This window comes from Lonchura striata, chromosome 3 (genome assembly GCF_046129695.1).
Source record: "Lonchura striata isolate bLonStr1 chromosome 3, bLonStr1.mat, whole genome shotgun sequence".
Taxonomy (NCBI): Eukaryota; Metazoa; Chordata; class Aves; order Passeriformes; family Estrildidae; genus Lonchura; species Lonchura striata.
This window is the reverse complement of record NC_134605.1, coordinates 23138834-23393760: the sequence shown is the minus strand read 5'-3', so window position 1 is coordinate 23393760 and position 254927 is coordinate 23138834. Positions and strand designations below refer to the sequence as shown.

General features: G+C 40.9%; 5 protein-coding genes across 12 annotated transcripts; 1 reads left to right on the top strand and 4 right to left on the bottom strand.

The window, feature by feature from the left end:
- Positions 1 to 13544: 13544 nt before the first annotated feature.
- MKKS (MKKS centrosomal shuttling protein) lies at positions 13545 to 18402 on the bottom strand. Its single transcript, XM_021540274.3, has 4 exons — positions 17412 to 18402; positions 16756 to 16931; positions 16003 to 16113; positions 13545 to 15555 (listed from the first exon to the last, which is right to left on the bottom strand). The coding sequence occupies exons 1-4, from the start codon at positions 18400 to 18402 to the stop codon at positions 15115 to 15117; spliced, it is 1719 nt and encodes a 572-aa protein (XP_021395949.2). The 3' UTR covers positions 13545 to 15114.
- On the bottom strand, positions 18397 to 18776 carry LOC144246044 (uncharacterized). Its single transcript, XM_077781968.1, has one exon. It carries the CDS (start codon positions 18774 to 18776, stop codon positions 18627 to 18629), a length of 150 nt encoding a protein of 49 aa, XP_077638094.1. The 3' UTR covers positions 18397 to 18626.
- On the bottom strand, positions 18397 to 21472 carry LOC144246043 (uncharacterized). Of its 3 annotated transcripts, none has more exons than XM_077781966.1 (3): positions 21338 to 21432; positions 20353 to 20578; positions 18397 to 18823 (listed from the first exon to the last, which is right to left on the bottom strand). In XM_077781966.1, the coding sequence occupies exon 2, from the start codon at positions 20563 to 20565 to the stop codon at positions 20374 to 20376; it is 192 nt and encodes a 63-aa protein (XP_077638092.1). In that variant the 5' UTR covers positions 20566 to 20578; positions 21338 to 21432; the 3' UTR covers positions 18397 to 18823; positions 20353 to 20373. The 3 variants fall into 3 exon arrangements, with proteins under 3 accessions (XP_077638092.1, XP_077638093.1, XP_077638091.1); XM_077781967.1 differs by having other exon boundaries at positions 18687 to 18823; positions 20353 to 20582; positions 21405 to 21472; XM_077781965.1 differs by having other exon boundaries at positions 18687 to 18823; positions 20353 to 20582.
- A 43-nt stretch (positions 21473 to 21515) lies between these two features.
- SLX4IP (SLX4 interacting protein) lies at positions 21516 to 103381 on the top strand. Of its 6 annotated transcripts, none has more exons than XR_013339660.1 (10): positions 21516 to 21609; positions 22853 to 22987; positions 24869 to 24917; positions 55721 to 55810; positions 58831 to 58954; positions 73562 to 73639; positions 75487 to 75575; positions 88097 to 88206; positions 89682 to 90666; positions 103095 to 103381. XR_013339660.1 is itself a non-coding variant. In XM_021540269.3 (10 exons), the coding sequence occupies exons 4-10, from the start codon at positions 24891 to 24893 to the stop codon at positions 90511 to 90513; spliced, it is 1350 nt and encodes a 449-aa protein (XP_021395944.2). In that variant the 5' UTR covers positions 21568 to 21609; positions 21935 to 22049; positions 22853 to 22987; positions 24869 to 24890; the 3' UTR covers positions 90514 to 91482. The 6 variants fall into 6 exon arrangements, 5 of the variants coding, with proteins under 5 accessions (XP_021395943.2, XP_077638089.1, XP_077638088.1 ...); XM_021540269.3 differs by lacking the exon at positions 103095 to 103381 and adding an exon at positions 21935 to 22049 and having other exon boundaries at positions 21568 to 21609; positions 89682 to 91482; XM_021540268.3 differs by lacking the exon at positions 103095 to 103381 and having other exon boundaries at positions 89682 to 91482.
- JAG1 (jagged canonical Notch ligand 1) lies at positions 99431 to 133020 on the bottom strand. The gene is made up of 26 exons (XM_021540264.2): positions 132929 to 133020; positions 131813 to 132118; positions 121063 to 121114; positions 115559 to 115813; positions 114498 to 114558; positions 110601 to 110731; positions 110189 to 110308; positions 109634 to 109747; positions 109093 to 109206; positions 108233 to 108346; positions 107784 to 107830; positions 107115 to 107288; positions 106471 to 106621; positions 105781 to 105945; positions 105151 to 105264; positions 104443 to 104556; positions 104224 to 104337; positions 103983 to 104099; positions 103444 to 103471; positions 103259 to 103344; positions 102355 to 102468; positions 102021 to 102130; positions 101703 to 101939; positions 101240 to 101371; positions 100642 to 100792; positions 99431 to 100297 (listed from the first exon to the last, which is right to left on the bottom strand). Exons 1-26 carry the CDS (start codon positions 132998 to 133000, stop codon positions 99840 to 99842), a joined length of 3651 nt encoding a protein of 1216 aa, XP_021395939.2. The 5' UTR covers positions 133001 to 133020; the 3' UTR covers positions 99431 to 99839.
- Between the last annotated feature and the right edge of the window lie 121907 nt (positions 133021 to 254927).

Below are 254927 nucleotides of genomic sequence, written 5' to 3'. Positions count from 1 at the left end.
TAAGAAATAAAAGACTGAAGAATGCTCAACACCCATTTCTCCAACAAATCACTGGCCCAGAAATCCTGGTAATTGATTCTGTGATTGCCCATAAGTTTTGTATTCCTGAGGATGCAAGACAAAGAATGTTTTGACTTTGTGCACAGCAGTCTGAACAGAGAATTCTCCCTGTGTTTATAAAATATCTGTATTAAAATATTTACTATTTTAAGATAGAATAATGCAACAAAAGTCAATAGCATAGATTGTAGCAGAGGTTACTTTGGTATTTTTGGTATTCAGCAAAAAAACCCATCCTTGTTTTGGCTGGCTAAGTCTGGAACTCTCTTGAAATCAAGCACATTAAGGAGTCCTGTGAAAGGTAAAAGCAATTCTGTGTCCTGCAATATCTGATATTCCTTCTAGTTCCATACAGTTCTGTTCTCCACGAGTTTCTTACTTGAATTTTAAACAGAATTATAGCAAAATTTTCTATTACTTTCAAATACACCTATAGAATATATTCCTTAAAAATCCTTGTAACTGCTAATTTTAGGCAGCCACTTAATGCTTTTTCTTATTAAGCAACCTTTAACTTAATGAGCCCGCTCAAAGTGTCTAAACACTCAAATTGCAGAGCACCAGATCTTTTCCTCAAAACCCCTGCAGTAATCCTACTTTCTTCATATCCTTGGGTGATGGAGTAATGCTTCACTCTATTTTAACCAGGCACACAGTCTGAAGAGGCAGATATCACAATGCAATAGTCTCAAATGGATCCAATCAAGTTCCTGCAGTGAAGCTGGTTTAGTTGATGATTAAGGTTATCTATATTTTCTTTTATGTTTAACATTCATTTGCTCTGTGCTACTAAAACAGCAGCAACAAAAATGACTTTGATATTTTGTTTTACTTTATTTTCTTCTTTGTGCAAAACTCTTACGTTTTCATTACAAGAACACTTCAGCAATAAAATATATTTTTCCCCAGATGTTTTTCTTTTAGCAAGCAGGTTATTGACTATAGCATTGAATTCTGAGAGCATATTGAATAGTGGACTTTCATCAATTCTGCTCTCAAGATTCCCATATTCAACTAACAAATCTGGTGGAATAAACTATCCAGGGAAAATATAAAGACACTTTTTTTCCCAATGAAATTCTGATGACACAATACACTGATACAGAAAACACCAAAGACACCCAGGCACAGGATCAGCTACAGTGATAAGACACCCCAGCACCACTGGCAGAAGAGAAGTGCACACGGAGAAAACATGCAAGAAATTGGAGAGTCAGAGTGCTTACTTTTTCCAGAGGAAACTATGTGTTTCTGGCTCTGCTAGCTACAAGGGGACTGAGAAAAACCAGTAGGGACAGCCTGTCAGGCAGCAGAGAGGCTGGAGCACACAGGAAGCTCAGCAGAAGAGCCAACACCTTTCCTTTCACAGAAGGCTCAGGACGAGCAGGAGCCTGTGCAGAGCTTCCCTGGCTCGCCCTGCTCAGAGGTCACATCAAGGAACCAAAATCTGTCAAGCAAGAGCACTGCCTGGATGTGGATTGACAACAGCACAGTGACACGTGTAGCTCTAGGCCAGGCACAGAAGCATTCCTGCAGCTGAGTCACAGCACCGGGGAGCTGTGAGTGGGTGTGAAGCAGCTAGAAAACCACAAGCCTACCACGGGATGACTGTCAGAGATGACTGGTGTTTTTGCTTTGAACCAGTCTGTGAAGAGTGCAGATATCTGAATGCTGCAGGTTTTTTTACAAGGATAATGGTTGGAGCCTTCTGGAGACTGTGTCCCTTTGGGGACTGTAAAGTTACAGTCACTTTACCTGTGAAATACAGGAGGTCAAAATGACTTAACATGAGATGACTTAGAGTCCATGACCAGCTACTGCCTTTGTGATCAGCATGCAAATATAAAAGTGTTGAACCACGGTAACAAGCACCTATTGAAGCGAGCCCAGAGTTTATTATGGAAACACACATTTTAAAACAGAGAACAAATGATGGGTTGTGGCAGCAGCTCTCTGGCCACAGAGACCAGGCACAGACTTTCCCAAGCATTTTCCCAATGAAGGTTGTGAGAAGATCAGAGAAAAAAATGAGAAACAATTCTTATCTCTACTTGTTGCACCTGCTGTTGTGCACATGTGGAATGTGTCATGGATATTGGTTTACCAAAGGGTGATTTCTTAATTAAACACTGGATGGTGCTCAGATGGATTAACCAATTAGGTCAAAGCTGTATTGCACTAGCTGTAAGGGTTACCAAGTTTCTTAATATAGTATAATATAGTATAAGATGATATAATAAAGCAATTAATCAGCTTTCTGCAAACATGGAGTCAATACTAATTATTACCCAGCTGGGGGCCTGCAGCAACAATGGATTATATGAGGATTGCTGTCCAGACTGGAGAAGGTTCCAAGCAGACCTTATAGTGGCATTTCACTACCTATAGGGCAACTACAAGAGAGCTGGAGAGGGACTTTTGACAAGGACATGGAGTGATAGGACAAGGAGGTGTAGCTTCCAAATGACAGAGGATATGTTTAGATTAGGTATTAGGAAGAAGTTCTTTACTGTGAGGGTGGTGAGACACTGGAACAGGCTGCCTAAAAAGAGTTTTGGATGCCCCATCCCTGAAAACATTCAGGATCAAGTTGGAAGGGGCTCTCAAGCAACCTGATCTAAAGGGTGGCATCCCTGCCTGCCCACAGCAGGGGGCTCGGAAGCAGATGAGCTTCAAGACCCCTCCAACCTGATTCTACTTTCTGATTTGCTTGAGCCAGGAGTAGTTGGATGCTGCATGTTATATAGCACTGCTCCAATGCTGAGTTATTGTCCTGCATATGACAGTGGCATATTGAACACTCATAGAATCACAGAATGATTTGGGTTGGAAGGGATCTCAAAGACCATCTAATTGTATCTCCCCTGCCATGGGTAGAGCCATCTTCCACTAAACCAGGTCTCTCAGAGCCCCATCCAACCTGTCACTGATACAAAACTTTGAGTGAAAGAAATAGCACCTGCCATCCAAAAGCAGTAGATTCACCTGACCTTAGGAAAAAAATATAGAACTCATCCCACATTGTCATTATAGAAGGAGCTATTTGCATTCATACTGGACAGACCAATGCAGTGGATTTCTATCTTCTCTGCTTTTAAAACCATCAGAAAACCATGCTTTTTGGGTAGACCTTGGAAGAACATCTGGATACACTGTGCATGACTTAATATATTACTTCTATATTTCAGGCAAAAATCCCAACAGCCTAGACATTTCATAAAATGTTTTTCATCCATCGGGACTTGCTTGAGATGAGATTTGTTGAAACATATGGCATAACAGTACCTCCTAAACAGAGGTACGTTTTAAAGAAAACAGTTATAATTAGAGCTCCAAATAAACAGCTTTCAGTTAGAAAAGCTCTCCAGCTTTACCTCCCTTGTTTATCCAGGCTAGATCTTCCTTGGATCACTGTGTGCCACACAGACAGCCAACGATTGAATATTAGTGCAAAATATTAGTGTCATTATGGTTTGCTTAAAACTGACTTTATACTGCTCTGGCTCTTCTTTTCCGAAAACAGTCCTTGGCCAAAACAAACCAGCAAAGCAAAAAAGCTCACTGAGAACAGAATTGTTTATTCCAAATAAGATAACTAGAAAGACAGAGGAGAAGCTAACTGCTGGCATGGAAAATGGCTCAAAGACATCTGTTGAACAGCTGACCCACACCCACTACCCAATGGACTGAAGCATCTACAAATTAGCTACTGAAACCCCCAGTTTATAGCTCAGTATTGTTTTAGTGCATTAACGGGCTGTGGGTTAAACTGTTGGAGCTCAGCAATGAAAGCACAGGGACAGGCCAGAGTACTGGGAGTGCTAACCTCTTTTGTCTAACTATTCCCACCCACCAGCCAGAACTAAAATATTTCGAGAACCCAAGTTCAACAGCCGTGTTCTGTACATTTAATATTACCAATGTAAGCAATACTGAAGCATTTCACTGGTGCAATGGGATTAAGGGAGAAACAATGCTAAGGTCTAAGCTGCTCTGGAAACAGCTATGTGCAATATCACAAGAAATGTAAAATGTACATTTGCAACCCAACTTTAGCAACATTCCAATTTTACAAGCACTTTGTGCAAATTAAACCGAAGGATTGGGTCTAATGTTCTTCCCTTACCACAGCAGTCTGCCTGCAGTCCCATGACAGCATTGCAGCAAGGCAGAGTAATTGATGACTTAGCTTTATCATAGCAACCAAATTCTTCAAATTCTACTTTTTAAAAAATTTATTCTACTAAAACCAGATAAAGTTTGGAAGGATTGAACACCTGCCACTTTCTCTGTCCTTCACTTATTGACCATCTGCAGCTGACAGAAGTGTTAAAGGATACAAATAGCAGAGGAAAGAAAGGCAGAGCAGCAAATCTTTTCTTTGATTTGTATAGTTTCTCCAGGCATAAATTCAGCAAAAAGCACAGATTTTCTCTCTAATGGTTTCACTAGTCTAACAATTTGCAAAAGAAGCTAAGTCTAGAAGAATGGAATCTCTCATCCTCGATATCAAGGGCATCTCAAAGGTTTCAACCTTTAATGCAGCATGGACTTCAGTATTAACTTCACACACAGGTATAAGAGAACTATGATATAAAGCTGCCAAATCCCAAATGCCCAGATCAAACAAACACTTACTCTTTAATTCATAAGGATGTGGATGTAAAGTAGAAAAATTCAGGCCCTCTCTTGACAAGATGTGAGTTTAGGACTCAAGAGACAAAAGATCAAATACCACCTTTTCCTACCTAAGGTGTGACCTACAGCATCATAAATTAGGCTTCCTCTTCTAAGCCACTGGGAAGCCACATCTCCCTACATTTGCTCTGTTGCAGGGATTACCTAAGTGAGCCTCACTGGGCCCCTTTTCTTTTATATACAGACAGTTCTGACTGAATAATTTTTTTGTGTTTTTTTTTTTTTTTAATAAAACCTGAAAATAAACATGTATGTCTCCCTCTCATAAGGCTCAGGTTCAGGTTGTGGTCTCTTACCACTGGCACTCCCATTATGAATAATTCAAGGCTGCTTCTGCCACAGAGGTCACTAGTCCATCACGGGTCATTTGTCCAGCCTACGCTGTGCTTGGCAGTTGTATTATTTAATCTGTGTTTTGCATATTGTTACAACTCACTGCATTGGTTCACTCAAAGCAATGGGACCATCAGGAACATAAACCACTTTAAATATTTGCTATTACAGAATAACCCCAGTCTGGTGTGCATTCACTATGAAGTAAGTGCCCTGGGTAATTTCAACTGTAAATCTCTTTTTTATTCTTAAATAATTTGTATTATGATTTACCATCTGATGGCAGGGGCTCTAGAAGAGATGGGATTGAGCCTGGGTGGGCAAAACATGGATACCTAGAGAACACAAGAACAGGACAGGCACATCCTTCTTTCCCTGCTTTCATGCAGTAAATCTCTCTGGCTCTCTAGCTCAGGCCTCTGCTCTGTCTCCAACACAGATAAAAGTGACCTCCATGATCTCATATTGTTCTGATCAAAACAGAGACAAACTCTGTCACTGAAGTGTGACCCAGGGGCTCACAGACTGTCCATATAAACACTTTTGGATCTTATCCTGCCACATCAGTATTTCACGATGGCTTTTAGGCATCACTCTTGAAACTCACACAAAAAGACTCAGCCCTAGAAATGTTCCTTCATGATCTGTAATCTCAATTCAGCACATTTGTTTTGTCCTCTTCTTTTCTTCTGAGACAGAGTTAAGTTCTTCCAAATAAAGACAAACCTAAAAAACCTCACATTTAGACATTACTGAGAAATTGCCTTATGAATGCTCATTAAAACTGACAATCCAGATGCAGCCTGACCTAGAAGTCCCTAAATTGCTGATTGCTAGAAGCTAAAAGAGCTGTCCAGGAGAGTTCTTGCTGTTCTTCCCTCAGCACTTAAAAGGCCACTGTAGAGAATGAAGATAATCGTATCTCAGTTGAGAGTGTGCTTACTTTGTGTCTCATCATCACTCATATCTTTTGAGAGCAGAGAAAATGGTCCTTTTGGTCTATATCTTAGTTCTTCCTGTATTCAAGCGGTGTTGAAAAACAGACCAAATTTTCAACATGGTGGTGGGGAAATGACACCTTTACATATCCCAGAACCAAAAAGAAACAGACATTTCTAGGATCTGGCCCAAATTCTGAATATTCCAATGTTTAGAAATTGGAATAAAATCAGATTCTCATGTTTTCTTACCTTAAAAGTCACTGTAATTCTACCATTTCAAAAAAGGAAGGCAAAAAAAGCTTAACACAGACAATAAAAATAAGCACACTATTTGAAAAGAACAGAATTCCCTCAACTCCAGCTCCTCCAAGCAAAGCTGAGTACTCAGCACTATGACAACAACCTCCTGGCACACTGTTCAAGGCCAAAAGAATCCAGGGAGTGCTTGTGTGGTCTCTGGGAAGGCAGCAGATCCCACTCTCACCATCTGCCTGGAGCTCTTTGCAAGACAGGCATTTCCCATACAGAATCTCCAGGTTCTCCATTCGAGGTGGGCAGGCAGAGCACAGCCTCCCTCACTCTGACAATCCCCTGAACCACACAGACCTTCACATTCATCACACCAAGAACATGCTGCTGAGGTAATTTCGTCAACTCGATTCATTACCAACATGTCCCAGAGGATTCTGCCAGGAAGAGGCTGGAGCACAGCGTTTCTGCTCCTGGGTGTTTCATTATGGCACAAGTTCTCACCTGAGTGACTTGCCCCTAACAGAGATAAACATCTTGTTCAACTGGAACTTCCTTGATAGCCAGAGCCCTGGGCAGAGCCAATCTTTTGTTCCTGTGAACATTGAGAGCATGTCTGGCTAGGAATTTGGATAAATTTTTGATTAAACATTAAATGATCACAAGTGACGAGCATGTGGGACAGAATTTGCCCATCTTTACCCAATAAAGTTCAAGCTTATAAAGTCAATAAACTGAATTTTTGTCCAGGCATTCTTTCTACTACATACACACTTAAGACCATAGTGTTCTTGCCAAACAGCTCTATGTTTTTACTACCTGAAAACATCAATCTAATTCTGCATTCAGGGAGACTTACTACACAATTATGATAAAATTGAGTGCTTTCTTTCCACCCTATGGAGAAATAATCTCTTGGCCCATGGCTTCAAATCCACTCTCCCTGTGTTTCATGGCTGTTTTTTAAACTGTATTTGTTACAGCTATGGAATTGATTTCGTGCCTTACAATTACTGCTGGCTTTGCCAGTCACTACAAACAGTCACTTAGGCTGGCAAATATTCTCTATCTGAAGCTGTAAATACAGATAAGTATTTTATTTTGAGTCCTTTAATATCACCTACCTGGCACCCTGCAGCAATGCTAGGTATGACCAAAGCATCACAGCAAATAAATCCCTATTTCCCAGTATTGCAAGTCATCCTTTAAGGCTGGTATGCACATTCAAGAGACATTTTATAATTAACCTGTTACAAAGATAACTATCTGAGACACTTTTCACTATCCAAAGCTTCAAGCAAAATGTCTGTCAGCAAGACGGAAACTCACCTCTGCTTTTTGCAGAGGTACAACTATTCCTTTTTCCCCTAAAATGCAACTTAATATCATAAAACTTTTTTTTCTTTTCTTCCGCCAATGTAAAAACAACCATCTTCCCTTCTCTACAGGCACTAGGTTCAGACAGATGTAGTTCTGGATGACCTTATGCCCACAAGTCATAGTTTTAAGCAACTAGAAGTAACCTACGATATAGAAATAATCTTGCTTTCTACTCTAGTGCTTTTAGGGCCAGTAGCAGGGGAGGTTTTAGATCCCCATCCAGTGTGCAAACCCAACCAAAATCACTTTTTTAGGATTATGGATGCTTATGTTTCTTTTGATGTTCAGGAAACTTATTTTGCCACTTTGCCATGAGATTTTTGGCCTAAACTTTGCAACACATAGTACATAAAAAAAATCATACAAGATGTGCCCGCTTCAATCAGCACTACTTCAAGAAACTTGAAACTTTCATTCTGGGCTCCTACATGAATTTTGTATAAATGTAGCAATTGTTATGACCAAAGTATGAACACTGAAACAAACTGCTCCTTCAGACTATTTACTGTAGTTTGCTTAAAATAAACACAATTATATTACAATCTTAAAATGCTAAGATCGGTTCAGCCATGGAACTGCATATTTTTCTCAGTCAACAGAGAAACCCCACGGCCTTAAACATACACCATGCACAAGGCATGTTCTGTGCTCATTGCCTGCAGCTCCTCACAAACTGGTCCCACCCCATGCCAACACACTCAGCTCCAAATGGAGACAGTCCAGAAACAGTGTTTCTCTGGTATTTACCCCAGCAATCATTAGTCAATCTCAGAAATTCTGTGATGTATTCCATCTACTCCTTAATGCACTATATTAAATGTAAGCAATAATGCCATGCATGAGTTATTCCTGCAGTGAAGCATATCCTTCTCTAGGCCCAACTAAAAACTGGAGTGACATCTGCTGTTTCACATGCAGTTTTAGAAAGATTTTTCATTTAGCAGCTATTTTGATCAAACAGATGCAACAGATCTTCTTAACACCTAAAACCAGGACATGTGCACTCACACTCCCCTCAGAATTCTGCTTTTCTGCAAAACACTCACATAAAGAACTCCTTGAAGGGGTTTTACATTCATAAAGACATATAAATTTTATTTGCAGTACTCAAAGAAGGGTTTTGCACAGCAAGTTTTGTTATTAGAAATCTAAACTGATTTCTCTGCTGCTTTGCTTTGGGGATGAGTTCTTTATTTGGAAAGATAAAAAAAGAAGACTGGATTATTCAATATAGGGCTATTCCACTTTCTTAGCATTTTGGATTATATTCTAACTAGTTAATTTCAAAGGTAAAAAACAGCAGGGGCATCTTCAGCTGCCTTAGCTATTATCCAAATAACCTTGTTTCAGCTGGAAACAACTTTCAATTAGAAATGTTCCCAGCTGTAGAACATTAACACATCTGACTGGCCAGACCAAACACTTTATGGAACAAACCAGAACAATTTATGGACAAATTCACAATTACAAGTAAAGCATCATGACAGGACAGTTCAAAACCTGATTCAGCTAAGATATCTGAGTCAAACAGAAAGCATGAAGTCAGTGCCATGCTGATCACAATTACATGACACTTCAGTGATACAGGGACAGGCAGTTTCAGGACATGCTTCCTAAGATCATGATTTTAAATACCCAAAAGGAACTCAAGTAAAAACAAAAATTTTTTTCTTTTCCTCACCTCTGCTGGAAATCCCAAAGAAACACATACAGCATACCAGGGTTAAGGTATGCAAAACCAAGTGAAGAATTTGTCCTACCTTCATTAGTTACAGGAGAAATATTTCCTGGCTTGCTTAAAAATGAAGCAAAGGAAAGCAGAAAAAAAGAAAAAAGGCTGGCATAGACAGACAGCCATATGACACAACTACCTGTTTAACAAGCACAGTGCTGGTGCAAAGTAAATGTAAATAAATTAAAACTCACATTTCAGAGTCATCCCGTGGACTGCAGCTCACATAAAGATGGAGGGGCTGTGGGTCAATCCTCTGTCTCTCTCCCATACGTGCTCGTGTCCTCAGACCACTCCTGAGGAGACTTCACGGGTGTGGGTAGGTGGTCGTACGGTGGGAGCTCCCTCAGGAAGCGTTGCTGGACCTTTCCCCTCTTCAAAGCTCCTGGGAAGTGATCTCACCTTCCCAGAAAGAGCCCAAATCCCAGAAGCTCCCCAGTCCTTCAGCACACCATCGACCCTTGCTTCTCCACAGGTGGGATCTATCTCTGAGGGGAGCAGGGCAGCCTGCCACAGCTGCCCTGCGTAACAGCCATCAGGAACCATCGGCTTTATACCACCCTTGTCATAGAGGAGCCGGGCTTTTCTTTGTCCATGCCTTCTTTGAGGTCAGCTCTCTGACTAGCCCATCTCCAGGGTGCCTGTCCCTCCTGAAGCCCTCACAGCAAAAGGAAAAACCCCATTTTCCCAGCACCTTTCCCAGGACTAGGCTTTGCTGACAGCCCTAGCACTCCTCCCTGGCTCCAGGTTTCACTAAACTTGGTGATTTTTCTGCGCCCTCCCGCAGCCTTCATGAGGGCTCTCAACATGGTCCCTGCGAGGCACCCCAGGGGCTCAGGGGGCAGCACCCGGCTCCAGCAGCTGCCCCAGGCCTGTGGCGGCTCTCCTCAAATACATCCAAAAAAGGGCAAAATGCCACTTGGCAGCAAGGAATTTAGGGGAGAAGAGTGGGAAACAGCAAGAGAGGCTTATCTGGACACAGGAGGTTTTTCATCCCATTTTCTCCCTCTGTTGAGCTGAGGCGTGAGCAAGTGGCTGGGCAGGTGTGCGGCAGGAGGAATATTAGTTACAAAGATTAGTAAGTGAGGGCGAAAGTTTTGCTTCTGGCTCTTAAATGAGTCACAATGTCTTCCAAGAACTGAATGTACCAGAGTCTCTACAATTCCCTGAAAGAACCGTTCAGCCATTGCCCGAGTGCACCATCCATCAGCAGGAACTGCACAGCCCACACGCAAATGGTGACTCAGGGTCCTTTGGAGGCATTGCCACAGATTAGGGAACTCAGTTTTCCCCAAACCTCACAGTTCTTTTATCAGGGATAACGCATCAGTCCACCAATGTCATAAAGACTTAAAGAGACTAGATTTAATGGATTATAAAAAGAATGTTACCAATCAGGAATAGCTGTTGACATCACAGCACTGCTACACAAATGCTTAGCATACATCACGTAATAGTATTTAATTAAAAAAAAAAAGAAAAAAAGCAAGCAGCTAGTATTCTATGTGTACCTGAAGAGAAAGAAAATAACAAGGATACTAGTAATGAGTTTCCAGAAGGCAGACACAAACAGCTGGGGTCTTCCAGGCACATGATAAAAGCTTTTCATGTGCAATCAGATTTAAAAGCTCAAGTTTATAAAGATGTTTGCAGTAAGCTATGAAAATAAATTGTTTAATGATTAGGTCAAGCAGCCCAATCCTAGAACCTGTTCCACAATTAATTTTATTGGTGCCTGGAATAATGACATGGTGTCTCTACTTAGAAACACTGCAACTACATTTCTGCTTCCAGCATAGAGAATAAATTTGTGTATGTGTTTGAGCTCATGATGCGCAAGACTAATTTAAATCAGGCAATGCATACAGACAAAAAGCAAAGGTATTTCTTAATTGAGAATTTAAGATCACAGTGTCACTGTTCAAAAAGTTATTCATTAGTACTGTGCAACCTGTCTCTGCTGGCATAGAAATAAGTTGTATTTACAATAATGGATAAAAGGTACTAACATTCTAGACTACCCATTGTAATATGGCTTCTCAAAAAGTGGCTGGCAGATTGTAAGCATGCTGGCACCAGTCCCTTTGCAATAAAGTCAGACTTGCTGCGTCTTCAGAACAGCAGTAAATGATCTAGTTGAGTTCTTTTGACTGACTCAAAGACATTGATTTTTCTGAGATTGAAGAGTGTAATACTTACATGACTCAGTTCACATGGCACTGCTGAAAATGGGATAAATATATTTTGCTAACCAGCCCAGCAAAATAAGGGCACAAGTAAAACTCAAGAGTAGAGGTTTTGGGTAAGGTGAATTGTTTCATTCATGCTCTGCTGTGCTTGTGATATTCCAGGCACTATTTTCCTTACAAGCTTTGACAGCAATCAGTACTCTCTTTACTGGGACAGATCTAACACTTTCGTGGCTGCTCAGTCTAAAAAAGCCGAAACACTTGAATTAAAAAAAAAAAAAAAAAAATTAAACCAACAAACCAGTGTAACACTACCAATATAGTAAGGTTAAATTTCCCGAAATCACAAATCTGTTTCTAGCCTGTCTCCAAGGATTAGCATCATACGACTAACCACTCTGAACAGCAGAGCACAGACTCTGAAGACATGATACAGTAAGGATTGCTGACATGTCTTGACATTGCTGATCTTGAATTCCAACCATTCCTGCACAGCCTTAAGGTCACATTTCTGTGTGTGTGTGTACTGAAGATGTAAAGCAATAAATCAGATTACTGGTAGCAACAGTGATGTACTGTTGCAGGAACTTCAGAGAACAAGAAAATGCATCCAGGTTCAATTAATAAAAAAAAAAAAAAACAACAAACAAAAAAAAAAAAGGTGGTGTTTTCCCCAGAAAAATAATTAAAGGAGTCCACATAAATTCTGATCAAAGTTCCCATAATGAAATGACTCTAATATTGTAGCAAGGACTGGAGTAATTTTAAAATTTCTTTTTTCCTGTGCAGCAAGTAGTTTTTCACTTAACATCTGGATCTTAGAACACTTCATTCACAAATTTTTGTTCCCATTTTACAGATAGGAGAATAGACAGAAAAAGATCTCAGATATGGCTCAGAGTGACTCTACAAATTCACAGGTAAGATGCAGAATCAATGAAAAACAGGTATTACATATTCTTAACCAATGCCAAATTAATAACATTTAATGATGCATCTGCTTGAAATAGATCACAATAAATAGAAATAAAGATCCCTTAATTAATCAGTATTTTCAGGTCTTCACTTTGAAGCTTCAAGTATCAAATGAGAACTGAAATACCAAACAAATACTCAACTGAAGAGCAGCTATATTACACTGGCATCTTACTTAAATACACTGACCTGAGTGATTTTAATATCAACATTTCTTTATTTCTCCTTCTAGGCCTGGAGCACGAACATAGCTGAAAAGACTGGAAATGAATGTTCTTATTTTCTGTGCATCATCAGTAGAATTATTAAACTTTAATTTAATCTGAGCAATCTGTGGAAGTCAGACATGACCGAGGTCATGATCAGAAAACAATTGTCTCCTAATACTTACATTGTGCTAATTTTTCCCACTGAATTTCAAATGCCAAGGGGAACAGGAATAAAATCATAGTGGCTTCTCAGAGGCATTACAGCTGAGGATATTTCATTCTGTCAGCTTTAAAACAGAGGGGGACACAATAATTTTTGCACCCAAATTTTATTAGAAAATATCAAGTTCAAAAAAGTTACTTTATGCTGCTGTTAGATTAAGTCAAAATTCTTTTTACTTGGATTTTAAAAAGTATCCAAAGTTGTACTCCTCCTATGTTACCCCTTAAAGATGAGGCAACACTAAAGGTTCAAGCCTACTGTAGTACAACTGAGAACTGAACTTATACTGCAAACAGCAGAGCAAGCTTCTTATTTATGCTTTTTAGTCAGAGTAGGAGGCATAAATTCATTGTTATTAAAATTACCTATATATGAAAAAAACTTAAGTTCAGGTATAAATGAATTTTGAGCTACTTACCAAAAATAACATTTAATTATTACAGTTTTTTAATCTGTGACTTTCCTTTTCAGGGAGAATAAAAACCACTGTCAGCTCTGACTCAAGACCTGTGATTCGACCTTCAGACACCAAGACAAAAGAACACTCACAACTACTTCTACTTGAATATTGTTTTAATTTTCACTTCACAGCTGTAGTCACTAAACTCAACATTTTCCACACTGCATAACAAGCTGCTATTATAGGAAGTAAAGCAGTATAATTCAGCACTCTGAGCTGGAGAATCATAATTAGATGAAGCATTACCAAGATTCTTCTGTGCCTTAAGATATGCACCATCATTTGGCTTCATTTTTCCTGATGTCTCCTCATGGCATATGGGAGGATCAAGATATGAAAGCAGCTTTATTAGCTTTCAAACCAGCTTTCAGCAGCCTCCATTCTCAGCCCTTGTAACTGTCTTGCACAAGTCCCCAAAGGATGCCTTTCGGCACTGAAGCAATCATTTCAGGTCATAAAAAGATAAAAAGCTTTAAATAACTCTTAATTTTTTTCCCCAGTGAGAAAATGATTTCTTATGTTCTCAAAATTAAAAGGACTTTGTACAAAGTTCTGGAAAGATCTGGTTTTAATTACATATTTCAAAACTGAGTTATCCATAACAATTCTACTGCTTATATACAGTAAATAAATATATTAAAAACTTAAGAGACCAAGAAAAAAAATAAGCAGACTAGACGGCAACTGACTCGGATGTTTTCTGGAAATGCACCATGAATGATTTGTCCCTTGTGACTGAAAACAAAGAGGGAGAAGAAAAGTGACAAAGAAAATGAGCTAAAGCAAGAAAATGTACCACCCTTTTTGATCTTGCATGCAAGCTGAGAATGAGAAAAAGTTTTGATCATTCAGTCTAGAGTCTTATTTAAAGATCAAAACAAGTCTATGCAGCTTAAAGCCTTACTTCATTAAAAGAAGCCATGCACAGTCAAAGAGCTAATTGAATGGCAAGGTGGACAGTCTTGCAGCTTTGCTTAAATTATAGAAACTTCATTAGAGACTGCCCTGTATTCCCCAGAAGACAATCAAGGTCCACTTGACAAGAGTTTCTTCCATCCAGTATGCTAGTTCTTTTCAAATCTTCCATTACCTACTTGCTACCTTAAGAATTATAGGTTGAGTTTTTATAACTTGTTAAGTAAACTACATATACAAATTTAAATCTTTCACCCATTTAGAAATAGAAACTGCGTATACATATAGTATACAGAGACAAAAACTTAAGGACAAAATTAAAAACAAGTGACTCAACCTATCTGCTAAGCCTTTTTTATCTACAAAATTAAAAATACCAGTGATAAATTCTGCTGCAATATAAAAGTCTCTTTGAGAATGTGTAAAGCTTTTGCTGAGACTGTATAAATCCTAACACATAACATGTTTTCTCAGCAAGTGAATCTATTTTTCCCATTCTTTTGAAGGTGCCACAGAGCTAACCAACATCCAGAACTTTCCTTACTGCAGAGGGAACAGGCTGAACATTTGAAAATGCTTGAGAGCACAACAGGTTAACAATGAGAAGAGTATTCAATGGCCAGCTGTTGAATTTAAAATTTCCATCTGCTGTCCACATTCTAGCCTTTTCAAATATTTTAACACATTATGTTACCCTGCCTTCAAATCAGTGTTGTCTTGCTATATAACACAAATCACATAAGATCAGAGCTAATTTTGATCTTCAATTATGTATGAGAGATCCAAAATCAGGTTGGCTGTCTCCAGAGCTACTTGCAGGCCACTGCACTTGGCAGCAAAGCAATCCAGAGTCCGGAGATCAGCAACCTTTACTGAGGGCTCTTTAGGACAGCCCTGTAAAATGGGAGAGCTAGACTGGCCTTGCAAAAAGCTCCAGCTGAGGTCTTCTGTGTTATCATTCACCCCACAGCTGCATCTTGAAACTAAATCTGACCACCTAGAGGCACAAGGAGAACCTGAGGGAACAAACCAACAGTGTCCATAAACCACATCTGTCAGAACTTCTTCACCATCATGACTCAGAGAGCGAGCTACAGTCTCCAGGGAACGGCAAAACCCGTCAGCAACCAATTGGTACTGTGTCTGAGAACAACCCAAGTCTTTGAAAGTGCTGGCAGGCAGACTAGAACTCTAAAAAAGAAACCAGAACCAGGAAAGCAAAGTCAGAACACAGTTTCACAGAAATAATTTAAGGCATGTATCATACTGCTACTTCTTTTTCCCCCAAAACAGATGGTTCAGTTTTAACTAAAAAATGTTTAATTATTATCCCACAATAGAAAAGAGTCAAAGCGTCTGCATGATCATCTTCCCATATAAAAACTCTACATATTTTCAACACTTTAAAACATGCAGCTACTACAACAGATACCTACAGAAAGATCAACAAGTACAAATATAGTGTTAAGTTTAAAAGAGAATTAAAACTGAGTGCTTCAAATATACCCCTTAATTTTATATTAGTAGTTAGCAAAAATGCCACATTAATCTAGAAAGTTTTACTGTTGCAGTGATTCAACATAAATTCTTATTTCTTAAGTACATTAAGCATCTTTAAAACCCATATGTCTTACATACCTTGTGTCTTATGTATGAAGCCAGGTGAGTTTCTGTACAGCCTCCTCCTAATAATGCCAAAGGTTCCTTCACTGTTAACTGTAACACATGTTCTGCAGTTTCACAGACACGCTGAAAATCACATGAAATTCTTGTTAGACATACCACAATTAATAGAATTTGTCCTCATTGAAAAAAACGACTGGAATAAAATCTTCAGCAGTTTCTGGTACAGATTCCATGAACTTGAATTACATGTGGATATAAAGCTGCTCAGAGATTTCCAAGACCATCTTCACTTAATGAGAAATTGTCTTTATTTGTCCGCACTATGGAGAGGCAGAAATAAAAAGCTGCATTTTAATCCTTCTTTTTCCAAAACAGGGCTATATATAAAAAGTCAGTCAAGTATCAATGACATTTCCAGACCAACTGTTCAATGCAAAACAACGCTTGACTATCATTGTATGTGTTGCTACTGGCATTTTGATTTTTATCTTCTCATAGACTAAATAATGAAAATGAAAATATTTATCCAGCACTGGCCTCAAGAACAGGTGAAAGATGTACCTGCCCCTAAACAACTTACTGTATTAAAACAGAGGTATTAAATGAACATAAGCACTTCAAGGATTTTGAAATTCTGGAAACATATGAACTTAATTTATGTACTGAAAAAATGATATTTCGAAACTCAATCTATTTATTATTTCTCAGTATTTTTCCATTAAAAACATGACTTCCTAAGAAAAGACTTGAATAAAATTTGCCTACCTTCAACTCATCCCATGCTGTTTCACTTCTGTTACAGAGTATCAGGCTGCAGATAACTGTGTCCTCAGGAATTAGATGTAAAAAATGCTTTGAAGCAAAACTCTCAATGCACAAATCTTTCAAACTGCCGTAACAGCCAGGAGACAATGAATGTATAGAAGCTATAGGCTGTGAACCTGTCAATTAAAAAGGAGAAAACAGTATGTGGTACCATCAGAACAGCTACCTGATGCATTTCATAAAGCATAAACTTTATTCCTCTTGGCTTTTTAACTTATATACATTGTTCAATACCTGTCACTTCAATTCACACAGGAAATCACAGAATCCAACACATTTTAACTGCAAGACTTTGTGGCAAATTGAAATTAAAAAAATAATTTTTTCATTTGTCTTGAATCAGTTTGAAAATAAACGAATTGGATATCCCTCATGCAGCAAGCAGTAATAACACCTGTGGTATGCCACCATCAAGGCCTTTACAGAAGACCTATTCATCTTGAAAAGTTATTTTTAGACTAGAAAAGAGCAACTCTTGCTCAGTGGCTAAGGCAGAAGGAAAGAAGAGACCTCCCTCTGCAATGACACCACCCCAGGTGACGCTCTCCTAATGACAACTCCAGGACAATGGTTTAGGCAGAAAACTAGCCTGTTACCTGTCACACGCCTCAGGGGCTCCATCAGAGACAGCCCTGCCCTGTCCACAGCCACGACACCATTCTCTTTCAGGTACTGCTTCAAGGAGGGATGCATCACCTTCTGGCACAGCACAAGGCCCACCTCATCCTTAACCAGCTGCTGCCCCACATTGAGCAGCTGATTCAGCTCTGACGCTTCCAGAGAAACTCCGTGATGGACTGCTATAGTTCCTTCCTCAGGGTTAGAGCTGTCACCTGACATGGACACACTGAAAAGTGCAATCTTGATCACGTTTGAACCAGTCCTTTTGACAGCAAGTGGTTTTCCCAATTGGATTTCTGGCGTTTCTATCAGCAGTCCAGGAAGAACTGCAGAATCCACAACTCTTCTACCTTTCACAGGTATTACCACACACTTGCCTAAAACTGCATTAGTCTCAACATGACACGGAACAGTAAATATAAAAGCCTTTAAAACCAGCGAGGTGAGATGATCAACTTCAGTTTTATTAAGCATGCAAGCAGGTTTGCTTGTTAAAATGCTCCGTACCAAACAAACAAGAGTCTCAAGACTGCTAAAATCCACAGACACCCGGCAACCACAGGCCTCAGATTTCAGGTGGTTCATGCACAGACTCAGAAGATGCTTGCTTATTTGAATGACAGTAAAAGGTGCAACATTCAGGCTCCTGAAATTTTCAATGAAGCCACAGCAAAGAATGGCAGTGAATAAGCCACAGTCACTGAAACGTGACATGTGGTTCAATACAGAGGCTGTCAGGACACGCAGCACGGGCTGGCTGATGGAAAGGTGCCCCAGGAGGGCTGAGGATTGGGAAGTGGCACAAACACAGCCCCCCGCACCATTGTGGAGCTGTTTGAGTCGACCAGCAGGACCGTAGGAAGATTTTAATACCCCACTCAGCAGAGACAGTGACTGACTCACTGCATCTCTAGTTAACGGCTTGCTAGTAAATAACGGAGGCTTTTTAGCTTCAAGGCGAGACATTTTGAAGGTAAGACTTTAATTCTAGCCAAAAAAACATTTCATTTTTGCTTGGATCCATAATTCATTGTACTTTCATATTTTAAGAGTAGTACATTTTAATTCTTTGCAGGTAAGGATTATTTTCGGTGTGAAACAGTATATATAACATTCCTGAAACTACTCATCACAGCTCTCTTAAAACGAGGCTTAAATCATGCAAAATGGATAAACAGCAGGGCGCTATTTCATTCCAGACGATTTTTTCTAGCTTCTGAATGAGACTGGGCAGACTTTTTCGCAACATAGTTTACAAGTATGCTTCCTATATGGACACCTATAAGTGACAGTCCTGCCACAAGCAGAAAGTTCTTTCTACTCCAGGTAGTTTTCTTCATCTTTTCTGGCAACAGTCACAGATGAAAACCTTCAAGCTTAGTTATACCTACAATAAAAACCAGAAAGATATTAGAATAATCTTATGAAAATATTGTATAACTTGACCTATTTTAGTTTTCACCAAAAAAAGTCACAGAAGGACAAATACTGCACCAAAAACCATTTAGGTTGGAAAAGACCTTTGAAGTCGAGTCCTGCTGTTACCCCAGCACTGCCAAGCCACCTTTGAACCATGTCCCCACATGCCACATCTATGCATCCATTAGGTGACTCAGCCACCTCCCTGGGCAGCCTGAACCAGTGTTTGACAACCCTTCCTGTGAAGACAGTTTTCCTAATACCCAATCTAAACCTCCCCTGGTGCAACCTGAGGCTGTTTCCTCTTGTCCTAAGCACTTGCTACTCGGAAGAAGAGACCAACCCCCACCTTCCAGGTGGTTGTAGAAAACACCACATTGCCCTGACCCTTCTTTTCCTCAGGCTGAAGACCCCCAGCTCCCTCAGCACTCCTCACAGGACCACTGCCCTCTCGGGACTCATTCACACCTCAGTGTCCTCTCTGAAGGCTGGAGTCCCTCAGCAGTGCCAAGCACAGGGGACAATCACTGCCAGCACACGCTGGCTCATGTTCAGCTGCTGTCACCACAGCATTCCCAGGAACCTCTCCAGCCACTCTTGCCTGTAACTCGGCATGGGGCTGTGACCCCAGCGCAGGACACAGCATTGTCCTGGGCTGGGGTCAGGGCTTTGTTGAACCTCCACTGGCCTATGCACTCTCATTTTTAACTGAGAAAATCTACTAATATGATTTTACTACAAACACAGAGAGCGCACCAATTATACCTGTCTATTAATAACTTCAATTCTGACCTCTGGTCTGTACTGTTATCAGCAGGTCTGTAAGTAGCAGGCTACCATCAACTTCATTGAATTGCACTGAAGTACCAAAACTACAGTGATAGTCACCTGATTTTACTCAAGAACAAAAGAACTCAACTAGTCAGCAGTACTTGCCAGGCAACAGAAACAACAGCTTTTGATGTTCAAACAAGGTTTCTTATTTCAAGAGGCCCGCAAAGAAAGTTTTTCAGTTCTTATAACAGTAAAACTTAAATCAACGCTTATTTACATTTCTATGCAAACTCTACAGTATTTACACTCGTACTTCCTTTTGTTTCATTCTCTGTTGTAATCACTATCCCTACTCAGTCATAATATGTTACTTTGTACAGTCAGAATTATTTCTGGGCAGTTTTAAACCTGAAAGGACACTGTTATAAATCCAGTCACATGAGTTTCATTGCCGTCCTGAAGTTACTGGAGCTTGTTTTAAAATATCTTTAAGACACATAATACCCTCACTTAACTGAGCTCATCGTGTGGGATTTAGCAGTAGTTTTTGAAATTTATGATGCACTTTTTGGGTCCATGTAGGTACAAAAAATTAACTCAGTTGCAAAGTAGAATAAAGCTCTGAAAGACTAAAGTTAGAATACCAAGGCTGTATGTTTAAAAATTCTCAATTAATTCATCCTCTGCCTCATAAACACAGACACAACTAATTAGGCAACTTACCCAAAAATCAAAGTACTAATGCTATTTTTCTTTGCTTTTGCGAATGCTTTGCATCATGAATGTCAGAATGTCACGTTCTGGAGAAAAATCCTCTGTCTTCACTTCGAAAATAGGACTGGACTTCAAGTAATACCAGCCCCAGTGCACTAGCCCCAGGCTAGCTCCCATAACAATCAGAACTTTGTTGTCCTTCCAGAAGGTTTTAAGACTCATTGCAAACTGGCATCTACCTAGGTAAAGATAATTTATTATTTTAAACATATTCTAGAAATATTTTTTCCTTACTCTGTAATAACAACAATGAATACATGAAGCTGAATGTTAATACCTTTAATTGCAGTGCAGCAGATGACTAAAACACTAAACAAAAAGCCTTACTTTGTGAACAAAAACGCACCTCAATTCAGACATTTTGAAATGTTAATTGCTGCATTGTCTTCGAGCTTTGGCATGCTAAATCTTAAACACAACAAAGCTTTATCTAATTATCTAATTACAAGCACTAGTGCCCAGATGGTAAGCATCTGAAGCCCAAAAGCAGGTTCAAAATACACCTTCCTCCCCATAGTTAATAAAATTCAATGAGTAGCTGAGCTCCCAAGGTAATACAGAACTTTGAAATTGCAGGCAAAGCAAGGTGTGCAGCTCCTGAAACCACTTTACCTTTGTTCAGCTTTGCCTGACCACCTTATAGTATTCAGAAGCGGCACCATTACAAAGGGAGCAATTAACTAATCCTCGTATAATAAGAAGGTGGAAAAAAAAACCCAACATACTTTCCATGGGATTTCGCACGTATACTCATGTTTTATACCAAAATACCTCACTGGTTTGAGCGGCCACAAAGCTGTAACTCGGAGAGGAGATGCTCCCACCCCCGCCCAACCCCATGACCCTGACAGGTGTAACCCGGCCGACCACCCACCCCTCCCGCACCCCGGAGCCCTCCCAGCCCCCTGCTCCTCCTTCCCCGCGGCACAGCGACCTTGAAGCGCGGGCGGCTGAAGGCACAGCGGCGCGAAGAAGGTGCCACCGAGGAGGCGAGCACTCACCCGCCCACCCCCACACGTTCAAACACGCCCCGGCAGGAAGCAGAAGCACGCAAGAAGCACGGCCCCGGACATGCCGCGCCGCCCCTCGCCGCCCGCCATTAGCCGAGCGCAGCGTCACTCGCGACCCGGCCCGCCTCAGCCGCTGGCGGCCATTTTGCGTGCGGGCACGCGGGGCGGGCGGCGGCGCCGGGCGCGGCCATTTTGGGTAGGGCAGAGGAGCGGCGGGAGGCGGGCGCGGCGGGGGGAGGGTATGGCCGCCTTGTGCCGCCCGGCGCTTGCGGCCGCGCCTGGGCTCCGGCCCCGCCTGGGCTCCGGCCCCGCTGTTCTCTTCGGGTGAACCTCTGAGGGGATGCTCGCAGGGCCAGGGCTCTGGCGGCGGTGCCGCTCGGCTCCCACCGAGCCTCCCTCAGCCGCTCTTTCCCGTTCCTCAGCCCCGCCCAGCCTGGCCGGGCATAAAAACGTGTATATATCTGATTTTTCTTCTTTGCATGCCCGCTACTGTGGCCACTCCGCCTTACACCTGCGTCCAGCTGTCTGAGGCTTCCTGTGGGCGGGCGAAAGTGCCCCGGCCAAAACAAGTTCAAATAACTTTGTTCCCTAACCTCCGGTTTCCGTTAGCTCTTTTGCTTTCCTGTATTCACTCCTGTAAGTACAATAAATACTCCTGTGAATACAGTTATACTTCTGTGTTCACTCTTCTCTCTACTTCTGTAGTCACTGTCTAGAATATCTCATTTTATATTCATTTGTTAATGAATGGGTTTGTTTTCAATTTCGTTTATAGTTGCAGAGTTTATGACTGTAGCCAAAAGACAAGTATTTAATGCCTCATCCCCATGCAGAAATGAATATAATTTCTAAAATAGTATAGTAATTTTTCCTTGCAAATTGCAATCAGCTGTTCCACAAAAGTTTAAAAATATAATAGTACCTGTTTGTGGCCCTGTGATACTCCTAAGAACCTCTCCTCCCTCTAGTTCTAGGCAGTTCTGTGATGACTGGGTCACGTTTTGGAAACTGAATTGTTGAGCCTTAAAGGTGAATTGGCAGTTTATGAATGAAGGAGTGTAAATAACAATGAGGAGAAAAGGTGCTGACTGGGATGGAAGAGTATTTTTCAAGGATTAAGTGGAGTAATTGGCAGCAGTGGGCATAGAAATCCTGAATGGCAGATAGGAAGATCGTGGTGTATAGAAATACTGAATGGCAGATGGGAAGATCGTGGTGTATCTTTCCGGAACTGGGGATGCTTTACTGGCTGTGTGAGTAGCTGAGCATTGCACTGCTCATCCCAAGCTTAGGATCTGCTCCCAGAAACTGACAAGTGCTGGACGGGAAAGTTCAGAAAAGTCTTTTATGTTGTGATAGTTAATTTTGTGTACAAAAATACTTAATATCAATTTACCCTACAGAGTTCTTTAATTAGTGTTTGTTTCTGCCGCTTTCAGGTGCCCCCTCTCCCCACTCGGAGATGGGCAGTGGGTGAAGCTTGCTGCTGTACATCCAAGTGTGTGCCAGGAGTTTTCAGTTCCTCCTCCCTCTGAGCTCTGCATTTCCTCACCACAGGAAGCTGCTTTGCCAAGGTAAGATCCTTTTCATCAGCTGGCAGAGGACACTTGAGCTTGCTCTCTGGATGACCATGTGCTCTGGCTTCTCCTGAGTACCCACCGCTCCATTTGACTCAAATTTAGGGGAGAAAGTTATTCTGCCATGTTATTTTTAATGTGCATCTCACTCTAGCTACAGGCAATCTATGTGTTTGATTCTAAATCATGTCTTCATGCACAGGTAGTATCAAAATTTTATGTCTTGGAATACTACACATCCTGTATCAGGACTTTTTTAGTATAAATATATATATAGTCTTGCGAGGAGCTTTTCTGCCATATTTGCTTATCTTCATGTGTCCTTGTGTGGTGTTTACTTTAGAGGTTTGCAACAGAAAAAGGATTCCATGAGACAGAATCTTGCTGTCAAACAGCAGCAGTTGTAACAGATCTGTGGTTTTGGTGTTTGGTGTTTTATTAAACACAGGAAGTGGCAAAGCATTTTGGGACTAGTTGTTTTTGGTTTGTTTTTTCTTTCCTTGAAAAATCGGTGAGTGGTTTTCCTTATCTTCTGATGTCTTAGTATTGAGTATTTTTTCACCTGGGCCACTTCAGTGATTACCCTGATGGTTCACAAATAAAATATTTTCCTTTTTTATTCTGTGGATTTTCTTACATTTTGTCTGTCTGCTGTATTTCCTTTGTCTTATCTGTGTGGTCAGTGCAAAGAATTGGGGTAGTTGGCAAACTCCCAAAGTTGGCTTACACCCAGGAAGAGCAAACTGAACCAAAGCTAACTTCTCTTGTGTGTCCTTTTCCTTTTTATGTTTTTCTTCTGTTATTTTGTAAATTGGGTTTGGAGGGGATTTTTGCATGCCAGCAGTTTTCACGTGAGTAGTAGCAGACGTGTTGCAACAGTATTATTCTGGAAATTAAACTGGTAGCAGAAGAAAGCAGTGATGTCAGGGTAAGTTCAGCAGAGCTTTCTACATGACTGAACTGAACTAGGATGTCTCAAGTGGTCCAGAGCTCTGTCCTTTGCATTGTGTTTCTCAAAATTGCTATCAGTAAAGTTGTCAGGATTTAATGAGATAAAATGGAGACATTTCCAGGGCTGTTTGGTGCAAGGGAGAATGATAGCGAGATGGCACAAGGCATGATGGCATTCCAGCTTCTGTGTGCAGGACTGTTAAGAATTTTAAGATTAAAATCATCGTGCTACACTGTGTAGTTTTAAAGGCTGTTTGTTTATCTTGTTTTGCACTTTTTTGAGTTAAATAATGATAACAATTGCATTGTGAAACGTGGAAGCATAGTGTGTGACAGAAACAAGTATCCCCAGCCTGACTGGTGTCCCGAAACATCGACAGCTCTATCGCAGTACTTACCTGTGACTTGAAATACAAAATGAGAAATATATACACATTCCTCAATTTTTAATATTTGCACTCAGGATCCCAAATGAAGTGATTTAGGTCCTGTTTTGGATAAGCAAGGGAGGAGGATGTCCAAAGTTCACTTTACTTTTGTGCAACCACCATAAGATTTGGGTTATGGTGCTTTATGTGTATAGTATAAAATTTTAAATCTACATAACATGTATGTCTGGATGGACACTAAGTGAGCCAAAAGCTGTAGTTTCTTACTTGAAAGAGTTCTAACTTTGTACTTCCCGTGTTGGATGCAAAGTGCCAAAGTGCCTCCAAAGTTATGAGGTTCACTAAATGAAACCAACACACGTAGCTAAGTAATTGTCCTTTAAATAAGAGTTTTCCTTATTTTACTAAAAGCAGAGTGTAGGGTTTGAAGAAGAGTAGTCATGAAGGAATGGGCCCCAGATGTAAAATTCATTCTTGATTGCTGTGGAGATCTGAGTGTTTCTCCAGTGCTGATCACTTTTAATTGGTATTTTTATAGGACCAACTTACACTGACCTATCATGGCATCCAATAAATTTGTCATTAAGGTAAGTAAAATGTCATAGCTTTAAAAAAAGAATAAATCTGTAATACTGCTTAGAATGTGTCTGTTGATACTAAAAGTGCATGCTTCAGGCTTCTGGTCATAGAAGCATACTTGACATGAGCTTTTTTTCTCCCTCTGGAAGCGGACTTGGAATTGCTGCTGTGTCATGGCAGAGTGTGTCTGGGGTCAGCTGAGGATTAAAAGGCTGTAACTAAAAGTGATTAGTTGTGCAGTGAGAATTAGAAACTGCATGAATTCTCAATAAAACAGTATTTGCTACCTGAAAATCTGAATTAAAATTTTAGGTGGATTATTTTCTTACTTAAATCTTGTAATACTATTTATGTACTTCCCAGGTCTAAAAATTCTTGGTTTAAGGTGTAGCAATGTTCTTAAAGTATTAATTTATTTGTTTCTTTTTTTGCCTCTTTTTCTATTTTCAGGGATTGGTTGTTTCATGTGCAATAAAATGCTATTGAAGTTCATTTTGCAAACAGTCCTAGACTTTTAGTTATGTGCTGAAGAGCAAAACTTTCTAAAACATTCTGTAATAAACATAACACTTCATAATTCTACAACTGTGACTATACCAGCTAATCAATAAATAAGCCTAATTGTGTTAGCTCAACATATTATTCGCTTGGAAGTGTTTTTCCAGGAATTTTCATAACACAACAGATTTTTCTTCTATGGATAGGCTTGGAATTTTCTTGGAGGGCAGCTACAAAATCCTTCCTGAGGGATCAGGCTGTCGAAACTGTCAAAGCTTGGTTTTGTGGGTAACCAGCCTGTTTAATGAGATGACCAAGCACTTAAGTTTTGTGTGCTGTGTGCTCTTTTCCAAGGAAAACTGCTGTCATTTAGTGGGATGTTTGCTTTTTATTTTTACCTTTTAACAGGATTGTAAACCTTCAGAAGGTTAACAGTATCCTATTATTCAGTGTTGCTGAGTTGGTAGAGAGACTTAGAGGAGAAATATATTTGATTTTGAGCACATTTTAGCTGATACTCTGAGTCTGTGCACCACTGATGTGGATAACAACAGGAGCTGAGGCTGAAGGCATTGCTTTTCTCTGCTGAGAACTCTCGATATTATGAATATCAAGGTATCTCGGTATTCATGTAAGTGCCCAATAAGAAAAGTGGTGTGAGTTGGAATGTCTTTACTTAATAAAAAGTCTGAAGACTCTTGGTTTCTGACCTGCATCATTACAACTTCATTATTCACCAAGGATGTGTACCTGGTAATCAGCATGGACCTTGCAATCACCAAGTTTAGCATCCCTGACTGCCTGAGCAAGGGCTAGGTTCTCATTGAGCATGTCTGTAGGTAAGCAGTATCACAGATAAAGCTTTTGAAAATGCTAATGAAATACAACTTTTTCTTCCTTACAGTATTTGAGAAATGAGAGTAAGTTTTTGCATGTACCAAATGCTGAAAATTAACTTTGCCTGGACCTGATTGAAATTGACTTTGTGCATAGGTTAACAATTTACTTGTTAGGTGGGGGATTTTGTATGTCAAGTTTTGCTTCTTTAAATTTGCTGGATTTGTATTGCATATTACTATTTTCTAAGACTTTTCAGCTTTCACATAAGTTTTGCACAGAAGATCCCCATGCAATAGATTCTCCATTAAAAACTATTCTTATTTATCTCTGCAGACAGAGTACAGAAAATACTATATTCTTAATTTTAGATTCCTTGTGTTTAAAGCTGATGGGAGCATTTTACTGAGTCTGAAAATGAAAAGCAAGTCCACAGGAGTGACATGAAGATGGAGCCTCTTGAGCTCTGAGGAAAGGCTGAGAGAATTGAGGTTGTTCAGCTTGGAGGGGGCTTCAGGGTGACCTAATTGTGGCCTTCCAGTACCTGAAAGGAGCTTACAAGAAAGGTGGAGAGGGGCTATTTACTAGTGACAGGAAAAGGGGGAATGGGTTTAAACTGAAGGGAGAGTAGGTTTAGATTAGATATTAGGAAGAAATTCTTCCTTATGAGGGAATGGTGATACACTGGAACAGGTAGCCAAAGAAGTTGTGGGTGCCCGTCTCTTGAAGTGTTCAAGGCCACTCAGAGCCCCATCCAGTCTGACCTGATCTAGTGGAGGGTGTCCCTGCCCCTGGCAGAATGATAGAAATGGAGGGGGGATGGTTTCCAAGGTCCCTTTTAACCCAAACCACTGATTCCATATTTCAGGTGCCTTGCCTTGTCTTTTACATTCTCTACTTTTAAGATTTTAGATTTCGAAAACCTGTGTATGTGTATCTTTCTGGTAAGAGAATGAAAAATTCAGGTTATCAGTCTGTCAAATCTTAGCCGACTACCAAGTAATTAAGTGGAAACCCCCTCTAATTCGTTTAACTTCGCCTGTCGATGCCTGTTTTTACCTGCGGATCTGCGCACCCTGGTGTAATGGTTGGTGACTTCCAGTGGAGGGAGCAATTGGTCTGTTTTTGAGAGGCCAACCTAAGCTTGGCTTTATGGGCCATTAAAAGAGATTAAAATAAACTAATTGATGCAGTAAAATAGCTTTAAACGTTAATACAGAAACTACACTTGGGTCCTAAACACACATTCTTCACCTACCAAGCAGCTGGATGATACAGTCTTGTGATTTGCAATATTTTATGCAAGTTAATTCGATCATCAGGTTTCTATTTTATATTGATATTTCATAAGCATTGTGTGGTAAAATACCCCCACCATATGAATTTAATTAATCTTTTTCTGGGTGTTGCTAAAATATTTTACTGCTGTTCTGAGAAATAAATCTTAACTTTAATTGGTGAGGCTTAAAGCAAAATCTTGAACTCTATATGGATTTCAAAAATAATATCACTAGGGCCTTATTTAAAACTTTGGACAAAGTAGAAAGAATTCCTCTTCCAGAGTTGTGTAAATTAACTTTATTCATGCCAAGCTGCAGTACTAAATATAGTAATTTTTATGGCTGCAATAGAAAAAATTCATTTACTGTTTTCTGCAGTTTGTTCATTTGCCAAAGACAGAGGAGTAACTTGTTACTACATTTCAATAGCTCAACTCAAAGGGAGCTTTTTTTCCTACTTGGAGCACTGTTCTGTCTCAGATTTGTAGGCCTTAGAATAAGATAATTGTAGTTTTAGTATTCCTTTTGGTCATCCAGCTCACTCTGCAATTGATTTTTCAGCATTGTTGCTCCTTGTTACCAATGTAAATTATTGCATGCTGGACATATATGTAACTTTTTTGATCCTTTCTACTAATTTTTTGCCTGCTTTAGGTGGCAAGTTCATTTGAAACAGCAAGCACAGCTTCTTGTTTTATATTGGGAACAAAGATGGAAATACTGGATATGATTGGACAGGAGAATGACAGTAGGATTGTAATATGATCAGTTTGTGTACTTTGTTTTTTTTAGATTGCTGTATCTTAATGTAATTTGATAATAGATACTGACAACCAAAGACATCCTAACATCTGTCTGTTGAACCTTAGGAGTGCTCCATGAAAGAAAGTGTGTGTAGCAAGAACATTGATTATAGGCTGGAACAGTAGGCAGAAGGAAGTGGAAAGCCATGTTCCTGTCAGACATTGTCCCAGTATGGCCTGACAGCCCTGGCTGGGTCATTTTAGGGTCTGCTTACACACCTGTGGATTGTCTTGGGTGTGGAATAACAAGATGAGAATTAATTTTGATATTTGCAATGTTTTCTTTATTTAGTTACCAGTTGAAATGAAGTACAGTGACAGTACATTGGCAAAGATTTCTCCACCAGCTGTGCCCATCTGGATGATTCTTAGGTGACATCTCAAAAGGCTTGACAGATTAGAGTGCACATTTCTGTGAAAGTGTCCATTGAGTTAGCTGATCAGTATTCCTGTAAATATACGGTTAAGCCATAATATTTTTGTAAGAAATTGATGTGTTTTCTTCTTCTTGGGAATTGTTTGGAGAGAAAAAAACTATGGAGATGAGTAGGTTTTCTTACCTGATTTTTTATTTATCTTTGATCCCATAAAGTGAGTGATAAAGGATAACAGATGTGTTTATGTGGCTTACATACTATATTAAGTCCACAGATACATGAGTGCAGTGCTGTCAAGTGGAGAGCAAGGATAAGGAGTGCTTGCTGTTTGTATTTAAAGTAAATTTTTATGTTATTGTAACTGCTCGGAGTTATGAGACTGATTCTACAGCTTTTTTGTGTACGTAGTTGTGAACATGTTAGCATTCTGAGTTTTGGTTTGAGAATTAATCTTTTTTTAGAGAGTACTTAGTTAAATTAACCAATACAGTATTTCTTATGTTCATTTCATTTCCTCTTCACTGCAGAATGAAGGTATTTTGTATGTGAAATTCCTGTGGTTGGAGTACTTAAGTGTTTCAATAGAAACATGCTAAGGTTAGGTTTCTGTGATTTAAATAGAGTTTATTAAAGTATTCTAAATCTAAAATTGAGGTGCTGGTGTTCTCTAAACAGATTAAGGGTTGTTGAGTTTTACATGTATTGTGTGTTCTTATATTTGCTATTTGGGTCTTTAAAAATTAAGAAATGGTTATGTTAACCATTAAATAGTGGTTTTCTAGAGATGGACCATTCCTGAAGTGGTATTGCTCAGAACAGTTGGAAATATAGGTGGTTGAAGTTGGTATTGTCAAGTAGCATCGCACTTCACTCAGCTATCATATTTGTTTCCGTATAAATGAATAAAATAGGATACTTGTCTAAAAGGGCTTAGAAGTCTTAAAGAAGATGATGAAAAAGGAGCAGGAGGGAATGTGATTTAAAATAGGAAATGCAAACAATAATAATGACTGGAGGGACATCTATTTAGTTCTCTTTCTTAATGCTCCAGTAAATTCCCAATTTCATGGGACCAGATATGGAACGGCTAAAGTGATGAGTAAATAAGTTCCAGAAGAAACAAAAGAGGAAGTTGGGAGCTAGAAGGGGGAGGAAAATTAAGTGTACAATATAATTCTAAATCTCACGGAGTCAGTGGAAGTTTCCTTACTGACCTCAGAGGATTAGTTTTCAAGCCTAGGGAAATGATGAGTGGATGAAGAGTTGAGAGATTAAAGTGTTAGCAGAAGGAGAAAGGAATAGGAAGCCATAGGGATAAACAACAATAGTGGAAACACTGCTTTCATGGGGATCACTTCAAATAAGGAATTAAAGGATCATTCAACTTGTATTACTCTTTTGGTAGTTCAAATCTTGTTAGTTTTTAAAGTACCACTTGTGCATGAAAACAACTAACTGTGCTAACTGTGAGTGCAATGCTGCTGTGGCAGTGATATGGGATTCTAAATACCCACCATACTAAAAAGTGTGGTGTTTTTTTTCAAATCTAATTAATTCAAAGATATAAGTTCCATGATACTTGCCACGTGCTTTATTTCTGACAGCACTGCCAGATTTTACACCTCCACTGTTCAGCTTTGTGGAGATCCTGGTGGTGCTGCCTGCTTGACCCCAGAGTCCAGCCCTGGAGGAGGAAAGGATGGGAAACTTAGAAGCAGACTTGTAATTCCCTGAGTCCAGCAAAACATATGGGCTTAGCAGCGATGCTGCGTGGGGTCACCAAGTGTCTTTAGGTCCTGGGAGAGGCTTCAGCTTACACTGTAGGTGACATTCTTCAATTCTTTCCAGTGGGTTCAGATGGAGGTTAGTAGACTGGGAGGTAAAGAGATCCATGTTTCATGCACTACCTTGTACAAGCAGTTTCATGATGGACCAATGCAGATTTTTCTCTTGATGGTATGATAATGAAAATTCATTATTTTTTGGTAATTTTTTATGTAGCCTCTCCTTACTTTGGACAATGTAGATGGATTCTAGTATGTGGGAGCTATCTGAATATTTGGTGTAAGAGTGTATTCTGATGGGACTGTGAAATAAGTGGGAGAAGAGTGACTGACAACACGTTTTCATTTTTTCCTGATGTTTCATCTATGTAGTTCACAACTTCCTTAAAAGGCACCTATTTTTAATAGCAAAATTATTGCTTAGTTTCAATTCTCAAATAAAAGCTTTGTTTCTGGACATTTTGTGTTCCAGTTTGGGGACATTTTGTGCTCCCTGCAGAGCTTACTCAGCCATGACTTTGCAGTATTTTTCTTGAGTCAGTAGCCAGACATTTCCTTAAATAATGGTACTACAGCACATGGCCCCCTGTTTCACTGTTGTGCTGCAGTCATGGCTGTGCACAGGCACCTATGACGCTCAGCTGTTGTGAAAATCCTTTAAACTGCTGATAAAATGATGACTCATGGTCACCTGATGAAAACAGATTCATTACCATGACTCCAGAATGTTTAGCTCCCATGAAGTGTTTCACTTCCCACACTAGTTCTTCTAAAAGAGATGATACCGCAGTTATTTTCTAACAGTTGACAGCTGCCCAATTAAGTGTAACAGTGTGGTTGGAAAAAATTTGGATTACAGACTTCTTTTAATAATGGTTTAAGGAACTAAAATCTGTATGAGCTGTGAAGCAGTCACCAACATTCTTCACAGTGTTACTTGAAGTGATTTCTAATCAAATTATACATTTTGGATTTCATTTACCGCTACAAAATTAAGTTCTTTTTGCAGTGGATCTGACCCAAACCTCACTGGAGTCAATGTGTTTTGGGTCAGAGCCTGTAGGAGCATATTGGTAGCATGCTGTAAGGACATACTAATTTATTCCATAAATGGTCTTCCTCAGTCCAGGTTATCTGTGTTTTTAATGTATTGTGTTTGTACATAATGTCAGCATGTAAGGAAGTTAGGTTGGAAAAATAGGGTAAAGTAATACAGTCAAATAATAAAATATAAATGGATTTTAATTCCAGTATGAAAGGAGTAAAATGAAATCTTATTTAAGTCAGTGTTGCCGACTTGTGATTCCCCAGAGACTACGAGAGGATGGGTGAATTAAAATAGAAATATGAAGAAAACCTGTTACATTAGAGTTGCATGTGGATGATGTTATGTGATAAGGTGGAAAAAGGTTCTCAACCAGGATTTGAATGTAGGGTAGTGTGAGATAGCTCATTGACTCTTAAATGATCAGGAGTTTGGTGATTTTTGTCCTTATCTAGTTTCCCTCTTTTGGAAATATTTCTGACACACAATGCTTAAGAAAGTCACCATATTAAATTACTCCTAACATGTATGATTGAAACTTGCTACAATGACTAATATAAACAGGTGTTGGCTAAGTAATTAATGCTTTAAAATTTAACATGCAAACTCCTACATTTTTTTCTTTGTTACTTCTTCACTTCTTGGGTTTTTTTCCCATTTATTTTCCAACTGATTCATTTTAAACTTAGATTATGAACCTCATATGTTTATTTTGTGCCAAAAACTTACCTAGTTTGAAAAAGATCGATCGCATCAGAATTGAAAATTAGCTCCAGATATTAAAAAAAAAGGTAGAAATAAGATGGATTTCTCAGCTGTTCTGATATCAGTCATACAAACTTTATCAACAAATTATGTATGGAAGAGTCAGGGCTTGTTTTCATGGTGGTGTTTGTTTTTTCCCTGAATACCTGTCCACCATTTTCATTACCACAAGCAATGTTGTAATGGAAAGGCAAAGTGTTGGAGATCTAATTAAGAAATTAAGTAATAATGTTAAAAACCCCTTTGAAATAAAAGCCCCAAAATGGAGTGAAGACATCTCTTGATTGACAGAGGAGAACTCTTAATGCAGAACACAACTCCAGTACAGTGTGTCTGCATTGGAGCCCTTCATCTGTTGTGTGGTGGTGTTTTTTACAGAATCCATCTACTTCTGCCTTTGTGTGTTGTTGCTTGGCCAAATGACAGAAAGAATAAACACGTTTCAATAAGGCATAGAAGTCAGGTCAGCTGTGTGTGTTTGTTTACTCAGAGAGAGATGTGTGAATGAAGGTAGCTCTTGCCAGGCCGTGGTGTCTGGCCCTTGATATGTGAAGCTCACCTGTTTATTTCCCTGCTTCAAGGAGTGCAGTGCTTTGAATGAAGCCTCCATGAGAGGCAGCTCTTCCTTCTTACTACACAATAGTGTTTGCAACTAACTGAAAGCTTTTCACTTGGGAAAGTGGGAAAAAATAGTTTGTGATCTAGATCATGTGCTGACATTAGAACCAAAATCTTCACTGCTGTGATTTGAGTGTTTTCCTGTTGGCTGTGTACACTTCGCTAGGGAAGTAGGGTCCATTTATGAAACCTTAAGGGCAAGCATCATCTTTCTTGGGTTTGTACTTTTTTTGTCTTTGACCTTCGCTGAGTGTTCTTTGCTGGTTTTGTTATAGATGTGTTTTACAGACAGATCCTCTTCCAGGAAATTCTGAATCTCCAGGCTTTGGCAAAACTGAGATTTTATTACTTTTTCTGTGTAACTGGCTGTGTACTATGAGATGGCATTCAAGTGGAGAATCACTGTAAAAATGTTGCATCAAAGCTGGTTGGAGAATAGTCAGTTGTTAGTCTTGAGGGAGAGTGGGAACAGAGATAAGGAAGAATGACACAGTGGTTTTCACCCAAGAAAATGTGTCATAGGCACAGAACATTTTCTCAGCATTTTCATATCTTTGATGGCTGAGGTTTGTAAAGTTACTTTAACAATTTTATCCTCATTTTACTTTAAAAAGTTATGTGGTAAGTAAGCCAAACTAAGCTATGTTTTGTGTGCAAGGTCCTCTGTGCACATCCCTGCTTAGTTTCCAGGATTAGTACGATGCCTGGCATACCTGACACCACTCAGCTGGTGAAACAATAGTTTATATAAGGTGTAGTTAAATACAGCCTTTCAAGCTTGAGCCAATATTCTCTTGTTGTAAACTCCGACGAGTGTCTTTGCTTGTTGAATAGCTCAGTGATTTAACAGCACTTATAATGGACCAAATATACAGGGCTGTGGTTTATCCTGCTTTGTACCATACAGATAAAGTCTGTAGAAGAGTAACGTATGGATCTGAACAGAAAATATTTGCTGAACTTAAGAGTTGGGAAAGAGCTCACTCTTGGGCCATTAAAGAGGATCTGTTCAATGCCAAGATCGTAGGATGTGACAGTTAGTAGGGTCATGCAGAATGTAACTTTCCCTTCTTTATTTTGACATTCCTATTGCATAAAAATAGGAAAGAGAGTAATTTGAGCTGGAAAAGAGTGTGCTGCCCTGCCATAATAATCTTCAGCAGTGGAAAACAAACCTACAAAGAGTTATTCATTCCCTCCGTGGTATTGTCTACAAGTCTCTGGTTCTCATTTGCCTGGGTGTTAAACTGACACAGTCACAATCCATGGTTCAGGGAATTTACAAACAACTTGGATGATAGGATTTAGCCTGACACATCAAAAGTTGAAAATTAATCCCATAATTTAAAAAAGCAAACAACAACATACTCTCATCTCAAACAATGACTACAGAGTGTTTGAAGCATAACATTAAATCGCTGAATAGCAGAAAGCAGTGATTAAATCATTGGCTACCATGTGTGGAAATAAAGAGCAGCATTGGTTTATAGATTTCTTCAGAAAATTGATAGAATTTGTTACTAGTTTTAAATGTTTTCATGTCAATATATGTGTTGTTAATGTGCTTAATTAAATTGAATTGAATATTTAATTTTGATTTTATTGTTTTGTGTAAATGGGGTGGTGTGTACAGATGACCTCAAAGGACAAAAAAATGTTAAAGAAAATGTGTCTTTGTCTATATCCCTTCACCCTGATAATTGGCAGGAATTTTGATTTGTAGAATATTTGGAGGATACAACTAGGGGTACTTTTTGATTATGAACTGGAAAGAGATTTAATTACAGATGCTCAGCATATTCTACATAGTAAAGAAAACTCTTTGCTAATTTAAAGCCATTTTCTGTAGGGTTATTAGAGATGGTTCATTTGTTGCTGTTTTGGAGAGCCTACATTAGTGAGCATGTAGGAACTGTTGGGATTTAATCTGGTTTTGTAAATTCCTATTTGAACTATGATACAGATTTTGGGTAGGAAAAATTCAGTGATGAAGAATACAGTTTAAAAATATTGTAAGTTCAGAAGTGAAATGATAGTCGGTATTGCTAGAACCTGCCTTTCTTTATCTTGTGCAAGCATCAAGGAATCTCACAGTATTTCAAGCTGTACACCTAGAAAATCACTTCAAGTTCTCTTGCTGGTAGCCAGTGCTGTGACAAGGTGAGATAACTGTTTTTTATGTACCAGTAAGAGGCAGCAATCAAACTCCAAGCAGAGAAAATGAAGCTGGCAAAATATAATTTCCAGATTTGTAAGTAGGCTACAAGTGTAAGTGTATTTGAGCTGTTACAAAGTGGTAGAAGTACCAGTGATGATCACAGATTCTTAAAACAGAATATAATATTTGATCTTCACTGTGGACTACAAATATTAAACTAGTTTAGAAGGAGAGAATACTTCAAAAATTTTATCTACAGAGATACTGGTGACTTTACTTGATACAAGTGGTAATTTCAGAAAAAGCAGGGTAATGGTACTTAAGAAGATAAGCTTGTTCACCAAGAGCATCTACTCTGTAGTACTGCCCAAATCCAGATTATCTCTGGCTGCTATCATATTGGTACTTGGTTTTGAAATACTCCTTCTTTCTCTTTGGATTGCCACACAGATTTGGTGCTTAGGCCCTGATCAAAAAGTGGCTTACTCATTTCTCTCATTTGACCATCTGCAAGTCACTTCAGTGACTTTCAAGATGTTTAGATTAGTTCCCTCAGTTCTCAGTAATTCCCTGTGTTCTCAGTAATGCTTTGGATCTCCTCAAAGTGTATGCTACTTATTTAAATGTTAAAATAGTTAGACATTAGTCCAAATTTGTCAAAACAGAATTAAGTTTAAATGCTGTGTTACCTATTACCATACTAGTGTGGTGAAAACCAGCAAGGCTTTGTAGTTTTCTTGTAGGTTGTGTGATGGAGGTTCCTGTGTATTTAAGGTGAGGATTCCAGATTTTTCCACAAAGTGAAAACACTGTTAAAATTCCCTTCTGTGAGGGCTTATTCTCAGCAGCAAAGATCTCCCTTGCTGTTATTGTCATGTTTAAAGCAGCACTGTAAAGAGGCTTAAAAAGCAGACAGAACTAGGGGAATGTATAAAGTGAAAAGTGGCAGGGTCAGGAAACAGGCTGTGGAAGGTCTGTCCTATGGGCTGGGAGCAGCTGTGGCATCAACTGTCACCTGTACAACTGCTGTTGAATTGCAGGGGAGTCTGACTTTTTAAATTGCAGGTAAATGCAGATAATAAACATAAAGATGCAAAAAAATTGCCGTTAACTTCCTGAGGAACTGATTGCATGTGAACAGGTGATGGGATTGGAATGAGTACTTTGCCACCTGAAGAAAAAGGCAATCTTGCACTGAATGCTTGTGTGTTCTGGAGTTTCCCTCTGTGTCTTCCACAGGAAGGTTCTGCAGTCTGGCATTGAACAAAATAAATTCTCAGGCCTTCCTTTGTTGTTTGCAGCTGTCTTCAACCAATTTGTTAATATTTTTGGACAAATGCAAAAGCTGAATGTTTACAAATAATTCCACACTGAAGAAATGTGCAGCATAATGCTTTATTCACCAAAAAATACGGGTCCCAGCAGCCAGGCTCCAGGAGGCAGGCTGACAACCAGTAGAGCTGTGGAAATCCCTTAGTGCTGCTTGGATCTCCCTCCCTGGGACACTTCAGCCAAGAAGCCCCCTCCTCCGAGGAATGGGCAATGAGGATAATGCACTGCTGTTCTGCCTGGTTACAGAGCCACGCTGCTTCCTCCAGGAAGCTCAGAAGGACCCCTTTCAAGGGTCATTTACAGTTTGTGTTTGCAGTGAATTGCCCTTCATACATACTTCTTTTCTATTGGCTCCTCAATCGCTTCTCTAATTTGGGAAGTGTACTTTGAAAGACTTTCGGTGACTTGTTTATTTTTCTTAAATGCTTATGGAACAGAAACTCAGCCTCATGAGGGATGTGTGTCCCAAATAGAATTAGAATGATCCCACAGTGTTAATTCGGTTCATCAGTTATGCTCTTGATTTTTTTTTCTCTTCTAACGTTAATCCTGGAATTTTAGAGAAGGAACTGTTTTGAAAAACTTTGCTTTCTGTGCACGTTAAATTATCAGTAGGGCGTAAGCATGGGGAAAACTTAAGAAGTTTTTTCTCCTTCCCCCTTCACCTTCCCACATATGCAAATAAACAATAGGACTAGAAATCTGTCTCAAACCTTTGGACAGATGCATTCTTCATAGAGCCTTGTACTGTCAATCCTTCTTTTTATTTTTTTTTTCCCCTCTTCACTGAGATCTTAGGAATTTCAGACATGGGTAGTTAGGTTCACAGATAAATGTTGGAAGGATGAGGGCCTCTGCTTTCTGTTGCCGGCTGTGGCGGGAAGTGTCAATTAGTGTGAAAAATACTAGGAGTTCTTGCACTGAGTGATTGAAGTAAATATATTTTGTTTATTCTGCATACTTGCCTTTTAAAGTTTTATGTTTGATTGCTAGACATAAGGAGTGGGAAGGTGGGGCAGTTTGATGCCCTTTGCCTGTTGGCAGTCCTTAGCTGTGTGTGAATGGTAAAGCTACTAATCGGTTCCCCTGTAGTACGGGGAGCTTGCATCTTCTTAATGATTTCACGGTGCTCTCTTTCCTCTGAAAGGCTTTGCTTTTTATTAAAAAGAAAAAAAAAAATGTTGCAGGAGATTTTTCCAGTGATTCCTAAGTAAATTAGTAACAGCAATTTGTAGCAAAAATCAGCTAAGAATCAGCAGATCAGACATCTAAGACAATTAGGAACTATAGCTCCTAATTGTATACAAATTAGAGTAATTTAATACATTTCATGTGATAAAAAATTACAAGTGAAATTACCATAGTTTCAGAATGTCTCAGCTTCTACCAATGATGATGTTTGTTATTTTTAATTTCTTGATTTTATTTTCCTTTCTATGCAATGTATAGGGAAGAAAACTTAATTTTTATGAAGTATGGGTCCTCTTATTACTTTTAGAAAAGCTTTATTTCAATTTTTTTTTTAATTAGTGACTTGTAGAAAAAGAAGTAAAAACTTTGTATGTAGGTACATGTATGTTGTAATGCTCATTTTCAGAAACTCAAATCTCAGTGCTTCTAATATTTGCAGTCTGGAATTGATTGTAAGCATAATAGGTTATTTCATGCTGCTTCTCATTATATTCATGGTTATGATACTGAAATGTTAAGACCACACACAGACAACAACATCTCCAGCCACTTACGCATGTAAACAGTCTGGCTTTTTACAAAGTGGAAAAATATTTCTTGTGCAGTATTTTTAACATGATCAGCATGTTAAGGCCTAATCTGCAACTGTGTCAACATTTCTTTGGCTGTAACCATTAATTCTGTAGCCTCTTGATAATATGTAAAATGTGAGTCTGGTTTGTTTACTACTGGGATTTGTCAGCAATTACTGTCTGCATTTAGCTTAGTGCTTTCAAATATATAATAGATCAAAGAGTTATTTTATATCATCACTGTGGCTTTAGTAAAACAAAGGATGTTTTTTTTCCCCAGCTGGCTTTGAGTCCTTCAAAGGGCCATTGGAGCAATAATTTTCATAGGTATTGTACTTACACCCATTTGATATTGGTAGGCACAGGTACAGTACATTAAATAACCTTCTGCTGCTACTGTTTGACAGGAATTTAGCTATAGGGACAGGAATGTACATTTCTTTCAGCCTCAGTTATTGTGAGACCTGGCATAGCTTCAACATAGCTGGCAATTTTTGTTTTGCTTATTTTTGTGTAATTAATGCAAGTTTTCAGCATTCTTCTTACTATCAGGAACTGCAAGTGCAGTGGTCATGTGCAATGTTATCTAAGTGTCATATCATTTTCATCACAAAGAACTGAGCATTACAAGTTCTGATAGACAAGTTCTTCATATGGATACATATATATGGAGCTAATTAAGAGTAAGAAGGCATAAAAGCATTTTAATGGACAACATATCTGTTCAAGTAATAAATATTTGGGTTTATATAGTGCCTTTATTTCTGTTATCAAAGATAATTTATTAACATGTTTATGAATTTAGTTTCAATGTATTTTTGTGGTTTTGCAAGTAACAAAAAGAACAAACTCCCAAACTTATCAGACAAATGTGCAGAACTTCGGTAACAATATTTTTGTTTAGTTAGAAGTAGGCTGTAAAATCACTTAAACTTACTGCTGCTCCTCAGAAGATTGCCGTTAATTAATTCTGTGATCTCAGGGACATTTGGTTAAAATATTTCAACTGACCTTTTTCTATGACTTTGTACAATTATGACATGTTTGTTTTTCTATGAGTATTTTACTTAAGATATGCAAATAATGGCACATCAATCTATAAGACTGACTTCAGAAATCTCAAAATGCAGATACTGTAATATGGATGGGGGAAATTGTTGGGGAGTTCAGTTTTAGGAATAGTCAGCTGACAGAATAAGCTTCTATATGAAACTCTTAAAAGTAAAACCTGCATTTTTAAAGTCACTCTTCTAAAGTATTTATTAAATGTGTCAATATTACAGATTAAGAAAGCTTTCAGTTTGTAGATCACTATCTTTTTGTTTTTAATACTTAAATGCTCTCTGCTGCTTAAATTCTGTTGCCATTTCTAAGCACCACTCAAACCAGATGTTTTGTTAAAATTTGAATTAATCTTTTGTCCAGTAAAACCCTTAAGATACTGTTCTCCTAAACAGCATATGAATAGAGAGAATCAATGTGTTTCATCATTCCTGTTCTGCTGTCTGGTCCAGTTTCATTTCCTCTGACAAAAAATTGATAAATATAACTTAAAAAGTGAGGCAGCAAAATTGTCTCTATCAGTTAGTTAAAACTAAATTATTGACAGCAGTTTTGTTTTCCAAGATTTTAAGCATTAAATATTAAATGTAATAACTTAAATTATTAATTTCCTGCTAAGAATTTATTTTGTGAAATAGTTGAATTTTTTACTTGTTTTTTTCCCATCAAAGGTGTTATTTTGGTCGTATGTGCCAGCTCTCTATCCAAGTCTTTTGCATAGTAACAAATCCCAGGCTTTAAGAAGCAGCAGTAATTTTAAATGGGGTTTTGTGATGAGCGCTTTGCCCTTGGTTTGGATCTCTCCCCACCAAATTATACACCTCTGGGAAAATCAGTTTTTAGATTCACTTTTCATTTAGAAAAACCCTCCACTGACAGGGAATCTCCTGTGATCTTGGTGGTCCCTGCTGCATTGGTGATGAGAAGGGAGGTGATTGAGCCTTTCCAGTTGGAAAGTAAGGAAGAGAAAGGATGGGATGATTTATTTAAACAAAATAAAAATAAAACAACAAAAAGCAAAAAACCTGCTGAAGATCTTTGTTATTTATGGAGCAGAGCCTGGGGATAGCTGTCACCGGAATGGGCTACAGGGATATTCAGTAGTTTGTGTGAAGAAAAGAGACTGATGATGGGAGAGCAGTGGAGCAGGAATGAGGGGAAAATGGATGGTGGATGTCAGTGCTGGAACAGGGATGTGCAGGCAGTGTCAAGCTGAGAACTAGACTAAAGGTGTAGAGAAGGTTGGGAACAAGACAAAGTGTGGAGCAGAGGGAGTAAAACAGGAATTCATTAATGGCATGAGGATTAGGAGTAGTAAATGATACTCAAACTGATGAAAAACCTCGAGTGGCAAGATTAATTGGTTGAAAAGCTGTTTTCAGCCACTTGGAGCAGGGAGGAGATCAGGAATATCCAGATGTCGGAAGGTGTGAATTCTGAGGGATGGTGGGCACAGTTGTCTGTTTTATGTTTCATGCTCCCCTTTGCACCCCAGAAGGAGAACCTAAGGCCCCTGAGGTGTCACAGGGTGGCAAAATGTTTTATCCCTTTCCAAAGAAAGGCTGATGGTTTACTGCATGTTAATTGTATTGATCCAGTCAGGGGAGATGTCTGTGGGGCTCCCAATCCTGCCCGTTTCCCTGTGGGAGTCAATGTGTCACCAGATGGCGGATTTTCCTTAATCAGTTTTCCACTGGAAAACTGCCCTTTCCAAGGTCGTATTCAGAGACTATTTAACTTCCTAAATGTACTTGCAGTCATCAAGGAGCACGCGTGGTGTCCTTGGCCTTTCTGGAAGTTGTTCTGTAGCATATTGTGATTGTGTTTTATTATAGGACTGCTTCACTCTGCCCATTTTCATAGTTATATAAAATATTTTATACAAAAAGGGTGAATTTCTCATTATGGTTTTTAAACACTTGTACATTTACCTGAATCTTTGGAGAAATACTTGTTTGATAAAATTGAAGTTTTGTTGTGGGTTGTTGTTACTCTTCAGTATTTCTCTGAAGATCTAATGAAGGGAGGTTGAAGGGCACATTGAAAAACTTTAAAGCCAGCAAGATTTGGAGCATCTAGCACTCCTACGATGTTGTAATCATTAATAATAATGAATTAAAATGTTTACACACCCTGATCTCACTTGTTCTCTTTGATGTTAATTACATTACACCAGATCACGAGTTCATTCTTCATATCAGGCAAATAAGGAAATATTTCCTCCTCATTTATCTGTGTCCCTTAGCAACACAGTAGGTCTTATGTATTGTTGAATAACATGTGGTTTTGCTGCCTTTGCTATATAAAAATAACTTGTCTTTCAATCTTTTTAAAAAGCCCTGAGTGGAAATTGCTTACTAAATTAGAGCAAAAAATAATACAAAGACATAAATATATAGCCATAGGTGACTACAACAAAGCTTAATAGTGTTCTTGGAGATGTTAAAGCCAAGTATTTTTTTCTTCCTCTTTTTGTCTTGCTCTTATTAATGTGACTCAGATTAAATGGATGGTGTGATCACTTGTTCCTGTCTGTGTGGTTCTTGACATCCAGGAGTTGTAATCTGTCACGTGCTGTCATCTCTGTTCCTTCATTCCTTTTACCAAAGACAGTTGTGCAGCTAGCATAATATTAATTTTTTAAGTTAAAAAATGAGCTGTTGCTTTCCAAAGGGTAATTCCCTCTCAATCTGTAAAATAGGCGTGGTTTTTTGTTTTTTTTTCCCCTGTTGAAATTAATGGTTAAAAAAATGTAGGTTTTTAAATTTAATTTATCCAGGCTACACTTTTCTATGTGGCTCTTAAAAAAGATGCAGACTTGTAGGAAGTGAAATCTCAGCCATAGCTGTTGTAGCTCTGCAGGTATTGTTAAATTTCCTTAGTTGGCACAGTTCTGTCTTTGGTAGGTGTTTTTTGCAGCATGTGAGGCTTCATTCTTTGGATTCACTCCAAAAAAAAAAAAAAAAAATTGTATGACAGGCTTGTTTTTGTAACCAGTGAAATCACATTATATTTGTAGCATCTGCTGTCAGCAGGCAAATATTTTAATATAGTAGCAACAGCTACAAATATTTTAATATAAAATTCTTGATTTCTGCTAGGCATTGCTTAGGTTCCATCAGAAATGTTACTGCTGTATACAAAGAGGCCTTTTTCCTTGACAGCCTGGTCTCTTGAACACAGTGGATTTCCAGTAGGGTGGTACAGGTCAGGATTGTACCGGGAAGGAAATAAACTTTTTGCCCTGTAATATGATCTGTCAGTTGGAGAAATGCTTCCAAGGTCTGTTCATCTGCTGCCTGCACAGGGTAAATCCTACTGCTGCACTGCCTTTAGAAGAGAGGGGAAGTCTATTTCCTACAAATCATAGGGAAATTCATGTCTGAAAGTCTTCAGCAAAATGCATGTGGAGTTTTGCTGTGGAAGCTTATTGCAAAGTTTTGAAATGTTGAGAGTTGCACATTTTCTGGGATTATTGTTAAGTTTATTCAACTGTTTGAAAAATTTAATCAGGAATGTTAAACTTCTACTGGACCTACCAGCCTAAAGATACTGAAGGATAAGTTTTGTCCACAAGTACAATTGACAGTCTCTGTGTGTGCCTGTAAATTGTTCTGCATCTATACAGAGCTGTTACAATGACAGAGCTTTTTACAGTGACCGTGTCTTAAAACTCTATTCTTTTCCATTGCTTCTACAATGATATTGGTGATATACTTAGTTTTAGTGAGATGGATCATTAAGAACATTTTTTTAAAAATAGTTTTTTCTTAAGCATCTGTATCCAGAAGTACATACAGAAATCTTTATTATCTTAAATTGTGAAAACAATGTAATTAAACAAAATGCAGCCTTATAAAGGCTGTAGTCTTAAAATCTGATTCTGTACTATGTCAAATGGATCTTTAATTCTGCTGTTTCTATATGAGTGAAAATGCTGTTGGCAGATAAGGTTTATAGCTATAGATTCATGGAGAATTTTCTTCTCAAATTCCAATTCTAACATTCTTTCTTGTGATACTGAACTGTAAGGATATTTAAAGCAGTTACTACTTAATTTCCCATGCATATTGAGTGAGAGCAGTGTTTGAAAACCCCTGGCAAGGAGACCTAAATATGATTTTTGTACCATCAAAATTTCAGTGGACTCTGGCAGGTTACATTTCTTTCATACTTCTGTGTTTCCTTTGAAAGAAAAACTTTCCCAGATGGTCATTGCAGGGTGCTGAATGAAACCAGTAATTTTATGTAAGCATGGAAGTTCATTGCCCTGACAAAATTCCTTATTTGCATGCTAGGTTCTTTTCAGAGGTTTTTCTTTTTCTTTTCTTTTTTTTTTTTTTATTTCTACACTGTTAAATGAAGGCAAGTTGAGGGTAAGATTATCTGTAAAGTCACAGAGAAACTTAAGGTATGATGGGCAAAGGATCCTTACCAGGTTGGAACTAGAAATAAACACAGAAAGGGAAGGATAGGGCCATACTGATAGTTATAAATTAAGTGTCAAGGTCTCAAATCTGGGAAGGGATCCTCAGAATTTATAAAGTTCTATTTGAGTAGTCCATTCTCCTCACTTCAGACATCTGTTACTGGTTATTGTTTGAGTGACCACCATGTACATTATACAAAAAGGAATGTGTTTTTTGTGAGATGTCTGCTAATGTGGCAGATAAAATCCCAGTGTTTGATAGCAGTGCCAAAGGGCAAAGAGGTGCTGAACAATATTCCTCATCTTTACCATAACTTTCCTTCCTGAAAAAACAGGCTTTGACAGTGGGAAAATGAAGACTGAGATAAGGAGAAGTGGAAAAGAAGCTTGGGAACTGAGAGTGATATAGACCAGAACTTGAGCAAGCAGGGGAAAAAGTCTTCTCTTGGTCTGATGCACCAATTTTTTAAAAAAATTTTTTTTGGTTGATTACAAGTAGGAGTTATATCTGCATGCTGTGGCAATAAATTGAAAGGACTAACAAGCAAAGTAACAGTTGTTTTTGTTGGCATGGAGTGTAATCTGGGCCCAGTTTTTACATCTCTAGCAACTGATTGTTGCTTTGTGTGAAGTAAAATGCACTGGTGGTTTTATTTATGCAAATGCTGCATCAGCCTCAAAATTTAATTTTTCAGAGAAGTAGTACTGGAACTGATGATAATGATTTGTTTACTCCTCAGGAGAGACAAAGCAGCTGACAGTGGTAGTTCTCTCATTTTTATTGATTATAGGCATTAAGGTTCAGTACATCAAGCAGAGAAGTTTGTAGCCTTTAAACTATTTCTTTCACCCTTGGAGAGTTAAGCAGGTGGATACAGGTTATAGAAAATTAGGTGTGCTGCAGACATATTAAGTAATTCAGTTTTAATTTTCCATTTTAACATCTTGCTGGGTAGACATAAACATTGCAATTAATAAGATTTAATTCAGCCGGGTGACATCTTAGATAGCCGATAATAGATGGCATAGTTGAATTTATTGAGCTGCTTTGGGCTGTCAGTTTTACTGTAGCCTTTGCCTGTTTAGAAGATGCATTAAAAAGGAATTTTGACCTTGGCAGGTGTGGAGAAAGTCTTGAATTTAAGGTCAGGAAAATTTTTGTGGAAGAATTAGGTAACCTATGGGAGTTTTGTGAAATAGGGTTACAGATGGAGCAGGGAGAAAAAGAACCTGGTGAAGGTACAAATACATGTAATCTTTGATAGAAAATGATAAAAACAAGAATTTTAAGGGACTGTTTTACAGAAAATGGTTTTTCTTTCCAGCAGTTTAATGCATTATAGGGGGAATCTGGAAGACAAGTGAAGCTCAATCAGCCTCCTGAAGGACAAGGTATTAGTTTAAGCATGATTCTCTGTATTTGCACACAATAGGACAGGATGCTGAAATGCATTTGTAGAGTTTTGCTAGTTACTAATATCTTAAAAAGCTGACCTTTTTGAAACATGTGCATTAACTTTGGAAACTAATTTTCCAGTATTATCATGTTCTCAGCTACAAAAGAAACAACAGATATTAATATAGTTTGTGAATTTATTTAGTTTTAGTTAATTTGTAGTCTGTGCTGGCATAAGTACAGAGAAAGCCACCTTTTAGAATATATGTGAAGAATAAACTTTGGCAGGTGTTGCTCATGTTAAACTATCCTTGCCCCAAGTATGTGAGAGTGCCTTGAGTGATAGGAATAGAAATTTGCCAATTCAATGTCTGACATCTGTGTTGGGCAATTAGCACAAACTCTAGTGGGGCAGAATGAATTGATATGGGGACCAGTGGAATACATTGGGAAAAAGTCAGAACACCCATTGTAAACAGAAGTCACATACATCACAGTCTTCTGGTACCTTTACAAGAGGGAGTGAGTGTCAGCGCAGGGAAATCTGGTTGCCCCAACCCTTTCAGATCCTCCAGAAGGGATGGACAAGGGCCTTCACCAAAGACTGTTAGGTGAGCTGAAGAAGGTCCATGCACAGATTCCCTGGCTGAAGGATGGAGGCAGTACTGGAACTGAACAGGGAGCTCTGGGGAGATGCTGGATTTGTACCAGACCTGAGCAGGGAGCTGAGGTATGAAAGGTTAAAAAGTCTCCAGTATTGAATGACATGATGATGAACTAGAACATGTGATTCTTAGTGCACTGTGATTGCATTTGACACAGGATTTGAAAATATTCAAGCAGTTTTATAAACCAATTCACAAGTTCTGGGAGAAAGCAATCACTGATGACTTCCAAATACAGATGCAGCTTATGAGATATAAAACCCAGGGTCTCATGTTGACGAAAGTGTAATGCATCTGCTGAGGAAAGTATCATTATTTGCTTATGCTTTTAACCTTTTCCTGTAGACTTCTTGATGCTGTCAGAGCATATGGGTCAGTATGGACCTAATATAATGTTTTATATATTTAATGTCTACATTTTGTTGCATAAAACCAATGCTACTTATAATTTTCAGCAATTTTAATGTTTTCCACATGTATGAGAATTGGTGCTAATTATCACTGGAATTTTTCTAAGCATAATTGTGGTAAATATTTCCCACTGATTTCCAATTAGTAACATAATCCACGGGAAACTTGAAGAAAACAAATAATACAAAGACCTTGAAATGTAAAACTTAAACTTTTTAAAAAGGCATTTGCAAATAGCAATTGAAATGCTAGGTACAGGTTGTCCTTTTTGACTGTACTAAAATTGCATCCTTTTTTCTTTAAGGCAACAGCTTTTTTGATCCCACTGAAACAGAGAAGTGTTTTTTTGAGAATAAATCAGTCCTTCTTGCCATTCTACCCCTCTCCATCTGTAAAATGGAGCTTCTCTGAAATCTTGGGAGCATGTTGTTTCCATTACTCTTCATAATAGGTGAAAATGAGCAATGTGTTACCCATGATGTCTGTATATTGTATTTCCCTTGGGTGTTCATGATGTGATTGACCACATGTGAATATAACACCTGCCAGTGCACTTAGTATGAAAAGCAATTATAGAAACTGAGAAAGCCAGTTAGAGATTGAGCTCTTCTTATGTAAAGTACTGAATTTGTTTCTTTAAATGTTTATTTTCATGTTAGAAACAACCATACTTTGTTTAGATTTTCCTTTCCCCTATTGGAAGAGACTGGAGTCAATTAAGTTTTTTTAATAAATTTTTAGGAGAAAAATGGACTTCCCAACCTCAGAACTTCCCAGCCTCAGTAACTGCATTTTGGAAAGAGGAATATTTGCAGAAGGATTCACTTTTATGAATTAGAAACCTTTTTTGTGCCTGCTGGAGGCATGTAAATAAATATTGTTTCACCTGTGCAATGTAATGCTGTACTCACCTGCCTCCCTTGGAGGTCAGGGATGGGTTCCTGGGGCCTCCTGAAGGCCCTGGTTGGAGCAGAGTCAGGTGCATTTTTTGAGCTGCATCTGGTTTAAGTTAAGGTCATCCACCACCTGCTTCTCATTGCCCTGCTCTCCTCTCAGAGGTTACCAGTTAAGCTTGTTAGGAGAGATACATGAATAGTCACTCCCTATTTATTCCTGTCAGACTTGGTAGATGGTGGGATGCATTTTAAAATAGATGTTGAATCAAAACTGTTTCAGGTGGGGACAGTTCTACCTACTCAGCTCTGGTTGGTGCTGACCTGTGGGAGATAGAGGCAGTCTGGAGCAAGGACAGACAGATGGGGAAAGAGCTTCCTTAGCAAGTCATGGTTTAGTCCCAGGAGCCTTTTTGGTGACAAACACTCCAACACATACTTTCCACAATCCATTCTTGACTTTCATTAGCTCCTCAGTGTTCAACTATGTTAATATTTTATATATTTTTATAAGTTGCTTGTTGCTCCTAAGCATAAAGTCTATTTATTATATACTCTGATCAATCCCAGATGAAATGAAACTTTTTTCTTGGACATTAAGAAAAAATTATATCCCTTTGCTTGCCAGCTGGTAATTCCTTGAGCTTTTTGCTGATCTGTTTCCATTTTGAAATATGATGTATTCTCCATCATTTGGTTCTGCTTTTTCAGCAGTAAGATGTAGCGCATCACTTGTTCTTTTGGAAGACTCATCTGTTTCTTCCCTTGTACCTCTGTAGATAAAGCATTGAATATTTTGTTGAACTTTCCTCTTCTTCTGCCCTGTGTTGACTTAATATGCTCCCACTTAATAGAAGGATTTGGTCCAAAGGGTGTCATTTTTGTAATATGCCTTTTTCAGCATGAATCACTTTTTTCTTATGCTGTTTTGAAAAAGCTTTCTTGCTGTTCTGAAACTTTCCTGGCTGTGTTTGGACAAATTAGTTAAGACAGAGTTAAAAGTGCTTTTTTTACGTATTTGGAAAATGCAGTGTTTCAACCATTTCAGTAAATTTAACAATATTAAGTAGCTTGGCTTGCTACACTTTTTTAGCAAATAAAAATACTTTTGCTTTATGTATTTGTCTTAAAATTTGATCATATGCAATTAATCTATCTTTAATCTGTTAAATTATTTTGGCATAAAGATTTAGCATCTGCAAGTATTTTACATTGAAACATGGCCTGCAGATGTTTGGTTTGGTTTTGTGTTGCCTCCTGCTTCCCCATTCAGTAGCTGCGTACTGCGGTAGGTAGCATTGTCAGGAGAGGCTGGAAAGGAAGGGAATTTCAGAGCAGGTGAGACTTCATCTCTTAGAATAAAAAGGAATCTGAAATAATTGCAAAGTTGGACACGTGGAACAATTTCCTGCATGGGACTTGCCCTCACTTCCCCGTTCTGTTTTTGTGAGAGGGAAATCAGCCCATCCCTGCAGCTGTTGGACACATAACTCAGAAATATATTTGTGGGTGCATCATGTGCTGGAGAGCTGCTGCTCCTTCATCTCAGCAATGGGCACCTTACCTTGTGAAACAAACACTGTGGTTTGCCTCTTCATCACCTTATAGAAAGTTTGCAAATTGTGTTTTCGTGCTACTGGCATCTGGTTTTATTTTCTCTCACAGAGTTTACATCCGAAGATACTGAGGCTGGTGTCTCCACCTATTTTTTATTGCACTTAATTTTCTGTTATATTTAGAAACTAATAAAATCAGGCGGTACATTGCTCATTTCCTCAGCCCTCTTGTATGGTGGCTCTTTTCATGCTAAACAAATCCATCAGTAGCTTGCCAACACATACCTAGTGATCTTTTTTTGATGCTTTAAAGTCCGGCAGATTAATATTAAAATACAGCATGTATTATTTAAATTACATTATATTGTATTAAATTACAGCATGTAAAGTATGTATGGGAAAACCTTTGGAAGTCATTTAACAAGTTGAATGTCTGAAAAAAGGCCCTCAAACCTTTTTATTTCTGGCTGTAATTTCTTAAAAAAAAATTGTTGTCCTGTTACAATTGGCAATCTTTAGGAGTTCTAGAAGCTTTAGTGGTCATTTCAGTTGTTTTCATACCTATTGCTGTAGGACCTGATCATTACAAACCGCATAATTCAGCCATATGGCGTGTTTTGTACAAAGTGTGTACAAGTTCCTTTTTCTTTCCACCTGGGGAAGAAACAAAATCCCAGAACTGACTTTGTAGAACCCAAAAGAATGTCTCAACTCCAGTTTAGTATAGCAATGACAAGACAATTCTTCTCATTAGTTACTTTCATAGTAGCAAATTTTTATCATTGTTATTATTGATAGAGTAAAAGTTTGGTAAGGTAATAATCTTTATCTGCACCCACTTACCAATGATCAGGTGATACACAATAAAATGGTACCCTGTGGCACTCTGTTGGTGTGGCAGAGCCCTAGGAAATGTCTTTAAAAATTTTCAATTAAGAATTAATTGCATTTGGGTAGATTGTGAATGTTTTCACCTCCTCAGTTAATATGGCCATTCACCTTCCCCAGTCTGAAGTGGGATAAAAGCAGGTTGTTGCAGACATGGATATTTCATCATCGCTTGCCCACAATGATTCATAAAATGCCATAGTTTTTAGAATAATACTTTGCAACAAGAGGGTGAAAGCAGCTTGTTGGAATCTCAAATTATCTTTTTATTATCTTGAGCAATTACTGTGCTGCTATTTCTGTTTTTCTGGATCAGTCCTGACACAGGTAGGGACATGGTATAGCCTTTCAAAATGATGGTGAGATTGCACTGTTACTTGGAGACTTAGCCCGAAGGAAAAACTTGCTTTTTGCAATTGTTTGAGCTCCAACTACATGACTCTTTTTCAATATGTGGGCTACAAAACCTCCTACGGAATTGGGATCAGACCAGCACAGATTGGCAACCTAAATTAAGCTTAATTCTCTCATGCAATTTAGGCCCCTTTTTCAACATTGTACCTGATAGAGCAGTTCTCTGAGACCAGTTCAGATGTTTAGATTAAGTAATTACTGCTTAGCCTGGCTGTGGGTGATGAACTGAAGGCTCTGTTTGCACTGCAGCATTCTTATGTTGCTAAAAACATGCAGCTCCTTTACCTCGGCAGGTGCTTGATTTTCTGAAGGAGTTGTCTTCATTAATTTATTTTAATCTGTTGATTTGGGTGGATCACTCACAATTATGTGCTTTAACAATAGTGTTTGTCCTTAATTTGAAAGTCTCCAGTATCATACACAGCTCCATCAGATCTGAACTCCTTAGTGTTTTTTATGTTTTCCTAAGAGTTAAATCACTCACAAGTATTTCTTGTTTTCTTTTCCCATAATTTCTTAAGCTTAATATCCTATCCATCTGCATCTGTTAAGAATCTAAAATGCTCCCTTGATGTTGCATCCTAGTTGCATGAGTTGTCAGGCCACATTTATCAGAGGATTGTTCTAAAGGCTTGTTCTCTGCTTACGCCTCTTTGCTTGGCATGGGAACCTCTCAATTTGATCTTAATGTGCCTATAGCTTATTGATTGAATTTTTGAATAACTGCTTTTTCTCTTCCACTAAAACACCAGAAAATTAAACACTCCTCCTTTCAGGAATTCCTCATACATAAACTGTTCTTCTAAAAAGTCAACCACTTGTGAAAGATTACTTAGATATAACTTGTAGTATGCAGGTTGTAAAAGGGGAATTTCCTCCCTGCTTTTGGAAAGTCTGACTGCATTTTAGGTTGTCCAGTTCCTGCTGAATCTGTGTATAATTTAGTGTAGCTATCTTTGAGGATAGATCTTCTATTTAGAACCTGTTATAGCATTGCCCTTGATCTGCTGCTCCCTTTTTACTGTTGCAGTGACCCCATAGATATTTGAAAACAGGGAATTTAAAAGATCTAGGTGATGTCAGCTGATGGCTATAATCCTTCTTTAATAAGAAGGATTTATTTGTTGAAATTGTCCTACAACTTCAGGATATAAATCTATGACAAAGTACATGCTTTGTACAATTTCCAGAACCAAGCAGCTCTTATCCAGAAAAAAAGGTCAAAAGTGGAATATATCCATTTTCCCCTCTGACATTTGTATCATATTTCTTGAGCATTTTCAAGAGCGGACTTGTTACATGATTTCCTAGAGGGATTCTGCTTTTGGCTTTTTCTGGAGGCCTCTCTAATCTGTTCTGCTCTGGTTCTGTATCAGCTGTTGAGAAATTTTTCTATAATTGCCAACTGCTCTTGTTAGGTGAGCTCCTGATTAATCTTATGACAGCAAAACTGTTCACATGTGACCTGCTGGTGTCTAAACCCCCCCTGAAATTGAGCGCTGGAGAAATATCTTGCTTTGAGCATTAACCAGGGAAGCACTATTTCTGTGCAACTTTGCTGTCTGGTGAAAAAAAATTCTATTATTTTTCCCCCCTCTCCTTCCTCTAATTTTTTGTGTTTTTTTCCCTAGAAGGATGACATCCCTCCCTCAAAAAAAAAACAAAAACAAAACCAAAAAAACCCCCTGGAGATTCTCAAGAAAAATATGTGGAAAAGTGTATGTGCATCAAATTGTAACTTTATCTACTTAAAAGAATGAGAAATGTACAGTGTTAGCTGTCACCAAAATTCCTTTATCCCCTGATAGCCGTCAGCAGTGGTGGTGGCATAAATACCTATCCTAACTCCTGTGTTTATACAGGTTGAGGCATTTAAGTGTTGGAACAGTGTTCCTATGGTTTGGGAAAGTGTCTATTACCTCAAATCATTGTGGTCCTAGACATGCTTGTAAGTGAAAGTTAAATTAATATTATATAATGACAAATACATCTTTTGTGCTGTATGCTCACTTGCCTAAGTGATTTTTGCCTCTTGCTATTGCTGTGTTAGAGGAAAAAGTCAAAATATTGTAATCATTGGTGCCAATAGTATAAACAATAGGAAAACACATGATTTTCTTTGGGATCAGAGAGATAAAGGAGGAGAATAAACTTATAATAAGCCTGGAAAATGTAAATTTTTTTATAATACAGTTGGCACAGTGTATAGACCAATGATTAATTGCTCATAATTATACTCAATGCTGTAGATATTAGAACTTGCTTGACTCGGTGCAGAACATTTAACTGATTTTCAGAAAGAATTTAGAAAGGATGGAAAATATTCAAATTTTCCTATTTATTTTAAGACAAGATATTTCACATAAGCTTATGCGTGGTTAATTTTATTTTTTTCCCACAAAATCTCTTGGCTGTGCTAATGCATTCTGGATATGTCCTATTAATTTTGTCACTATGCCAGAAAGGGCTTCCAGTGACATTTTTTGAGTGGTCATTGGGATCAAATCTATCTTCTTTTTTTTTTTTTTTAACTATAGACATCATCTAAGACTGGAGTAAAATTCTCTCTGTAACAATAGAGTAGCACTGTGCTCAGGGAAGTGGGAACAGTAGAAATAAACAGTCCCTGTATGTTCATTATGGAGCAGTTTTGAGTGTGTGGGGGTTGCAGCTCGGCTCCTTCCCGCCCATCCCAAAACCCCGTCAAACTCTCAGATGTTTCTGTTCCAGCTCAGCTTCAGTGAGTTCTGACCCTCCAGTCCACATCTGTTATCACAGCAATGGGGAACCCTAATATGTATTTTGGGAGGCTGTTTCTGCACGTGTCTGCTGTAATGATGCAGCACATTTGGAGTGTGGTAACTGAGCACCCCACCCTGCTCATGCCCAGCGTCCTGAGGACTGTCTGGTCATAAGGACTGGTTTTATGCTGTTCACGTGATGCAGTTTAAAGAAACAAGAGTACCCATGTAGGAGCCCACTGATTGTAAAAATGGGTATAGCAATAAAAAATATTTGGGTTTATTTACTCATTGTGGGATTTTCAACAATAGTTCACCATCTAGTATGTGCTTCTTTAAAGGTTTCAGCAGGTTATGGGCAGATGACTTTGCTTGAATGACCACTTTGCATTGGGTTTTGTTCTGTTTACATTACATGTCTGGTTATATTTTCAATTTGCAGAGTCTATGAAGTGATTGATGTATTTGCATAAACAATTTGATTTCTGAAAAGATGTTCTGAATTAAATGCCATAGCTGTACAACAATACACTAACAAAGTTCTGAGATCATTTAAAGCCCTTTGTTTAGTAACACAATGAATGTCATTAGACTGTTACAGTGGGAATGTGAACATTAAAAACAGCTTGTAAAAATGAAAAGTTTTTGAAATATAGAATTATGGGGGATATCAACTTGGAGCATCTGCTTCTGTCTTTAATTTTTGAGTGAAATGTTTTCCTATTGATTCTTGACAAATATGTTTTCCATCAAATCAGGCATTCAAGTTTCAGTTTTGACAATCATACCTCAAAAACCAATTTTCACTGCAAATTTTGAGATGGATGTTGAAAGCGTGAAATTAAAAGTTGCCGTTCTTTTTGTTTGCCTTTCAGTTGTGGTACTTAGGAGTCATGAGTTGTATCTTGCAGCCACACTGACTGGAAACACTTCATTTCCACTAAAATAAAATCGAGTCTTTTCATGGAATTGCGAGTCTTTTCATGGAGTTGCATGCCATCAGAATAAAAATAAAAATAGAAACTTCTGTAAGAGCATCAGATCTGCTAATATAAACTGTGTACATTTCCTTCCACTTGTCTTTGTTCTCTACCATTATTTGTATTGGCATTTAGTCTGTACTTCTCCTTTGCTGCTGGAGCAGCCCAAGTTGTATTGAGCTGCTCAGTATAAACACCATTCTCAGAGCTGTACCCTGTGAAGGCACATGAAGCATAGCTCAGGTGTAGCTCAGGAATGCAGGGGAGCCTGCATGGGAGCTGTTGCTCAGATCACATCCAGGACTTAACAAAAATAAGAGATAGCGAGGCTTGGGAAGGGCTGCACTTGTGTTCTCTGACTCCCCCTTTTCTGTTTGCCTGTGCCAGTTATGCTTCCCCGTGTTCTGTCCCAAAGCTGTCCTGATTCTGTGGCAAAACTGTTGGCTTGTGGCTAGTGAAATATTTCCAGATGTGCTGTCTACAAAGGAGAGTGCTCCAACGGTGAGAGGGATAGAAATCTTCCATTGGGGAACCTTGACTATTATAAGGATTTATACACTATTTATATCTGTTTTTTCTTTGAAGCACTACAAATGTTTGGTGTGTTTGTAAAATTTTCAAGATCGTTTTAACTGTTCCATTGTATAGTTTTGAATGCGGTTCGTTATTTTTTTTTTTTCCAATTGTTTCAAGGTTGGCAACTGAGATAGTGCCACTCAGAAGAAAATAATTACAAATGTTCTGTCTCCTTGAAAAACAGGTCTCTACTTTGTATCTGTATCTATGTATAAAGTTCTGTAATCAATAGAAAATGATACCAGTTAATGTGGCGCATTTGATAATTAGAATTTTCTTGATGTATTAACTACTCGTTTGTTGTCATTAGTGCTGAACCATGAATAATTTACAGGCTTTCACTTTATAATCTGCAGTGTCTGCTAACTCTGAAGTTCAGTAGTCAATTTAAAATTTGGTGGAGCCGACTAATGATTCACCAGAGATTTTTGTGAGATATTTTGTCATCCATTTAAAGCTTGGAAAAGTCTGCTGTTGCAGCCATCTGGCAATTCTTGGTTTTCTGGAGGAAAGAGAAGCCTTTTGATGCAATAGATCAAAGCATTCTTCTCTTTCAGTCACTGATACCTATAAGTAACTTAGAAGTTTCTCAAAGTTATTTGACAATGCCTGTCTCATTTGCCAAACTTTTGTGTTCTAGCTACAATACAATATTGGCCATGAATTATACTTTAACTAGATTTGAATCATTATTTAGAAATGTCTGTTTGCAGTTGATTTACAGATCCAAGTGTTTTATTAACCAAGAGGTTTTAAATTTACCAAATATGCTGTTGTGACTAATAAAATTGATGCTAAATCTTGTTGTTTTATTGCTAATGATATAGGTAAAGGTACTTTCAGCAACTGTACTTGTGCTACACCATAAGCCTGAGATGCAAGTGTACCTATCAAGGAATTTCAGAAATAGCTGATGTGTTTTGGAATGTAGCCTGTATCATCCTAATAACTGTATATAGTCTTTAGTAATAGGTGAGCCTTATTATTTAACCATTCAAAGTACAGATGACAGATGTGGTAAGTACCAGATATCCACTGACAAGTCCTTCAAGCTTGCTGTTCTTTACATTAGGTAGCTTGGAGAAAGGAGAAGACTTCTAAGGTGCTGAATTTTTAAGTATTCAATCAATTTCAAGTGCCAACTAGATAATTTCAGAAATTTTCAGAAATAGAATGACGTGAATTTGGTGAAGAAATAGCTAGTTTTTCACACACTAAATTTTGCTTGAACTCAGATTTAAAAGTGGCATTTAAATAGCAGAAGAAAATTCCACATACTTTTGCTTGTCATATGAACATTTCAGTGAGCTATCCAGGATAGGTCTGGTGCTCTTGTTCCTTGTTAAGTCCACAAACAATGATAAATTCGTAATTCCATACTTCATGAACTTCCATGATTTAATATTCTGCCTGCTGTAACTCTAAATCAGATGTGTGCTTACCTGATTGTTCATCTCCCTGTCTGCTCAACATGTGCTTCCTAGCAGCTACAGTTCAACATGGTTTTTTTTGGTGTTGTTTTTTTTTTTTTTTTTTCCAGTGTGGGAACTTTGCTGTCTTGGTGGATGTTCATATTTTGCCTCAAGGCTCCAGTAAAGACACCAGCGGGTTTTCAGATCATGAGAAAGAGGTACAACAAATATCCATTCTACTTCAAAAGTGTGTGGCTGCAGGGAAAAAGTTGAATTGCCTTGAACTGTTCAGGATTTTTCAGCGTTAGGAAGATACTGTTAGTTATACCTAACCATTAGAGGTTGCCATGGGACCCCTAAGTAAACCATATGTGCTTTTTGGGTCACCAATGACCACTTTAAATTTGCTTTTTAATTTTTAAACCCTCTGTATGTGCACATTCATTCATCCATGCATGTATGCTGTGTGAATTCTTCTGACTTAACTTTTCATTTAAAAATATATTTCTCATGAATGCTTGTAAATTATCCTGAGTGATATAAACCAGAATGTGGCAGGTAACATTTTGTTGGTGAAATATCTTCCTATTAATTTTTTTTTTCTTATTCTGAGCAGTGTAAATGATGTTGCATTTAGAGGGTGCAAGAAAACATAAATATGCAAGATAAACCGTAGTAGAACTCTTGCCTCTTATGGAAAGAAACTCCCATTATTTTTAAGTGTGTCATGTGTATATCATGATGAAATTGTGGAAAATCAGTGAGCAGCAAAATTCTGCCTGTAACTTTGATCAGCTTGTAGAGAAATCACAGAGGATCTTGTGTTGCTGGCGGGAGCTTTCCCCTGTGTATGGGAACTTGAGAAGTTCCCTGTTGAAAAGGAAGGCAGGACGTGTTTGGGATGCCTGTGGACTTTCCCGCAAGTCTCCCTTACGGTCATTTTCAGCAGATAGCTTCCCTAATAATACCATAATTAACTTGTCACTGCACAGTGTCTCCAGACATCTCAGAGTCATACATTTCAGTGAAATTAAAAAAACCAATTCATTAATATCCTGAGTGAGCAAAAGCAGAGTATTTAGCAGCATGTAGTTCATTTGATTTGTGCTTTATTAAACAGAGAAATAAGAAAATAGGAAAACCTCTCTTTTTTTTTAATGACTAAATGAATGCTCATTACCTTTTCTATTTATAATCAGTTGTACTCTCCTGGTTATCTGAGTTTTAAGCATTCTCAAAATGTATTTTGTAAGACTGCCAAAACAAAAGAGATGAATTTCAGGAAATTAGCTCATGATTGATTTAATAAAGAGGCATGACAGGGCAGCATTCGGTGCATTTCTGTGACTGCATGTTTTGAGAGAAGTACAAAGGTTGCATATTTTCAGCAACTGAGAAGTGTGAGTCAAATAGCTTTGCAATTCACTTCCTGAAAGTTCTGTGCATCTTTGTGTGAGGGGAGAAAAGGTCCTAAAGAAAGATTATTCCAAAATATTTTTATGAGAGCTTTTACATGTTCATCACAAGTGGTTTTCTGCATTTTTGTTGTTTCTAAACTCTAAAAAAGGCTCGTGGTGGTGGCAGCCCTCTCTGCCTGTCTGTGGGAAATGTGGATGCCTCTGTAACAAACACAATTCCTGCTGATCCCCTGCTTACTCTGGCTGAAAATCATGGGCTTGGGCTCAAGGATCCTGGTGATGCTGTCCCAGGGCCCCTCTGGCTGCTGGCTCCTTGGAGCACATGCTGTGGAGGGCAGGATGGAACAGCACCAGTGCGCAAAGCATAGCCCTGGTGTGAGGAAATAGAGCTGGGTGTTGGAATGACCACCATGGCACACTGCTGTGGCCAGCTGGGTGTGAAGATTCTTGGGATTGCTGGGAGAGGTGGCAGTTTTTTCCCTTCTTTCTTTCTGCCCTTCCAATTTCCCTATCCTTTCTTTCATACCCCTTTTTCCCTGGAATAGCAAAGTCAAAGTTTTATCTTTACTCTCTGAGGTCTACATAGTTCTTTGTGGGGAACTGTTTAAATCATGTTTCCATAAGACTAACAAGTAAAATATGTTCCATGTAAATGAAGGAAGTGCAAGGTAATGTTTATTGCTGCAGAAGGAACCAAAGACACACCATGTTTCTGCTGCTTTCGAGACCTTCTCATTCTAACCCCAACACAGGGCCATGAAGGAATGTGTAATGGGAGCACTTTAATGAGATAAACAGAAGGATAAGCAAATACAGGAATTTATAATTGTGTTCTACAAGCAGAAAGGAAAATTGATTTCTTACTGTAAAGAGAAAATACTGGTTGTGATTGACTAATGTATATGCCCTGCTTTCATTTAGAGTAATGTATTAAAAATTTGTTGTTCTGGGCACTTTCTACATTAATCAAAAGGAAATTCCAAGGCAAGATAGTTTAGCTATTACTTACATAATTTTATCTATTACCATAACACATTATAGAGGTAAAATTATATTTTGTGTGCTACTATTGCTGTGAGCACATAGTTGTGAACAATGTAAAATGAGAATACTGAGAGAAAAGTCTCAAATATGTGTGTGTTTGTTAAGCTTAAAACTTACTCTGGTATTCAAGAGATGAATTTTTGCTTTTTACTCCAAGTATTTTTTTTTTCTGGGTAATTCTGGCAGAAGGTTTTGTTCTTCCTGAGTTGTATGTGGTTTTATTGTGCTTTGTTGAAGAAAGTATGAAAGATATGAACAGTTATGTTTAGGAGCAGAAAAATCTAAATTAATTAGAGCAATTAAGTTGCTGTGACCTAATTTGCTCAGTCTTATCCATCCCCCCAATGCCCTCCTCCCCCACAAATTAATCAGAATTGGAGCAAAATATTTGTTGTGGTTTATAAGTATTCTTGCAGAGAAAGTATGTTGACAATTCCTGAGAGGATTTTTAGTAAAATTTTGCCTAAATACCTAATGTTGTGATATATTTTTAACATGTATTTTTTATGTTTTTTTTTTCCTACTTTGCATGCATATGAAACTAATTTCTGATTTTAAAAATATAATGTATTTCATATGCCAAGTAAGAATTTCATAATGTACTTCCTCTTTTGTTCTTTAGAAAAATTGATTCCCCTCCTTGTTCCCATCCATTTCCTAATTCATGTGCTTCTCCTCTTAGAAGGAGAGGAGCTGATTTTGTATTGGTTTCTGCTGTGTGCCTGTGGGCATTTCTGTAAATTTAGATCAAACCAGACCAGTGGTTTCTTTTTCAGGAGGTCTGCAAGCTGCTAGAAGAAGTTGTTGCTTCAAGGGTCAAACACTACTTGGAGGCACCTAAACAACGTGGCCAGTGGAAAACCATGGAACAGGGATCATCTGGGCCTTTGTTTCTTACTGGTAAAAGAAATTATTTAACTTGGTGTGCTATAAAGTGTTGTGGAAAATACTATTCTTTATTTTTTCTGTGAAAAATTTGCCATCAGGAAGGCCTGAAATAGTTGATGTTTTGGTCTGGAATTACTTAGCTATGTTAGTGAAAAAATTAAGTAGATTTTAATTTTCTGTGTTGCTTAAAAGTGAACATAATGCTGGTACTATTAGTCCGAGAGCCTATCGTTAGAACTAAAAAAAAAACCAAACCAAACAAACAAAAAAACCCCAAAAAAACAACTTACACAATCCTTGGTACTGCAAAATTGATTGAAATCATGGTGGTTTCTTAAATCTCCTTTCTACTCACCCATTTAGCTTAGAATTTTAAATAGATAATATATTTAATTTTCCTTTTACTTTTGGCAGTCTGTTCAGTCTTAAAATGGTGATGTGATATGATGAACACATTTTTTGTGTGTGTGAGGGTGTTGAGGCCAGTGGGTGCTATTTCAGTACATCCACATTTTAAACTAAAGATCATGATCTCTGTAGCTTGGGCCTTACTGTTAAATCAGCTTTGGGTCTCAATGGCTGCCAGTTTTTGTTTAGTACCATTTTATTGTTGGCATAATGCTGGGATTTACAATTGATAGATTTATATGTTGGTCTTATACCAGAAATTTATCTTTAAATAGTTCTTAGGCAAAAAATTACTGGTGCTTTTTACTAGTCTGGAGCAGTTTATAAACTTGTCTCAGAAAAGCTGAGCTGCAGTAGTAAAGCTCTGTGCTGGCCATGTTTTGTCACATTTCCTTAAATACAGGAGAGATCTCTACTGGAGTATGGCTTCTGCAATGCACGTGATTACATACTTACACTAGATCATCACTATGCTCGTAAATTTTACAATTCAACATGTATTATATGAATAGTTTCAATTGAGAACAAGTTCTTTGCCTCTTAAAATGCTTTCCATTGTTGAAAAAGGTGTATTCCTATAGAATGCTGGTTGGTGGTTGGAGCTTTACATGCTATTGTCAATAATAATGATAAAACACAGGTTATATACTGTATGATTGGCTTATTATTGCAAAATTTTAGGCATATATGGCAGCCAGGTTCTTCTGCCATGACATGGGCTTTTTCCCACCCCTCAAGAACACAATGCCACATAAGCAAGTGCTTCAGGCCATTAAAGGATTTCCAAACCCTTTTCTTCCTTGCAAATAGTACCTACATTTTATCCCTTTAAAATATTATTCTTGTTTGTCAAGCACATGAACTTTCAGACCCCTGTACTTTTCTGATTGTGTGGGAGATTGGTGAGAGACGGTGAGATTGGAATTTTTAAGATTTGTTGAGATTTTTCTGTGTTTTCTTTTATGAAGGGATACTTTTTATTAGTTACTTTTTAAAGTTTCCTGCCTCAGTAAAAAGTAGATTTTGAAAAAAATATCATTTTATAAGGTAAGACTGCCAGACATAATAGTTGTTTTTATATATGTGGGTAGATGCAACACTAATTTAGGTGTGTTTGTTAGAATTTAGGGTCTTCTTTTTTCTTTCATATCATGAACTTTCCAGTAAAAATACTGGTATGCTGTCTCAGGGTTGGGAACTGATCTTCTGACTTCATTCTTCCCCTTATTTCCTGAAAATTAAAAGTTAGGGATATGCAGTTGAGGAGGTCATCAGTAATATCAGTGACAGTTTTGGATTGAAGGATATTTACATTGGATGAGGCAGAATGACTGTTTCATCAGTTTTCTGCAGTTAAATCTCACCATCATTAATTAATAATAAAGAACTAAAGGAAGAAAACAGGTTGTGATAACGAACATTCATGTTCAGCTTCACTTCCAAAGCCAGCTCTTTCTTTTTCTCTCAGCCTGCTTTGCTCAAGGCTGTAATTTGTAAGAAAGGAGTGCTTTGTTCAAGCCCAAGAATCAAGTTTCTTCAAGTTCCATTGGAGTCTGTTCTTACCTGGGAAGGAAATAACAGAATAGGTGGGTGTTCACTGGGGCAACGGGCCCTGCCTCCAAGGACTGACCCTTTGAGGCTAGCCACAGAGCCAGGGGGCTGAACCAGCTACCTCTTGTGTTGTGCCCTCCTCTCTGGGATCACAGCTTCTGTTTCTAGGCTTCAGGGAGATGGGTTTGTGTTGTTCACACAGATGAAGTGCCACATTGCAGGCCACTGCTTGGCTGGCAGGATTTTGTACCACACAAAGGAATGCAGGAGCCCAGTGTGCTCCATGGGCAGCTCTTGCTGTGTTTGGAGCTTAGGAAGAGTTTCTGAGTTCTTCAAGCTCTGTGTGGTTTCTTTTGCTCAAAGTTATTCAAGTCAGTGTGGAGTTGCACTACTGTAAACCCCCTGCTCTTGTAAGGAGGTGTGTATCTACAGAGGGATCCTTCACAGGATTGTTAACTGCTTGCTTACTCTTTCCAGTCCTTCAGGTCAGCAGTCCAACCCTGGCTGTAGTTGCATCATTTCAAGTCAATTTTAACTGTTTGCTGTACACACTACAGGATTTATTCGAAATTTCTTGAAAAGAGAATTATTAGATTAGTATTAATAGGATTTTAGACTACCTTTAATGTTACGGCATGTTGTAGTAAGTTTCATTTCAGAACTAGAAGCCAAGCTACCGTAAGAGTTAAGTCTTCTACTTCCTTATTACTATAACAATTTGAAGAGAAAATTTTCACCTATCACAGCTTCTTTTTAGTATTAACATTATATTATGTTTAATATTAATCGTGACACTACCTTTTGTTTTTTGTGACACTTAATGCAAATATCCATGCAAGTTACTTGTTAATTTACGTTTCTTTTCCATTTGAGTTACACCCACACTGCAGTGTGCGGTGGGTCTCATACCAGCTCATTAGGAAATCTGTGGGTGTTACACACAGGAGAAGAAAGAAAGAAGGAAAGAATGGAAAAATGAGAGAAAGTAGCCAAGACAAGCAAGTTCTTCCTATTCTTCCTTCTGTCTGAACAATTTCCACACCCTTCCCAAATGGCCAGTATGAACAATTTGCCAAAGTAAGCTTTAATTTAGTCTTTGGACATAGGTTTTGGTATCAACTCTCTGTTTCTTGTGTTTAATTAATGTCCAAATGTGTTTGACTTCAGTTTATTTTATTTTTTTTAAAGAGAAATTTAAAATGGGATTGATTTTCCAAGGCTGAATTTTGCCTGCATCTAATCTGCATGGCCAAAATAATGCAAGAAGTTCATCAGCCAGGTATGGCTTGTGATTGCATTATTTGAAGTTTCATATTCCACAGAAAGTGTCTGGTTTTGATCAAGAGCAGTGAGAATGAAGAGGAGATTACAGAGGTCTGAGTAGAGGGATTAAATATACAGGAGAAATAGCAAAGGAAGAACTGAAAACAGTAAGGAAGAAGGTGAGGTTTACATGGGCATAGAGGAAACAATAAGGAGAAGTGAAAAAAAATGTGGCTGTTAGAAATGGAAGGAAGGAAGAAGGTATATTGTGAACTGACCTTCTTCCCCCTCTTGAGGGAGGAAAAAGTTAACTATGTTTTTCCTACGAGTAATTTTCAGATTTACTCTCATTCCTTGCCTAGTATCCTTGTTGTTTTTCTTGGCTTGAAGGTGGGACATTTTTGCTCTGATTTCAGATCCTTTTATTGTACAGTCTCTTCTACAGTGAAAATAATTAGAGAGCATGCTGTCACATGGCACAGTGAGCTCCCAGCTTGATTTTATCTGCTTTCCCTGGGACTCTGTGTACTTTTTAATGTATTTTTAACTTTCTCCCCTCATGAAATGGGGCTTACTGTGATCATGAGTCCATCTTTTCACCCAGTTGCTTCTTGCAAATGTGACTGTACTCTATTAACAGGTAGAACTCTCAGACTTGAAATTCTCAGACATTAGCTTCTTATAAGATTACTAAAATGAGAACCTGGAAGAGGTACAAGAACTGTTACGAGTAGTTCAGCCTTACAAAGAGCTGGAGTCAAAGTTCATGTCTAATTTAGTATAAAGAAAAATGCATAAGATGCAACTTCATAAGAAAATACATTTCTCTTGCTTATGAAGCCATTTTTTGGCTCCTGCAAGCACACAAAAAATATACAATAAATCATGATGGCAAATATTCCAAACTCTTTTGGCCTTGCATTTTAATTTGAACATGATGATGTTTTTAAGGGAAACACCCTTTTCAGACTGCCCAGTTTGCTTTAGGAGTTGCTGTAGTACATGAATTGTGTGAAATACTTGTAGGCTATGTCCCACATTGTAGTCCTGTAACAGCAAAACTGATTCATTCCCACCCTCCCAGCTGTTAACTCGCACTCCTCTGCTGTGAAACTGTTTGGTTGGCTTTGAACTAGAATCTTTTCACTTGCCTTGCTTGAACAGCAGCTCTACAACACTTTGATGGGTGCTGCCATAGGGGTCTGGGGAGGAATCTTTCCAATGAACTTGAGATTTGGAGTTGCACATTGTAATATCTGTCCCTCAAAAGAATTACATTGCAGCTCTCTGCAATGGACTCATTTATGATTTGTGGCCAAGTCCTGCAGATCTGTGTGAACTTTAAACTTGCATTCATCTGTCTGTGACAACAGAGGTCCCTGAAGTATGCAGTAACTTATGCAATAACTTAGGAAAAATGTTTTCATTAGTGTTTTGTACTTAATATTTCCTGGTTTTGCTTTAGATTGCTTCCCTCCCCCCACCGCCCATTTTTTACAACCAGATAATGGGGAATAAGGGTATCTTTTTTCACCAAAGCATTTTTCTATAAGATCAAAGTTATATATCTGAACTCTTTTTTTTTTTTTTTTTTTTTTTTTTTTTTTTTTTTGTTGTTGTTGTTTTGTTCATTTCTAAGGGTAATGGGTATTTGACAAGAACAAAAGAAATGTCTGTACTTACACACTCTTGGGGCGTTTTCTTTATTTGTGATTTTTTTTTCCTATCTTACCTTAGATTGTAATACAATAGAGTTGGGAAAAATGCCAAGAAGGGCAACAGAGATCCTCTAAGATGAGGAAATCCAATACAGGGAACAGTTAAGTGTGCCTGGACTCTTCAGCCTGGAAAATATATCAATTATGGGGAATACAACCAAAATCTATGAAATAATTTCTTGTCTCAGTCTCTTCCAGTTTGAGAATAAGGGCGTATCAAATGAATGGAAATGCTGTGGTAGTTATGAGAGCTGTGGAACTCTTTGCCAAAGGATAACAGATATGATAAAAGCTTGTGCTGCGTCCACAGCAACGTGGGAGAGTATTCCAGGGAGGGGGCAGAATCTCCTCTGTTGCACTAAAGGTCTGAGCTGAGAGGGCTTGGAGCCTAGCAGAGTATCAGGGAAGTAACTAAGTGCTCTTGGCTCTTGTATTTTAGGGTCCCCTTGTAGGCATTTCACAGCCAAGGTAGGTCTTTGGTCTTCTTCTTTGTGGCCTTCTTACCATTGTGCCCCTCTGAAAAGGAGACCTCATTCAGTCAGAGTCAGTGGGTGTCAGAGGTTGTGAGGAGCTTCTGCACTGCCTGGACTGAAGCATCTACCTTGGGAAGGATCTTTGGTGACACTGATACTGGCAGAAGCCTCAGCAGTGGCTCTCCCTGTCTTACATGGGATATTTGCAGCTGCAGCATTAGCTGGGTTGAATATGTTCTCCATATTTTACTTCTTCCTTGGTGGCAGCTCCTCATTAAATTATTTATGGTCTTGGGCAAAGAAATAAAATGTTGTACTTATTTTAAAGATGTCCTTAATAAAGTGTTTTATATAGGTAGTGTTGGATTGAAAAAAAAAAAACAGGACAGTTGTTTAATTTGGTGTATTCTTGTAAAAAGGAAGAATTTGGTGTTGGTTTTGAAAACCCTTAAAATACTCCCTGCCTTAATGCATTGTATCACTTTCTCGTGGTTTAATCTTATTTCCATTTGTTTGTCTCTTCCCATACAACTTTTTTCATTTTATGAAAAGAAAAAATATCATGGAAATGAATCCTAGTTATATGTGTGTGCAAAAAGAAGTGTTTGCATGCACAAACAGCTACTCTCTTACATATCTATATGAGCTATAAAGGTCTTCCTTTATCATCCAAATATTTCCGCAGAGTAATTTTGCTGTTAGTACTCAGTTTATGCAATGACACATATATTAATGCAAATTTAAAGTTTATCTTTGGAGTTTTCTTTCTATAGTTAGGCAAAAAATCAGCATCCATTAATCATGTGTCTTTACAAAGTGGAGTGGTGTGTCTCAGTTTCTCAGAGTTGGCTGGAAGTTAATAGGTAATTTATCTCTATCAGTTAAAAATGAAGTTTAGGGTACTAGTTTGATGCAGGTGTTTCAAGTCAGGCAAGATGAACCCCACCTTTAATTTCTGATTTGATACTCACCTGAGAATATCAAAGTGACTCTCATGTAGGCCAGGGAATGTACCCTTGGAAAGAGCCCTTGGCATGCTTGTTCCAAGTGGGAATTCAGCATTTTTGGAGGGCACATGAAGCCAATTTGAAAACCTGTCCCTAAGCAGTATTTCTTACTTGACTGCCTTACTCTTCTTTGCCACATCTTTTCCTCTTGGAGGTGCTCTTCATGTGTGCTTTCTGCAGGTTTTACAACTTCTCCAATCCCTTGGAACCAGGAATAAAGAAGATGGATTCTCAGTGCCCAGCTCATGGACTTGTTTTAGCACTAGGCACAGCTGGAAGAGGTGGCAGATAGGTTTGGGGTTTTTGAGTGCTCACTGTTTTTGTTTAAATGTTCTGATTCTAAAAATTAACTAGGTTTAGTAGCTTATTTTGCCTTTAGTTCAACTGTGCATTAAATGAGATTAAAAAAAAAAAAAGGATTGATTGTTACTTTGAAATTATCTATTGAGTTCCTTTTTAAAAAAAAAAACCTGCTCTTTATTAAATGTTTCTAAAGAGAACAATATTGTTTTGGTTAAAATGTAAGCAAGAAAGAATAGGGATTTGAAATAAAACCTAAAAGAAATGTGATTTCCCTAGAAATGTTCAGAGGAATTTACTTAATTGCAACCAGAAGTTTGACCTGGAAGTGTAATGCTTTGACCTTTTAGCTGTCTGGCTTCCTAAATGTGTTGTTTTGCTCTCTTTAAACTGTGAGAAAATCTCTTTTATACATCTTTAACCCTTGCCTTACCTTAAAGTCTCAGTAAAAATCTGCAAGCAATCACTAGCAAAAGAAAAATCATCATGATATTTAAAAAAAAAAAAATCGTTATAGCTATGTATTGAGCATTGAAGTCCTTTATATTTTCGTTTTAACTGGAAGTAATTTGGGGTATAATTTCACTGTTAAATATGAGTGGAATTTCTTTTAAACTTTCCATGCTACCATATTACACAATAATACTCTCCTTTGTTCTTAAGTTTCATTATCATATGACCAAGGTAGAAATTACAGCTTTTAAAATTTTTGTGGGTTTATTCATATTTGGAAAATTTTTATAGGCCTTCATGGGACTCTGTCCAGATACGGATGGAGGGCCAATTCCTGAGAAAAATTATACCTCTTTTCTCAATGTTAGTAGTTTAGTGAGAGCAGTTCTAGATGTTTGATTCACCCCTGAGTACCAGGTATGTTGTGGTTACTACACACAAAGTATTTCTGTGGACTACAAAGGCACAGTGGCACACCGCAAAACTAACCCCACAAAGCTTTGCAGAGCCCATGCCTTAATTTAGTAAAAAAACTGAGAGATAATTAAATAAAAATTTAGTAGTATAGTAAATAATAAAGACTTCTTCTTGAAAATGGGAGGAAGAAAGTTCAGTATAATTTTGGCTGTGTTGTGGACTTAGAACTTGATGTATGATGAACTTCAGACAGATCAGAGATGTTCTAATGCACAGCAAATTACACATATTCAGGGAGAAACATTCCATACTCACTGTACAAATCCATGCTTAAATGCCAAAACTTACTTTAGAGAGAACAGTAGATGATAGCTTTGTATTTGTTTACTGAGTATTTTTCTCTTATTCCTTTAATTAAGATATTTCGTTTTGTGGGTTTTTTTAATGTGTACATATATGGGCCATAGAATATGGGCAATGCCTGTCTTTTGTCTGCTGTTTTCTTGCCATGGCAAAAGATAGGATTGTGAAGTTTGGTCTTTTGCATAAAAGACCTTAAATTTCCTATTTAGTGTTGAGGAAGAGGGTGTTCTGTGTACTTTGTTTTTTGTTCACTTGGCATCTGTTAAGGTGATGTCAGAAAAGATGGCTGCTGAGCTGTACCATTCAGGTGGTCCCTTATAACACCATGTTCTTGAGTGAGCTAAAATGATTTGTTTTATACAAACCATTTGCAGTCAGTCTCCAGATCTTTGCACCAGAGCCAGAGCTGAGCTTGTGGCACTGGGCAGATGCTCCCAATCGTGGTTGTTCTTGGTCTCTTTTACTGGCATCCTCTTTGCATCAGAGCTTGTGAGAGCCAAAGGACATCCAGACTTACTTAGAAATAGAGCCTTTCAGCAGCTGATTTAGTTAAGGTCAGTTTGCCAGCATTTAAAAAGAGAAAATACAGAAGGCTCTATTGTAGTACTTTCCACCTATTTGCTACGCCCCAGAATTTCCTTCTGTTCTGTGTTGTTGCAAATCTAACAAGAGACTCTTGTGTGAAAAGACAAAAACCTGTGAACCTCTGGCACAACTTGCTTTATTCAGACAACAGCATGAAACTGCAGGTTCAAGTCCATACATGTCTCTTAGAACTCACATTCTTTTGAAGTGTCCTCTACATGTTAGGGTAGGAAAGGAGTTGACTATCAATATCTACCTCTTAGCTACACTGGGATAGCCTAACAGAAATTCTCAAAAAAAAAAAATGGTTTTTTTGCTATATATCAAGATCACCTTTGAAGAAACTATGTTTTCATGTTTAAAGTTCTTCATGTCTGCAGTGGCAGTGTTGGGCTTTTTCACCAAGCCCAGAAGTGTTGTAGCCCTGTGATACAGTATATTCCTGACATTTTTAGTGACCCTTGCCTAGAGACCTTGTTATTGGTGGAAGATGAAAGTCTTGGCAGCTGTGGGAGCTCTAGGGTTAAACCCCTTTCCTCTTGGGGATGAAAATTGCGCAGAAGTTATTTCCTCTTGAGAGAGAAAAAAAAATGGTGCCTAAAGACTTGTGAAAGACTTGACTTTATTTGAAAATCTTTCAGTGTCCTAATATTGGCACCAGTGATTTTGCTGTTCTAATGAACACTAAGGGGAGCCAGTCATGTCTGATAAATTCCAAGATGCTAATTTCCACGTTTTGGTTGAGTTTTTTGTGCTTGAAGAAGCTTTGTTTTGTAGAAATCCCTCACCCTTAAAATACAAAATCATCTATTTCAACTACTTAATGGCATAAAAAAAATTTTCTGCAGCTCATGAATTTCTTCAAGGAAAAACCACAGAGCCAGGCTGAAAGGACATACTTTGTGTAAGAGGCACATGCTGTATTATGCACTGTGAGTCAAAGTTGGGTCCATTACAGTGTCTGTGTCTCATTTGAGCCAGAATCTGCCTTCCTTTATCACTGTGGGGAGTTAAGTGATGTGAGTGGTTGGGCCATTTGGGGAGAGCTGTGTCTAGCTAGTCTGTGGGATGTACTTGTCCTGATGTCCCAGTCATTTGAACTGAACCCCATCACAGTCCAGGCACTTGGAAGAGACTTGGGCTTCTCCTGGGCTGCTGACTTGTCAGACAGTGTTTACCACAGGGTTTGTGTTCCAGCTCCCTCTGCCTTTTGGCTGGTAGCAACAGATGCCTTTCTCAAGCCTTTCTCTTGGTTGTTGTGCTCATTCCAGTGGTTAAAGAAGTCCAGGCACGTGGCTTTCTCTGGAATACAGTTTAGATGTTCAAAACGGGGAGCATTCCTAAATAGCTTTCAGTTCATGCCTGTCATGTGTAATTAATAATGTGGTTATTGAGTCTGAGATCAACAAAAGTGTGAAGTGAAATCTCATGTGTTGTTAGAAAATATTTGTCTGTGGTAAAGGTGTGCTGGTCATCAAATCTACTGCTCTACAGCTATCTGCTTGAATGCCTTGGCAGGTGCTGCTGACTCTTACTGCTCATATATTATGGATGGGTATGGATTTTCCAGGAATGGATCAGCCTTCCTCTCCATCCTTAAGTATTAGTGCAGGGAAGATGGTCTTTTTGCTTCAGAGCTGGTGTGTTCCCAGGACCTCCATCAGACTCATCTTGCAGCCAAATGGTTTCAGACGTTCTTTCCCTTATTCTTTCCTCCAGAGCAGCACTGACAGCCAGCCTAAGAAATGCCTTATCCTGGATTAAATTTGGTCAGGATAGTTCTGATTTTGCAGTGAATTCCATACCTCTCCTGCTGGAGGAGAGCCCTACAACTCTGCTATAGGATTTCTCTTTGTGGCTCATACTCTGAATGGTTTGGACAGTGGGCTGTGTCTAGGCTATCCAGGTTCTGCTGGCAGGGAGGTTTCTTCTGCCTTCTTTGAGCTGAAGGCAGACTGTATGGAAAGAATTGATGCCATCCTGACATGTTTCAGTTGTTTTGAAGCTCATTCTTTGTTGTATAAAACTTTGAACTGGGGGAAGATGCTTCTTGTTTAAAGAAATATGAAGTGGATTCCAGATAAGGCTTTGGAAATCTCAGCAGCATTTTTGTTTGTGATGTTGTGCATCTGCTGTCCCTGTCTTAGACTTGGCTTTAAACTTAAATGCCAATATTTCATTTGAATCTCTTCTAAACTAGAAATGGCAGCCTACTCTGCAGCACGTGGTATGGAGTTGGGCATTTTTGGGAAGGAAAGCTACACAGTTAACAGTAGGTTTAGAATTAAATGTTTCTTTTTTGTTTTGTTTACAAACTATCAGGACTTTTGATTCTGTGATGAGTAATTTTAAGGAGAGAAATATGAGTGCTAAAAAGCAGTGTAATAATATGTCTGTAGAGCACTTTGAAGATGAAAAGCTGTATATATTGTAAACATTATTACTGGTATAGCCTAATCTGTGTGGAAAAATTAATCAAGTATAAGCTAAGTGTAGAATTTTTTTTTAATGTAAAATTTAGTGTTTCAGAAAGTCTAATGCACCCGTGTATTTGCTTTCACATTGTAACATTAGAAATTTATCCTCTTTTATTTTTAATGTGTATTGCAATGATTTACTTTATTGTTACTTTCCAAAAGCAGAGTCAGTCCTAATCCACAACAACCTTTCAGAAATGTAAAGTGACTAGGCTGGGAGAAAAAATAAGTATGATATAAAAATACCATATTATGAGAAATGGGTGCCTGTCAGACGTGGAAATGTTTTGGGGGCAGTTGGCCTTAGGCTTGTGCTGTGGCTTTGGACAAGCCTGAAGTGAAGCAGGGAGCCAAGCAGATTCCAGGTGGTGCTGGGGAGTGAGCACCTGCCAGGCTGCTCCAGCTAACTCAGCAGCTCAGAGGCATTTTCCCAGGCTCCCAGCTGAATGGTCCATAAGAGCCATGGGAGAGGGCTTCCCACTGCTCCACAGTGCACCACAGCCACCTCTTGGCAGCCTTCTGGAAGCTCAAAGCAGCCTGGCTGTTTCTCGTTTGGAAAACAAGTGTCACTGGATAGTCTTACAGGAGAGTTGGTGTCTAATGCTTCCTCCCTGTGCGGTGGGACTCTGAAGTACAACAAGCAGGGCAAATCACTGTTCCCTTAAAAGGCAGTGCTCGCTGGTGCCTATTTCAGCTGAAACTGAACTGTGGCTTTTCTAGAACCATTTCTATGCAGTCTCCTTTTGGATTTCAGGGTCTGTTTTCCTTGGGGTTGATTTGTTTGGTTTTGTTTTTCCGTTTGTTTTTGGACTCTGGATCTGATTATTTAGAGTGTCCAGTTTTGAAACAAGAAAAAAACAAAACTTCAGATCACTAAATACAATTTTATTTCTGCCTGTGTTCTGGTAATCCACAAAGGGAGCGTTGTCTGTGTTGCATGGTGAAGGGGAAATTGAAGATGGGATCAACTAGGTTTGCTGAGCCCAGGATGTGTGAACTTTCCACATTACTGGAAGAAAAATTATCTGTAGATTAAGGTTCAAACTTCTGTGTTGTGCTCAAAATAAATTGGTGATGGAGCATTTGGTACATATCAGTTGGTCTGTTCTTCTATGAGATCATGAACAGATTTAAATTCATGCTGAGTAACTGCGTAGAAAGCTTAAAAAGCTGTGAGTCACATGGGCTTCTTGGGTAAGAAGGTTTTCTTGGGAGTCTTATTTTTGTTTCTTTCTTCATGAAGCAGAATACTTAATCGGATAATGTATTTCCCCAGAAGGAAGCTGAAAGAGGATATCACCATTTTTATTGTTCTGCAGTAACTCTGACAGCTTTAAAACTGGGGGAGTTTTTCAAACTCCAGCTGACCACAGTGTAGATTGTATGTCACATGTGAGAGGGTTTCAAAACATTTAATGAGTGTAGCTGTGTGATACTTTCAAAATTAAGGTATCTTAAATGTAGCACATCTTAATATTTTGTCAGGCTTCGCAACAAGTAGCAGCAGATATTTGTTCAGGCCTTTTCAGCAAAGTAGTAAATAATCATGGAAACTAAAATGATTTTTTAGTGTTGGTCCCTCTGAGCTGAGCGTACCAGCTTGGGTGCAATTCTTGGTGAAGGCTTTATAGGACTTTCAGACTTGAGCTGATGCTGCAGAAATAATTTGTAGAGGTGTCTTAATCTCTTACACAACTATTTATTTTGTCAGATCTGTTCTCTTCCACAGAACAGTAGCTGGCTGAATCAAGGGCCTCTAAGGAGAATTTGAAATTTTGTTCAGTCAATCACATGTGATTAAGCACTTAATCTCTCAGAGAATACCAGAACAACAAGAAAAATAAACAGATATAGATGTCACTGATCTATAAAATAATTTAAAGAATGAAGCATCTTGCTTTTCCTGTGAAAAACAAAGATTCACACTTTTTCATTTTAGATTCCTTTCAAAAAAACGCCAAAATATATGGAATATTGCTGACAAATGGAGGTGGAAAGAAAAATGTTTAATATTTACTGTGTGAAGATTTGTTTTCCAAGTTGTACTTTTAGGAATGCTATTTCCTTAGCTTTCCAAGGTCACAGTGGAGTATGTTGTTATCACACTAATAATTTATCTATATACTGGGCAAATTCTTTGATTTGACTAAGCCTACTAGCAGTGATAAAGAATTGTAGATGCCAAACTGGAAATAGCTAAAAGTAATTTTCCTTAATAGTTCTTTTAAGTAAACACTTAATAAAGCTGGTGAATCGCATCCAAATTTTTCTCTAGTGCTCATCATTTTTAAGGAATGGTTCAGCTTGTTACATCTTGACTTGATCTCTAAAAGGAAGTAAATTTTTGGGTATCTTCCTGAGGGGAAGGAAAAAAGATGGCTGATAAATTTCAAAGGGATTGATTGTGATTGATAACTGTAGTTCTTAATGAGAGCTGAGGCTCAAGGGCACTCGGTGGTGAGCTCCAGGAGATCCTGTAGAAGTAGGAGAGAGGGGGACCCTCCAGGAGGACATGTATTTATACTTAGAAATAGGACATGCCTTGGCACTTGCTCTGTAGGGATTGAAACTGGAACAAGCAAGCTTTCCTTCTTTTTAAATGGTCGGATAATAAAAACAGCAGTAGCACTTAATATTCTAACTTGCCTGTGCTAACTGCACCTAGGGTAGCTGACTGTCTTCAAAGCATCAATAATTTAAGTCTTGCAAACTCCATCCAAGTTAGGGCAAATATCACCAACCCTCTTTCACACTTTGATTTCAGTGAGATGCACAGGGAAACTGGGGAGGATGAGTCACAGATGTCAGATTTTTGCACTTTCAGTGGGAGTCAGGTTGCTAAATACCTTAATGAATGAAGTGCTAACTGATTTACCATGGTCATTTGGGAATTTAAGTAGAACAAAAGTAAAAGCTGATGTTCTAATAATCTCTCAGCCATAATATAATCTTTTCTGTCCATTTCCTACACGGCTGATGCACAAGGATTTCTGTCATTCTTGGGAATAGAAGATGAAAAAGCCTCTGGAGGTTACAGGTACCTGCTGAGTCAGCCAGGCTAGCTTGGACTGCTGTACATACTGAAGAGTTCAAATGTGGCTGTTTTTAACCTCATTCAATGGATCTGTAGAATTGAGACCCTTGCATGTTTGGGTTTCTTTGTAGTTACATTTTTTTTTTTTCCTGCCAGGTCTGTCACCTTCCTCTAGAAGGTAGTTAAGTAAATAGATATCTGTACTGTTCTTACAACATTTGACAGTCTACAAATGTCTGAAAGCACAACACCACACTATTAAGTGACCATGACACCACACTATTAAGTAAATGACACCTCTGATCAATTAATTCAATTTCTGTGCTTGGTTCCAGAACTTGGTGGTTAATAATTTGTCTAGATTTTTGCCCTGTTTCAGGCACTAATTTCTTGAGACTTTAGTATGAGAATTTGGCAGTTTCTTTTGAAAAATATTCCATTAAAGTTACTTTTTCCTTTGTATCATTGAGCTGCTGCTGCTTCCTCTCCATCCAGTCTTAGCAGATGTGCAACACTTTTGAGACCAGAATGCCCAAGATATTAATATTATCCCTTTGTTTTATGTTGCAGCCAACAGTTTGCACATTACTGCCTACTTTATGAAGAGATGGGTTAATCTCCGTTGTGCTCTAGGGAAGCATTATCGTGGTAAGAAATCACTTTCTTACAGAGTTATTTAGAGGAGAAAGAAAGGGAACCATATCTAAGACACTGTCAGATTTTCATCTGCTTAAATCAAAATTGCTTTTAGAACTTGGGTTTTTTGGTGGGATTTTTTGGTTTGCATTCTAAAAAGATGATTTCCTGAAAACAAAAACAAACAAAAAAAGAAGTATTTCTTAAGATGAGATGGATTTTTTTTTTTTAAAACTTGATTTTAAATTTGTGTATGCCTTGCCCCAGGGTAATCAGCTAAGCCTCACCAAATTCTGTAAGTATGATGAGACTCAGCATTTTCCTGAGTCTGTGCAGGGTGAATCAAGTAGAAGTTGCAGCATGAATCACTCCATTATTGCTCGGTGTCTTGTGGCATCAATGTGCAGTACAAGTGTATGCAGGAAAGGCTTTCGTTCGCCACACACCTATAAAATCCTGACGTAGGTGATGTCATTAGACCAGGTCTTCTCTTCATGTTTTCTCAAGTCAGGGTGCTCTGGAAGGGAAGGGAGATCAATCCTCTCCTGCCAAAACCAATGCAAAGAAGCTGTAATGAACACTGCCCTCTGCAATGACCTCTTGGCATTAAACAAAAAAAAAGCAAAGTCCTTAACAATGCTGAATAATTGAATGGATATTTTAAAATAATTTATTGTTTTTGTAGGCATTAATGATATTCATAAATGTTTAAATTTGTCTTCAAATGCCAACTGATTGTTTTCTAAGTCCATATTAGCTGAAGAGATCGGTGTTGACTTTAAATATTTCATCAAACTTGTCCTGTTAGAATAGAATTTCAGTGTGTCTGCATTGGAATATCAGCATTGTTTGCTGTCTGTTAAATTTAAACTGTTCTAAAGCATCAATGAATACCTAAAGATACCTGCATTTTGCTAGCCAGCAGATGAGATTGTTATAAAATGTAACAGTGAAAGCAAATTACTGGAATCGACTTGCTGTACTCTTCAATTCTACAAAAAAAATATGTGAGATCAACCTCATAGGTTTTTTTTCTGCAAGCCTTGTCTCCTTCTTGTTCCACAAAAATAGAGTGTTATGGCTTTGTTCTGAAATATAACAAACTTCAAAAATTTTTAATTCTCTTTTTATGAAAACGAAACCCAGCAACAAAAACAAATTGGAGCGGAAAATAATTCCATATGTAAAAAAGAAAATACCCAGCTGTGCTCTTCCCATAGCATAGCCAGGTACTGAATAAAACTTTGTCTCATCTGTTCTAATCTGAGAACCCTTCAGTTTTTAATGCTTTGTGAATAGAAACTTTGTTGTGTTCATAACAAGCCATCTGATCATGAATAAAATGTCTAATTCAGTAGTAGTTAACCACTTTGTTTAATGACTTCAAAAATCTCTGTAGCCCAAGTATGAAACTCTCTGCCCTGGCCTTATGCTGAGGTTTGATGCCAAGCCCTGGCTGAGTGTTGTTCTGGGCTACAAACCTAATGTACAGCTTTTGTGATGAAAAGACTCATCAACCAGAACAGCACAAAAGAAATCCTTGTTAAGTGGTTTGTCTGTTGGTTCTGTCTGGTCTTCCTGTCCAGGGGTGCAGGTGGACTAATTTGCAGCCATGACTGTCCTCTTGGGAATTCAATTTATTCTACTTATTGATTTTTTGGAATGCTTTATTAAAACAAAAGGGGGGGTGGCATGTTGAAGAGAGTAGGTGAAAAGCTAGAGAGGTGCATTAAATCAGTTAGTGTGAAATTAAAAATTAAGTAATTTTGTGTACTAAAATAACATCTATGTTGTTGTTATGAGTGGTTTTGAAAGTGGTTATAATTTTTGAAATCCTCTTTTCAATTTTTTTTGTGTAGAGCTCCGTGTGTTTCCAGAGAAGTTTATCGTTTGTGTCAGTAAACTTGACTTTGATCCAAGTGCTTGGACATGTGATAATGTTGGATTGGTAGGTACAAAACTGTTCTATAAATTTTGGGGGTTTTTTAATAGAAATGAAGTGAATATTTATGTAAATAAATGTAGTTACTCAAGTATTTGTTACTGTTATCTTGGCACCAGAAAGTCACATGAATATTTGGGCCAAAGTATTCAAATGGGCATCCTAAAATGAGCCTAAGGCAGGCAAAAATGGGAATTTTGAAAACTCAGCATTTTCTGAGCCTTATAAGTCTTAGAGAAAAAGACCATGTGTTTAGAAAGCTGGATATAATTTTAGCACCTTGATTTAAGGATTTTTTTCCTTTCTGTTTTGTCTTGTAACATTTTACTTTCCAAAATTTTAATTTTAGCTGTTTGTAATGTCCCCGGGTTTCTTGTATGTTTTCTTAGCACTTGTTCTGCACAGCAATTCAAGTGGATCAGTGCTGGCCCTTCTGGGAAAAAAATCCCCAAACATTTATGGAGGAAAAGGCACTGGTGTGTGGTTAAATACCATAAGCAATTCTCCTTAAATATTTCATCCTGAAGGCTTCATCAGGGTCAAAGGCTTCTGAATTTTATCCTGCAGTTAAGTGCAGATTGTCTCAGGAGTGCTCACACAGGGCCAGGTGCCACTCTGTGGCTCACACTGAGGGTCACAATTACACCCTGAGGTCTGGGTGAGTTTTAGGAGTTGATTTTACATGTATTAAAGTGTATTTGACCCTTGAAAAAATGTGTTTTCTTTTACTCATTCCACTCCTTTTTTTTTTTCCAATACCAGGCGGGGTGTTCCTATTTGTAATGCTAAATGCAGATTTTCTTGTTTCATTTCCTAGCTTTGTACATACCCTTAAGTGTCAAAGAATCAAGCCAATGATTTTTGCACTCTCATAAAGAAAACTATCTCCCTGCTCTAGAAGTACTTTGCTCTTTGGAAAATTCATATGTTTTCAGTATTGTCTTGAAACCTACTTAATGCTTGAAGTAGAAAATTCTATCTCTGCATTTTGACTGAGAAATAATTATGGTTTTTTTTCTTGCTTAAGTAACTGTTACAAGAGATCCAATTCCCTCATTTGGTATTTTTCATAAAATAAGAACTGAGAAGTTTACTTTCGTTTTTCTTGAGATCTTGTGTGTGAAGAAGAAGGCAAATTTAAGAATTTGATGTTAGGAACTTTAGCTTTACTATTTCAAAATTGGATCTTGAATCTGTGGAATCTCCTTGTTGTTTAAAAGGCAAGTTTGAACACTTTTATATTTAAAAAGAAAACATATCTTAGTGATCTGATAACCTAATCAACAATAAAATCTTGGAAGTTTGCTTTGCTTACAACTGCACAGCCCTGACTGGGATGGTCAGTGTAGTGTGTTGGGAGGAGGGAGTGAGAGAAGTTAGCCCTAAGCATCTTCCCTGATTTCAAGAACTTGGCAAATTGGGAGCAGACCCTCAGCAAATGTTTTGGAACATCTGTTTAATTCTTACCAACTCTCACTTAGAGTCCACTCCAGACTGTTTTGTTGTTCCAGGATTCTTAATGCATGTTAGGACCAGATTTGTCATATAGTCCAGCTGAGTACTTTGCCAAACTGGGAGAGTGTTTGATTGCCACTGAGAGTTTTTGGCACTCCAAAAGAAAGGCAAAGAATCTGCATTTTGTGTGTGTCTGCTTTTCTCCATGCAGTTGAGCCCTGAGTAAGCTGGAATTCTAAATTCTGCCCTACAAAAGACCACCCAGAAGACCTTTCTGTTGATACACTCTGCAGATTCTGTCATGGGCTGAAAATGAGGCTGTGTTTTGTTTTCTTCTCTATGTTGTTAGGGTTTGAATAATGCCACAGTGTTGGATGCAAGTTCTTTTAAACCTTTCATCAGCTCACACCCTTGGATTTGAGGGCCTGTTTGTGTTTTACAAAAGCAGTTAACCATACATTAATGGAGACTTTGTCACTTTCCTGTGTTGCTGTGACTGTGATTGACCTAGTCAAGACTTAGTGATTATGCTTTTTTTTAAATTGTTTTTACACTGGTTTATGGTCTGGGTCAAGCTTTCATTCCTGAGCTCTGTCAAGACCAATCAGGCTCAGTGTTCCCCTTTCCCATTACTTGGAACCAGTTTTATGTTGGCCTGTTGCATGTTTCCTTCATGGATAGCGACTCGTCCTTCACCTGTCTTCAGCCCTTCATTCTTTGCCTTTTCACTGCTTTTTAGGCAGTTCTGTGTATCTCTGAAATAGGCTGTGCTTAAACCATGAGTTTCAAGGGATGTAGCCAGCCATGAAATGAAATTTTTATGTCCTGCACCTTAGGAAAGATTATAATTAGATTGCTTTTGAGATATTCACAAGCACAAACCTCAGCATCAGTTGCTGGGAGAACCAATTTTAATCCTTCTGTGATGCCTCATGTAAGACTAAGGTTAGGGTGAATTAGACACTCTCTGCCAAATTAGCTTTAAGCATAAACTAATAAAATATTTGAGAGCACCTCTAAGGAGCAGCAAACAATAACAAGAAAATAAAACAAGAAAATCTATCGATATGTAATTTTCTAGGACATATTTATAAATGGGTCTGTCTGTGGTTATGTTTAAAATTCAGGCTGCAGGCAATAATAAGCATTTTGGAAGAAGGGAAATCTCTAGTAAAGAAACAATATAGCAAGTTATTGAAATTACATAAGCCAATTGGAAGTCTTAAGGAAAAGATGCAAGAATAGGCTGAGTGATTAATACTAAGTTTAAACATAAAACCATTGTTTCGTGTTTTACCAAAGTATGTTTGTAATCTTGAATAGTTTTATCTTGAAAAAGAAGACAGTTTTGGGAACGTGGCAAGAGAGGAAACCCAAGGAAATATATAAGAGCTCTGGAGAGATTAGTCATCTTTGTCAGTGACGACATTTTCTCGATAATTATTATGTAGGGAGCTAAAATGGAAAATTGGAATGGGTTATCTGGGGAAGCAGTGGAAATGGAAATGGGTGGAAGGCTTATGAGCATTTGAAAATGTGCAAACAATGGAGTATTCATTGATAACCGCATTGGCTTTATACCAGAATCTATGAGAGGAAGCACTTCTAGGGAAAGCATAAAGGAGGTTAAGCTAAAGATCATATTAAAGTAGAAATTTGAAATTGATGTTTGAGTAAAATCAGAAAAGCAAGTGAGGAGTAGGAGATCCTATCTTGATTAAAAAGGTCTCAGATTTTCTATTGAGCCTTGTTAAGTTACAGAGAACATTAGACAAAAGTAATATTCTATTCCAGGAGAATATTGCTCTTTAAAAACCAAACCAACCAAAAAATCCCTTCACAGGTACACATGGAGGAAAAAAGTGCTAAAGATGTTGCCTAGTGCTTTTTTAAATCCCCAGCAGGGAAATAAACTATTTCATCTTCTTCATACATGTCTGATTTATAAATTTTGTCATTGTAATGCTTTTCAGGAGCATTAGAGAATTCTCATTCTTAAAACTCTTAAGAGCCTTAGTGACAGGGTTTGCTTGGGTTTTGATTATGCTGGGAAGAGACTTCTGGTTCTTTCATACAAACATGAAACTTAGCTGTAATTAACAGATCTGTTCCCACTGGAGGGTATGCTAATGGAATAGTGTGTCTATTGGAATGTAGAGTGAAAACTTCAGATAGCAGCAATTTGTAAAGATTAGTACAGGACTTTATATGGAATCTATTATCTTAAATGCTTTAAAGACTTATTGTTAAGTGATATCAGATTGGGTAGAGGAAGAAGGAAATACTGTGAAATAGAATTGCACAATTCACACTGTAAGTACAAATCTTGGTGTGTGTGTGTGTATGTATCTATATATGTGTATAAAATATTACAGTGAAGCTGCTGTGCTGGTGGGGTACTACTGAAAAGGTCACTCCACATCCCCTCTACATCCAGCTACATATTCCTTTCCTTTCTGGGTACAATGGACCAAGTGATTCTCCAGTTGAGAATGAATTAGTTCATTGACTTGATCTAGGAGAAAATTATTTATTTGCAAAGTTTCTCTGATTTTCATTGGAGGATTAGTTTTCCATCATGTCACTTCACTGAACCAACTCATCCTGTACTCACACATTTGCCAAGTGTGATGCAAAAAAAACGTTGCAGGAGCACACAGCCAGGATTTGGATGAATGAAGTAGAAGCAACCTTTAGGTAGCAGCTGAGAGTTACCCAGGCTTGAAAGTAACATCCACTACACTTTAATGTTACCTTTCTTGTATTATTTGTCTTGTTGCTGGCTTTTTTATGTCACTGTCCTTTTTGAATTTTATAAAATCTGGTTTCTGGGATTTTAGATAATGTGCTGAATTCTTTTCAGTCATTATAAGAAACGGGAGAAAACCATTAAGATGTAGTTGGTAAATATGAACAGGGTTCACTACCTCTTTGAAAAAAGTAAAGAGGGGAAACTGCAAACTAATGACCTTTAGCCAAATACCATATTAGTAGAACAGGCAAAGAATTGCTTGGGTGAGTTTTCACTTTTGACACTTTAAGCTTCTGTCACTTTTTTATATTTATCCTTCATGTTTTGTGTTCCTCCTGCCTTCTCTCCCTGGGCATTCCTATCTTCAGTATTTGTCAGTGCTGGGGTCATTCAGTGATCCCTCTGAAAACAAGGGGTGTTTTTGGTTTCGATTTTTGTTGTTTGCATGGTTCACTTTCAGCCAGATCCCTTCGGTGTTGATCCTTTGCAGGACCACGTGCTGGGTAAGGGTGAGACTTCCCTTTCATCGCTGGTGAAGCTTTCAATTAGCTTCAGTCATTAGGCTGCTGTCTCTGAGAAACTGCATCTCAGAGGAATGATCCTGAAGTCTTTGACTCAGTCATAAAAAGAAAACTACAGCAGCTTTACAATATTCCCTTTTATCCTGACTGTCTGCCACTTCTCCTTGGAGATCTGTACTCCTGCAGCAGTGTTTGCCAGAAGGGCTGCATGCCTGCATCTCATCTTTCTTGCTATCACAGTCTTGCGGATTTGTGCACAGCGAGTTTCCCTCGGTGGGAGCAGCTGGGGCATGTGTATGTGCTCCCTTCTGCCAGCTCTGAGTGGGGCAGGAACCTCCTGCAGAAGGGGAGGGAGGAGACTTGAGAACAGTGATGCTGGGAATTGTCTCAGTGAGATTTGTCTGAACTTGTCGCAGTTTCTTCTCTTAGCTTACAAACGGATTTATTTTCTGCATGGCAAATGTCTCACCGCTGTCTGCTGCATTAACTATCCAGAGAAGTGGGCAAATGATGAAATGAAAACTGACACAATTACTTCAATTAGTCAAGACCAGAGAAGACTTTGGAGAATTTCAGAGAAATCTCCCAGAGCTGGGTAGAGAGGCACTAGGGCTGTAAATGAAAATCATCTGTTGATAAATGCACAGAATTTTTACTGAAAAGAGCAATTGCTGTGCTCATGCAAACTGCTGAGTGAATTAACTGTGTGATGGCTGGAAAAAGGCCAAGATATTGCTGCAAGGAATTGGTTGGAAAACCTTCGTTCTGTAGCATTATTTATCTGAAAAGTGGACAGAAATTAGAGTATGTATGGAATGAAATAAAAAGTAATATTTATTGCCTTAAAGCCAACAAGTAAGTGGAATACACCCTCAATAAAAGTGTACCTCATTATACAAAATCAGGTGAAACAGAACAGAAATATAGATGGTTCTGTCACTGCAGTATAAATGATTAAGGTTGTAAAATGATTTCCATATGAAGCAGTCCTCAAAAAGTAGGGACAAATTGAGTAATCTTTTAGTCGTTTTGGTAGCTGCTTTTTAGATGAGTGCTCCAGTTGATTTAAATCTAACTACTTAGCAGCGTTCACGAGATCCCATTTGTCAAAGCCTTGTGGTTATTTAAGATATTATCATCTGTCATCATCCTTTCACCTCTTTCATTTTCCTCTCTGCTCTCACTGCTGCTGTCACAGCTTATGCTGGTGGTTCATGTGGATTTGACCTGATTCTCTACTCTTTCCTCTCTGTAGGCTTGGAGAGGACGGGCACCTCTGGCAGAGGGGTGGGGGGAAGGCTGGCAGGAATCACGTTAAAGCTGCAGGGAGCTAAAGATGTTATTTAGCTGTGGTGCATCTGTGAGATTTTGGTGGCTCTAGGATTTGAAAAGGTTTAACTTACTTAAGGTTTTGATAATAATTCTTGATATTCCTGTTGGGCAAAGAATATTTGACAGGATTTTAAAAATTATTTTAGGAGTGATCTGTTCCTCAGTCTACAGCAGAAATCTTTTAGGACTAATAGAAAGTTCATAACTTGACAGAACAGGAAACTGAAATATATAATGGTAAAGTTCATGGCAGGATTTTTGAATAATTTTTAAATATTTAAAATTATTTGGAGGGACAGATCCCCAGTGTGGGTTCAGAAGTCTTGGGGGTTTTCAGAGCACTGTTACTGGTGTTGGTTTTGGAAACCAAACTAAAAAATTAAATCATTGAACAGTAATTATTTCCTGAGCTGTGCAGTTCTTGTTTTACATATTTTGATTCTGTATTACTGGTGAGGTCAAGAGTATTAGTTATTCTTTACAACATCTCTTCCAGGTGTTACTGCATATTGTGATTTCATAAAAGAACAAAAGAGCATAAAGTTGGTGTGTTTTTTCCCAGATTTTTTTTTCCTGTAAGTATCAAAGTGTTGGGCATCTGAATCACACTGTATACATCATGTGCTCCAAGGAGTATTCTCTTATGTCATATAACCTTTGCTGTGTCCGAAAAAGCAAGTGGAAAGTTTGCTTCAGTGTTGCTGGTGGGTGATGCTGAGGGACATCTGCACTGGCTGACCCCCATACCCAATGAGGTTTGGTGGGCACATAGAGGATCCTCATGCCAGGCTGTGAAAAGCTATAGTACAGGATTACAGGACGGCCTGTCTCAGATATTCTCTCTTGATTTGTAAGCTGGAGAAAGATGTTGAGCACCACATAAAATTGCTATTCCCTTATTTATAAAAATTTTGTTCAAGTATGAAATGTGTATCTTGCATGCATATTTCATATTTCATAATTAAATAAATAATATTTCATAATTACTGGAGTCAGGAACCTAAAAATTGATTAAAATGGCTGGCTGAAGATGCATGCTTATAAGACATTGGTTTTCTTTGAAAAGGTAAAAATTTACTGTTAATATGCTTTAGATTTTTCTTTAGTGTCATTGAGAGATGTTATTTTGGTTGAAAAGCTGTTGTCTATTCCTCCATTTCTTATCAGTGGATACCTTCTCTAAAGATAGAATCTGAGTCTTGTAGCATCAGTATATAAAATCAGAATGATTAATAGCTCAATTACTTAACATTAATTTTAGCAGTTCTTGCCTTCAAGCAAATGCACACAGTCTGTGTCACATGCTGCTCAGTATGTAAATAAATTGGTTGTTTCGGTACACTTCTGTGCCTTTAGAAAGTGTGATGGGGTATTTTCTCTCCGTGTTACACATAGGTCTGATTCATAAAAAGGCTCCCCTGCAGTTCTGAGTTTTAGGAAAACACATTTCATTTGTTCTCTTCCATTTATAGCAGGATTCTTCTATTTTCTCTTCTTTAGTGGGTGTTCAAATGCAAATCAAGAGAGTTCTGAATTTCTGACACTCAGAAAGGTCTAGGATTCCTCCTATATGCGAAATACAGTTAAAATCTGAAACAAATACTTCAAAAGGAAGAAGGCATTTTCCTCATAGAAGTCATATGCTTTAAGCTAATCTGGTGATGCCTGGGGGACCTTTGGAATGTTTGTAATTGTCAGGACTTATGTATTGAGTGAGAAACTTCGGTTCCCACCTTGTGTTTTGAGATAGTGGAATGTGTATCACAGGGGTTTGTAACAGATTGGGCCAATACTTGGACTGACTAGTAAAGACCATAGGGTCTTCTGATGAGCAGAACTGAAAATCCATGGTGTCACATGCAAAGGAATTTTGGTGGTAGATAATGAAGACTGTACTGATCCAGGAGTTTGATTTTGCCTTCTGTGCCAAGTCATGGGAAGGTTGAACAGTTCTGATTCTCCTGGACAGCTGCAGCTTGCTCTGACTGGTACATTCTTTTCAAGATTGAAATTGGAGTATTTTTGAAAACCACCAGCATTCCTTAAAAATACTTATTTCAAAGGCAACACCAGTATGCTAGTGTAATGTGGAATGATCCTGAATGGTTTTCACAGGAATTTACTGACTTTTAGAGAAGGACAGTCAACTTTAAAGTGTAGAGCAATATTCCACAAATCTGATCAAAGAACTCTATTTCAGGTTGAGAATAATATCAATTTCTATACTTGGAAAACTTCTACAAGTGTTTTATGATGTAGTTGGAGTTCATAAGTAGAACTGCCAGGACTGATGCATCACTACATTGGAAATGCAAAAAAGTTTGCATCTTGAAACTGTGGGAAGCTTTTCCTTCATGTGGGTTGGTAGAGGGCCGGAGGTGAGACCCAAAGTCCTGTCTCTGTCACTTTTTTATCAGTTAGATTGTAATGTCTGATTTATTCTTTCCTCAGAAGCCTCATCACTTGCTGTAAGGAGCCCTTTTTTTTTTATCAGATTGGAAGGAGTCCTGTCTGACCTCTCTGATCTGCCTGTCATCTGTCAGGACACCTCTGAAACCTAAAGGTTATCTTTGTTGGTTGAGCTCATGATGCAGCTTAGAATGGCACTAAGAGAAATCATCCAATTGCAAGCTTACATAAAGCTCCCCTAAATAAGTGTTTCTGTTTTATTCATTTCACTAATTTTATTGTGTGTGCCTGGGATAATACTTCAGTTCATAGCTTTGCCTATGTTATTATCTTTATAGTCTGCTGCTATTTGCCACCATGATATAAAAATTGACTTCTTGAACCCGCTGATGTATTCTATTAAGTATTTTTGATGAGCCACATTGATAAATGCATTTTAAAAACTGTGGTTTTTATTATGGGGTTGGGAACCAGACATGAAATTTAATTATCTCTTAGTCTTGCTTTATTGGTACATAAGCTTGTGGCACTGAGAAGAGTGAGAGACAACTAACAAGCATGACACCAGAGAGGCAGGAAAGGGGGGCAACAGTGTTCACTTTGAAAATTTTCTTTCAATCCAGTATTAGACTGGAAGAAAAGAAAGAAGAGAGTATTTGTATGAGTATATTGTCATGCTGGAATGGCCAAAGCTTTCACTCTTCTTCAGGGTAATGAGTTCTCCTTCAGGGTAAGGGTTCTTGAGTAGTTCTTTAATAGATACTTTATGCTGTGCTGAGGAGTTCAGCTGTCCTTGAGAGAGCTGGAGACAGCAGTGAATACCACTTTTACAGTTCTGAGGGTTTTCTTTTCAGCTTGAGTGTGTTGTAAGTGGAGTAAGATAGCAAAAAAAAAAAAAAAAAAAAAAAACCAACCAAAAAAAACCAACGAATCTTCAATTTGATAAACCTTACAGGAAGTACATTCTGTGCCTACCAGTGTGCCTAATGTTTCTCTGTCGGTTTTGATAGAGAATTTTCTTCCCCCAGACATCTCTTTGGAGAAGTATTAAGGACTTGAAATCAGGTTTGGGGAGGACAGTGTCATGAGCAGGTAGGCTGATAAAACTTTGTAAGCTCCACTTCTATGGGCCCTTCTCTGCAGTTTGAGTGACAAAGAGGACTGAGCTTACCCTGGGATTTTAAGAGCACATATTTCTAATGGAACTTGGCAGTTCAAGGGCTAGAGAAGCATTTTAATCTTTTGTGCCCACCCAGTCTCTATACAAATGTAAATATGTCTGTCTTTAACAATTTGCCAAGAAATGTGGTTTTAATTTGGTAGCAGCAATCCCACTCCCTGCAGCTCTTTCAGAGTCGAGTCGCAAGTCTGGCGGTGCTTTGACATTTTTCTCTGTCATGGTGTCATTGTTTATATGATGTCTGCTTCTGCTGTCCTCCCTTTTATGCCTGGAATATTTTTCTTTAATTATTTCACTGCCTAAAAGGAATCTGGGATTACTAGACAGGATGAGAGCAGATTAGCTTTTTTTCTTTCTTTAGCAAGTCCTGAAGTTCCCATAGGAAATAAATAGTGTTCCCAAAACAGTCAGTGTGTTTTATTTTTTTTCTTAATTAACTAAAATTATTAAGTCTAATAAAGAAAATAAAGGAAGTATCACCAATAATAGCTGTGTGTCTTAGTAGTATATGTAGTGCCCACTGTTGTTATTTATGACTCCCTCTGCCTTCTATTGTGGACTTATTCCAGCCTTAGGGAGTTTACATCACTACTAAAAGCAAAAGGCTCTCTGGTTCCCAGAGTCTTTCAGAGCCTGACTCATATGCCTTGTGTTAATTGTTCAGCTCTCAAAATACAGCACTTACAGGGTGTGGTTCCGAGGGGAAAATCTACTGTACTTAGAGGGCATGTTCAGAAGTGTTTCACATATAAATCATTTTGATTTTTACTTTTTTTGATGCCTTAACCCTTTCTGTCACTGCTTTGTGTGATAAGTTATTTGAAAGTAAAACAGAAGGTCAATGACAGCGCAGTCAGGGAATGTGTTAGCCCTGCAACTTGGGGCCATTAGCTCCAGCCTGACTCAACTCACAAGTGCTGTGATTTTGTCATCCATGCCTCTCTGCAGGGTCTGCTCCTCACAGCCTGGCAGGACCATCCCAGTCCTGCAGGGTCTGGAGTCAGATGCAGGTCAGAGCTGGGGCTTATGCTTTATCTGCAGTAGGGAGTACATGGGGACAGGAGCTATTCCCAGTCCTCCCCTGGATTTTGTGCCAAGGGTTCCTTTCCATGCATTGTTTACCACAATGACAAGAGTTGCCTTAGTGGGCTGCTGATCCTGACCTGCTCTGTGCGTTGGGGGCTGAAGATTTAACAGAACTAACCTAGCCTGTTTCCACCCTGCAGGAACTCAGATGGGCTCTGTCTCTCTGGCCAAATATGAGTGCTCTCCAGCTGCTTTGATGCAGGATGATTGTGCAAGACCCTTCAGCCTCCAAACTGTGTGGCTGTTACTGGAAATCAAAATAGTTTCTACAGACTTTGCAGTCTCTGCCTTCTCTTAAAATTAGCATAATGCTCAAGTATCTTAGTAGTATTTCTGTCATTACTAGCTTACAAAGTATGAAAATATATTTAGTCAAATTAGGGGAATCTACCTCCAGCAAGAATAGAAGCAGCAATTAATCCCTCAGATTAAACTAGATAAGCTTGATTTCTGAGGCTGGGAATTGCATTGCATGTATGCTCTGTGTGTTTTCTGCCTGCTGTAAACACACTCATTGCACCACAAGTGGACAGAACTTGGTGCATGGCTCAGTGTGCACATTTGTGTAACTTGTCTCTGAAAGGAAGGCTCAGAACAGCTGTAGCTTTTAAGTGCCAAAATGGCTTTACTTCTTTGCCTGACTACCCTTCTTCTGCTTGCAAGATAGGAAACTGTTTTCCCTGGCTATTTCTTCTGGAAAGAGCATGAAGGTCCCCCACGACTTATCCTCTAAAACAAATAAAAATGGGCAGGGCTTACTCTCCCCTAAATGACAGGCTCCTGAGGAGTGTTCCAGGCAGGGGTCATGTACAGGTTGTGGCCTTGTACCTCTGCTGGCTGTCTCTGTGTCCCTCAGTTCTTCCACACCACCTGGTTCCAGTGTCTCACCAAGGAATAGGCTAGAGCAGCACCCCCTACATTTGGGGAGCCTTGTCAGAGGGTGCATCATGGAGGCTGAGGGAGCAAAGTGCTCTCAAAAACAAGGAGATGCACAAAGCTTCTTCTCTTGACTTCACCACTTCTTTTTCCTCTCCTCCATAGCCTCATACTTTTTTTGGAGTGTGCAGTAGCTAATGGTGAAATCAGCAAACAGCCCTTCTCTGATTGAGATTGTTTCATTGTGAAAGGAAGTGCTCACAGTTTGAAGAAAAAGAGCATTTTCCTTCCCTCCCGCTTGGCCCAACCTCGTATTATATAAAAGGATGGTGCTGCTGTTAGCTGAGACCAGAAAGAATTCCCCTGTTGTCCTTTAGTAGCCAACCACTACAAGCTGCAAGCGTTTAAATGTTAGAATTAAAAGTTTTAACCCTTGCCTTGTTCAATGAGCAGATAACACTGTGTATGTTTTTTGTAAGTATGGAAAATTATGTGAATTCCTCTGAGAATAAGTGTATAGACCACTGCGCCAGTCAGTCTCTTCAGAAAAAAAACTGACAAGCGTGCTCCTGTCTGCAAGAGAGATTCCTGGCATTTGTCACAGTTTGAGCCACAAAGATGTCAAATACTTGCCAACAGTTTCCTCAGATGGTTTGGAAAGCTACATCCTTTACATTGCAGTCTTGTTTGTTTGCGGTGTATTTTAGCATACAAAATATGTTGCTTGGGAGTCAAGGGGGGGGGAACTGACTTGACTCCCAAATATTAAAAGATTAAAAGTAATTGTTTCTTTTAGATTTCTCAGATCAAAATAATAAAGAACAGCTGTAAATCTTAGTATTAGAAATGGAGCTTTCTGTTGAATAATCATAGCTTGATGTGACATGCTTTAAACCTGTATTTTCTTTTGGAGCAGAAAGAAGAACTTTCCAATGGGACATCTGAATATTTTACTGAATCTGCTGAGAACAAGAAGCTTAAGATTAGTCTGAGTGAACAAATAAAGCAAGACATCCTGAGAAAAATGTATGTTGCTATTCTTTCTAAGCCTTTGAATTTATAATTGGTAAAATTTGGTTTGGTAGAATCTAGCTTATTAAATAAAATTTTAAATAATATAAAATCTAAAATAATATAAGCTACAAAAAATTGTTTTAAATTACTGAAAGACTACTGCTGTAGTGTGGCTAAGCAGTAAAATGATTATTGTTGTTTTTTACAGTATGGAGAAAGCTATTACAACCCACATAGATATCACACATAGCATTAGGCAGAGTTAAAACAGGCTGTTTTTCCATGAATGAAGCTCTGAGCCAAAATGAACATGTGATGCTTGAATCGGGTGAAAAACACTTCACGAATAATTTTTTGTTGATCATTTTGAGATTCTGGATCAATAGTCACAAATAAAGAATATCCCTGGTGGAGTGGATGGGGAGGATGAGCTGATCAGCTGAACTTGTCACTGTTCCATGTGGTACCAGGACTGCATCCCAACTTGTGTGAGATGCCAGCAGCCCCAAATCACCTGTGAAATCAGGGATTTGCTGTGAACCCTGGCAACTTTTCTTTTTGCCACTGTTGTCTCATCTGTGTTGTCTTTAGCAATGAGATTAGGTTTGGAGGTATGCAGCTCTCCTGTTTGGATGAGCCCTCTTTGAGAGGAGTTAGATGTGCTGTCTTGGGAACTGCTCGGCAGCAGTGGGGCAGCAAAAAAAAAAAAGCCATCTCTTGTTTAGACTCAAAATGCAGCTTCAAGACTTGGGCATAAAGTTCATCTTTTGGGCTGTGTGAAATCCAGATCCTTAGGTAGTGCACTGCTGAGGAGTGTTTGTGTACTGACACTCCATCAGGTCCCTTGTGATCCCATTTTCCTGTGTAATTCCTTTCAGAATATCATCTACTTGCATTACCTAATTCCATGCCAGATGAATGGGCTTGATACTAGATGAGTAGTGGTTAACTTTAAAGCAATGCTTTGAAATGTCCTGGGAAAAATTCCAGAGGAACATTCTAAAATAGAGATTAGAAGCTCTCACAGAGAGGCACACTCACTGCCTCTCCCCGCCTGCCCCCTCTGTCCTATAGCTATGCATTATACATGTGGATATATGGGAATGGTTTGCAATCATTTAGGCACTTAGGAAATGCTATTTTATCTAACCAGTTCAGAAAGGAATTCAATATACTTCTGCTCTGTTGACCTTTAACATCTGTAATGAATCCAGTTCTGCCTCTTGGAAAAGAGTGTGAACTCACTTCTTCATGGCTTAGCCATTAATAAATAGGGTTCTCCCCTAGCACAGTGGAAAATCATATGGATAATGCTTGATACTATCCACACTAGACAAACATTGCTGCTTGTCAAGATGATATAAAGGGATGTTTTCCATGTTCAGAAAGAGGGTGGCCCAAGTGGTATTTCAGAGTTGGAAAAACAGTAAATGGAGTCAGTAAAGGTTCTTTTTTAATTTAAAAAACAAAACTCCTTTTTATTGCAGTGTGAAGAGGACAAAACCAAGAAGTAGTGCAAGCAAACCTCAAATCAGCAAAGACTCCAAGAAAGTGTATCTTGGCTGGGCAGACTCACAGACTGAGAACAGAAAGAACGACTGTGAGACTTCTCTCAGTGCTCGGTCTGCAGTGAAACGTAGGCGCCCAGGCCTGCTGAAGGACTGCACAAACACAGCTGAGAGCAGCTTGGGGCTTCCTGTGTTAGAGCAGAGAAATGATGTTAATCAGAGACAGCCAGAAGATGTTCACAGCCAGCAAAAACCTCACTCTCTGGAGTGGTCAGAGGAGAGTCTTCTAAGTGAGGGCCCTCCTTGCAGCTCTGAGTCAGCGCTACTGACTCCAAAACAAAGTGAGAGAGTAACCAAAACACAGGCTGAGCTCGAGACCTGTGGTTCAGAGGAAAAGTTGGAGCATTTCACAAAAGTGTCCTCTGAAGGGCCTCCTTTAACTTCCATCAATACAGAAATGAGTGAGTGTGATGATAATTGTTTGGGTCCATTCCTGGAGGAGAAGACACCTCTTAATTCCAGGTTGTTTTCAGTGCAAGACATGACAAAGACTGTGGTTGACCAGAAGTCATTGACTTTGAGAAAGAACCCCTCCTGGTCTCTTTTTGTGAGCAGCAGTGGAGTGCAGGAAAGCCAAAATGAGCCAAATACAGCCCCTGAAGAGCTGCCTGCAGTGCCAACATCATGTGTAGAACTGCACCCTATGTCTTCAGAGAAGCTTTCCCAAAAAAGAAAAAAAGAAGTGGAAAATGGTCTTGGGAAGTTAAAACTGCGAAGGCTTAAGAAGTCAAAATCTGAAATACTGCCTTGATAGCATGGGTGGTCAGCCAAGATTGTGCCTAAGCAAAGAGCAAGAAGCAATTAAAAATGATGGAAAACAATGAAAATACGAAATCAAAATTAGAGAACACATTAAGAAAATTTAGTTAACTAAGGATCTTAGTCATTTGGCACTGTAATAAAGGTAATCCTTTTAAGTCTTTAGGAATTAGTCATGTTTATTGCACAGGTCAGCATTGTATTTATAGAAAGAAAAACCTCATATAAGATAATATTTACTAAGCAAAATTTTAGATTTATACATATTCAGTGCTATTAAAAAGTCATATCAGCTGCTGACAGCAAAAGTTAAAACCCCTTGTGTGATCATTAGCAGCTGCAGTTATTTGGTATCTTGCTTGTTTCTGAGTATGCAGTTTATTTTAGTAAAAAATTAACCCTTTCTCTATGTTAGAAAGATTGTGGTTTACTCACATGACATTTACAGCAATAAAGCAAATTAAGTCTATTTCAAATAATTCTTTAACCAGGATTAATAGCTAATGATTTGAGGCCCACTTTTTCAGAGAACTTTCAAAATAACTATCGTTTCTGCTTGTGTAGTTTTGATATGAACATTTAATTCTAGCCCATATTGTGGATACAAGTCATCATGCATTCAGTCTTATGGAAAAATGAAAGTTTATTTTATATATTTAGATTTATATATTTATACCTGGATGTGCAAACATTGTTCTTGGGTGAAGGTCATTTATAAACATGTATACACATCTTCATGGATGCATGTTTCAAAATCAGGCTTTGCTTGTGTGCAAAGGCAACACGCTGGTTTTCATGTGGAAGTAATACCAGAGTTAAATCCTATGCTAAGATAAATTTTAGTTTCACAGTTCTTGTTCATACTGCTTCTTAAATTTAAATGCTAATGAACTAAGGGAATGTACCTTTTTGATTTCATGCTTATCTTTTTTAAATGTGTAGAATAAATGTATAAGCTGTTTTCTTTCATCATTTTTAAGCTCAATGTGACCACAGCCCCTGAGCCAGCAGTGCCCTGGCAGTCAGCAGGGCCAGCCATGTCCTTGGCATGCAGCAGGCCCAGGAGGGGACTGGCCCATTCTTCTCTGGCTCAAGGGCTGGGGATGGTTGTGGGTACTAGAATGTAAAAAAAGATATAAAGGTGTTCAAGAACATCCAGAGGAGTTCATAAGGGTGGTGAAGGCCTTGAGGGGAAGCCATGTGAGGAGCAGCACTAGGTCTGTTCAGCCTGTAGAGGAGGAGACCTCTTTGCAGCTACAGCTTCCTTCTGAGGGGAACAGGAGGGGCAGGCACTGATCACTTTTGTGTGGTGACAGTGACAGGAACCGAGGGAATGGCCTCAAGTTGTGTCAGGGCAGGCTTAGGTTGGATGTCAGGAAGAGGTTTTCCACTCACAACATGGTTGGGCACTGAGTAGGCTCCCCAGAGAAGTGGTTGCTGCACCAAGCCTGGCAGAGCTCAAGAAGCATTTGAACAACGCTCCCATGCACAGGTGGGATTGTTGGGGTGTCCTGTGCAGGGCCAGGAGCTGGACTTTGATGATCCTTGTGAATCCCTTCCAACTTAGCATATTCTGTGCTCTATGATTTTGTATGAAGTAATTTAGAAAAACCTCAGTGACATTTACTTACGACTGTGGATCTCCTCATTGATGTTAAGGAGATGATTCACATCCAGGAGCATTAGAGTTGTGGTATAACCCAGGTCCTGATGAGAATTAGCAGTTCTGCAGCTGACAGCAAGACACTGCTGATTGTACAGCTTCCTCCTGCTGGAGATGATTTCTGCTCTTGCTGCAAATGAAGAAGGTTCTGCATGTGTCTGGAGGACATGTTCTCTTTTTTTCTTTTAGCTCTTTGGGTGCTGTTTCTCAGTGCTTTGCAGTCAGGTTACAAATTCTTACCCAGCTCCAAGCTCTGCTAAAAGGTCTTTCCCAGTACCAGCAAAACCAAGGCTGCAAAGAACCTGGTTTGGAGGAAGAAGAGTCTGAGGTATGTTCCCTGTTGTCTTTTTTATGCACTGGAGATACTGGGCCAGGAAGGGAGTAAAAAGCACCTTTTCTGATGGACTTGAAAGAGGTATAGGGATATTTAATTAAGTATTTATCAGAAAAATTAGAGTAGTTAGAATAATTTGATAATTTTTATTAAAGTCTTAGCATACATAATTCAAGTATCAGAAACCAGAGGGCAACCACATATAGTTTTTATTATCCCATATTGTTTTTTTTTTTTTGTGTGTGTATATATATATATATATATGTATATATTAACCTTATAATTACAATTTAGTTTTAATCTTGACTGAATAACATACCTTCCTGCACCCTTTCAAATGAAGGTCATACATTTAGAGGGGTCTTAGGTAGGTTAAACCATTGTGTAGCTAAGATGACTTGATTTTTCTTTTAGGATATTTTGTTATGTTAGTTAAAATGCTGGTTTTATCTCTTCTCTGATGCCTGGGAACATCTCTCTTTCAAAGTGGTCATGCAGCAGTGAGAGATGTAAGGTGATGGAGGGTGTTAGAGGCTGGAGAGTCAGAACAAAGACAGCTGGGCATTCTGACAAGTCCACAGTGGCATCATTCCTTTTGTCCTTACTGTCTTGATAAGTTCTAGGCTCTTTGGAGCTGTGTATTTTTGAGCTTTGTTACTATCAAAAGTTGAGTCTTGGATCCTCTCAGAAACACAGCTATTTAGGGAAAACACTTTGAATTCAGAGTAATTTCTGGAGTTTAGAAGGTGCTGCTGCTCAAAACTGTGCTGCTTTCTTTTGTCTCTGCAGCAGGACTTTTATACCAGCTTCTCTTTTGCAAACCTGGTGGTGCTTTGGGGATGCTGGGACACCCAGACTTGTGTCCATGTCTCTCTCCTCTCTCTGCTTCAAGCCCAGGGTTATCTTCTCAGACTTTGCTTTTTTCTTTATCACCCATCCACCTGATTTCCTAAATCAGGTTTATGGGGGAAAAAGGGAACTGGAAACTGAGCTTGAGTAAAATTAGCAGTTTGCAAGTCTTGGCTTTCTGAGCAGCACTAGCATACCTTTCTGTAAAAGTAATGAATACTTAATGTCTGTTCTCATCTGAAACTGCCATTGAAGCACAGAAACAATATCTTTGGTTTATTTTTCATCCTAAACCAGACAGCTTTCATTTTTAATAAATCATCTGGTTCATTTGGCCTACACTTTTGCTGATAATGAAACAGTTCTTTCCTAGTGAAACACTTTCTAATGTGTGCAATTGATAATTTCCATTATTCTTTACATCAAAGCAGTTAAAAATACTTGTTTAGTGGATTTTTTTTTTTTTTTGTTAAACACATATCAAAAGCTAGACCAGCCTTTTACATAATCATTTATAAAGAGGAAGCAGCTCATGTGAAATCTCCCTTGCTCAGTGTTGGTCAGTAGGAAGGTTTTAAGTATCCCAAGATCTGGTGGGTACTAAGCTTTGTGATGGTTCTGGTGTTACCTGCCAGGTAAGCACCCAGACAAGGTTTTGACCAAGTGAAGTGTTAAGTAGCTTCTGAAGGCATTTCTTTGGTCAGTGTAACCTTCCTTCACTCTCGATGCTCAGCATGTGGATTGCATTGAATGAGTTGTAATTGGCATTTGCATCATCATCTCATTGTCTATTGACTAGAAAATGGTTTCTTCCTAAAGAAAAAAAAAAAGTGGGGGAAATATTTTTCTGTTTGCAGTTGAAATAAGAAAGATGTGAAGTATAGACTCTTCCAGGTTGCATGCTATGCTATCTGCTTGGCTTTATCAGTACCTAGGGAAAGGTTCTCTATTCAAACAGGCTGCAGCAAACAGAGGCAATAACTTTAGGCCTTTTTGCCAGCAGTGGGAAGTGTGGCTTGGCCTCAGAAATTAGCTTTAATAAAAGGCACTTCTTTGCTTTGTGCTTTCTTCTCCTTTAATAAACATAAACTCGCTGGCAGTAACCCGGGTGAAGGAGAAGATGTGGGCTGAGGGAATGGCCGCACATGAAGCCTTTCATCAGAGGATATCAAAGTGCTCAGCAGCTGAACCTGGAGGGAACTGGAAGTGCTTATTCTGACAGCTGGGGCAGCACTGAGGGAAGAGCTGCTTCCAAGGTAATGCAAACTGGTTAAGAAGCAGCAAATTCTTTCATCAACTTACACAAGTCCTTTTGTCCACCTGTTTCCCCCAGATAATTAAAATCAAGCCTGGTAGTGCATGACCTCATCCTTTACGGTGGCAATTAGGTGACATTTTTAGGTAGGACCTTTTTGTTTGTTTGGTGTTGTCTTATGCTGAGAAATCCTAATAGTTGTGGAAATGATGGAGTGTCACAAGGCATTTCAGCTGTAACCTGGAATTCGTTTGAGAAATTAGCCACAACTGTCCTACCTTCTTTACTATCCACTTAAAATATTCCAAAGTTGTAAGTTTGTTCCTTTGAGAGCTGACAGTGCACTTTTTGGAAAGGACAATTTCAGTGATTTGCTCCTGTTCTGTCCAAGTTAATTTTTTTAGTTCAGCAGTAGGAATTGGTACTCTAGCTCCATTACTGCCTTACTTGCTGGCATCACAATTATCTTTCTTATTTATGCATCAGATCTTTAAAGAAAACTATCTTGGGCTCTAATTCTAGAGCTGGGCATGCCCCTTTTTAATATTAATATGATCTCATAGTGCTAGAATGAAAAGAATAGAGATTTATTTCTCCACCCTGTAGGGAAACTGGTTGAAACAATTTGCACATCACAGAAGGCGTTACGCTGGCAGATCTGGGCTGGGACTCCAGTCTGACGCCGTCTGATCCCGCATGGCCCTGCTGCTGCCTGGTGCCAGGGAAGCACTGCTGAACCATCCAAAGCCTGCACCCCACTCGTCCTCCTCTGCCCCAGAAACTGCAGTTCATCCTTGCACAGCTTTTTCACTGGGTTTTCCCAATATTGGGAGAAATCACTGACCTCAGCAAGCAAAGCTCAGTGTGCACTGGTGAACCGTAAACACGATGGCCATTGCTGTCAATGCCGAAAAAAGAGGAAGCCAAAAAATTCTTAAATAAACTCAAATATTCTTGCTTCTGTTAGAAGGGGATGAGGAGGTTACGCAATCACTTCCATCTTCTGGGGAGGAAAAGGCTGCATTTGGTACTTCCCTTGTCAGAACTTCTCATCTTGGCAGGCACTTCTAAAAACTGTGAAGGCTCTGCCTTGTGACTCTGCAGATGGCAGAGCAGCACACTGGACCTGGGATAGCTGGGAGGCAGGGCTGGATCCAGCCTGAGGGCTGGCAGATAAGGAGCAGAAGCAGGCAGTCTTCAAGGAGCGCCAGAGAGCATAACCCTATACATTTCAGCTTGCAGGCAGCTGATGAATAACATTAACTCTTGCTGTGCAGGTGTCAGCTGGTGTGAGAACAGGAGGTGTGTCTATGCAAGGGAAAATGGTTTCACCAGGGCATGGCTGGAGATGCAGTCACACGTTTGGGTGAACATGAACCAGCCTGGTTCATGTTCCCCTGGCCTTAAGGGGCTTCAGGTCCCAGCCCTCTCAGCTGCCCTTGGCTCCTGTCAGCACTGCAGAGGGAGTCGTTCCCAAGGCTGGCATTCCTGGTTACATTAATGTATTGGTGTGAAGGCTGATGTAACCTGCACCATCAGCACCTTTCCCAGGTACCTCTACGTAAGATGGGCCCTTTCCATGCGGAGGTGCAGAGCTTTGATGTGGCCATGTTCAGCTCAGGCTGAAGCAAACCCAGATTCGGCAGGTTCCATTAGTTGTAGGTACAGCAAAGCCCAGAATGCTAAGGGGAACCATTTCATTTAAATTCTATTTAATTTCATTTCTTGTGTGCTTAAATGGCAGTTCAGGTAGCACACATTTTTCAATGCTTAGATGAAGAAGGCTCCAAAGAACAAACTTAAGTAGCAGTGGGGAACTTCTCCTGACTAAACAGAATGTATCTTTCCTGCATAGTAAAAGTGTGACCTGGCAAAGCATGATTTCCACAAAAATAAATGTGCCTTGGTATTCTAAGAGGGAAGCCCTAAACTTCACGTTTCTATTTATTTTCATGGCAACGGAAACCACTTCATGGACCAGCCCCCAGCCTGCTCTGGGCTTTGGGGGACTGTTCTTGTGTTACAGTCATCAGTGTAAATTCTGGACTTACCACTGATATAGAAGGATTCATTAAAAATATCATCCTAGCAATTGTGTAGAATTTTCTAATTGCCCCCTGTACAACTTGCATGATTCTGATTTTCTAACACCATGGGATAGTGACAAAATGAGGAAAATCCATGGGGAAATGGGGAAAAGCAGTAACAAAACATGGAGCACAGGAAAGGCTGTTTTGAAGCTTGAGGAGCCCAGGTTTTGCTTTCATTGAGTCTTCAAAGACCTAAACAGCTTTTTCACTACATATACACATTGTTAGATGATTAAGTCTGTAAACAGAAATGGCCTCTGTAGGTTTTCAAGAAGCCTGATAACTATGTTTTCCCAGAAATAGCAAATGCCCTATTTTAATTATTTTTTGCTTAATAGAAGGCAAACTCTTGCAAATTCAGGTATGTTTGAGCCCTTTGGAAGAGGTGGCTGGTTTCTGTATCCTTGAATTTGAGACCCATGTGAGCAGTAGACAGCGGGAAGATGGTTAATTCAACATTAAAAGTACGGGAAAGCAGTTGGGGAACAGCCCAGCTTTGCCCTTTGGAGGCAGGTGGAAGATTCCATTATCTGTAAGTAGCTGTTCTGGACATTACGTGTTTGCTTTATTGCAGATTTAGAAGTCAGGGAACCAGGGAAATAAATACTCATGGGATTTGTTTGATGAGGAATTATTGAAGTGGTCAGCTGAAGCCAATGGTGTGACTTCCCCTTCGGGACACAGTAAACTAAACAGGCTCCAGTACCTGGCCCTGTGTGGTGTGAGTGGGAAGAGTAAAAGCAGCACCCAGCCAAAGTAGAGTAGCCATGATAGAAATCTTCTAAAGTGAGTTTAAAATAAAAAATAATACTAATTAGATTTTATAAATTTTTTTTTGACAGCTGTAAAAAAAGTACAGAAGAAAGTATTTCCCACTCTCAGGTTTTGTTAGTGTTCAGTGTATTCATATTGCAGCAATCTGTATATAAAATACCTGTTTATTATTACAAACAAATACAGACGCAAAGGCCAAACCTTGCAGCAGGTTGGTTTAACTATTTTTCAATGAACTTGTTACACAGTTAATTGTTCCTTCAGCTTTGCAGTAGCCCCTCAGCAGAACAGTTTTGCAGCTTCATCAGAACATGGTAAAACCAGAGCAGACCCTGAGGCAGCCAGCCCCTGCACATAGGTGGGAGGGGCAGCATTAGTTCAGCATTCAAAGCCATTGTGTTGAATACTTTCAGAGTTTATTTTATGCTTTACAAAGCACTTTTTGCCCATTAGAAATCAGCATCATCTATGGATCCTTTCCCATCCAGGTCAGCACTTTGGATCTTGCCTAGCTACTTAGATTTGGTTCCTATCTGGGGGCAGCTCATTGGCCTGTGCAGGGTAAACTCGTTGCACAGGTGCAGCCACACCACCCTCTCTAAGAACACCGACGGACACTGGCCAAGAGGCAGTGAGAACAAGGGACATGCTGCTTTCAAACCTCCTCAGTGCCACCGGGAGCCAGAGGGGAACGTGTAATCATCTAACAAAAAACTGACTCCACCAAAGGCAGGGGCAGGTCCTGGAAACCTCCAGCAGCACCTGCCCCTGCTTTTGCACAACTGACTGGCCGGGAGCGCCCCCAAGCTCAATAATCTCCACGCTCTTTTATGTTTTCATACAAAAAATTTAATAAATATTACTTTTCAAGATTTATTGCCAGGAACAACACATCAAAGATGCATTTTCATAGAACACTAATATCACAATACAAGGTATCTTCTTGATCTCAATGGTTAACCACTGAGATGACTATGTTTATAAGCCTTTTGATCTCAAACATCGTAATAGCACTTTGATTTCCTCACTTGTTAAGGCGGGCAGTGTAATCTATGGCAAACCTACACAGTGATCTTACTGGACATTCTACTGTTCAAGTATTCAACAACTAGCTTATTAGAATACTCCCTAAATGCAGTAGATTACAAAAAAAGTCAAATCTACAAGTGGTTCAGTATTACATATTCATGGTGAGAAAAAAAATAATTAGAATTTACAAAATAAGATTGCTGTATTTCCAACTTCACACACTAATTTGATATTTTTAATTACATGCAACCACTCACATTTCATCTACATAAAGTAATAGCTCAGTTTTGTTCCCTTAAACTGCTTCTTAGCAGATTATCTGCCTGTCACTCGGTTTTCAAGTCTAAAGCAGCAAAAAAAATTTTCTAGTCTAATTCTCTAAACTGCCTCAGTCAGTACTTACAAATAATCTTAAAGTGATACTATGGAAGGTGTTTCAAACGTTTGACATTGTACAAAAACCAGCATCAAGGCATGGAAGCCCATCCTATTAAAAATAAACTATTTTAGAACACCTTAGAGTTTTGGCATATAGGCAACATGTAACAAGAAAATAAATTCAAAATAGAGAATGAGCTTACAATGCTATCAAAAACCTTCAACTCTAAACACATACATATAAATAAAAAGGAATGATATTTTAAGGCTCTTGATTATTAAGTTAATAAATCAAATATACACAGTGATTAATAAAAAAAGAATTATTTACATATCTATACAAACTTCTATTTTTGACACATCTTCCTCTTTAAATTCTTCATTTACCAGCAACTGCTGACAAGTTCCCCCCACCCACCCCCAACAAAAATACAATAAAAAAATAAATAATAAACTTATTTTTGATGGTTGCTGTGGTTCCGAGCTGCAAAGGCACTTTCAAATACAGAACTAGTTGTACGTCACCATAAAACCAATATACAAAAAACTCAAATTCAATAAATATAAATAAAATGTATTATTCTAAAGAAACTGTATAAATCAGAACATATGGCAGAAGAGAAAAAATGAACACTAAGGAAGAGTAATAAGGCTACGTAATACCTTATGGAACGTTTCCGTGATGGATCAGCTGCAGCTGAATTTACAGGAGGGCACTTTTGACTAGTTTTGCATAGATGTGAAATGCAGCACTTGGTATTCCAGCCAACCACAGCAACTATCATTGCCAGTGTAAGCCAGCTTGTCCAAACTTAAATTAACACAGGGATTCTAAGTAAATAATAGCCTTAGACTCAAATATTACACAACAGTTTAAGAACTACAAGCTCTTGAGTGCCTTTATAATGATACTCAAAGGCCCTGCATGGCAGCACCTGACTGTCTGCTATACGATGTACTCCATCCGATTTAGGCTTTGTGCACTTTCCAAGTCTCTGTTGTCCTGTTTATTTGTCCAGTTTGGGTGTTTTGTAGGGGTGCTGTTGGGGGGCTTTTCATCTCTGTCTACCAAAGTGTAGGCTGGCTGCTTGGCAAATCGGGCCTTCTGCTGGTGCTTGTCCATGTCATCCTCCTCCACCTCGGAGTTGTGTGTCCTTATTTTGGCGATTTTAGAGTTTTTGTTTTCGTAGTCTTTAATGGGGACAGTATTTGCACCATGTTTCTCAATGGGGTTTTTGATCTGGTTCAGCTGCTCCCTTACGTTGTTGGTGGTGTTGTCATCAGAGGCCGTGTGGGTGTGGCTGCTCTGCTTTCGCCGCTTTCGGATGCACCAGTAAAAGAAGGTGACCAGGCAACAGATCCAGGCTACTGTCAGCACCGAGCTCAGCAAGGGCACCAGGAAATCTGGAAGAGACAGGAGACAGTTAGTCCTGCTGCAAACCATGGGGGACACTCTAGGATGTCTCAGAGAAAAAAAATCTCAGTTCTTATGCCTTGTCATTTCCCATATTTCTCCACCAGGATCATGGAAGGGTAGCAGCCCTTTTGCCAGGTTAGGCCACTGGTTTAGCAAACTTTGGAACATTTTTTGGGATTTTTATCAATAAAAAGACCTTGGGTGCAAAGCCTCCCCACTGTTCCTGATGAACAGGGACTTGCTGAAAGTCTCCAAAGGGAGGAAAGGCTCTGCCCCTTGGCAGGGGTGCTGCAGGCAGGGCAAGGTAGCTGGGGGCCAAGGAGCAGCTCACCCGTTTTGCTCTTGGCTGGCCGCCGCTGTACCCTGACTTCAGCGACAGCAGCGATGAGGGTGTTGTTCCCATCACGCTTACTGACAAGGTCGATGATCTTATCTGTGATGTCTTTGATGGGGTTTTCATCCTCCCCGATGTCTTCTGCAGACTGCAGGAGGAGGCACACAATTAACACCAAGCACCACATCAGATGCATGGGGCAACATGCTATTTATAAACCTTCACAGGCAGTGAAGGCTCTTGCTGCTGTTCATATATAACAGAACAGAATTAAAGGCCTGCTGTGGGCAGAAACTAATGACTCAAAATTCTTGTTCTCATCCTTAAAAAGACCAAACCCCACCTCCCGACAAAACCAAGAGTGTAACAGAGAAATGTTTTACTTTCCCTATTACAGCTGCCCCTGGATGGTAGCTTTCACGTACACACATGTAACCAGAATTCCTTTCCTGTTCTTAAAGGGTATCAGGATGGAAACTAAACCACAAGAAGTACTGACAAAGCCAGGAATTAGTATTTTTATGAAATCCACGTGTTGCACACATATCCAAGCAATTAACTACTAAGACATTTAAAATATTCCAGGAATACTTACAATAGCAACATGGATTTCATTATTTGCCAAGTGGGAAGGCTCACAGGTAATATAGATGGAATATTCAACAGAAATATTCTTCAGAATATTCAGATTCCTCAATTCACTGCAAACATGCTCTGTGGTAAGGCCCTGGAGGATACAAAAAAAGATGTTGGCTTTTTTAAAATACATATGCACATGAACACACAGATATAAGATTTGTTTGGGATTCTTTTGTTTGCCCTGAAGTAAGAGTTCTCAAGGGAAAAGGAGGTGGAATTCCCTCCAACCTAGCTTTTTTTCTTGTCTAGTCACAAAAGCATTTAGGCTGCAAGGCTATATTAATCCTTCTCTGCTTTTTGTTTTCTTTGATAATGAGGCAGAGTCAGCTTTTGCTGCAGTTTTCCCTAGGGAAAACATGATTCCATGCTCTGGGAATGAGTCTGTGTGTGCCACAGCCCAGTGAGCTGCTATTACTTACCGGGGCCATCATTTCTTTGTTAAAGGTGAAGGTGATGTTGGCACAGTTGTCCTGGTAGTAGGAATCTGAGTTGCACTTGGTCCTCACAGGCTGCTGGTTGGAGGGCCAGCATTCCCCCACAGCAGCACACGGGTGTGTGAAGCAGTGGTCGTCCTGCACAGGGACACAGGCGTGGCCAGCGGGGCACTCGCTGGGGCCCTTGGCATGCAGGACACAAGGCCGAGGGCCACACCAGACCTAGGAGAGGATGAATACTGGTGAGATTCCACTGGCTAGAGGACAGAAGATGGTGTAAGCCAAACCACAGCACAGCCGTACCTTAGAACAGGTGACTTTTCCATTCAGACACTGACAGGTATTGCAGTCATCATCCCACTTAGTCCCATCTGGCATGACTCGAACACTGGTAATGCAAGGCCTACCTGTAACTGAAGAGAGATTCAACAGAATTATTAGTTAAAAATAGGAAACAAATGCCTTTTCAAAGTTCATCTAAACTTCTCACTAAGTTGCTTCTTCAATAAGCATACTTGCTTTAAAAAACAACAGATAGTATGCCCCAAAACCAACCCCAAACAACCACAAACCCATCAATGTGCAATTATACAGATATTGCTACAAGTGCTAAGATCAGCTCTGGCATCTGGAATACCTTCTTGGCATCCTGGACCACTGCGACCCGGGGGGCAAATGCAACGGTACCCATTAATTTCATCTATGCATGTGGCTCCAAAGGCACAGGGCGAGGACTGGCATTCATTGATGTCTATGATGGGAAGGAAACAGAACAGTTACGCCATAGTATCCTTTTGTTTTGTCAGGAAAAAAGCAAACATGGGATACAGTTGCCTACTGGAGCTTTATGTTCATTTTCTAGTGTCTACTGGGACATAGATTCCTGCTTGCAGCACCAGTCTAACCTCAGAAAAGTCCTTTGACATTTCTGCTGTGTGGAACTAACAAAGATCAAAACCTGACCCCTGTGGCTACTCGAGCTTTCCAGGGCAAGGACACATTCCTTCCTACACAGACACACTTCCTCTCCTCTGATGTGCTCCAGTTTTGTCCCCTACTAGATTCTTCAACTGATGTCAATGTTAAACCCTTCCCAGCTCTATTGCTGCTGTGAGACTTCTATTCCATAGCTGTTATTAAAAAAGTGTCCTCCTACCTGTAATTATTATTAAATTACAGGGAAGCGCATACATCACCTTAGGGCTTGGAGGTGGATTATTAATTGACAAGGTTTTTGGCTGGCACACTTTCATCTCAAGCAGAAGCCTGGGCCACACAAACACAAGGGAAGGCTCTCCCAAAGGGCATTTTGCCCACTCGGCTGAACCAAGAGGTTTCAGCTCTAGCTGAATAACTTTAAATTTCTTTTGTTTTCAGTGGGATTCCTGCCTTCTCCAAATCTGCTACAGATCCAGGTACGGATAGAGATGACACAAGACATCACTCATCTGATCTACTACTTAACTCAATTAAGATGATTGTCTTGCAACAAGATTCAAGTGAGACAAAAACCTGAGGCAGAGAGCCATCAGAACACTCACTGATCCTGCAGTCAGGCCCAGCGAAGCCTGGAGCACACTCACAGCGGTACCAGTTCTCTCCATCCACACAAGTGCCACTGTTGTAACTGCGGAGAATTATCACAGGCATTAAAAACTGCTATAGATAAAAAGAACCCAGAATTCTAAAGCAATAAAAAAGCAAAGAATAAACATAGCAAACTTACCAAGGATGAGGACTGCAGTCATTTGTGTCTGTAAAGCAAAGACAGACAGCATTAAACATGTAGATTTTGGCTAATACACCTCTACTAACAGTAAAGAATGATCAAACTTCCCCTAATGCCCAAGTTATACTTAGCTCAACTTTTACAAAAATATGCTGAAATTCTCTACTAAATTGATTCCAGGCTTGTACCACAAAATTTGTTAACTACATTGTGGAACACATGTACACAGGAAGAGATTCTTGTAAAGAATCTAAAGCGGGGGTAAAAAAAGTGGAAGCAGACAGAGCTGCTAGTAGAAAAAGAATGCAGGAGAAAACAAGACAACATCTGTCTCCACTTAGCTCATTTGCAACTTTCTCATGCCCAGGTCAAGGCTGTATCACATAAAGTCATTAAAAACAAAGATTCAGGTGATGCTAAAGCCTACATCAAACAAGCTTTCCCTTCTGGATTCAATCTTGACTCCAAGGGCGACAGGATGAGCTCATGTTCTCATCATGCAACACTCTGGAAGAGTTCAAGCAGAGCTGACTTACTCTGGGTGCATGTGGGTCCTTCCCAGCCCTCCTTGCAGACACAAGTGAAAGAGTCCCCACTGACTACACAGGTACCACCGTTGTGACAGGGGTTTGGTAGGCAGCTGCTGTTCCTCGCTGTAACATAAACAACATTTGCCGCTCAGTTGTTAGAAAGCCATCAAGCCTGAGCCAAGAGGAACAGCTGAAGTCAGAGCTGCAGCACTCCATCTACTTCCTGGCAACTGTGCAGGCTATTTACCTATGTTACAAGTGGCTCCTTCCCATCCTGCAGGACACATGCACTTGAAAGTGTCCCCCTCGTCATAGCACGTCCCCCCGTTGTTGCATGTCGCCTCATCACACTGGCTCTCACCTGTGGAAAACCCAAACTATCCTTAATGCTGGTGCTCCCTTAGGGCAACGAGTTCAAGCAGCCTATCAGAGCACGTCTGTTACGTTCTGGAAATGCTGAACTTACGGGAGTGGCAAGTTTTTCCTTTCCACCCATTTTTACATTCACAGAAGAAGTCGTTGACCAAGTCTCGGCAAGTTCCTCCATTGTGGCAAGGGTTTTTACTGCAGTCATTAATATCTGGATATGTTAAGGAGAGAAAACAAACTCAGTGGTGTTTACAGAACTGACAAACACAATGCTTGAAAGGAGCATAACCCATTCCTAATTTTGGCTGTGTTTCAGTTTAAAGTACTGTCACATAGATGAAGAGTGTTTCACCCCAGTCCTCCAGTTTGTTTTAATTTTGTTTATAATCTTGTTTCAGTAAAAAAGCAGTGAAAAGGCCTATTACATAAACTACCCTGTTAGTCAGGGGAAGGGAGCAAAGCACTCAACTCCTCTTCCTGAGATTGACAAAATACAGGTATAATATGCAGACAGGCCATAAAGCGGCATATACTCATGCAAAGGGTTTCTTCCTGGAAGTTACCCAAAGCATAGAGCAGGAAACTCAATAGTGAGAGAGCCAGGTTCTAAACCCAGTCCACCTTTTGCAACTTGCACTTAGTTCCAACACAAAAAATTGGGACTTGGTGAGAGGAGCTGGTCCTCCATGGCCTTTGAAGCAGAGTTTATTGACATAGGTCGCTATCATCTTAAGACAGTACCAGTCATTCCTTCCCAATGTTTTCCCAAGAGATCTTTCTGTATGCTAAAGGATGGATAACTTACTAGTTTCACAATATGTTCCTTCCCATCCATCACTACAAATACATTTGTAGGAGTTGATGCCATCAATGCAAGTGCCACCATTTTTACAGGGGTTGCTTTCACAGTCATTGATATCTGCAACAGTTGGGAAGAAAGAAGAGGATTAAAAAAAGAGGGAAAAAAAATCAAACTAGAAGTACAGCTACTAGGAGTCATTATCTTACTGCAGACTGTTTTGGTGCTACTTCCATTTCTAATAATACCCTTTGGAAAGGAAGGGTTACAAGCTAGATGACAAATGGGTAAAAAACTGCACAAGGTGATGAATCTGTCACTATAAAAAACAAAAAATAAAATTCAGGAGTCCTTAAGATCCATGTTAAACCCCACTATTAATTCCCTCAGACCTTGTATATGTAAGGTTTTTAACAACATAAAATAAAAGGCCAGATGGGTCATTACTGTGAACCTTCCCCAAGGCCTAGCAAATTCCACTTTGCCTCGCCCAAGAGTGATATGAAAACTTACAGCAGTTCCAAGGTTCACTAAGTCACAATGAAGAAACCTTAAAGAGGTCTGGGAGGGAAGGATGGAATCTTTTCCCAGTAAAGAGTGGGGGACAGTAAAATACATTCTCTTTTTTGCTCTTACTCTCATGACAGTAGGTGCCAGTGAATCCTTTGTTGCATTCACAGGTGAATTTTCCACCTGCTTGGCTCTTGCACTTCCCATGAGGACCACAAACATTGGAAGAGATGTAACGAACCCCTTCGGGTGTGCTGTTGGAAGCCACTGCCACTGTGCAGCTGTCAATTACTGCAGAAAAGCAGAGACCAGCATGAGAATTATCCATGCAACCCGATTCCTCAAGAACAACATTTTTACTTCCAGCCATGGATGTTTAGAAGACACTTGTGCCATTGAATCATTTAGGTTGGAAAAGATCTTTAAAATCATCAAGCAAAACCATAAACATATGACTACAAATATGTCTGCTGCTTTAAAATAACATTGGACTCTGCCAACTGAGCATAAAATAAGCGCAGCATCTTATCTGATGGTTACTGGAACACAGCCATAGCCTGGAATAAATGCATCAGGCTGTTTGCTACCTGTGCTTTCTGTCCACATTGACATAATGCTGTCTTTCAATAGCTGATACTTACAAATATCACACATCTTTTCACACAGAGAGAGGCCTAAGGCAGAGGGCAAAATTCAGCCTCTTTATAGCAGAGCTACTCCAGTGACTCCCCTTCTGGAGCTGCGTTAGGGCTCCAGTGAGGCCAGGGGCAGGAACTATTGCCAGACATTGCCCTTCACCTGCAAGGCAACACGAACCTTCACACGGAGTGGTGCGGCAGTGATCCTTCAGGTGGGAGCAGTTCTTCCCTTCATAATCCTCAGGGCAGTTACAGAAATAGTCCATGGCAAGATTGAAGCACTGGGCGCCGTTCTGGCACGGATTTGGCTCACAATAATCTATGTCCAGCTGTAAGTAGTGCACAGAGAGGGAAGGGAAATGGGAAGGAGGGGAAGGGAGTGAGGGAAAGCTTAGTGAAAGAGGTTTATCATGGCTTTTCCTCACCACGACAGGCTGACATTGTGGAATCTGACCTTTTTATCTGCTGCCTCAAAGAATCATTCTTAGCACACAGAGTTTAGTCCCACTCGCCACTATTCCGGCAGACAACTCTCGATATTAAACTGCCAAAGTTAATAGTGAGAGCTCCACAAAGCCTGACGTGCAAACTCTGCAGTCTGCCTAACAATGAGAATCCTCCCCAGCCTGTCAGGGGTTTGTTGGTTTCTCTCCCCCCACCCCCAATATATATTAATCAAGCACTTTCTTGGCAGACTGACAGCGATATCAAGTACAACTTTATACTATGCTTCACTGGATGCAAGGCATTCCATGCTCAGATCCGGAGCGTCAGAACAAACGGCACTGGCTGAGGGCCTGCCTTTCACCCCAGCCTTCTTACCTGACAGAGGTTTCCTGAGAAACCAGCGGGACACAGACATTGGAATCCATTGATTTCATCCTGGCAGTGACCCCCATTCATGCAAGGGTTACTTGCACATTCATTGATGTCTTTCTCACAGTGATCTCCTGCATAGCCAGGTGAACAGATACACCGATAACCATTAACCAAGTCCTAGGAAAGAACAGAAAAAGGTTTCAGAGTTAACGTTGTTCCTCCCTTGATCTATTCTTACTAGGAAGAAAAGAATTATAAAATGTTTTAAAAAAAAATCATCTATGTCCAAAATATTCAGAGGGGAAAAATCAAACATGCACACAGACCACCCAGTCCCAGTTTACATTCTTAATTTCCAGGCAGGATACATTAATCCACATGTAGAAGGGAAGTGCCTACAGTTCCAGTAGGTAGTTTGCACAACCATCACCTCATTCACTGGTGACACTGGCAGTGAAAATGAGTCATTTATTGAAGATATATTTTTTGCCCTTACTGTTCTACAGACATATCTCAACATGCTGTAGCATGACATAGGCCCTCCCCCAACTTAAAGACATGACCATTTGTACCACCTATTTGCTATTTTCCAAACTTTTTGTGCTTAGACTCAAATATTTTAGTTACAGTTTCAAGTCTTGGGGACACCAAGGTAAAACAAGAATAGCTTACCCGACAGGATCCTCCATTCTGACATTGTCCACGACAATCGTTAATATCTGCAATAAAATTAGCACGGTTAGAAGGCAAAAATATATTTACACTAGATAGAGAGTTCAGGTCTCTCTAAAACTGCAGCTAGATAAACTTTTTGTCAAGTTTCCTGCATGCCTTCCTTGAGATAAGGTTATTATAATGGGTGGGAAACCTTTCACGATTCTTTTAGGAGAGGCAGTAAAACTTCACATCATTGTTTTAGTCCCTTTATCAGAATATAGCTATGGTACAGGCTAATGACTTTGATAAAATTGTGTATTTTCATTCTTCACCAACTACTCCCTTTCTAAAAACATCAACTGCTGGGGCTCTGCACAGTGTTTAAATTGAGCTCAGAACTCAGGGCACATGCACATATGCCCAAAGAACTGGCCTTTAATAAACCTAAGGGTATGGACACTTACTTATATCACAGTTGTGGCCAGACCAGCCAGTAATGCAGTCACAGTAGTAGCTGCCAATCAGATTCCTGCAGGAGTTGGCATTGACACAGGGCTTGCCTTCACATTCATTGGCATCTGGAAAACCAAGGGGAACATTCAGGGGGGAAGGGAGAAGCCCACGCCCCAGCAATAACCAGCAGTTCCTCCAGAGCTAAGAGGAACTTGCAGCGTACAGCTGGATTAGCATGACTTGAACGAACAAAAGTCAATCATCATCAGCCTCTGAAGGCTCTTTCAGTTTCTCTGCAATTAGAACATACAGGCTATGCTAATTATTTCACAATTACCCAGCCACTCATTAAGAGCAACTTGCCCCCACACACGCATCTCAGCTGAGCATTCTGAAGGAGGAATGCTGCAGCCTGGTCACTGGGATGAGTGTGTTGTGCAAAGAATGCAGCCAACTCACTCTCGGTGAAATCATCCCCATTTAGGAACCCAGCTGTGAGCTCCTGGGTCTGGGGGAGTTGACATGGTTGAGGAGATACAGCAACTTTCTCACAGGGTTAAGGGAGAAAAGCACATGTGAGGGCAGGACTGGGAGGCACAACAGGCAGCCTCCCCACTTCAGGGCAGTCCTGGTTTGAAGGATGTCTCTGGTTAGCTATTTCCTTCAAATGCCAGCATGCTGAAGCAAGGTGATGGAAGCCACACTGCACTAGACCTCAGTCCTGCAAACAGACACTGAATGTCTTCAATGTGCCAAAAGACATCCACAGGCTTCACAAACATGACTGCAAGTAATGCAGGACCACAATCCCTTTTGCATTTTTCTTTTCCAGCTCTGGAACAAGACTGGATGAAGAGAAAACAGTTCTTACCTAGCTGGCACGTTTTGCCAGTCCACTGGGGTGGGCAAATACACTTAAACCCATCAACTAGATCTTGGCAAGTTCCTCCATGACCACAGGGATTTGGAGAACAATCATCAATATCTGTAATGCAGAATAAGGAGAGGCTTAGCTCCACTACCAGACTGGCAATGGCAGTAACTGACAAGTCTGACAAAGGGTTGCCGCTATTCAGGTTTTCCCTGAGGAACAGAAAAACAACAGGACTTCTACCTGGAGCTTACAGGCTGTCTTTGATTTCAGCAAAACCCTCATTTAAAGAGAGGAGTAATGTGAAAAGGGGGTTCAAAGCACTGGGGGAAAAGTTTACTCCTGTGGCATTTTTGCAAGTGGAAATCCTATTTGGATCCAGCAAGGGGAAGAGAGTGCACAGGGGTGTAAATGGCTGCCGGGAGCAATGCTCAGGCTGGGAAACGTTAAGTAGTCTGCCCTGTAATGTTATGAGGGATTGGCAAGACTGAGCAAAACCAGCAAATTGGCACATTTTTAATAAACACTGAAAGGGACTCACTATCAGTACAAGTTGGTCCAGCCCAGCCAGGAGCACACACACATTCAAATCCCGTGGATGTCTCGAGGCAGCTTCCCCCGTTGTGACAAGGGTCGGAGAGGCAGGCATGCTCCGCTGCACAGGGACAGAAGGACATCAGGGCAGAGGCTACAGCAATGCCACCACAAGCCACCCCTGCTCCCTCCACATGCTTCTGCTCTGGACACACCATCAGCACTCTCGCTGCACCATGTTCCTGCAAAACCCAGGAATTTTCTGGCTCGCAGAGAGTCTCGTTCCACGCTAAGCTCACCAGCACACTGACTGGCACATGCTGGAGCCACGGCCAGATAGGGTGGCTCGCAGTGACCTCCGCAGTGAGCAGAAGGCTCATGTTCAGAGACACCAAACATTCATGACAAAGCATGAGAATAGGAAAGGCTGCATGTTTGTACCCAGCCCTGACTGGGTACACTACAAATTGAGTTTTCCTCAATCTCATAAAGTGCATCCAAAACTAGCCACCAAAAGCTGGCAAGAATTAACTGTCAGGCAGCAGCTCCATCCAACACTTACCAATTTCACAGTTCTGTCCCGAGTAGCCCTCAGGGCAGGAACATTGGTATTTGTCAGGGCCAGTGTTGCTGCAAGTACCACCATTCAAGCAGGGCGGGTGGGTTCCACAGTAGTTCAGATCTGCAAGAGGGGAGGAGCGTTAAAGCCAGGCTGGAAAGTTACAGGAACATCACCATGTGCTTTGTTCTGCTATCCCAGAGCCTTTACAGAATACATGCCCACAGAGGAGAGGGACAGGACAGGGACAAGCTAAGGACAGATGCTAACCATGCTGGCGCAGCAGTGAGGACAAGGGCAGGCAGCTGAGGGCCAGCACGTTTCAGCAGCTCGCTGAGCCCCACGTGCACTCCCACGTGCAAAGTCTGCCAGCGCTGACATCCCAGTGTGACACGGCCCTCTGGGATTAGCATACCTTTGTCACAGAGCTGACCACCCCAGTTGGTTTCACAGAGGCACTGCCATGGTTCAATGCAAGTGCCATGGACACATCCCGGGTGTGGAATGCACTTATCACAGTACTGGCCTTGCCATCCATACTGACACCTTCAGTTAAAGAGGAAAAAAAAATTAGAACAGGGAAACAAACCCAAACCCATCATAATTGCTGTGTGTAGACATGGGTGTACAACTCCCGAGCTTGAAGAAAAGCTGGGAAGTGGGGGAGAAGGGCAGGATGACTGGAGGGGAGAAGCTATTCAAGGATTGTTTGATGGTTTCTTGTAAACAAACATTTTGGTAGTTTTGCCAAGGTCTCTGTAGCCGGCCTCTTGACAAAAGAATAACTGTTCTGAGAAAACCAGCATGAGGCCATTCAGCACAATAACACTCTTTTGGAGCCTCATATAAATGTGACAGAGAGGGTGGGTGTGCACTACAAATCAATCTCTGGACTTTGACAGGGCGCTTTATAAATTGAGGGGGGAAGAAAAAGTCAGTGGAAACAATAGTTATCCAGAGATCCTCATGAATACAAGGTTCCAGGCGTTTCAGCCATGCTGTGTTTGCAGGAAGACAAACTAAACCATAACCAGCAACTCTGAGCCCTTGGCAAGGCAGTAGCAAAACATGAGGAGCTCCCTGCTCTCTCAGGAGCCACCCTTATTCTGAATGGAGAGAGAGACACAGAGCCAGTATGGACTGGGCCACAGTCAGGGATGGAAGAAAGCAGCACAGCAGGATTTTACATGTGTTCAAAGATCAGCTGTCAGTATGCTTCTGAGTTTGATTTATGCTAATAACCTCTTTTCAGGGAACAACTAAATCATGTCCAATTCTGAGAAACACTGATGTCTGAAGAATTTATTATTATTTGAATTATTTATTGTCACCATCAATGAGCTACCTGAATTCTCTACTTAAAAGGAAAATGTTCTTTTAAAGTAAAACCCCCTTAAGGGAAAGCTTATTTTGGCTTTTATTTAGTTCTCACTAGCAAGACAGATGAAGGAACCTTCAGATTAAAGTGGATCTATAGATAGGAACAAGCAAAACAAGTTGAAAATTAAAAGCAAGGGCTTTTTGAGGTACTGCATTTCATTAACAGGTCCTGAGAGTAATTGACCAGCAGCAATTATGCACTAAGCTGTCACTAAATTATGAAAACAAACCTCAGCCCTACAGAAGTCAGCTAAGCTTTCTATTTGTAAAACCCCCCACCATTTTTCTGCTGGCAATTTCTTCTCATGGGAAAAAGCCAGAAGGATCTATCCAATGGATAATCACACACAGCTAGTGATAACTCTGACTTCTCTTCTAAAAATCTCAGGTGACAAACTGCATCCTAATTGACTTTTTTTCTTTAATAGCTATCAGGATGGCAGCCTTTTCAAAGTCAATGGGAAATTCTTATTAGTGTGTGTGTTAAAAAAAGCCAGTCAGGGCAAAGAACATGAAAAAAAAAAAAACAGGTAAGGCAAAACAACCGCCCTCATGTAGCTCTTGGAAAATCCTTCTGTACAGGGCATATAATGAGAATAACAAAGATCAAAATTTAGGACTAGACTTTTAATATTTATTGCATTCAAAGGAACTTGCCTGTGAGCTTGCATGCAGCCAAACTAAGGGACCTCACCTGCAAAAGCAGGTATCAAAATTAAGGACTGATTTTATTCCCATCAAATCAAAGTGGTTGTGGGTTTTGTTTTCTTTAGGACAAGTGTAAAGAAAGCAAAGTAATTAAAAATCACCACACAGGAAAAAAAATCATGAACTTTAGATGCAAAGGTACTACTTCAAACATCAGTTTCAAAATATAACAAACAAAATTGGATAAGGCTATGGACATTTAGGCAAAGAAAAAGTGGCATATCAATTCCAGAGAAAGATTCACAGTAATAACTCATGTTTAATTATATGCATACAGCAGTTTCTCATGAGAAATTTAAAGTTAACTTTCCTTGTATAGTGATTCATGAGTAAAAAATGGTTTAGTTGGCCTGCATTGAAGAAAGTGACTGGCAGCAAAAGGGAAAGGATATTTTAAGAACGTTTGAAAGTTGTGTGTTGTACCCGAACACAGAGCAGTTTCTGCTCGGATGTTATTTTTAAACCCTGTTGCATTTGTAGCATACAGGCTATATGACTCATCAAAACTTAAAAGAAAATAAAATCTTGTTTCTGTGTTCACTTTAAAGATAGTGGTCTAACTTGGCAAGCAGAAGTTATCTGAAAGCACCAGAAGGACAGCATTGTTTCAAGACTATGCAAATCAAGTGTGGGAAAGTTGCACCTTAAGTAAATAAGAGCACTAGTGCATGTCTGGGCAGTGAGTGGGAGGCAACAGACTTAGAAAGAGAAAGGGAAGAAAAAAAATCTGGAAACAAAGCCTGTTGTTCTGACTAGGAGACAGCAACCCCTACAAGGCATGTTTATTCTGATGACAGCAGCACAAATCACTGGTAGCCCTGACTGATATGCTCCTCTCACCATCTGACCCCCCCCACCCCCCCATACTTCCTACTACTTGTTAGGCTTTTTTTTTTTATTAAAAAAGATTTAGATTTGATGCTCTGGGAATTAACCACTTTGTATCAGTGCTGCTGAACATTAAAATCTCAGGACAAGTGACAACAGTCCGTTCACTGGCTGGACTTTCACTTTGCCATGGCTCTGTGAGGATGAGAGGTTACTTCCCACCTCACTTTCAGATGGTTCCTTGATTTTTTGTTTGTTTGTTTGTTCTGAAGCATGAATTACAGAAGCAGAGAAAATGAATGAGCCACTATGGCTATTTAGGCTGAATTCTTCTTATAGAATAGTCTGTCCAACACTTCAGATTCAGTTCCTGTTGGAACTCCTAGTCCACTTCATGCAAAGGTTTCCAGCAGCAGAGGATCCACCAATATGCTTGTTAGGCAGAAAAATGACTTTCTATTCCTTCAAACTTCTGAGTCTTATTCAGAAATACCCAAAATTCACTTTTAACCCTTCCTACACAGGATCAATATGAACATTTTTGTAACCTCAGAAGCTCTCAGTTGTAAACAGAAATTATTAAGGATTACATGCAGCAACTTGGAACCTGCCTGTTGATAAAGAATACCCACATTTAATATCCACTACCACTCTAAGGGTAAGGGACAAGACTTCCCTGTGCTGTAAATATGTGCTGCATATTTTAAGGCATTACAGATATTTAATTGTTGGGTTATGGATAAAATCTGCTTTCCATTGTTTCCTTGCCAGGACAGAAGGGACTTCAAAGCACAGCAACAAAATTTGGCATTCATCAGAGCCCACTGACAAGATTTCATCCCAGCCATTAACCTCTCAGCACTTGGAGCCAGGCTCACAATGGGAAAGGAACCCAGAGATTTAACTAATCCCATTCTAAAGAATGCTTGACTTTTGCCTACTGATGGAAGAACCCGGGGGATGGGGTGGGTGGGAGTGAAGAAGGGGGAAACACTGAAAGGGAGAAGAAGAAAGAAAAGCCACACTGTACTTCAAGCTTGGAATTGAAGAAAACCAATTAATCAGGCTGCTGGAAAAAACATAGCCACCAAACATTTGCACTATTTGTGCAGAAACAATTAGTTAGTGCTCATTAGGCAGCATTCACGCAATTTATCCCATAGCCCCCTCTCTCTCAAGTGCCACCACTTCACAAACCAAAAGCTTCTTAAAATTATCAGTGCATTAAAAGCCTGCTCCCCTCTTATTCTGGGCAAGTCAGCATGAATAATGTGTCTTGCTCAAAACCACAACTTCCAAAACGCCCTCCCTCTCCAGTCCTATTGTGTTTAGCATCACTTGTTTAATTAGTTGGGGAGGGGTGGGGGGAAAGCAAGGAGGGATAGGAAGCATTTACCTGCACTCTCCTGGAATTGTGCAAGAACCATGCTTGGGGCTACATCCCTGACGACAAATAGCTGTTAAAACAACAAAAAAGGAGAGTATCAGCACACTGCCCACTTCCGGCGCCTTCACACTCGTGGGAATGTTTTAATCTCTAACCAGCACTGTAATCCTGCTGAATCCAAGGTTTTAACCAGTATCTCCTATCAAGTCTACTGGAAGGAAAACCAAGGTAGGTGTCTCCCTGGGATAGGAAATCTATCAGCTTTTCATTTCTATAGGAAATCTGTTCCCCTGATTTGGCAGAGGAATGGTTCCTAGTGCTGTTCAAAGAGCTGCTTTCATGTGGGAGAAACCATTGTGCCTTGCAGAGCTCACTTGCAGTCTACAGGTTTCCTTTCTCTGTGTTTTGCAGGTGATCTGGGCTACTCTCCCTGGCTTTACACCTAATTCAAAGCAGCTTTTAACTACTCTGGATTTAGTTTTGGCTGTATCTCTGAACAGATAGGATATCAAGATGAGCAACAATTCAAGGTGCAGGTAAACTCAGTCATTAAGACAGGCTGACAGTCCGTTCTTAAGACCTGTTTTCTCATTCCCCAATTATCTAGGTAGCAGCCATTCCCTAGTAAACATGTTGAACATGATCTCAGGTGGAATAAACAAGCCTGGGACTTTTCAAACACCAAAGCTTTACACTTGCCAGGTCAGCTCTAAAACAAGTCTCTCCTTCCTGCTTGTCTTGAAGTTCTGCACCAAAGGGGAAATCCTTTTTGAAGTCAGCAGCAGAAATCCCATTGAAGTCAGTGGGCTGGGTTTTCTTCCCAAGGGCAAAGATGTGGATAAGCAGAGAAAGAACACATCTGCTAAGTGCCCAGTACGCTCTCCAAGACTTTAAGGCAAGGCAGAAACTACTCTTCCCCTGCACCCAACTCTCCCTGTAAAGAGCTGGTTACTGTCCCATCAGTCCTCAGCCCCTGTCTGCACAATCTAGCCCCTGAATGTAACCTGGATAGGCCACCCCCAAATCCCTCCCAGTCCCACTGGTCTGCAGGTTGAGCATTTGTCACAAACCTTTGTTGCACTCTGGTCCCATCCAGCCTTCCAAGCAGGTCTTGTTGCCATTCTGGTCACAAGTGTGGTGCGTGAAGAAGTCGTCTCTGGGTCGGCAGAACTTGTTGCAGCCAAAGCCATAGTAATGTTCTGCACACGTCACGCGGATCTGGTATTCGAAGTGGGCAACTCCGGCGTTGTGTTTGAGCGTCTGCCACTGGCGGCTGGGATTGATCATGCCAGAGTGGGAAGCCTTCTCAATAATGCGGTCGGGGTCTGCAGGCACAAGAGGTGTCAGAGTTAAACCTTCCTTTAGGTCTTCTCATTGACTCCCACATCACAGGCAAGACTCTCTGAGGCAGCCAGTTGGTTTTATTAACTTTCTGTTTCAGACAGTCAAATAAGGCTGCCCTGGAGCTACAAACCATTAACTGAAACACACATGCAGCATTATCAAACTGAATCAAGCTTGAAATCAAAAGGGACTGTTCAGTCACTGCCAATTGCTTACCCCTTTTGCAGCGTAAGGCATCCACTAAGAATTCATACAGTTCATGACTAAAGAAAATTCAGCTCCAACAGACTGGTACATTCCCCTGCTCCTCTGTTAATGGCACTAGTTCTGTTTTCAACTGCAGCATTTAAAAAAACAACATACTCCAACAGCCTAATAAAGCCATGTCTACTGGCTGAACATAGGCACTGCAGAAGGTTTGCAGCCTTTTCTTTGTGTGCAAACACTGAATTGAAAACTACCAACTCCAGCATTCAGATAACATCAGCAATCTCACCAGATTTTGGCTGAGAAATACCATGGAAGTCCTGTCTTCAGACAGCAGCTGAGAGCATGAAGTCAAGATGACCAGAGCTTAAAGAAGGCTCAAACTACTGCATGTATGTGCTATATATCACCTTCCTCTCTACAGAGCATTTCAAAGTTTAGGTTTGCACTTGATATTTAGTTCTAGCAAAAGTGTTCTGGCTTTCAGAGTCATACAACTGTCTAAATTATGGCTTGAAATAATAATATTTCACATTTGCTTGGAACATTGTATATATCTGTAGTATTTCACTTTGTAGTCCAGGTCTTGTGACTTAAACGATCTGACACTGCCTTATGACCTGCTGCTACCCAGCACTTGACTGCTGAGTTAAAGTTTATCGTAAAACAGCCAAAATATCCTCGCAGACTGAGCTCAAAACCAACAGTGAGTACATGGGAGCATAATCCAGCAACAGGAGAATTCGAGGTAGGAAGGCAGTTTGCCAATGATGTGTTAGCAGCGTGTAAAGTACTGGCACCTCTGAGCATTAAGAATTAAAATGTACTGATGTGCTGCTTGTTCTTCCAACAACTACAAAAGAACATTCTGGGATTTTACATAAAACAGAGCTGAAGACTAATGAAGTCGCTACTAAAGCCCTAAGATCACACATGGGCAGTTTTTAATCTAAGACACTTTTAAACCTATTGCTAAGGACCTTTGAGTTGCAGCTTTCAAAACAGAACTTCCCGACTGGATTCTCAAGCCTCAGATACCCATTATGGATCCACCACTAGGTCCTGCCTGCTTGTCTGCAGTTTGTCATGAAGTCAAAGCTCTTGCTGCACAATCACACAAGAGTGTCAATACTCAGACGTTGTGAGCATCTGCCCATTTTTGGGGGTATTTGTGACTTGAGACTACAGCATTCATTATGTGTTTACAGTGTGAAATTAAGGGCAACAACTTCACCTTCTGGTATTTCTGGTTCTATAATATTTTTCCATTTAAATCAGTTTTTATTATTCATTGGCACTAAGCCCCCAACTCCACAACTATGTGTCAGACTTTCAAATGCAGGCAGGCTTTTATTAGTTTAAATCCCATTCACAGGTAATGTGGATGCCTAAGGACCTTTCCATACTGGTACATCCAGAGCAATATCACATTCTGTGCCGTGCAGGTGTAAGGCTCTTAGATCTCATCAGCAAGATTATTGACTAATTCTAAGAGGTACTTAAGCAGATGGATATCTGCTCATCTTGAATGGGGCTAGTCTGGCAATTACAGTTCCACTCATGCGTGCTGGAGATGGCTCTGCTGCACTTGCCAAGATTACACTCCATCCACAGCACAGCTGGAAAGCAAAGGCACTTCCCCAAACACCAAGTGTGCATAAAGACATCCTGCTCCTTGTGAGTAGAACAACTTTATCCTCTCCTGTAAGTGGCAGAAGAAAAGCAGAACGACACTCAATTTAGTTTTGCAAACCAACCCCCCACCTCCACCCCCACACTCATTCTTGCTTTTACAGTCTTTTCCTGCTCCCCCTTGGGAACATACCACAGACAACTATTTCAGTCCTTGGCACCAGAAAAGGAATTGCCTTGAAAAAGTGATCTTTCCTTCTGCTTCTGCTCTTTCATTCTTCTCCTATCTGCCAGCTCATTAGGAGCTTGTCCTTGCTGTATATCTATGACCTCTCACTGCAGCCATCAGCTCTTTGGAGACCTTAACCATAGCCTGAACTCAAATGGAAACACCCTTTTAAGTCCACTGGACTTCATTTTTTTGGCAGGTGCTCAGATGAAACCCAGCTGCAGTTTCCTTCCGGATCATGGATAAAATGTCTTCCATTGGATACATGTTTAAAAGCTACCCCCATCCACCTGAATTCAAACGTAGTCTCACAGGTTTAAGCTCCCTTTCCATTAGCCATCACCCACAGTTTTCACAATGAAGCGCTGGCATGTTCCTTCTTGTAAAAGAGCTCCTCCACCCTTGCCTATTCCCACCTGTCAGTGTGCACTTACACAAGGGTGCTGACCCAGACTCCAGGGGAGGCATTGCAACAACCCTGCCATTCTTAGCCCACACCAGCCACGGTTTCAGTTTTATAGGAAGCAATCCCAACACAGCAGAATGGTTAAGTAAATAAAAAGCAGCAGTCAGCCAGGCTTGAAACAAAGGGATCTTCTGAACTCCACTGCCTTTATCTGACTCAGAAGCCCATGCTTTGATAGAAAGGTTAGAGGAAGCATTAACCCATTAGAAATTGATGAAGTGGAAGAGAGGCTTTCTGTACATCTCAGGCTTCCGCTCTGCACTTCACTGTCAGAGACTCTGTTGGTTTTATTCACTTCTTGTGGCTACACTTCAAAGCTATAAATCCCTCTTTTTATTCAGTGGGCAACTGTATCAAAGGTTTTAGACACAAGGAAATGAGCTAATTTTGCCTGCCCACCTTTGCATTTCAGTGCTCCAATGTCTGGAAATTATAACTATGCAGCATCAGGAAGCAAAAACAACAACAGAAAAAGCCCAGACTTCTCTGAGCAGTTTGGGTGGCCAAGGACAGCACAGTTATTTTTGAAAGTCTTTGTTTCAGACAACTTCCAGCCACGGCTTGGTTTACATTGTGAAGTCTCTTATGCCTGCCTGGAATTCACATGCAACTGATACCAGTAATTTACAATAGCTCTTTGACACAGTTTGAGATGCAATGTCAGCCCATTAGCTTTATGTATGAAGCAACAGTAGCAAGATGGCAACCAGACAAGAACCAGCGTAAGAAAACCATTTGAGTTGAATCTTGGCTTCAACAAAGCACAATTCTCATCAGCTTCAACAGGGACAGAATTTAACTGCAAGCCACTCTTGGAAGTGAGACAAGAGAGAATATGTGGTAAAGCGAACGTAGGAGGAGTGGAATGTAGAGGGGGAAAGGAAGCATCCACTCGAGGATCTTCTAACAACTGCGTTGATCAGAGGATGCTTTCAGAGCTATTGAGAAGTCACACAAGGCCTACTAAACCCACTTTTATTGTTGAGAGCTCTCACGGGGTCTTTACCATTCAGTGGCAATTAGGGCAAAAGAAAATCCTGGACATCAAAAAACCCCACTCTTCTCATTATATGATGACAATTGTTTAGTTCTAATCATTTTCTTAACTAGTTCTTCAAGCCTTACTCTGAAGCTCTGGGAAAGCTAAGTCAAGCACAAAGGAGAAGTTTTGTGCAGTGCAGCGACTGAAGTGACCTACAGATGGATAAGAGACAGCAAAGCTGGAGCAGGAATGCAGATCAGGAACATATGCAAGAGCATGTCTACACTTGGTCAAATGCACTGCTGAGAAATGAGACAATTTTGTCTGAAGACAATTGTACTTCCAGAACATGAAAGCAAAGAAAGGGTTCATTGTGTAGCTTTGGAAATGCAGCTGTTTCATGAAAAAAGATGAGCTCTAATAATAAAAGTGGCAGAGACCCAGTCTGAAACAACTCCCAGACCCTCCTATAAACAAGGCTTTAATTTTCAATTCAAGCATCTTCCACTTTTAATATTTCACTGCTGCAGCAGCATCTACTTTCTTCTGCTGCATATAACACTCTATATCCAAGAAATCCCCCAGCCACTGCTCCATGAGAGCAGTGCTCGGGTAGAGTCTGAAATCACAGGTACTGCAGCAGTGCTGAATGAGGCTGGTTGTGGGCACCCCGGACAGGCCACATGGTTTATCTCAAGCAACAACTGCTTTTCTGGAATGAAGAAATTATAAGACATGCCATGTACATTAAGAAGCCCATTTCATTCCTCCATAGCTGCCACCTTGGCATTCCAAAGCAGACTGCAAGAAGCTGCTGTAAGATTTCTATAAGATGGACCACAGTGCTGCTGCTTCCTTGCTGAAGAAAAAGGCTTGTTGTGTCAACAAAAGCTTTATGAGTTCAGATTCACACTCTCTCCTGTGGCTTTTACCACACACACACTGTTAAAGCCCTAGGTTGAAACACAGCTGATTTTGCCCACCTCCTTCAGTAATAGCAGGCAAAAAGCAGAACAGCTCGTGTACCAAGAGACCCCGTCAGCTTCCTCTAGCCACAGGAAAAGTTGAGTAGATTGGTTCTGAAACCAACCAGAGACATTCCAGAAGAAAGATCTCCACCCTTAATTTTCAGCCAGATCTACCAGGTGGCATCTGGTAAATATTTTTTCAGCCCCTGCAAACAAACTCCCAGATATCCAACTCCCAAGGAAGAGCTTGTAGTAACTCCTCTTTCTTATCTACTGCCATTAGATGGATATGAAGTCTTATGCAGATTTTAAGTTGTTTTCTTTTTTTAAAGCAGTACACTCAGTTTTGAGAAGTGCTTCTTTTACAGAGAGGTGGACAAGACTTAGGCTTCTGAATATTGGTCTTAATGAAAAAAACCAAAACAAGACCAGAAAACCAAACAAAGAAACCTGAAGAAATCCCTTGGCTTTTACTCTCCCAGAGGAGAAAGAAGGAATTAACACCATCTATTTTTAGGCATCACACCATTGGTGCCTAGGTGAGGAAGCTACTGACCCTCTGCAGGCAATGTGAGTGAGACAGGCTGCTGCAGAGCCTGGAGGAACTGCTCCAAGCTGTTTGGGGGAGAGTTTTTCCCTCTCCTTGTGCTCTAACTCACAGCAAGCTGGTGAGGCTCCCAGAGGCCTTTCAGTGCCCAGGACACAGAGATGTGAGAACTAAATAAACCAGAGGAAGGAATACTTACTTGTGGAGTTATCATTGTAATCCCACGCCTCAACAAGCAATGTGTAGGATCTCTGCAAAAGAGAAATAAGAGTTAGTTTCAAAGCTACACATGACTAACGGAAAGAAAAAAAAAACCTGCCAACAATTTTAATTAAAAAGAAAAATTCTGGTCTCTGCCCCAAAGCAGATACTTGAACACAGAAATAGGTAAAAGATTATGCTTGAGACAAACATGATCTTCTTGAAACTCTGTAAGCTACCTTATCCAGTCTGACTTAGAAGACCTTTCACCTTGGATAGCTCATCTTTGTCACCATTAAAGCATCTTATGTACTTAACCAGGAAGTACAGCCTTTGCCACTGCACTCCAGCCGAAATAAAGCATGTGGGACAACTGCACATGGAAGACAGAAAGCACTGGGACAGCACCGCAGCATCAAAAAACCCCAAACCAAATCCCCACTCTCAAAAACTGCTTCAAAAGAATTTTAGTTACGGAAAAATAGTCTCGATGTCCCTTCCCCCAGCCATCCTGAAAGCAAGAAGTGTTGCTAAGATTACTGTGCCCTGCCTTGACAGAGCAATCTCCAGGGACTTTGCTTTTCAGCACCCCCTTTGAAAGCTTTGTCTGCATGAGGGCCATCGCAGCTCCCACAAGTATCAGGTAACGGAGGAAGGACTGATGGATATGGGAAGGGGGTGGGGTGAGAGAGAAGCATTGTAAAACAAAGGCTAAGATCAGCCTCCTTGGAAGAGCGTGGAAAGGGAAGCCGCGCTATCCACCAGTGCCCCTTTTACAGATGTTCCAAGCTGCCAATGAGCTCTGCAGCACTTCAGGAATAATAATCATAAGCATAAACTGACTGAAGTGACTCCATGGGCTGGAAAGATGCCAGCTATTACATCTAAGCCACCTTTATCTTCAATCCTAACTTGAGAATAAGACCCATTAAAACATCTCCTCCTCCTCGAGCTCTACCCCGAGGTATTATTATCCAAGTGTATCTTTCAAAGTTGCCATTTAGCCAGCCATATCCAAACTTACACAATGATTAAAAACCAAAACAAAACACCTCCTCTCCAGAAGGGGAAAAAAAAAAAAAAAAAAAAAAAAGCTGAGGGAAAATAAGCAAAAAATATGACTTGCAGAATAAAAAATATAATAACTACAGATAAAGCAATAAATGTAACATCTTTCTGGAGAGCAGAACAATAACACTATAAATAAAAATTCTGTGAAGAGTTTTGATGCTTTGCCACAGCAATTGTGCACTACAAGGTTTATTTCTCCTTAATTGTGTCTGTGTTCAGTCACAGGCTGCTCATTTGTGGTCTGCAGTGCCTCTCTGTAACAGAGGCCAAAATACAGTTCGGAAAGTGAGCTGCTACAAGGTGCACAGGGGTAAGGCAGAACTCAAGAGTTCTGAAGAGGAGAGGAAACAAAAAAGGAGGAAAAAAAAAAGAAAAAAATAAAGAGAAGAAGAGTTGGAGCAGACTGCTTTCTCACGACTGGACACAGCATGAGGCTCTGAATGAAAACCCAGTTTGTGATGGACACTGGCTTGCTGTATAGCCTAAATATGTTTCATATTCAAAGCAGATCAGGATTCCATTCTGTTCAGTGATAACTGTGGGAAAATGCTTTGAAAAGTAAGCAAAGCTGGGCAAGCCAGGACATGCACCCAAACTTCTATGCAGAAGCTCTATTGGCCTGAACGATTTTTGGTTAATATTTCATGAAAAGTTATATGTTACTTGTTTCTATTTTAGACCAAGTCGACAACTTGAAAGAAACTCTAAAAATCAAATAAACCAAAACACAACTTGATCATCTAACACTGCTGAAAGTAGGTTTAAGAAGTTCTTGCACAAGTCAGTGCTGAAAAAAAAAAAAAAAAAAAAAAAGAACCAAAACAAACAAAACCAGAATAGAACTCCCGAGCCATATTACAGATGCAGATTGCACTATCTTGGGTGCTTCCTCAGTGGTTTAATTACCAACATTAAGCAGCACAACCTGAACATGTTACTGCAAGCTTGACAAAAAATATTATGATATAGAGAATGAATTATGACAACTACCACTACTTCCAATAAAGTTAAGGATGTTTTCCTTTCGGCCTTGCATAATTGTTTTGGAAGATATTTTGTCTAAACTCATAGCAACAGTTCCCTGCTGGTTCTCAGCACTGTTTACCAACACACCTAGACCTTAAGGAAAGGAAAGGCTGAATCCTAACTGTGAGTGCTACTGTTGCTAGATACTCGTGTGACCACTTTCCACTACCACACAGGAGTTTGGTTAAAAGAGAGGAGATGCTTCAGCTGAACTGGATGGAAACAAAATGCAGGGGGAACAGACCTACCCTGGCAATACCCTTGTTTCTAACTGCACCCTCTCATTTCATCTGAATGTATTAAATTAAGAGTCTCTGTCCTGAAAAGGGGTGAAACAAAGAATGGCATTTGATCCCTTGGCTCTGTCCCTCTCAGCATGGGGAAAAGACCAAAAAAACCCAAGACTTTGTGTTCAGAATGGGACAGTTTTAAACAAAAGCCACACAGACACCCAGAACCTCACACCAGTATCAAACCCTTTTCAACAATTCAACTATCACATATCTCTAGCTAATTCCCTCAGCCCCCTCAAAAAAGTAGTTCTGTGCAAAGCTGCACTGTTGAGATTTTTTAGAAGTGCGTATCATCCCCACTCTATAGATCAAGGATTCAGATATCTTAGGAATGACTGCTAACAGTGTGGAGGTTTAGGTTTTCCCATGCCCATAGATGACCTCTGCCCATCTTTGAATAAATATATATATTCAGACACAAGAATTCCACATTGTGCACCTTATTCCATCAAAGCGATGTCCTAGGCAACAAGGCAGCAGTGAACTCTCCAGAGTCACACCCAATTAGCCACTGTAAACCTGAGCTTGACCAGAAGGCAGGGATTCTGGCTTGAAAGGAAAGGCAGCTTGAAAGTAACAGTAAATTATAAGCAAGTCCTTAAACTTTGCAGAACAGCCCAGAATACTGAAAGGCAGCATGGCCAAATTTAAGGAGAACTTCTGTGAGTTATGCTAGGAGAGGATGGAAGTAGTCAAGTTCACACTCCAAAAAACAAAACATCAGTGTGCAAGAGCTGTTTTCCTCAGTGACAAGACACTGTGTCTTGTTCCACTGATAGTACAGCTCGAGAGACTGTGCAGACCTGAAACCCATCAGAAATTGTCCCTTTTAAGGATCTCAAAGGGCAATACAACCTCCTTTCTGGTCATTTAAATTAATCCTGGCAGCTGCAGGTAAACAGGTGTTTAAAGTTCTTTGCTTGATTACCTTCTTCCCTCCCTTCATCCAAACATCCACCTAAAGGAGGTGCTTTTGTACTCTGGCTTCTAAAGGCATTCTGCAAGACAGTGGGCCAGAGCAAGATTAAAACATCCGACTCCTCACAGCTGAAGCACTGCCTCTGTTTTCAAAGGGCTTGCAACTCGTCTAACTCCTTTGCCTCCTACCCCTGTGGTTAGAGCATGCAAGAGCTTTGCTGAGCATGTGAAACCATGACTAGACAAATGCAGTGGGAAGCTCTGCATTCAGAGTGCTGCACCTGCTCCTCCTCTGCCAAACAAGGAGAGCAGGTTAAGCCCAGCCACCTTCTCCTCACGCTCTGCACAGCTCTGAACACCAGCTTGAGAACGGTGCTCACACACACCCTGTCTGCAGCCAGGGCAGATGCCGAGGACACCGGCACAGCAGGGCCACAGGAGTCCAGCTGTGACATAGGCAAGAGGGAAACTGAGGCACGTTTCACCATGCCCAGGGGCCAGGGAGGAGGGCATCTCTGAGCAGGGTTAAAGCTAGCCACAAACCCACTTCCTCTGAACAGCACTGTCACTTGGGTACCCTGTCACCCCACGATGACACTATGCAGATGCACCACCACATTGTGCCATGGTTGGTCAACTTTGACAGCTCAATATCCTTCAAAGGAGTTAAAGGCAACTGGCTCCTCACCCAGAGGATATGCGAACATACTCCAGAAAAGGAGGAAAACCACCTAACCCTCTTAACCTTTTGTGAAATGGAACATCATCAGGAAGCTCTTCTTTGGGACAGCCTACGTAAGGACAAGGCAACACCCTACAAAGCTGTTACTCCCTCAAGCCCATGTATATAAACACAGCCCAAGCTGTGGCAATCTCTCTCATGCCTCAAAACCTACGGCCAGGAGCTCGGCTGAACCCTGAGCAGGCAGCCCAGCCAAGGGCTTCATCAGAATATGCCCACACCAAAACATAGCACGCTGCTCCTTTAGGCTTCACTCTGAGCAGCTCCTTTGTTGCTCTAAGTGCCAGTAAACCCTGCACTGCCACAGAAAGGAGACAAGAAAATGAACTGAACCATATCAGCAGCTGCAGGAGAGACCTGCCCCCTGTCCTGCCTTGGCAAGGGAAGGCAGCAGCCGAAGTCAAGACCTTCGCCGCACCAGAACAGCCACCCTCCTGCCAAATGATGAAGGACACAAAAGTACCGCTATCCAAACTATGCATATGCTTAAGCATCCAGTAAACCAGGCTGATCTCTGATCTGGCAAGCCTGCTGGAATAATGAGTATCCTGTGAATACATAATGTGCTGAAGTTGCCATTGTGTGAAGTAAGTCCATGGTTTGTCTGGGAGCCGAGCAATGCTGAGTCTACTGCTGCTTCCTGTTGCTTGTCCTGTATTAGCATTATTTTTGGATAGGCCCCATTATGTTCTGTAATCCTCACTGCAGTCAGTATGGCCACACTATTGTTCTTGGTTAATATTAGCAGTCAATGCCTCTGTCTGGGTGGCCGGACTACAATATATTCCAACCATAAAACTAGCATGCTTTAATGGGACAATGTACTGGGCTCAGAGGGGAGACTTGGGGTCTTCCCTCCACCCCTACTTAAAAAAAAAAAAAAAAAAAGTAAAAAAAAGAGTATACCAGATTCTTTTTTCCCCCTTTTTTAAAGCTAATGATTTCAAGTGATCTCAACTACCAGAGTGCTTCATACAACAGCAGCATTTTAATCAGCGCCTTATCTAGTTATGGAGTTATTTTCTCACGGAGCCCCACTTGTCAAAGAGCAGAAGATAGGCCAAAATGTCAATGGTTGCTTTCAACCTTCCCCAACAAGCAGATTACCTGCCCTTATCAGTCCCCCTACCTGTTTAAAGCATCCCACTGATAATTAAATGCACCAGTTACAAAAGGGTGGTAAGGTTAATAGACAGAATACCTAGTAGCCAGCCAAGCAAAACAGTCAGGTTCACATGGAGCAAGCCTGAACAAGAAGCCTTTCTACTTATTTACCTAAGTGCCTAAGAACTGGGTTGAGCTGGTAAAGGACTCTGGATGTTTGACTATTTACAAACCACTTTAACCACTTCTATCCACTTTTTGCAGTTTCTTCTGAACACTACAAGAATAATGAGTGTAATTTACACTGTAGAATAGTGACCACAAGAACCATGAGCTCCACAGACTAACAAGAAACAAATGCAACAGCTTCTAGTTTTGACATCTTTCCTTGTGTTACAACACAGGGGTTACCAGTTAAATTATTAGAACTGAGTCAATTAACACATAAAACTTCTGTTCATCTAGAGAAATTCAAAGGCAAGCTTAGTTTCAGTTTTCAAAACCAATCCTGTCATTTGTGTTATCTACAGAGAAGTACTTTTAAGAACTGTAGCTTAAGGCTTTTGCTTCGCAGGCATCACAACTGCATTAGGAGTGAAGTTGGAATAAACAGCTCAGACCCAAGTGCACCAGTTTCAGAACCAGCAGACTTCTACTCCAGCCTCCAGCCCACTGGGAAGCGATGTTTCCTTGAGTGAACTGCAACTTTAAGCATAAAGCATCAATTTTATGCAATTTATTTTCAGCCATGCTGACTTCCAGCTGCATAAACAAGCTGACAGTGCTGGATGTGTGCAGCCTGAGAAAGTTTAGGAATAAGCTTCAGTGTCAAGCCCAATCCAGCTGCCACTGAAGTTAAACTGGAGCAGGCCATTATTATAACAAGAACAAAAATTCTAGGAGCAGGCAAGATGAGGATTTATTTTTAGACATATTATGTTAATATAATCAAATGGATTTACCATGAAGATGAAGCTCTGAACTGGTTCGAACATAAAAAAACTCTTTTAACATGTAAGAAGTCCATAACCTCTGAATGGCTGCATCACTTCTCTCCAGTCCTGGGAAAAAAACAGCCTTGTGATGCTAATTATGCTTCAGATGTCACTTAATACTCCCAGCTCTGTTTTGAATAGTAATCCTAGGCAAAACATTACATTTTGAGTGCTAAGATTTATTCTTATATTATTAATCAACAATAAATGACAGAGTATGGATTTGATTAATATGCATCTTGTTATTATAAGAATTTCTTCTGATCTACCCATGCTCCAAGATGATTTATCATGCCTTGCTCAAGAAAAGCTTGAAAAATAATTTAGCATTTACTTCTACAAGTTTTCAAGAAGTTAACTGGAGGGAGAGAAGAAACAAAATGAAAAGCCAAATTTTACTCTTATGACTGTGATATATTGCGCTTAAAAGAAAAAAAAAATAGGAGGTTAATGTAGTAATATTTTTTTCTCAGATTCAAAATACTGTTACTTTAATATCAGCTGCAGATTAGTATTTTGGACACCTCCTGTGTCAAGAGAGAGGGAAAAAGTTCACAAAGCTTAAAAAATACTAAAGCTCTTTTACTATGCCTCCCTAGCCACAGAAAACACCTTTTACGTCTTCAGGAATCAGGACCACTAGGATTTATCATGAAAAAGGTGCTAGGATGACTATTTTTATTTTAATGTTTAAATAAGATGTTCAAAACTCTTTTAAATTGTATTTTATGCTAAACTCACTGAGATGCTGGAGGGTTTTTTTCCACTTCAGTAGTTTCCTGGTGTGTTGGTGCAATTGGCCCCAATATTAAATAATTACAAGGAGCATAATTTTGGAATAAACAAGGTGTTTGAAATTGGAGCTATGCATACCAAAGGAATTGCAAAGTTTGACCTTCTTACTCAGTCTCGCCAAACCCCCATAAGATCTTTCTTTATATAAAAGCAAAGTGCAGTGTTAAGTTTCGCTTAGTTAATTGATGCTCAGCTCCCTCAAGGTGCAGCACACATCACACTTGGTGTTCTTTAAGAAAGGCCAGAGGTTTGATTCATGTGAGAGAAGAGCATGTGTCTGCCTTGGAAGCAAACTTGTTCAGACAGAACACTTTGACAAGTGGAACATGGAAATGCTTTTGTTCCATACTTTTTTATATGGCTTCATAAAGCCAAGCTTGCCTGTCAAGAAAGTCAATGAAGTCTCGAAATGAATGTAACAAGCAAGCCTAGGTGCCATTTCACTTTTTTAATCATCATCACTATTATTTCAATGCACTGAAGAACTACCAGCTACTGCAGGGACAGCTTTCTGCTCCACTCCAGTTCCTTTATGCTAGGCTGGTGCCCTGTTTCCTAGCAACTTACTCAAACCTCCCATCACTTAAATTAATTTATGGCCCACCATCTCCACACCCATTACTCAAAGGGGAACGTATCAAAACTGACAAGAGCAAACCCCGTAAGTTATTAATAAGACTCTGACACTTCAAATCTACATTACAACTGCAAGTTTCCTCTAACAATACTTTTAAAGCACCCCATTCTCTCCCCTTCCTCTCCTGCATGATGAATAAATGCCTCTAATGCAATGCAACTATTTTTCACAAATGGCATAAAAGGGGGCAGATTGACATGGGAAGAGGCTTTTTTTCTTTAATTTTTTAAGTAGTCAAGGCAACAAGATTCTGAATGTTACTACTGACTCAAGCTGGAACATCTAAGAAAAGCCTCCCTTGGAGAGTAGAACACAATCCAGAGAAGGGCATGAATTTTCAAATGCAATGTGATTAACATTTTGGTCTAGCTCTTATTACCTCTACCATAATTTTCAGCTGAATTTAGTCAAAGATACCTGATGATCAGCCACATGAGTAAATGCAACGCTAATCTCAAGCTCTTTACTGAAGTCAACAGTATTCAGCCACCTAAAGAGTTTTTTAAGTTCTGAAATTTCAGCATCAGATTAGAGCTGACTAAATTAAGTTTACTACTTTATCCGTAGAGCTTTGAAAACGCCTGAAATGATTTGTGTACACAATTTTAGTACAAATAAGAGCTTTGCCACATTAGATATTCTTTTGTTCAAATGCCATTTGGAAGTCACAATAGCTAGCATAAAAGCTGTGTCCTGTGGAAGCTAAAGCTGGGAAGCAGGCTTGATAATTGCACATGGACTATCATCAGAGTCTCAAAAAGTGCATTTCTGTCTGGGAAAATGCAAGAGCATATTCCAAAATTCCAGGCTTATGAACCAAGCATCTGAAGTTGTTGAGTTTTACCCATTTCAAAGGTTGTGCTAGAGTTTTGCTGCTGCTGCTCCAGGATTCCAGTGCTGAATGGGATTCAGTGGGACAATAGAAGCATTTCTTTTACTAAGATGCAGGCAAGCTTAAGAGACTTCTGTCAGGGTCCCCACCCCCTAAACCCACTCTCTACACACAGATTTCCCTTACCAACCCTTTGAAGAGACAGGCTGCTAAGAAGGAACATGTTTCATTTTCACACCATTTTATATGCATACCTATAGATTCAAGGCAGTCAGATTACTAGGAGCTAGTTTAAAAAAAATCCTTGATGTACCTGACTTCTCTGACAAAAGTCAAAATCTGCAACACAATCATTACAGCCATTGGCAGAGCTTCAAATACCTCGGATTTTTACTAAGCCCTTTATCCCTTTGATGGCATATTTGATAACAATTTTATCTCATTTCATGTTGGGGAAAAAAAAAAGAGAAATAAAAGAGAAAGAAATAAAGGACAGACTTGTACTTTCAACAGAGAATACTTTTGTTAACTCTGCTATTGTACTTTGCAATACTATCTCCTTAAAAACGGAGACTTAATTTCTGCCTTGTGCCTCTTTAGCCCTCGATATTCCACAAGTCCCGACTGACAGAGGAGGCAGGTAGGAGGCAGCACAGGACGCCTCAAGAACACACGGCTGCCTGCAGCACTTGGCGGCAGGACCACAAAGTGGGTGTCTACACCACAACTGGAGAAGGAATGCTTTTGGGACGGGCTTTCCTCCCCCCAGAAGAACTCCAGGCTCTCCCAGCAACCAGTCCTTATCTGACTATGAAGGGCCAAGCTCTGGAGGGTGCTTCCACCTTGCCAGCAGCGACAGTGGCAGAGGATAGGAAATGAGATTCACCCCTCCCCTGCATGCACATTCAGGGCCCTCCCCTCCCAAAAATGACCTTAGGCATCTAGGTTAGGATGACTGGATTTACAAAACTGCTGAGCATCATCATACCCCAGGGCAGTTGGTAGGAAATTGTCTGCTCAGCGCCTTTTGGAGAAGGGGTGTGTGTGGCAGGGGGGAAACAGTTTTGTTTCCTAGGTGATCTCAAAATACAAGTTTTAGGAGCAGAAATTTGGGAGCGTTCAGCGTTCATACCACAGCATCCCAAAGAGACACCTCAAAAGCCAGACAGGAGCCCCCCAGATCAGTCAACCCCAGGTTTTGCTCGCCTGCATGCAGTATTGCCGGGCACAAAAACCGTGCACCTCCTGCTATCCGAGGCCACGGCAGTCGTCCATGTCCATAGATCCTGGGGCCTGCCTCTGTGGGTTTGGCCTCAGTGATGGTCGTTTTGGAAATACGGTCCTCACTTTCTCTGCAAGGAGCTGAGGGCTCTCTGCAGAGCTGACCATCAAAGCATCAACCCTCCTGAGCATCCCAGAAGAAACAAGCAGCAGTGATGTCTGAGTATTTTTTCCAGCCAACAACAAAGCAGGACCACTGAAGAAGGGAGCGGTCACCCATCCTCCATCTCTCTGCTCCACGGGGCTGACCAGTATTTACTAGAGTGGACCACGTTGGAAAAATGACTGGCAAAAAGCCCCACCTCCTTGAACCACTGAGTTTTGCACACAACTAGAGGGAAGCCAGAATCTCTGGACTGCAAGAGGCAGGAAGCCAGGAAAAGGTGCACTGTGGGGAGGAGTGGGTGAAGTGCACCAAAAGCTAAAGCCAGGCTTTTCTCAGTCTTTAGCTTCTGGAGTCCACAGGCACCCCCAAACACAGCCAACTTCCTAGGAAGCTGGCAACTACTTCAACAAGAACAGCAACAGCAGCTCCCCATCCACACCAAACAGCGCAGTGAGATTTCCCCTTGGGAGAAGCAGGAAGCCTTCCCAAACACGCTCCAGGGAAGGAGGCCAGCTATGACACACACTTTTCACACGGGATTCCTCTACAGCCCCTAACCCACTGCTCTTCTGGCTTAAGCCCAAGACTTCACTGGTTAAGAAAAAAAAAAAGAAAACAATGAACTTCTGACCTTCTGAGTCTCAAGAGACTTATTCATGCTGTAAAGTGCAGAGATACTGGGTTTGCTTCTCTGACCCATTTAGATCCCCCTCACTGCACATCTGACTTTCAAATTTAACAGGCTGTGCATTGTGAGCCCCAGGGAACAAAAACAAAAACACCACTACATTTTACTCATTTCTGTGCTGCGGATTCCCGATGCTCTTGCCAAGATGCCTGCTCCCTCCCAAATCCTGATCCCTCTTCCCTTGGCACAAGAAGTTGGAGTTCAGCTCACTAAGCACATCTCAAGCACCATCCAACAGCGCCAGAGCAGCTCAAACTCACCGGCCAGGCAAAGCTGAAGGGGATAACGATCCGGTTCTTTTCATTATTCCGGTTGTACTTTAAGTTGAAGGTATTTCCTCCGATGACAGGAGTGGATTTGGATCCGAAGCTGCAAGGACCACCAGCGGTGACCCGTGATTGATACTCCTTCAGGCAAACTTTAAAATAGGTGTCACACTCGTCTCTGGTGCATTTTTTATCTCCTGGGTTTCGGGTGCCATCGCAGCAATTTCCATTTTGCAGTTCACCATTCACATTTTGCATGGATAAGATCTCCAACTCGAACTGTCCCGACGCTAAAGTCACCTGTTAATCCCAAGAAAAAAACGAAGAAAAAAACCAAAAACAAACAAACAGAAAAAGATAAATAAGAAACAAGAAACAAGAGACAGACAGTTACCTAACATTTTTCCCCAAACACAATCTACAAGAACTCTGAAGACAGGAAAAAGTCGTTTCAAGTGTGCTTTCAAGAAGCACATACATAATATTAAAAATAAAACAAAGCCAACCACTCCAAGCTTTTCCCTATAAGACATCTACGGGAAGGGCTCATAAATCAGCCCAACTAAATAACGCCACTAATGCCAAAAAACAACCTTAAGTGCCAGCTCCGAAAAAAAATAGCGTGAGGAAGGCTTCCAAATGGTTAGGAAATAAAACTAAACTAAACCAGGAGTGCATACGCGAGGAGCAAACCCAGCAAAACGATGTAGCTCATAAAGCACTGTCTGGAAAGGCACCCAACCACCCCTCTGCCTCCTCCGGGGTGCAGCTGAGCCGGGGACGGCTGGAGCTGCCCAGCTGAGACTCAGACCCCGCTCATTAATCACCCCAGCAATGCTATTACTAAAAGAAAAAAAAAAAGTATTAAAAAAAAGCTATGGGGAAGTGATTTTTCGGGGAAAATAAAAGCGATTTGCAGTAATCGCGTTTCTCTTTCCCAGGAATTAAGCCTTGCTGCGTGTTCGCCATCTCCAGAGAGAAGTTAGGGCAGCGGCTCCGCTCCGGCCGGACGAGCCGTGCAGAAGCGCCAGTCCGGGATCTCCCAAGCCCATCTCCCGCAAGCTCCGCAGAAGAGCGCCAAGCGGGCCGGAGGCCGTGCCCGGTACGTACCTGGGCCCGCAGCGCCAGGAGCAGGGTGAGGATGGAGCACGCCGCCGCGGCTGCCCGCCGGGGCGCACGCATGCCGCCGCCGCCGCGCTGCCCGCCCGCCCGCCTGCAGGGCCGCCGCCGCCGCCGCTCGCTCTGGGTCGGGACGGGACGGGGAGGGCCAGGAGGGAGGAGGAGAAGAAGGAGGAGGAGGAGGAGGAGGAGAAGAAGGAGGCGGAGGAGCTGGAGGAGGAGGCACCGCTGCTGCTGCCGCCGCCGCCGCCGCCCCGCTCTAATATACCGAGGCGCACCCGCGCCGGACAACGCCGCTTTTCAAGCGCTTTCAATAGCGCCCCGCTCTTCAATGCAAAGGAGCCCGGCCTCCTTTTATCCGCCTTATTCTCTCGCCTCCCCTCTTTTCTTTCCCTTTTCTTTTCTCTCTCTCTCCTTTTTTTTTTTTCCTTTCTTTTCTTTTTTTTTTTTTTTTTGTTTTATGATGGCGATTATTATCCCAGTTCTTTTATTTCTTGCGGCGGAGCCCCTCGCCCCCCCGAGACACACACACGCACACTCACTCACTCACTCACACACACGCACATGCAGCAAACGCACCGCCCCGCAGCCACCCGCCCGTCTGGGAACGCCGCCGCCGCTCCGCTTCATCTAGCCCAGGGCAGCAGGCGCATGCGTTCATCCATATGCATGAGGGGGACAGCAGGAGGAGGGAGCAGAGGAGGGGAATGGCGTGGGCAGGGGAAGGCAGGTACAGGTGGGAGGAGGAGGAGGCCGCGGGGATGGCGTGATCTGCGGGTCGGCGGCTCCCCCGCCTGAGGAAGGCGGCGCGCCCCGGCCGCCCCGAGGGTCCGTCCCTCGGGAAGCGGCGCTCCGCAGGTGCTTCCAGCGCGACTGGAGCAGGAGGAGCCGCGCCGAGCGGCCCTGGCGCTCCCGGCCGAGAGCTTTTCCCGCCCCGCCGCTCGCTGAGGGGACGCGCGGGTCCTGCCCGCCCGGGAGCCACAGCGCGTTCCTCCTCGCCTCCTCGGCGCTGGTGGAAGGGCGAACGAAGCCTTTTGTGGGACACTTTTTGCGGTGTGAAACCTTTCCCTTGCCACTGGCCGGCGGCAGCCGCCCGCCCTTCCCGCCCTAGGTAGCTGAGGCGGGGCGGGCTGGGGGCGCTGCGGCAGCGGCTGGCGCGCCCTGAGGGCAGGGAGGCACGGCTGCCGGGACGCTCAGGTGGCCCCGGCCAGCGGCTGTCCTGAGGGAAGCGGAGGCGGCAGTCGCCACCGTGCGACTCGTGCCCGCCTCGACACGAGGTCGCGCCGCCCAGGGCCTCCCGCGCTCCGGGTGGAGGAAAGATCCCTCAGCTGAGCGGTCCCGGCAGCGCAGTGCTGGCAGAGTGCCGAGACCATCGGGGAGCATGTGCCCGCGCTCCAGAGGCTCGTCCCGGTTTTCAGGTGGCTGCTGGGGTTGCTCTGCCACACATCCTGTGAGGAGCAAGGTCCAGAGCCGCACGGCCAGGTGATTTACTTACGGGACTCCCTGCCACACGTTACCGAGAAGCCCAAAAGTTTGTGCGGTAGCAAAAAGAGTTCAGACTGGTTCCCAGAGGAAGAGCCACACATCAAAGGGTGTTGAACAAAAAAAAGAAAACCCAAAAAAACCCCACCCCTAGCTTTGTCTCTGTTTTGGGAAGTCCCTGGGCTGCGGGTCTAGAAATTAGGTGACTGCTGGGAACTTGCTGCATCACTGTCCCTTTTTCCTGAGGCACTGGCGACAGGAACTTGGCCTACATGACGTTCGGTCTGACCCAGAACAGCTATTCTTATGTCCTGATCTATTCCACCCCGATCTGACACAGTAGATGTGTGAATATCTATTTTATACACCAGAGTCAGTGGTACAGAGGAAAACAAGATTTCTGACCTAATTTTATATCCTTTGTTTTCATTTCCTATGGCAAAAGCAAAGTGCCTGTTCTTGGCTGTGAGGTCTGACTCGTTCTAGGGTGCTCCAGGCTGGAAAGCTGGTAGTATTTGTGCCCCTCACCTTAGAACTGTGCTCAGACTTCCACCACGCTCCTCCAGATCCTCTTCCCATTTGGGAATTCATGACTTAGATTCACACTGGCGATTTTTTCACGCCTGTGAGGTGCGCAGTTGCCAGATACTCCTTCCAGCCTTGCTCAGCCCCCAGGTTCCAGCAGTGTTGGTTGTACCTTGTTGGATTCATTAACTTTTCAAAGGCTGGTAAACCATCATGGTGTTTAATCTGCAACATGGCTGCAGTTTGGTGATACCAGTGCCTCTCCTTTTTTCCCAGTGGGTGTTGGTTAGCTTCCACAGCCTGGTTAAATGTTACTCATTCCCAAGTGCCACATATCTGCTCTTCTGGGCCTTTAAATACCCTGCTGCTGGTATGCTCTGTACCTTTAGGGCAGGTCTGGAGCTGGCCTTTCTGTAAAAGGTTACTCCACCTGTTTGACTCCGGTGCTTAGGAAATCCAATGTTCTCTTTCCCACAGTGCTTGTGACTCAGCAGTGTAGCTGCCCTCAAACAGAATTACTTGTCCAACAACTTAAAATGCTTTGCAAGTACTAATGAATTAAGTCTCCCAGTGTCTTGAGGTGGAGAGTATTAGTGATGGGTAAAACAAGGCAGAGCATGAATCCTGTGCAGAAGTGCATTGCAAACCCTCTCCCTCACAGCCCTGAAAGAAATTTTGACCTCATGGAAGTCAGCAGTAAAATTCCCCTAAACTTATTTAGTCTAGAATTTCCCCCTTGGAGTCCCATCTCTTGCCTTTTTGCTCTGGGCTGTCAAGAGCCCAGAGACCCAGTAGCCAGGGGCCCCCTTGAGCCACTGCACAGCGGCACTGAAAACTAGCTGAGCACAATGCCTGCAGCCTGAGCATCTTTTCAAGATGCTCCCTTCCCTATGAATACAGCAACATGCAAACTGCTGCATGTGCACAGGGGCCTCGACTGCAGTTGCTTGGAGCAGCCTGGGACTGGTACACATAAAATCCCTACTGCAAGGCTCTGCCTGCACATCTCATGAGGTGTGGAGCCAACGTGTCTTCCTCTGTGGCTGGTGAACTTTTCAGCATTTGGCACTGGGCTTTTTACATTGCACAAAGTTACTTCCTGCTAATCTTCCTATTCCGACATAATTAGATCACATCCACATTAGAAGCTGTTACAGACATCGAGTGTGCCAAAGACCAGGATTACAGGCGGTGCTTCAATTCAGGCTTTGGGCCTGAATCAGCTCCCTAATATAGAGCTGTTCATTGAGGCCAGTGGGAGATTGCCCGGGACTTCGGTGGGACCAGGATCACAGCCTTTAGAGGGAGTGTCTGGTTTAGGAGGGTCAGGTGTCGTAAAGTCAATTCTTTGTGTGAGGAAAGTTGTAATTTCCTTTTAAAGCTCAGTGACTCATTGAGCCATGGCTGTGAACAATCCCACAGGATTTCCTTAGATTTGTGATACCTGAAGGTAAGCTTGGAATGGCGCCCCTGGAAAAGTTCTACATTCAGGGACCTGATGCATCTCATTTGGTGACTAAACTTTTGTTTACTACTGTAATGCAGATCAAGACAGTTGCATAATCATAGGGGACTGACTGCTGCATCAGCCTTCAATAAACCAGTTAAAGGACTACCAGAAAAGAATCTGTTGACATGTGGAATCTGTGATCATAAAGAATTCATTAAGCTCAATGACCTCTTTCCACGGCAAACAAAGAGGCTAAAGGAGCCCTTTGTTCCTCCAGATTTTTATAAAAGTAGTTTTGCTCCTCAAAATTAGCCAATAAAATAAATTTGCAACAGTTTTAGATGTAAGCCTGGACAAACTGAGTGGAAGAGTGAAATTTCATCCACTCAGATAATCCTTTATCTAGGACTTAAGCTTCCCTGTTGCAAGGAGAAGGATGTATCGCCACAGTCAATCACGGACGAGTGAGTTTTTAGATAAGGCCTTTCCTATAATACACCCACAACACTTCATTTTCCTCTGGCTGTTCTGGAAGTGACCTGCCCACTTGGGCGAGTGTCGCGGAGCAGAGATAGGGCCCGCGCCGTGCTGCTCGCCTGACATGCATTTCAGAGCAACACATTCCAGCAGATGAACCCATTTGCACAGTTGAGTGATCTAAACTTAGAAAGCTAATTTCTCTAATTACAAAGTGAGACTGAACTCCTGTAAAGCTTTTCATCACCTGAGTGGAATGGGAATTGTGCTTCCATAATCATTTAATGCTTAGAAACTAATTAGGAAGCGTTTTGTGGGGAAGCCACACCCAGTGTTAGACTATTTCACAAATGGAGCAGGGGAGAAAACTACCACTGATGAGAAAGTTGAGCAAGTGGCAGAGGTTAGGAGAAAGAGCACAGTTTACCCAGGGCTGAAGAAGGCATTCCCACTTCCATGAAAGCTTCCCAGTCAGGCAATTTCTTAAAGCTGCGTCTTCAGGCAAGCTTTCCAAATGTGACAAAAGATTTTGGAGAAGAAGATGCTCTAGTAACCAGAGCCTCAAATCTAGTTTGCTGCCACAAGCCCTTACTTTCTCTTTTCCCTGGACAACTAAAATTTCAAAGCTGCACTGTGTTTATTGTGCATGTGCATTTTGTCACTTTGAGATTCCCATCTTAGTGTTTCTGTATGTTAGAAATATTTAATTCCCCAAAATGATAGTGAGGCACTAAATTTATTTCAGAGGATACTCAGAGAAAAAAATATATATATATATATTCTGGTGTACTCAGAAATTACTGCAGTGAGAACCAGTAAAGTCTCTGAAAGAGTTAAAGCTGTAGTACCAAAAAATACATCTGTTGTAGAACCTTTATGTTTTGTCCCACTGTAATTAAGTGAATCCATAACATTATTGCTTTCTGTCACAGCTTAAAATTGAGACCTCACTCCATTCCAGAGAATAGTGCTGTTTGTCCTTCAGTTTCCTTTATTTATATGCACATAAAACCTGCTCTCTGGTTGTTTCCCTGTTAACCCTTCAAGGATCAGATGCCTCCACATTAACCTGTGGACCCAACTGCTTTGTCCTTCACTTATCCTTTCCAGGGGTGGGATTCCTGTGCAGCAGTGATTTGATCTCAAATCCCCACTTTCTAAAAGCAGGGAAGAGCTGGGACTATGGTTTTAGATCTGAGTAGGGGTACAGCTTATCAAGGTGGAGTAGCTCCCAGTAGGTGCAAAGACTGTGACACTGAGCAGTGCTGGCACGTCTGTCACAGACAAGATCACACTTTCATTTGATAAGCAGCAACCTCAGCTATTCTTGTCAAAGAGGCTGCACTGAAACCTGGGCTCAGCCTCATCTCCAATGAACAATTGGGTGCTTTTAAAAGAGCTCCAAGTTTCAAGTAGTGTTTTCCTCACAGCTTTCTGCAAAGGTGCTTCCTTGAGCCAATTTTGTTGAGAAAGTGCTCAGATCAAGTTTCATTTCTTGTCATGACAGCATCAAAATGCCTGAACTTCTCATGCAGATTGTTTTCTTTGTTAATTGCATGTGAAAGTATGTGTTCAATACGTTCTCAATCACAAATTATCCTGTGGGTGCAAGACTGAAGTATACAGGGTGTCATTTAGCTAAGGAAATGTCTAAAGAGAAGAGAGATGTGATTAGCAGATTTAAATTTGAGTGTACAGTAAATGACTTCTTGTTGCCTGCCATCATTCCTTGGCTGATCTAGTATTCTGGGCCTTGACTTTACTTATTCCTGTGGGGGGAATATAAAGGGATTAGCTTCATTTGGCCTGAAACTTTTAAAGACATTAAGATTGATCCAAATTCAGCTGAAAATAGAGATGTGCCTAAATCAAGAAACAAAAACCTTTAGCTTAGGGATGTGTTTAAGTAGCTTGCTGGAGTGGCCAGTGGGTTGAGCCACAAAGTTTAGTGCATGGGAGTGATGCTGCTGATCTACAGGGGAAACCCTTTCTTCAGGGAGCTAGGGCTGTGCACAATGGCCTGTTTTTACCTGGTCTCTTGGCACTACTGACTCCCTGGTGGAAGGAACCTTTTTGCATCAGCTAAATGTTTTTAGATAAAAACATTTAGCCACAGCAGGTGATAAAAACACAGGCCACAGTGGGTGGCTGGTGTCCTTGGTAGTACAGATAAAGACAAGGCTCTAAAGGGGAGAAGAAATGTCTTTCTCTGTGTTCATCCTTTACACAAGAATGAAAAAAAAAAGCCTCTTGACAATTCTGCATGTCACAATAATGCTACTACCTGCAGATGTGCATTGAGGACTTTTCTGTCACTGATCATGCAGCGAGAGATCTGACAGGTCTGGGTGTTAGAGCCAGTAGCATTTGGAAGAATCAGAGTCTGCACTGATTTGGGAGTTTTAGTGTTAAAAATTCTTCATTTTGGACAAGATTTGTATCAACACAGTTCATTACTTGAGACTCTTCCAGTCCCACTCTGGTCAAAATGCCTGCAGCTTCTTCCAGCAGGACAGTGGAAAATAGAGCAAATGAGAAGGACTGGAGTAAGAACAGTCTAGGGGCATCAGGGAGAGGTGGCAAATAAAGGGACTTCTTGGGAGTCTGAGCAAGATACAAGTCCTTGTCACCCCGCCTCTCTGGTTAAAAGTTTGTCTTTGCTCTTTCCACAGTACCTGGAAGGTTTTCCATTCCTGTCTCCCTGACAGCTGTTTTGTCTCACAAGGCTTTCAAGCACACAGGAGATGATTTTCTCTTCAATTGCTCCTGACCTCATCCCTGAGGCATGGACCACTCCAGGTGGGGTGAAGGACATCACTTATTTGTGGCACTGTAGCAGCAGGACAGCTCGGAAGACCTGAAAGAAAAAGAGCCTGGCTGTAGAATTGGACCCTTAAAACCAATTAACTTCTTTGAAGGTAATGGCATTACCCAGTGTGCTCCAGCTTTCTGTCTGAAAGGGGCCACAGACTCTTGTAGGTCCACAATCTGTGTGTTGCCCTGAATTGTTGGGATTTTTCCTATATATAATGATGATTTTTATTTACTGTGGCAGAGAGGAACGAATGAGGATCTGCCACAACTTGAATAGAAGCAATTCCACACCTGTCCCTTTAACTGCACATTTGTGGTTGGCTGCCTTTTATTGTCCTCCCTGCTCTGGGGCTGCAGGGCAGCGTGTGTGTGTGTGTGTGTGTGTGTGTGTGTGTGTGTGTGTGTGTGTGTATGTGTGTGTGTGTGTGTGTGTGTGCGTAAGGATTTCCCAGCCTAGTGGGTGACCCCTCATCTCTCTGCTCCGAGCAGTGGCTTCTGTCCTCTCCTTTCTCTCCAATATTTATTGGAAGCACGTGCTAAGGAATCTGTGAGCCTGCAATGCTAATGAGTGTGTGGCATGGAGCAGGGCAGCAGATGCAAAGGGACAGGCATGTTTCCTAATGAGGGAGTCTCGAGACCCATCTGTTGAGTCTCTTGGGCCCTCAATGCAGTTTGCGGCCCAAGGTTGCCTGTGGAGGGTTTTTTTCTCTGATGTTTTTAGTTCTCAACAAGTGCAATCCTGTATAGAGCAGCATGTTATGGGCTTAGGTTTTGTTGTTACTAGCAGATAATGTGACTTTGAAAGGAACGCCCCTGCCCCAGCTGAAAGGAGTATAACCCTCGTCTACCCCCTTCCCTCCCATCCTTCTTGCTCGGATCAATAACAGGTCCCTAGGCACAAAGCCTGCATTCTTTTATTCTCAAATTAGAGCAGCTGCAGCAGCAACACCACAGCTCATTGGAAACCTATTAGCTTTTGAAAGACTTAATCCAGTTTGAAAATAACTAGTGTTTCTCAATCCTTCACGCACTCACTCCCATAAGAGTTCTTAGGCCGCATTGACAGCGGGACTGGGCTTATTATTATAATAACCTGCATCTCTCGCCGTGTCCCAAAGGGGCAACAATGAAGGCAAAATGTCAGTTTCCCAGCTTCACATGGCCTAAGAACATTGGATTTACTCTGCCATATCACACCCTATCACTGAGCTCTATCGCCTACCATCTTGCCTTCAATGGTGACTGATATCTTGTGATTCACTCTCCAATTTCATAGTTTTTAAGGCCAGAGGGGCTATTATGATAATCCATTTGACCTCCTGCACAATACATTAGAATTTCATCCTAGGTGGGATGAAAACTGGGAGCAGCTGGATTCTTTGATGTGGCTCTGCTGGGCAGCAGTAGAAATTTGGGGTTTTCTGGGGGTACTCTTTGCTAAAGGGGAATTTGGGTTTTTTCTTTTTTTTTTAAAGCACTTGAAACACAGAGCTTTGTGAATAGGTGCATACGTGGCAAATGCCTTGCTTTGGAGGTAGGGGAGCTGATTTTACTTGGAAACGGCTTGCTCCCCTGTCTTGGTTTCTTGTTAACTTCTGTATCTCAGAATACAGCATCTCAGCATTTACTCAGCATCTCCCTGCAAAAGCACTTCAAGATAATTATTCCCATTTTAAAGCTGGAGTCTGAGCTTCAGAGATGTTTAGGCCTTAAATGCCTTGTGAAGACCATTCCAATGAGGAAATAAAGTTTTCTTGAACAGGATCCTCAATTTCATGCCCCAAGTCACACTGGAAACCTGTAGAAGATGAGGGAGCTTGTTTTCTCATTTTTCTTGAGTTACAGCCTAGTGTGCTTGCAGGGATATCTTTCTCTGCTCAGACTTTTCCTGTGCCAGCCCTAAATCTTTCCTGTAAGTACTGCCAACTGTTATCATTAGTGTTGGTACAGATATTTTGCCAGAGGTGGCTGGGGTGGGACCACCAACTGATTTCCTGAAGGCCACTGAAAAGCAACAGCTTTTGATTTCTACTGACCTGGACCAGATTCAGTGTGGTGACCTAGAGCTAAGGGGCTCAGTATCTCATTACTAATCCCTTGAGCTAGCCAATTCCTTCCACCAAGTCAATGTTTTCTAAAGTGTTAAAAGACTTTTCTTGCCTGCCTGCCCATTAAATCCTGTTCTTCTGTCCGTGTCCTTGGATCAGCCTAATCACTGAAGTGGATCGGTTTCAAGTCTTAATGATGCAAGCTGTGGTCCTGACAATGCAGAAGATGGCAGGCAGCACAGCTGAGGCAGGCTCTGCTGTGGGGGCTCTGCTTTGGGGTAACCCTGATGTGCTGCTTTTGTAGTGCATTGCCCGCTGGGATACAGGGTGTTTCCTGCCTTTGGCTTATTTATCTCATATTTACAATTTAGGTATGCTTCTAGATACATTTAGTTAAAAAAGAAAATAAAACATGTGTTTTCCTGGATTGTCCATTGGTACTGCTTTTTGGGTGCAAGTAATAGCTTTCTTCTGTGATATTTTAATCTTCTCACTTTCCTAGATGGGGAGTTTGGCTTTGCAGAAAGAACTATGTGAAACACCATCACTATGTTTAATGTATCTTTATTATTAAAGTCTTATATCTTAGAGATACAGAGAAATGTGTTTCAAGAGAGCATGTACAGAAAACCACATTAGAATCAGCAACAGCCTCATCCACATACACCTAGCCGGAAACAGCTTCCATTTGCTTAATTTTAGATTGAACACAGAGCAGCTTACAAGTCTCATAAATGTGTCTCCTTTTCCAGCAAAGCTTCTTCGTAATTTGTATAGACTTTATATTTAGACTTCATAATTAATATAATTTATGTTCATAATTCATACAATTATTATTCATAATTCATATAATGGTGGACATACACATTGCTCCATGTATATGCTTTTTTCTCCATATATTTATATATATATGTGTGTGAAAAAGGGAAGTTATTCTCAGATATTTCAGTTACTTATCCCTGGTAACACTTTTCTTAATATTTACTCTGGTAAAATGGGCATGGCTGTGTTTTTATGAGGAATCTTCTTCTTCTTGCAAAGTAGGAACACTTTCCCCCACTGCTTACGTGCACACAGGCACCTGAATACAAATTTCCCTCATCAATTTTTTTCTTAAAACAAAAATTATTCATAGAGAGGAACTCTGCCTTTGACTGCCTATACTAGACCAGGCTGCAGATGAGAAGAGCATGAATCTCCTACGTTCTACTTTTGCTCTTCTGGAAGGAGCTCAGTATCCCCTGAGTGATACAAAGCACATTTTGCTTACTTACTTTTAATCAGTGGATCAGGATACTCTAATTTTAGGCTATCTCATTAAGAATCTTCCCAAAGAGTTAATTAATCTCCAGAATCTCAGGGGGTTGCTCCTTTCTAGTACTGGTGATGTCAGTTAATGCTCTGTTACCATTTGAAACCAAGTTCTTAATGTGGAGCTTGACATGAAGGCCTGTGACTAGCCAAGATACAGAAGCAGAATCTGACAGTGCCCTTCCTTTTGCTAGCACTTTGTTTATGTGAATTGTTTCCCAAGTTAACTCCTGTGGCCTAACCCCAAAGAAGAGAAGATCTAATCTCTAATTGTCGTCTGGGACCATGCCTGCAAGGTCCTTGAAGAATATATCCTGTTTCCCAGCCAAAGAGTCAATCCAAGGATGTGTCCTGGCTTCTCTTCTCATTTGAAGATTGTTTACCTGTTATTTGTGAACTGTGTTTTGTCTATGGACTGTTCCTGGTGCAGTCACATTGTGATGCTTGCTAGAGGAGGAGGAAGGATTAAAATGGCACAAACTTTACATTCAACATGACATATTCCATGAAGCCATTTTGCAATTGCACCAAAGTCCAGTCAACCCTTGGAGGCTGCAGGAATTCTGCCTTGGTGAAAGACAGATTTGGCCTGTAATAAAGAAATGTTGGGAGAATTCCTAATTACCTGCTCTGATAATGTTTTAGAGCAGCATGTTATATGTTAGTGGGTATCAGATGTGACACAAAACATCTGATAACATCTGAAAACATTTCAGGATGCTGCTAAAATGAAAGCAATTCAAGGATCAATGTATATATGAGTGTCAAAATTCAAACCCAGCTGTAGCAGACAGAATGCTCTCATTTTTGCCAGCTGGAATTACAGTTCGGACATTTTATTAGAGTATGAAGTGGCCACTTACTGTTCAAAGAGATTTTTCCTGAAAGGAAGGCAACTAGGGCTGAAGAGCTGAATGCACTGAGTTGTATTAATTTGGATTAAAAATTGGTATTTTGGGCCAGCAAAGCTTCAAAATAAGCTTCAAAATTCTCAAACAAAACAGTTTTCCTTTTGGTAGCCGAAAAGGAAACCACACATCCAGGAGGAATGTAGATCAAAGCAAACTCTGCAAATGATGCAGAAACACATAAAATAACAAACAAGGCTGGTGGGAAGAGGGGAGCTTTTGTAAGTAGATAGGTCTGTTCATGTTACACTGAAACCAAAGACAAAACTGCTAAAGAAGGTACAGGAGAGGGGTATATAAGGGTATAGATTTTTCTCCTCAGAGGAATTTTCCAGCCTGTTTTTGCATCTCCATTGTATTTGCAAAGTAACAAATAAGGGGCATACTCAGCAGCAGATCTCACTGATACCAACTTTTGCCTTTCACCACCCTGTCTTATCTCTTACTTTCCTTCTCTCTTTAGTTTTCCCTGAGCCTCCCTCTGCCAAAGTCTGTGGCAAAACATGTTTGTTTCACTGCTCACCCACAATTCTCTTAAAGTACATAATTGGGTCATCCTCCATTACTAAACTTACAATATTTAGGTAGTTTAGCTTTTATACTTGCAGAACAGAACAATTCTAAATGTACCACTATTAGCTGTTTACACTGGAATGCATTTGTTTAGGATTTTATGTATGAGAGTACAAATCTACCTCAGACCTGTTTTTAATAGAAAAAATAATCTTGCTAAATAGTTTAAAACTCCTTGTTTCACTTATGTATAAATGACTATGTTGCTGCAATAAGTAGTTTTTAAAACAGAATTGATAGGGACGTGGCAATTGTTGCAGTGAAGTCATTCTTCAGCTGAATGAGTTGTTGAGTCCTTTCTTGGATGCATCTTCATGAAGTGATGGGCATGTAATTCCTGAACTCCTCAGGGTTTTCTTTCACAGAATTCTCCACAAAAGAGGAAGGACCTTGCAGAAGGGAGAAGGGTTTTTTGTCCAACAGCCAAGAGGAGCTGGGATTCTGGGGACAGCTGACCGCCCTCCTGTGGATCCTGCAGACGTCTCCATTTCCCTTTTGTGTTGCCATCTCTTCCATGTCCTCCTCCAGCTGAAGAAGCTGCAAGTGTGACACTTACCTCACTTTTGGTAGAGAACAGCTCTTTTCTCCGCGGGAGGTCATTTATTTAATCTAGGCCAGAAAGTAGAAAGGCAACATTTCTTCATCAGCCTTATTTATTTACACAGAGAGCGTGTCTCTTACCTCTCATCCCCTCTCTCTTCCGCAGCCACACACATTTTGAAAGCACCCTGGTCCATATTGCTGGAGTAGAATGGGTTGCCGGGGCTCTATAGATTCAAGAACAGGGCATAAGCTAGATTTACACTGCCTGTTAGTTGGAAAGATTTCCCTTTTGGAAAGATTTAATTTCCTTTCTTTTTCCTAGGCAGACAGCCCCTTTTCTCTCTGCTTTGTGGAGCAGCCATTCATCAGGAAGGACAGGCCACACTGCACCCATCCTGTGCAGATCACTGGAGCCACATCTCACCCTTCCATCTCCCCATGGGCGGTGCAGAAAAGATGCCTGCTCCTTGTGGAGAGGGCAGGGGACTGGAGGAATGCTGTTCTTCTGAAGACGCTCACTGGGATAGCTTAGGGGTGGGTGGAAAACAATGTTTTCCCACTGTACCTATTGAGCCTTGTTTGCACCAGAGATTTCTTCTAGCAATGTTTTATTTCTCCAGGACTCTGGAATTGTTTGTCCATTCTTTGAACTTTTTTTTTTTTTAAGTGGCTACTTTTAACCTGGATGGAGACCAGTGAAAGTTTGAGCTCTGTATCCAGGGAAGCTTCTCTCTGCAAGAGCACTGGACCAGTGAATAGGCTCCAAGCCTAAGAGTGCCAGAAAAAGGGACAGCCTGCAGCAAAAGGGATGTTTGTACTGTGGCCGGAGTAGGCTTCCTTAAAAATAATAGCCAAGGTAAACACTATCAATTCACAAGTTAGATGCTTGTAAAAAACCACCAGCCCATTTGCTAACCCATTAAGAAGGGAAATAAGACTTGACAGTTCACTGTGCTGTAATTCTAAGCATGATGTTTCCCTGAGAAAGAGTGCCCGTGCTGCTGTGAGTGCTCTGCAGCCACTGATAGCAAGGGATTGGGAAGATTTGTTGCTGCCCAGAAGTTTGTACATTGATTGGTTTTAGGTTGTTTAAACCTATCCACATCAAGTGACAAAATGCAAAGCTGTCAGACCTGACCTGCCAAAATGGAGCTGGCATTCCAAAAAGAGTATGTCCATTCTGTGACTTCTGTTTTTCTACTCAAATGGAGTCTTTATGTTTGTGACTTCAGGTAACAAAAAATGTGAGATGTTTTGTTGAAAGAGGATTAAGCCCAAGCCCAAGTTAGCTTTGCCAAATTTATTCCCAAGGAGATGCCTTCCAAATACAGAATAAATTCCCATGTGTGACCTGCTTCATTCTCAGTAGGTATATGGACAGCAGATCTGAAATATGGTTAGAACTCTGCATCCAGTGGCTCACTGGGTGATCCTGGTCACCAGGAAATGCTGGCCATGCCCAGTTTTGAGAGGAAGTTCATTGGTGGGAGAAAGTTGAAGAGGCCTTGATGAAAGGCATGGGATAGACCAGCTCTGAAGCAGACCAGACAGTTTCTGAGTAATTTTATACAGAGTATGTCAAAGTTTCTACGAAATCTCTCATTGAGTCCAAGAGGTTTTATATGTCCCAGTGTTTAACTGACCTCAGATATATGGGAAGTCACCTTGGAATTTTTTTAAGGACAGCAAACAAACAGCTTCCAGTAAGATTGTGATGGTTGTGTTTTGCACTGATAACTGGGATCAAAAATCAACTTCATTCTTCAGGAGATAATCCTTAATTCATAAAACTGAATTTAAGCAGTTGAGGCAGAAAAGTGGCATAGAGAGATAAAGTAAATCAAAGTGAGTAAGAAAACCTGCTTAGGAATAAGCACTTAGCCTGGACCTTACATAAAAACAATCTAGGCAGGAAATGAAATATATACTTCACTATGAGACTGAAGACATCAATTGTCTGAGGGTCTTTTGCTAAAATACCTTGCTGTGTGCAAGGCTTTCAAGGCTGGTCTTTCACTCTGGTGACTCAAACATTGTTGATAAACATAGTTTGAAAACTGATCCAAATGGACCTTTGGGATCTTTATTTTGCACACTTTTCATCTGGACCCAGCTTTCTAAAACATGTGATTAAATATTTGATAACTATCTACAATTAAAACTGAATAGTCTTTAATTCAAGGATTTTATAAAATAAGTAAACAATTTCCCCCAAACTTCCAGAGACTCAGAAGTCCATAAAGATCCCTAAGAATTAGGAACAGCTGCTTTTACACAAGTGTTAATATAGCTATTGCTTTTATTACAGTGTTGTTCCTTCACAGTATCTCTTATGCTTACATTTGTTAGCACAAGAGTCATATTCTCAGTCAAGATAGTCATTGGCATTTTGGCAAAAAAAGCTATAATCATAAAAAAAAATTGTATAAGCAGCATTTTCACAATTCAAGTCCTGCTTTTGAGAGATTTCTGACAACTCTTAGCTTGAAAGGGACAGTTTTTAAACAAGGAAAATGCTGTTAATATCACCATTCTATAGAGAAGTCATAGATATAAGGAAAAAAACAATAGGGAAACACAAATACTGCCCTACCAGATAAGATATCCAGTGTTGATAACATTTGTTGGTATTGGTCAGTATAAGGAGAAAAGAAATTAGAAGGCAATTAATTATTTTCCTAAATTAAAAAAGGATGCCAAGCTTTTGTTAGTCATTTGGATGAGAATCACAGGACTTGATAACCCTGTAGTTGTACTTTGTTATAAATAACACTGATTTGTTGTGAAGTGCAGCATTTGTGGTTTCTTGGTTGTTTTTCTGGCAGAGAGTTCCATGGATTATTTATTAATATCAAGACGTTTATTAAATAATTTAAAAATATAATCTTTCTTCTCCATTGATAGAACCTTTGTGGTTTGTTATGAGAGAAGGCTGAAAAGGACACAGCTCTCTGTATGTTTGATCTGTTGTGTAACTCTCACATAATTTTCTTTGATAACCATAGTCACAGTGTTCTCAAGCTTTTTTTCCCCAGACATTTCTTTAAGCTTCTTGGGCACTTCACTTGCCAGTCTCTGGACCCTCCTTGTTTCTGCTCTTGTCCCCTTCCTGTGGATTCAGGATTTCAGACAAGTAACTTATGTATGGACACTACTGTCCTAGGAGAGTAATAAAATGTATACTAAATGACCACATACTATAAACAACTGTCTAGACAAGACTTTACAACACTTATCTCATCCATGGCTCTTATTTTTTAGGTTTTAGACTATTAAAGAACAAGTACCGTGAATTCTGTTGCTAAGAAAGTGATGGCTTGGCTGATGCAGGTAGGTGTTTTATGCTTCTACTACTGAATAATTATATCTGAGTGAAAAATAAAGGTATTGAACTGACAGGAGATCTGCAACACTGAGCGTGACTTTTCAGCCCGGACACGATCTTTCATATTGCTTCTGGAGGTAAATTCACAATGAGTCATAGCATGGTGGTACTGAAAATCTGTTGGTTCAGGCCTGTGGTCTAGGATGATCACATTACAATTTAAAAGTTTCCTGTACATTTGGGTATCTTTAATTCTGGAGTATATGTTTCAGGAAGGCTTTCACTCTCCATATTTCAGCATGTCTTGCTGCTGACACTGAGCACTGAGCAGTGTGAATGGCTCATGTCAGAGGATCTTGGTCTGTGGTGAAAGAACAGGAACAAGTCCAGTACATGCAGAACAACTGGCTTTTGTTTACTGAGTCAGAGCTGCAAAACCATAAAGGGAGCAAAAGCTGAAATCAAGGGATATAGACATAACAGAGTGGGAATGGAAAGGAGAATCAACATTTGAGGGTTCTTCTGTATGAAGCAGAGATCTGGGCTCCAGAGATGAAGGAAAGATGCAAATCATTCTTCCAAAACTTTTTGATGCAAGGACCCCTTGTTTTAAGTTTGGATTTAAGGCTCTTGGAATGGAAGAGATTATTCATCAGCAAGTATTCCTCAACACCTTCCCTCCCTCTCAACTTTCAGCCTGGTTCATCAAAGCCAAAAAAGTGGCTCTACATGATGATACATTTTCTCTCAGACTGCCAGCTGAAGCCAGGGTTCTCTGTTGTAAGAGAGAAAACTTCATTGCAGGAAGAGTTTTCTTAGATTTTATTCTTAACAAAAAAAAAAATGCACTCAACATTCCTGGTGGAGACTTCCCACTTATTGAAAGCTACTGCTTTACTGAAAAGTCTTTGGTCTTTTAGAGCATTTTAAAACATACTCTTAGGAAATGCTGTATTGCTGTGGGGCATCTGGCTTGTAATCAGTCAATCCTTTCAGTCTAACTCTTCCATCATTACACCAACCCAGAGCATGCCTGGTCCTGGGGAGCCATGTGCCTTATATGTCCATTGCAACTTGCAGGAGGTCAAGTAGGGGGAAGCCAAAGGATTTGTGCAAATGGTGGAGCCAAGCAGAAGGTCAGGGATGGCATTTTGTGGCCATGGGAAAGAGACAGCTCTTTCTCCTGGGTCAGGATGAGTCTCTGTCAGTGCTGAGTCCCAAAAACTCACAGGGCTTCTACGTCTGGCATCCAGTGTTCTTAATTTTGTGGTGAATAAAAGCCCTGAAAGCACATAATTTAATCTGCCTGAAGATAATTGTTGAAATAAATCATTCTCTTGTTTAAAGAATAAATCTTCAGCAAGTTTCAAGAGAGCCTACAGCACTGCTGATTTTAATCATTACTCTGCACAGGGTAGTGTCTATACTGCTTCGTGTTTCCAAACCAGCATTGCTGCTATTAAAAAGCCAGGCTTGGATTTAGAAGCTGTCACAACTCAAACGAAGCTTTTTTGGGGATTCCTGGATTCACAGGTGAAAGAGAAGAGGTCTGGTGAGCAGAGACTTCCCTCTGTGGATTTAACACACCATGAACTGCACTGCCACTTGGTGCCTCAGTTACGGTGTCCGAAGGCGGGGTTCTGTGGCCAGCGCTCTGCAGTGCACTGGCATTTTGGAGGGGAGGAGCGCTCCAGGAAAGATGGGTATTTGGGGTTTTCTGGTGTTGCTGGGGTATTGCCGGAATACGGGCTGCCTATGACAGGAAATGTGCTGTGGTGTGTCCAGCTATGACACAGAGAGCGATTCCAGTCAGTGGTGGATGATTTTTATCAGACCGCCCTGTGGTCACCCTGTGGGCTCCCCAGGGTTCTGCTGGGCAGCTGCTCCTCTATAGCATGTACTGCTTTGGTTGAAATTTTTCAAGGTTTGGCTGGTCCACAGGGGATTTTTTTTTGAGGGTGTGAAAAGGATCGGTTTGGGTGAGATGCATTCTAGCAAAGCAGGAATTACACTGGTCAGCTGTGGTCTGCAGAGTCTTACTTAACTAAACCTCCCTGTCCTGCATCTGGGAGCTGTGCTGGGGCAGAGGTGGTTCCCTGCAGAGGCAGGACATGGACTGGACCACTAAGGTGTTCCAACCACGAGTGAGGTAGGATTTGGATACACTACAGCTTCTTTCGAGGCTTGAGGGCTCAATTAGCTCTTGGCAATTTAGTGGCTCCTATGACTGCACTCTCCATTCCCTGGCTGGCTAGTTAAAAGGTGTCCAGCTAATTTATGATACTTAAGTTAAATAACAGAGAATTTGGGCCATTTATGCATTAATCCATTATGGACTGCAGGCAGGTTCCTGCTACTTAACCATTTTTTCCCTGTCCAGTAGCTGAACACCAGAGAATGTAGCTGATCCTGATATTCTCCCATATTTCTGCTGGGTTTTTTTCCTATTCTTGGAGTTCACTTGAAGATTTTGTCTCTGGGAGAAAATCTAGGAGAAATGGACACTGCTCTGGTCTTTTCCATTGCAAATAATACCATTTCTCCCTGTCATCCAAACTGGGAAGTACATTCTGTTCTGCTCTTTTGAAGCTGATTTTAGGGCTAAAAAATAAATTAATATAGTCTTTGGCATAGCAGCATTTGAGTGGTTTTAAGTGGTTGGAAATTAATTTGCTGTGCTATTTAAGCTACTTTGAGGAAGAGATATAGCTACATTTTATTTTGGTTGTATTTTGTATGAAATGTGTGTCTTATTGGAACCAAATATATTTGTTTTGTGCTAGACTGATGTACACCAGTTAAAAGTGTGCCCCCTGGCACATGAAATTGAAAGCTGAGGGTTTTCTCAGGCACAGATTCCACCAATCCCCGTCAATTCAAGGCATTCCAGCTGCTGGGTGTGTGTAATAGATATGGAAACACTGGGTCCCAGTGCCATTTCTCTCAAGTCATGAAGCCTTAGAACTTGCTCTCGTCTGAAGCAAAGTATTTGTTAGATGTTATCAGACAGGACCTTACTGTGGGTTAAATCAAGGTTCGTTAAATTGTTAAATATCATAGAATGGTTTGGGCTGGGGGGGAATCTTAAAGGTCGCATAGTCAAACCCCCTTGTAAGGAGCAGGGACATCTTCAACCAGATCAGGTTGCTCATATCCCTCTCCAGCCTCACCTTGAATGTTCCCAGGGAGAGGGCAAGCACAGCTCCTCTGGACAAAATGTGCCAGTATTTTACCACCCTCACTATAAAAAATGTCTTCTTTTTATCCAGTCTAAAGCTATCCTCTTTTACTTTATAGGTGAGCATGGGATATGTTTAACTCCAAAAGTGGTGAGGATGTAGACAGTATGTCATGAATTGTTTTACTGTGTCTTCTATGTTTCTTGCATAAATCATACAAGTGTCATGTGTTACAAGCACAAGGTTTCATAGACAAAAACATTCTTACAAATTTTCATTTGCAGAAAATCTTGGGAGCCTTTGTCTTTGTTCAAAGTTAAAAAAATAAAAGTAATCAACTTAGAGCACTTATAAATCAGCCTCCAAAGAATAAATTGTAAAAGAAACAGAATGAAACTTCCAGCTATCTTTAGAGGGAGGTCTGTTCAACAATACATTTCAGGTGACAAAACACAAATATGATGCACAGTGCCAAATGGAAGGAAAGAATAGACCTCTGCTTTTGGGAATAGAAGAAGACTGTAGTAATGTGATTATGGAAATGGTCAGCAAGTCATAGTCTTGTGCTTTGGTTCACTGTAATTAACTTCTTGGAATGGCACAGTCGCTTTCTCTGTGCTCATCAGATGGCCCTGCCTTTGTGTCCACAGTCTGTTATTTCTCCTGCAAGCCTCCAAGTGCATTGCTAAATGAATTCATTGCTGGAACAAAGATTCAGTAGCAGAATAGAGATTGATATCTTTTGTTGTCAGACATTCAATACCATATAGCAATCCAATTACTTAAGCTGTTTCTATCAGTCTTATTACGGCTCACTATTGAAGCATGCTTTAAAGCTGGATAATTCTGTCTTGCAAGAATGTAGTGGAACAGATTAGCGCTTTAATGAAAAGGCTTTCTGTGGGCCAGGGCACTTCCATTGTATGTGTTGCGATTGAGGAATCATACCTAGGCAAAAGCCTGGAGTCATTGTTGCAAAGAGTGATCAAAGGAAAGCCTGAAATGTGTACAGTTGCTTTAAGAAATTTTACGGGTTATAAAAAAATAAATAAAAACTGGCGAAGTTTCTGTCTGCTGTTCCCTATCTTTTGAGAATCTGTGCTGCACTGGGAAAAGGAAATTACTTATTGGAATTCAGATTGTGGAAGGGATATGTCATTTTGTGTTTGAACTTTTCCTCCACTGTGCTATAGGTCGAATTCTGTGCTTAGCTGTAGCATTTTAGGAATGCTGGCATCATGGATTCAGCACAAGGCTTATTTGCATACAACTTCCCTGGTGGATGTTTGGAGAGGAGGGGTTTCTAGTCCACAAAGACATAGAAGGCTTTGATAACTGCAGGTAAAGGAGAACGGATTAGACCAGCAAGTCAGCTTTGCCAGGTTTGCATCTTCACTCCTGCTCTCTGCAGCACAAAGCAGGTATAGATTGAACCCCAAGGCAGCAGAAAGCTGGGGCTGGAGTGTCAGTAAGATATCAAAACTGAGCCTGGAGAGTAGAAGTGAAAAAAACTTTGTTTACCATGAGAAAAAAGCAACGAATAAATCTATCTACTTAGCAAATTTTTTTTTTTTTGATATTGCATATGTAAATCACACCTAAGTTTGTTGTGTGAATCACAAGCAGTAGAAGCCTGGGAGATGCCAGACTGAATTTGTATGTCCAGCAAGTCAATTTGGCTGCTACTTGAATGTGGGATTTCTGATGGACTTTTAAAATGTAATAAAATTCTTCAGCTCTCTTTCAGGCCTCAGCAGAAACATCTGTGCTTTAAGTCAACACAGTGTGACCAGAAGAACCTCAGAGCTGCTGAGGTTGAAGTAAACTGGAAACAGAGATTATAGTGCTTCTGTACGGAATACACACAGCTTGGGGTCATTCATGAACACAAGTATTTCTAAACTTATCTGAAATACCACCTAAGTCACTCTCCCTAAATAACAGAGATGTGGTTTATTTTGTAGTGTGATAAATGGACCAAAGCAAACACTTACTTGGAGAGAATTTCCACAGGACAACACTTATAATGTGCAACAATCTGAGGATATAGCCTATTTTTCCTGGATGCAAAAACTTGTATGATTTATAATTTCATTATAATTCAGCTGATTTTCCATTTCTTGGGATGGTTTTACACTACCAACAGCTAAATATTTCCTCCTTGGGGATGAAGTTATAAAGTGTTGCCAAGGCACACATGTTGTCTGCCTGTAACATTTCCAAAGTATTATTTAGGAGAACAGCAATTATAAAGACATTTACCAAAGGAAATTATATTTGAGTTAGGATAAGGATGTCGGGGTGTGAACATAAGTCTGAAGAACACCTGGAGTTTATCTGTGCATTTAGATTTGTTTTCAGAAAGTGTTTGTGTTCCTGTCTGTAAAACACAAACATTGATCTTCTTCAGCAATAAAAGTATGACCCAGTTCTTAATTTCTGATCCAGCTTCAGTTCTGGACTGAAGCTAAACGTTACTCTGTAGCCTCAGTTGCCTGATGGGGATGAAAGTTAATGTTTTATGAGGCAAAGAAGAGCACCTGTTCATTCCAGGAACAGTTACTGCTAAGATATTTGTTTTGGGTCAGAGTTAAGGTGATTTTGTGCTGAATTGTCAGTTTCTTTCTCAGTGGTATAAGGACCATATCGGGTGGCCTGACCTTTATTCTGCTCATTGTTGACTAGTAACTAGTGATGTCTACAGTAACTGCTTTCTTGTAATTTATTTACTCTCTTTAGGAATGAGGCATTTGGACTTGGGATCTACCAAGGGGAGTTTTTAATGTGCATTTTTATTTATTTTGTCTAAATGCATGGAAACCTCTAGGACAGATACTCAGCTGGTGTAAATCAGCTTAGTTCCATTGACGTCAGTGGAGCAGCGCCAGCAGCAGATCTGACCCACTTCTTTAATCTGATCCCTTGTCCATCCCATTTATTACAGCTTACCTCACAGTGAGCAGGGCCTTACCTCATCCACCATGAACTTGAGACAGATACAACCTTGCAAGTTTTGGCAGAGGAATATCATCCCTGAGAAACATGTAAAAACAAGAGTACCTCCAGTTGTCTGCCATGCAGAAATTGCTTAGAGCCAGTGCCTTGACAGACCCAGCTTTTCTTGTGACATGAAATTCCAACTTGTTTATAAGACATTATGTTAATTTACCACAAAACATCAACCTAGCACAGCAACTTGTGTGTGTGTGTTTGTCTAAATATCTATTAATTAATCAGTAATGTTCATTCAGTATTCAGGATGTTCTTTGCCCCTACAGTGTTCTATGGGTCTTCAGAAAACTCAGCATCCAGCTGTGCAGGCCGTGCAAGTACCCACCTTGGACATTTCCAATGGAAATCAGATTTAAGTCTGCAGTCACACCTTGGTTCTGGCACTTCTCATTTGTCCCTTCAGTTTTTTCCATTTTTTAACTGTTGTTTTGCCCTTGTGTCTGTTCCCTGCCATTGTCCTCTCAGATCAGGCTGGGATGATTTGGCTTAGCATTATACTCACATCACACATGAGTCTTCCAATGGATCTGATCCCTTCCACTACTTAAGTGAGCACGTTTGAAGGTTGGGTTTTTGTTGGAGAAGAATGGAGGTGCCCATACACAGCTGAAAAATCTATTTCCCCCTCAATCTGAACTGATGGTTGAACAACAGTTCAGAATTGATGGTTCTCAAACAATAATATTCAAATATTCTAGTAACTTCCAGGGAATGTACAATATCATGTGTTTGGACTCTCTGAGTTTTGTGTACTCAGGGAAGTTGCTTGTCCTGAAAAGTTTACATCAAAGTTTTTATTTGCTCCTGTCCCATAACCTTGCAGTGAATTTATACTCTTAAGAAGAATTGGTAACTTTTTTTTACTGCAGCAGTTATTTTCTCTTGCTACTACAATATATTTTCTACTTTGCCTAACTCAAGGCTTAATTTACATTTCCTTAGTAAAAAGGAGAGTTTTGAATTTTTGTCAGCCATTCTCTATGTATATTTCTAGTTTTGAGTAGCAATATTAATAGAACAAATACTGCTTTTTCTGGCATTGAAATGTCTCGCACATTTCTGTCCAACTTGAGTGGAAGGATCAATTCTCAGCCACCAGTGGGTCCTTGGCAGCATTATCTCATGTCCTACAACCTCTCCAGGCTTGTCACGCAGTGGCCATTGACTTTGTACTGGACTTTCTCCAGTACCTCCCTTCAAGAGCTTTCAAATGCCAAAATGATGTGAGCCATTGCAGTTCTGGTATCTTTTCCCAAATACCAGATGTTGTCTTGGCTTCTCTTGTTCTCAAACAATGTCTTGTTTTTGCAGACTCTGATGTTTTTGTTGTAGGTCTCTCTTTATCAGTATATTGTCTCTTATATCTGTCAGAACTGTCCCTGCACCCTAAGTTTTCCTTTGGATAAAATGGCTTCCTTTTCTTGGCAAGTCCTAGTTGGGTTATTCCTAAATCTTCTAATAGTATTTCTTTTTCTCTTCCTCCACCCCTACACTACAGTATCAGCTTGACCCTTATACCAGCTTGTGTTTTCAGCTATCAATCAATAACAGAAAATTTCCATCTTTTTTTCTCTGTCCAGGTTCAGTATAGTAGTCCTGCACATTTAATAGTCTGTGACCCATGTCTTCGTTAACCAAACTATATAAATCATCTTTGGCTTCAGAATCAGACATCCCCTGGAAGGAGAACACGATCCTGTTAGCTGGGAAGGAAAGTTGCTGCTTTAGCTTCTCTTATCACTCCTGTCTCTCTGAAGGGCTTTGACTTTGGTGGGATTTTTAACTTCTTTCTTCCATGCAGAATATTGTCTTTGTTATTGCTGTGGCTGCCCTATCCCCGGATGTGTTCTAGGGCAGGCTGGATGGGGCTTTGAGCAGCCTGCTCTAATGGAAGGTGTCCCTGCCCATGGCAAGGGGGTTGAAACTGGGTCATCTTTAGGGTCCCTGCAACCAAATTGTTCTATGATTCTGCTGCTCTATTACTCTCCCCATTGAAGAAGAATCATAAAACCCTGCTCATCTCCTCATCAAGCTTTTCTCTCTCTGCATTCACTGGTGCAGTTTTCACTCTACCCAGAGAAGCCAAGCTGAAGGGCAGGTTTGCTCTTAGAGGTTGTTTCATTGCAAATGTATTGCAAGTGTATTTTTCATTTTTTATGAAAAAACCCCAAATGCACTGGGAAACCTCAGGGAGTGCACAGAAAACAAGACAAAAGAAAATCACAGTTGTCAAGATCAGGTTCAAGGTGTTCTTTTCTTACAGAAGGTTGTGCTCATGTTTGTGGAATATATGCTTAGGAACTTTGCTGGATGAAGGCCTGATTAAATTTGATTAAACTAAATAAACAAAACAAGCACAAAATAACCAGTTTTTATAATATGCTTGAGAGAAAAGCAAGCAAACAACTTTTCTCCTACTGTTAAGAAAACAAATGAGGCAGAAAAATAAAGTATCTCAGCTGCTGGGAGCAAGTAGCAAATGAGACCCAAAATTCAGAAGATTTTTGTTCTGGGCTTTGTCGACTGCACTGACATTTTACTTTTTAAATGTTTTTCATAAGACATAGGTCTTATTTTATTCATTTTTGTGATCACTTTCATAAATGGAAATAAGTAAATCACAACAAAGTTATCTAAAATTGGGACTTTAGTATTGTGTTCAAGAGGTACAGGAGAAATTTAGTGAAGATGTAAATGGATCTGGGTCCTGTCAAAAGTTACTCCTTCTTTTACCAAGGAAACTTCACTGAATTAATGGATTTTAGAGGAGAAGGAAACTTAAGACTATCTAATATAACCATATGTATTTTGCATGCCATAGAATTCCACTCAGTTATCTCTGCAAAACTATTTCCTGCCAGATAGTGGGCCAGATCTCACCTCTGCCAACTTTAACCACTTCAGTGTCCAAGCACTCTCCAGACATGTTCTCTGAGTGGGCTGATGCGGCTTTGCTCTAGAAAGGCCTAATGGTTCTGAAGTCCATGAAACATTAAATGAGAGCTATATGTATGTGCTCCTTTTGTAATCCTATGACCCGAGGGATTGCTCAAGACAGGAGTAAAACGAAGCAAAGGGAAATCAATGTTTAACTTGGAAATATTTGTCAGTTAACAAGTCACAAGGAAGTGAGCACCTCTAGCACCTAGTAGGAGTTTATTTTATGCTTAATTAATACTCTTGTTTTTGAGTGGGGTGTGTATTTTAAAAAAGTGAACACAGACAAAAAAAAATCTTCCTTTGGAGCTTTGTTACCATTGGATTTCCTAAACTCAGGAATAGTCTCTAAATGTACTTGGACACATTTATTCTGTAGAAGGCTGACTATCTAGAATATGACCACACTTAAACACATACTGAAATCCATCCTTTTTATAGACAATGTGTAATTGTGTGCATAAATCCCTATTCTGTTTAGTGATACTTTCTTGAACTGGGAATACAGCTTCAATTGTTTTAAGGGATCTCTTTTCTGGCATCTTGTTTGTTTTCTCCTTTTTTCCCTTCAAAAGCACTTCTGTTGAGTTTGAAAGTATATTCCTTTACAGTCTCACAAGCTCTCAGTTTGTGAGACCTGGAATCCTTTATTCAAAAAAATCTGCTAGAAATCCATAAAAACCCTGTGTACAATAAACAGGAGACCTACTTCACCCTCAAGTTCTGGATCTCAGGTCTTTGTCATCTTGAAGAATGACTTAATCCCTGTGAGGGAGGAGTCTCCCAGGTATTTCTGTATGGATCCGCCCCCTAAAGCACTGATCTCTGTCTCAGAGCCACATCGATCTGTCCTGTCTGCAGTGGCTGAAAGGACTTTATGCATTGAATTTTCTCAGAAGTGCTATAAAATAACACGTATTGGTGAGTGAAGCCAGCCTGTTAATGTATGGATTTTCTGTCTTGAGTGATTTTCTAAAATCAATAACTCATTAAAAAGAAAAAAGCTCAATTTTCACAATTTATAGCCATACAAATAAACAGGCTGACTTCAGCAGCAGCTCCCAGCTGTATTAGAATAGTGGGTTTCAAGGATGTTGTGTTGTTTGTTCAGTTGCCCTGACTGCAATTTCAGTTTTGCTGGATCTTCCTTGAAAAAAAATATTTTAACATCCGTATTCATTCATTAATTCTTAAGAATAATGCTTTGTTGGCAGAATGGTTGACTAGTTGCTAAAAATAAGGTCTGCTGGTGAATCCTTCAAAAATAGGACTACGCCCCCAGGAAATAACTCTTTCAGCAAAGAATAAAAGTGTAAATCTTTTTTAAAATCACAATCTCTAGAAATGCTATATGCACATAGTAATTCTTAAAAAAAAGTATCAGATAACTTGACAGAGGAGGAAGCTTTCCATCCCAAGTGTGTAAAGCATTGCAGTCATTAATTTATTGACTGAATTGATCTGACTTTTAAAAGACTTCCTGCCTTGGCATCAGTATTCTGTTTATTTCACAAGCAATGGATCTCCTCTTCCTCCTTTTGCGTAAATACTTAATAGCTTTATACTTAAAAGGTCAGACCTTGCTGGATCCATAAGTATTGTACTTCAAGGTACATTTGGATTGAAGTTTTCTTTTTCTTCTGCTAAGATCTCTGGTTGCTGCATCACCTGCTCTATTTGATATTCTCAGTGTCTTGGAAACTGTGTCAAATGTTTCTCAGAGAGTGGCTCCTTTTTTTTCAGGGTGATTCTTCTTGAACCCAGATATGCTAATTTAAAATATTTAGGGTTTGGGGTTTTTTTCCCTCAAAAGTACAGTGACAGGATATAGAATGCTCCACAGGATGCTGAAGTCAGCCGCTTTCACAACGTTTTTCCATATGATGCATGTCACCAGCACAGCTTCAAGGAGTGTCTTCTCATGCTGCTATCCACTTAGCATTTCTTTAACAGGTGTTTTGGAAAGCCTCTGAACAGGGCAGGATTAGTGTCTGTGACCTGGGAATAAAAAGAAAAGGTGGTGGGGTGTGGGGGCAAGGAAGAGAACTGTGGAAGATGAACTGGTTCCAAAAGACACTCTCAAGCAAAGAATCGCATTGGTTAAATTCAAATTTAGTGTGAGAAAGAGCAAGCCTTGCATGTCAGCAGGGACTCCTATGGTTTAATAAATTACTGGAAGGTTAGGACAGTGAGACATGGCCTCTCTAGAAGAGTCTTTGGAAGATCTGAGGGAATCCTGAGCCCTGTAAAAAATTTCTTGATCTCAGATGAAAAATGTAGCCACTAGTATGACCAAGCATTCTTGAGTGCCTGTGTGCTGTATTCCTGGCCCTTTGAGGCCACTGCAAGAACGAAGAGAGCAGAAATTGTCCAACCAAGGAATTAAAATCCAAAACTATCGTATTCATTTTGTGGGAATATTATAAGGGGCTGTTCCAGGAGCAACCAATACTCAGTTTGCTATAGAACCATGTCCTGGGTCTCCCATGCACCTTGTAGGGACCTTCATGACGCCCCCAGATTCCAGGACCACTCACGAGCAGAAGGGCAAAAGGCAGATCCTGCTGCATGTGCTGTGGAGCTCTGCATGGGCTGATTGGAAGGCTGGAAATAAGCTGTTTGTACTGACTGGACAAGGAACCATTGATCCCACTCCTTCAAGGAGATTTTCCTCAGCTGGGGGCATTAATTTAGGTCTCTTTCCTCTGTGCAATGACAAGAGCTGCAGGAACATAATTATCTCCAAATCTTTTGCTTCTCCCTTGACAACTTGCATTGAAATGTGGCAGTGGATTTGAATGTTATTAGGGCCAGACATGAACAGACAGAAGGCATGACTGCTTAAGCCTCATTTCCTTAGGAAATCAAGTGGAAATGTTTGTATAGTTTATATACAGCAAAATATGGTTTGTGTCTGTCATATTACCTTGAAGGTTGTTGGTGCAATCATATGTTCCGTTGTTGTGCTTCATCTCATTTAGACTTCATAAAAATACTGCTCTGGACCTTTGTGATTTGTTTTCCTGCATCTCATAGGAAGCCAAGACTGGAAGGGGCGTCTTGGGTCAGTGTGCCCAGGCTCCTGCCGAGGTATATGGACTGTAAAAGTTAAAAGAGAAAAATACTCCATAATAAACTTCTGATTGGTATAGTGGGAAAGTTAATGAGACAAATGAAAGCTTCCGTGTGGCCTTCACAAAGGTGAAAGGCACAGCATGGAGCAGTCCCCTTGCAAATCTTGGGTCATTAGCTTATCTTCTGCAGTAATTGCCATGGACCAATGTCAGAGGATGAAGGAATTTACCCCTTTACAGCACTGGACTATTCACATGTTCCCCAGAAAGTCTTGGGGAAAAGATTGCTAGATTTTTTCTTGTGCAACAGGAGTATTAAAATATTGAACATGGTTGCATGGGAGAAATTATTTGATCCAGAGAGAGGAAAGACATCCCTTAGCTTTTAAATGTGCCCAAATGACAGTCAGGGATGTTCAGCATTCTGTAGCATTTTCCTTAAGGAAACAAGAGCCCAGAAGACCCTCCATGAAATAAGACAACAGACAAGAGAAGGACAGCAGCTTCTTATATACAGGTCACAAGGGAACAACAGTGTCAGATTATTTCTGAAGCTCTATCATAATGCTCAAAAGAGAACCTGATGATGTAAGAGTAAAAACCAGAAGTGCCCATGTTTCAGAATTTCTGGTGCTTGCCTTTAGCTGTGCATTGATTGTTGGTATTAAATGTGCTTCTCTGCTATGTATAAGTACTTGCAGATTGTTAAGGGCATTTATTCCAGGAGGCCGTATATTCCAGAATATCTCAGTTGTTTCAAATCTCAGTGATAAAATTCCCTCCACATCGAATTATATATGTGCAGCTGTTCAGAGAAAGGTACAGCCTGAGAAAAGGAGAAGGTCAATAGTTTATTTGACATTTCCCAGAAATTGAATAGAAAATAAAACTCTACTTTTAAAATCTCAGTTTTGATTTAAACTATTTAACTTGTTCAAAAATATAAAGATTTTTTCAAATTGTTTCAGACCATTTGCCTTTTTGACAGTAGTCTATAAAAAGCATTGAAACTTTTAATGTTTTGTATGGAATATCTCTGGGATGAACTGGGAAGTTCACTGCCTGCCTTCAGTGTTGCCTTTGGATTGATTTTGTAATTTTATGTCTTTGTCCTTACACCAGGAAACCAGGGAATACTTCAGGCTCTTCCATCGACATGCTTGAGGCCAACAGTATTTTTAAGCATCTAGAGTGTCTTTGGGTTTGGTTTCACTGTTTGAATCTTAGAGCATGAAGTGTACACTGAAATACTTCACTGGGCTGTGCTGTACTGCCCACCTGAGCTCTGATCACAGGTAGGACTGATGGTGGTAAACTGAGCTCCATCAGTCTCATGCCTGTTCACAGACACCCAGAACGGGAAGGTGCAGTGAGCTGCATCCTCTGAGCAGGTCATGAACTCATAAGAGAAAAAAGGAAATCTGCAGCTTTATTTCAGAAAAGTCCATTTCCCATAAAAAATTACATGCTTTAGAAGAATTCGTCAGTTTAAGAGAGTAGTTCTAGAGTCTACATCATTAAAGTCTGGACCTTTAAATGTATTTAACTGTTGAACCTCTGACTCGATAGAGACCCATTTCTAGAATGTTATAGTCACTTTTGTTTTAAAGTGTTCAAAATGAGCTAGACTTTTAAACACTTGCAGCAGGTTAATTTTTAACAAAGAGGTTTTCTTCATGAAAAGTACGTTTTCTGCCCAACAGAATCTGATAGTGTTTTCCATCCAAATTTTAAAGACTGCTAAGTTTGACATTGCTTGTAGGTTTGCTCAGTCAGGCTCAGCCTGCAGAAAAAAGGCTGTTAAAAATCTATCACCCAAAGGAGGGATCCTGACTGTTTTCCATTACAGGGCTGCCCCTCATAGTTCTGTTGCAATAGCTTTAAGCAGGTGTGACTCATTTGTATGACTTTGGCTGCTTTGGGGAACCAGCTGCCTTTGAGCTTAGTGTTCAGCTCTGGGCCTCACCAGGACACATTTCTAAGCCCACCTCATCCTTTACTCATCTCATCTCCAATTGCTTCCGTTACAGCACGGTCACCATGCAGTGAGTGATGATCCCAGCCTGTCACTGCTCCTCTTTGTCCAGTCACCAGCAGCTCAGTCCTTTTCACTTGGAGCCTGTGTAGTGCCAGGGCTTGGCCATTGTTGCTGGACAGATGCGTTGACCAGTGACTGCCTGATCAGTGAGTTTGTCTTCCAGTCTTCATTTGGCTAAGTACATTGTCTCCCATACTTCTGTTGCATCAAGCTGAATATCTTTACAAAAAATGAGGCCCAGTCCTGCCTCCTTCAATCACTTCAGTGTAGAATTGAGTTGACTTGGTAGAACAAATAAAAAGACTGAAGCCAGTTGGCCAAATCCTATTTTCAGTCACCATTACATAAACTACACTGACTCCACTGGAGTCAACAGAGAAAACCCAGAATAAATCGTTTATACTGACTTCTGGGGTAAGTGCAAAAGCAATTAAAATTCTTTTTATCATTGGTTATTATAATGCCATATAAAAGCACTTATATTAGGCATCATCAGCTTTTGAAGAAGCCAAGTGTTCAAAGTGTGTCCATGCTCCTGTAACATATCAAAACTACAGCTGAAAATTCCCCTTTCCTTAAAGGTGCATTTACCTACTGGATTCTATTGTTTTTTGAGGGAAATACTTGCATAAAGAAGGAAAAATTAGTTATCTATATCCATCACAGACAGAGTGGGAGAAATTTCTATTGAAGTTTTGCCACCGATGTTCAAGAAACTAGAAAATTATTTCAATTAGCAAGAGAGCATCACCTTTAAGTTTTATTCTTATGTTAATAATTGACAGCAATATCCCCCCCACAGTGTTTAATATAAGCAATACATTGAGGGGAAAAAGTATATTCACTTGAAATTCATTACTGTATTTACAATGCTGCTTTCCCATGCTTATTTTAGTGTCATTTGGGAAAAAAAGCTATAACTCCAAAAAAAAAAAAAAAAAAAAAAAAAAGAATGAATGCATTGCTATTTTGGGAATTAGACTGTCACTTAATAAATATATTTCTGATAATAAAGATTGGTGTCATTTTCCTTGCAGGGACTTATTCGGAAGAAAGTTAATAAAAACTGCATGGAAAAACCAGCATCACAGTTGGTTGGGGGTGTTTTGTTTTTTGGTGTTTTTTTTTTTTTTTTTTGGGTTCAAAATTCCTACAGGAAAGTTAGCCTAATGCAAAAAGTATCAAGAAGCAGAGAAACATTCTATGATCCTCAAAATCCAAAAGTAAGATTCTCTTCCTAAATATACTATTAAGCAAGGTAGCTCTGATGAACATTTTAAATACCTTTTAAGGACAAAGACTTAACTGGCCCTGCTGATGGGAAAGTCATAATGTGGCTTTTTTCCTGATGGCTTTCTATTCTTTGTATGTGTGACAGATGTCAATGAAGTTGAAAAGTGTCCATTTCCCAGCAGGATGCTGGCTGTTCCCCAGAATGCCTGGGCAGTTTATAGAGGCCCTAATATCTCCTGATGCTGAGGGAAGGATTTGTAGGGAAAGCTTCCTGCTGGGCAGAGGCCTGCTGCCTTTGAATAGAAGGCAGCCAGCAGCTCTATGGGCCTCAGCAAGTGATGCCACTGCACCATCAGGAAACTTTGATTTATTATCTGAGAAATTCACCATCCATCTGCTTGAAGAGGTCACAGAAGCAACTTTCCTAATGTGAATCTGAGACCCCCATTATTTCCCACTTATTGCTACAAGCATGAAAAATTTCTCCAACTGAGAAAGCCAGACTTTCAGGACTTGTTGCCATGGCTGAATTTATAGGAATATTTAGGAGCAATGCTTAGTGGGGTTTTTTTGAACCTATAAACTCCAACAATTTTCACAGGTTTTTGCTAATTATTAATGCCACCACAGTGGAAATGGAAGCAGTTCTGCAAACAAGCTGCGACAAATGGGATTTTTCCTGCCAGTGGAAAAGCCCAGGGAATAATTAGTGGGTCCATAGAGGTCTCTTGATTACAGACTTCTGCATTGGTAATGTCCAGACACAAAGATCGCCCAGGGAAATATTTCGGGATTTTCACCTTAGGGCACATTTATGTTGTCATCTACGCCCTTCAAAATGCAGTCGGACATTTGTGGGAAAATATTTTGTGAAATGTTAGACCAAGGAACCTGATGTTGACTAATCTGGGCTAAGGAACTAGGCTTTGCTTTCCAAAGCACTGTCCAGCTGCCAAGACTTGCAGATGTAATATTTTGATATCTCATTAAAGCTGATTTCACAGAGATGTTTCTCGGTGCTGCATCCGAATTGCTGTGAGTTGCCTGAGATGCTCTTTCAGTTATCACTGCCTTGTTGAATAGGATGAAGAAGAAACAATGAGACTGATTATTAAAAAAACACATGACTCCTTGAAAATGAAGCACTGAAAAAAGAACTCATGTTAAGGCAGGATTTATTAGTTCAGGTTGAAGAGTAACTTGATTTGGGATTTTCCTCTTGTCAAAGAGATTCACAATATAAATTATGAATCTATTTATAGAGTGGTAGAGGTTTTGCCTTTTTTGAAAAGGCATGTTTTTAAATGGGCCAATAAAATAATTATTTCAGACCTATGAAACAAAACTTTAAGATAAGGGTCTTTTAAAAATGGCAATTATTTTCATTCAAATAATATTAGAGCACAGTTACTCTACTTCTAGACTTGTTCATATTGTATTATATGCCAGTAAGTTCCAAACAAAAGTCATCCCTTCCCTGAAAAATTTATAGCATACAGGTTTGCTTATGTTTACCAGTTGTGCTTAGATACAGGATATAGGATATAAAATAAATTAAATTTATAATGCCTGTAATTTTAAAATATTGGTGACACAATGTGGGCCTGTCTTCCTTAGAATCTCTATTTGATGGGATCTTCAATCCCACAAGCCTTGAAGCAGAAAATGCCCTTAAATTTGTATTTAAACCCATCCTTCTCCAGGATAACCATTAAGCAAATGATATTTTAAGATACATTTCAGTCCCAGTGGCATCATTTATCCTACTCACTGGTCAGGCAGTCACTTACAACGAAGTTAAGTACTGAGCAGACCTAATTCTGAATCCAGGCTGTCCTTCAAGATGTCATGAGAAGCAAGAATAACTAATTCTCTTGGCTTTTAAGTCACTATGTGCACAACACATAGCTTCACCCACTAATGCACCAACATATTGGATATTTTCAGAGATCTCTATTGGCTTAGCTTTTCTGTTCTCTCTGTGGTGAGGGGCAGGGGTAGAAGGAGTGAAGGGTTAGGAAAGAAGAAGAATTCAGAGTTGCTGCGGATGCTTTAGTTCTCAGATAACTGGAACTTGTATGGCAAGTACATGTATATTCATGGGCATTGAGTATTAGAATCCACACTTCAATCCAATCTGACCCAGGATATTTACAGAGATGTGAAGCAACTTCAGGATGAGGTTTGTATTAACCTCATTCTAAGTCCTTACGAAGTCTTTCCAGAAGTCCCCAGAGATGCCTGTGATCACATGTGTCTCATTGTCACTGCCTTGGACAGATGGGAAAGTCCCTGGAGAAATTGCTTCAGAATGGTGTTTACTAATCAGGATGTGGGCTGCAATGGCACTGGTTTTGGGGAACACTTGCACTGGCTTTGGGATGCAGGTGAAAGGACACTCCCTCTTACAGTGTTCTGTAAGCGGGGTTTCCATTAATTCTGGATTGTCTTTCAAAGTACAGGCTGTTTCCATGTACAATCCAGGTGACTTTGAGCTCCAGCTTGGTACATTTTTCAGCTGCACTTAAGGAAATGGTTTACAGTGATTAAAGGTACAAGTACGTGGCACGTATATCTGCCGTTCAGAAATACGATATGAATTCCTGTAAATAAGGTATTTAAGTATAAATGTGTTTGACTGTTTTCTAATGAGCCTTGTTCACAGGCCCTGCAGGGTTAATTAGGTTTCTAGATCTTATCTTTACTCTATTACACTAAAGGCAAAAACCTCTACAGGAACTGAATCCACTCACAAAGAGCAAATAAACTAGCTCTAAATGATCACAAACTGACCACGCTTTTCTGCTTCAGCTCCCTGTGTGCCTTCAGGCAACCAGGATTTAAAAGCACTGAGATTACAGGACCGTAAAAATACACATTTACATTTATGTGTGGTCACATGCAAAATTTAAGATTTAGAGAAAGCCACAAAGGGAATGTTTAACACAAGTAGCCAGGCACAAGCTGAATTAATGACACAGCAGCCCCTGCAGAAACACAAGAAAAACATGTAAACCTTCATCTATTATTAGTTGCTGTAGCCCACACTCCAGAGCACAAGGACGCATGGTCATTAAGAGGCTGTTCTTTTCCACAAGATCTTTTAGCTGCCTCATGATTGGGAGCTGGGCAAGTCCTGAAATGTAGGGAATTCACATGTGAGGGTCCTTGTTTTGAATTTTATTTATTAGTTGCATGATTAAATCACTGAGTACATGAACAGAGTGGCCAGAAACCTCTCCTCTGCAGGAGGCCTGTCCATGTTAGACACCCTGGGCTGGGAAAAGGCTGCAGGTGGTGCTCCCAGGATGGGCACCAGCTCCTCCAGCACGGGAAGGGTTTGCATTCCTGCAGCCCCTGGCAGGCAGGCTGAGCTTTTGTACCAAGCCTTGCACATCTGCTTCAGGCAATTCAACAGCCTGTACCAAGTACAAGAGCATGTGGTGACAGGACAAGGGGCAATGGCTTCAAACTGGCTGAGAGTAGGTTTGGATTAGATATTAGAAAGAAATTCTTGCCTGTGATGGTGCTGAGGCCCTGGCACAGGTTGCCCAGAGCAACTGTGGATGTCCCATCTCTGGAAGTGTTGAAGGCCAGGCTGGATGGATCTCTCAGCAAACTGGCGTAGTGGGAAGTGTCCCTTCCCATGGCAGTGGGGTTGGAACCAGGTGATCTTTAAAGTCCCTTCCAAGCCACTCAGTGACTCTATGATTCTATGAATTCCTTTCCTTAAAAGTCCTGTGTTGCAATGTAAATGCAGACACATGGTGATAGAAGGCTCCAGAAGTAGATTCTGTTTGGTTTTCCATGTGTTGGCATCACACCTACCAGAGTGGCTTTTAGGCCTGACATGTTAAACTTCCCAACACAACTGCAGCACAAGTAAATATTAGATATGAAGAGAAACACATTTTCATTCTAGTTTTTCTTGCCTTGACACTGTTGTTTTTGTAAAAATAGGTATGTTTTATTACACAAGAGTGTTCTGTCAGGGCATAAAAATCTAGACTGGTTCATTTTAAGCAAGTATGAGTTCTGGTTGTGTAATTATGGATCTGCTCACATGAACATGCACCAAAACAAAAAACCAAAAAAACCCATGGAGGAGTTCCCAGGGGAAAAATAATGAAGTCTGTTTGTCTTGCAAAAGCCATGTTGTATTAATATAGCAAATATAGCATGAGATCTTCTCAGGTAGGACATTCTTCAGGAATAAAATTCAACCAACAGATGAGTTTCAGAAACCAGTTGTCCTGTTGCTAATTTCCCCCGCCCCCTTGCTGCAGTTTGTTTAGTTCCTATGTAAATTGTAAACTCCTCAGCACCTCAGGCAGGGTCTGCTCCTCAGCTGGCCTGGCTCAGCACAGTAATGGGATCAATAGTGGAGCCACTCAATAGCAGCCCTGAATTTAGAATGCTAATTGTTTAACCTTGCCAAGTGGAACAATTGCATTTTGATAATTTTGATACCACAGTGATAGGGAGCTCAAATAAGCATAGGGGAAAAGTACATTATCTTATGCATGCGCTTTTTTTTTTTTTTTTTTTTTTTTTTTTTTTTTTTTGCACCTAATTAGGCTAATTAAAACCTGTAATGATGTACTGAAAATTAAGCATTTGCAAAACTCCTTACAGTTTGGGGGAATAAAGGAATGGATTGTAAGACTGAGAAAAGAAGAAAAATCAGAAGATCATGTTGTTTTATCTCTCACTGGAGTTTTCTCTAGGATTTGTTATGATTTACTGTCATTACATATTATGTAAACAGTCACTGTTTCCATGAAGTGGGAGGTCCTGTTAATCTTCTGTAGCTATTCAGTATTGTTTGTGAGTTTAACTGGAAATGTACCTCCTTACTGTAGGGGAATGATCAGGAATCTGTACCCTATAGCCTCGGGTTATGCCTCTGACCCCATTAAATGTGTAGGTGGGGTCTCCCTGGTAAATCAGTAAAGCCAAGGAAAGTCTGAGATGATTTCCATGCTTCCTGCTGTTGTTCCCTCCTTAGTGGATGCTCTTGTCTCATCCAGATTAGCAACTGCCTGGCCCCAGGGCCCAGGAAAATACTCTGGAAGGATACTTTCTGTTTGAGCTTTAGGGAATGACTGCATGGCAGGTGGTTAAAAAAAAAATAAAAGGCAGATAGAGAAGGACACCTCCCTTTTTTCCCTGCTACCTTCTAAATCCTTTACTAAACTACATCTTTACTTCATCCTCTACCAGCAGAACCCGTATTACTTGGTCATGCAGGCTGTCCACACTTTCTTCAACAAAGTAAAATCAGTTCTAGCAAATACATTTCTTACAGTCTCATGCTCCTTTTGCTGAAAAGCCCTGCCGTTCAGTGTTGTTTTACCCCCAGCCTATACCCAACGTTTCACTGACACCAGTGGGAGCCTTCCTGCGATGTCTGGGACTAATTTATAAATTCCCCTTTCCGGGAGTGATTCCTTCAGCGCTGCCATGCCAGTGGAGATTGCTGCAGGGTCTCCTTCCACCCCAGTGCCTACACTGGAGCAGATTCTCTGGCACTGGTTCCTGTCTCTGGGAGTTGTCCCGGCTGGATGGCTGTGAGGAGGTGGGAAGAAATGCACAGCAGTCCTGTGCTCATTCACTTGGCTGCCAAACATGCACATTTCACTGCTTTCTTGAGAGCACTTTCCTGCTGTGGAAATGTGATATGCCTGACTAGGTAGGCCAACAGCTGTGTGATTGTCCATCTGCTGTTTCTCCAGATTAAATATTAGCCCTTGTGTCTCCTCCAAAGCAATGAATTTTCTCCAAGTACAGTTCTCAAAGAAGAGCTTTTCTTGCTTCTCTTCTTCTGCACCTGATATTCCATGAGATAAGCAATACAGATTAGCAGCAGGGGAATTCAAAGCACACAACTGCCAAAAAGTAGGGCCTATTATTTGTGTTGATTTTTAAGTGTAATTGCTCTTCAGTGGTGAATGAAACAAAGCATACAGCCACAGTGAGATAACTACACAGTGCTAGTAAGGGAATCCTGTCACATCTGCAGGGTGAAGGCGTCTTGGTGTTGGCTGGCCAGATCTCCCCAGGAGACAAACGGTTCACAGAGAACTTCTTCCATGAGAAACATTTCAGCTCCTCAGGCCTTTGTTGCTGTTCCTGCTCTACCCTGACCATATACAGTTGTTTATCAATGTTGCTAGAAATTTTTAGCTTCTATAGATGAGGATGTTTAAGAAAAAACATAAAAACCAAAAAAAACCTGTTTGTTTTTTTCTGGCTGATATAGAGAGAAATATTTGAGATAGATTTCAGAAGTAGACAGTCATTCTTAATTTGTTTCTTTAGAGCTTCATTTTCCTCATGAAAGTTATTCGTAACTCCCACTGAAGCCAATAAATTCCTAGTCCTTCACAGCAGGAAAGGCACTAAAGTAAATCGGAATTATTTGTATCCTGCAGTGGGGGGGTGGAATAAGCCGTCTGGGAAACTGTGGATCTCCTATTTGCCACAAGCCATCCATTACTTCCCAGCCAATAGCAAGTCATTCCAGGATTTGTAGGAATCTCTATTGTTATTTGAGTGCATCTATGCTTTCATTCTCACTTCTCATATAAAAATAACTAATGTGAGTTATGAAATTGCATTAATATACAGATTTCTGCTGACTCTTTGTTTATGGCTTATCTTTCATTGCCTCTATTATAGCACTTGTTGCCCTGGGATTCAGAGTTATGTCCAGGCTTGCTGCAGATCTCCTCTCCTCAGAATTTCACCCATTGCTCGTGAGAATTTCAACTTCTGGATAAATAAATATTTTGGGTCAGGTCTTAAAAACAGAGAAGTCCTTATTCGAATGTTATTTTTGGAACATGCCCATGTCTTAGTGGAACTCTCATACCACAGTAGCTGATAGAAGAAATAGAGAAATGTAACTTCATGCTCTGGATGTGAGAGTCAGAGGGAAGGGAAGGAGATAGGAGAAGGAGTAGACAGATATGGTGCCTAAGCTTTCCCCGCAGAAGAATAAAAAGGGTTTAGTAGTGACAGTAAGTAGAACAAGCACAGTGTCAAATGCATCTTCCAAAGAGAGCTAAAAATCATATCAGGCAGAAACAAACTTATGTGGCAGCTCAGGGGGAGCTGCAGCAACAAGCTGAACTCACCCCATCCTGTCACTCTTGGCCTTTTGTTCTAGGAACAGATGTCCCTTCTCCCTGACTGCCTTCTAGTTTCAGAATTAAGAACTTGGGCTCTGAACTTTTAATTCGTGATTGCCTTCATAAGGTTCTCTATCCCTGCACTGTGAAAGTAATTTCATTGTTTTTCTTCTAATTATCAGTCTCTTCCTGTATTGCCCATGTAAAATAAAAAAAAAAAAAAGAAAAAAGAAAAAAAGACTGAGCTCTGTTGACTTCTTGGGTCTGTGCTGGGCAGTCCTTCCTTCCCAGATATTTAACCCTTTTCAATTTCCAACAACACATAAGCAGAAAAAGTTTCTGGAGCAGAATACTTCCTGTCTTTGGGAAGAAAAATTAGGTGGTATTTTACAGACAGAAACAGTTTGAAACCATCCTCAAATAGTGGAATTGTAAATTGATCCAGAAAAAAAAAAAAAAAAGAAACCACAGAAAACTTTTGGGATAAAATGCTTAGTGTTTCGTGACATCAGAAGAGATAAAGTTTTGTTAAGTATATTCATTTTAACAGGTGATTTTGACAGTGCCAGAGATATTCTCCACACTCATGTTAGTGAATTATGTTTCTGTTATTCTTAATTCTCTTCCAGACCCCCTAAAATAAGGAGATACAGGCTAACTGATCAGACACAAAGAATAAGCTTGTGGGGTTTGGAAAATGAATGGGGATAATCAGATGTGACTGATGGGCAAGCAGAGGGTGTCTGTACAGATCTGTGGCCACTGTGGGCTCGGGTTTGGCACTTTCAGCCCATGCGGAGCTGCCTTGGTGAAGCCCCAGTGGAGAGAGCAACACAAACTTGTAATCCTGGGTGGGACAGGCTCTTCGAGGCAGAGGCCTGTCTGGCTTATCAGCAGAGCATCACAGAATTCCAAGGAAGGCAGGCAGAAAGGTTTAAATAAGAGAAATCCTTGGAACCTTCCAGTTGCAAAGGCAGACAATTAGGCAAGCATTGCCAATTGACTTTCCTGGCAACTGGATAAAAAATTATTATTAAACAGTGAGATTGAGGTCACATAATAAATTTATAATTTATTAAGAGAGCCTAGAACTATCAGACACCCTGCAGTGACTTTAATAATAGGATTTATACACCATTGCATCTTTTAAAAACACCAAATTAGGGTCAGACATATTGTGGTCATGTCCTTATGTGATATAAACAACCATAAAGTGATTGAAGAAATTTGCTGGGGTCCTTTGCCTCTCTCATCTTCCATGCAGCAGCATCCCATGTGATCAGATGCTCCATTTCATAGAACAGTGTGATTCCTGAGCCTATATTTTGTGCAATTATTTTATTATTTTTCTTCAGACAGCCTTCCAAATGCTTGCAGGAGGGGATTGTAGCAGCATGAAATGTGGCAACACGGCAGTGACCTAGAGATTCCACACCTGCTGCTTCCACTGTGTTGTCTTCTGTGAAACACTAACTTGTTCAATGGGAAGCTGTAGAATATTGATCAGAACACAGAATCATTAACACAAAGTAGTTTTCCACATCCTGCCTCATGGCAGTTCACGCAGTTGATGCTCAGATTTGGCAGTGTTTGGTTTGGGATGTCCCTTTTAATATTTGATTAAAAGTCCCTTTTAACCAAATATTACAAAACAAGGGCAAGTCTCCAGCTCCTGCAAATGCCCTGGCACTTGCCAATTTCTGTTGGGCTGCATTGATTTTTCACTTTCTGAAGAACCTTGTCCCTGAAGCTTCTAAATTGAGATAAATGCTGATTTTCTACAGAGCTTTCCAGTGATCAGCTGGAAGCCTGAAGTCCCCTGGCTCCATCTAGGTAATAGAGTGCAGATGCTGGATGCCTCTCTCCACCTGATGAGCTGTCAATGTGCTGGATAGATGAGTGGTCAGGAGACAAAAGAGGTTTCAAGCTGAAACATTTCTTAATTTTTTCTTTCATAAAGAAACAAGAAGTAAAAATTCTGTGGAATGCCTTGATTTCACCAAATCAGCATTTTTTTCCCAATGAGTATCGGTTCTAAGAGAAGCCAGAAGAGTTCAGCTGAATTTTAGAACTCTGCTGCTGTACTGCTTTAGAGTGAGGAGGGTCTGTGGAGCTAGAGATTGGTTCCTTGCATTGCACAGGCAGCATGGCTCTGCAGTGAGTCATGGGGCAGCAGGGAAACGGGGCAGAGTTCAGTGCTCAGTGGGTAGGGGAAAGGCCCGCAGGATGGAAAAGTCAGTGCTAGCAGGGACTCACTCCAGGATCCCCGAAGCACTGGGCACTGCAGGGTTTAGGGCATTTGGCCACGAGGTGGGTGTTAGCTGGGAATCAGGCAGGGTGGTGCTGGTGTGAGTGCAGAATGCCGACTCAATGCACAGTGGGTATGGGTTTTGGAGCTTCCATGATAGTGGAAAATGTGACACAGACTAATCACTGTGCTAGAGGTAATCATTTCAAGCACTTTGCCCCACTTTGATTTCTATCTGCTGCTGTCTTGTTCAATTAGGAGCATTCCTGTGAAGATCCCTAACCAGATGGAACTGGGTCCTGCCTCTCTTGCACACAATGGGAGCTACACCATTTATTTCATTGAGATACTGGCCCTTTAGGGAGAGAGAGTGTAATTACTACTCAAACAGAATGGGTCCAGCTCACAGATTCTTTCCTCATCTTTGAAAATCTCTCCAGTAAAGGCAAAGATGTTTTTCAACAGCACAAAGCATCTACAAAGAGCAGATACATTTAATATTGAGCAGCCAGGACATGGACAGTCTCACAGCCCTGCTTTTGGGCCACTTGACAGCAGAGAAGAGTTCCCGTGTGAATGCTGAGTGCTCCAGCTCACCCGGCTGAGCCAATCCATTTCTTCAAAGACTAGACAGTGCTGAACTTAGTAACATGAAAAATGTGACTTTTAAAATATCTATTTTAAGCCTACAGCTGGATTTTTAGTCAATTAGGATGTTTCTTTTCTTGTGGTTTCTGGTGAAAATATTACCTTAAGTCAACTAACTAATGTTTTAGTCTCCCCTTAAAATATGCAAAGTCAAGATTGCACTTTTTAAAATTTTCAAGATCAATTTTTCTCTGTGATATTTAACATAGCTTCTCCAAATGGGTAATGATCATGATCTGAGGTTTCTCTTCTGAATATTTGCTGTTTCCTGATAGGATGGAATACTCGGACAAAGTGTCTATTTTAATGTCAGTGAGACATTGAAAGTCCTCTGAATAACTGCAAATTGCAGATCAGGTTGTATGCCCATCTGAAATTGTCCTGACATAAAAAAAAATATTAGCATTATGAGAGAGCTCAAAAAAGCTTTTGGGGTCAGAATTAGCCTCTGGAAGTATATTCTGATTTTCTATACAGGTCACAGAATGTTGGTCTGGTTTTCCCAGGGTTTCAGTCAGACTGTTTCCCAGCAGGCAGTTTGAGTTAGACTGCACTGCAAATCAGCACATTACCTTATAAAGCACTGAGTACAATTTTGTACCTTCTCCTGCAAAATATTATGTCCTAATCATTTTCTAAAATAATTTCCTCTTCCCCTGAGTGAAAATTAAGGGTGAAAAAGAAAGGTAACACTGGTTTTATGTCTAAGGGAGGTGGTCAAAGTTCCATAGGCAGGCCGAGCTCATTGCATGTCTCACCTGAACAACTGTAGAACTAAGCTTAAAAATCCACCTTCTTCACTACTGAAGCACTCACTGCCCTGCCACTGCCTTCCTTCTTCACTGTTGACTGGGATTTTATTTGATATACCTGTGGTGTTCTCTCCAAGTCTAGGACTCCCTGGTTTGACTGACATCAGTTTTCTCTTTCATCAGTCAGAGACTTTGGTGCTCCAGATGACTGTACTCTGAAAATCTCTTTGCACATCCTGCCTGGGGCAGTTCTGTGGCTGATAGCTGAGTGAGAGATGGAAGGATTTCACAGCCTTGAACTTGAATTGTTTGGGGTTTGGCCTACAGAGATTTGTCACACATTTTGTTGCAGGGTTACAGAAAGGGAACTATGTTTTGTGGCACTCTGAAATGAGAGTTTGGTGTATTGAGAATGATGCTTTTCTTTGTTTTCTCTTTCTTTGCACATGCCTAGAAATCACACAGTACCATGTTTTACCAGAGGCATGAAAACTAATCAGTATAATAAGTATTTCTATATCCTGTTACTCTCATGTTAGTTCCACAGTCAAAAAAGCAAGACACAAAGAGAATGGGAAACAAAAAAAAGAATGTGCCAAAGAGAGGCATGGGAGAGGAGGAAAGGTAGGAAGCCATGTTGTTCCATGTTAATTTAGGCACTGGAGTATTTGATTTCTGGTAATGTTCATTGTCCCAGACATGCACCATCTTTGGAAAGAAAAATGTCTTTGAAGATAAATCCAGCTCAGAGGTTTGTGTGTGCTTGTGTGTAACAGGAGCATTCTAAATGACCTTTAAGGCAAGGGCAATAGCTACCTCTACTTTGTCATTTCCTCAGCTATGCAGTAGAGAAATTTTAAAGCATGAAGAGAATATTATCCAGATAATTGATGGAGATAGAAAAGGTGAGCATGGATCTTATATCCTGTTGCATCCCCGTAGGCAGGGTACACCGCAGAAGAAAGCAGCAGGAATAGCTGAGTATGTAGCATTTCCTGGCACGTTTCAGTACTGAAATCATGTCTTTTTCACACTCTGAAACACTGAGCTGATTTACAAGGCTGCAGCTGTTAGCACAAGTCCAGGGCCATGAGCCACAGGGCCTGTTTCTCTCAGGACTATTCTGCAATGCCATGGTTCCCATGGCCACTGACTGACTCCATGACACCTCTGAGGCTTCAGTCACTCAGGTTATCTCTCCTGGAACAGAGCAGGGATATGCCCAGCCCTTGTCTGAGCAGGGAGGTTGAGGGGAAACAGCCAGTGCCTGCATGCTCCATGGTAACAAGTGAAGCAGCATGGACCTTTCTACCAGGGCTTCTCTGCAGTTTTCTTACTTTTTCTATCTCTTTTCTATATGTATAAGACAGACTACAGGTATGGAAGGATTCATAGGGGCAGACACTGATCTCTGCTCTGTGGTGACCAGTGACAGGATCTGTGGGGTTGGCCTGAAGATGTGCCAGGGGATGCTGAGGCTGAATATCAGGGAAAGATTATTCACCCAGAGGATGGTTGCGCATTGGAATAGTCTCCCCAGAGAAATGGTCACAGCACCAGCCTGAGAGAGTTCAAGAAGCATTTGAAAAATGCTCTCAGGCACACGGTGTGGTTCTTGGGGTGTCCTGCACAGGGCTGAGAGTTGGACTCAATGATCCTTGTGGGTCCTGCAGCTCAGCCCAGCTGGGGCTCTCACTTATTGCCCCCATGACACCATAGGATGCTGCTCTTCAATTTTGTCACAGCTGTGCCCTCGCTGGCATTGCTGTGCCAGGCCTTATCTGCAGTCTGCTGGCCTGGGCTGGCCTCAGCTCTCTGTGGGCTTGGCTGGTGGTCTGGGCTCAGGACTGACCCTGGGCTATCATCACCCTGGATCTGCTCTGCTCGGCTCTCTGGCCCGCCCCTTGCTGTGTCATCATGCTCAGTCCCTGAGGGAGCCACTGGCCCTTGCTGCACTCTGACATTAAACTCTCCCTCACTGCTTCTCAGGGCTGGGCTGGATGGTTCACTCTCAATTCAAGGCCATTGTTCCAAAAGATTTAATCTATTAAGTGCCTTCTCTCTTGGTAAGAGGCATTTCTTCTTTTGCTGAAGGTGGTGAGGTGTCTTCATACAATGTATATGCAACCCATGACAAGTATCTAACCACCTCCTCTGTGAGTCAGCTTCCAGGAAAACGGCATCAGGAATTCCAGGTGTCATGTGGACCAATTCAAGGGAAGGTGTATTTGTTACCACTTCAGTGTGTTCATCAGAAAACTTCTCAGAAAATGCCTTAGCTGTTCTAGCTTTGTTAATTTTCCCTGATTATTAAACCATCAGTGTTTGTAATGCTGTGAGCTGCCAAACAGTGAACAAGCTCTTGGCCTGGCCTCGCGTAATTTTTTACTTTACACTGGCAAGTATTTAATTGTTTGGGAGTTAGTCCAATGTACACTGCCCTTCCCATTATTGATTGCTGGAGCAGCCAGCATGTTTTGTAACTGCCTGTTGTAGAGACTGACAACTGCATTTGAAGTGTATAGTCTGTATTTTGTCAGCTGTGGCAGGGAAACATCTTTGGAACTGGATCACATAATGCACAGATCTGATAGATGGACTCAATTAAATCAACAATAATATAGTAGTTGGCACACTCAGCTTAGCTACTCTGATCCTGCTCTATCATTTTTCTAAATCCTTTTTATTGTCTATGCCTCTGATCAAAACTTTAGGCCCTTTATAACCCTAATTCAAACATCACTTCAGAGGTTAACACATTTGAACTCCCAACGCAATGCTTTTAACTTCTATCTTGTGGTCAGTAAGAGGCTAAGTCTATCTATAAACAGTGTCAGATGGTGTCTCACACGTTGCACTTAAGAAACCTTACTCCTGATAGTTCCTTGACCTTGGTGGCCTTGCAGATTGGGCAGTTTAAATGACACTGAGCAGGGTACCCATGGAGAGATCACACTCCTGATACTGTAAAGCTGACAGCAAACTGCCAGCACTCGGGGTGTGAGGAAGGAGGCAGAAGAGCATCTGAGAGAAGTGAACAGTGAAATCTGCCCCAAAGCAGCAGGCTGAGATAATGATATGATTTATTTATGGCCATATCCCTGCATATTTTTTTCTGTTGACCATATATTACCTACATGCACAGGTTCTAGTAAATTACAAAAGAAGATTTGCTCCTGGTGGTTACTCTCTCCCTTTTGTGCCTGTGGTAAATGTGGCGGTAAATGACCATAATGTTAGGAATTACTTGGACCAGAAAGAGTGTTACTGTGGAGCAACACCCATGTTGGCAAACTAATCCTGGATCTTCAACTGTCTCAGGTGTGGGAATATTTTGTGACATGGGTGTTAAGTTAGTTTGTGTTAGCTGGGGATCTGGACCGAAGAAGCATGAGGAAGAATTCAACATTCAGGTCCTACTGCAAATCCTCTAAAGGACAAGTGACTACCGGTATGATAAAGATGCAATTGTATGAAAGGAAGCAAGTTTGTTATTTTAAGGGACTTGTTTACTAAACAAAGGTGTTCTCAAATTAGTGTGAAACTTATCAGTATCCAAGGCTGAAGGGAGAAGGTTTTTCATTGTGGTTTCTTTGATGAGGATGACAGTGGAAAATTTGGGCAAGGCAGAAGTCAAGCCCTTTTCTTTCTTCATAGAGTACTGCCTTAGAGAGTAATGGAAGCATTCCCTGCACATCCAACCTCTGTCCCTAGATCTCATGTCAGATTTGTGCTGGGTGATTTCTCTCAGTTGCAAATATTGTATGCTGTACAGCTGATGTGCTCCTGCTATAAGTGCAGAGATGGTTAGCAGAGATGGTCATAGATCCTTTTGTCAGGAGCTGAACTAGAACACCAATGGGTTGCTGATACAAATAAGGCTGTAGATCAGCTCCTGAAAGCCATCTGTGTCCATCAGGATCATTTCTCCTTGTGCATCTGATGGATCCAGCTATGCTGGCACAAGTCTGTAATACATGTGCAGCCTACAAGCCATTTCTAAGCTCCTGAGCACATAAAATATTTATTCCACATGCCTCTGTTTGCAGCAGCATACATTTCTTCAGTTCTGTATTGTGAGAACAACTTGAACATGCCCTACCTAAAACTTTACATATGCTGAGCTGGTGGGAAGGATGACAGTAGGGTGGAGATACAATTCTGCTATGTTACCATATTTCAAAGGCTCTCATTTCTTACTGTTCACAACTGCAATTTGTTTGATCATGGAGTTGTTAGAACTCAGCTTTGCAGAGAATGATACAGTGAATATGATTGATTATTTTTTTAAGTCTTCTTCACTTGCTTGGTTGATGTGAGGCCTATGAGCTTTTCAGATTTAATTTATGGAAATTAATCAAAGAATCCAGGGGCAATATATTACAAAAACAGGGATTAGTTTCCAAGCTGCAAAATTTTTTTCAGATTGCACATAATATCTGTCTATTTGTGGGTGAAGGGAATGAATGTGGAAAATCAGACACCCATGTTTCAGAAATGAATTATCTCAGGTCAGCTGGCTAAAGACAGTAAAATTTTGAATCATAGGCTTATGATAGTAACTACTAGGTAAGTTTAAAGTGACAAACAGAAGAAGAGTGGCGATGGTCATCATTTTCAAGTATAAAATGGGAAGAAGATCAGTCAAGATGATGACTTTTTAAAGTATTTTTCTGTTATACTTACTCCATCACATTTCTTATACATTGAGATACAATGATTACCATGACTTGGGCTATTCTTCCTTTGAATATAGTTGCCCAGAAATTCTTTCTACAGTTGATGCTGTCTGAGACAGGTAAACTGTTTATACAGCTGATTCCTGTTTAGTAGGTATAATGTTACTGTTCTTTATTTTGTATAAGAACAGCAAAGTTTTTGTTTAACTCCAAGTTTATTTTCTCAGGGAGCAGCTGAAAAGCTTAAATAATAGTCAATCTTTAGTTTTGCTTTTTTCCCAGTTATTTTACTTTCAGAAAATCTCACTTCTGAATAACTCTAGTGATGCCTGTTTTTTGAGAAGTTTTCAAAGCTGTAACATTTGACTTTGCTGATGCATGGTTTTGTCAAAATCTTTTTGATGTATCTTCATTTTGTTCCTCAAATGGAGAACTAGCAATATTTTCATCACCTGATTACTTTTCTCCATGTTACTTATGACCAAATGACAGGTTCATTGATCAGACCTTTTGTCTATAAACACAGTTTAAACATAACTTTTAAATGGAAAAGATAGACCAAACAATCTGATAAGGATTCCTGATTGTGTACACTGCATGTCTCCTTGTAATTGCATAGCTCCGGGCTCACTGTTTGCGGCACCTTTATTATTAATAACATAAATACCCTCTCCATTCTGTGTTTCTGTAATTTCTCTGCTGGACTGACATAAGCATGCAATTTTGTTGGTCTTTGACTATAACCTGTACCTAGATCCTCTCTTCTCCACTTCCAAATTCACCCCCTTCTGCTGGAAGATTGCACAGAGCCTGGGGGTGTGTTCCATTCCTTCTCATCTGGGTGTGTTCTGCAGTGCTCAAATAAAAGGTGTATCACAGCACAGTGATCTCTCAGAAGGTGGGAGGGCTATTGTGCAAGCTACTTGCTGATCAAATAAAAACCATCTGCTTCTAAACACAGACAATCAAAGCAAAGAATGGGAGAAAAGTGTTATCAACTCTCATTTATTCTTAAAATGGCACAGTAAGGGAGCTCACAGCTCCACCACTCATACAAAGCAATCTTATGGCTGTCAGTGTTTGAAATTAAACCCTGGTCAGGGTAATCACTTAATTACAGGACCACCTTTCCCTTTTTAAATATATTTTTCTCACTTCTTCCATTTTGAGATTACCTTGTTCAGGGCTGAAATCAGTATTTCATCAGGAACTCAAGAGATGCAGAGCTTTTTACTTTTTTTGGAGCTGAGCTTCTGAGTTTTGAGCTCATTCTAATGAGCACTATGATCTAGGGGGAGAAAAGAGTGTGATCTTACCTAACCCTTGTGGAAGTTAGAGCCTGGCCTGGGATTACTGACTTCAGTTTTGTGTTCACTGGGGATGGGCCAAGTCAAGTATCAGCAGCTGCACGAGTGGCAGAGATAGCCTGAGTTCCCCAGGAGGGGAGGGAGGCTTCAACTGCACAGGACAAGTGTAAAATGTTTTTCTCACCAGGCGACTCAAAATAAACACTATGACAGTCTGAGTCCCACATTACCTTGCTGCCTGAGAAAATATAAAGTAAGTACCATCTCTAAGCTGGCCTGGAATTCCCCACTTGATGCTTTAAGCATCTCCTTGATGAGTGGAGGAGAGATTTGGCTGTCTCTATCTTTGAAAGGTGATAGAAATACTCCAGAAAAGCATGTGCCAATTACATGCATTAATGTCTCCAGCAAAACCCAATTCTCAGCTGAGGATATTGTGCAGACAACACCTCCCATCAAAGAGCACAGAGCAAAAAACAGGATTGTGGGGTCTGACACGGAGGAGTGATAACTGAGGAAAGAAAGATTCCTGCAGTGTCCTGTGAACTCCCCAGGGCTGTCATCGACAGGCAAAGCCTGTTCAGGGGACAAAGCTGGTGGCTTTGAATCCCTGACCTCCACATAAGAGTGAGAGTGCTGCCTCTAAAATGACAAAGGGAAAGTTTTTGTGTTTATTTCTACCAGCTACATGCAGGAGTTACACAGGGACATTTGGCTTCCAGTTGTTTTGAGGACTGAGGGCTGCATCTTACATATTGGACATTTGGAGAGTACCCAAAATTGCACTTGGTTGTGAAAACTGATGTTTGTATGCTTGGTAAAGCATAGGGAAAGTATAATTATGTTATGTATAGATATCTGAAGTGACTAACATTTCTTATCTAGCCTTCTACATAATGGTAAGAGTGACCACAAATACCTAGAAAAGATGTGGCTATCCTACCCCTTTTCCTCTAGTCTATTAGACAGTTGGACATTAACCAAAAGGAAAAGTCCTGGGATGTGTCCCTTTGTTGACATAATTCCCTACAGACATTGAATGTATATCTGTTCTCTTCTGATCTGTTCTGTGCATCATATCTCTTCTGCCAGGAGAAGGGGTTCATGTCCACCAAGGGTCTCTAGCTCTTCAAAATACTGGCAAAAAACAACAAATTGCTGTTGGGGCAATAAAATTATTGTAAACTGTGAACAGCAGAAGCAGCTCTGAGTGTGTGCAGCTTTAGAGATGAAACTCTTCCCTCTGTTCACATCTCTCAGTCAGTGTCAGAAGAAAGCAGTCTTGTTCCAAGGTGCTTTGCTGCTGTCCCGTGTGACATTCCAGAGGGGTGGATGTCTAGGCCAGGACATTGGCATGGCTTGTTGGGACAGGCTCTCCTCTTCTGGTATGCACCTCTGCCTTTCCCAGTGGGGATTTCTGGAGAAGGGGGATGGCTGTAAGATGCATCCAGCCAACCTGTTCTACCTGTTCCATCCCTGGGTTTAGCTCCACTTGTGGGGAGTGCTCCATCCTCCCTTTGAGGTGCAGAGATTGGATCAGTCTCAGAGGAAGATTCAGTGGGCAGTAAAACACAAACACATCTACCCTCAGCTCATGTGACTTGACAAAGCCAAACTGCCTCCAGTGAAGCTCTGTGGGTTTGTAGCAGCTGAAGAACTGGCCCAATAGCACACCAAGAGCTTCCGACTGCAGATGAAGCAATTCACTTCTATTATTAGCAGTTGGAGGCTTTTTAAATCAGGAAGAATGGCAAAATTGACTTCCTTTTTGTTGGACTCCAAAGTAAAAAACGGGGTGTTGTCATCAGCAATGTTGAAAAATACCTCCTGATTTTGAAAAAAATATCCTGCTCCTGAATTGTATTAATTATTTACCATAATAGTGAATTGTATTAATTATTTACCACTTATTAAGCAACTATTACAGATGTTGGGGATATGTGGAACATTAATAGACATTAGGATGAAAGATTAATTTAGGGAAATTACAACATGTTTCTGAAAATGGCATTAAAAGTTTGGAGTGCCCTGAACTGCAATATGACGTGAACTGGGACTGAGAGCCTGAGAATCTGAATTAAATCTGTGACTGTCAGTGACACCCTGTGTGACCTCAGGGAACTTATGTAAGCTCTCTGTGCCCGATTTGCCTTTTGTTAAAGGAGAAGAAAAGAAAAAACTTTCTGTTTCTCATGTTTGCCTGCTTAGAGTTGGGGCCACTGGTTCTTTCTGCAGAGCACTGAAAAGAATGAGACCCAAGTCTCTTTGTGAGGGGCCCTGGGCTTTATCACAGAAGTAATTTAAAAAGGAACAAATTCAGTAATATGTGGAATGCTGAATCCCAAAGCAAAATTAGAACAAGGCAGATCTGGACTTGTACACACAATGCTGTTTTTTAATTACTACTTCAATCAGTCATTATTTTTAAAACTAAATACACTGATGTTTACAAAATAAATAACTACATATTTTATTGTCACCAGCAAAGTGCTAAAATGAGAAGAAAGGAAATCCTATGGACACCTTCTCCAGTGAGAGACCCCTTCCGGAGGGAGCTGCAGAATTAGGTCCAGCATTTATTTACCCAGTCCTGATCAGTTTAAAGCACAAATGCTCCAAGTTCTTATGGTTGTAGGACCCAGTGCTGCCTTGTTCTGAAAGCACAATGGTGCAGTTCTTCATCTTCTGCACTTCCATGGAGTGCTGGAAGCTCTCTTTCACTATTTCCTTGGTCTGTGCCCCACAGGCCCAACACCCCTGCTGGGCTTGGGAGTCACAGCTCTGTGTTACTTGAAACTGCATTGCCTGTATTCCAGCAGGTTGTACGTGTTCCTCAGGGGCCTGGGTGTTTAAGAAACATGTCTTCTAATGGGGCGACCTACGACGGTGTGTCATGAGATTCCCTTGGATTCACAGTCAGCCTTCTGCCCTGGATACAGATGGTGAGGGATGAGGGTAAATCCCTGAGGGGAGAGACCCATATGCCCGTGTGTATTTGCCAGTTGTCCAAAGGGTCACCCGCTGCAGCACCTCTTTAAAAACTTATCATTAAGCCCGTCTCCTTTATGAACTTTCTCATTATCATTTCATTGTGCTGCGCGGTGCTGGCCGGGCGCAATGAATATTGACTTCATGCTTGCTTTTCTAATTGAATTAGAGAGGAGCAGGCTGAGCCACTGAAGTTTCCAGCCTGCAGTCCTGCTTCCCTGGCAGCCAACTGAATAGAGGCTGAAAGAAAAGCTGTTTGCTTGGGCATTATGGATAACAGAGACTTGTCACAAAGCTGCTACAATGATTTATTAAAAGACAGAAGAAAAAGAGAGAGAGAGAGTCTTGCTCACTTTCAGCACCAGCTGCTTGCTTTGCTTGTCTTCTTTCCTTTTTCTTTCTTTCTTTTTATGTCTTTCTTTTTAGCACTTGTTTGCTTTCTCTTTCATCCTCTCTTTCTTTCTTCCCCTCCCTCCTCTTCTCTCTTTCTCTCCCTCCCTCTCTCTCCTCTTCCTGATCCTGTCTTATCAAAAATAGAAAGAAAAAGTCAAAGAAAAACATATCACTTGAACAAATGCTTCAAGAAAAAAGCATCATTCTCCAGTCCTTAAATAGCAGGCCCTGCCTAAGACAGATGTGTTTATCATTATGGTCAAATCATAAAAAAGTTTGTCACTGTAGCTGCTCTAGCAAACAACATCCCATACATGTCCCTATAGTATTAGCCAGTCTTATTTAGGAAATCCTACTGAAAATGCCATGAGACTCTGTAGTTTACCTTTACTGCTGTTGAATTTAATTGTCAAACTCTTACTGATGTAGTAGGAGTGGAGTAAAGCCAAGTCTCAGTGGCTTTGAAAACACCACACTGTATTATGTTGTTCACCAGCAATTCAATTTACAGTGGTGCAGCACAAAGAGAAAGATCCCAGGATTGCTCATGGAACTACTTTTACCAAAAAAACCCAGAGCTCAGCTCATGGTCCCTGATCAACATAGAGATCACTTGTGTTGGGCTATTTTTCCCTCTTTCTTTAGTTTGTGTTTCTTGGTGTTTTTTTTTTTTTGTTTTTTTTTGGTTTTTTTTTTTTACTTTAAAATGTTTGATTCTGATAAAATAATCAGATCAAGAAGCATAATTCTATTGAGCTACTTATGTAGAATGTTTAGCTCAAGGCTGTTGGACTGGGGCAACAGTTGTTTTGGTTTTTCCTTAAAATCTGTGCTAGCTTATATTCCATATAGTTTATTTAAGGTGACATTTCTGAAGTTTGGGTAGGAAGAGAACTTCATACCCAGCTCTGGTAAGGGCCAGCTCAGGTCAAAAACATCCAGGTTCTTGCCTACTAAGAAGTTGGGCTTTCCCATTGAATTTGGGAAGAAGGTGTTTCTTCTTACAATGTCTACTTCCTTGGAGCCATTTTCATCCCCTGAAACCACAAGATCTTAGCCCAGAGAAAGCTGTGTGCTCTCAAATCTCCAACTGGACAGATTTTTTTTAAATCCCACAGGAAAGGAGTGTTCATCTCTATTCAACAGACTTATTCACACCTGACCTTTTTTCCCATCCCCAGGTTATCACCTAAATTTATACTTTGCTTGAATAAGTCATTATTGTTATCTTTCCTGGTTCTTTGTTTATCTTGTTGTTCTTTATTGTTTTCTTTCTCTAGTTTTATAGCCTTCACTTTATTTTTCAGATTTTCCAAAATCTTTTTTGTTTGATTCTAGTTAGCCCCAGCATGGAAATTTGCAATAAATTACTACAGAATAATCTGACTTTTCAGTGTCTAGCACTCTCCTTAGACTTAACCCTTCTCAGTGATTAATCAGGATTTAATCTTTGTTTGGAATAAGTTAATTGGTGACTGCTCTCTGGTAGCCACTAAGCTGTTTGCAAATAGAAGGGAGGTTTTTTGGTGACCTCATTGAAGATAGGGTGACAGGTGGATTTATTCTCAGGTTTACATCACTTGAAAGGGTAAACATGAAGCTACAGCTAGTGCTTTGCATTGTAAAGAACACTTCCACGGGGCACGTGTGTGCTTTGGTAGGTACATCCTGTGCTGAAATTGAATGGCTATTGACTGAATCAGAAGGGCCTTGGAACTTAATTAATGACCTTCTGGCATTTGAATTATCAATACTTTATATCTTGTATAAAATAGCAGCTATGAGGAGATGTGTGACTAGACACAGGCATGTGCACATACACAGCAACAGCCACATCCTGGGGCTCTGTGGGGCTGAAGACTTAGGTAGCCTCTCCTAAATAAGACTTTCAGAGATTGTACCTGACAGAGATTTACAGTCATGAAACAGAAAACTTCCTTATGCTAATAAAAAGACTAATTTCCTCTCCTCAGTTGGTGCTGGAATTGGTACCTGTGCTGGTACTGGAATGGGTACTGTTCCCACAGGGAATTGACTGCCTGTCTGGACACAGGCTGGAAAAACTCCTGGTGACTTCACTGGGACCAGGATATCCTCCACCTGTTTTGTAACTCCTGTGAAGAAAACCTATTACCCACATATGTATCTGTCAGTGAAATTAGCACCTGGGATTTAAAAACTGTGACATGACAACCATAAGTAACTAATGCACTAAAAAGTGGTATTACAATTTCTCTCAGCAGAGGAAGGAACAATCACAGTCTTACACCATGTTTATCTTTAGCTGTGTCAGAGATTGAAGAACTGAATATAGTTGTTTCCATGGCTAACTAGCTGGCCTGAGTAACAACTGAGCCTTTGAAGCAACACAAGGGATCCTGACCATTTTCTTGGATTTGGGGTCACTGTGGAAAGGAAGTTTTATAAGCCACCTACGCACTGTTTCTGCCTGGAATCAGAGAGAAAATCTTTCTGGATTATAGGCATTTAAAACCCATGAACTGGTTCAACTCTACAATTCATTCCATGAAGCTCAAGACAGGAGTTGCTTTGTGTGGCATTCTCCCATCAGGACTGGTGGTCATAAATCAAGATGAATGTCTTTCTGAATGACTTACTGCAGTTCAGCCACAGGATCTGGGCTGGAGGCAGCGACCGTGGAGGGAAGTGCTTTGGCCTATGGAATTTGGAAGGTCAGGGCTGGAGACCACGGTGCTTCCTCAAAAGGCTGTGAATCTTCACATTGTATATTATTCTGGGTTATGGAAGTGTGCAAGAAGCAGTAGATTTTTAATTGCTAATAATTTATTTTCAGCAACAGAGATCACTGTGACTGCCCAGAGTTTGGTATGTTTCCTGAAGGAGACAGAAGGAAAGAAAATCCTTCCACTTTGAAAAGCACAATGTTTTGGCCAGCTCTTTATGTTGGCAGGGATCCTGTGCTAGATTGAGTTCCCTGAAAGGTGACCAAATTGCCCATCACAGACAACTACAATGAATAACACTTGCTGTCTTTGCAAAAAGACTGCTTACAGCTCCCCATCCAATCCCAGCACCCCTCAATGCACGATGCACTGGAGTTTATTTGGTTTTTACAAGCCATTCAGCAAAACTAATCCTTGAGAGCAGGGGGTGTTTTGTCAAGCAAAGGCTTCAGCTGGCTGAGTATTGGTTTGCCTTGCTCATTCTGGAAGCAGTTGTGAGCAACACACACCTTGGATAAACCACTGCTGTGAACAGAGTGGGGAACCAGGCTGGCAGGTGTTGCTCTGAGCTCTGGTACCAACCTGCTGACTGATTCTAGATGTGTAACCTCATTTATTAGTTTCTCCCTTCTGTCCTTAAGTCCTGTTTGCCCATGCTGTCCCATCCCTGAAGCAGAGGTTTTTTCTATAAATTTTTACTGTACTTAAGAGAAGAGTCCTACTTCATGTCACAGATTTAGAATAGCTTCAGAGACAATGCTCCAGATGTGCTGGCCAAAGCAGTGGCCTCCAGAGCATGCCCAGCCCTGTCTGCAGGTGCCTGCTGTGTCAGTGCATGGGCCCAGAGCCTGGACCTCTTTGTCCAGCTGGTAAGTGGGCCACCAGAGATAGGGCTCCCTGTGTCCCTTACTGCACCAATGAGCTCTGTTACCTCTGGTGACAGCCAAGCTGGTGCAGCACTTCCAGAGCTGTTTGCTGCTTCTTCAGGAAATACAGTGGCAGGTAAATCTTTGTGCTTCTTCCTGAAGACAAGGTGCCCAACTTTGTCAGACCTCTGGCATGCAGGACTGCCTGGAGGTTTATTAGTCTGACATCATCCAGCAGGAAACAACCTAAGAGGCTCTGCTCAACTACAGCAACTTCTCAGTTTCTAAAAATTAAAATTGTATGCAGTGGCTTCTGAATACAAATATAGTAATATTTATCAATCCATTTAATTTAATAAGTCTTTCTTAATTTAACAAGCTCTGCTCAGCAGGGCAGTGATAAATGCACACAATTTCACACTCCTGACAGGCATGTTTAAAAAGGAGGAAGGGAGAGAAGGGGGGAAAAAAAATGCAACAGAATTCCCTAAATGGTAATTCAACTTAATTTTTTAACAAGACTGTTTTGGCTTCAGAGTGATTCCATGATCTACAGCAATGATCAAAGTGGTGCCGCAGTGGTGAGTCTCCTACAGCCAGAGCACTGCTGAGTGTGCTGCAGCAGGCTCTGCATGCTTAAACCAGGTTTCATCTCTCAACCAGGTGCTTCACTCTCCTGCATCAGAGCTGCTGGGCTGACTACATGTTCAGATCCCTCAGCATAGAAGCCCACAGCTTAATCAGGACCCTGAGAGGTCCAGAGAAGGGATATCAGAACAGAAAGATAAGGCTTGTAAGTGTTTGAAGGATTGCCTTGATGTACCTTTCTGGCCCATCAGTTAGCTTCATCCTTCTAGCTGTCCTGGGTGCCTCCATATTGTTTAGATCTTTTTCAGTCTAATGAATTTGGGTTAATACCAACAGGAACAATGTCTTTTAACCAGCAAAGCTATTCCATTTTAGTCTGAAGAGAAGAGCTGGCCCTGCACACTTTGTGCCTGCTGCATGGGAGCAGCGAGCTGCAGGACATGTTTGTCACCACCACCTTGCTCTGCGTTGTCAGCAATGCCCAGGGTGGTGTTCATGTACTGTGCTGGTGAGCTCTGCACCCGCTCCTCAGAGGAACGTTTCAAGGCACAAAGACTGGGGAATTTTAGAGAATCTGGTGCATTTCTTAGTGTACATGAAAACTGTTCAATACTGGCAGAGAATTGCTCTGTGCTTAGACCATTTATTAAAGTCTAGACGCAACATAAAAGCACGTAAATTGGTTCCAGTCATTGCTAGTAAAAACTTCAGCTCGAGCTGGGAATTGATTGGTGAATCTCACAGCATAATTAAAATTGACTGTTAAAGTTTGTCCCGTTAATTGGTAACACTTTCTTTGGAAGTCAGTGAGTTAGGATTCTTGCTGGATCATTTAAAGGAGTTCCTGTGTATATGATCAGAACTCAAATGCAGTTTTATGGAGAGGTTTACAGTTATGTTCCACCCTGGTGGTCTTTCATGCTGTATTTTTCCTATTTAAGATTTATGCTGTCATTCACCACAGCCTAATTGTGTTTTGATAAAAATGAAACGATTGCTGACGCATTTCAGACAGAAAGCTGATGACATTTTGAACCTTTCAGTAAGATGATCTGAAATACTGTGCTGCTCAAAGTCCCTGTCTCCCTGCAAGCCTGCGTTTTTATTCCAGCATTTGTTAGTCAGTTTTGTAGGAATTCTAATGGGCACCTATAACTCCTCTCTGAATGTCCTGCCAGCAGTGTGTTGTTCAGTTTGCCTAATAGCTCATACAGACTTTTTCATTCTTCCTGTAGGATGGAATGTGTACAGTGTATTTGTGTTTAAATTATTTAAAAAATTATATTAATTTAAATTTATATTTTGTGATAAAGTACATCTTATCCTTTGAGTACCAGACAGCTGGGTTTTGGTGTGATTTAGCTCCTTAAGGATATCCTTCCACAGTCTTGGTACAGACCCAGTTCTGGAAGTTGGTGTTATAGGATGGTACTACCGGACATACTTAGCTCTCTTTAACATAAGCTGTCTTGTCCTGACTGGCCATGGACTTAATCACAGCATTAACTGCTCTTCTGAATCAGGCACTAGAGATACACTTAATTCTCTCCACAGTCACAGTATTTTTAGCACATGCCATCCAGGGCTTATCATTAGCAAAATGTAAATGTGTCAGGGGATTGTGGATGGGCACTACAGAAGCATTGTCACCCGCTAGACTCAAGATGAGGAGCTTTCATAACTGTGATTAATGTCCTACAGAAAAGGCAGGAAGACACTCAGGTTACTTGGCTAGAAGTGATGCACTCCCACAGTTGGAAATTGTTTTGGAAGACACAGTTAGGTACTTGCCAGCATCTGGTATCGCATGAAGAACCCACAGAGCACAGAAAGAGTTCACTGAACCTCATTAACTTGCCATCAGAGCCGTGAAAACTGGGGCCAGTTGGACCCTCACATGCCCCGGCACCCTGCTAACGATGCACATGGACAGAAATACGTACTGTGAACACTTCCTGTGCCACCACGATGGGCTCAGCAGTGCTGGGAGCAGGAGATCAAGGTCAGTGCTCCATGCAGCTCTTGGGAAGGAAGTATGGTGTCACCTGGACTGCTGCCAGGGCATCCTGAGGTCAAGCCCTGGAAGTTAAAGAAGTGTTCAAGAATAATGTGTGGGTCTGATCCCAAGGCACTGAAATCACTGGGGATATTTTGTTGATACCAATGGATGGCAGACAAGCAGTGTGAGTCTGTCAGCCTTGGTGTGTCACTGGCCCATGTTTTAGCTGCTTCTAACAAAAGAATTTTAGAGGGATGCAAGGTGTACTTCAGTAGTAAATGAATGCTTAAATGCTCTTGCAGGTCATTCTGGCACCTTGACTAGGAGCACTTGGAAACAGAATTTCAGAGCTGCACAAATTTGCAGAAATTATATCTGGACTTCAGAAGTGGTCTGCTAAGGTAAGCTGCCTAAATAGTCCTTGGAGCAGGGACTCCATTTACATGCTGCAAATGCTTTTATTCCATAACAGTTATGTTCTCTACCATACTGTGTTCCTTTCAAAGCCACAGAGCCAAATCCCAGCCTCAGCTTCAAGCCATTGAACTGCAAACAAGTGAGGAGTCAAAAAAAAAAAAAACAGGCATGTATTATATTTTGTGGTGTATGTGCCGTTTATAGACACAGTTGTCTTTCATTATTTCTTCAACTTTAAAAGAAACAAAGATTTCTTTAGTAAGTTTCAATGTCATCTTTATACCTCTCTGTTAAAGTGATGGTAAGAAAGATAATCCAGGTATTAATTGAACCTCAAGCTGTGATTTTGACAGTCCTGTAAAATATGTCAGAAGGGATTTCTGAATGACATTTGTGTCTTCTCTTGCTCTTGCCACAACAGGGTCATTCCCAGTGGCTGCCTCATGGCTGTCCTTTTTTGTATGCACATTTATATATATTTATATCTAGAATGAGTGGGCTTGGAAGGTACCTTTAAAGATTGTCTAGTCCAGTCATGAAGATCACAGAGTCCAACCCATGTACACACACATAACAGATCCAAAGACCTTCTTGCACACTCATATAGCCACAGCACTGAGCTGATAAATTGTACTCAGGATGAAGAGCTATTTCAACTCTGAAATACACCCTGCAGAGGGTGTAACACAAAGGGTGTCCCACAATATGTGGGCCCTGCCATCCTTGACAATGACCCCTTGGTTACTCAGTTCTGAGCAAAATCACTTTGGCTTTAAAAATCTGTCCCTAGTACATGAAAAGATGAGCTCTCCTTGATTTGGCCATTTTCTCTGCTTTTGATAGAGGATCAGTGGGAGAAAGTAGTGATGAGCACGCCCAAAGAGATTGCTTTAAGCATACTTGATTTTCTTTTCATGTATGCAATACGTTCCAATTCCTTTCAAGAAGCAAGGTCATTTAAAAGTGCCACACCAGAGGTTTTTCCTTTCCCCCTCATTCAGTTCCTTAAATCTTATTGTCAGCCATGTTTCTCTTGATCAGCAGAGCAGCTGCTTGGGGTCTGCTTGTGTGGTTATAATCCCATTAAAAAGCCCTCCATTATGTTGCTAATATATTTATAAATGAACCGGTCACCTGGGATTAGTGGTTCATTCTTCTTGCTGGACATACTGTACTGAAACAGAATTATTCCTGATCCCCTGGCTTGTTTGATACTACCAGTTGCATTTGTCATGGTGCCAAATTGGCTGAAATAGATGAGCAATTAATGCAGAACATGCTTTCCTGATTTTGGAAAGTCCTTGTAATCATCCCTGACAATCACCTTCTCATCAGCTCTTTCCTGATAGTAATGGGATGGCAGATATGCTGGGGCTTTGGGAACTTACAGTCTTTCACAGGAAATATGAAAGGCATTGAAAGAACATCCTGACAGAGAAGGTGAGGAGTCTGACAAAATGGAGCCCTGAAAAGCACTTTTAGAAGGCATTATCCTGTAGGTTTTCCACAGCCATTCCCAAACATGCAAAGCTAAGGAAGACAAAGTAACTTCTGGGGGGAATTTGCAAAGCCACTGGTATATCTGTGCTGTTACTTACAGATGTGACTGCAACCACAGGGACACTTCTGAGGTCACTTAGACTGGTCAGACTGGGATATGGATCACAGCAAAGCAGAGGCCACACAGATTCAGCCAAGGCTGCAAAACCCACTTGAGATGGCTGAGTAAATGCTCAGGCACTGATCCTGCAGGAGGATTTGTGCTGTTCCTCCTTTTTGTGTCCATCAGTACTTGATCAGAAAATTTTCAAGAGGGTTTAAAGGCAGGGTCTTTCTCACTTTTAACACCATCTAAGGGCTCACCTGCAGTCTTCCTCTCCACAAGAGGAATCTCTGATGTGCTAGAAATAACTATTTTCTGAGTCCTTGTGAATCTCAGTCATCATCCCAAATTTTTTCTCTCTTTTTGACCAGCTTCAGAGCAAGAGTCTTCTTACAGCTCCAGCCACCTGTGAAGCCTTTCTTTATCTACACATCAATTCTCCATCTCAGCTGAAATCATACCTCTCTTTCCTTGCCTCCATTCCATTGGTTCATTCTGCTCCTGCTCTTGGCTTCTCTCTGTATTTATAGCAGTTTTGTTGTAAAGCGTTTCCAGATCCAGGCCTGGGGGATTTTATTTGAAGTGATGTCGGAGGAGGAGCACAATGGCAAGGGCTCCTGACCTAACTATTGCTGGCTTGTTTCTGCCTACTACTCTGAAAGAAACAGAGATGAGGGAATGGCTAAGTCTAAGGAAGTATCAGCTTGAGATGGAGTATCTCAGGTGGCCAAGGGCTGTGCCCACAAAAGCAACTCCACTCTAAGAGTATCTGAGCTGTGGAGGGTCCAGTACAGCTCTGTCATGTGTAAGTCCATCTCTCTGGAATATCTGGTTTTGATTCCTGTTAGCCATGACTTTCTCCATACACTTCCTTTATTGTACTCATAACTGGGCTGTGTCCTTCTGAAAGGCAGTGTCTGAGACAGCTAGTATAAAGAAGAACATCACTTAAATACCTCTCTTGTATTTTAAGCCCTGTGGTGGTGTGCAAATTTGTGATAGAAAAGTAAAATTTGGAGGATTAAACTAAAAGCACTGTCTATAGCTGGAACAATGAATAATGGGGATACAGTGGGTGCAGGAGGAGAACGATGCTCTGTGCAAAAAGTAGCTGTTCCAAAGTGCAGTCTAGCTGCTTTAACCAAAATGTCTAATGTATAGCTTGCCAGTGCCTACAGCTCTCTTTTCATTTCCTCTTAGGGGAAACTGTTCCCTGGAACTGTTGTGGTCTCCTTGCATTGCTAAGCTGGCAGTGAATCCCATGGAGCCTCTTGCCAAAGGTGTCAGGAAATAGCTGCTCATGGCAGCGAGGTCCCTGAGTACAGCACAGCATGCGGACCTTCAGGTATTTCCAGATCTCAGGAAGTCCCCAGGAGCTCCCCTGAGTCAGGGACACCATTCTGAGTAGATTTGAGGCAGTTCTTAATTGCACTGGGAGGTCAAACCATTCCTGCTGGCCATCAGGACTTGAGGCTGAAAACTGTGTTTTACCCAAGCCAGACACTCTTCAGTCATGGGTTGAATGCAGCCTGGTGGAAGCAAGGGATCCAGCCCAAAGGTCTGTTCAAATGTTTCCATTTCATGTGGCTTGGTATTGTAACATTCTCCTGTGGTTCTAACAAGTTGTGCAAAATTGTGAAGCCAAAGCAGCATTCTTCCTTTAAAGTTTCAAAATTAAGAAAAATGGTTGTGGGGTTGGAAACTTGGGAAAGATGTGCTGTGGTTATCTCCTGGTCCAAGAATAAAATTCCTATGGCTCTGTACAAAAGCACAGACTAGCTGCCTATTAAAAAACAAATTTTAAAAAAAATTTTCAAGTCAGGGTACCTTTTTAGTGGCAGCTGGACAATGTTTAGAGGATTTGAGAGGACACACATTTCCTTCTCATGTGCCTCTGCGATTCCCGTAAGTGCAAGAACTACAAGCCAGATTCCCTGCCAGGGGAGCTGGACTGACAGGAGGAGCAACAAGCCTAGCCTGGGCTGGGCTTGGAAAGGAAGCACACCTCGGACATGGAAGTGCCTGAGTGCAGCTGTCCTGCCTGGAGTGTCAGCCACACGGGGCCTCTGGGGCCAGGACAAATCAGATGGTCACCCCTGCAGCCAGAGTACATTGCAGCATCCTCGAGGGCACCCAAACTGCCTTGACAGCCCAGAGCTGGGCTGGTTGTAACCTCAGTGGTGGTTCTGGCACGACATACCCTACACATAGTCATGTTTGGAGCAGGAAGGATTCAGTGGCCTCTAGTTGCTTTACCCAGAAGTAAGAGGCCAGACTCTTATCTTTGTGGAATAAAGGAGGTTACAGATTAGCTACACATAAAGAGGCTGATCCATTCATACAGGGGGAATCTAGGCTCTCTGTGGGATTGATAAATGACTCTGAGAATGAGTAAAAATAGCTGGGAAAAGCTTTTAAGTTTTGTTTAAATTTAACCATCAAAAATCAAAACATTAGAGGGTGTTTAGAGAAGTGCCTGAAACTTGGAGACCCTGAGAAGAACCAGAGAGGGAATCAAAGAGCCTGGAAAAAAAAAAAGAATAAAGAAATAAGGCAAGAGAAAGAGAGCAAGAGATTAAGATTAAACAAACTTGTCTGGATAAAGCTAATCAACTGAGATCCTGCTCCATTGACATCAACTGGATGAGTATTAGGGCCTCAAGATGTTATTGGGAGGAAGCCCAAAAAATCTGTGTGTTTTGGGTTGGCTGGAGAAGTCTCGGCTAGATTGGGTGATGTGGCAGAGCCTGCTCTGGATGAAAAGGTAAAGAAGTAGTGCTGCCTGTGGAAGAAGGGAGAAATTATAAAGGCCCCAACCATCTACGTGTGGTAAAACTGAATAATGGAGTGGCCAAAGGGAAAGGAGTTCCTGGCAAAGTCTGCAGTATTTATGAGAATCCAAGTAGGAGCTTGGAGCATTAATATTTATTGCAGTGCTGTCAGTTGTCAGTGCTGAGAAATCTTCACTTGTGCCATGACAACCTGTTTTTGTTCCAGTGGCCATAATTCAATCTGCTGTGAGGTTCCCCTGCCTCTCTGGTTCCCAAGTCACACATGGTGGCTGGTTAACTTGTTCAGCACTGGCTGCTCAGCTTCAGTCTTCAGCTGATTTGGGTGAAGAACAGATTTTGGCTGCTACTGAGCTTCTTGCCGAGACAGAGTTTCTCCTTCCTCATAGCTCCCGCTAAGAGATTCCCAGCTGTGCCAAAGAAAATAGTGATAATTCTAAGAAACAAGGACAGTTTGGCTGTTAGGAGATTTACTACTCTTGTTTTCTTTTTTGTGTGAAATTATGAAAAACGAACACAAGTTTGTTTTGTTTAGCTTTTTTCCCTTCTTTTCTAATTTTAGTGTGAATCCTTCAGTTATCACTGCTAACACTGACCACTGGAACCTCTGGGTAGGCACTGCTTCTTTCATGCAAGGTCCTGAGCTAGATTTCCTTGACTCCAAGATCAAACCCTCTGGCTGAGCAGTGAGGAATTCCTGCAAAGATTTGCATGTGCTTCATCTTACATGCTGGGCCCAGCTGTTGAGCCTGGTGATGGCAAGGAGCCCTCTCTCTCCCCTGCATGGGACTTGCAGGCTGCCAGACCCTGCACAAGGGAAGAGCAGATGTGGCCGGCCTGCTTCTCCCCTTCCCTGGCGGAGCGGGGAGGGAGCGCTGCTGCAGCTCCACCCTCCACCGTATGCCAGCACTGCCGAGCCTGCGAGGGGAGTGGGATGCTCTCTGCTAAGAAATCAGCACTGACCCAATACACATCATTTCACAAAGGACTTGTCCCTTTCCACCTTTTCCTGCTTGCCTTATTTGTGTTGTGGAGCGCCTGTTCCATCCTCTGTTGGATTGGAAAATGCTCCTGGTGGTGTGTGATATTCCAGATGCGTGTCCACCTTCACAGGGCCAACAGCTGGGTCTGTGCAGGGCTCTTACACAGTGCAGGTCTCTGCTGTGCTCTGCTTTACAAGCACAGTTCATCCCGGAGAGCTGAAGAGGCAGTGGCACCAAGAGGACATCAGAAAATCTGAAATGGATCTACCTTTATGAGAAGACCAGTGTAGGACATGCAGAGGAAAGAACTCCAAAAGTAATTCCTCATTTCTCATCTAAAGGCTTTAATTAACCTGAACAGTTATGCTTTGGAGCTGTGCATACTTCAGAGACTAGCTCGATGGCACTCTTCCTGCTGCCAGGAGAGTGGGACAGTTCAGTTATTGCTGTGCATTGTTAATGTGGTTTATCTTGGTCCTGCTCCAAGAGAACTACTAAGCAATCATGGAAAATGAAGGGTAACACATTTTTAGAAGGATTCTGGATAATTTTGGCTATAAAACGGGCTGCATAATCTTGGCAAAAAGTGGATGAATTCATTATCTGCAAATAGTGGAAAATATTATAAATGGCAGTAAATGAAATAAATGGGTGTTTCCACTGTAATATGCTATTCTCTGAGCCACCCAGAAAGAATACAGCTTGGTTTACTGGGTGGGTAGTCCTAGATGAAGTGAAAGATCATGTTCGTATGCTCAAATACTTGTTTGGAAGTGAAATATTTTATGCCTTTGTTGCAGAGGGAAATCTATACATTTTACATTTAAGAGGATGTACTTTATGGCCACATATGGATGCTGGAATGAAGTTAAAGTTCTATATGTGCTATATATCTGTTTGCATTCCTCAGCTAACCACATTTTTATTTGCTCTACTACACCTTCAGGGTTTGGAGACCTCAGTGACTCCTCTAATAGAATGTCATCGACCCTCCTTATATGAAGAAATTGATCTTCTGTATGTTTTGAATTTGTTTATGGGCCAACACTCTTGCTGTGAACACATAGAATAAAGTCCTGGCAACTTTTAGTAGAAAAACAATTGGATCCTAGCAAATAGGATCTGGCTGGATGCTCTTCACTCTCACTCATTTGGTCTCAGGATATATCTTCCTTTTTGAGACTCCCTTCATTACAAAGCCCAAGTGTATCTTTGAGATTGTGAGTAGTCCCAGCATCGCTTGTAGGCCTAAGGTTACTCCTGCCTGAGGGTGATTTGCTGGATAAGAAGCTCATCTATCTCCTTTAGGCCAAATGGACTTTCCCTTTGGCAGCTATAGTGAGGGCAGCAGCCATGGGGGGAGGCTGCAGCTGTGGGATGAAAGCCCTGGACTGTGTTCAGGGAAAGCAATCCCACTCTGTGTCATTCTCCTCAGCTAGGTCAAGGTCTCCCTGCTCACCTCAAAATGCCACCGGGTAGCCCCAGTGGCTTTAGGAGTAGCCAGAACCGAGGGTGTATGGGCTGGCTGTGCCATGTTTTGGTTACTAACACCCAGAGCCTTTATCAAGCATCCCTTGGTTTTGTCCTTTGGCCTTGCAACCAAGTACAACAACAGGGTGACCACCTCTTGTGATTAAAGGGTTGTTTTGTTATGCCATTTGTAGGTTGTTATTTTTACTTCTTAATCAGATGGTTACCATTCCAGCTGATACTTCTGCTTCCTCCTGTGCTGCTTAAAGAGTTGCCTCCATGGTGCCTGGATTATACCTGTTAAGGAAGGTGTTTCCTCATACACTTGGATAAGATAATGGATGTAGCCACAGCAGATGAGACACCCCTTTTCCCAGGAGCAAATACTATTACAATTTACTGTTTTGCAAAGAAAAAGTTGCACACAGAAACAAACAACTGTCTGCACCCATGTTCACATCTGACTCTTTATAGGCATGCATACACTTTCCTATGTGCATATGTATACATGCATATATATATATATATATATATATATATGTTTGTGCACATGTATATTTGAGTGTGTATATCTAGATGATTTAATTAGGTAAGCTTAAGAAGCTCTCACTGGCTTCAGAGTTATTACTAGCTCTACTGGTATTTTCACTTCAAGGATGGTTTAAATGTATGGCCACTGCTTGTATATATTTATGTACTGTGCTATGCATGGATAGATCTCTGTTCTCATGCCATGTCTGCTTTTGCAACCTCGGTTCTGCATTTATAAACAGCTGCACTCATAATCCTGCAAGTACAAATAATTGCAACTAAAGAGGTGAACACTTATAGCTGGCCTTTTCAAAGGAGTCTAAGGGAGTAAAGTACCCAAATCTCATTGAATTTGGTTACCTAATTCCTGTGGCTTCTTTGAAAATTCCAGTCTTAATTAACTAATTCAATCAACTATCTGTGAATCAAGTGAAGACATAACATGCTAAATCCAGTCAGTATGGGTTGCACAGGAGCTACCTGAACACTTTTCAACTGAAATTTGAAAGGTTTCATTGTTGGCAAACATGATCCAGTAATTTCAGTGAAACAAACTGCAATGTGTAACTTCAGCATGGCTATCCATCCTCTTTTCAGTGTGGCTCTCAGAGTCCTTAAGTTGACTGCTTTGTGTTTAGATTTGTTAACAAGGGTGGATGGTAACTTCACAGGCTTTCTTCAGGCACCATCTCCACCTTTAGATGCTCCTGGGAATTCTCACTGAGACTACAGGAATGATAGCTCCTGAGAAAGTTCCCATGCTGGACAAACACTGAGCCATATCTGTGGCACTTTGTGGTCCATGCCTTGGTGACACCTTAATCTGTGGAGGAGACTTTTGTGTTTAAGCAGATTTGTGTTCAAGGAAAAAGCAAAGAGCAAACAAAGAAAAAAAACACAGAATGAAAAGTTTCTGAGTCTGCATGTTTACCTGACAAATACTTACTTCTATTCCATAACAGCTTTGCCTTCTTGCATTTTTATTTTAAATCCATGTTTCAAAAATCTTTGATGTGGGTTTTTTTTTTTTCAATTTTCTTCTTTGAAAGTCTATTTTGCTAAGCATGGAAAGCCACAGTTTTAACAGTTCCCCTGTTTGTTCAGAAATAGTATCATTCATATTTGGCATCAGAAGGAAGACTACACTGAAACCCAAATTTACTCCTATTAAATTAAACCTAATTGAAAAAAGGCAAAGACATTCATTAACTAGTTAAACAAATGGTATTAAACGTACTATTTTATTTAAGAGAAGAAAGAAGACATCTTTAACTGAAGAAACATCAGTGAAAGAGTAGTTATTAAAACATGTGATGGAAGAAGTACACGTTGCTGAAAACTTAAGAAGAAACCACAGACGTGTATAACAATAAAATAAATGTACCTTCTTGGCCATTTCACTTCTGTGTTATTGTGTCAGATGTTGTGTCAGATGTTTCTGATTTGAATAAGAGCTTTCCTTCATGTCCCTGAGCTTCAACTTCCATTTGCCTTTACATTGAAGTCATAAACCTGTTGTCATGGGAATAACTGTGACATCACAGATGGAGCGTTAACTTCACCACAGGGCAAAATAAATGAATGTGATGGCCTGTGAGGAGAGAGAACCTCTGTTTGAGCCAAAAGCCAAGCTTATCCGAGTCTTGGCCCGGAGCCCGGTACCCCCAGAGCCCTCAGTGGGACCCCAGCCCTGCTCTGTAGGCACAGAACAAACAGCTCCTCATAGCAGGGATCCTCTCTGGGAGCTGAGTGAGGGTCTCTGGGGACAGGACACAGCACAGAAGAAAGGAAGCATTATCAACTGGGCTTCAAGATTGGAAAACCAAGGAAGAGGTAGAATAAGAAACTTTACCTCAGGTCACAGGGAGAATTTGAGGCAGAGCCCAGAACTGTGCTCCGATAACTCAGCAAGAACTGCTGGAGATACTGAAATGCAGTATTCAGAACCTGTTCCTACATATCAGTTCCTGGAAGTCTTTCCCAAGATCTCTTCAAAACTGACAAAATATGCAAAAGGCAATAGAGCTTGGGACAAGTTGAAACATTGCTGCAAGCCTTTTAAATCGTTCAAAATTCCTTGCCCTCTAGGAAAGTTTGTTTTAGGAATCTTCACCACCACATGTGGGGTGAAATCTTCCATGGCAGCGTTCCCATGTTGTTCCATGGGCACAGGATTCCATCTGTGGCTTTTAAGGAGCAGCAACCCAACATCTTGAGTTGCATTCAAATGTAAAGAAGGAGCAGATCTGTTATAGAGCATAAACATAGCAGCTGTTACAGCCAAGCTAGCCAACTAAATGGTCTCAGTGATTCCTGTGTTTTGCTGGCACTCTGCTAATGACCACAAGAAGTTCATGTGAATCTTTGACTGCTGCTGCTATAAAGGGGTGACACTCATCCCTCACCGGTTCCATGTGTCACAGGTGGCCTGTGTTGAGGATAGGCACAAGCAGTGGAATGCTCTGAAGTAGCACAAACTCTGCTTGCTCCATATTTTCAGTCAGAAATCACTGTTTGGATATCGGCCCACCAGCTTGTCCAGCTTCTGGTTGTAGCTGGCTGAGGTATTTGGTCAGATGCTCCACTGAAGTCAGCATAAGGGCAGTGACCCCACTAGATAAGGGATTTTTGCCCACCATCCTGCCCCCACAGAGTCACGAATCCTGCAGCTTTGCAGGAGTTACATGGAAGGGTGCCATGCCACACCCATGGAACTGAACCTTTGTTGACTTTAATGAGAGCTGTGTGGCTAAATCCCATGCAACTCTCAAACTGGAGGGGTTAAATCCATTTTGCTTTTTGCCTGTTAGTCTGTGGTTGAGAAAAACAAAACTCCCATGTGTTTTAAATTGTTTTAACTGATAAGTCTGGCCAGCAATTGAGAGTAAATCACAGTATCAGTGCACACCCACAACCTAGTTTGATATACGTCTCCATTATAAAGTGACTTCAGTGAGTCATAAGAACAGTTTTAATTACAAGGATTGGAAGTGTCAGAAATTTCTTGTATCTTTTACAAAAGAAAGATCCCTCTGCTACCACTTCTGTGGGTAATAAACAACTGTGATTTGTGTAATGGAATGCAAAGGAGAATTTATCTTCTGCTGTGTAATTTTCTGCTTTAAATGCTCAAGTTTTATTGAGATTCAGAAAATATAATCCTGGTATTCGTATCACAGTAATTGTCTTATCATCTTAAGTTATCAATCTTTGTGCCTGCAAGAGCCCTTATATTAGAAGAGACTTGTGCAACACATGACAGAAAACTAAAAGCAAGTCAAAAAACACAGAGTATCACAGTACTTCAGGCCAAACCACATTTTCATTTATCTGGCAAAAGTCTTTGGGAAGGTGTGTAGAGCACTGAATTGGTGAAAGCTGGAAAGTCGTGTTAACTCTCGATTAAACAAAATTATGACCGGAATAAAATCTTATTGTTCAAGCTCTAAATTCTCAGTGGGGCCACCCTGTCAAAATATGGTAGTCAGATTTGCCATGACATGTCAAACGGTGAAAAGTATCAATCAAAAAGTTCAATAAATACAATAAAATCATGGGGTTATTAGATAATCAGTAGAAAAGGGAAAGAAATTTATTAAAAACTAGTTTACATGTGTAGAACTGAGTTGAGTTGTATCCACAATTCATTTGTATTTGGGTTCTGCAATGCTTAGTGCCCAGAGTTTGCCAGGGAAAATATTTATCAGAAGGAAATAAACAAAAAAAATTATTTTTAAAATTAAAATTTTAAAACTAAAAAGTCTGAACCAAAATCCAACCAGCACATCTATTTGATTTTAATATTCCACACATGAAGTTTTCAACTTACACGCCTATTGCTTACCTGTATAGACAAAACTGATCTCTAGAATTAGAATGGATCAGGACAACATTAGAGAAGGAATACTGAACTTCCAGGCTTAACAGGAAATATGTGACTGTAAACACAAGGATGAGCTCTCTGTGGGAATTGAACTGCTTCATATTGCAGCAACTGAGGCCTCATCAGTTCCTCAGGGAGATCTGGTGCTGACCCCATCTAAGAGACATCATGTGATGCCAAGCCGATTGGATCAAATCCTGTGGGGTGCTGAACTGTTCTTAAATAATTTCCTCTGGAAACAAACACTGTTCCAGGTAATTCTGGTCTTTGCCAGCTACCGGTGAATAAGGTGAGGTACTGCAAAGTGTTTTTCAGAGAAACTTAGAAATTTCCACATCCACAATGAGAAAGATGCACTAAAAATTGGAAACAAATACCATGTGAAATTTTAAAGGGAGAGACACTATTATGAGTTTATTTTCTTGTCTCTAATTAAGACTTACTTTTTCCTGCAGCAATGATTCTTTCTTTAACAAGCATAATCATTGTACTGTGTAATGCATTTTCTAGGGTGTGGTGATATTCCTTGTCAGCCAGAAGAGCAGTGCCAGCAGGAGCAGCCACCTAACATCGTTGGAACTAGTAAAGAGTTGTGTTTTCTCCACTCCTTATATGACCTGCAAAACTGTGTGAAAGATCAGCATAAAGAAGTACTGAACCAGTTCAAAGGGAAAAATCTGTTTTGGTTGTGTTGGCTTTTGGGAAATGTTGCTTTTTTTCCTGGAAAGCTGGATTGATTATACACCCACATCTCTGTAGCCAGCCCTTCAGACCAAACATTTTCTCTGTGTGCCTGTCCCCAAAATATGTTAATTTTATTACTAAAGTTAACCAGATATGTCTCAACTTAAGGGATTTTGCAATCAGTTCCTATAGAAGCATCTGTGGACTGGACATAAATGAGAACATTGCCAGTTGGACAGAGGAGAGGAGAGTGGGGAAATACTTCTGCTGTGTTAAGAGCAGCTCTCCTCTGCCCAATTTCCTTTCCTAGTCATTACAGAGGAACTAGAGGAGTCTCTGTATTTCATCATTAGTGCGTACTGGGGAAAAGGATTCTCTGGAAATTGAACATTTTGGTTAAAAAAATTTTATGGCTTGGAGCACCTAATCTCAATATTCATGAGAGCCAAATCATGGTGAAATACAAAACAGAGACCTGTCAAAAGCAAGAAACTCATCTCTTGCATGCAAGTGAATGTGCTGACAGGGATGATGTCCACGATGTCCAACCCAAAGGTTATGATCTTTGTAGGAAAATCAGTGTATTTCTATTGTAGCCACTGCTATGCTGTCTAAAGACCTTATCATGTAGGACTGTGAAGTCACAGCAGCTGAGACCAGGCAGCTATTAGGTACAGCTTTAGGTCTTGGATTTGCACATAGCCACAAGAAAGCCATTTTTATTTTTGTTTGCCATTTTCTGAAATGGAAACAAGTATTGCATTCCCAGCTTCTTGCTGGTGCCACAGATTTATCTTGGTTCATCCTGGGGTTATAAGGCCCCACCTAAGAAATCTGGCCTATAGCCAGTGCTAGAGGGGAGCTGTAGAACAAATCTCAAGAGCCTTCTTGAGGTGCTTTTTTTTCTTTGCAGGCAGAGCATCAAAGTAATAAATACATGGTCCCAAAGAATTTGCTGAAGGCTGGTTTGGGGCACCAAAAATTATCTGATGGCTCAAAGGCAGCAATTTTCAAAATACAGATCCTGAGAGGAAATCCTGGGGTTTTAGTCCCATGCTGAAAGCTGATCTGGTAAATGACACTTGGAGGGAAGACAGACTAGAACATTTAAAAAAGTCATACTGGAAGTCTTGGCTTTCAGGGAAAAACTTTAGGTCCTGGGAATAAGCCTGGCTGACTTTAACAGTTTTGCTAAGTAAGAGAACTAAACAGAGGTACTAAAATTCTTTGGCTTTCAGATTGGCATATAATTTAAAAGAGTAATTTGGCTCTGTCTTGTTTTACAAGCAAAAGAGTGGCTGTTGTCACATTCAGATCCTATGTTTAAGGAATATGGCATAATTAAATTTATCTCCTTTTCCTTGCCTTTTTAGCAATACCAGTTTCGTAGGGCTTCTGTAGTGAATGAGCTGGAGTGAGCCAGTAAAGACTGACCATGTTTTGAATACCACAAACTGTATTGACACACTGCACTGTGGAGAGCTTGGTCAATTAGGGTTTAAAAACTTGTGGAACTTTTCAAGGTAAGAAAGGCTGTAGTTTGGAAGAAGTGTTACTGCTTTTGACTGACATCCAGTTTGGACATTTCTAATACAAAATCAAAGTATCTGTAAATGGTTTTGTTCACCAATATGTGTTTAAAATTCACTTTGCCTTTCCTATGAAATCGTTTTTATGTGTAGAAAGTCCCTAAAAGGTTGTGAGTCAAAAAACCCAAACACCCTGAAAGGTTTCTTTCCTTGTTTGATACAGTATAGAAGGAAGGAATTAGCTAAACATATAATGAAAGACTTAGAAGTAAACCCCACAACACTCAAGCTTTATACCCCAAATAGCAACTAAAATAGTGAAGCCCATGATAAGGACTGATCAATTATCATCTCTGGTTCATTCTTCTGACAAATGCACAGTTCAGGGATGGATTCCTGTTGCTCCAGGGACAAGTACCCATGCAGGCAGGGGAAACCCTTCTTCTTGGAAGTCAGATAATAATTTCAGTCTTCTTGAAGACGAAACCTTTGCTGCATATTCTCAGAGCTAGGATGGGGAGGATCAGGTGACAGTTCCATCTGTTGACAGAAATCCTTGGACATGTAATTTAAGGGCTGTCTAGAAGCTGCTTTGCATGAATGTAAATCAGGAATTGCCTCCAATGAAACACAGGAAGCAAGTGTTGTATAAACAGCCTGTCTTCTTCCCCTACATCGATTTTCTGTCTGTAAAGTAGGGGGTACTCATGTTTCTTTTCTTCAATGGGTTCTTGATTGTTTGTGCAGAAGGGAAATGCTATGGTGATAATCTTCAAAACAAAGCCTACAGCCATTTCCACTTTTTTTGTTATCATGCTAATGGACTTATTTCATTACTTTGTGTAATGAGAAGTTTCCCCTGGCTGTTTTAGCCATAATTAATTGCAGCATTTCTGGCTTATAAACCACTTCCTTCATATGTTTAGCTGTTCATTATTGCCCTTTAGTCAGTTCCATACAAGCTTTAAATTCTGGGTCAGTCAATGATTTTTTTTGTTTAGCTAAAGGTATGCTTAGACCAACGCCCTGAACTCCACAGAGACACCATCCCAAATTAATTCTCCAGGTTGCAGCTGCATGATCTTGCTAAAGAAGTGAGTAATATTTTGACATTTAATATTAAATGAGTTATCTTTGAAAAATGCTTCCCTGCCCCTGGTGTACCTCAGGCAAATGGAAACATGCTTAACGTGCATAATGAAACCTTGGTAATGGAAAAAATGGGGAGCTGAGATGATATATCAGCATCTAGAATCTGTAGGACATAAAAACTGATGGCAAAATGATGGTAAGTTTAAAACATAAACTAATCAAATTGATTGCACTTAAGTGGAGCCCCCTTAACAATACAGCTGTAATTATTCTTCATCCCCTGCAAGCCTGTTAAAAAATTTGGCAAGCATTTGATTTTTTCAGCTTTGGAAATTAGTTTGTGATAATTTCAGAGGTACTGAGCATGTTAGATTTCCCAGCAACTGACTTTGGAGAGAATTTTGCACTCTTCAATTCCTTTTCTTCCAAAGAGCACTTCCTGTTCCTGGGATGATGTCTTCCTATGCTGGCCACCAAATTGTACCTTTAATTCCAAAATTTGCTCTTAATTAAAAAAACCCATAAAATAAGCAATTTGCTGATGTTGTTAGAGGGGTTTTCTAGAATTGAAAGCCCTGATATTATGGTAGGAAGAGTTTGAACCTCATTGCTTATCTGCAAAGTCTGTGTTTGGCTTAAAAGGCAGAGGTGAGGGGAAGAGCACAGGTCTGAAGTAATCGTATAAACAATTTTTCTGAAACACAGAACATCATCATTCCTTGAGGACATTTTGCATAACTGTGAGCAATTTGGCTTTCCCAAGCCCTTGGCCAACCAAGCCTTTGTGCCACCCCATGCCAACATCTGTCTGCATCTATATCTGGCTCTATCTGCACCTGCTGGTGCCACACTTTGGTGAAGAGCGTTACCGTGTGTGTGTGTGTGCCTGATTCAGACAATTGTGATCTTGGTGCCATCAGCAGCTCCCCCAGCAGAACCACTGACTCATCTTCTCACAAATGTCTCTATCAGAATCGCTAAAATGGACACAGGCATTTTAAACACATCTGGGGTCCAGTTCTTTAAATCAGCTTTAACAGATAGAGCAGGTCGAATTCCCATTGTTTTCCTGAGTGGTTGTGATTGTTGACTATGAACCACTTGTGGCCATCAGGGAGTTCAGCTCATCCTCTTCAGCTACTCTGTGCTGGATAATTTTCCCTCAGGTAAATTGATTGCAAATCAATTTGAGGTAATTTAAACAGTCATAGTGACTACTCCCCGGATGCTTGTTCAAAGCTGCAAATATTTACTGTTTGCCCTGATTGTCCAAAAGGCAAGCAGCTAGTGTAAGATGGAAACAGCACCATGTAGGAGGCCTTCCAAGTAAAGGATGTTTTCAGCAAGGAGGAAGAGACACACTTTTATCTAGAATATTGGAAGTAAAGCACTATTCACTATGTTAAATTTATGATGTCGTCAATATTAGTCTGAACAAGTAAAAAAGGCTGACTGAGTGCAAAATCAGCATATTGGGGTAATCATGGATTATATTAACCTGGACATAAGAGAATTATCTAGAATATTGAGTAAACTGCTTGGGTTACAGGCCTGGAACCGTTCATCTTAATAACAACAAAATTTGAAATGTTCTGGGAGGATCATACCATTGGAGAGCCTCATGGAGGACAACTTAGAGCACTTGACTACCCATGACGTGGCCCAGTGGAATAAACAACATTGTCAGGGGGAGCTGGAGACTCTCAAAGAGCAGAGGGGACACTGTGGCAAAGGGCTTGCATTGTCCCTGCCTGCCCTGTCCCTCAGGGTGGACAGCCGAGCATCGACTGCTGCCAGTGCCTCCAGCTTTGAGAGCCATTCTGGAGTTTCAGGTGAATCTGGGAGAGAAGAAATATTCTGGCAGACCCACTGAGAACACTGAAAGCAAACTGGATCACTCAGGCTCTCAATTTAAGATGTAATTAGTTTGTGAATGGGAATGTGTGCCCAAGTCCAGACTCCACAGCTGCTGAATTCTGCTCAAGTCCCACTTTCTTTTTCTTTCCCTGTGAGAAAGGAATGAGCTAACAGAAACACAGGGGATGCTAGATAAGACCAACAGTGGGGAATGCATATTCTGGGTTACACAGTGCCCAATACACTGCTGGCACATTGCAAAAGAACTAACACATATCCAGGTTACTCCATTCAAAATAAAAACAAAATAGGATAGGACGTTATTTGCTTTAATGCTGGTCAATATGGTAGTAATTTCAGTTCCTGCTTCTGATTGTATTTCTGAGCTCAAGCATTAAGCAGGCCTTAGGAATTTAATTTTATTACAGCTCAAGCCTGTTTTATGCTTGTCTTAGGATAAGTTTGTCATGGAATCTCTATTTACTTCCTGTGAGGGAAGATGGATAGCAGCAGTGTGCAGAGAACGAAGGAAGCTTTTCCCTCCAAAATTCACTGCCTAAGGGGAAAGCAGCTCCTATCAGGGCCAAGGAAAGGACACTGCGTCGTTTAGAAACAGAGAGACCACTGGACTCCCTAAGCCGCCCTTGAAGCAATGATTACTACTGGGAAATGGACTTTGACACAAAAATCTGGGCTGATTCAATAGATGGAAATCAAACATCAGACCTGAGCTGATGGATACAGTCTATAATTCTGCCACAGATTATTTTCAGCTAGTTTTTCATTTTGATTTGCTTTGAAAAGTCTGATAGAAATAGTAGGGATACCCACAGTGGGTCTTGTGTTTGGCCTGTAGGTTTCTGCTTCATAATAATTTCAGTAGTAATAACTGGATGCCAAACCTTGGACCTAGAAAAATGTATAATCCCTCCTTTTTTTTTTTTTTTTTTTTTTTTTTTTTTTTTTTTTTTTGTGAAAACAGCCTAAACTGACCTCTGGGCCTGCTTCATTATTATCCTCCTAGTTAAAATGTTGCTCTGCAATAAAGTTCCCCTGCTGCAGCAGCACTGTCCAGGTGCCGTTTTCAAGGAGCCCCCACACTTTCACAGTTAAAACACAGCTGTATCAGGACAACGTCTTTCCTTTCCACCCTAGCTGGAAAATTCTGCCCCTCCATCCCAATAACACCTCACACACCAGTGCTAATTGTGGTAGCTTTGAATGGCTCCACTTCCATATCATGTCTTACAATGCCTTGCCAGTGATGTCTTGGGTTTTAGCTTTTTATATTTTTCAGATTCTGTGCTGCTTTAGTGTGTGGGTCTGGGCTTCATATAAAGGGATACTAAGCTCTCTTTACAGAATAGGGAGACAAAACAATTCCTTCTCTAGCTGGGGACCCAAGGACAACTGATCCAGTTCTCAGGCCTAAGAGCACAAACATGGACTGAAAAGAAAAAAAGGATGGGACTTCATGGGCTGGGGCTGTAACTGGACAATTAGCTCCCATATGCTAACAGACCAAAACTTATAAAAATGTGAGATCTTGTGACAGCAAGCAAAGCCCTCCTTTGCTTCCACCTTGGAGTCATTTGGGCAGAACCACGACTGTGGCTCTTGTACTGCCAGGGTGTGGCCTTCGAAGGCACTTCTGTGAAGATAATCTTTATTCCTCTTAGCTTTGTCTACCCTCTGTTCCACCTCCTTAAGGCTCTCCAGGCTCTGTGCTGAGTGGAGCCTAAATCCCTTCTGGATGTGAGCAGCCCACACTCTCATGGGTGCTGCAGGGCCCAGGGTCTGGGGATGCTGGTTGGACATTTGTGTTCCACAGAAAATCATCTGTAGCGCAGTGAGACATGTCACAGTGTGTTCTATGTCATTAACTCCAGAAAATTCACTGAGGCCTGGCAGCATTTCAGACTCACCTTTTCAGGGCTGAATTCCTTCCTCTTGTCTTCACTAAGCCTCCACTGCAATGCTGCTGTTGGGTGGGTGAGTAATGGTAGCAGTTGATTCAGAATAATCCCAACTCGGGAGCACAAGGTTTTCATTCACCAGTTGCCTCATACGTTACTGGCACAGCTAAGCATGGTTATCCCTTGCTTTTCATCATGTGAAGAGTGACATGTGCCTGGAAGGAGAAGGACTCAAATGCTGAGGTATAAAAGCTGGTGCAGGAACATCTTCATTAAGAGCAATTTCATTAAGATAAATTTCACCTAAAACTATTGCAGGGAAGTTGCATACATGCAAGAAATACTATAAAAAAGTATTTCTTGGACCTTTTGTTTCTTTTCCTAATGAAAACCCTCATGAGTTTTGCAATCCCAGAGGTTCATCAAGAAAATACAACAATTGAGGCTTTGTCATTTCGAGGGATTTTTTTTTCTCTGATTTTTAGCAAGCACATTAATTTGAGAAGTGTGGAGGCTTTTGTTAAGTATTTTGATATTGATACATGGGTATATTATTATGTGCGCTTAGTCATTCTTTTTAGTCCAACAGAGAGAATTCTCCAGCCCTCATTGTATCTTAATTGAAGAAATGGGCATATGGTCAGTGATGTAGGTGGCATTGGTGACACGAAACAAGCATTGACTCTCATAGACAGAAATAAGCACTGACTTACTTATTTCAGCTCCACATAAGGAAGAACACGCTTCCAGTGTGTGTTGTCAGAACACGTCTGTCATGTGCAACTCCTTCATGTCTCCAGCAATCATAAGGCTGCTGCTTTTGGACCATCACTTTCTGAGGATATAAATCTCTTTTTTAGAGGTGAAGGAATGGATGCCTCTCTGCTTCGTATTTTGCTAACTGAACCAAAGTATTAGAAAATAATTTGATTGAGCAGGAACTGAAGCAGACATTTTCCATGTCTTTCAAGAATATGTGAACCTCCCAAATTACATCCATATTTTGGCATGAAGTGGAATATATATTTTGGATTAAAAAATGACTTTGCCCTGCACATTTTTTTTGTTCTAAGAATATTTTGAAACAAAAGGTAGTGTTTTGAAGTAAAAATACATTGAAATTTCATTAATTTGTATTTTCATAAGTATGGCTAAATGAAATATTTTGACATTTCTGGACTAGATCTTCTAGTTTTCTAATTTTGAAAATATTTTCAATCAATAAGTATTCTGAAATAAACCATTTTGGATAGTTCTATTCCTTCCATTAATCTCTATTCAAAATCATGCAATCAAAATTTTAATCATTTGCAAATTATTCTGAGTCACTGAGGTATGACACTGGAGTAGCAGTTTTATACTCAATCGTTTGAAAAGAAAATAATATGTAGGGTCATAAAAAAATATATAATAGGAAAAATGGAAAATTAGAAGTATTTGAGAAAGAAGAGGGGATATTTCCTGACTGAAATCCATAGTTTTCCCCTGGTCTCCACATTGATCCTGACACATCAGATAGGTGGAATCTGGTCCATCTTGTTTTAAAGGGTTTATTTTGAAGTCCTGACCAAGAACTGACATAATTTCAGGAAGCTGTTGGTTACACTCTTTTGTGTTTTAGCCACATTTTGGGGCTTTTGGGTACATGTGAGCATTGCTCATCTCATATCTTTGATGCACTTGCTCCCATATTTGCTCTGCAGGGTGAAGTTCTGTTGTTAATTCCCATCCTGCAAAAGCTGTGGGACAAAGAGGTGGTGGGAGATGGTGCAGGAGCAGGGATTTGCACCCAAACTTTGACAGCTCCCAAACCTTTGTAGCTGAGGCTCTGAGTTGTTCCTTGGACAAAGCACTGGGATTTGTCAATAGTCACAGAATCATGGAATGGTTTGGAATGGAGGGGACCCTAAAGATCATCTTGTTCCAACCCCCTACCATGTAGAGGGACACTTTCCACTAGACCTGGATGCTCAGAGCTCCATCCAGCCTGGCCTTGGACACTTCCAGGGGTGTGGCATCCACAGCTGCTCTGGGCACCCTATGCCAGGGCCTCAGCACCCTACAGGGAAGAATTTCTTCCTAACATCTCATCTAAATCTTTACATTTCCAGTTTAATATTGTCCCTGCTTTTCCAATCAGTACCTGCAAATGGAAAAAGTTGCTCTCTCTCTGTTCCTTAACTTTAGATAAGTGTCTGTTTCTTAACTTTAGTGTCCTCTTCTGGTATTGGAAAGTGCTCTAGGGTGTCCGCAGAGCATTCTCTCCTCCAGGCTGATCCAGCCCAGCTCTCCCTGACTGTCTCCATAGGAGTTACTGACAGTGATGAGCGAATTTAGGCTGAGGCAGGGCTCGAGGAACTGGCATGACAGAACTACATCTTGCCTGAGCAAACCCAGAAATGACATTGTGGGAAGAATGCTCTGGCAGAATTGCTGGCAGTGTGCATGGAAGGCTGGGCAGGCAGAGGGCTGGGGTGGCAGGGGCTGCCGGTGAGATCTGCACAGCCAGGGGCAGCAGAGGGGGGAAAGCAGCCCTAAAGGCTGAGAGATGTGGCTCTGGCACTCCTGAGAAGCAGGCAGCCTGGAGAGGAGTGAGAGGGAAGAGTTAAGATCAAGCAACACTGGCAGGAAAATCACCCCGAGGGCCAAATGCGCAGCAGTGGAGCTGGGGGTGGCACAGACATGTTTATCTCTACCATCCACTCCCACCCCATATGCTCACTGCATGTTACAAGGTGTAAACAAACCTATTTAGACTGCAATAGATTGTTTTTTTCCACCCTGAGATGGGGATGGGTTTCATTAATTTTTTTTAAAGGCAACAAGGAAGAAAATGTCATGCACAGCAACACCTAGCCCATTCTGATTTTTTTTTTCATTTTTTTAACTCCTTTTGCTGGTGGAAAGCTCCTCCAAACTAATAAAAGCCATGACCTCCTCAAGGGACTTTCATTAACACCCTTTTACCTTTACTGCACTGCTTTATATTATCTCTCCCCAGAATTTTTAGGATGATTTAGGGTCCTGACCCAAAGCCAGTGGGAAGAGTCATATCAGCTTCAGTGAATTAGGTCCTTAGAGTCCTTTTCACAGCTGCCAACTCACTAAACAGGGTGTAACATGCAGGCTAATAAACTACTTAAAAAACATAATGTGAGCATAATTCTCCACTTCTTTACATTGGTTTTACACGCCACTGAAGCCAGCAAAGTTCCAGTGGTGGAAAAGCAGGGCTGTGGAATGGAGGCTCACCCCTATAAAAGCTTTCTAGAACTGGTTTCAAAGATCAGAGGCAGTTAGTCCTATCATATACTCGAGCTGGGCCTGATCCAAAGCTCCCTGTGCTGCCCTGGAGTTGTTCCATCAGGCCCTGGGGATATGTATGTCTGTGTGCACAGATGTGTGCATGTCTCTGTGTCAATCTCTCTGTGCCGTTTATCTGTTCTCACCGTGCTCCTCGCTGCAGTGACTAAAGGGCCTGGGTGACTGAGGTTAAGCAATATGTAAAGTCCCCAAAGCCTTGATCTAATGTATACTTGCTGATCTTGTAATATAAAAATAAATGTCGGTTAGCCTATGATCTGCGGGACATACACATTCAAGCATGCAGAACACACACAGAAAGAGCAGAGCTGTTTTCCATCCAGTTGGACAGGTTATGCCATTGGCAGGACACAGGAAACTGCTGCCAAACAGGCAGCACCCATTTTTTAATTCTCAGGCTCTGTTTTTATATGCTGCTGATGGATATTGGATGAATTGCTCATTGTAAATCAATAATATTTCATCTTTGATTAATGAGGAACTAAAACTGACTCCAATAAATGTTTAAATGCTTAGCATTTTTTAGAAACCAAACCTTTTAAGAGGATTTTTTTTTTTTTTCTTTTAGGCCAGAATGGTATAAAAACATTTAGGGATAACCTTGTGAATTGATGAAAAGGGAGCGAGCAAATGGACAAGCATATATTCTAACTCTTTGCTTTATAATTTCATCTGTACAGAGCAATGTTGTGCAAAGAGAAACATAACAGTATATATGATGCACTATATGGGTGAAAATTAATGCTCTTCAGAAGAGCAAACTCACTATTAAATAATAGTGCTGCACTATAGCTGTGGTTTTATTCCTCTGCTACAGATTGTGTACTGGAAAAGATCTGTGGAAACTGCAAGGAGGAGAAAAGTTTTCACAATTTGCCTCCTAGTAGTTTCTGAGACTGAAGTTCTGCTTATATTAAAAAATACCCAAATGACAACTTATGGAGATTTTTTTTCCTTAGTTTTGTATTCAGTAATTCTCTCTATGAAGTAATGAAAGATGAGGGTGAGAGATGGACTTAAAGTGAATGGGGCAGAAACTACGGATTTTGCTAAAGAACAAATGTTTTCTCCTCCTGAGGATCTATGTGAAGTGAAATTGTGCGTCAAAAGTAGCAAAGCAATACAGTGGTCAGTAAACTGCAAACCTTAGCTGTTCATCAAACAAAGAAAAGTAATGAAACATTCTTAGAATTTCCTCTTTACTTTGTGAGGAATGAAAATAGCCCAAAATAATGTGGTGGGTGAACTGTATACACCAGGCAATAAACTAAACTTCCTGTCTCTAACAAAAGGCTTCTCTTTATAAAGTGCCAGCACTTTTAACTGCAAAACATTGGTATCCAATTCTCCTTTAGCTTTTTAAGAATGCCTTTTGAGAAGTTTGCAGTTTGGCATTTAAATTTTTCGATTTTTTTTAGAAACATAAGCTGCTGATAGATGAAGATCATAAGCTGTACTGCTTGGAGCTCTGGATTCCAAACGTTTTGGAGAGCAAACCACTGTCAACCTTTGATCCATCTTGCAGACCCCCTGCACAACTGCATAGAAATGAATTTATAGATTTTGTTCTTTGATGCGTTTTTGTGGGCTGATTATGGACCTACTTGAGCACTCGCATTCCACAGTTTGAGTTATATGAGCTTGGAGTTTTTCCCCCTCCCTGATGGCACAAACAATTCATGTCTTTCTGTCAGTCATGCAGACAATTCTGTTTAGCTGCTAGTGGGTTCTAATGTCTTTAGTCAGAACCCTCCCCCATGATTTCTTCCATCAACTGCCTATCAGCATTGCTTTACTTTAATGAGAGACTGACCTTTTTTCCTGAAGAAAATCAGAATTTAGTCTCATTTATTAGTCTTCAGCCTGGTAGTTTCTTGCACAACTTAGTTTTTTAAAGATATGAATATATAGTTTACATGGCTGGAATAGATGGGACATGTCTTGTAGTTTCACTGACCTGTGGGGGAAAGAAGCTGACAGCCTGTATGTGCTGTGTCTGGAATTGCTGAGGATTAGTTATTTTGTGGTTTGTGTGTTGTTTGTTTGTTTGTTTTTCCTTGTGTGGTTTACACTGAAGCTGTGGGTTCTGTGCTGGCTGACAGGCTCAGCTGCAAAGAGGCAGACTAGGGGCTGTGGGCAGGCTGGTCTGCAACTGCAAGGAGCACTGAATTTGGTGCTGGTGGGAGGGGGAGCATTGTCCTGATATACTGATTTCTTCCTGGTATCCTTAGGTCAGCAAAAAGTGGTGTCTGTTTGGGCCCTTGTGTCCCAGGCTGCTGATCCTGCCCTGGGGGAGGCAAGGCTTCTTGCAAACTGGCCCAAACAATTCTTTAGGTAATGCAAGGCCTAAATGAGCATCCTGAAGGATTCTCACCAGCTTGTGAGTTTGGATATTTCATTTGTGTGCTGCCTCCAGCCTCCAGGTTTGTGTGCTGTGGATGGAGTCCCTATTTTGACCTCTCAAACACCTGAGTTAGTTGATACTGTTGATACTGGGGAGAGTTCCTCTTTACTCACGCACGCCAGACCAGGTTCAGTTGCAATCTTTTGGTTTAACATTAAAAAAAAAAAAAAAAAAAAAAAAAGCCTATCCAGCAGCTTTCCTGCTGAGCAGAACTCTTCAGAGATTCATGTGTTTGGCTCAGCATGGCCTGACATTAATCTGCTGCTGGAATATCTATGGGAAAGAGCAGCCAAGCGACTGAAGAGGAGAAGAAATCCTAGTTTGTCTGGCACAGACTGGCCTGCCACCATAAACGATGAAAACACGAGAGGGGAGGTAGGAGGAGTCTGCTCAGCTGTTTCAATTTTCAATTTGCAGCCTGGGCTGGCTTCCTTTGATTATCAGGAAAGCTAGGGAAAGTAAAACAGTGTTGCTATTCTGTGAAACAAACTCTTTAAAACAAGTTAGACCAACCAGTGAACTTAGGGACAGTTGTGGGGGGAGTTGAAGTGTGTAATAATGATAAAGAGATAGCATTAATATAGTTTTAAAGTGTTTAGTATTTAAATGTGGCTCCAAGTTGGTTGTGTGTAACAGGACAAATATAACTGAGGTGGGGCTGAGCACAAGAGCTGGATTCCAGCCCACTTTAGAAAGCCAAAATAAACACTCAAACAACTACAATATTTCACATGGACTTTTGTGCTAATTATCTACAGTTTCTGATGCTGGTTTGTAAAAGGGTGGGGGGAAGACACTGACATATCCAGAAGGTTGCTGGAAATACTGCAGACTTTATCCTGATCAGCAGTGTAAATTATGTCTGACTCTTTAGAAGTTCAGGATGAGGGCTGCCTGGCCTTTCTCCCCAGGCTGTATTAGGCTAGACTTGAATTTTTACAAAGTGGAATGCCAGAATTCACTGGGTGGATGCTGAAGAGAGGATCTGGATGTCAGGCTTCTCTCCATGAGAGTTTCTCTGTGTGGTTCAGAGCAAGTCCCTGTGCCTCTGTTTCCCATTTGCTCTCTAGCCTGAGACTGACAGCTCAGTACTATTTATTTGTTTATTTGTTTTATCCCTCCTTCTCTATTACTTGACTTGTCTTTCCCCAGCTCTACATACTCTGCTCTTGCATCATGAGCTGTGCCTGTTTGTGCTTGGCTTTCTTGTTGGCCTAGGCTGTAAAATCCTTGGAGCAGATTGCTCTGCCCACAGCCATTGTTTCATTCTTTGTAATAAACATTATTGTTAATATTTGAGGTAACAATAACCTCATATTACCTTAAATAGCTTTTTTTCTTTTTTTTTTACTCCTGCTAAAACATAATCCCATACTTTCCTGTAGCTGATGACAACACTAAAGGTTTAGGATTTGCATCTTTGAAGCTTTTATAATGCTTCATGCAGCAGGGTTGAGACTCCTTTTTTTGGAGTTTCAAGGTGCTACTGTCATACTACTAACAAAGTGCTCATAAAACAAAATTATTTAAAGCTACTTTTTGTTCTTGATGTGTTGTCTCCTACAAAAATCCCAACAACCCTCTGTGTTTCTGCTTGGTTTTTATGGCAGTAAAAGCTCACTGATGTGTGTTAAGCTCTGTAGAGACACTTTAGTAACTGTACATATGAATGGCTGTCACATTAGGAGTTAAAGATCTCTATTTCAAGGAAAGAGGGATTTTTATGTTTCTAATATAAATGAATAAGCTTCAGCCTTTTTACCAAATTCAAACTGCATGGAAGGGTATTTTATAATAGACTAAGAAGGCAACATGAAATTAAGTAAAGCTGGGTCTGGTGCCTAAAAATATTTGGCAGAATTCCCTGGAAAGCCACATTTGAACATTTTTAATATATATTACAAGGCAGACAAGAATAATTATCTTCTATTGAAGTTCTCCAAGTGAGAGAATTGTATTGTAATGCCCTTTGAAAGAAAATAATCTAAGTTACCAAATTATTATGTTGTGGAATTCTTCCCCACCCCCTGTCTCTTTCACCCATCTGATTGTATGCAAAGAGAGAACGATCATGGTACAAATGGAGCAGCTGTTCTTACCTTCCTTTTTAAAATACAAAATTTAGCACCTCTAAGTAGGTGTACCTTGCCAATGTACAGAGGAGTCCTTGTAAAAAATAATCGAGGCAAATATTTTTAAATGACTAAAGCACAGCATTGCTAGAGGTGAGACAACCTTCTTACAGTTCTATGTTGTGAATTCTCTGGGAAATTTAAGTAATTTTGTTTATTTTTATTTGCCCCTTTTTAGCTAGTATTAAAATGAGCAGTAAAGCCTTAGCAGTGGGAGCTGAGAAAAAACAGCATTAAGTGAACCTGCAGCAACCACTGTGATTTTAAGAGGTAAATGCCCAGCTACCTCAAAAATTAAGTTGTCCCCGTTAAGGTAGATAAGCAGAAGGTTGTATCTTTAGATGAGACAGCACTTTCCTAAAACATATAGATCCTTCTAGAGCCAGTATAAAGACACTTACTGACAGACATTACAGCTTTTGTTTTCTTTCTAATCTTCCTGTGCCTGGCAAGAGTTACAAAAAAGGATAGTGGTACCAGCTTCCTGTGGAGTTTATCTTGTCCATCATATAGACTTATGATGAGCAGAGTATGGGCAGCCAGAATTTTAAAAATAAAAGAAAACCAAACAAAACCTAAAATGTGACTCTTGGAAGCTGCTTAGAGTCAGATTTCACAGTGATTTTCAGTGTGTTTGGGGTCTGTGGTGAATAAAGAAAATCTGAGTCCTGATACTGAATTCCTAGAGGGAAAAAGTGGCATGGGCTCATAAAACAAATGTGGGGCTGGAGGGGCTGAGGGAGAGGCCAAATTCTCTGCTGTTGTAGGCTACAGTTGCTGTTACTTGGATAAAAAAAGTTCCTTCTGATTTAGGCCAGCCAAGAAAGGTCCTGCAGGGTCTTGAGAGAGCTGCAGATTTGTGATCCTGAGAGTGAAGAAAGAAAACTAGGGATGTATGGAGGGGCAGTGAGAGATGTTTTGGCAGCAGGATTTAAAGTTAGAAATGGTGGGATGCAGAGCTGTTATGGGAGCACTGAGCAATCCTACCCTGGGAAATCTGTCTGACGGTGGGACTGTGAGCTGCTTTCTTAATTATTTATTTTTTCAGACCAGAGGATGTGAAATTAAACTGCCTCATTTCAAGGGGGAGGAGGGAAAGCTGAAGAATAGCAGTGTTTATTTGCTCTAGCGGAATCTTTCGTATGAAATATATATGCACGTGGTTGGTGTCCAGCTATTTCAGTCAAGACCATTCCATTAATTAGGTGTCCAGGAGAGGAAGTTTAGGTCTCCTGGGAAAGGTTGGATCAGTGTCCTTGTGCCTGGTCTGCTGCTCAGAGATGGTGAACTTGGGACACCTCTGCAAAACTGATTTTTAGAAATGCTCTAATTTAATCTGGATGGGAGCAGCAAAACTGTGGTCTGGTTTTATGGGCAACAAATGGATCCTTGGAATGCTCCTCTGCCACAGTCAGGTGTGGTGCTGCCAGCGTGCACCTCCATCCCCCTCCAGCACTGGTGGCAGCGTTCCTGGGCCAACACGGGGTCAGCCTGAGCACCCTACACTGCCACCATGCCACATCCTTTCCTCCACCTGTCCAGCCCTGCTCCCACCTTCTGCTGGCCTCAGGAGCCTGGGATTGTTCAGCCAGATGGGAGAGCAGCAGCTCAGCTCCCGTGGTGTTGGCCAGTGCACATTTTCCTCCAAGTCCTTTTTTCTTTAATGTAGCAGATCAGAGCCTGCAGAACAGGACATCTTGGAACTCAAACTAGATGAAAACAAGCTACAATGAAAGTGAAAAAAGCATATCGTTTTCCTACCAATTGAAAATTAGGACCAGATGAAGCCTCTTAAGCCCTGGGCATTTAATTTACTGGAGTTGGTCACTCCTGTGTGAAACCAGCATTGGGCTGTGCTCTCTGCACATAAGTGATATCTTTGTTTGTTTGTATTTAACTTAATTGGTTGAAGAAAATAATGAGGTGTATTGTTTTGGTTTTCTTGTTTGCATAAACTTTACATAGAAGTGATTTACTTTGCAAGCCACTCTGCCAGGGTGCCTGTAGTTTAAAGAGCTCAGAAATTCTGCAGAACAAAGCTATCGGATGGGGTGCTGCTCTAGATCTGCAGGAGCTTTCTGAATAAACAGGTTCATGCAGCCTGGCAAAGGCTGGGGTTCTGTTGTTGTTGTCCTCCCTCCATTTGCATACATATGAGTTTTTATCAGCCAGAAAGAGAGGTTGCTTTACAATCTTACCTACTTGTTCTGTTTCTGTGAGGTAAACACACCTTTTCCTGGGGACTCCTCGCCCAAGGCTCTCATTGTGTGGGACATGCTGACCTTCTCTGTTTGTGGTCATGTATATAAAAATATCTCTGAGTTTGTTCTGTTGTCAGGCTAGAAGATGGCAGGACCTTTGCACAGCCAGACATTGGCATTTGAGCACTCATTTTTGTTTTAACTGACTGCCCAGGTATCCAACCATTTCTTTTTGCACTGTTTGTTTTCAGATTCGTTTCTGCCTGGAAAATTTGGCTTATGGCCTGGATACCAGTAATTTAAGAGAGTCAATCGTGGTCACAAATCGGGTAACAAGAGAAACTCCCTCCATAATTTGCATATATTTGTAGTATTTTATAGGGAATGTGTTCTGAAGCAAGCTTTTTTGGTGGTCTTTTAGGGGAGTTGGGGTCATAAGCCATTTTAGAAACATACTTTCAACAGCCCTCATGAGAATTTTGTACACTTAAACAAACAAACAAACAAACAACCCTCATAGATCTAATGAGTAGTAAGAAATGAAAGCACAGGTATCTCTACCTTTGGAAATGTGATTTTCATACCATGGGTAATATGAACTTTAAACATACAAACATCTTTCTCCAAATAAATATTTTTAAACTCTTGCTACATATATTTCAGAAAAATATTGATTCAGGAGTGCTGAAGCTCCTTATTGCATAAAGTAATAAAGTAATTTTGCTTTTTTCAGTGCAGCTAGCAGCCAAAGCCTGCATTTGCTTGGATTTATTGAAAGAATATCTTGAAATAGGAAGTCAGGAGTATACAACTGAAATGAAAGAATTAAAGATTTTGTCATTAAACACTGTCAGAATGGGTACTTCCCACCCTGAGAGAGCAGAGCTCTTTCTTTTAGAGCGGTATTTCCTCCTAAGATGCTCAATGAATTTAACAGGATGTGTTCAGTCTTATCCTGGTGTACTGCCAGGTTTTTGCCAGCTTGGGTGCAACAAAGAGCTGTGGTGGGATTCCTCAGCCTTGGGAACTGGATGCTGGTCAAGCTTTTATCACTGAAGAACTTGCATTTGTGTAAGGAAGAAAATATGTTAATAGAGCAAAATAGGAGATATTTGTGATATTTAGGAGAGCCTGCGAGAGACATCCTTTCCACCACTGAAGAAGCACAAGATAAATGTTTTCTCAGCCTCAGTGCAGTTACTGAGAGCCCTGTGAGCCCTGCCCGTGGACATGTTCTTGGCCATAAGGTGTTGGTTAAACAGGACCTGGGCTGAGCAGGACCTGCCCAGCAATAACTCTGTGTGTGCAGCAGGCTGAGCAAGTCCAGAGGCTCTGTGGAGCTCTCCAAATGTGCAGGCAGGTAGATGTTCCTGTGCCAAGCATGCCCATGGCACCCAGGAAGGCTGGAGCTGTTCTCCAGAGTAAGAGGAGGAGGGTGATCCCACCTGTGGTGTCCAGGCTGGAGAGGTGCAGAGAGAACTCCTCAATCTTCCTGCTGTGATTTGTTCCCAACTATTCCTGCTCATGCAGAGTAAGCAAAATGGCACTCAGAGGACAAAATTAAACCCACTCAGAGTGTTTGTGCATGCATAACACTTTTAAATGGAAAAGCCTGAGAATTGTTTTCTTTTGACTTTGTTCTGGGTAAGTTCAACGTGGCCCTCTGTAAAGGAAACAAGAGACTGGGAACCCAAATCTCCAGGAGACTCTGGTCTATTAGATAATTTGAAAATCTTTAATGATCGCACACATAGATCTGAGAGAGCTGAGGCACGCAGCTGTAGTTTCTGAGCACTGGCTGTATTTGCCATCTGTCTCTAAGCAAGCAGATTTTGGCTGGAGGCTCTGCTTCATGCAACTGACTGTTACTCATTCTTGTCCTTGTCACCTCTAGACTGGGCTTTCCACAAAGATTAATGGGACATGAGAGAAAACTCTTTTCCTGGCCTGAGAGAAAGCAACATAATGCCATGCCAGTTGTGTTAACTCAGATCAAGTGGTGGCATGTACTAATATTTGGTGTTTCTTTCCTGGGCTGGAACTTCCATCCAGCTTGAAAATGCAGAGGTAACTCTTCTGTTCAGCAGTTAGAATTGCTCATGTGTCTGTTTTTACCTCAAACCTTTACAAACTTCTCACGGGTAAACAGGCACAAAGAGGACCCCGATGTTCCAGGAGCTTGCATGGCGCTCCTATAATCCCATTAAACTGCCTGGAAAAAGAATTGATTCATCATTGTGAATGTCTCCTCAGTCTGTTGCTTGCCAGTGGGTTAAAGGAATGTCTCTTGATCTGGGCAATGGAAGAAACTTTTGGTTTTCATTACAGTCTGTGAAAATCTTGGACTGAAAGTCTCAGGAGTGCTGTTGTGTCCTGCTGCACATAGGTACTGTACCTAAGGATTTTTGAAATAGAGATTTTTTCTGTCTGTGTTTACAGAATTCAGTGAAACCATGGATTGCTGGGCAGCAATATACCCTCCCTTCTCCTTGGCTGAAGTGTAAGCATGGAGTTTGATGCTGAGATTTTTACATTTTTGGTTTTTTGAATTGTTTTCTGCCTTCTTCACTACTGTGGCATCAGTAGAAAGTCAGAATTTCTCCTTATCTTGCTTTTTGTGGGACTAGCTGTTATTTAAGAGGCTAATATTGACAAACTGCTGCTGGGGAAATTTTGAGGCCATTATTAATTAATTAACTAATAATTTATTTCCTTTTGACTTTGGTTTTGTTCAGAATTTGGGTCAACTACATGGGGGAAAGATGTGTGTGGGGATCTTGTGCTTATTGACAAGTTTTGAACCAGCTGACACTTTTATAAGGAGTGATAGTTACTCTCTGTTTCTCCTATGAGTGTAGGTGATAAGCTTGCCTCCTGTAAGAGGTTTATTTTCTTAGGATGCCTTGCCAGTAAGTTGGAACAAAAACTTGAAATGTTAGTAAAGCCAAAATTCAAGCAACCTGACATTTGATCTTGGTAAAATGAAAAATTTGTGTTTCGGTGTTCATCTTCTGGTTTCAAACTCTTAATGACTTTGTGGTTCTTTTATTTTTGAAGAAAAAAAATACAAAAATAATTGAAATTTCTGTTTCTGGAGGAAACATCCATTTAGAACCTGTTTCTCTGAGGGAGAACTATGTTCTGTTTTATGAACAGAACTCTGTTGTTGCCCAAAGACCACCTTTTGGTGAAAACTATTTTCATAATTGTTCAGGCAAGACTTAAGTGCTGTGATTTTGATTTTACATTTTCAGTTTTATGCATATTGCCATTCTTCTCTGACCACAGGAATCATTCTATAGTTTGCTTTTCACTGTTATCTGTTTGCTCATGGTGATTATTTCTTACTAAAATGCTCCCATCCAACAGGGCAATTAATTCTCAGTAATTCCCAAGCTATGTTGACTTTGTTGGTGGTTAATCTGGTGCAGCATCAGTGGGTCAGAGCTGAGCCCCTGTTGCTGTGTGTGCTGCTGGGGAGATGTGCTCTGCACTGAATAGATCCCAATGCCTGTGGTCCAAAACCTGTGAGAGAAGGTGCCAGACTATACGACGCTGAAGCAAGCCTGGATGTGTTCCGGAATCACAGGCTCAACTAGGTTGGAAAAGAGCTTGATGATCAGCAAGTCCAGCCTGTGGCCTAACAGTATTTTATAATCTGTGGGGACAGTTGGTGGGTTTGCTTCAAAACTTCAAAGCTCACTTTGTGTTACTCTGAGCACAAATGCTGGGATGGGTGCAATATCTTGTTCTCACAAGTGCAGTCTGCGCTGTGTAGACCAAAGCCTTGTGGTGGATGTCATGTTCTGTGTTCTCTAGAAGCCAGACTATGCTAATCTTGGCTTTACTGGTCTGAGTGTTCTAGAAGGATATCCTTCCCTGCCTGTCAGAGACAGGGAGCTCTGTCAAACAGCTGGGCTCTCCGTGGCACTGCAGATATTACCTGAAAACTGATTGGATGTCCCTGGATTAGGATCCTGGGCCTCGTTTCCAGTTCCAAGGCAGCTCTTTTCCTGTGGTTTGTAAAACCCTGTAGTAGTGATGCCTGAATGCCACAGCGGCTGGGGCTCCCTTGTACAGACACACAGCCAGAGCTCGGGCCTGTGTGTGCTGCAGTGAGTGCTTCCACAGCAGAGCCTGGGGAGCTGCCCTTTGTGCTGCCTCCACCTGTGTGTGCCAGGGGACAGCTGATCCTTGGGCTCTCCCCTGCCACTCGGGGACAAATGTCTTTCTTAATTGGGGGGTTTTAGGAAACACAAGTTGGCAAGTATTTCAGTGACTCTTCTCCCTCCCAGTCTGCCTGATCTTGTGGTTGACTCTTTAACATATGTTTAGGGATTAAAAGCTACAAAAGCTGTTATGGGCTTAAAAATCTTCCAAACATGTATTATATACTTTTATCTGAATGGTAACAGGGTTCAAACTCAAGTGTGGTGATTGTCCAGAGCTGAGTATGAAATGAAGACAGATGTGGTCACAATCCTTGCCTCAAGGCATTTATAGTTTAAAAGCAGTGAAGGAGAACAGGTTGGGGTGACTTGCACAAAAGCAGTGCAAGAAGTCATCTGCCCAGCTGCACTTAAATCCTTCATTCTCTGTCTCTGAGCTGCACTGTCTTCATGTTGGCCTATGCTGTTCTCCTTTCTCTGAAATCATCAGAACTGGCTTTTTAAAGTGCTTATTCAGGCTGCCTCCTTTCCTCCTGTGTCTGCAGCAGGTGATGTTGATCAGGAAACTCCCAGTGACCACCCTTCCCTGCGATTTTTCAGTGTGGTCCTTACTGAGGACTCTGTTGCCAGCTCTGTCTCCTAGAGCCTAAGGAGCAGGATGTGAGCACTCATTTACACACTGCTCCTTTCTCTGCTGGATGGATTCAAGAGCTGCAAGCTGATTTGGACCCTTCTGCACCTGTGAAGCCATGGTCTCCTCTGGGTGACCACCATCCACAGTAGCACTGACCCATAGATGCTCTGCCACAGCTCTGAGATGGAGGCTGTGTGTGCAGAGAGGAGGGAGCGGGGTGGAGTGAGAAATGGGGATTCCTGCACTCACTGCAGCAGCCTTCCTGGGTGGCCTTGAGCATATCACTTACATCTTTCCTGCCCCTCCTTTGCTTCCTTGTGCTTCAGTCTCCCACCTGGAAAATCAGGATGGTCAAACTTCCTGCTGCCCTTCCTCTGGCTTGGCCGTTCAGGGGCTCGGCTCCCCACAGCTGACGTTCTCTGTGCAGTGCTGCAGCGTCGGAGTCAGTGAGGCTGTCCTGGGTCACGAGCTAAAGAGTTAAAGACATGTATGTAATCTAAATGCTCAGAAGCCACAATTTACTGTAAGTTTCTAGGGTGGGATTTTCCAAGTTCCTGAAGGCCGTGTCTGTGTATTGGGGCAATACAGAATGATCACTTAGACAGCCTAGGACATTCAAATTTTAAATCCATATTCAGGCCCCTGAATCAGTGGCTTGACTTCAGAAGTGCTCACCACCCAGCAGTCTGCTGTGAATATGGCAGATGTGAATATGGGAGCTTACTATTTTGGCAGATGTCATAGATTTAGGTGAATTGGGAGCCTTGCTCTAGATGCTTGAGGTTGTGGGGTGGCTTTGTGTGTGTGTGTGTGTGTGTGTTGGGTTTTTTCCCCATAATCCACTGCCTCAGTACAAAAACCTAACTCATTCCCAAGGACAGAGTGCAGGCACTGAGTGCCTTGGTTCATCAGTAGATTCCAGACTGCCAAATGCATTTGGTGGTCTTGGGTGTTTTCCAAGCGAGAGAGTCACAGAGACCTGACAGTGTACACGTGTTATTTTCACACATAGATCTTTTGGCATTTTAGCTGACTGGCTGTGCTCACTCGGTAGAAACGTGGCTTGGGCTGTTGCAGGAGTGAGGGAGGGGGTGGTCCCAGCAGGTCAGAGTTCAGTCTAGTGGTAGGGCAGGGTGGGGAAGCTTGGATTGCAGCTGCCTACACAAAATTTGACCTCAGATTAACCAGACAGCTTCAGTTTCCACTGCCGCTGTCCCAAAGCCTCCACGAGAAAAAATAGCCAAAGTACAAGAAAAGGAAAATAGATTTTTGGAGTCCATACAAAAGAAAGAAAAACTTCTGTATTGTTCTTTATAATTTATGGATTGTCCATCTCTTTGTCTAGTCTCTGCTGAAAGCAAACCTTAGGTACTCTGGGGCCAGCACCACAGGGGTGTGTGTGTTTGTGGGTGCTGAACAGGTTAGGCCAGATCCTGTGCTGATGTTGATCAACAGGGCCCTGCTGAACTTGTGCCAGTTTGCACCAGCTAAGGATATAAATCCTGAATGTAATAATTTACAGCATTATCCCCTTTAAAGTTTAAACTCCTCTACTTTATCTTCTAACTCTGAAATCTGAGCTGTTTTTTATTAGCTAATGGATTTGTAGGAATGGGGTGTTTTTATTAAATATTAAAAATCCAACATTTACCTTGACTGAAAGGCTTGTCTCCATTTAGTCCTGGTTGAAGCTGACAGTGAAGAATATAGGCTGTTCTTGCCAAGTCCTGATGTGGTCCAGCAGCAGAATTTTGTGAGTGGTGAGGAGTCTCCCTTCTCAGAACTGATCTTACAAAGTTTCCATAACCAAGGACAGACTTTCAGAAAGGCTCAAACTGGCTTGTTTTTCAGAAACTGCTGAGTATTGACTGCTCATGTTCCTTTGAAAAACTTATGTTCAATTTTATGCCAGAAGCTTCTGAGTGTCAGGCAAGCTTAAAAGCCAGTCTCTGAGTGTCATTTGAAACATTTTCCCACATAACAAATTCTATACATTTTCAGACAATCTGATTTTTTTTTTAACAACATTATGGTTTAGTGAAGGGTGGCAGTGGTGTGAATAGCCTTAAAGAAAATCAGTATTGCCCTAAAACTTCATTCATGTCTTTCAGTGAACTTGTGTGAACTCTTGGAATATTTTGAAGAAGATCTGAAAAGAAAGCAGTTCTGTGTCATGTCTTCATATACCTGTGTGCTCTGTCAGTTTAAAACAGGTGCAAAAATATTTTGCTGAAGAAAATTGATTTCTGGCCTTATCAGAAGGAAGATGCATCATGTAACTTCTCAGACCAATCCAAATGCCACTATATTTAAGCCCAGAAGGCTTAAATTGTTTGCATAATGATTTTTGAAGCACTTAAAGCTCCTTTAGTAAAATTAGACAGTGATCCTATAGACTGCATGTTTTAGTGCTGCTGACTTTGCCCATAAGAAATTAAAATAGTATTTTGGAAAGATATGAAATTGTCCTTGTTCCACAATATTAGACCTGACCTCTCATCATGGCTAGCTATATTTAAGAGCACTCCAGGAGGTGGTCAAACTTCTGCACCTTCTGAAAAATGTGACACAAATTTAAATTTGGGGATTTTTTTCATGCATCAGAATTTCATTATTTGACAAAAAAAATGTAGTGAAACAAATCCTTCCTTAGGCTTTCATAAGTAGCTGTTGTTCAAGTGGTGCCATGGATTGAAGCATCCTCAAATTTATGCAAATTTTTTTCATTGCAAAAGATATTTGTAGACAGTAGATACCATGAATAATAAGAAACATCTGATAAAAAGTTGTCAGTAGTCAAACCAAGAAATATCATTGAACTCTGATCTGTATCTTTAGATACAATCCAAACATGGAATTCAGCTTTCTCTAAATTGGTGATAAAGTTCGCATTGACTTCAGTACACAAAGTTATTTTAAAAAATTACATTTTTTTTCTCTAATTTTCAAGTCAGTCTCTCCTGGTTAATATTCAATGTAGGCACAGAGTTTGTGGTGACTGGGAGTGGAGCTGTGGCCCAGCCCCATCCCTGATGGGCTACAGCTGTGCAGGACAGGTGAGCAGTGTTGAAGGTAAGGAGCCATGGAGTGCCCAGGTGCACTGAGCAACCCCAGAAGGGAACAGAGGGCACACAGCTGCCATGCATGAACGTGAGGGTAGAAAAGGTTGGGCTAAAGAAGAAGAAGGGCAGATTCTTGCAGCTTCCTGAGGTGGAGTGATGTTAGTCTGTATGGGCAGTATGCCTGAAGCCTTCTGATGAGGTGTGGTTTTACTTTGTTTGGGTTGAAACTTTCTGGAATTGTGTGATGATGCTTTATGTATTGTGGCCAGCTATGATGTATGCTGTGACAACTCAGTGTGCTCAGAGTGCTGTGGAGAAATATTTTGTTAGAAAGCTTGAAGGTAGCACTCTGAATTAGGTTTCTAGGAACATATTTTCTTATTACTATGGCTGCAGGCTTTTCAAAAATCCAAAGTTACCTTCAGAAGTCATTAAGGTGAATAAGAGAGGAATAACTGCACTGGTGAATGGCATTTGAGGTGAGACCTTCCTATTACAACAAATGGAGAGTTAAATTAAGTTTGAGATACCTTTTCCTGGGGAGGTCTGGCCCACTTCAGTGATTTATGTGGACAAATATGGTTGGACAGGCTATAGTTTCATCCTTCACTCCTCTCCTTCTACACTGACCAGGAGCAATCAAGGCAAGAATGTTCCTAAACTATGGATTTGTAGCTCTTGTGGCACTTGGTCCCACAGTTATCCAGAACAGGATGATTCACCTGTGCTGTGTTGTCAGGGAGATGGATTTTGGAGTTGAGTTTGAATGGATTTCCCTGACTTACTAAATATTGCTGAAATACGGGTCTAGAAACAGGTTTTCAAAACCAGTTTGCACTCAGCTGTGACTCACACAAAGACCATGCTAAAGCTCATTTCATTGGAGTACTTTTCAATACTTTTTCGATGTTTTCTAATTGGTTCTTGTTGCTTATATTTGCACTGAATGGTATCACTACAAGGTGGGGTCAAGCCTCCTGTGTCTTAGTTATTTGTGGGTGGAAGAATTGATTACTACTCCCCTCTGCTTCTTCATCTCTTAGTCTGTCTCCATTTGTGATTGTGTGCAACCATCATTTTGGGTGATGAAAATGCAAGGGTGATGACCGTTTACTTTCCTGCAGATGGCAGATAATTTATAAGAGCTCTGCTGCCTGGTACATTCCCGCTTTCTAGACAGCCATGTCAGTGTGCAAAGGTGCCTTCTAGGCTGCAGGCATTGAGTGGTGAAGGGAAATAAACAGTGAGTTTTGGCTGACATGTAGAGAAGTGTTAGTTTTTAGAATAATAAAGCTGTTTCTTAATATAGAAAATCACCGTATTTTTTAAAAATGATGTTGAAATATAATTCTTTTGTATTAACTGAGACAAAGCTAGAAAAGATCTGTGTGGGAAATCCATGCTCTGACTAGATTGTTCATACCTACATTTCAGTGTGATGACATAACCTTACAGAGTATCTTAAAACAAAGCAAGGAATTTTGCTTCTTTCTCCTTCATTGCTCTTTAGCTCAGTAACATCTTCCTTCCCATGACTTGTTCCATTATCCTCAGCCTGGCAAGTTTAGCATGAATTTACTCCCTTCAACATGAGTGAAATGATTAAATCTGCTCTAATTAATTGTTTCAGTACCTTGGAAGAAAGATCTTTCTTCTCTGTTCTTCTCCGCCACCCTCCCCCTCCTTTCCCACATGTTTCTGTAATGGGCCAGGCACTGCAATGCATCTCAAAACACACCTGGGGCCAGGTGTTTGGGATTACCTTGGATGTGCCTTCCTATCTTAGCACTTCCCTCCATCCCTCACTGTAATTGTGCCCTGGGACTCCCTACTGTGTCCTGGTTTGTGGCACTTCATTTTCTTCCCTTCATGGGACAGAAGTGAGGTTTGAACATGCAATTCTCTGGGTGAGGGCCCAGAGCCACAAACTGTCCCAGTTAACTCAGTTGTGTGCGGTTGTGGAAGTTGCCATATGTGAAATATCCATGGTGTTAGGCGCTGGTTTTTGGGGCAGACCCATGCCTGACCTTTCACCCTGGAAAGTGGCAGCACAAGGCAAGTATTTGGCAGGCTCCCTCAGGATTCAAATGGCTTTAAAATCTTAATTTACTGCCTCTATGTATGGGTACAGGAAGATTTTGAGACAGTGATGTAGTAACCTATAGAATTCCTCCTGTTTGTTATTCTGGTTCAGATAGATTGAGCCCCTTTTTGTCTTCCAGTGCAAAGTGCACCTAAGCTTCTGAAACTGAAGTTTTAGTGGCACTGTGATTTTAGACAGACATTACTCCTTGGGAAAGGCAGAATCAGTCTTATTAATAAGCTTTCACTATTGTTTTTCTGTCTTTGTTTAATGTGCTTGAATGTTGAATTATGCTAAATTATGTACATGTTAAATGATAAACTATGTAATGCTCCAATGTGGTGGCAATTAGTAGTGGAACTGCCTTCATTTTCTCTTTTGTTTTTTTTTGCCATAAACCCCTTTAAATCTGTTATGTGGATGGCTTTGTCAAATGATTCATAAGAAATGAGAATGGGGAAGGGGCGGGGGGGGAAACCCCCAAGCCCCAAACCAGAGCCTTGCTCCCTTTGGACAGATGGTGAGGGCTGAACCTCCATGAATTTGTTATTGTCCTAATTGAAATCACATTGGTGTGTTGTTCTCAGGCCATACCAGGGATGCTCTTTGGGATGGGGCTGCCGGGGTGAGGAAAGTCCCACTGCAGAAATGCAGAGCTGTGGAAATCCTCCAGAAGGCTAGGAGGGATTCCAGCACCTCCTGGGCTCTTGCTGCTGACCCAGGGTCAGGCATGGGCTGACACCTCCCAGCTGCATCCCTCTGCCTTCCTTTTCCCAGTGGAAATTCCTGCAGGGAATGGATGGCCCCAGACAGTGTGGCTGGAGCCTGGGAAACATGTGCTGCTTTGGGGTAGTTGGTTTAAAATATGGTAAATTAGAGGCAGGTCTTGCAGTCACAGAACCCACTAAATGAAATAAATCAAGGCTGAGTTTGTGCAGCGTTTCAGTTTATTGCTGGCTGATGAATCATGAGAAGATATTAGTGGTGGGTGGGATAGAGAACAGCTTTGATTCCTGGGGCAAGCTGTGGAGGTGATACTCTAGGATGTTCTCCTGATTGCACATCTGGGAACGATATGCATGTGTGGTTTAATCCTACATGTTGGCAGAATTCCCAGCAGCAGAGAAGGAGCAAGTGCATGCATTTATGCCTGTCTGCTGCTTGGATGTTAGAGGAACAGTTGTACACACAAAACCCAGGATATTTTTAATCCTAGTTAATTCTCTATATCTTCAATACCTGTGAATTTTGGCCTTAGCCTCAAATGCCCTCTCAAGAATGTCAGTGTTGAATACATTATTTCATCATGATTCTGGTGTCCGTTTGAAGCCAAAGATGAGATTCAGGTCGTTGTCACAGGCCTGTGCAATCCAGAGAGTTCAGTGGCTTGAACTGACTTCCTTTTTCCTCCAGCATGTCAGGAGAAGTTACTCTGTAAGTCCATAGACTTTGCACTTTAATATTTTTTCTTTAGCTGACTTTCTTTTGATCATTAATCATCAGAAATGGGCTATCTTATGTTCCTGCCAAAAAAAAAGTGAGTTTAGCCTTAAAAACTATTAGAGGTTCTGGTCTCTCTGATTTCAAAATTCACTGCATTGCTCAGTCCTCTGGAGTGCAAGTCCAATGAAGGAGCAGAAAAGACAAATTGCCCTTTTATCTCGGGGATGAAGAGTGCTTTCACTGACACTTTCAATTTTTCATGCAGAACTGATGTGTTTTAGGAGAAATCTTCCTGTCCTCTTGCGTTTTCAGAATTGGTAGAGACCAAGAACACACATTACAAGTGGCTCAATGCTCATGTGTCAGATGTACTTTAACCCTAAGAAGATGGCTTTTATTATAGCATGTATTTTTATTCGTGGATGGTTTTATGTCAATAAATTAATAGTTGTTGAGCCTTTGATGGATTGTATTGTAACAAGCATAAGAGTACTAATAGTGCAAATTCAGACTAGGAAAGCCTTCAAAATTAAGATGTCAGAGTACCTTTCCTTTTTAAATAAGCTCAGGAAAGAATTCCTTATACCTGGAAAAATAGCTGACAGAACTTCGGAGTTCTGATTTCAAACTTTGTTCCCTTCCTGATTTTTTTTCCTTCTCCTTTTCATTTTTTATTCTTGTCACCCTTTAACCTTTTCTCCTTAGTCCCAACATGGAGACAGAAAGACAGAATAAAAGGGCCTTTCAAATTTGGAACTTTAACTTCCCACTTCCATGGTGGGGTGGGGGAAGGTTTCCAAAGTTGGGCAAAAAATTTTTCCATGCTCTTGGTGGCATGAGCAGCTGTATTGTATGTACATATTCATAAAGCTCTGATGGCAGTGTGGAAATTCTCTCTGCAGTAGAACAATATAGTTATTTCAGTTGGCTTTCCTTAACAAAAACCCCAAGCTTGGCCCTGCCAAAATCCAGAATAAACCTAAAAAATCAGGAATACCAATGATGGAACAGGCATATAATTGCCAAATTTAATTAAGAAGTGGATAGACTTATTATCCATTGTCTTTCAAGTTCAGCCATCTTTGATGCATGGGAATATGCAGGTTGAGAATAAAACCCCATCTGTTGTATAGACAAAGTTGAGGTTATCCATTAGTTGGAAGTGCTTCTTTCAGGGATAGTTTGAACATCAGATAACCTGCTTAATAAGGTACATACATTAACTTTCTCTCCATCTTTTGTGGGACAGACCTCTTGGTGGCTTTTAACTCTGGTTTATTTTAGTCTTGATAGGTGTGTAATCTATCCAGCCACTCTATAATGTCGTGGTGCATTACTCTTGAGGCAGAACTATGACACTTTTTCTTACACATGTACCAGAAGATGCCAAAACCCTCATTTTTTTTAGGCTGTGTTTCTGTTAAAAAAATGACAAGAAAGCACTGTGGTATGGAAGCTCACAGCTTCCAAGAGGGATCCAGTGTAACTCATTCCCTTACTGCAGCATTACATTATGCCCTTCAGTCTTTGTATCTCTGAGTTATTGGTGACTGATGAGGTTGTAGCCAGTTCCATGCAGTCCCTATGAAGTCAGAGTTCCACACCATCCCATAAGTGAAGCTCTATTAAAATGCCTTTCCTGTTGGCAAGTTCCTGCATCTCTCAGGAGTTTGTCAGCTTTTCTTGGTGCTTTTTGTTTGTCTTAGTAATTTTAGCTGAACCCATCCTGCTCTCTGGAATCTTCAAGCTGACTTTATGCAGTTATTCTCAGGAGAGGCACTGCATTTCCTGTGCCCTGTAGGACCCCACAACCCATGAAGGAGAAAGATGAGCATGTTTTGATTCCCTCGTTTCTTATTTTAACAGCAAATGTAATGCATGGCACCAATACAAAAAAACTGGAGACAAATTAAGCTTTTTTCCCCATCTGCTGCTTCACCTGAAAATCTTTCAGGCAACAGGTGAGGCTTTGCATTTGGCTGGTGATTGGGTGAGGGGGCAGTGAATTGGCCTGATACACGTGAAAGAGTGAATAGGTGCAAGGATGTGAGGATAAGGGGCTGGGGCAGTCACAGACCTCAAGTGCTACTTTGTCCAGGAAGCATTGTGCAAGGGCTCCTGTGCTGGGAAAGCTTCTGGGTTTGCCTGCTGTGGGAGCTGAGGTGATAGCCAAGGAAAGGTGGCTGGTGACAGAAAACATGGCCCACTCAACGAGAGGTTTGAAGTGGGAGGGTAAAGGAGTGTCTGCAAAACCGGCCTCAGGCTCTGACTAGAAGTGAGGGACCTGACTGCTATTCTGAATTTCCTGACAACTCATTGAGAGCCAGAGATATGAGCGGGAGATACCTGGGTGGATGGCTCACTGAGCTGACATAGGCACTAATCTTGAAGTTATTATGAAAAACACAAAGCTGAGTTTATGATGCTGGCTGTCCCAGGCAGCAGCACTGGGGAGCTCTGGGATTCACTGCCTGGTAAATGCAGAGGTGCTCCAGGAGTGGCACATCCCGCAGGTCCCATGGCTGGTGTCACTTGAGCACACTGTGCTGCTCCAGGAGTCCCTGAATGTGGCCTGCTCCTCTCTGGACACTGAGCTGAAGCCTTGGGTGCTCTTCTCTCTCTGTCTTGTGGAAAAGCATGCTACAGGTTCTAAAGGTGAGACAGTTCACATGGCCCTGGGAGTCAGCAACTGGAAAATATCAGTTCAGGAGTTCCCATGGAGGAACCATTTATTTGTAGGTGCTGTCACCTGGTTTATTATTAGCTCTTGAATTGTCAGTGTTTTTCTCTAGCTATACATATACACACATGTGTAGGAAGAATAATGGACTCCAGCTCTATATTACTATTACCAGTGATGCTTTGTCTGGGAAAATACTGTCCTTAAGAATTATGGATTGCAATGACTCAGATCTTGGCAGGAGCTGCTTAATGTGCAGTAGAGCACCTTAGCATTGGTTATCAGGGTTTTTAAATTTAAATTCCAGCTTTTCTGCAAGTTTTTTTAGCACTACAGTAGGTTGATAGATCTTTTCCTCCATTTCCTCTCTGTTCTCCACCTGGAGTGGGCCTTGTCCTGCTCTGCTTACCTTTTTGAATACTAATCTGTTCTGAGGGTCCAGGACAGCTTCCCTTCACAATAAATGGAATTGGTGTGGGAATGCAGCTGTGTGTTTGTGTGTTCTTGGTGTTGCTCATATTCCACAAAATACCTCAGTTATCTCTCAGGGCCTTTGTAGGGTGTCCCTGTGTCTGTTCCCTGCTGAGCAAGAGCTCTGTGCAAATATTGTGAACAGAGAGAAACCTTCCTTGATGCTTGCAAAGCCTTTCCCACTGGAAATGTCTTAAAGATAATATGAATGCAGGTTTCCTGAAGGCTAAGCAGGGCTTGCTGCTGAGGCTTGTGCAACTGTTCCTAACAGCTCCATCCAGTGGCTTTGGCTATAAGGTGAGTATGGGGCTTGCCTCATTGGGGTTCAAGACCTTTGGGGCTGGAAAATGCAGTTTTGAGACATGATTTGGCACTTAGCACCTTGCAGAAGGAAGTGTAATTGATTTTAAAATGAGAGATGTGGTGTTTATATTTTGTAATTACCTGTGAGGAGATTTTATTGTCCTTGCAATCAAATGGCTTCCACCTCTTGGTGTGCAAGGAGAGCCTGTCCCTCTTCAGTGGCTAGAACATAAATTATGCCTGTTAGGAAGATGAATAGAGTCCCTGTGTAGAAGGGATTTCTATTTTTAAAGAGAAAAATATCCCAGGTGAACTCACTCATGCAGGAAAGACCTGCTCTACAGTTCAGGAGAGACTGTCGGAATTGTTGAACAAGTTTTTGATGTCTGTTTTGTTGAAAAAATTCTAATTTCTTAATACGAAGCCATTGATTTTGAAAATGATCTCTTATTTCAAGATTCCATTGTTTCCCTTCACTTTTGAACAAAATATTTAAATCAGGTTTTTATTTTAAATCTTGTCTCTTTTGTGGGAGTGATGCAAGTAGATATTCAGGCTACGAAAACTTGAGATTTCAATTTTTCTCTGGTGGTCAGAATGGGAAAATTTCAAATCTCAAAAATTTAATAGGTCAGGTCAAAAAAAAGGTTTCCCACAGAGCTCTAGTCAATGAGAGTGTTACCATAAACTTCCTTGTGCCTTGGATGAGGCCCTGAGAGCGTATCAGAGATTTTGTCAGCCTCATTGATTGCACAAACCAGCCTTGTTATGAGGAAACATTCCTGGGCCAGACAGAATTCTGACATTTGTCTGTAGCCTTCACATTGAGGAGAGATTGTCTCTAGAGGGCCATTCTTAATGACTTAAATCTGAGGTAGATAGTTTTTTCTGGCAGTGTGTATGTAATCTAATCCATATATTGTTGGAAGTAATTGGCGTGAGCATAGAGCTGCTCTGTGGCTGTGGTCAGTCAGCACTGACTGTGTTGAAGCTTGCTGAGTAGGTGGGATAAATTATAAGAGGACCTGGAAAACTGAAGCAAAAAAAAAAAAAGAAAAATAGTCAAGGAGATAGTCAAAGTAGGGAAATGTGGAAGTAGAAATGCTTTCCACTGGGATCCCTTTGGAAGCAAACAGGCTCAGCTTTAGAGAATTTCCTCTTGGTAATTGCATGTTGGATAACATCACACAGGCCATGTGACCAAGCACATGTAAAATCTGTGTTTGTTTCCTTCCCAAGGAGCTGGATGGGGACTCAAGGCTCATCCACTAAGCAAGGGGTGGTGTGTAAACTGTACCACCCAAGGAGCAGCCCTGGGAGGCAGCGTGACTCACTGCCACGCTGCTGAGCACAAATCCCTCCCTGCTTTTCCTCCGCTCTTCAGGCTGTAAAACAGAAAGTTTCTGTTCTTTGGTTTGGGTTTTTTCTTTTTTTGTTTCCCCTAAAGATGAAGTGACTGCAGGGGCACAGCTACCCTGGCTAGTAGCTGGTATTGGAAGAAGAATGCTTGGAGCAGGATCACCTTCCCCTAGACCAGGTTGCTCCAAGCTCCATCCAACTAGGCTTTAAATACTTCCAGGGATGGGACAGCCATAGCTGCTCTGCAGAACCCTTTGTGGTGTCTCACCATGCTCAGAGTAAAACATTTCTTCCTGATATCCAATCTAAACCCATCCTCTGTCCATTTAAAGCCATCATCCCTTGTCCTTGTAAAGAGTCCCTCTCCATCTTTCTTGTAGGCTCCCTTCAGGTACTGTAAAGTTGCAATCACTTTACCCCAAAGCCTTCTCTTTTTCAGGCTTCCCAAAATTCCACTTCTCTCAGCCTTTCTTCATCTTCCCTGTCCACACAGGGATGTGTGGACAACTCCAGCTCCTATCATATCCCAGTATCAGAGTAACTTATGGAAGTAAGTTATTTCTCAAGCCCAGCTTAGTAAAGCATTTTAACACACTCTAATGCTTTTAAATGTTATTTGGATTTAAGTATGCACTTAAAAGCAAGTGCTCTAATGCTTCACCAGAGAAAAATGTTGTGAGATTCTATTCCTTTGCAAATGTGTCTGCCTCAAGTTACAGTTTTGCACATTGCTTCCACCTCCTCTGCATTCCTGCCCTGTCCTGCGCTGAAAGGGCTTCTTGCTGACTTCAGTTTTGGACACCTCACTACTTGCTAATTAGAAAAATATTTTAGACATAGTTTGTCAGGACTTGGCACTATCTGTTAGTGTTGCTTCTGTGTACTAATGGTATGTTTGGGTCAAAAGCAGAAAAAGGCTGGGGTGCATGGAATATTCTTGGTAATACCCTACAGAACAAGACCACTTGTTTCCCCTTGAGGTGCAAGGTCCAGTTTGAGACACATCTAACATGTTGAACTGATTAGAAAGTTATCTGAATAGGAAAAAAGCCAGATTTAAGCCAACAAATGGAATTTTATTTCAGCCCCAAAAGTTAATTTTGCAAAAGAAATCAGGCCTTCCATTTCCTATCCCTTTGCACTCATGCTTCCTCCTTTCCATTATTGCATTAATTGTCAGCTGAAAGAGACATTCAATCCATAGGTTAATTTCTTCAACATGAGTGGTTCTAGGGATACTGTTCTTAAACATTCATCATATTGTTAATTTAGCATAAACCTTTGTAAAACACAGCTTCAGGAGGCTGTGATGAAACTGCAGTTATAAATATTTCACTCAAATTATTAGATCAGTGCTGGAGATAACCTCTTATGTTTGTTAAAAATGTAATAATTTTTATTGACTCTGATTTTTAATGCACATTAGTGAGCTGGAAAGAAAAACTTATCTTGCAGTTTGTCTGGTGGGTTGTTTTGATTTTAACCTTCCACCTATTGAATCTGTTGGTTGTTGAGCATGTGAATGATGGAACATTTGGGTAAAGAAGTGACAGAACTGAGCGAGGACAGTTTGGAGTACACAACCACTGCTGTCACTTACATAGGGACAGAACTTGTATTTGTGCCAGTGCAAACTCTTTGCTGTGCCACTGTGCATGAGCTATGCCAGGAATTTAAACTTCCTGGGAGACTTTTAAACTATTGTTTTACTTATTTCACTGGAGGGCAAGCTTGTAGCTATGCTGTTGACCTCACTGAAGAATGGTGTGTGGAGCTGCTGCTTGGGCAGAGCGTGAAGGAAATCCTAAGTTAGAGTCTCAGGTTTTCTCCACTGTGGTGCCTTTGCTTCAGAATAAAGTGGTCTTTTTCCACACTCTGGTCCTGTAGTGCTCAGTCCTGAGAGTGAACGCTGTGTGTATTTCCCTAATTACATCTACCTACATATTGCTGGGGGATTGCCACCAAGTGATGCTTACCAATCCTTAACTGGAAAAGAGAATTTCCTACTCATCTTACAGAGCAGCTTTCACTATACAACTAATAAAGGCTTGGTTTAGCACAATAAAAGAAAAAGCCCTGGGAGGTGGTGGGAACTCTAGAGCTTATGATGGTCTTACAGGAGAAAGCCACATTTGTTTACTTGAAATAATTCCTCTTTCCCTGCCTAACATTAGGTGAATACTTAGCTAATGCATTCCACCTGCCAGAGCCACCAGAGGATCTCCAGAGACAAGCTTCAAGCTGCTCCTAAAGGCTTCTAGTAACACCTCTGTTGAACTGATTAACAGTAAAAGTATGTACAAGATTAGCGATTTTATTGATTTTTTTTTTTTTAAGGTCAGTTTAGAAAAGAGAAGCTGTGGTTATTGCCAGTTGAACGTTTCTCATCTTTGGGTATCACACTGGAGGTAAATGTCAATATTTGAATTTCCATTAGCATAGCTTTTGGAGCTAGTTAAAGTACAAAATCTTGCACTTTTATACTTAACAGGAACTTCAGTTTCCTCTCTCTCCACTGCTCTCCTCTCTGCCCCTCTTATAGCATCTCACTGGTTTGAATATGTCCCTCTTTACACATGAGGTCTTTCAGAAATGTGTGGCTTGATGGATGTTACAAACTGAATAGTGAGTGTCTCATACTTGCACATCTTGTGGATGAGGTTTTCTCCTTCCCACCTTATAGGATTTTGCTCCTGGGCTGAAACTCTCCCATGCTCCCATTAGTGCTGGGTACACCCAGCTCATATCAGGACTGCAGAGCTCAGGCTGTAACAAAAGTGACAAGGCTGCCATAAGGAACAGGAATGGAAAGAATTAAGCTTGTGCTGACTGCCTTGTGGATATCTCTTAGTAAGAGGTAGCAGTGGAGAACAATGTTTATTCATTAAGATATAATTGCTTGGGGCTAGATGCATTTCTGCCTTCCATGCTGGTTTGCTTTGAATGCCTTGTGTTTGGATTTTTTCCCCCTTACTGTAATTTGCTGTGCACTGGTGGGGATAAATGTCATCAAGGGTCTGAAGCTTTTGGTGTTTCTCATATAAGATGCAATGTTGAACAGATGAAAATGACTTGCTAACAAGTAAATAAATATCAAAAGCAGCAGTACAAATAAAACCCCCTTATGTAATAGTGTCTAAAAATTCAAGTGACTTATTTAAACACTGGTCAGGCCCTTCTTTTTGATGTACGTGAATATTTTCAGGCAGAGGCATCCTTGTATTTTTAGAACTCATTTTCTTTTAGATCTCACTTGAAGCATTCTGGGGAGGTGTAGAACCAGTGAATCTTTCTAGATATATTGGTGCTGGGGGATGGAGGCAGGATGGAGCCTTCAAATGACAGTGATTCCCATCCGCTTATCTGTTCTGCTTGGAAGACCCTTCCTGTCTCTCAAATTTGGCAGAAAGTCTCTGCGTGCTTTTCACAGACTCCTACAAGCTTCTTGTATTCAATATTAAGTCTATGGGGTCTTCATGCATGTCTGAAGATTTTGCAGGCTGCTCTAATAAATACTGGGCAGCTGAAAACCATCTAAAATCAGGATTTCAGATTGAAAGGTGAACTTGTCTTGACTATGTCACTGGAAGAGCTATTTTGCTGCTGATCATTGCAGCTGGCTCAGAGAAAGCCAGAAGAGTTGCTTGGCCATCTTTTATCATGACAGCCTGAATCTTTGTAGTACTCCAGCTGAAATCTGGGAAAGGGATGTTGGGCTGGATATGTTATATCTTGACTGGTTTTTGGCTGATTGCTGTTTAGGGGTCAAGGTGCTTTGCCCTTTGGGTTTATTCACTTGCAGCTTGGAATGGCTGAAGTATTAAAACCCTTAAGTGCATTTCTTGTCAAGGACCTCTTAAATCAAACACAGCTTAAACGAGTCACTGAAAAGAAACAGTTTCCACTTTTCCCTTAATCTGTCTCCCATGCTCAGTAATTGATGTCTCATTTCATGAGTCACATTAGCTCCCCTCAGGTTAAATCTTGCAGCCTAATCCTGCACATCCTTTCATAGCCTGTCTGTGCTGGGAGATGGGGAAGACTTTGCAGGGGTGAAGACTGCCAGATGGGTTTCTGCAGGAACTTGTGTTGTTTTTACCTAGAGGGGAAAGAAACTTCAGGGAAAAAATAAAAGAAACAGCATCTTTGTCTCTTGGGTGACTGGAGAGGTGCCCTGGGTTGGTCTGGGGATTCCCATGGCGTGAGGGGCTCCTTTGTGTGAGCATGCAAGATATGGAAGTGTTTGGGACCTGGTGTTACAGCACCTAAGAAGCAGCTAAAACCATATTTCAGGTGGGTATCCCAAGTGAAGATTTCAACTGGGCTGGAGGTAAAAATGGGCATGGCAGCCAGGACTTCCTGATCCCTGCAAGTGTGGACTTCCCCATTTAGGAAGTTGGCAGTGTGTGAGTTAAGCTACTTTGGTTTCTGTCACTTCTGCAGAGAAGCTCTTCTGAGCTGGGAAGGACATGCTTAGAATTTTTCAAAAGTCTCAATGGCTATTCTCTTCCCCGATTTCTTCTGCTCTAGTGTTTTGTTACAGAAAACACTAGAGAAACCAGTAGAGAAAAAAGCATCTAGTAATGAGAGTTTGGAGTTTTATCTGATGTGAAGGAAAATGGGACTGTAGTGCCCACTTTCATTACAAAGCAAACTTTCAACAACAAAAATGTCATATTATGGCTGTTGTCATTAATGTTGTTGCTGAAGAAACAAAATATATTGGAAGACAAAAGAGCATCAACATTTTCCTGACTGCTGCCAACCACTTTAATTAACAAAGAGGAAGAAAGTTGTGTTCTTGTCTTCACTTGGTTTGCTGGCTCAGTGCTATACATAGTAGAGAATCTGTGTCTTGCCCCTTTTGTTTGTTTTATTTTTTCCTGTTGTCCTGTGATTGTTTACTTTCATAATCAGACCAATTAACATGTTGACAGAAGAGAACCACTTGTGGATTTTTTCCCCTCTGAGTCTGGAGCAAAGTTGAGCAGATGACTAGACTTGTCTGTGGTGCAGGAGGGGAAGCTGCAGTGGGGAATTACACTAGACACATGTCATTAGTCACTCCCACAAGCCCTACAGGTGTGACATTAATCAGGCTGTGTGCCCTGCTCCCAGAGTCCTACAGGGCTCTGACACCATCTGCATGGCTCCTGTGTTCAGGGTCACTAAGATCCTGCAGAGCAGGATCACTTCCTGAGGCATCTCTGTCTTTGAACAGGCCCCTTCCAGCCCTGATGGGTTCCTCCAAAGCCAGCACCTGCAGGGCATTGCTTTTCTGGCCTGGGCTGATGGATGTGCCCACAGCTCACTGAGCACCCTCCCCTCCTGAAATGGCACTGTCTTTGGAGAGCTGGGCTAGTGTGGCAGCATCCAAGAAAATCAAGCAGGATGCCTGTGGTCCTGTCTAAAGTCTTCTCGCTTGTCCTACCTTCTCAGAATTTTGAAAGACTTTGATAAAGGGAAGTAAATATCATTTTGGGACTTGTCCTCGGGTCTGCCATACCTTAGCAAGGCTTGGAAAAGAAATAGCTTTTAAAAAGTTTTGCAGCACTTTGTTGTAAAGAAATTTCTCCCTATTGCATCACCTGAGGCATCAGAGCTGGGAACAGGCAAATATTTCCTGTTCCCCTTTCCAACAGCCATGTGGAATATCAGTTGTAGGGTAGAAAAGTAATAAAATATTTACATTTTCTCTCTTCCTTCCATATCTGACTGTGTAGTCGTCTCTTGAATTTGGCTGCTTAGTTGGTGGGGATTTTAAATTGAGCACCTGCATGTCAGACATGTCACATACTCCCTCATGTGTGAGGTGACACAGAGGGTCCATCCCTTGGACCACAATTCCCCTCAGTTCTGCCACAGTGAGATCCTTTAGGGAGTCATGTGCACCCAGCCCCACACTGCACAGGTAGTTATCTGTATTTTAATTCAATAAAACAGCTTGCTGTAATTCTTCCCCTGGGAAAATATCCACTGATACAGATTTAGTTCCAGTCAAACCTTGCACTGTCGGTATCTAAAGAGACAGCCCTAGTTTCCTTTAGGCTTAGGAGTCTAACAACTTGGGAACTGTTTCTCTCCCTCCCTCCCCTTGAGAGATCATGCTTGCTAGACGGGCTTTCCCAAATTCTCACAGCTCTAATCTGGATACCATTTAGTGTGACAGCCTCCTTCCCGGGTTCCCACAGCTGGTTAGTGTTTTGAATTCCAGCCTCGTGAACTCATATCAGGCTACATGGGCTAATGCTCCGAGCACAACCTAGAGCAGATATCTCTGATGACAGAGTAATGGAGGGACTGCGGGGCTGTCTGCCCCTTTATTAATGCACAGTCATTTGTGGTGCTCCTCCACTTCTGTGCAGAGGAGCTGACTGCAGTGCCTCACGGAGGCATTTAAATGGTAATGGAGGTGAAAGGAAAATCATTCAAGTGTGTTGCTTGCAGTAAACCAACCTGCTGCAATGGGAAAATTTTATCTAATCCCAAGGGTCACAAACATGGCTAAAAATACCACTTAAATAATTACTGTCATATCCAGCTGAATACTTAGAAAGTAAAACTCCAGGAAAATGTCCTATTTTTTTCTCATGACATTCAGGCTTCACTTTGGCTAAGCAGTGTTTCAAATAGCAGGAGGCAAGAGTTGTCAAAGAGTGCAGTGGGCACAGCACCCTCTGTTCAAGCCTGATGTAGAAAATGCTGTTGGGTTCAGTGCCTTGGATTCAGGGCAGGTTTCAGAAGCAGCCTCTAGTTCAGGGGATTGCTGCTCATTTTTGGGCACCACTAGCATGTGGTTGAATTTGGAGGGGTATTTGGACCCTCTTTGGGAACATGAGTTCTGAGGCACAGCTGAGGAGAGATGTGAAAAAGGAAATTACATGGAGCTGATAATTCCTCACATCCACAGTTGTTTGACAGTCTGTACCAGGGCTGGATCTAATATATGTTGTCCATGCTTTGTGTCTTCAGTTGTTTTTTTTTTTTTAAATTACAAAACACCAGCAACATAAACCCCTCCTGTAGAATGAAAAGCAACTTTACATCAAAATGGAAATGACTGGTGGCACGTGTTGAGAGCATGGGAAGCAGTGGGTGGAAGTCAAGTATTTTGCCTGCAATTACACAGTTCAGAATGCTATTAGGGAGCTGTTTAATTTATTTGTGGGGGTGAAGCTGCACTCAGGGCACATGAGAAATGGGACTTCACTCTGAAGCATTTTTGAAACACTTGAATGTTTGTTTTTTGTTTGATGTTTACACAACTGCATCTTATGACTTGCTCATCTTAATTTAGTGAGTACCAGTCAGGAATCTGAGTGCTATGTAGATGGGAAGTAGCTTTCTTCCATGGAGAGTGTGTAAAGAAGGTAGTTTACTGGGAACGTGTAAGTGGATCTCTATTTACCAGAGAAGCCCACTCTGGGAGAAGGTCAGCTCCTTGACTGGATCTTTGCTGGGCAGAAAGTCAGCAAAGATAATGTTGCCCAATAAAAATATTGTTAGTCAGAACTTTGGTGTCTGATCAGGTATAATAAACCCCAAAAATTACAGCATGCAAATAGATCTTTGTGCCTTAAAATAAAATCTGCTTATTTTGCTGTGTTCTTGTAGGCCTTTTCTATATAGGCTCTTTTCCACACTCTCTTGTGTAATCAGGTAGTTCACCTTAAATGATTTTGCATGTGAGAAATATGACTTATATATGGTTGAAGGCAGGACTAGGAGGCATTTGCCCACCAAAAAAAAAAAAAAAAATCTCTGGAAGTGATGTGCTCTACAATCCCATTTGTACATTTATTGGGCTGTGTAAATTTAGATGCCTGCCATCTATTGAGGGGGCCAGTTTCAGAACCTTGCTTCTCAGATACTTGCAAAAATCTCATTTCCCCTCTAAATGTGGTAGCACTCAACCTTTTCCGGGTGACAGGATCATCCTGTGAAAACAGGGGTGTTTAACCTGGATATCCTCTAAAATGTGATACATCTCCTCAGCACTTACATCAGAGAGGAAGAAGGTGGCTGGTCCCACTGCTGAATTCCAACCAGGAATCATTCAGGCCTTTAGGAAACATGGGAGAGTAAATGTTTACTGACCGTGTAATTAGCACGATGACTTGCTCTGTCTATTGGCCCTTAGCACCATATTTCCTGTCTGAGCAGTGGAAAGCAAAAATATTAGTTGCTGTTTTACCAGAGGAACAAGTGTCTTCCAAATGAACAAATGATGTATTGCCAGTCCTGCAGACTCTTCCCATGGGAATAGGCATTTTGCTTCTTTTTCTACCAGCTCATTTCTTTCATACAGCAGGTTCCCAGACACATCAAATGCGTTGCATGTTGAGCTGTTGGTTAAGATTTATAGTCTCTGTGTTATCAGAGGGAATTAAACTGTGGCTGGCAGTCAGGCTGCTTCTCATGGACTCCCATAAAGATGTTTACATAAATTAATAAATTGGGGTTTGATATTTAATGTCTTTCTCAAGCACAAGATGTTCCAAAGACCACTCTTCAGAAGTTTCTTGCATTGCTGGGCAGCCAATAATCAGTCAATACTAATCCTTTTCTCGTTGAAAGAATAATACATAGGCACAGCTTTGGTGGGTCTTCTGGAGCCAGATGAAAGCTGGTAAAGTTTTGAGTGAAATTCAGTGGCTGTACATTACTTTGGTGTTAATAGAGCTCAGCTGGAGTCTTGAGAGGAAAACACAGACTTAGCAGTTTGAAGAAGAAACACTTTGTACATTAGTTTTTTAGTCTAGATCTTTATTACACAGTGGCAGAGTTGGAAGGATGTGAGTGTTTAATATTAAACTAGGTCATATGAGCCTTCATCCAGTGCTTTTCATTTCTAGTTGTAAGTATGTAATGGAAACTTCTTTGTGGTAGCATAAAGATTAAAAGCAAAATTTGCTGTTTGAAAAGTAAATTTTTTTTTTTTGAAAGGTCAAATGAGATCTTTTTATGTTTCTGGGACATTTTCTTTAAACTGATATGCTAATTTATGTTTAGTTTTATGGGACAGCTTGGAGTTGAATGGAATGTCACTTCTAGATGTGAGAATCAAGAATTGCATATGGAGGTGTAAGAGAATTGTTTGGGGGGTAATGGAGAATGGAATCCATGAAACATCGCAGTTCCTCAAACTCTGCAGCTTTTTACTAACTGTGATAAACCAAAAGGAACTAACTTCTTTAAAGTAAGGCAAGCTAAGCCTGCACTTTTTCCTCTTCTGTCCTTCATCACTCTCTGCTCTAAATATTGAGTTCTTTAACCTTTAGTTATACATGGTCTTGTGAAAATAAAATCCCCCCCAAAAAAACTCAAACCATACACAATTTCAATATTTACAAATTTTTTCAAGGGATTGATGAGGAAAGGGGGGAGATGCTTTTAAGCCAGAAATGTTCTACAAGCTGCAACCAACAGAACTGGGCCATAGCTGACAGCCTGGCTTTGCTTTTATCCATCCCCGACAAAGGAAGGAACATTTCTCATTAAAGCCATTCAGGCAGCACTGTGGTACCACATCACATCTGCTTCTGCTGTCAGGTACCTCTGTCCTCTCAAGTGGAACCACGAGATTGGTTAGACCTGATAGTTAACCTCAGGGCTGAGCTGCTCCAGACCAGCAGGGCTTAAGTGCTCATACTTTGGCCACTCGTCTGCACTGCCCAGGTGTTTGCTGACTTTCTCTCAGGGGAGATGTCACTCTTGCTTGGTTTCTAAGAATTATACTTTTCAAGGGCTTCATGGCTGATACATAGTTCTGCCTATTTCTGTAGCTCTGACTTACAGTAAGAGTCCTGCAGTAGTTTCACAGCAGGTCCTGCAAAGCTTTAGTGCTGTGCACTGGGTCAGATCAATCATTTTAATCCTGGGGACCAGGTACTGCTGTAAACAATAGTCTGATAAAGCTGAGGCTGTTTCATTCAAGTCCTTACAAGCCATGAACCTGCATCCCATGTCATTCTCTGCCTGTATGTACTCAGTGGGTGACTCCAGTCCAAGAGAGGTCTCAGGTTGTGAGTGTTTTGGTGGGACTATTTGCCGTCTGCCTTGCACCTGCTTGCCTTGTTCTTGACTGCCTGCCCCTTAATTTGAGGTCTTGGTGTGACAAAGCACTAAAGCACCTTATGAGCTGGGAAAATCCAGGTAGCTGTGCTGAGCCGGACTGTCACCAGTGATGTGACAGCTGATGTGGTGCTGTGGTTTTTTGGGTTTTTTCTTTTTGTTAGAGATTGCCTGCTTTCTAATATTTCTGCCTCTCTGACCCTTAGGGTAATAATAATTTTTACTTACTTATTTTTTATGATTTTTCTCCCCCACAGATAATAGGGTATTTCAAGATGTCCTTAAGTTCTCAAACTGTATTAACTTTATTTCCTTATATTGGAAACAATAGGGTTTTAGTCTAGTGATGTCTGGACATGAATTTAAATTTTAATGAATGAGAGACCCAGCATAAAAATAACCAAATTGTGTTATATAGGTACAGTGGAGTTTTTAGGTTCAGTTAAATTGTATTCTAAACAAATATTTTATGTTGTTGAAACCTCACAGCACTGCATAAATAATTCTGCAATAGAAGAACAACCAAAAGACAGACCTACAAACTGATACAGTATTTATATTTGGGCAGGCTGTGATAAGACACTGATTTACCTGTGGTCTTCAGTAGTAAAAACTCTGATTTGAGCTTTGTTGTTGCCTGTAATATTTTCATAATGGTATAATGTAAATGTGGAAAAATTTGACTTACATTTTCTGAAAAGGGTATATGAATCCAAGTCTAGCAAAGCAACAGGGAAAACAGAAGCAGAAAAGCAGTATTTCTGTCATTGAAATCTCCCCAAAATAATGGTTGAGAAAACACACTAGATAAAAACTATGTTACAATATTCTTCTGAGATGTGGCTGCAGGATTGCCCCTTTGTTACTGTCCCCCTTACAAAAAGGTCTGCATAACTACCCAAAAGGTGCAATAGGCCTCTCCCTTCTGGATTTCTCTCTAGAGATAGGGAATTTATCTGTGGAAAGCCTTGTGCAGTAGAGAAGCAGCTCTTCCTTGCATCTGGGAGGGTTTAGAAGCTGGATTTCCAAAAATGGCTCAGCATGTGAAATCTGAGGATTGGCCCAAGTTTTGTAGAAGTCTGTGGCATAACCCAAAACCATGTCTTGAAACTTCAGCCAGAGGCCGAATTTCCAAGTATCTTTATTGAGCATTCCCTGAGAGTCTCTGCCTTTCTTGAGCACTTTTGCTGTGTGTCACAGCTTAACAAATTCATAAGCAACCTTGGTGGAGTCTTATGGGGATAAAAGTTGGGCAGTCCTGGTGACACCAGCCACCTGTCCTGGAGAGGTGGGATTTAACTGATGCTAGAGGGTGACTGTAAGAGGGAAAAGGGAGAAATGAGCTGAATGGAGGGAAGGTATCTGTAACAAGGTGTTTCATGGACAGGGCAACAGAAGGAAAGAACCTCAAGCCTCTCTGGTGAGAATGTGGTGGCAGCAACAGAGTTGCTACTCTTTTCTAATTCTTCATTTGCTTTGCAATGATTGTCTGCTGGTACAGCAGAATGTTGGTGTTAGTGGGATATTTCTCTACCTCAGGAATTATTACCTTGATCAGTTTAGGCAAGGAAGTATGCAGAATTGGGACCCCCTAGCAATTCTCCAATTTTCAGGAGCCCATGCCAGGTTTACCTCACCATCTCACCATGAGATGAGATAAACTGTGGGACAGAAAGTGAGGAGAAGCCACTTTGTTTTGTCAGGCAGCTTCTCCAGAGTGGGGTTCTTCCCTCGCAGCAAATGCACATGTCAAGTGCCAGGCTCTTCCCAGAGGGTGGGAACCTTTCTGCCCCCACTCCTATTTAGTTCCCAAACAAGTCAGACACCCTGTGAGCCCCTGACACATGGAGTTAGTTGGTGGTCTGCCTGCTGCCTTGCACATGGGGCTCTTCCCAGGGGGGTGCTCGCATGTGGTTTCCATCTCGGAGCTCTCAAAGCCTTCTCACAGTGCCTCAGCAGCCCCTTTGAACAGCTTGGGAAGAGGGCAGAATCTTTCAGGTGCTGGGGCTTTGGTAGCCCTACCCCTACCAGGGATGTTCACAAAAGGAGTGTAGGGCATTTTGATTGTCCTTTTGAATGCTGCACTTAGCTGTGGCTGGTGAGCAGTTTTAATCTGTAGCATCTGGTCTGCAGTCTCCTGAGTGTGCTCTTGCACTGCCAGGCTGTTCTGATATCCCTTGAACATCTATATTGCTGAGTCTCATTTTTTTTTTTTTTTTTCCTCTCTGAGGTGGTGTGATTCCCTGGGCAAGCGTTTTGCCCTACAGATAACTTGAGAATATCACTTACTTTGTTTTTGTCTCTGCTACCTTCCCATCTGCGTGTGGATAGGATAAACCCATGCTTAACCCAGTATGAGAAAAACAGTCACTAAATATTAATTGATTAGGAGGTATCTTCTATCCTCCTATTATGTGTCAAGATGTCAGATAAATGTTCTTAAATCAGATTTAATCCTGGATTGGCCCTTGACAGAGCATGGCAGGCCCCAGGAGAGAGGCACTGTTTCGCAAAACATCTGCATTTGGCTCTGCCCTTGTCTGTTTGGTCCTGCTGGAGAATCTCTGCTCTCACTGCTCCTCTTTAGAGATGAGTAATGGGAGTAATGGTTTTTCTTCTCTCCCATCTGCGGCTTCTCACGTCTGCCTTGACTTGCTGCTTGTTTACTTGTGCAATGCCAATCGCTGCCTGTCCATCACTGCGCATAATCAAGGTAATTGCTCTGTATAAAAATTATCTTTATGGGGATTGCTTCTCCATATGAGGCACTTCAACCCTGAGAAAAGGTTAGGCTTTCAGAATGAGACCTTGGAGAGCCTTGATGTGTAGCCTGGGTAATAGAAGTTTTTGTGGTCTTAGTCAAGATGTCTTGGAGCTTTTGCCTCACTCTGAAACTGCACTTTTTTGTTTCTCTCCTTCCCCCCAGTCTTGCAGCTACATCATGTTGCTTCTCTCTGTTTTTATGAATGGAATGTCATGATCTGCATCTGCATAAAGGTCCTTTCATTAGATGCTCCCTCTGCTCTTAAGACATTTATAGAGGTTAATTTGGGGAAAAAATTCTCTGCGATATGTGACATTTTCCTTCCATTATACTTCAGCTGTCCCAGATTTATGTGAAAATCTTGCACAAAACATCTTATTTATAAGAATATGTACGCTCATCATTCACACAGACAAAACAATTACAATGTATTCTTTCTACAGGGGAAGAGCTCTAGCCAGCCAGCCCAAATTACCTCATGGGACTAAACAGTTTGTATCAAAATCTGGAATTGACATAGCTAATTTGCAACACTTCTTATGTGCTTTCCCAAGCAGTGTTACCAAGAAACAGATGCACAGCTCAAATCACTGCTCACTTTGCCACTGTCTTTTGCCTTCACCTTAGGGTTTTTGGAAACACAAAATTTTTTTTGCCCAAACCTAGGAAGTCTTGTGGGAAATTGAACTAACTTTTTATTTTAGTTCTTCCAGCTGCAGTTTGCTTATTCTTTATTTTTTTCTGTGTTCCCAACATGTTAACAGATGTAAATATGAATCATATTTCATTCTCAGACTCCTTATAAAAATACACTCAGAACCAAAGTTTCTGAGTAATAAAAAATTCTGGATGCATCTCCAAACCACAATGAAACACCCTCTCCCCAAACGAGTCAAGGCTTGGCTTGCACACCTTTGTCTGAAAAAGAGAGGAGAAACCTTTTCAGTAGCATTGCTGTTTATTTTGCTTTTACAGACAAGCAGCCCTGACAAACTGGTGTGTGTGTGTGTAGCTTCATGCTCCTGTGTGTGTTTAGGTGTGTGGTTTCCTCCCATCCTTATCTCCCCTGTCTGTTCTGGATGACTGATCAGCACTGTAGACATTTTTGTGGTTTTGATGGCTAAAATGAGCTGATGTTTGTTGTGTTCAGCTGGTCTCCTTCCCCTTTCTTTTCCATGAACTTCAAGTGAGGTTCAGAATTAGGCTTTGAGCTTCTATACCAGGAAAATCAGGACATGTTAGTGGTCTGGGATTACATTTAGGCTACAGAGTCTGCCATGAGTTAGCATGTTCCCCATTGTGCAGGGCCTGGTGCTGGGAGCTGGGTGTGAGGCTTGTTTGAATTATTGGAAGGAATCTTGCTGGCTTCGGGCTTGCTGTAATGACCTCTAAGACAAAATTCTCCTTTTAAGCTCAGAAGAAACTGTTTGCTTTGATTAATCTTCTTAGCATGAATGGGCTGCATACCATCCCAATAAATTGAAAAAGGCTGGGATGTGAGTCTCAGTCCAGGCTCCTGTTGGTTGCTCAGAGCGTTTAATTTTTTGACAGCTGAGCAGAACTCCTGGCACACTTCTAATATTCAGCAAATATCAGTCACCCAAGTGACTTCTGGCCATCTTTTGGGAATAGAGTTGCCAAGGTCTGGTCCCAGTGGATAACATGAATGAGACACCCTTCTGGAGAGGAAAGAAGGATCCAGCTTATGTGGGTGTGAATTGTGCTGTGCATTCATTTGGCCTGAGGGCCAGAGAACAGGCCCAGCCCCTGTATTTGGTGGCATAGGCACAGCTATTGGTGTTCTTGATTGAATCTTTGTATCCTGAATATTCCTCTTCTGGGATCTACATCCCCTTTTCCATGTCAGCAATACATGGAGCATGGACACCCACGTTTAAGGGTTTCGATTTGATACTCTGAGCTGGCAAGCTTCAGTCTCACCTGCTGAAAATATCAGCTGCTTTGAACAGAAAACTCTTAGAGTGGGCTTAATTAAGCATGGACTGTTTGACTTAACTGGGTTTTGATTGTAATGGGTTATTTTTTCTGGCAACAAGCCAGTGTGAAAGAGGTTGTTCTTTAGTGTAAGTGTTCACTTTCATCCTCCATCACCAGTTCACAAGCATCTTGCTATTGTATGTGATCCTGCAGCACTGGAAGGTTCCTGCTTTCTCTGTGGGCTTTGCACAGGCTAAATACATGCCTTGTGTCCCCAGAGCTCCAGGAATCCAAATCAATAGTGGGAACAAACCACAGTCATGGGAGGCTGGGCTGTGTAGAAGCACTTCTGAAGTGAGGAACAAGTTATTCCTCCTTAGTACTTCCTTTCACAACCTAAGCCTTCAGTCTTTGTTTAAAACTGAACCTTTAATTGCAGTGGGATTCAATGAAAACTCTTCCAGGAAGAAAAGGCTATTGCTATCACTTGGCTGTAAATGCTCTTGAGGGATTTCTAGTACATATATCTTAACCAAGAAAATACCCACCCTGCTTCACAACACAACTCCCTCCCCCAGACAAAAAAACCTCTGCAACTCCCTCCCCTGAATTTGCAGAGTCAGGAGCAATGAAAAAATGTTTTCTGCTTCATTGTGCTCTTTACATGGGCCAAGTAAATGCATAGATACTGTCTCTATCCATGAGATAAAGCTGGCTTTTTTTTGAAGAAAAACAAGATACAAGGCAATCAGCAATGATTCACTTCTGTGGGAAATGTGCTTCTTTGCTTATTTAGGGATTTAATGTAATTTTGGAATATGTGTGTCTGCAGAAAGAAATAAGGCCATAGAGAGGTTTTAGTCCTAAAAGCTTGGTTTTCTAGACATGGGGGCCAGATGTGAGGTGTAGCCATGTCTGCTGGCAAAACAAACTGGAATAGAACAAATGTGTCCTGCTGGTTTTCTTTTTGTATCAAATCAGTATTCTGGGAATGCTTAGGATATCCCAGGCTTTATGTAATAAACTGAGTCACTTGAGGATTTTGCTGCTGTAACTGTAGAACATTCATATAGAAAGATCTCTTGAAAGTGTTTGTTTTCTGCTTATGTGAACAAACAAGCCAGAGGAGTGAGTATGTGGTCAGCGTGACGAGGAGGATTTGAAGAGAAAAGCCAAAATGAGTGTAGGCATGATCAAAGCTTTAGGCTAAACATGCTCACTGAAAGCACCTTCCCAGTGTTTATGGGAAAATGCATTTAGGACCCTGTGTTAACAGGAAAAGTGCGTAGTCCAGAGCCAGGTTAAATCTGTCCTTATGCTAAATAAGAATCTGGAAGTGAGGCCACCATTACTCCTTGGCTTTTCTCAATTCATTTTTAAATGCATGTCACTGAAAAATTGTAGATTTTTTTAGCTGTGGACTTGATTGGGTTGGGTTTTTTTTCCATTTGTCTTTTTATTAGTGCATGGGGATTGAGAAAGAAGGGAAAGCATTTGGAGGTTCCCTTCTGAAAGCAGTGCCTGGCTGAGCTCAGATGTCAAACGTAGTTGTTACAGGGAAACAGCAATTATTTATTTCACTGTGAATTGGAAGAAACAGCACCTCAGCAATGTGATTCTTAGTCATCATGTTTTGTAAGAGCATTTTTATAGAGCTGTTGTAACAACTGTCTATATCCAAAACTCAAATCTAGTGTTACTCTAATTTTTTCTGGTGAGTGGGTCAATGTGGTGATGAGTTGACTTTTCTCCTCCAAGGAAATGTTTTCTTTTAATTTTTCCCCCCTTATTTGTTGCCTTTAAAACAATGTTGTTCCTATCTCTATTGGGCAGACAGGGTGTCAAAATTAGGGCTGAACACTTTCCTCTCAGCACCACCCAACATCTGAGCATGGAACTATTTGATATGAACAAGGTTATAACGTTTCCAGAGCAGAATCATCGACTTATTTTGCAATGAGGCAAAACTTCCTTTGGGGCTGGTTTTCTCCAGGGCAATGAACCTCTGGAAAGCATCTTCATTAATGATGCAGTCAGGAGGATTTTGTGCATTACCCTCTTTGCCACCTCCCAAGATGTTCAGATCAGTTTACGTACTAGAGGCAAAAAGGTTTAGGGAAAGATTACAGTCTTGGGGGGAAAAAAATCTGAGTGCAGCAGCCAGGGAAATAGTCTTTCTCTTTTCCACCACTTGAGATGCTGAATGCTGAAACAGTTTTGTGCAGCTTAGAATCTGGTGTTTGGAAGAACTGGTGCTCTGTGCTGCTGCCCTGGGCCTGTGCAGGAGGGCGTAGAGGGAAGATATGGGGACATGGTTCCTGTCTTGTCTTCCTGCTGCTTTGCCAGTAGAACTCATTGAGTAAAAAGTATCCCACAAATTATACTTTCTATTTATTGAATATGTTCCCTCCACCATTTAACCCATCAGAATATACCACCTTGGGAGCAGCAGGAATTTTTCCTCTCCTCAGAAAGATGTATAAAATCTTTCTTTATTGGGGATCTTTTGCTCTTACAGAAAACAGTGTTGGGTGATGCAACAGTTTAGTGTTCACTGTGCTCATGAAATTCTGATGGTATACTTTGGGACAGAATTTAGTAGGGAACGTATTCAAATTTCTGTCTGGGAAGTCTTGCTCAGCATCTCTTTGAGGCTCCTGTAACTCCACAGCCCCATGTGGAAGAGTGATTTCATGAGAACACCTTCCCCTCTAGAGCTGAAACCTGCTTTGATTCTGCTTTCTTTTCTCAAAGACCACAGGAGAGCAGCTCCCTGCAGCTCCTATGTTTCACCCCTCTGATGTCACTCCTCTGAAAGTCCCTGTCTGTGGGTGACACCTCCCTATGACTGAGATGTGACATCACTGACCACTTTTCCTGGTGTTGAGGCTTCCCAGCCCCATGGACCTCTCTGGCTGCACAGGAGCTTCCTTGGGATGGTTTCCCCCGCCCTTACACAACATGGGATAACTCTAAGGTCCTCTGCAGAATCTGAGGAAATGCACTGTTGGAAAAAACTCTGCCCTGGCTTGAGGCCTTCCTAACCCAGGCGGCCTTTCCATCCCTAATTATTGCAATTCTGCTATTGGCATGCTTTAAATTAAATAGCCTGGGGGAAGTTGTGCAAAACCAGTTGCCATTCTCTGGGGCTGCTAATTAAGGCATCCCTCTTCTTCATCATGAAACTGCAGGACAGATATTAATGGGGGAAAAGTACTGGATGGGAGGAAAAATACATCCTTACTAGAGTTATGTATGCTTTTCCACCAACTTTCTTTTGCACTTAGAAATGCAGATTTAGGCCAATCAAAACTTTGGACTCATTTTAAATTCCCTACATTGTTTCATATAAACAGAAAATAAAGTATTAAGAGACTATTTCTTTTTTAATGCCAAAAATATCTTGGGCAGCTTTTTTCTCTGACAATATTCAATAGCTAAAACTGCACTGTACAGCAGTGTCCCTTTTCTGTGATCTAGTAAATTCTGTGTAGGCAAACCTTTTTTGCTCATTGTAAGATTATGGCCCAGCTGCTGTTTTGAGCAAAGTATTGTAACATAAACACACAAATCTGTCTCTTCTGCAATTGTGAAAAATCTTTACCATTTTTGCAAAATAATTGCACATAATCCTTCTGCCCTGCAGTGTGTGATAAACACACTAACCCCATTGTCTCAAAGGGGAATGCACAAATAGTCATAAACAGAGAGTCTTTCTTTGAACCTGAGTAAGAAGTCTGAAAATACAGTCAATAATTCAGATAGAGCCAAATATTCATAAGGAAGAAAAAAAATAAAGCTGAGCTCTAGGAATCTATCTTGATGGTAGGCAAAGCTTTCTCTGGGAATAGAAACTCTTCAAATAAGAAATTCTTCACTTCCACCCTCCTTCCAAAAAACCAAAAAACATTCTGTGAACCTATATGTCTGGGTACAGACATTATCTAATTTCCACCATTATGTGGAACAAATGAAACAAATATGTGTTTCTTGTCAGGCAGAGGAAGTAGAATCACAGGGAAAAATTGTGAGGAAAGAAGAATTTGAGAGTATGTTGTTAACATGGATGAATTCCACTAAACCTGTGGAGTGCAACAGCAGTCCTGCTGTGCCAGGTGAAAGTGCTCATTGTAATGCAGCAAACCATCAGCAGATGTATGAGTGGGAGAACCCCTGCACCTGAGCATCTGACTTGATTTAATTGATCAGGCTGTGATAATGTATTAGGAATTTGCTCCCTAGGATATTATCAAAGCTGTTTAATTCTGCACCTGATCTGTGAGATCTCCCCAGATGATGGCTGGCTCATTTTAACACTGCTTGCCAGGGCAGGGTTTGCAGGCTTCATCAAAATATAGAAAAAAGGACACTCACAGTGTCTGCTTCTGTTCACTTGTCTCTTCTGTGGTTTGATGGACAAAGGGAGACAGGGCTTGACCCTTGGGGGTTATTGCAGGGGCCCAGGTTGCTGTGAAGAAGCATCTGATCCACCTGGGATGGAGCTGCTCTGTGGCCAGCTCCAGCCATACTGGGGGTCAAAGCTTTGAGACCAGCTCACCCCACAGACACCATGGGGCAGCTAAACTTATCCTGGGCCACTGGTCCCATGCAAAGGATGAGCACATCCTGTGGATCTTGAGGTTTTCTGCTGCATTACTTGAATTGTTTATCAGAACAGTAAAGGCCGGTTTGAGATCAGAGACTTTATTTTTTCCTAGAATTCCAACCCTAAAAATGATTCAACTCCAAAACAAAAATTTACTTTTCCTGTGTATTGAGTTAGTGTTAGAATAGTCTCTACAATGGTAGGCTGAGAGTGTGCCTATACGTATGTGGCCACCTACCTATCCACATTTTGTTTTCCAGTGAATTCATCTATGTCCATCTCTTATTCTTTCCTGCCTCTCTTCCCACTCACTCCTATTTTTAATTAATGTGTGGCTTAAATAATGAGATGTAG

Excerpts from the sequence above, each read along its gene's own strand:
- MKKS (XM_021540274.3), bottom strand. The coding sequence starts at position 18,402 with ATGTCTCGCCTTGAAGCTAAAAAGCCTCCGTTATTTACTAGCAAGCCG. Across the intron at positions 16,932-17,411 it reads GCCCCTGAGGCGTGTGACAG|GTTCACAGCCTATAGCTTCT; the intron begins GTAACAGGCTAG and ends TTTAATTGACAG. Across the intron at positions 15,556-16,002 it reads CTTCATACATAAGACACAAG|AGTTCTAGTCTGCCTGCCAG; the intron begins GTATGTAAGACA and ends TTTCTTTTTTAG.
- LOC144246044 (XM_077781968.1), bottom strand. The coding sequence starts at position 18,776 with ATGAAGAAAACTACCTGGAGTAGAAAGAACTTTCTGCTTGTGGCAGGA.
- LOC144246043 (XM_077781967.1), bottom strand. The coding sequence starts at position 20,565 with ATGAGTCTTAAAACCTTCTGGAAGGACAACAAAGTTCTGATTGTTATG.
- SLX4IP (XM_021540268.3), top strand. The coding sequence starts at position 24,891 with ATGGCATCCAATAAATTTGTCATTAAG. Across the intron at positions 24,918-55,720 it reads CCAATAAATTTGTCATTAAG|TGTGGGAACTTTGCTGTCTT; the intron begins GTAAGTAAAATG and ends TTTTTTTTCCAG. Across the intron at positions 75,576-88,096 it reads CATGTGATAATGTTGGATTG|AAAGAAGAACTTTCCAATGG; the intron begins GTAGGTACAAAA and ends CTTTTGGAGCAG.
- JAG1 (XM_021540264.2), bottom strand. The coding sequence starts at position 133,000 with ATGCGTGCGCCCCGGCGGGCAGCCGCGGCGGCGTGCTCCATCCTCACC. Across the intron at positions 108,347-109,092 it reads TGGCAAAACGTGCCAGCTAG|ATGCCAATGAATGTGAAGGC; the intron begins GTAAGAACTGTT and ends TTGGTTTTCCAG. Across the intron at positions 104,557-105,150 it reads AGGAACATATTGTGAAACTA|ATATTAATGACTGCAGTAAA; the intron begins GTAAGTTATCCA and ends TAACATATCCAG.